Genomic DNA, 288,358 nt, shown 5'->3' with positions numbered 1-288,358 from the left:
TACTCTACTGGCAGACACTGGATTGATAGCCCATGCTTTGATTGGCCGGGACTCCATTCTGAAAACTATGCTAGGCATGCCCCAGATCCACAGATCCCCAACAAGCTGTTGTTAGCTGAAGCCTGGCTCTGTTCTCACTGCAGCAAGGTTCACATATAGGTTAAGGTTTTACCTCACATTAGGGGCAAAATAAGTTTATATCACCTGCAAAATACAGAAACATAAACCACTTGATTTCTTTTCAATAAGGTTAATAATGAACTAATTATATAGGGGCTGTGTAAAGTGTCAAAGAAAAATAGGTTTTCACATGCTTGCAGTAATCGTTACACATGAACTTTGAAAAGGAGTCTCCAGCTTCTCTAGAAAATTTGGACAGGCACACAAATGAAGAAGTTGAACTCCCTCTGGGTTTAATCATTAGCACCAAGCAGTCACCCTTCCATGAACAGAGGGCTTAGAGAAACAAAAAGAATGCTCTGCAAAAGGAGGATTTACTTCTGAATAGACAGTTTCATATGAATTTCTATATCTATGTCCTGGGCTGAATCACCAGGCACTCGTCTTGGCTCCAGCAGATGCATTTTTATTATTCCAATCTCCTCTTACTAATATCAGTTTTTTGTGTTATAGCATTACATTTTCGTTGTTCTGTTTCTGAAAAATAAAATGGAGTCAAAGGTGATGGAAAGGTTTCAAACCTAGAGGTAGTAGGTCTGAGATGATGCCATTCTTTCTGAAGTTGTAACACAGTAAAACATTAAAAATCAAAGAGACTTTACTGAAATTGATGTCAGTGCTGCTGGTTTTAATTAAATTTTTGCTATCAGTGTTTTATTTTTATTTATCCAGGCTGTGCAGATGATGAGTCTTGTAACGAGAAATGTTTACTTCATCCTTATCCCCAGATCCTTGATCGTTGATCACTGTTTACAGAAGAATTTTTACTGTTTAATAGTCCTTAATACCTTGAGCATTTTGCTAGAGTGCTGTACCAGAATACAATGAGAAGACAGCATTTTTAACCCTATATAAACAGATTATTATTATTATTGTTGTTGTTGTTGTTGTTGTTGTTATTGTTATTGTTATTGTTATTGTTATAATCATTTATTGTTGCTCTTTAGGGGAAGAAAGGAATTTGGTCCCCAGCATTCCTTTTCTTTCAGCACAAACCAACTCAGTGACTAATGAGTATTGGGTCACTAGTGGGAATTTTCTATCTTGTTCTGATTTGAAGTATTAACAATGGAAGAATATTTAAGTGGACCTTCAGCTAACCCTTCTTGTAAAGTGTTTCAAGTGTTTCACTTTATTTTGAAATCTTCCCAGTGACCATCAAATGCACACAGTTTTTATTTTCTCAGTAAACTTACCGGGTTCAAGCTTAGACAGTCTGGACTGAGCAAAGAGAGACAATGCAACTATTTGCCTTTTAAATAGTTAAAATGATTTTAAAATTAATCTTTTGTAATAATTTGTGAATGGGGGTTCAAAGCTAAGTCAATCAGTAGGATGCAGCTTTAGAAGGACAGTAAAAGCAGCACGTGGTGGCTGCAAAGCCTCCTCAGGGTCCTTGGGGTACCAGTCACAAGCTGTAGACAGCTAGGAAGTGTTTCAAACTTCAAATCTACTAACAATCTACTAACATGTGAGGAACTTAGAGAAATTATAGATCCCTCTAGCTGTTTTAAAGCCTTTACATGAACTGAATGTTCAGAGTAGACTGATGTTAATTCACTCTGAAATAGCTTAAGTCCTTACAGCTTTTCTAGCAAGTACTGATTGTTAAATTTCTCCTCTGACTCTGTTCTTGTGGTGTTGCAAACACAAATTGAATTCAGTTGTGGCTGAGAACTGCTCCAGTCTGAAAAATTGTCCATAGGACTCGATTCATTAGAAGGCTAAAGAGAAAATCACATTTTCATGGAACAGAAGCTTTTAATCCTGAGGCCTCTGACCTTCATTAGCTGATCTAAAAAGACACCCTCTGTTACGCAAGATTTTATCATGTTCATCAACCTGGAAATGTGGCCTAGATGCCATCAGAGGGAGACACAGCACCATGCTGAGGAGTAAGATGTTTGCTTTTTCTAAAGTAGAAAACCTTACCTGTATTGGCAAACATGTTCTGTGCAAGAGGTGATCTGCCTGAGAAAGGTTAACTCTGTGCTGGGGGAACTTCCTCTCTGCATAGGGCCTGAGGTGCTAATCTCATTTAGTTTCATGCACCACCAGAGACCATGATCAATGGATGTTCAGGGTATTATGGCCATTCATTTCTATTTAGTCAGACCTAGCTTGGCACCTGAATAGCTCTACTTTATGCTATGTACACATATTTTCAGTAGTTACTTACCCAAGGTCATGGGAGATCATCCTTGCTGTTCCTGATGAGTAAATAAAGCCTCAGCAGTATAATACACAAAAAGGACAGAAAGATGAGAAAAACATATACATTTTTCTTTAGTCTGAGGTTTTTCCATTTCTCTGCACTTGCTTCAGGCTGTCCACATGAAAGGAGGGCATCCACAGGAAGAAAAGTTGCACAGTGTGAAATCAGATGCTTAAGGATGCAGGAACAGCTTTTGCACAGAGAGGATGGAAAATACATTTTTTCCCGGTATTGTAAAACTATTCCTCCAAGTGGAAGAATCTCAGCATAAAATGAGCACTGAAAACATTTGACCATAACCAAGAATTGGACACTACTCCAACTTCTTCCAGTGGCTGACATTTATTTGTTTAAATGGGATAGGTCATGCTTGTGTGTTTTTTTGCCTCTACATCTATGCTTTTGGATTCTCAATGAAATGAAGATCAGAAGCAGAACAAAAGACACATAAGTGCTGTTCTTGGACTATTTTTGGCTTGAGCAGAAGCAGCAGGTGGTTTGCGTCAGTCAAGGCAGCCTGCTTAAGGACTGAGGAAATGCTCAGACTTTTAAATGCTTTTGGAACCAAACCTTGAATTTCTTGAGTTCACACATCATCATATCCATCTGCCATATTGTTAACCTTTTGGAATCAGTGCTTGTAAATTTATGCAGGGAGATGCTTGTGTTCCAGATTTATAACAGGCTCATTTAACTAACTTTCAGGGATACTCCCTACGTAATTCTTATGAAAGAAAATCATTAGAGATACATTTATGTCTGTCATTAAAATGTGAGCCTGAATGATCAGTTTACAAGTAAGGAGACACATCAGCTTCATTGCAGTAGAAAAATCAGATTAAGTCCTAGTCCTTTAAGGAGTATATCTGATGTTTACTAAAGGCAACAGGACCTTCTAAATAACTGATCCTTTACAGATGTTTTGGCCAGCTGTGGAAGGTGCATCTCTCCTAGGCCTTTAGTCTGTCAAAGATACACAGTGATCTTCTAACAAAAATGTTTCATTGTGTTGTTGTTCCCATGCTAAAACTGTGAAATGACCATTAACTTATCAACTCATGCTCACCTTAAGCAGGAGAAAAATCTTCTTTAAAAATAATTCAAAGTGCAAAATAACATACTTCTGCAAGCCAAATGTGCTTAATTGTGTTGTTTTGATAAGGGTGTGTTATCTTCCCTTAGTTCCTTAAGATTGCAAGGAATGCTTTTAATGGACATTTTTTAACACTTCTCTATACTCAGCTTAGTAAAGTATGTTTCATGACAGTATGTGTTACCATAAAAAGATATTAGAAAAAAATATACTGATCCTTCTGCCACCAATCACATATATTTTTTAGTAAAATAATTACTGGCCTCACATTTCTCATCTATGACAATATTCAGGTTCAAACACAGAACTCTTTCTATGACAGCTGAATATAGAACATATTGTTCAGCTATGGACCCAGGAGAAATATTGAAATGTGATATGATGTGGTTAGCTTTGAAGCCAGGAAAGCATTTTTATTTTCCACATTTGGTGTACCAGACTTTGTCAGCTTTAAGAATTTGTCATCTGCCAAGACAACTGTCATTTTGTGTGGAAAATCTCAAGGAGTTTGTGATAGAATACACACGTGGGTCCCATACTTGCTACTGTATTTTACCTCAGATCTTTACTTCATTATTATTTTTCAGTGATCCAAACAAAAGATACTTGGATTGGGGGTATAAATTATTCTCTGCAGATAGCAACCATTAGCACTAATGAAACCTAGCGATCAATCTGCATTTGAAGAACATTGCAGGTGTCACTCACACATCCTACATATCACTCCGTGCAGTATTTCTACAGCTCACTGGGCTTTGGACTCACTGTGCCAGACCCTGTACAGACACTGCAGAAGAGTCATTCTTACCTTGAAAGCTTCCTTGTTCTAGCAGACATGATCTGCTTATGAATGACATAGTACCTCCAGCATAACCAAATAAAGACACTTTTGTCATTCTTTGCAGCACCCCACATCCCAGAATAGCAATGGGAGCAGAATCACTAATGCAAATCCCACATAGACAAAAGCATCAATATGTTCAGGATGCTGTTAGCTCTGATGCTGTTGTGATTATTCTTCCTGAGTTCAGCTCAAATAAAGTCCTACCTAGGTTTTAGGCCCCAGCCCAAAGTGTTTTCTGTGTCATTAATCTGAGAGAAAATGGATTTTTCATTTAGTAGAGTCCAGAGATAAAACCCTATTGTGGCAGCTCAGAGAAAATAAAAAGAAGAAAGATGCTGCTCTGATTTCTGCATCTTAGTATACTTTTTCTGGTGTTACACATCTAGTGCTTTGTAAAAAGAGTGCTTTTCACAAAACTAAGTCACTATGCAGGCTTGACATAGCCTTGAAAGGCTCCTCCTTTCTTGCCAGTAAGAGTCCTTGTCTTTTCCTCTTGCTTTTCTTCCCTTCATCCCTTATGCCAGGCAAACAGAATGCTCAGTGTTCAGTGCATTTTACTGTCAAGGTTTTAGGTGGGATTGAAAACATCTTGTTGCGCACAAATACCTTGTTCCTCAAAACCTGATGGAAACAAAATGCTGGTACTTACAATTTCACATCAAGAGATTTTGGTTAGTTTAAAGCTTAAATCTTCAATGACAACACATATTTGGATTTGTTCAGTGTTTCTAGAAGTAGAATTGGATTGATTTTTATCTTTCTGCAAACAAGTAGTTGATATTTAGATACAGAGTCTAATTTTCTTTGAAGAGATAATGCCAGACACAACACAGGCATTTAATAAGTTAGCTTAAAATCTGTTTTTAAAAAGAATACTGTTGTAAAGTAATGAAACAGTATATAATAGGTTTACTATATATTATGCTCTACTAATGTAAGAAACTATCACATCCTAATATAAAAAACAGACTCAAGGAAGAAAAACAAGAAAAATCTCCCCTTCAAATCACAAGACTTTTTTTCTCCACAGCTGTGGATATTTTTCCTGTTGTGATTTCCTTTCCTCCCCTCTCGTCCCCTCTTCAGCTTTTGCAATTTTGTATTTTTTTTTAATGATGAATTTAAGAAAACAACTTCCATTTCTGTATATGACCTGTTTAATTTCCTGTTTCCTGTGCATTTAATAACAGTAATAACAGTATATCTAAAAAGAAGAATTTACATTAAGCCATACACTGATATTATTACAGTTACAAATTCACCTCTGTTTTCTATAGGGATTTTTGATTTTTTGTGGCAGGATAAAAAAGCTTCTTTTTTTCTCATCTTTGCTCTACATTTATATAATTTTGCTTCCTATATAAAACTTTCTTCCCTGCCATTTCTCTTTCCCCCAAGTGCATACATACAGAGTATGTGAATAATCTTTGGAAACAACAAGCTGGCTGCATGGGAATTTTTTCCCTTGATATTCTCTTTGATGTGAGACTCTGTAGACATATTTTCATTGACTGATAAAACAACAGCAAACCAAACCAAAAAAACCAAGCAAACCCACCCAATTGCCTTACCCCCAAAAAGTTTAATAGAGTAAATCATTGTACTGCTGGTTCTTAAAATTATATGTCCTTGAGATCCCACGAAGAATTTAATTAATCAGTCCTGCTAAAAGGGTGCTGTTGTGCTGTAACTGAGAACAAGGATATGTCAAGTATTGCTTTTGCATTCTCCGTACCAAATTCCTGTAATTAAAAGCTCCACATCCATACCTGATCCCTGACTTCCTCACTTTGTGCCGTGGTTGACATTAGCTGTACTGTTTGCCTTGACTAATAGGTGGGTTCTGCTCAGGAGACAGAGGTGTTTTCAAACCCTGCAGGTCAGCCTAAGACCACTGAAACCACTGGGGAGCAGGTGGTTTCAACTTCAGCCCACCTTCCTGTTCCCAGGGTGAGGCGTGAGCAACAGCTCCTGGAAGTTTGGGTGCATGTCACAGGGCAACCCTCGCACTCCCTCCTACTCTATTCACTGGAACACTCCCACATGACAACCTCAAATGGCTGTTTATAGCTGCTGCCTGTGGGAAGAGCAACAAGGGAGCAAAGTAGCTTACAGATATGGGGGAGGCACAGGCAGCATGCTTTTGAACAAGGAATCCTAATGAGAAAGAAAATGGTAAATACTGGAGTCCATGTTTTTTTGTTTCCTTCACTTGTGCTGTACACCCATTTTCCCCTTGATATAAAGTGCTGATTCAGGTTGGAGAAGCAAACATCTGACAGCCTCATTTGGCTAAGATTAAGTATACAGAAATTCATTGCACATACCAGTGCTCTGTGTTCGAACTAAACAACAACACCCTCTTTTGGCCTAATCTGTTTGTTCTTCTTCGACTTGGCAGTGAGATAAACTGCAGCATGGCAAAAGAGACAGGTCCAAACCAAGCAGATCCGCAAACATGCTTGAACAGCAGGGTTGTGCTTTGCTTCTGCAAATCCCTTCTTTGTATCTTCTCTGTCTTTGTTTTTACTCCTTTTCCTGTCATTTGTGTTCAGAGTAGGTTGATCCCTCCTTCTCCAACACACTTACATCTATGTAAGAACAGGGGCAAACTTAGAAACTCAGGAGGGTCCAGTGGATTTCAGCTCTTCTGCCTTTGGTTTACAGCAGCCAAAATACTCCATCTTAATTGCAACACCCACAGTCACAGTGTGTGCCTGACCCTTTTTGAGAGAGTGCCAAACAAGGAGCCCCTTGAACATGCAGGGAGCAGAAGGGTCTGTGCAAATTTAAGCACTGGGCTCCATCACATCAGGACTGAACATGACTGGTCAGATTTAGGGAGGTGTCAAGTACATTTTCTACAAGGCAGAGAGTTCCTGTTGAACTCTTCAAAGAGGTCTCAGTAGAGTGCAAGTTTATCTATTTTTTATCCAGAGAAGAAGACATAATTTCACTCTCTAGAAATTGCAGCCCATTTTTGCTGTCTGACTTTCGCCCTCAGAAATACTTGTCTTAGAATGTGAGTGAGGGAGGGCTGATTATAATCCTTGGAAATGTTGATGAGAATGATCATGTTTAGGAAAAGTAACTGGCAACTAAAATAGAGCAAAATTAATGAAAATTTCCAGTCAGGTTATAAGATACAGATCGCAGATGAAAGTGAACACAGAATTGTTATCCACTAAATCCTGCAAGAATGGAACTAAAGAGCACTTGGTAAAAATTGATAGCATAACAGTTTAAAGCACGTAAATAAATCAACTCTTCGTACAGTGGATAGGGAACCTTTGGTTGTTGCAGGCCCATAAGCCTGCTGAGGCAGACAGCAGCATCATCAGGTTCAAAATGGGATTAGACAAATTTGCAGACAATAAAGCTGAAAATGGACGCCAAATTTAACAGGCAAAATGTACAATCTAACAACCCAATCCAAAATCGCCAAAAGGTGATTGCTGTGGAAATACAAGGGTACTGAGGGAAATGTCAGGCCTGGGTACTCTCCCAGGATAGTCTCTCATCTCAATCTCACTGGGAGCAAGTTGCTGGGTTGAGGGGTACCACTGCTGTGGCTCTAAGGGCTGTTCCTGTTCTCTAATAGTAGGCATGTCTTGGGAATAAAAACTACAATTAGCTATATATTTGTCGAATAAGTACAAGAGTTTATTCACTATATTTTACATCACTAATCATTTTTTGTCAAAGCTGAAATGCACACCACCTTAAAAACAATCTCCACTATATTAATGGATATTTTGGAACAGCTTTTTACTCTAGTGCTATTATTTTTCTTTCCCAAAAAATAAAATTATGTTTTTAATTTAATTTATTTGACATTTTGGTTTAAGTAATGAAGAGCTTTGTGAAAAACCATAATGCTCATCTAGCACAGGAACTTAATCATAGTTCTGTTAGGCTTTCTTTAAAAAAAATTACCATCCTGTTAAATAGATTACTGCTTTTTTAATTAGATGGTTTAATTACAGCTTGTTAATGGAAATATTACATAAATAGCTCTCAAAACCACATACGCCATGCATTATCAGAAAAGAGAGAAGTTGCAGGTGTCCCTAAAGGAATAACTTTCAATATGGATGAATGGGAAGAGAATAAACAGCCAGAACAAAACTGTTCCCAAATGGTGCAATGGCATCTTCATACGGGCAGCCATAGCAGTTGGGATGTGGTGACTCTACAGCAAGTTGCTGAGTTTAAAAAAATCGTCTGTCAGAGTGTTTAAATTCCAGGACTTTCTGTGTATTCCCTCTATGCTAATGTAAATCTGCAACTGTAATTATTGATCATTTTACATATTAGTCCATCTAGCTGTGCTGTAGAGTCATACACAGCTTTCATGTTGGAGTTTTGAGATCTCTATTTCAAGGCCTGTCTCTATTTTACTATGTGCTCCTCAAGTCAAAATTATTACCATTAAAATGGGGAAAATAAATGATACTGGAATAAAATGTATTCATCTTCCTATAGAGCTTCCAAGATTCTAGCTAAAAGACTGAGTTGCTACATGATTGCTGTTAAGCACACACAATAGTATTCACAAGTGTTTGTGCAGGTGTGTGGACACACACATATCATTGTGCTCTGTATGTGTGCATTTGAATAAATATTCATTGTGCAGAACACCTGTTGCTCCCTGTTAGACCTTTGAATGCCAGCCTTGAAGAATCAGAAAAGGGTCAGATACTTTAAGGACTGTGGACCAGAATTTTGGGATACTTTAAACAGGAGTAAAAATAAGTGTAACCTCAAAGCCTTTGTCACTTTGGTAATCCAGGCTTTGTAGGCAGACACACCCTTGCTTGGACAGGTGTGTGTATATGTATACTCTAAGAAACGTGAACACATCTACATCCAGGTGTCTGTGCCTCTATTTGCAAGTGTGCACTCATCTTTATTTACCAAAGAAATACGCAGTGCATCCACAAACACTACTATAGTTGGGATTGAAAACATATCACAATCTATAATTTATGTGTACCCAGCAGGAATTAAGATTGGTTGGTAAGGTCTTTAAATACTGGAGGAAGAAGGTTGTTAGTTGAGTTTATTTGCTATTTATGAATTTGGAGGGAAATATCTAAAGCTTCTCAACCTATAGCAGGGAGACAAATGAGACAGTAGTGTCTGGGTGCAAGAAGAAAATGGAAATAAGCTGCAGATCTGCAATGATTTATACCAAAAGATGAGAGAATAAGGCGTAATGGATTTCTTGGGGAATGCTTGGATTGTCTTTAAAAAAAATAATCTGACAAATCTAATTTTGGGGTTTGGAGCAAGAATATATATATTTTTAATGAGCCATTTCTATTCATAGATGCATATAAAAAATATAATTCTTTGTACCAACTGTGACTTCTCCACAAGAACTATATCTGCCCCAACGAAGATTATGGAATTGAGGCTTTATTTTACTTCTCTCTCTGATAACTAAACTGTGTGGGAATCACAACCTTGATACATAACTTCACTATACCCAGTGTAATAGGAAGTTTTACCTTGTTCAGCAGTTGGAAAGAAGGACTTAAAATTCTGGTAAGGCCTCTGGGTGATGGAGAATTTACTGGAGGGAATATCGGGTAATTTCTCATCTGCTTGGAGAGGCTTGGGATATAATTTCACATCATTAGCAAACTTGCTAAGAGTACCCTCTACCATACCATCCAAGCCATTAATGACAATGTTAAACAGGATCAGACTTGTAATGACCCTTGGGTTGTACTACATATTACTGTTTTCCAACTAGACTAAGTGCCATTGAGACCCTATTCCTCTGTTACATTCCGTTCCTCTCCTAGCATTTTTTTAATCTTTCTGGACATAACTGAATGGCTAATTTTTGGAACCCTGGACACAGAGAATTTCATGCTTTCTGTGTGACAGGCACAGCCCCACAATAAAACACTGTGTTTGACCTGAGGCCATGGAAAAGACTTCCAAAATTAATAGATAGAACTGAAAATGTGTGTAAGTCAGATAGAATGATTAGATAATTAGATTAGATACAATTAAGTCAATGGGTGAGAAAGAGTTTAGGGTTTAAGCTATATTAGTGAATAAGAGACAACATGGAGGATTTAGGGTGTTGTCCCTTTCTCCTTCTCCTTTTTTTTCTTCTTAGTCTTCTTCTGGGGTTTTTGGGTACTATGTGATGCATTGGCATTTAAGAAAAAGTGAGGAACACCCACAGAAGTTAAGGCTCTGAGAAAGGCTGCTGGGAGTTTCTTCTATCCCTGAGACCTGGCCAATAGCTGGCAATTTCTGAGAATTGACATTATTGTTCACCATTGAAAAGTGAGATGAACCTTGTGAATACCACCTTTTAACCCTAAGCCTGAGAGGTTCTGGCTCTTTTTGTTTCCAGCTTTAAAAAGTAACAAAACTCCAGAACTTCAGCTGCACCCCCCTCCGCTCCCCTCAGGCCCATACAGCCCAGCAGAGGCTGAGCTCAGCCTCCCACGACTCCCGGGCAGAGGACGGAGCCTGCAGGATTTCTCCCGGCTCCAGGCCAGGGCCAGGCTCTGCTGCGGCCCTCCCGGGAAGCCTTCCGGGTCCTATTCCAGCGGGGTGGTTGAAGCCTTTCCCAGGGGGGCCTGACGCTAGGCTGGGCTGGGCCATGGCTGCTGACATCTTGCCAATATGCCCGCCCCATGGCCTGCACAGACGGCTCCAAGCCGAAAAGCAGCCGAACACCGTCCACTGCCTTCCTGCCCTGCTGAGCTGAAATCCGACACCATGAATATCCGCCACGGCTTGAGCCAGATTTTAACCCTTTTACTACCCAGCTAAAACCTGCAGATTTAATTCCTTTCCAGAAAAAAAAAAAAAGCAAGTGATCAACATATTAAAAAAACAACATAAACCATCAAAGTCAGTGAATAAAAAAAATCAAGCCTCATATAAAAAAAATTAAGATGCTTTAATAAGCTGAAATATTCTTTTAATAAGACCATAGAGATAGACAAGAATGTTCTGAATAACTCCTTTAATTCATAAAAGAATATTTTAAAAACTGAAGTATTTCAAAGTGTAAATCTGAGAAAAAGTATCCATTAATAAAATAAACAGATAGTAAAATAGTTGTGATCTCATGAAATGATAAAACAAAAAAAAGAAGTGAAAGTTAATAAAAACCCTTAGCCCCCAAAGAAAAAAAAGAAAACCTCTGTTCCCAGAAATGATCACAGAAAGAAATAAAAAGAACCTTTGCCTTTAAATAACTGATCCTTAAAATAATACCCCTTAAGTTCATGTCCCATGAACACACCTCAAAGTTGTATGAAAATGAAAAAAAAGCATAATAGCAGAGGTTTCTGAGCAGCTGCCATCATGAAAATGAAAAGCCATAAAAAAATTGTTTTCTTGTAAAGAACTCTACATAAAATGACAAAAACCCCCCTCCTTTCTCTACAAAAAATGATAAAAAAACTACTGCAAAGTTAAAATGGATTTAACCACCAAGTTTTATCTCTATGTTGTCAGTTAAACAAAAGAATAGTTAAGTAATAAAAAAGAGTTTCTAAAAGTTCTATTATAGTTTCTTACTCTTGTGGTTTTGTTAATAAACTTTCTTTATTCTTTTTAAGTTTCAAGACTAATCCATATCTCACAACAAAATATGAGTACATTTTCTACTAAATTTTAGCTAATGCTTTAAACCCACCGTACTGTTAGGGGATTGGATAGACGAATCCGCATTGCAGGACACAGGTGTTTGGTTATTGGGTTATAAGTGAAAATAAGTTGCTTGGTATTTCATTATTGGTGTTGGGGGTTAGGTGTCCTTTTTTTTGTTGTTGTTGTTCTAGCTTGCCTGTGGAATTTTTACCCATTAGTTGCAGGGACAACCTAACTGTGGGTACTTACTGGGTGCTCGACAAAGGACAAAGAGTGGCCAGGCCCAGGGGAGGAAGGGGGGCAGGAAAAAGGAGGGTGGGGACAGTTTTGGCTAGCTTTCTTCGGCTTCGGGGAAAGACATTCTTTTTTAGGCGTAGAGCTGCTTCAGTAGAGAGAAGGGAATTTCACCATCACCCAGATGGAGCTGCTGCTGCTTCTCCTTCTTCCCTCTTTGTTGGTGGCCTCGCACCCCCTGTCCTGCCGGGACGTGTGACAGTGCCAGCCACTGCCACGGAGCTGCTGATACACCTCAGCCACCAGCCCAGGATCTCAGCTCATCCCTGCTGTTCCATCTGAGTGTTCCTCAGAGCCCTGCAGGAGCACTGGGACTGACTGCCCGAGGGGGTTTGTGAAACAAAGCCTCTCCTCCATCCTTTCCCATCTCAGCCGAGAAGGCTGTCCCGCGGTCCCTGGTTCTGTGTTCTTGTTATTGCTGTAGTTATTGTTGTTTGTTTGCCTGGTTATACTAGTAAAGCACTGTTATTCCTATCCCCAGATCTCTGCCTAAAAGCCCCTTGATTTCAAAATTATAATAATTCGGAGGGAGGGATCTACATTCTTTCATCCCAAGGGAGGCTCCTGCCCTCCCTAGCAGACACCTGTCTTCTAGAACCAAGACAGTTGGGCATGTTGACACTTAAAAGACCTTGAAGAGATACTTCTCCAGCCACTGTGTTGCATGTTAGCCTAGTGTACATAGTTTCTCACTCTCTGTAAATATGTAATACAGATAAAGAAGAATAAATATCCTAAGCCCAAGCACAAAAGCCGTCTCTTGTTAATGTTTGTCCTGAGGAAAAGAACTGACCTATCAGTGTCACACTCCGACAGTTAATCTCATGCTTGGTGAGGCCTGGGGAGAGGGGAAGTACAACCTGTGTCTTATTTTAGTGTTTCTACAACTGCAAGAACTGGTTGAGAGCATCTGTTGAGAGACTAGTCTAATGCAGCAGATCTGGGTTCAGCACACAGCTTTGCACTGCCCTAACCTGTGTTTCCACCATACTTGTCAGCCCTCTTTAATCAGCTAACTTCTTAGAAAGGAGCACTCTGTGTAAATGCTCCTTTCTAAGGAAGAAATGCTAGGAATACTAGGAATGTTTCTCATCATGCTTGTTTTTTCTTTCTAATGGTAATGTGTAATATTAGTACTGACTAATGCTCTGAGAGACTGGAATGTTAATGGTTAATGATTCAAACAATTTTCACTTGCAGTAACTGTTGTAGTGCATTTAAAAATTATGGTATGTTCCAGGGGAAGAACTCACCCTTGGTTTTGAATAATGTTAGTCCCTACCTAGCCTCACTTTCTTTTTCCCTACCCCATTGGCTGTAACCCCCTGTATCCCCTGACCACCCCCTCCCCCTAGTTTAAGAGACAGCACCTGAGGCACCTCACTCTCTCTCTCTCTTGCCCTGAGCAATTCACATACAATAAACCTGGTACCACATCCCGCAAGATTGAGCCTCCTTTGTCTAAATACCTAAGTTCATTCATGCTGTATATATTATGAGATTCCCCCCCACCCATGTTCTGTGGAGGACAGGCACATCCCCACTGGAGACAAGAATGAAGGGACTCCCATAATATTTACAGCAAGTAACCACACAGGTGGTGGTGCAGAGGGGGTGCACACCCATCACCAGTGGTTACAAGCTGGGTCTTGAGGCAGATAACAATAACAATAATAATATTGAGATCCTGAGAGGTGGGATGGTGCTTTTTGTCATGCCAATGCCCTTACACAAGAGGCTCGGCTGTGCAAACACCTCTCCAGGGAACTACTGGGACATTCTTATGAAAGCCTGAAGGTGTTCAACCCTTCTAATGGGTCATAATTAACTCAGCTACACTGAGGTAAGAGGAAACTACCACCTTGTCAAAGACTCCCAAAGTGTCCCGTGATCCACAGTATTGCATCACCAAGTGTAAAACTTCCCATCCCGGGGAAGGTACCTGGGCATTCCCACCCATCCTGGGTGTGTAATAAACCAGTGGAATTTGTGGTTTTTGGGCTTTCCCCACCCCTGATAGATCAAGACTGCAATCATCACTGACCAATGTAAATTGCAGTAGTCAAGTTTCATCACTGGATCCAAGGATGGTGACTATGTATCTTTCTACCTTACCCTTTCTTCCTTTCCTTTCCTTTCTACATTTTCTTTTCTTTGTTATCTTTATGCTTCCTTATTGTTACATTTCTAACCAAAAGGGCTACATTTTCGAATTTGCCAGGTACATTATTATATGTTCTAAAGTTTGCAAGTTAGATTTTGTTACTGAACGTCCTGAGAATTTTGTTGTTTCTCCTGTGTACTGCCCAGAGTAAATCAAACAACCTTCCCCTAAACCCATGAAGTGGATAGGGCCATAACACTCTCATGCTGAAAGAAGAGAACAAGAAGCTCTCTGGTGGTGCACCATTACCAGGGGCTTTGTGTTCATGCAAGAAATCACACAGTGAGTCTGAATAGAAAGTTCAGTGACCTGGATGTGGTGACTGTTGTGTCTCTCAGAGGTGTCCAAACCAAGCCAGTAGCATTGGTGCTCAAAGTCTGCTTCTACAGGGTTGGCAGAGGTAGCTGGATGAAAGCACGCAAAACAGCTGAGGAAAATAATTATATAAAAAAATTAAATTTCCTAGAATATGGAGGGCTCTTTAAAAAAGAAAACCAAAATCAAACCAACAAACAAAAAACTCCACAATTAATAAACAATTAATGTCTATCACAAACAGATCTCTGACTGCAGCCAACTTCCCTTTTAGGATGCTGGAAACTTGTTTCATGGGATCATTTTGAATAGAACATGTCCAGGTGAAATTTGAGAATATCAGTATTACCTGAGAACTTGAAAATCTCCAAACTTTTATTTCTACCACTTTTAATTGAGATAATGTGTCTAGAGAGGCATACTTGCATTTCTCATTCCATTTCATGACCCTGCTGTTCATTTGCTGTTTGTTAGGTAGGAATTAGTGTTTTGTCAGAACAATGTTTCTGTTCATAAAATAGCTGAGCCATGGTTTTTCCAGCAAGAAATCTTGTCCCAGACAGCCAAAACTACTTCATCTTAAGTGTGGATTAATTTACTACTTTTCCTGTATTCCTGAAACTACAGGGAAACATCTGACTTGGAATGAAACTGCAGAAATCAAAATAACATTTTTCATGACCAGCAGATTATATCAGTGCTCAGAGAACTGCACTGACCGTTAAATGGATTTTCAGTTGGACTGTCAGGCAAAGCTTAGGACTTGCAATGATCTGCCTTAATATCCTGTAATGTATTCCAGATTTGGGCTGAAGGGTTGTTTATGGTGGTTTGTAGGTTTGCATAGAGTGTTAGAGTTCATGCTCAGTTAAAAAACTGCTATAGATTTGTTATCATAAAAGATTCCTAGATACCTGAGGAAAAAAATAGATAGATTCTAATAGGAGTAAAGATTAGAGCTTTCTCTATGTACTATGTATGGTACTGCAGATCCTTGGTAGAGCCAGCTTTTCCCTAAATCAGAGTGCCTCAGCATGGACCCATGTGCCGAGGGCATTATTCTTGAATAAGTACATCAGTAGCTTAACATACCATAACATTAAGAAATATAACGATGATGATTATTTTCTACTACATTACTTGCCAGAAGCCTGTGCATTTTACAAGAAAACTGCCAGATATAAGATTGTTACATTTAGATCATCTGAGGATTTATAGGCTTGTTATAAATGCAATGGCAAAATAGGGTTAATACAAAAAGTGATTTATTATAAAGCAATTTTAATCACAAACAACGAGAGAAAAAAACCACAATAAAATAAATCAGCGCAGCGCTGGGAGACGTCTATACCCAGAGGTACAGATTTACCCAAATCCACGAAGTAGGCACTGCAGTCCGGGGTTCTTATAGGGGTTTTCGTATCCTGGGGCAAAATCCGGAGTAAGCACCATCTAACAAAAGAGTTTGAATAGACTTCCCGGATCCGTTGAGCTGAGTCAATGGTCGATGGAGCAGAGTCCTTTCACATGTGAGAGGCTCTGAGTGTCCTCCGATTGCATTTCCCGGAATGGAGTGGCCAGTTTGGATGCGGAGGAGATGGATATCTCGACGGAGCCACTCTCATTGTCTGGTTTGATTGCTTGTGTCCTGCTTGTTATTTTGTGTTGATAAGCGTTGCTGCCGGTCGTTACTGCCCGACTCGGGAAGGTATCTCTGGATTATTTTACATTTTGCATCTTTACAGTATTACAAATATAACATATAATTCTTTATTCTCTTTCACGAATTTTTATCCAATGTTATATTTATCACAGGCTGGTGATAAAAAGTGCTCATAGTGAGAGAAGAACTAGTACAAGTAGGAGTGATATTTGCCTTGGAGTAAAACTTGTTTTCACCTTAGGGAAAAACAAGAACAAAAAAAGGCGGAAAATAACAGAGATATATGCTCACAGGTATACTGGAGGGAAAAGCCAAATGAAAGGAGCCAGGTTCCTTAATTTAGTTCAACTCTGGTTTGATTTTGTTGCCAGGACTCTGGTACCTACAGATTTTGTCCACCAGGACTCTGTCAAACAGCTGCTAAAAGACTATGGATGATTTTGACCATATTTTGGATCTGAATACCTGGCAAGTTTGCTTCTATAGCCCAGAAGGAACATGGGCTCAGGGGGAAGCACTGTTGTCTGTTGATAATCCCAGTACAAAAGTGTCCTCCAGAGATCTGCTGCAGCCACCCTCCCAGGCTTCTCTCCGTTTTTACTGTGCCTTCTACCACTGTCTGTTCCTGGCTAGCTGCTCTCAGTGTGAGATCCTCTGTAATTCTTACTGCCTAGTTGATGGTCCTGTCTTGCTTCACATACCTGTCTCTTCATCGTGTTTTGTACCTCTGCTAGTAATGTTTCTTATCATGCTTGTTTCTTCTTTCTAATTTTTCAAATCTCTTATGAGGCTTATAATTGAAAGCTGTGTTAATCTTTCATTTTATAGCCTGGTTTAAAGTAACCTGTATGTTATGTTCACTTCTTTCTCTCAATTTTTAATCCCAAGTAATTTTATAAAACAATTGCTTTGAAAGGTGCTACACAGAATGAGTTTTGCTGTGTAGTTTTATTGCACACAGCAAATGCGGCTTCTTCCCCTTCGCTTTATGAGTTTCTTACATTTTTTTTTCACATCTCAAACAACATGATGCCACCTTTGAAGTGGATAACAATAAAGGAGCTGGATTGAGAGTGATTTTGGTGGTGACAGAGAGAGCGCTTCACCCCAGACTCACTTTAAGTGATTCAGATAATGCCTTCTTACCATTTCTCTTGGGAGAAACCCTAACAAACTGACTAAATCTGTACAGGAGAGTTGTCATGGCCCAGAATTGATCTGTGGGCCTCATGGTCCCTTCTAGCCTTTTGAATGGGGACTGTTGGTTGTGCATTTTTCCTGTGGCGCTCAGCAGTCTCCTTCCTTAGAGAAAGGAGGTGTTGGTTGCTTATCCTCATCTTGCTAGAGCAGATGTACCAATCTATAAACCTTGAGCACAGGTACAAACAGCCCAAAACTAATCTCTAGTTCCCATGAGATTTTAACACATCATTTTAAATTAAAACCTTTTGGGTTTGGTTGTGTATTTTTTTAAGGATCTCTGAAGCAAAAGTGAAATTTTGCAAGAGTTTCTGTACTGAGTCCTATAAGAAATAATAGAGAAGAATTCCAAAAATCCTTTCTGTCCATTCTGCATTCAGACCCAGGGTAAACTACCTGCCATTGTCCATCTGGCTGCAGTACCAAAGGGGAAAGAAGTGAGAGCACAGCTCAGGGAAACAGCTCTGAGCCTGCTTGGCATCCATGAGGGTTTCAGGCTCCAGACCTTCTGCTGTTTTCTGTCAGGAACATTACTCATATCCTGCATGCTTCTTCTTCTACCTTGGTTTTTATATTCTTCAGATGTTAGTACTGAGTACTGCTATCCTAAACTCACCCTTCCCAATCATTTAGACACTCTTTCCCTGAACTGCAGCAATTGCATAATGCTTGGCTTCACTAGGTTTTGTGCAAACATATGCTAATTAATTATAACTAATTACACATACTCAGGGTTTTTAATCCTTTTTTTTTCACACTTCAAATTCTCCAGATTCCTAATTTCTTGTTTGTTTTTAAAACCTATTTTCTAATTAGGGAGGAGAAGGACTAGGGAGAGGGGTACTCTGGCATAATACACCATTTTTGTGTAATAGAAAGTTTAATTCACTTACATCCTAAAATTTTCAACATTCAAAACAGGACTGGGCTGAATAAATTACTTGGCATCTCTGTACTGTCAACATCTTATATCAAATGACAGGGTCAGCTCTGTGTCTGCAGAGTTCTGGCTAATACCTCCATTCCCTGCAGCATTGCAGGGTCCATTTCACAAGCCATAGGGCCAGCTTCTTTGTTGGACCCTGCTGCTTGCAGATGCTCCAGACAAATTTCTCACATGGCACTCTCAAATTGAACATCAGCAGAATCCAGATCTGAACACCAGGATTTTGCATGTTCAGGCTCGAGAGACACAAGCAAAAAGATTGGCACTGACTCATCCTGGTACGTAAAAATAAAAAGACCTTCTCCTTAATCAAGTGTGAAAGCTAATTCAGAGAAAGTGTGTGACAGTAATGAAGTGGGAGAAATAGTTTCTAATTAGAATGTCAGCAAGATAAAAAAAAACAAATCCTAAAATGGTTGGGAAACCATTAAGGTTTCCCCACTGAGCCCTCCTGCCATTGTTCCTCTCTCTTTCTGATTACTTTTTAATAACAGCTTCTGTGTGGCCTTTGTAAATAATCCTTTCATTACTGGTTTGATTGAAACAAGCAATCAATTTATTAAGATATATTCCAGGAGAAATTAGCAGGTACAATAAAGCAAAATTTTTCTGGCACTCATTTATTCTTAAAATTATAGGTTGACCAGGTTCCACTGTTGCTTCTGCCAGCCTCAACAATCAATTTGATGGCACCAGAAGCACAGCCATATGCAGATTAATCCAGACTGGGCAGTCAGCAGTATTTTCAGGGAGACTGAAAAATTAGAAATTATCTGTATTTTTCCTCATGATTAGTAGTCTTTGAAATAAAAAGAGGAATTGGATCTTTGATTAGGTAATTTTTCTACTGTTGTTTATATATGTTTGAGTGTCTATGTATGTGTTTTTTGATCCCTGAAGAGAATAATGATTCTATATAGAACTCAAAAAAATTAACAACTGGGAGGGAAGACAAAAAATATTATTAATATTTCTTCAGATTTAAGATCAACATGTAATAAATGATGTAATAAATGGTGGACAGCTTCCTATACCAGAAGGAAAACCACAACAGGAAGGAGAATAAATTCAACTGTGTGGCATGAGAGACTCTAGATAAAAGAAGCATTTTGAGCATTTTCAGTAATATTGTAGGCACATTGCTCAAGATAAGCCATGTGGTGGGAATTGCTAATATCCAGTAGCTCTTCACTGGTAACTGAGAAATGAGCTTGGTATATGTGGGCTACTTCCTCGATAACAGATGAATTCATAAGAGTGGCCAAGTATGACTGGGAATAAATGGATATCTGACAGAAATATGTGGGAATAGGAGAATCCAGATATTCCCCTAGGATGGAAAGTCCTTTCATGGAAGGACAAAATCAATCAAGAGAAATGGTTCTGTGTATTTGGAGATGAAGGCTTCTTTTTGGGAAGAACAGGGCATTTTCAGTAAAGTGGTTGTGAAAAACAACATTCACTGTTCTGATAAATTTTAAAAGGTTTAATAAAAAAAAGACAATAGGAGACAAAGACAATAAAGCAAAGGGTTAAAATGGCCAGGTGCTTGGCAGTCTGCCAAGAGCACGCCTGGTGTTTTGGAAATACCCTTTATATACCATTTCTAGTGCATCAACTTGATACATATTCAGAGACGTTATGCTTATTCATAGACTTTATGCATATTCAAACTTTTCTATTAACTAGTTTACATTTCCCAGGAACTATTTTATAATGACCACTCCTTGGATCTGCCTTTTTAGAGCATGTGTTTTTCTTGGCTTGTGGTTTTAATCCTCTTCTTATAACCTTTTAATTTGGACCTTGGCTCACTCTTTTCTCAGACAGTGAGTGTTAATAATCAGCAGGGTCCCCATCATCTGTTCATTGAATGTTATCCTAACTAAGCAGACAGTTCAAATATACATATATCGACTATTTCAGCAAAGCCATTTTAACATTAATATGTATAGCATTCATCTCAATATTTGTGAAAAGTCAATATTATAATAAGTATTTATAACAAGCAACATTGCAGAAATGAACCGTGGTACTTTCTGTTATGTGCATTCAGTATGTCTTCTGAGTAATTTTTTACTAGCTTGCTGAAACATTACATTGTCAACAATTTGGACAATGCCAGCTGCATTATCTTTTTTGTCTTCTGAGCAATGCAACATCAGTAGTGACCAGCTGTCTTCAGATTCCTCTCTACTTTTTACTGCAATAATGAGGTGGTACACTTTCCATAAACTTGGCAAGGCTTTTTGTCAGGCTGAAGAAATTAATTTTGAGCTGGAAACCAAGACATTGAGTTTACCGAGAAAGAATCCAGAAAACATGCCAAGACCTTTTCTGTTTACATTTCATAGTCTCAGGTTTTGGCTTTAACCCCATAGAAAGGGGGGAGGGTGGGGGGACAGAGAGAGGGGAAATAGAGTGAGTGTTGGGGGTTAGGTGTTCTTTCTTTTGTTCCTTCTCACCTATGGAAATTTTATCCATTAGTTTTGGGGAAACCTGATTGCTGGTACTTAGTGGGTGCTTGAGAAACACAAAGAGTTTGGCTAGGTCCAGGGCAGAAGAGGGACAGGAAAAAGGAAGGGTGGGGGCAGGTGAGGGGCTATCTAGTTTTTTCTTTGGCTTCAGAGCACAACTCGATCAGAGCTGTTGCTGTTTGGAGAAAAGAAATTCTCCATAACCCAGATGGAGCTGCTGCTTTTTTTCTTCGTCTGCGGGCTCCCCACACCCTCTGTCCTGCCGGATAAGTGTTATAAGTAAATTGTTGTAACATGTTGAATTAATTGTTAATGTTGGTATAATTTAATGGTTATTTAATATGAGCGGTTCCTAGATAAAAGTTAATACTTGTTGTTAGGAAGTTAGGGTTCACTGGGGTTTATCAGGGAAGTGGGCAAGGTCCAGTGATTGGTGTGGGAGGTAGTCAAGTGGAGATGGGGATAGTCCAGGGCTGGTAGGGTATTTATTGCACAGTGGCAAGTTAAAAGAACACTCCAGAACATGATCTGCCAGGGGTGACGTCTGCACCAGAAACAACCATTGGAGGAGAAGACAAGAAATCACTTGACGCCCTGGGAGAATGATTGGTCTGGGGTGCACCACGCTAAAGACCAATGAGAGCCCTGGAAATGGACCAATCAGCAGACAGATCGTAAATGGACCAATCATAGATGAGGGAGGGTCTATAAAAGGGACTTCAATTGGTGTCCTCCTGCAGAGTTTGATCTAAGGGAGAGTGTTTGGCATTGCTGTTGCAGAATTCAGGCTTATCCTAACACTTGCCTCTGTTGGTGTTTTTCTGTAGTTTGGTTAATAAAGGGTTTGATTTTGGAAAAATCTGAGTCTGAGATCTGAGTCTGAATCTGAGTCCAAAAATTCTGAGCCCGTTTATAACAATTTTTGGGGGCTTCTCTGGGATTATTACGCCTGGAAGCGGTCCCAGCGTGGGACGGATTTGGGTGCATGTACATTTTTTTTCTCCCGGACTACATTAAGACCATGGAAGGAACAGCTGATAAGACCTGAAGACCTGCAGAGGCACAGCAACCTGGATGGGGAGGATCCCCACCTCAAGAGGGAGTGAGACCCACGACACACAGGTAGGTGTCGTGGGTGGGGTTTGAGGTCAAGGGGATGTGAAGTGAGTGTGAGTGAGATGGGGGTTGTTAATACCCTGACTCCTGAAGCAAGTGGGACCTCCTAGTACTGCACTTCTGGACTCCCTCAAGGGGGCCGGCCAGGAATGGAGGGAAGCAATTGAGATTGAGTGAGTGGACCCCTAGGGACCCCTAGACTCCCTTTTTAGCAATCACATTTAGGGGATTTGTATGGAGCTAGTGGGAGACAGGTAGTACCTTACCTTACACTGCCCTCACTCTCATAGGCTCCCGTCCTCCCAAAAGGAGGCTCATGAGGTGGATTCAATCCTACCCAGAACCCTCACCCACTGAGCTAGGAACCCTGGAGAGGGGGTTCATAAAGGGAAGTCCCCTCTGAACTAGGAACCCAAGAGTGGGATCATAGGAGGGGACTGGAGGGAGGAAGGACTGAGGGATCAAGCTCTACCCAGGAGGGAGGTGATTCCCTGAAAACAAATTAAAGGGAGAATTTGCTGTCCAGGGAATTAAGATGCCAGAGGTGGGAGGGATACTCTTATCCAGAGACCACTGACATAAGGTGGCCTCCAGATAGGGGAGTGCCTCTTCTAAGCAGGGGGAGAGGAGAGTGCCCACTCGGGGGGGGATTTGGTTCTCTGGAAACAAGCAGAAGGGAGGGTTTGCTGTCCAGGGAGTTAGGATCCCAAGGTAGGAACCCCGAGGGGAGGGGGTTTGTAGGGGGAAAGTTGGACTTTGGGGACCCCAGAGTTTGCTGTTCACCTGAGTTAGGAACCTCAAGGAGAGTGGGTTCATAGGGGGACAAGCTGAGGTAACGGAGTCCACACCTCACAGCATGGAGACCTCAGGGAAGAGGGCCACCGGCTGTGAGAGGGTTTTTCTAGTCACCAGGACTAGGAGGGAGGAGTAGAACCTGTTGTGATAGGGAGCAATTTTTATTTTTTGTTTGGAAGCTTTCTAATTAGTTTAGGTTATTTGCTTGCTTTTTGGTGTTGATTTGGAAAGTGTTTGTATTTCATTTTGGAGGATTGGAAATTTTGGTATTGATTTGCTGTTAGTCTGAGATTTGGTATTTATCTTTTGGAATTGCAGAATCTTGGGGAGTGCAGTTCTGGGGTGAGGACTAGCCGGAAGTCCCCAGGTCACTCCTTAGGAAATAACTGTTCTTTTTATAGTCATGCGGCCATCTTAGATCATGAAGGGACGGTGAAGGTCGGCCATTTTGGATTGGAAGTGGAGTGTCCATTTTAGGTTGAGTAGTCTGCCATTTTGTGTTGCCCGCATTGTTTGGTTGCTGCTTTGGTTGTCTGCCATGTTGTTATAGTTAGCCACCACCTTTATTTTATTTCTCCCACAACTATCTTAATTGTCTGCCATTTTGTTATTGACTGCCATATTTATTTTTGTTTCTCACACTGTATTTATTACTATTTTGTTTTCCATTTTGTTTTTGACCACCATATTTATTTTATTTCCCCACACTATTTTATTTACTATTTAAACTATCCACCATTTTGGTTTTGACCACCATGTTTGTTTTTGTTTCACACATTATTTTAATTAGTATTTTAATTGTCTGCCATTTTGTTTTTGACCACCTTATTTATTTCTGGTTTCCCACACTATTTAATTACTATTTTAATTGTCTGTCATTTTCTTTTTTGACTGTGATATTTGTTTTTGTTTCCCATACTATTTTAATACTGCAATTGATCTTTTTTCCTACACTATTACCGTTATTTCTGAGCATCATCATTTACAGTTTATATTCTAGTGGTTAGATTGTTAACATGCAGCTGTATTTATTGGATAAGTTACTGTTTTCATTTCTAAGGTGGTTTTCTTTAAATGGATATTTCAAATATCTATTCCTGTTTAAGTGTTTCCTTATTTAGTTTTCCTATTAATTTCTGATATAGGTGGATCTTAATACCTTTCAATTATATTATACTCATTTCTATATTTTGTTATATTCATTGAAAGTAATAGTTTTGTTTAAAACAATAAAAGACAATGCGGGACAATGTGTAGGAAGAAGTAAGGGCCAGAAAGGGAAAAGAAAGAGCCCCTAAGGAAATACCCCCTAATAGTCCCCTGGGGGAAATGTTGAATAGGTAGGAAAATGAGGATATGTTGAAGGGCCTGAATAAAATAAAAATTATAAAGTATTGCACTGAAATATGGCCAGTGGAAAGCATTTCAGAAGGCCCTGTCTATTGGCCTTGGTATGGCTCCAGGGAAAAATGGTTATGCTTGGCTGTAAATAAATATGTTAGTTCAAAAGAGGTTCCAGGTGAAGAAGAAGCAAAATATGCATCTTGTTGGCTTGAGAAAGTTGAGAAGGAGAAAAGCATGAAAGTATTTTAAGTATCTAAAGAATCAGACCAGGAGGAAGGAGGAAAAGTTGAAAGGAAGTGGGACCCCCTAGATAACATCCTACTGCCTCTTCCTCCAACTCCACCTGTTATCCATCATCCTCCTCCTCTGCCGTTAACACCTTACCCCATCTTGCCCCCAATTTCCTCTAAAACCTCATCCATACCCTCATATCCTCCTCCTGAACCTACCCTTCCTACTTCCTTCATGAATCCTAATTCTCCTTTCACTTCCCCAGTGCCACATACATCCTCCTCACAACCACCTTTGGGACCTCAGGTTCCCTCAGCCTCCCCTGCTTCTTCTCAAATTATTTCTGTAATCCCAGCTGGATCTTCAAACCCCTGCCTAACTCATCAGATATTCCTGTACCTATCCTTGCCCCCAACACCCTCCAGAATATCCCTTTCTCCCCCATAACTCAATGTGTTGGAGAGAGGATGGGGTTAAAAGAAAGTATAGGGACAGAAATGGAAAGTGAGTGTGCACAAGAGGTAGGGGGGACATATGGTTGTGGAAGACAGAGTGAGAATCAAAAAGGCCACGGGTACAATACCAGATTCCAGGCTCAGAAAAACAGGAGTAAAGAAGAGAGATCTGAAAGGTTGTTTCTGTTGAGAGAAGTACCTATGGGGGGTGCTAGAGGGGGAATAGGGTCTGTAAATGCCCCATTGACGGCCTCTGAGGTGAGAAATTTTTAAAAAGAAATAAAAGCCCTATTGGAAGATCCAATCAGGATATCGAACCAACTGGATCAATTCTTGGGTCCCAGCATATATACCTGGGTAGAGTTAAATTCAACACTGGGTATACTTTTCTCCCTGGAGGAGAATCAATTCATTCAGGCAGCTGCGATGAGGATTTGGGAAAGAGAGAATCAATTAGTCCTAGGGGAGAGGAAAAAGTACCTAATAACCAACTGGGATGGGATCCCAATGAGGAAGAAGGATGGAGGAATATGAGGGACTATAGAACACTGATGATACGAGGAATACAAGAGGCAGTCACCAGAGCAAATAATGCCAAGCTAGCGTTTCATAGTCACCAGGAGAAAGATGAAACCAGTGCTTGGCTCAAAAGATTGAAAAGGAATTTTCAATTATACTCTAGTGTTGATCTGGAGAGTCCAGAAGGACAGGTGTTGGTAAGAATATAGTTTGTAACTAAAGCCTGGGTAACATCAGAAGAAAATTGGAAAAACTGGATGATTGGCAGGAGAAGGGCCTTAATGAATTATTGAGGGAGGGGTAAAAATTATATTTAAGGGAGGAGGATAAAACTAAAGCAAAAGCTAGAATCATGGTAGCGGTGGCAAAGAAAAGTGTGTGGGTTGATAAAAATAAGCCAATGAAGGAGGAGAAAGGAGGATTGAAAAGATGGGCAGAGGGGAAAAAAAGAACAAGATGGAGAGAGAAAATTGCCGTGGGTGGATGTGGTTTGTTATTACTGTAATGAGAAGGGTCATACCAAGAGGTTTTGTAAGAAGAGGCAGCAAGATGAAAGTATAGCCAAAGAACAAGATACCTTGGAAAAGATTTTCAGGGGGGATGATTAGGGGTGTCAGGGGCTCTACGCTCTGAGGGATGGAATTGGACAACAGAGAGAGCCCTTGGTAAAATTGGAAATTGGCCCTCAGAGTGAAGAATATGTATTTTTAGTTGACACTGGGGCGGATAGATCAAATATTTCTGAGATTCCAAGGGAGTATAAATAAAGTAATTGCAGATGTAAAGTGAACAGTGCTGAAAATAAACCATTTGAAGTAATTATTATAGAAAAGGTGAAAGTAAAAGGGAGTTGCCAGGGTGGGTGTGCAGATTTGTTGTACATGCCGGAGATAGGGTGCAATCTTTTGGGCTGGGACTTACAAGTGCAACTATAAATAGGAGTGGTACCAGAGGGGGGACATATGGTAGCTAGGATGTTGGCATTCAGTGAAGAAGATGAAAAAGGGATAAATGTGAGGTGAGGTGAGGAAAAAGGACACCATGGACTATTAAATCCCCTGTCTCGGTTCTAGAAGACAGGTGTCTGTTAGGGAGAGCAGGAGCCTCCCTTGGGATGAAAAAATGTAGACCCCCTCCCTCCGAATTATTATAATTTTGAAATCAAGGGGCTTTCAGGCAGAGATCTGGGGATAGGAATAACAGTTCTTTACTAGTATAACCAGGCAAACAAAGAAGCAATAACTACAGCAATAACAAGAACACAGAACCAGGGACCCCAGGACAGCCTTCTCGGCTGAGACAGGATGGAGGAGAGGCTTTGTTTTCACAAACCCCCTCGGGCAGTCAGTCCCAGTGCTCCTGCAGGGCTCTGAGGAACAATCGGCTGGAACAGCAGGGATGATCTGAGATCCTGGGCCGGTGGCTGAGGTGTATCAGCAGCTCCGCGGCGGTGCCTGGCACTGCCACACGTCCCGGCAGGACAGGGGGTGCGAGGCCACCAACAAAGAGGGGAGAAGGAGAAGAAGCAGCAGCTCCATCTGGGTGATGGTGAAATTCCCTTCTCTTCACCGCAGCAGCTCCGCGACCCAGCAAACGAAAATGTCTTTTCCCGAAGCCGAAGAAAGCCAGCCAAAAACTGTCCCCACCCTCCTTTTCTGCCCCCTTCCCCCCCTGGGCCTGGCCACTGTTTGTCCTTTATCAATCACCCACTAAATACCCACAGTTAGGTTGTCTCTGCAGCTAATGGGTAAAAATTCCACGGGCCGGCCAGAACAACAACAACAAAAAAAAGACACCTAACCCTCAACACTATCCACCCCGAATTTTTTCCCATACCAAAGTGTTACATCAAATACTAAACCTTTAAATTATACACGAACACATACTACTTTAACTATATACATATGTACATACAGATACAGATACAAGCACAGTGTCATGGGTAGTTCACCCTAAAACCAAGTCCCCTTGGGGTATGCACCGGGTCTCTCCATCTTTTTGCATCACCCACCAAGTGCAACCCGGTCCCTGAGCAAAGACAACCCCACGGATTGGACTGCCTTTGTTGGAGGCAGAATTAACCCAAACAGTTTTTCCCAGCATACCTCTCATATGTACCACTGGAACCTTATCTCCATCTGTTGTTCTAAAGGGCTCAGATTGGGCAGGGCCTGCTCGGTTAGTGGAACCTTGGGTGTTCACCAACCATGTGGCCTTTCCTAAATTAATCTCCCAGTTCCTGAAAGTTCCCCCACCCACCAGGGCCTTCAAGCTGGTTTTAAGCAGGCCATTGCACCGTTCAACTTTCCCTGCAGCAGGTGCATGGTAGGGGATATGGTACACCCACTCGATGCCATGTTCCCTAGCCCAGGTGTTTATAAGGCTGTTCTTGAAATGAGTCCCATTGTCTGACTCAATCCTCTCAGGGGTGCCATGCCTCCAAAGAACCTGCTTTTCAAGTCCCAGGATGGTGTTCCGGGCAGTGGCATGAGGCACAGGGTAGGTTTCCAACCATCCAGTGGTGGCTTCTACCATTGTGAGCACGTAGCGCTTGCCTTGGCGGGTTTGGGGCAGTGTGATGTAGTCAATCTGCCAGGCCTCCCCATACTTGTATCTGGACCACCGCCCACCATACCAGAGGGGCTTCAACCGCTTGGCCTGTTTGATCGCAGCACACGTCTCACAGTCATGGATAACCTGGGAAATACTGTCCATGGTTAGATCCACCCCTCGGTCTCGTGCCCACTTATAGGTGGCATCTCTTCCCTGATGGCCTGAGGCATCATGGGCCCATCGGGCTAGGAACAACTCTCCCTTGTGTTGCCAATCTAAGTCTATCTTTGATACCTCTGTCTTTGCAGCCTGATCCACCTGCTCATTGTTTCGGTGCTCTTCATTAGCCCTCCTCTTGGGGACATGGGCATCTACATGACGGACCCTCATAGACAATTTCTCTACCCTGGTGGTGATGTCTTTCCACTCATCAGCAGCCCAGATTGGCTTTCCTCTGCGTTGCCAGTTGGCCCTTTTCCACCTTTCCAGCCATCCCCACAGAGCATTGGCTACCATCCATGAATCAGTGTAGAGGTAGAGCTTTGGCCACTTCTCTCTTTCAGCAATGTCCAGGGCCAGTTGAACAGCTTTGAGTTCAGCAAGTTGGCTTGATCCACCTTCTCCTTCAGTGACCTCTGCGACCTGTCGTGTGGGGCTCCATACGGCCGCTTTCCACTTCCGGTTCATCCCTACGATGCGACAGGAACCATCAGTGAACAGAGCATAGCGTGTTTCTTCTGCTGGGTTGGTTGTACGGTGGAGCTTCTTCAGCCCGTGTCACTTGTTTCTGCTCCTCTTCATCAGTGAGACCAAAGTTTTCACCTTCTGGCCAGTTTGTAATTATCTCCAAAATCCCAGGGTGATTTGGGTTTCCAATACGGGCGCGCTGCGTGATGAGGGCGATCCACTTGCTCCATGTAGCGTCGGTGGCATGGTGGGTAGCAGGAACCTTTCTTTTAAACATCCACCCCAGCACTGGTAGTCGGGGTGCCAGGAAGAGTTGTGCTTCTGTGCCAATCACTTCTGAGGCAGCTTAAACTCCTTCATAGGCAGCTAAGATTTCCTTCTCTGTGGGAGTGTAGCTGGCTTCGGACCCTCTGTAGCTTCGGCTCCAGAATCCCAGTGGTCGGCCTCGAGTCTCCCCAGGCACTTTCTGCCAAAGGCTCCAGGACAAGCCATTGTTCCCAGCTGCAGAGTAGAGCATGTTCTTCACGTCTGGTCCTGTTCTGACTGGGCCAAGAGCTACTGCATGAGCGATCTCCTGCTTGATCTGAGCAAAGGCTTGCTGCTGTTCAGGGCCCCAGTGGAAATCGTTCTTTTTTCGGGTAACCAGGTAGAGAGGGCTCATGATATGGCTGTACTCAGGAATGTGCATCCTCCAAAAACCTATGGCACCTAGGAAAGCTTGCGTTTCCTTCTTGCTGGTGGGTGGAGACATTGCAGTGATCTTATTGACGACCTCCGTGGGAATCTGACGCCGTCCATCTTGCCACTTTACTCCCAGGAACTGGATCTCTCGAGCAGGTCCTTTGACTTTGTTGTTCTTGATGGCAAAGCCGGCTTCTAGCAGAATCTGGATGATCTTTTCTCCTTTCTCAAATACTTCCACTGCTGTGTTCCCCCACACAATGATGTCATCAATGTACTGCAGATGTTCTGGAGCCTCACCCTTTTCCAGGGCAGCCTGGATCAGTCCATGGCAGATGGTGGGGCTGTGCTTCCACCCCTGGGGCAGTTGGTTCCAGGTGTACTGCACTCCCCTCCACATGAAGGCAAACTGAGGCCTGCATTCTGCTGCCAGGGGAATGGAGAAAAATGCATTAGCAATGTCAATAGTGGCGTACCACTTCGCTGCCTTGGACTCCAGCTCGTACTGGAGCTCCAGTATGTCCGGCACGGCAGCGCTCAGAGGTGGAGTCACTTCATTCAATGCACGATAGTCCACAGTCAGTCTCCATTCTCTGTCAGACTTGCGCACAGGCCAGATGGGGCTGTTGAAGGGTGAGTGGGTTTTGCTGACCACCCCTTGGCTCTCCAGTTCTTGGATCATCTTGTGGATGGGGATCACAGCATCTCGATTTGTCTTATACTGCAGGCAGTGCACCGTCGAGGTGGTAATTGGTACTCGCTGTTCTTCCACTTTCAGGAGTCCTACTGCAGATGGGTTCTCTGATAGTCCAGGCAAGGTGTTCAATTGCTTAATGTCCTCTGCCTCCACAGCAGCTATTCCAAAAGCCCACCTGAGTCCCTTTGGGTCTTTGTAATAGCCATTCCAAAGGAAGTCTATGCCCAGAATACATGGGGCCTCTGGGCCAGTCACAATGGGATGTTTCTGCCACTCCTTCCCAGTCAGGCTCACCTCGGCTTCTAACAGAGTCAACTGCTGCGATCCCCCCGTCACCCCAGCAATGGAAACAGGTTCTACCCCCACATGTCCTGATGGCATTAGGGTACACTGTGCACCAGTATCAACTAAAGCTTCATATTTTTATGGCTCTGATGTGCCAGGCCATCGGATCCACACCATCCAAAAGACCCGGTTTTCCCGTGCCTCTTCCTGGCTAGAGGCAGGGCCCCTCTAGCACTGGTCATCCTCTCCTCCCTGGGCATACATGCTAGAGGTTCCTTCAAGGGGATCATCCTCTTTTCTGTAATATCTGGCAGTTTGGTCACAGGAGGTTGAGGCTACCTTCACTTTAGTGGAACCTTTCTGGTTAATGGTTCCCTCCCTGAGTTGATGCACTGGTGCTGCCAGGGCAGAAGTGGGTTTCCCATCCCACTTTCCCATGTCTTCCCCATGGTCACGTAGAAAGAACCACAGCTCAGTTCGTGAGGTGTACCCTCTCTCTCTAGCTGGGGGACGCTGGGCTTGGAGTTTTGGCCTTGTGACCCGCACTGGTGCTATATGGGAACTGCTCTTCCTCATCTCTTCCCTCATTTCCCTCATCTCCTCTTTGAGTTCCTTAATCACAGCGGAAATCTTAGCCTGCTGTGGGCCATGGACCATACTGGCAAAATGTCTAAGCCTGGTGGCGACAGAACCCACTGTCTCTCGGCTGTTATCGGCATTAATCGTCGCAAGGAAAATGGTGTAGTCACGTGGCCCTAGATTTGCCAGACTCCAGAACATCTGCCCAGTGCACCTGACTTTGTCGGGGTCATTATCATGCTGTCCACCCCTCTCAAAAAGGACCTCTAATATTGCCACTTCTCTCAGCTGTTGGATCCCTTCCTCAATGGTTTTCCAGTCCCTTCTATGATAGTGCTCTTCCATTCTCTCTCTGTGGACAAACCTCTCTCTTACACTCATCAAAAGCCGCTCCCAGAGGGAAAGGGGCCCTGGCTCCCTGATGAATATCTGATTCACACCTGAGTCCTGGGTCAAGGGTCCCACATTCCTTGCCTTACCACCATCCAGCTGCACGCCTGTATCCATAAGGTCCCAGACCCGAAGTAACCAGGTTGTATAAAGCTCACACCCCCGCCTCACAATGTCTTTTTGCAAGTTACGGAGACTGTCATATGTCAGAGACTCAGTAATGATTTCAACTTCTGGCTCCCCTGTGGGTTGTGAGGACCCTCATTTCTTATCCTTATCAACAGGGTGCTGTGATTTCATCTTAGACTTCCTCGTTTCCACAGGGGCAACAGCTGCTGGCTGTGACTGTTCTTGTGGTTCAGCTGGAACCTGGACAGTTGTAACGTCTGTGGGTTCCACTGCTGCACCATCAGACTCTCCCTCTTCGAGGCAAAGGGAGGGTTTCCCAGCAGCTGAGGAAATGCATTCTATCTTCTGGCTCATCTCACGCATCTCCCTCACCAGAACCCCTACCCACTCTGGGTGGTTAATTTCTGAGGTGGGCTGTGGGGCAGGGGCAGGCTCTAGAGCAGCACCCCCTGTCTCTGGGGCTGTGCCAGGCTCTGGAGCAGCACTCCCTGTCTCTGGGGCTGTGCCAGGCTCTGGAGTAGAATCTCCGGTGTCTTTCCCTTTGTCTCTGAAGGCTAAGTAGAACAGGCCTATCAGCAACACCAGCCACTGTATGATGTCATTTGCATTCAGAGAAGATTTTAACCCTTCGAAAACTGGCGGGGTAGGCCCAAGGAACTGGGTGAAAGGTTGGGAGAAAATTTCCCCAGTTGTCTTTTTCTCCCAGTAGGTACCATTATTAAAGTAACCTGAAAACCATCCAGTTAGTGTGTGACAGCTCTGAATCCATGAGCCTGCCATCCAGAGGACATTAAACATCCATGAATTCCTCACCTTATCAATCTACAAAACAAGCTGGATAATAGCCACAGTAGCCTTAGTTATAGGACCCATATTTAGGTAAGGTGCAGCAAATGGGAGAAATATAGCTGTGACCACATGCCCCACGAACCTGGGTAAGCTAAACAACATGGTTCTACCTAACAAGGTTTCTAAATCCAGCACACAAAAGTTAGGTTATTTAAGAACTGTTATTCCTTTTTTGCCCTTTTCCTCTCAGTGCCCCACGTTGGGTGGCCAAAATCTGTCTCGGTTCTAGAAGACAGGTGTCTGCTAGGGAGAGCAGGAGCCTCCCTTGGGGTGAAAGAATGTAGACCCCCTCCCTCCGAATTATTATAATTTTGAAATCAAGGGGCTTTCAGGCAGAGATCTGGGGATAGGAATAACAGTTCTTTACTAGTATAACCAGGCAAACAAAGAAGTAATAGCTACAGCAATAACAAGAAAACAGAACCAGGGACCCCAGGACAGCCTTCTCGGCTGAGACGGGATGGAGGAGAGGCTTTGTTTTCACAAACCCCCTCGGGCGGTCAGTCCTGGTGCTCCTGCAGGGCTCCGAGGAACCATCGGCTGGAACAGCAGGGACGAGCTGAGATCCTGGGCTGGTGGATGAGGTGTATCAGCAGCTCCGCGGTGGTGGCTGGCACTGCCACACGTCCCGGCAGGACAGGGGGTACGAGGCCACCAACAAAGAGGGGAGAAGGAGAAGAAGCAGCAGCTCCATCTGGGTGATGGTGAAATTCCCTTCTCTTCACCGCAGCAGCTCCGCGACCCAGCAAACGAAAATGTCTTTTCCCGAAGCCGAAGAAAGCCAGCCAAAAACTGTCCCCACCCTCCTTTCCTGCCCCCTTCCCCCCCTGGGCCCGCCACTCTTTGTCCTTTATCAATCACCCACTAAATACCCACAGTTAGGTTGTCTCTGCAGCTAATGGGTAAAAATTCCACGGGCAGGCCAGAACGACAAAACCAAAAAAAAAGAACACCTAACCCTCAACATCCTCCCATAGAGATTAAAATGAAACCTGGCATACCACCCATCAGGGTGAGACGATATCCAATATCGGCAGAAGGAAAACGAGGGTTAAATACAGTGATTAAGGAGTTAGTTGAAGGGGGAATGTTAGGATCATGTATGTCACCACATAATACACCAATTTTACCAGTCAGGGAACATGATGGTACATATAGGTTAGTTCAAGATTTGAGAGAAGTTAATAAACAAACTGTGACCAAGTACCCGGTAGTGGCTAATCCATATAATTTATTAAATAAAGTTCAATCAGAACATTCATGGTTCAGTGTCATTGATCTGAAGGATGCCTTTTGGTCCTTCCCCTTAGAGAAGGAAAGCAGGAATTGGTTTGCATTTGCGTGGGCAGATGAAGCAACAGGCTGGAAACAACAGTTGCAATGGAGCCGGGTACCCCAGGGATTTATGGAATCTCACAATTTATTTGGTCAAGCCTTAGAGGAACTAATGAAACAGTTTAGGCCCAGTAAAGAAACACAAGTCCTGCAGTACATAGATGATCTATTGGTTTCAGGGAAATCATAAGAAGAGGTCCAAAATATGACAGTGAGTCTTGGTGGAGAAAGGTTTAAGAGTGTCAAAAAAGAAACTATAATTTGTAGAACCTGAAGTGAAATGTTTAGGGCATTTAATTGGAAAAGGATATAAAAAGTTAGATTCAAACTGAGTTCAAGGGATATTATCATTATCAGCACTGAAGACCAAAACGGATATAAGGAAATTATTAGGGCTAATTGGATATTGCAAATTGTGGATAGAAGATCATACTAAGTTAGTTAAATTCTTATATGATAAATTGGTAGGGGATGAACCTATCACTTGGAGTGAGGATGATGAAGAAAAGTTGGCAGAATTGAAAGAAAAATTGGCTAGTGCCCCACTATTAAGCCTGCCTGATCTAAGTCGATTATTTGAACTATTTGTTAATGTTGAAGAAGGAATAGCCCATGGTGTCCTGGTACAAGAGTCGTGCGGAGTTAGGAAGCCTGTAGCTTATGTGTCGAAATTATTGGATCCTGTGGTTAGAGAGTGGCCGAATTGTCTCCAAGCCATAGCTGCAACAGCAGCCCTCATAGAAGAGAGCTATAAACTAATGTTTGGGAGCAAAATCAAAGTGTACACCCCACATGATTTGAAAGCCATTTTAAGCAAAAGGGCTAGTCACTGCATATGAGATAATAGACTCTTAAAATATGAATTAATTTTGAATTATAGTGAAAACCTGGAATTGGTTATTACAAAAGTTCAGGATCCATCACAGTTTCTATATGGAAGACCAATGGAAGAGGAGTTAAGAGCACTGCTGTCTTGAGATCATTGATTTACAAACCAAGGTCAGAGAAGACCTTCTGGAACATCCATTAACCAAAGGGGAAATTCTTTTTGTGGACGGTTCATACAGAGTAGTAAATGGACAAAGAATGTCGGGATATCCCATTATTGATGGACATAACATGACTGTTATAGAGAAAGGAGAGCTCCCTGATAGTTGGTCTGCACAGTGCTGTGAGATCTACGCACTGTTAAAAGGATTGAAATGGCTTAATCAAAAGACCGGAACTATCTATACAGACTCCAAATACACTTATGGGGTGGTACACACCTTTGGGAAAATTTGGACCGAAAGGGGGTTCGTAAGCTCGAAAGGGAAAACGTTAATTCATGAGGGTTTAATTAAAGCTGTGCTGGAAGCTTTGATGGGGCTGGAAGAAATAGCAGTAGTCCATGTAAAAGGACATCAGAAAGGAGATTCAATGAGAATAAGAGGAAACAACGTAGCTGACCAAGTAGCAAAGGCAGTCTCTTTAGAGAACACCAGCAAGATACTACAGCTGGTAGAAGTGGGGGGTAAGGATGATAGGAACAAAGAAGATGAGGTAGTTCCGATGTTCAGTGGAGGAGAGCAAGAAGAATTGCAAAAGCACGGTGCTATCAAAAACGAAAAAGAGTGGAGGATGCTGGATGGGAGGCAAGTACTAAACAAAATACTAGCTTAGAAAGTGTTGGAGAGCCTCCATGTTTCAACTCATTGTGGGGCCCAGGCATTATGTGATCACTTTGTATGAACTTATGTCTGTATTGGAGTATTTGAGGTCATCAAGGCTATAACTTGAGAATGTATGATCTGCCAGCGGGTGGATAAAAAGATAATGCGGAAATTTCCTCAAGGGGGAAGAGAACTGGCCAGAAGACCTTTCCAAAATATACAGATAGATTATACTGAACTGTCGCTCTATTGGGAACGGTGAGAAGAACAACACAAACTCTCTTGTGAGTTGAACAGGAGAGCTTAAGATTTATTACCTCAGATCTTCTTTTATAGACTGATACGCAAAAGTACAGAAAAGTAAAACTCTTATTGGTTAGTGAACTAACACATCACCATCATTGGCCAGTGGGGTACACCACCCCTTGACCTCCTCTTGCAAGAAAACAAGAAACTGACAAACAGCACTTGCAAGGCTGTTTTCTATCTCTGAGGATTTTTTTAATTCCTCTTTATCATTTCCCAGGCCACTTTCTCAGGTGAGACTGAGAAAATGATGTGGCCTGCTATTCCACAGGCAATGTGCTCCCTGCTTTTGCTCATATTTATCATCTATATGAACTTCCCCAGGTACAGAGATTCAAATATCTACTGGTTATAATTGACCATCTAACTCATTGGGTTGAAGTATACCCAACCACCAAGGCGACAGCGGAGGTAGTTAGTAAATTCCTTTTGGAACAAATTATACCAAGATATGGACTAATAAATACTATTGATTCAGACAGAGGCCCACATTTTGCATCAAAAATCCTCCGTCAAATAACAGTGGCCCTAAATATTGCTTGGAGACTCCATACCCCCTGAAGGCCAGGAAGTTCTGGATGGGTTGAGAGAGTAAATCAAACACTAAAAATAGCCCTCATGAAATTAACAGAGGAGACAAAAATTAATTGGCTTAAGTGTCTTCCTCTTGCTTTAATGAGGGTAAGGACAAAACCAAGAACGGATTTGGGGGTTTCCCCCTACGAGATGATGTTTGGTTTACCTTTCCTGACCACTCTGGGTAACATTGGGACATATGAAGAGGGAGAGCAAAGTGTAAAGAAATACATACAGACTGTGGCTAACATCTTGGAAGAATTAAGAGAGAAAGGATATCTCCCTCAAACTACTTCCACTGATTTCAGAATACATAAGTTTAAACCTGGAGATTGGGTCCAAATTAAAACATGGAGAGAACAACCATTAACTCCAAGATGGGAAGGTCCCTTCCAAGTTCTACTAACCACTGAAACAGTGATTCAAACACAACGAAAAGGAATGGATGCATGTCACCAGAGTAAAAGGACCAGTCCCTGCTCCTAGGGAACCAGCTTCTACTCCCACAGAATGGACAATAACGAAAGCATCAGACACCAAGCTCATTTTAAGGAAGAAGTTTCTGAATGAACCTTCTGGGAACACAAAAAGACAAGAGCTTATTTAAAAAAAAAATAAAAAAAATCCAACTATGAGCCATAATTTTCGCTAAAGGACACAAAATGATTCACACGAACACTCTCAGTGTCAGAACAAAAAACTGTGCCTTTATTCTCTGACTCCAGTGTTTATAGATTCTCAATGACCAGGGATTGGATAATTAAGTTACCACCTTCCCAAGCACCCTGGTCATGGGAAACGTCCATCAAAAGACATTTCTTAGAAGGAATGTGATAAACAACTTATGTTTATAGGACTTCCGTGGGAAAGTAACTAAAACTATGAAAACATTTTCAAAAGGCGTAATTTTCAGGGTGACACCATAATAGTTATTTAACTGTATTTAAATATTTAAACCTTGTTGAATGCATTAAAATGTATCAAGTTTTAACTGTATATAATCTATTTTTTTTTTTTTTAAAATGTCTAACTTATTAAAATGTACAAGCTTGAAGGTTTACTGTTAACTTCTGGTATTTCTTGTTGTAGATACAAAGATCCAAGGAAGCAGATAGAGCATTCTCCCACACGTCTAGGAATTGGGCCCTAAAAGAGACAAGTAAAAGGGGAAACATGAGCTCCTGCAACAAGAAGTAAAGTAGTAGCCGGTAAGGAGTGCAAAAAGAAGGGAGGCAAGACCAGATCAGGATACACTTTTGCCACAGAAAGAGCCACAAGTGAGAAAGTGAGTAATGGGTGGGAAAGTGCCCTGTACCAGACTCCCGCTGATATTTCTCCTCTTACAAGTAATGGTCCAGACAGGAGAAGCGGCTCCTTGTGATAAGTGCTACTACCCCATATATGCAGGAGACTCTCGGATTGCCGTCCTCAGAGAACATACTAACCCAAACCCCGATTGTATCAGCTTTTCAGAATTGACTACTTGTAATGAAGATGGGAAAATTTACTGTCTGTCCTAAAATGTAGGGAACTTCAAATGAAAATTGTTGTGGGAATGCCCTATGAAGGAGAAATGGATTTGTTCAGAGAAAAAGCCTATAGAAAGAGGTGCTGTCAAAGGGGTTTATAAGCCTGATTGGGTCAAAGAAAGGGAGGTGAAAGGGATAATTAAGCAGGGACCTGGGATACAGGTACTAAGGGAAAAAAAAAAACCAACGAGAAACGCCTATTGTTGGATTTGGCAGAGAGAATAAGCCGTGAGTTTGACATTACTAACTGTTGGCTTTGTGATGACACCCAAATGGCCAAAATCTGGCTGTGGGAGAGAACTCCTTTGAGTCCACAGAATTTACTAAAGATATTAGAAAAAGGAGAATCCACACCAGATAAAAGACCAGAAGAGGAAGTCTGGAGTTTGTGATCTGATGCCATCGGTGAGGAGCGTATATGGAGTAGAGGCCCTAAATTCACTTCTTATGCAGGAGCACTGGGACTGACTGCCTGAGGGGGTTTGTGAAGCAAAGCCTCTCCTCCATCCTTTCCTGTCTTGGCCGAGAAAGCTGTCATGGTTCTGTTTTGTTGTTAACACTGTAGTTATTGTTGTTTGTTTGCCTTGTTATACATACTAGTAAAGAACTGTTATTCCTATCTCGAGATCTCTGCCTGAAAGTCCCCTGATTTCAAAATTATAATAATTCAGAGGGAGGAGGTTTACATTTTTTTATTCCAAGGGAGGCTTCTGTTCTTCCTAGTTGACACCTATCTTCCAAACCAAGACAGAGATTAAAGAAAGAAGACCCTGTTTTCTAAATTTTCCAAAGTTATATCTTAAATGCAATTTTTCTGATAACAAGGCATGTTGCAGAAATATCTATGACAACAGATATAAGTTTCTTTATATCTTTTCTTCGCTGAACAACTACAACAAAGCTCTCAGCCTCGGCATCAACCTTGTTATAAATATGTATTATAATATTGGCTTTTCACAAGTTTTAAGATGAATGCTATATGTATAATGTTAAAATGGCTTTGCTGTTACAGTCTATAAAGTATGTTTGAACTGTCTGCTTAGTTAGGATAACATTCAATGAACAGATGATGGGGACCCTGCTGATTATCAACATTCACTGTCTGTGGAAAGAAGGAGCCAAGGCCCAAATTAAAAGGTTATAAGAAGAAAATTAAAACCACAAGCCAAGAAACACACATGCTCTAAAAAGGTGGACCCAAGGAGTGGCCATGCTAAAAAGTTCCTGGGAAATGTAAACTAGTTAATAGAAAAGTTTGAATATGCATAAAGTCTCTGAATATGCATCAAGTTGATGCACTAGAAATGGTATATAAAGGGTGTTTCCAAAATACTAGGTATGCTCTTGGCAGAGTGCCAAGCACCCGGCCGTTTTAGCCCTTTGCTTTATTGTCTTTGTCTCCTATTGGTTTTTTTTTTATTAAACCTTTTAAAATTTACCAGAACAGTGAATGTTGTTTTTCATATTGCTTCTCACAAGCATTCAGGTTTTGAAATGATGTAGAAATTAATAACCTCAGAAATAATGTGACTGTGAGTATAAGCTCACTGAAGTCAGCTGAAAAGTGCTATTTCTACCACTGCTTACTTTTCTCTCAAAGGTCTTCCTTATTTAAGTAGAAAGAATACTATCCTTTAACTTCTGTTGTTGTGAGTCACCTTGGCAACCCAAACGCATAATTTTTTCTGGTGAATACTGGTCAGAAGACATTCTTCAGTAGAATAATTTTTGAATTTAAGTATATGAAAATCTGTTGAGCGTTTGTATCAGGTTTTTTTTATCTTTTCTGAGAAGTTGTGCTCCAACTGAATAGCTGCCTACCAAATGCTGAGACTGTGCCTTATCTGTTGCGTAAACGAGATGGTAGATTGCATGAGAACTGTTAGCAGGGTCCTATGCAAGGAAGGCTGCTAGTCCTGATGAGTAGTTATTTCACATGACTAACTTGAGTAGGAGGTGCTTTGGATATGTTACCTAGAATGCTAAAGTCCCACAAATATTTGTACAGTGTGTATGCACAGAACATTGTACAAATGTATATTGAAGACCAGAATGGGATGAATTAATTATTACTGTTACAAGTACTACCTCCCTGGGGAGCATTAAAGCAGAAACTTGGAGGAGAAGCTGTTTCAATTTCAGCTTTTTGAGCTACCTAGTTCTGTTAATGGAAACTGTCAGCACCAAATGCTAACGTCAGGGGAAATAACCACACAACATCATATTGCACCCTTGCTGCTTGTACAGGCAGATTGCTGCATCACTTTTGTACATGGAAGCCCCAGTTTTGCTAGGATTCCATGTCATTAAGGTTCAAAATGTGGAATTCAGATATTTAAAAAGTGTGAGTGGGTTTAAGGAAAACATAGGATAAATGAAGGCTACATCAAAGTCTTAGGTTTCATTGGCAGGAAAACAAATCTATTTTTACATGCAAATTTATTCTACATTTTCTTTGTTTAAAGCCAGACTAGGTCTTCTGCTAAGATTTAATCTTGTCCTACTGTTCCTTTCATTAACACCTCCCTGTGCCTTCAGTTCTAAATTAGAATTCACTGTGTTCAAAGGTTATTCTCATCTTCCTTGCACCTCTGTAGAGTGAACACAATTTCATTGCAAAGAGGGAGCTGCATTTAAGCAGCTGATTCCCAAAGAGGTCCATCAGGGCTCATTCTGGAAGAAGAAATTACACAAGTATGCTTGCACTTACTCTTTCTCTCTAATACTCCTTTTACCTGACTTTCCCCTCAACACAGCAACTCTCAATTCATCAATCCATCTGCCTGTTGATTTATGTCATCCATCTGTCCTTTTACTGCATCCATGTAATACATCCATGTATAAGTCACACACATAGGGACATCAGTCAAATTCTTCCCATCAGAGTTTCTATCAGTCAGCTTTTCATGTATGTTTTATCCAGTTAATATACTAGTATTCATGCATAGTAAGCTATTTTGTCTGTACACATTACACATAAATGTACTTTTTTCCCACGGTTAACAGCAGTAGATATTAAAATATTAACTGAGCTAAAGTCAGAAAAGAGGACGAAAGGAAGAACTACTTTTAATGTATTATAATAGAAATGCTTATAGCAATGAGAACTAAACAAAAATACATCTGCATTGCTCATGATGCAATGTGAGTTTTCTCTCTCCATTTTCCTACTATAATTTTTAGGACTTTGACTCTGAACATATCACTTTTCAGCAGAACAAAACAAAAGCAGGAGTTACACAAATATAGAACATAGCATGTCCTTTTCTCCTATCCAGCAATGGACACCTGGGACTATAACAGTGATGGACTACAATAGATGAAATTTTTGTTGATGGGAGAAGATCATAAAAGAGGACTGGATGCTGCGTGCCTGAGAATGGAGGAGTGCCAAGCTGGGCTATATTGCTTGTATTATACATTTTACAAGATCTCACACAGACCTGTGGAGATACCAGTGACCTTCTGTGTAACCTTGCAAAACTGTCTATTTTTTTCCATGCTGAGCTTGACACAAAATAAATAGTTTGAAAAAAAAACAGAAGAAAATACCAATTTAGAGAAAAGAAATTATGACAAGATTGGAAGGGTAAAAGGATTTGATCATAGCCTGATCCATCCAGAATAGCAGTATTAAAGATGGAAAGGAAGGACTAATTCACTGTATCAGAGATGAAGGGATAAGAAGAACTAGTTGAAAACTGTGGAAGGGAAAAATTAAGGTTGATAGCAGCAAAAGATTCTCAGATTCTTATGGCAGAGTCACTAGAAGTAGATGGAGTGTTAAGGGAGAGGAAGAATTGAGACCTACTTAGTGAAAGAAATTGGACAATAATGAGAAACACACATAAGAGGGCTCTGAGTATTCTAGGCACACTTCTTGAAGTACTTTCTAGCTCTCAGTGTTCCAGGTTTTTGTGCACTGGGATATGGAAGTCTATTGGGACCCAAAAGGACTGTTCAATTGTTCCACCACCATCCTGACTGTATATTTGGGTGTGGTCCAGTGGGCAGAAACTGTTCTATGTGCATATATCTTATCCTGGTTTTAAAGGACATGTCAGGCACAGGGACACAGAGCACCCTGGCAGACTCAGGCATGGTCCTACTGGGGGGAAAGTTGCTATCCCATGACACTACAAGGTCCATCTAGTAAATCTGGTAAGGAAATCATCCCACTTGATTTCAGGCATGAACACCATGGATGTCTATTGAAGTCATTGTTGCACTGAGTTCCTGTACAATCATGGGAGAGAAAGAGGCTCTCCTAGAGCACAGCTCAACTCCCCCAGATGCGGATTCCAGAAACAGGCTAGATGGATTCCTATAGTTTCTGTTGTTTTGACTGGGTAGCACCTGGACAAGGGGCTCAGATTTGACATGTACATCGTATATATTTAGGTCCAGTGAGATCAATCACACTGTCAGCATCGGAGAGCCCCTGCAGGCCATCCAGGTGGGTGAAGCAGATCTTCATCATGATCTTTAGGTTCATGATAGTCTCCTCCCTGGGTCTGACTCAGGCTGTTTGGATTCCTCTGTGAACATTAGGAAGACTAGTCTGCAAAAAGGTAGAGCTGTGCCCTGAGACAGTTGCAATCTAAGGTTAGAAGTCCCAGAAGAAAAAAATGGAAAGCACTGAAGGGAAGACATAGATGTGAATGTAGTCACACTAAGAAGAGCGAAACAAAATTAATTATAACTTGCTTCAAGATTCAGATTGGAAATATTGTTGCAGAATATGAAGAAAGCTGAATGACTCTCCTAGCTTTTTTATTCCTTCTTCACCATCTTGCAGTCTCTGCAGCCCAAGTGAAGGAATGGCTAAGATCCATCTTCTTTCAGTTAAAATGATAAGGTGGTTTTATAGTATTAATCATGAGATGTGCTCAGAGTTATTGGGCTGCTCTGAATTACCAGCAAAGGATTTTTGTTTGATACTTTTTCTAAAGCATTTATTTTATTTTTTGTTTTATTTTTATTTTTATTTTCTCTTCCTGTAAGACTTCTGGAGCATTTGGACATTTATTATTTATGAAGCCTTATATGATAGCTAATTAGCATTCAGAGGGAATACTTCAGTCTGTGCATATTATTTGCACAGGTTTAGTATTCCTGATAAGTCTTCTCAAATCAGACAACCTGAATTTAACTTAATTTGACTTATGAATACTCAAATAGAAGGTAAAAGGGAGCTTGCCCAAGCCTTTGTACCATGGAAATGAAGAGAAGGTGCATGAGGGCTAAACGTGCAGGAGGGAAAATCACCCCCAGTCATAAAAGAAGACAAGGAGAGAGATGTCATGAAATGCTTACAGCTATTCCTGAGCTTTCACTGTAGCAAAGAATGGGGAATGACAAATCTTTTTAGTTGTCTTCACCTAAGGAACAAACTAGGAATTTTACTGGGTTATTTTTGGAAAGAGAATTAAAGATGTAAGTGGACAAAACCACTTTAATTGCTAGCACCTCCAGGCACCTGTAAAAGTATGCCTGAAAAATCTGCAGTGTCATTTCAGCCAGTTCTTTGCATGTTTCTTGTTTTTTTTTTTTTCTTTTCTTAAAATTAAGCCAAACAAAACCATTGTAAATAGGACTGTGTTTCATTGTGACATGTTGTTTCATCAGCGTCAAAATGTTCCTGGCAAATATGTCAATTTTGATGAAATTTTCATTGAAAAGGGGCTAAACAAATCACTTCAGCTGTCTTGTTTTATTTCTGTTATGTCAAAACATTTCGTTTTGCTAAGGTAAAAACATATCATTTTGACTACACCATTTTGATTAATTGGTTTTTGTTATACACATGTTAATTTTATATTGGATTAACATTAGATTTTAAATAGCATATTGTACTGAAGATTGAAGATTGTTATAGTCTTCTCACATTAACAGAATAAAATATTTTTATATGATTCAATTAAATATTTCAGCATCAGCACATCAAAACAATTTTACAATGCCAGAACATTTTGGTAGTTCCAAAAGCCTTATATATTGGTGTAGCTATCAGAAGCATGGCTACAATATAGTTTCATTTGAAGCCAAGAGAAAATAAATTTTTTAAGAGCTGCCTCTTGCTACTAGAAGTCAAATGTATCAAGCACAAAATAATTCTTTCTTTGAGATATGCTCCCACCTGCCATTTAGCCTTGGGGTAATTAAGTAGGGAATATGTGATGCAGAAGATATTAAATCCAGGAATCAGTAGTGGAGTGCCTGGATACATGCTGCTGTTTGTACATCTGGTCATCAGTTATTAGGATAGGACCTCTGCTCCCCTCTACTCAGGCAAATGCCTACTAAGAAAAATGGTTGTTAAGAGTGAACATAGGACTTGCTGTAATGGATTGGCTAGCTGTTGTCGGTTAGGTGTCCTTCCTTTTGTTCTTTCTCACCTATTGAGTTAAGAAAAGTAGAGAATTAAGATTTTAACTAAAATAGGAACAGCTTATGAGAAAATTCAGAGTGAAGGAGATGAAAGAGAATTTGGGATAGAGACAGTGTAGGACTTGCCTGGGGAAAGGAACTTGACATAACTCAGACAGAGCTTTTTCTTCTTCTGTGGGCCCCACACCCCTTGTCCTGCTGGGACATGCTGCAGTGCCAGCCACTGCCCCTGAACTTCTGATGCATCTTGTCTACCTGCCCACGATTTCTACTCATTCCTGCTGTTCCAGCTGGCTGTTCCACCAGGGGCACTGGGACAACTGCCTTCCTCCATCCTTTCCTATCTTGGCCAAGAAGGCTGTCATGGGGTCCCTGGTTCTGTTTTCTTATTAATGTCTGTCCTGGTTTAGGGCAAATCTGGGAGAATGAATGAGGTCCCTCTAGAAAGCAAATTTAAGTGGCCCCTCCCCCAACTGGTTGAGGAAAAGATTTCCGTGGAGAAAAGTGGAAAAGAACTACTTAACAAGCAAAGAATCTACAAGCATAAAAAATTAATAATATTAAACAATAAAACTTTTCACTGTTCAAAGAGATGGCAAATCTAGAAAGTCCTTGTTGGGGGGTGTAGCTCAGCTTGCTCAGTCTCTTATCAGTCCCTCCAGCACTGGAAAGTGCTGAGGCCCAGGCCCTGGTGGGCCACAGGCGAGAGCTCCCAGTGTTTTCCTGGGTTTTCAGTCCAGAGCAGGTTTGAACAGATCCAAGGAAAAAGAAAAAAACACAGTCCAGGGAGCTTCTCTGCCTCAGCTAGCTAAAAACTAACTAAAAGCAAAGGAGAGCTCTGTCCTGTGTCTGTCCATGCTGCAGACAACACAGTCTGAAGAAGCATGTGGGTGAGTGAGTGCTGTTTCTGAAAACAAACTATGGGTTCTTCTTTTTCTGCTGTTTGTTCTTGGAACCAGTCTTAAAGGTGCAGAACTTAATATCCAGCATAAACAGAGCAGACAACTGGGTATACAAGCATAAAGTCACCTCAGGACATTGCCATTGTTCCTGTTGTTTGTTTGCCTTGTTATACGTACTAGTAAAGAACTTATTATTCCTATCCCCAGATCTCTTCCTGAGAGCCCCTTAATTTCAAAATTATAATAATTCAGAGGGAGGGGGTTTACATTTTTCATTCCAAGGGAGGCTCCTGCCTTCCCTAGCAGACACCTGTCTTCCAAATCAAGACACTTGTTTGTTTCATACGTTCTGCTTCCACCTGTATCAGACACCTGTGCAAACAGGACATGGAACTGAAATAGTTAAAAATACTGATCTAGCCAAAATCAGAAATATAAATAACAGACTGATGACTGAAGGATACAGGGGAAAAAAAGGAGAAAATGGTCATGTTGCTGTTGAGTTTTTTCCACTGGCTTTTTTTTTTCTCAGTTTAATTTTAAAATATACTTTATTACTATAAAACTATGATTTTAAATAATAATGATAACTAAACCCTAAGGCCTAATGCTTTTAATCACAAAAAATATGAAACCCTTTATTAGTTCTTGCACTGCTATATTTACTCCAGATCCACAGGTAGATTTTGAGATTACATGAAGAAGTTTTATAATGCAGAGAGCCACACTCCTGAGAAACACTGACTAAGGAAGCCTATCTGAGAGAGTCACTGTGTGGTCACCCTGTCCCCAAAGCTTTGTGTGAGCATTCACTTGTGAAAGCAAAATATAGAAAACTGATCTTCATTTTATGTGTCAATGCTCAGAAAAGTTACAAAAGCCTGTAAAATGTGAAATATAGACATTTCTCAATAAATTGGCAGATGCTCAACAGAATCCAGAAAATGGTCTTAAAAACAATGCTTTCTTTTTGAGATCAACATTTTGCTCAGATATTTTATCAAGATTGCACATTTAGGAAATATATGATCTGTGTTCATAAATAAACCGCTGTGGTAATATGGTAATAGTATAAGGGGAATTCTTGACCTCCAAGGATAGGCAGTCCTGTGTCCTGAAACTAGAGAATGGTGATATTTTCTTTTAAGATATTTTCCTGGGTAACAGTTAGCAGATGTTAATCTTGTGCATATGCCTGTGTCCTGTGTTGACTTTATGATGCTTGTATCCTCAGTCACCTTGTTTATGTTACATATTAAGTTCTGCACCTTTAAGACTGGCTCTGAGAGAGAACTGGGGAAGAAGAAACGTGCAGTTTGTGTTGAGGAAAAACACTCACTGCCCCGCATCCTGCTCCTGGACTGTGGTGTCTGCAGCATGGACAGACAGCGGGACAGAGCTCTCCTTTGCTTTTAGTTAGGTTTTAGCTAGCTGAGGCAGAGAAGTTTCCCTGGACTTTTTTCCCCTTTTTCTTGGTTCTCTTCAAACCTGCCCTGGACTGAAAACCCAGCCAATCCCCAGGAGCTCATGCCTGTGGCCCACCAGGGCCTGGGCCTTGGCACTTTCCAGCCCTGAAGGGACTGATAAGAACCTGAGTGAGCTGAGCTACACCACATGAAAAAGACTTTTCTGGATTTGCCATCTCATTGAACAGCGAGAGGTTTTTGTTTAGTATTATTCAATTTCTGTTAAATAGTTTTTTTCACTTTTCTCCAAGGAAATCTCTTGAAGGACCCTCGAGCTATTCACCAGTCTTCACAGAAGTAATTGTGAATGCTGTTTATTTCTATTACTAACACACCTTTTATAGGGTTCTACAGGGTTTGCGGGCAGAGCAAGCTACTATTGGCTAGTGTACACAAGTTTACATTCTTATCCTTGTACACAGGAATATTGTTTTACTTTCTGCAGGCAAGTTTCAAGGATTTTAGCCCTTAATATCACGACTTAACCCAGAGGCTGGTTTGTGCAGACAGGCCTTTACTAATATATCGTGTCCCCCATCTGCTAAAAAACTCTCTATAATTCCCCCGTTTCCTTTTTGCACAAACCAGGCTTTGGATGCGGCTTGTACTACACTTCTACGAACACAAGATAGCATACAACCTACAAGCATTATCACCATTATCCCTATAAATAGCATTCGTCCCCCCTCTAGCACAAGAGACTTCAACCACCCAGTAATGCCCCAGCTGGCGAACCAACTCTCAGTGGGGTTACTAACTTCTTTCAGGGCATGTAACCCATCCTGTAGCTGGCGTAGTTGCTTATGGATGGAAACTGAATGATCAGTAAGATTCAAGCAGCACATGCCTTCAAACTCCTCACAACCATGTCATTGCGCTAAGAGCAAAATGTCAATTGTAGCTTGGTTTTGTAGTACTGCATGACGTACACTACTCACATCGGCTGAAAGTTCACTCAACATTGTGGATGTTAAGTTTAATTCTTTCCTAGTCCAGCAAGCGAGCCTTTTTTAGAGTGGCTAGACTTTTGGCGGCAGCTGCTCCTGGAATGAAGAAGGAGGTTGCCCATATTATACCGCAATTCCAAAAGTCTGGGTTTCTAACATCATTACACTGTAACTCATTTAGGCTTCGCTTGGTCCGTCTATTGATTTTCGTTTTGTCAGCCACATTCAGCAATTGATGTAAGCTTGGGTGGAACAAAGTAAGTTTCCCAAGATAACATGGCCCTCCATGTGGACTAGCAGGAATTCCATTCCATGCCCTATCCCCACAGATTAGGAAGATGGAACTAGGTAAGTGCTTTGGTAATTGTCCTGTGAGATTGCATCGTGAGTAAAAAGCTTTACTCTCAGTGGCAGTAACGAGATCAACTATGGGGTTGACTGTAGCCCAGCGCTGTGTTGCTTTGTCAGGATGATTTTTTGTTGGGGGCTCAAACATCATCCATCCACCTGAGGTATTGGTGGAACCTAGCAGATCTAACTCTTCTGGGGGTCTCATGGTAACATTAAGAACCTCAATAATTTTCGCTTGCCAGCAGGCTTCAAATTGTCTAGATGTGAAGCCAATGGTGCAGTTGCAATCTTGCAGCATTATCGATCGATTTAGTCGAGTCTCGTTGCTAACTAAACCTTTAAAGGCTGGAGGATCCCATTCAGGGACTCCTATGAGACAGGTGCGAAAAGGATCTCCAGGGGTAGCTAGGCTCAAACACATTGATTTTTGACCGGTCAGGTGTGCTAAGGTGACCCATATGTTCTGTCGCTTTTGGATATCAGTCAGCAGACAGCTGGTTGGGGTTACACACAGCACAATTACCATAAGCAGTTTATCCCATGCAAATGGCGTCATGTTTACAAACTCATGGCTAAAACTTTGATCATTAAGTGAACTTTCAAAGATGCTTACACTAGCTCTTGAAGGGGGAATACTTATACCTTATACTAATATAATAATCGCTACACACACTAAACTTCTTATCTTAACTCTTATCTATCTACTTTAACACATGTGCTTTGGTATATATGTAGTCTAAGCGTGAAAGCAATTTGCAAAAAGGTAAACACACAACTAAAATTTGTTTCGTGCACAATTAGATAGAGTCTCTGCACTCTTCTCAGATCTTCACAGGAATTTCTCACAAACAGACTATGATTTGACACAATTCAGTCCTGAAACATTTGTTGTTCTCGTGGTGTCAGCTGACAGACGATCAGAGATTGACTGAGGGCATCAACATTCTGATTGTTCCTCAGATCTTTCGTGGCTGGTTTGGTCCATTGGCCAGGCACCCACAGTGGTCCAGTATCTGTGGAAACACAACTGTAACCACGCCCGTTAAATAGCAATGGACTTGGTTCCCTCCCAGATACCTGTTTTTGGGTTTTTGTAATATAACTTAACCTCTGGGGTAGTTTGCATCTTTACTTGACTATTGTGAATGACCACCGGGGGTTGCTCTAAATCCCCAACCGAACTGAGGAAATTTAGAGTGAACAACACTTGCTGCAATCGAATGGTAGGGTCTAACTGTTCTGGTGTTCCTTGCTTATTCAAGTACTCTCTTAGGGTCCTATGGGCTCTCTCTACAATGGCCTGTCCAGATGACACATGGGGAATTCCAGTTACATGTTTGACTCCCCATTTTTGTAAGAATTGAGAAACTAATGTTCCTACATATGCAGGCCCATTGTCTGTTTTTATTTCTTTCGGAACTCCCATTATGGCAAAGCATGCTACTAAATGTCGAATTACATGTATGCTCTTTTCTCCTACTTGTGCAGTGGCCCAAACCATTTTTGAAAAGGTATCTATTGTAACATGTACATATTTGAGGCGACCAAATTCAGGCACATGTGTTACGTCCATTTGTCAAATCTCACAGGCTTGAAGACCCCTAGGGTTAACACCTAAACCTAGAGTGGTTCCATATTGACTGCACTGTGGACAGGATTTTACAATGCCTTGTGCATCTGTTAAGCTGATGTTAAATTGTCTCTGTAAGGCTTTTGCGGCTTGATGAAAGAGAGCATGACTCTCTCTTGCAGCTGCGAAAGAGTCTCTTGGTGCTGCTACAACAGGACTGACAAGCGTATCAGCTTTTGCATTGCCTTTTCCAAGACCTAATTCTGTTTGATGACTGTGGATGTGAATGATGCAACAGGGCTCATTTCTGTCCTCTATAGCTCTTTTGATTTGAAAAAATAGTTGACACAATCGCTTATTATCTGGTGGTTTGATGAGAGCGTCTTCAATACGTTGTACCACTCCTACCACGTACAATGAATCTGATACAATGTTCAACTTACTGTCTCGCCAATGAGACAGTGCCCATGCGACGGCTGTAAGTTCTAATGTCTGCAATTGAATTGGTTCTGAGTGTCTCAGCATCCACTCAAGATTTTCTATTGTTATTGGCAGACTGATATGTTCCGGCTCAGCACCACTAATTTCCACAATTTGTGTTCTCGCCTTTTTGATGAGATAAGCAATTGCTTCTGTCCTCTGCCAAATACTCATTGGTGGCGTATATGGTGTAAAAATCCACTCAAGGATCGCTAGAGGCTCTGCACATTTCTTCGCTGATTGCGCTAACTGTATCTTCTTGGCAGGCTGCTTGGCACCTCGACGGCTCTTAGATGGGCCTTCTCCCCCTTTCTCTTTTTGCCAAGCAGGCCACTGGAAGATGATAGCACATGGTGCAACAGAGTGGTTACAAATCAGAAGTCCCAAAGGCACATCTGGCAATCTTCTGTCTGCTAGTGTTGAAAGCAGTTTCTTCCCTAGATAAATGAGACAGCTCTTTTGATCTGCCAAAAGGGTAATCGGAGCTTGCGGGTCTGTACCTTTCAAAAGGCTCATTAAGGTTGCTATCTCATCATTTCGGATACCGGCAATGGATCGTACCCATTGCAGATCTTCAACAAGCCTTTGTGCATCATTAAGGGTGTGGATCTCAGTGATTAATTCCAATTTTTGTGGGTGGACTGATGAAGATGTCAAAATCCACCCTAGGTACTTCCATGGGGCTTGTCTTTGAATTTTTTCTGGGGCAACCACCAAGCCTTTTGCTGCGAGCTGGGCTGTGATAAATGTGAGATCATCTTGGAATGGATCACGTTGACAAAACAAGATGTCATCCATATAGTGATAAATAATTGTCTGGGAGAGCTTGGCCCGCACAGGTGTCAGTGCCCAGTGCACGAACAGTTGGCACATTGTTGGAGAATTTTTCATCCCCTGTGGAAGGACCACCCACTCAAATCTCTGAGACGGACTTTCTTTGTTGATTGACGGCAAAGTGAAGGCGAATCTCACTGTGTCTTCTTTCTGCAGGGGTATCGTGAAGAAACAGTCTTTCAGATCTATGACTAGAAGATACCATTCTTGTGGCAGCATTGTGGGAGAGGGCATCCCTGGTTGTAACGCTCCCATTGCCCACATTTGGTTGTTTACCTTGCGTAGGTCATGCAGCAATCGCCATTTTCCAGACTTCTTTGGGATGACAAAAATTGGAGTATTCCATGGGCTGAGCGATGGTTGGATATGCTTTGCTTGTAGCTGTTCCTTGACAAGCTCATGCGCAATTGCTAGCCGCTCCTGGGATAGAGGCCACTGCTCAACCCACACAGGCTCATTAGATTTCCACTGAATCCTTGGGGTTGGCGGCCTGTCAGCAGTGGCGATTACCAAAAAGGCGATTGACTGGGGAGAGTTAGTGTTGCTTCGAGCTGGCTGAGAACGTCTCAACCAACAAGCCCTCCAAGGGTTCCAGGCAGAGGCATGACGTAGGGACATAAGGTGGTAGTCTGTCCTTCAGGAAATCGAAACTGGACCGGGTGTACACTTCTCAGCGGCGTGGAGTATCCTCCTACACCTTGTACCGAGTTTAAGGCTCTGTGGAGAGGCCATTCTCTTGGCCACCAGACTCGGCTGACAATGGTGACATCAGCTCCCATGTCTAGCATCATCTTGACTCTTTGCTGCTTTGATCTGTGGCACAGGGTGATTTCAGTTATTGGTTGATGACTCATTTGTTGAACGAGATTCACCACTGTGTCTCCTGTTGACCCAAATCCTTTGGCTCTGCGTTCAGGAGCACTTAGAAAAATCTCTTTCTCAGTTGCCACCTTTTGAAGCAACACCAATTGAGCAATTCTTGTTCCCTTTTTGATTGTAAGTGGAGGAGCTAGAGTGTAGGCACACACTTGGATTTCACCAATGTAATCAGCATCGATGACTCCTGGGAGAACAATAAGTCCTGCAATTCCAGCAGATGATCTCCCAATCAACAAAGCACCAAGTGCACTGGTAGCAGAATAAACAGGTCCTGTAACTCCAGTTGGGATTTTGCGGACATTGCTGTCGATGAGTGTGACATCTACTGATGCTGCCAAATCGATTCCCAGGCTTCCCCGTGTTGCTGGTGGGTTGAGCTGCTGAATAGAGTTGGGCCGGCAACTTGTGTCCCCATGCAGCAGCTCCTCACGCTCTTGATCATGTTTTTTGTAAAGCAACATACAGAAGTAGCATGCTTGCTTGTCTGGCAGTGATCACACCACACAGTAGCTGGGCAGAATTTTTGAAAGTGCCCTCTGTCGCCACATTGAAAACAGATGCCTGGAGGTGTGGGGGAGGGTTTGCATCCACTTCCCAGCTTGCTGACAGCAGCAGCAATCAGACTTGTGGTTGGCTTGATGGCTTCTGCAACAGCATTGGCTACTAGCTGTCCTTGTTGCATTTGATTTACTCGCAGGGCAATATCTAGCATGTCTCCCACGTCTGCTTGCTTTAGGAGTGTGGCAAGAATAGGCTTTATCTTCGAGTTGGCATTCTCAAAAGCTAACAGTTTGAACATGTTCTGTTTTGCCTCTTCAGTCATGTCATTCTGAGCTTTAAGGGCTGCTGACAGACGATCGATGAAATGAGGATACGGTTCTGTGAGGCCTTGCCGTATTGTTGTGAAGGAAGGATGAGGCTTTGAATCAGGCACAGCATTAAAGGCTTGACGAGCGAGCTGTGCAGACAAATGATGCATTGCAAGAGGGTAGTTTAACTGTACAGCCATATGACTGTAAACTCCTGAACCGGTGAGCATGTCAGGATTAAGTCCATATAACACATCATTTTGATCTCGAGGTCGATTGGCTTCTAGAACTGCTAACCTCTTCTATTCCTTCTCCCACACCATAAGCTGTGATGGAGTTAAAAGCAGATATGCGAGATTTTGGCTGTCTATGGGACTGTTAACATCAGACTGTTAACATCAGCCAGTCCAATGCAGTGTTTGCAGCTTCGGATTTGATGCCATTCTCAGTAACTGTCTTTTTGGCTTGCTGCAAGATCTTCCAGTCATGCTGTTCATAACGTGGATTCTGCTGATCATACAAAATGGGACAAGCAATTGCCCCTGCTGCTTGCCATTCTCCCTCCAGAATTGCATCTCGAATGATGCCGGACCACCTCTGCTGTACTCTGTGTTTTCTGTTCTCTTCCTCCAGGGTGACAGAGCTAGAACAAGGTTGTGGTGTTGACAGTGTTTCCAAAGGTGGAGCAGACGGTTCAGGACACAGCATATCCTGTAGTTGTTGAACTGACTCTGCTCGTTGTCTCGGTGTTTGCTGCAGGGCTGCTTTCTCTTGTTGAGGCTGTGCTTTATTCGCACATAGGGTTTGTTCAGTTCGAGCTTAGAGCTGCTGCACGAGCTGCTCTATTTGATGTTGCCACCCCAGTAGCTCCTTCTTTGCTGTTGCGTTGTCATCAATTGGCTCTGCTCCTGCTGCAAGCCGTCCGTCATCGGAGTGCATAGAGATGTCACCATCGGAGGGGAGAGGGATGTCCTGCGGTCTTCCCCAGTGAACGGTAGATGGCATCGAAGGGTAGATCTTTGGTTTGCACTTTGTGGCTCTCGTTTCTGCTGACGTATCAGGATCCGCCTGGCTGGAGCTGATGCCCGCTCCTTCCGGGGGAGTCGTCATTTCTACATCCGCATTTGGCAGGGTAACTTCCGGCTTAGGCTCTGCCGGTGCGGCCGGAGCTGCAGAGGGCTCTACCGGCGTGGCCGGAACCGCGGAGTGCTCTGCCGGCGCGGCCGGAGCCGCATCGGCGCACCCCTGGGATTTTAAAAGTTCCGACACGGTGATACTCTGCTTCCTGGTAAGCCCCTTCGCTGGCCAGACATGCCCAACCCCGAAAAATGCACTCAAATGACTCGTGGACTCGGCAGGGGGCGATTGCGGCGCGTCTGTCTCGGACGGCGCCATAGCGTCTATGGCAGCTGCTGCTACTGAGGACTCTGCCTTCATATCCCATAGGGCATTTAACACAAGTTTCCAAACTGAACTGAGGGCTACTACATCTTTACTCTTTCCCGTGATGGCCGTATCCCACATCAGATTCCTGACATCCATCCATTCTTCCACTGCAAAAAGCAGTGAGGGCACTGCAAAGTGCCCACGATTTTTCACCCATATAATGAGCTTATCCAGGTCCTTTTCCCTGGCTGCTTCACCTTGTTTGACGAGGATACCGAGAAGCAGTTTTTTCACCGCCGCAAATTCTGCCTCCATGCTGACGGCAACCCGCAAGAGGGAAGGTTGCAACCCTTCTACTACGCCCTTGCCTGGGCCCCCTCCAGCAGCCTGAATTTCCATGTCCTACCGCTCTGCGTCTCACCGCGCTCAGGCTGCCTATCTGGTGCCGATCCAAGCCTGTGACGTCTAATGCCCAGATCCACTCCGCTGACTCCAAAGCCCCTCTGCCCACAGGGGTGTCCTTGGTCGGAGCGCCAGATGTTGAAAGACCCCTGAGCTGTTCACCAGTCTTCACAGAAGTAATTGTGAACGCTGTTTATTTCTATTATTAACACAACTTTTATAGGGTTCTACAGGGTTTGTGGGCAGAGCAAGCTACTATTGGCTAGTACACACAAGTTTACATTCTTATCCTTGTACACAGGAATATTGTTTTACTTTCTGCAGGCAAGTTTCAAGGATTTTAGCCCTTAATATCACGACTTAACCCAGAGGCTGGTTTGTGCAGACAGGCCTTTACTAATATATCATGTCCCCCATCTGCTAAAAAACTCTCTATAGAAATCTCTTCCTGAACCAGTTGGGGGAGGGGCCACTTGAATTTGCTTTCTGGGGGGACCCCATTTGTAGGTTCTCTCCCAAATTTGCCCTAAACCAGGACAGCCTGCGAAATCCTTTCTTCAAATTTACAAGGCTTTTTGCCCCATTGAGTGAAATAGGACAGTGAAACTGCAAGTTGCATAAAAAGCAGATCAATTTTACTGATTACTGTGTATAAAATTATGTGTGAAAATTATGCCCTTTTTGTCCACTGTAAATCTGTTGCCTTTAAATGTCATTGACGATTCCCCTCACACATTTTGTGAGTAAGCTGGGTTTCCTAATATAGGGCATGTTTATACACATGGATGTTACCTTCTCAGCTTCATCTCATGACTAGGAGACCTTTCATCATTCACTACCAACAATCATCATTAAATTGTTGTAAGATAGAATATGCTGCAGAAGGGAACTTCTACAATGGTTTTGCTGTTTGCATGGCTGTCTGTCTGTCTCAGTTCTCTGTTGTGGCTTGACAAACCTACAGGAAAGGCTTTACCTAACACTGTATTTGCTTCCCTCTTTCACCTGCTCTTCCCATTGGAGCATCAGTCTCTGTCTTATGATTCCTTAAGACACCTGGGGAAAAAAAGGGAGTATGCCTCAGACATTTGATTTCTATCAGGTGTGGAGAATTAATTAGCATTCCTACTCCTTCTACAAAAGGTGAATAAAAGTTAGTTATTTAGAAGTATAGCAGACTGAGGGCCTTAATCCTACTAACAGTGGAAAAACCCCCCAAAATATGAGGAATTTGAGGTAAGGAATAATGAATGGATTTAGTTGCTGTCATAGTAGACTCCTAAAAATGATAATAATCTTGAAATAAGAAAGTTTAAAGTTTGCTAAGCTTCTTGTTTCTGCTGTCCCAGTGAGGAACAGTGTGTGTGAGGTAGTTTCTGAGTCTTTCATCTGTAAGAGAGGAAGTCTTTAGTATAGTTGTAGGCATGTAGCTGTGTAGAAAATATAACAGATACAGCAATCTGGTGTGGAAGGTAATTAAATATAAACATCAGTGGATTTTAAAGGAAAAAGAATCCCAAAACTACAAAAATCCCCTCCCAAATAAAAATTAAACACCAACAAAACCCCAAACAAAAACAAAATCAAAACCAAAAAACCCTAACGAGAAAATCAAATGTCAAACCTAGACATTTACAGGAGTCTCTTTTAGGAGAAGAAAGGGTGGGTAGGCTGAGATGAGGTGATAGAAGATCAGTATACTCAGCCTGAGATGAGCTCATGTTTTACTGATACCAGCACTTGCTTGAGTAAGTTTCCTGCTGGGCCTGGCTGGACCCAGTGCATCACTGCTGCGTGCAATGGATCTTTGCTTAGAAACACTTGGAGTAGAATCTGATAACATATAATGCTATAAACTCTGCCTCTGACCCTTCCTTGCAGGTTTCCAAGGCTCTTTACCTGGGCAAAGTGTTTCAGACATTAGGCAGTAATGCCCTAGCTAAATCTAAGCCTTTGACCTGAGAGATCTCCTGGATTAACCAAGCAGCCGAAGTGGCCTACTAGGCAGGATTTTATTTTAGATTCTCAAAGCTCAGGCTAACAAGGTCAGGAGGTGTGAGCTTATTGGGGATTAACACTGAATGCAGAGACAAATTCTACAGTTAATTTTCTTTGCAAGTTGGTGATAATAATGCAGGAGATGTACCCAAAGAGACATAGCATTAGAAAAGCATTATTTGCTTAGAAAAGGGACTATCTGAGGAGTAAGGACAAATAAAGGGGAAGTGAGCTGCACCTGTGCTGAGGTTCCCCCTGCTTGCTCCTCTACCATCCTAAGGGAGGAGCAGGGCTGAGACTGGGAGGAACCAGCTCCACTGCTGCTATTGAAAATCCTTCTCTATGTGCATAAACTTTGATGTCGTTAGGGCATTCTTGGCACTAAGTAGTCCATGTGTCCTGCCATAACAAGGAACATGGTGTGTTTGGTCAGATTAGAGCACAGTGTCAGGGAAAAGGACATAATACCAAAGCTCCAGGGCTAGAGGTAAAGGTGTACTGCTCTCTGAGGAAATCTTTTTAACATTCTGTGTTTTTTTAAAGAAGAAAGGCTAAAGATTCTGGTTTGGATTCTCTCTTTGTACAATGAGGATATAGTTAGAAGGAAAGCTTACCTAAAGGAGGGGTGATGAGCTTGGTCATGTGAGGGGCAGAGGCCTAAGCATTCTGGAGTCCAGGCTCTGTTAAAAGGACATCAGGTAATTTAGCACGATTTTCTGTACCAGCCTTCCCTTCTGTATCACCAACAGTATGACTCATGAAATGACCCTTTCTTCAATTCTTTTGAACTCCTGTCTTCCTCAAATATCTTCCTTCATTCCCTTCCCTGTCCCTGTCTACTTGGGTATGATCCTGGCCCTTTGACCCTGCCTAAATGACTATTTGCCAGCTCTTTAGAGTGGAGCATGTTACAGTTACGAGCATGATGTCTCACTGGTGTACAAATTGAGGTACAAATTAAACCTTTTTGGGTGAAAAAAGTAGATTTGAATCAGATGAAATTTAATGAATAGCTGGTTTTTTTGTAGCCTTTTTTTATTAAAGATGTCATGGCAAAATAAAACCCTTTTCTGCCAAAGCAACATGAACATGCATTATGAAACTATTATGGTTAGGAAACCTTTGACTGGGTCAGTGTCCTCAGATGACTGATAAATTAATCCAGCTCTACACAGTTTTCAGTTTTTATGGGCAGCTGTCCATTCTGTATGTGTAAAAATCAACTAAGAGCGTGGAAAAAAAAGAGAAAAACCTCTGAAATACCTAACAGAGGATTCAAAATTTGAAGATGGGAAAAAAAATCTCCAGTCATACAGACTAGGACATTGTTTAATGCCTTTATATGGGTCATTATCTGGAAGCACGTTAAGTCAGAAAAATGAATGGTGGACACTCACAGAAATCTTCACGTCCTACCATGTGGCACATCCACAGCTGTCAATCTTCACCCACATCTAGATTAGCTCTTAGCAGTACCTTGCATGCTTCATGATAACAGCAACTGGAAGATGAACAGCCTGCTTGAAAGGATATGTCCCTGTCCTTTCCTTTGGCCTCTATTGTCAGGAGTTGGCAACTACATTTTCCAGAAGAAATCTTAGCAATTGATACTCCCTTGTGCTACAACCTCAACTGCCTTAGTGTTGCCCATGTGTTCTCTATAATTTAAGATGGAACTGCTTGGAAGAAACAAGTACTTCTCCAAAATTTGAACTTCTCTGTTTGTAGAGGAAATATGTTAACAAGTGCAGTTGCTGTTGGGTTTGAGGGGTTCTAGCAAAATAAGTAGAAGAATATAGAAGAACAAACTTCTCTGAACCCATGATCCATATTCAAATCACTCATCACTGGAGATCACTGTTTTGTCACAGTGAATGGAACTTCTTCCATTTTTGTTGATAGCTCTCTCAGTCTGTGTTTTAGTTACCATGTTTACCCAATACAGAAACATTTTCCTTTGAAATGTTACAATTCACTTCACTGAGGCATTCTTTCTGGACTCTTGTGTATGACAGAATCAGTAATTTTTGCCTTCTTTTAAGAATAAGAGCCCAAGTGCTGTAAACAGCCATAAAATTTCTACTTTTACTAAAAACCATGAGACAGCTGCTCTGAAAAGTATGAGAAAAACATGCAGTCTACAATAATTCTGCACGATCAGGTAGGAAGGAAAAACAATTCCTTTCTTTGCCTGTATGTAGACACGCAGTACAACGCTGCATCTTCAGCAGACAGAAAATATGATTAACAAACTGGCCTCTGGACATAAATTTGCCTTTAAACGATGGCTTAAAAAGACATAGAGGTGGAAAACCTTACTAATTTTCTCCCAAATAATTTGTATGATATAACCCAGAAAAATACATATCAGCAAATTACTATTTTGTTTCCTAAGAGGTTGTACTTGGAAAAAAGAAAAGCATGGGAATAAACAAAAAACATGGAACAATTCTGACTTAATATTGAATCCAACACAGAAATGTTGGGCTGTTTTATTTATTTCTTTTTTAATTTGAAAAAGTATGACCATCTATATATATATATATATATATTTGTTTGGCATGGTTACATTTTCTGAGGGATAAGTTTGGTGTACAAGAATTTAAATATCTCCTTTTCACATCATTAGCTATTTCTCTACTCATTGGGATCTGGCAATGTGAAGCTGTAAGCAACATGTCTAGCACCTATGTCAGGTGTAGCTCTGCTCCCCTATCTTCCTGGAAAATTATATATATAATTCAGGAATATCCTCACCATTTTCAATGCTAACTCTAGCATGAAAGGAAGTATATGTTTTCCAGTCCCAGTAGTGTTGTATTATTAAATTTTCTATAATGAAGCTTCAGTAGACTGGAGTATTTTGAGACCTTCATAAGGGAGGGTTATTCTTTCTGCCACTTCACCTGGGAAATATTCTCTACTTGCTGGTTGTCTGCTCTCAAATATTTGCATTCATTGCAGCAATAACCAAGGTTTGCCTTTCTACTCAAGGAATTTAAATTACCTTAAAACATAAACGGGTAAACGTCATTAGAAAAGTGAAGTAGAGTCATGACATTTTGGGAAGCTGTTGTGGTTTTAAAACACTAGCTAAAAAAATTACTAGAAAACTTATTTCTTGCTGTGAGATATGGATTAGGAGAAAGGCAAAACAGGCTTAAAACTTAAAAGGAATAAAGAAAGTTTATTAACAAAACTACAAGAATAAGAAACCAGAATAAAACCTCCAGAAACTCTTCTTCGCCACCACCCAACCATTCCTTTGTTTAACTGACAACATAGAGACAAAACTTGGTGGTTAAAGCAGACCCAACTATACAATAGTCTTTTCATCAGTCTTTCGAGAGAAAAAGAAGTTCTCTTTTGTCATTCTATGGAGAGTTCTTTGCAAGAAAACAGTTTTCCCATGGCTTTCTATTCCTCTGATGCCAGCAGCCCAGAAAACTCTGCCATCAGGCTCTCCTCCCATTTCTCACCACTCAGAGGTGTGTTCATGGGCCATGAACTCAAGGGGTGTCATTTTAAGGATGAGTTATTCAAAGGCAAAGGTTCTCTTCAGCTGTCTCTGTCATTATTTCTGGAATCAGAGGTTTTCTTGTTTCTTCTTGGGGGCCAAGTATCTCTATCAACTCTCACTTCTCTTTCTCTATTCCAGCATTTCATGAGAACACAACGACTCTACCATCTGCTCAGCTTCATCAGTGGATACCTTTGCTCAGATCTACACTTTGAAATACTTCATTCCCTCCAAAATACTCTTTCATGAATTAAAGGATTTTTTTTTCAGAACATTATTGTCCATCTCCGTGGCTTTAACAAAAGAATATTTCAGTTTATTAAAGCATCTTCTTATTCTCTCACCATCTAAGGCTTGATTCTTTCCTTCACTGACTTTGATTGTTTATGTTGTCTTGTTACACGTTGATCACTCTCACTTTCCTCTCTCTGGAAAGGGATTAAATCTGCAGGTCTCATCTGGGTAGTAAAAGGGTTAAAATCTGGCTCCAGCCGTGGCTAGGTATTTATGAGATCAGATTTCAGCTCGGCAGCACTGGAAAAGCAGCAGACACTGTTTTTCAGTCTGTGGCCGTCTGTGTGAGTCGTGGAGGTGAGCAGCCATGGCCCGCTCCAGCCCAGGGCCGGGGTCCATGGCAGAGCCAGGCCCCGGCCTGGGAGGAGGGAAATCCCACAGGTTCTATCCCCCACCCGGGAACTGTGGCAAGCCAAGCCCAGCCCCTGCTGGGCCGCATGGCTGAGGTGGGAGAGAAACAGGAGCTAGATGGAGTTCTGTTACCTTTCAAAGCTGGAAACTAACAGAACAGAAATTCCCAAGCTTAGGTTTTAAAGGGTGATGTTCACAGGTTGATCTCACTTTTCAATGGTCAAAACTGTTATGAATGCACTCAAGAGAGTGATATGGTTCAATCAGAGAAAAGTTTTTATTAATTACAGCAAGCAAGCAAGCAATAAGCAAAAGATCAGCGCTGGGCGACAGGGGAGCAGGGGAGTTCCCTCTCCGCGAAACTGCCGCGCCGTCAGTTTCCGTATTCCCCCTTTTAAGCTATTCAGCTTCCGGGTTACGTGTCCTTTCTCGGGTGTCTCTGCGCATGTGTCTCTGGTTGTTAGGGGGTCTTTTTCTGCTTTCTGGTGGTCGTGGGATGAAGTTCAAGAGTCTTCCTCAATCCTCTCTGACCTTTTCTCACTGTTTTCTTTTAAGGCTTATCTCGGTTACTTTCTGGAATTCAAGAAAGCTTGCAAGGGCATTAGTAATTTATGCAACCGTCAGTAGCAGCCTTCAACCTCATCCTGATTCCACAAAGCATAGCTTTGCAAAGCATCGTATCTTACATGTTTAGGCGAACAAAAGGGTCTCTACTTACACAATCATCACAATCCCCCCTTTTTCTATTCCTTACTTTTGTTCGCTAAATCTTTGTAGTTCTTTTTTACTTAGTTCTAAATAATCTTCTGTCTCTTCCCCATTTAAGGTTTCATATTTAGCTTGTATTAACATAAGGTGAGCTGCTTTTAACCTGCTTTTCATGATACTAATGATTTTGTTGAAAATGCAAGGACCAAAGGTAAGTCCTAAGATTAGTAAAATCAGCGGCCCTGCTATGGTGGATAGCAGAGTTGTTAACTAGGGAGAATAGTTAAACCATGATTCGTACCAACTTTGTTGCATTTCTTGTTCTCTTTTTCTCTTTTTCAGTCTTTCTCGTAATTTGGCCATAGTTTCTCTTACTACCTTACTTTTGTTTACATATACACAGCATTCTTCTCTGAGTGCAGCACATAATCTTCCTTGCTGTAAAAATAATAAATTTAATCCCCTTCTATTTTGAAAGGCCACTTCAGCCAGCGAGTCTAAGGAGTCTGTGAGGTCTTTTATAGACTTATCAATTCTTCTTAAATCCCCATCTACTGAAATTCTAAGCTCTCTGAATCCCTGGTGCTGATTCACTAAGGATGCTACACCTGTTCTTAATCCAGCCCCTCCTATGCCTAGCAATACGGCTACTGTTAGTGCCGTGAGGGGTTCTCGCTTCACCAAATGGTGTTCTGGGTTTTGGTATTGTGTATACATATATTCTTCAGAATGATAAATAATCCGGGGAACTATTATAACCTGTATGCAAAATTCGTAAGTTTCATTAAAGGCTGTTATAGAAACACATGGGGTTACTCTTAAAGTGTTACAAACTCATTTAGTATTAGGTGCTGGAATCAGCTACTGAGCCAGCTTGTGAGGGTCATTAATCTGTATTTTTGTCTGACATAAATGATTCTTATCTGGGGGCACATTTCTCACACATTTCCCTTTTCCAGTGACTCGAGATAATGTTATTCCTGGGGTGTCTTCCCTTCCTGATTTCTATAAGCAGGCAGCAGGATTGGTGCCGTTTACTCTTTTTGGTTCTGCTATGGAGCTTATGGCCTCAGAAAAGGGTGGGTTAATGTTATAGCATAACCAACATTCTCTAGTTAAATTTGGGTGTGTGTCATTTAACATTTTAAAGGTAGCTTGCAAAATTTTCCAAAGAGCCTCGTTTCTATATTCTTGGGGTGTCTTTATCGTGGTTGATACTTGGGTGCTATTTTCTAGTTTTTCTGAATGGTTATTCTGATCCCTTACTTTGGGGTCTACTGCTCCCCACACCACTGGATTTGGTCCAACAGATCCTGAATCATGGGGAACCATCTCTTTCTTTATAAGAATGTGCACTCCCCGATCTTTTCCGGGTTCCCATACCCTGAGACTCCAGGTTCATTCCAATAACCACCCAGGGTCTTGGGATTGTGTGATATTGATGTAGTGAAATTTGCAAGTCCCATCATATGTTACTGCCCCCGAGGGATCTGTCCAGGGCTTTATACATCAGTGTGGACCCCTTTCAACTTTTAGATACTTATCTGGGTTCTGTACTTTCCACTCTATGGAAATTGTCTCACAGCTCCAATATCTACAGTAAAATTCGCCAGGGTAATTACAATATCCTCTGCCTGGATTAGAAGCTGGGCACATATATAGTACTTTACGCCCAGGCTGTTTATAACTAGAACCTTTCCACTTAATGAGAGAGTCTAGTGTAACTTGAAAGTTAGGGACTTCAGAGGTAATCTGTGATTGGATCATGACCTGGTCTTCCCATCAGATTAAAGACCAATTGAAGGGTTCGTGAGTCTTGCTTGTGCAAATGTTAAATGTGCTGATTAAGATTATAAATGTTACTGACTTCTTTAATGAGCATTGGCTTCCCCTGCTATAATAGAGGCTTTTCTTTTGTGAAGTGTCAATTTGGATTCCCCAGAAATTATTTCGCTGGGTTGTCTCATTCCCACTCTTGTGGCATTTCTAGGACCATGACCTTTTGGTCCCATATATATTGGAGTGTTTCCCTCCACAGTTTATTACTCCTCTGCCTCTCCCGTCGTCGACCCGGATGCCGCGGGACACGGGGTGTACCATCTTCTCGGCAGCAAGAGTACTCTTCAGGAGGGGAATTACTCTTTCTTTTATTGATTCTTTGTATGTATTTTTCTCAACTTTTATGCTTTACTAAAGGGGTATTGCACCTCAATTCCTGGAGCCACCGTCTGCACAACCCAGCTACTATATTTGCTACAAAAGGCGCAGGTTCGTTTGGATGGTAACAATAATACAAGGGATTGACTCCTTTTGAGTAGATGGCCCACCACTTCTCTGATCTTGTCTCAAATTCCCCTGCTCGTATTCTAGTTACTAGGGCCCAATCAGTGAGTCTCCTCTGGGCAGTGTAGCAAGATCTACACACCCCTCTTGGTGGGTAGCCTCTATGACAGTGGGTCCACCAGTGTTCTTCACATATTATACATTTAAAACAGACAAAAGGGTAACAATTCTGGCATAAAGCACAGCCTATTTTAACACTTCTATTATATATTTCCTCACCACTAGATGGAGGTATCTTATATTCTATATAAAAGCCTTTATGGAGTTTACTATTCATAAGTTTCTAAGCAGGTTAATAGTTCTTGGATGTTACTTTGTTTGGGATATCTTAAGTCTCAAGTCCCCAGCCGGGCTAACCACTTCTCAGTTATTAGCTTTTGGTGGCTTCACAGGTCTTTTTATTCGACTCGCATGTGTCCAGCCTCTCTCCGCTGTTTGAACCGCAGAATCAGTTGTTAGTAGGACTTGATACGGTCCTTCCCACTTCGGTGTTAGGGGATTCTCTTTCCAACTTCTTATCAGCACCCACTCTCCGGGTTGTACCTGGTGTAATATAAAATCCAATGGTGGTCTTAGAGCTAGCATCCCTTTTTCCCACAATGCCCTTTTGAACTTCATTAATTTTATTAAGTACTTATTGATGTATTGATCACTCACATTTGGATGTGTTTGAACTTCCTCTATATTATAGGGCATACCATATAACATCTCAAAAGGGGAAATTCCCAAATCCGCCCTTGGCTGGGTTCGAATATTCAGAAGGGCTAGTGGAACACACTTGACCCATGATAGTTTAGTTTCCATCAATAGCTTGGTAAGTTGCTTCTTTATTTCTCCATTCATCCTTTCTACTCTCCCAGAACTTTGAGGGTGCCAAGGGGTGTGTTCTTCTCACTTTATTCCTAATGCTTCTGCCACCTCCTGAGTTATTTTTGATGTAAAGTGGGGACCTTTGTCAAAGTCTATTGTCTCTGGTGCTCCATATCTAGGGATTATTTCTTCCAATAACACTTTTACAACTGTTCGTGAAGTTTCCCTAGATGTTGGGAAAGCTTCTACGAAATGGGTGAGATGGTCTACTAGGACCAGGAGATATTTAAGTCTCCCTACTTTCGGTAGTTCTGTGAAGTCAATCTGAATATTTGCAAAGGGTCTTTTTGCCAGGGGTCTCCCTCCATACGGTAATTTTCTGAGATTTTTCCTATTCGTTTGTAAACATGGGAGGCAGCTTCTAGTAATTTGCTTAGCTAAGTCTCGGATACCTGTGCTCATATACCTTGCAGCGAAATAGTCTGTTAACCCCTGTGCTCCCCAATGTGTCCTTTGATGTATTTTTTCTAATATTCTTTGAGCTATGGCTTTTGGTAGTAATTCCCGGCCATCTGGGAGAAACCATCTCCCCTCTGGGTTTTCTATTGCTCCTGTCTCTGGGAGTTTTAACCTCTCTTCCTCAGTAAATCTACTTCTTAAGTCACTATCCTTATGTTTCAAAATTTCTTCATGCCCCCCTTTTTCTAGTAGGACCATTGTTCGTAATGCCGCTCGTTTCGCCTCCTGATCGGCGGCATTATTTCCTCTACTCCTCAAGTCCATTCCCTTCTGGTGTCCTTTCAAATGAACCACTGCCAACCTTTTGGGCCTTCTCAGGGCTTTTAATACTGCAATTATGAGTTTTTGATGAACTAAATCTTTCCCTTGAGAGTTTATTAAACCTCTTTCTTCTCACAGTTTACCGAACGTATGCACCATCCCATAACTATATCTGGAATCTGTATATATTGTCCCCTCCTTTCCTTCTAGTAGTTTCAATGCCCTTAATACTGCATACAATTCGCAGGCTTGGGCTGACCAAGATTTGTCTAATGGACCTGATTCTAGGACTTGCAAATCAGGTCCTCGTACGATGGCATAGCCTGCTTTCCTCCTTCCTTCTATTACTCTGGAGGACCCATCCACAAACAGCTTTTCTCCACTTTCTAATTCTTCTTCTTCCAAATCAGGTCTAATTTTGGTTTGTTCCTCAATTGTAGTTATACAGTCATGTGTCAAAGGTTCGCTTTCGGGTTCTCCATACAAAAATGCGGCCGGGATTTGTAAAGTAGTGGTTTCTAATATTAAGTTTGGGGCCTCAACTAAAATTCTTTCATATTTTAAAAGTCTAGCATCTGAAATCCACTTATCCGCCTTTTGTTGTAAGACACTCCAAATGTTATGGGGGGACATTACCTTTAAATTGCTATTAAAGGTAATTTTCCTAGCTTCCTCCTAGTGACCCTACTGTGACCAGTAGGGCACATCCTGCTACTACTTGCAGACAAGTTGGCCAGCCCTTACTCACGGGGTCCAAGATCTTTGATAGATACCCTATCGGCTTCTTTCTCCCTGCCCACTCCTGAGTCAGGACTCCGAAGGCAATTCCATTTTCCACATTTGCAAACAAATAAAAAGGTCTTCTCAAATCTGGGAGACTCAAGACAGGAGCATGAATTAAACTTTCTTGTAGTTCCTGGAGTTTTTCTGTATCTTCCAAACTCCATTTCATTAATCCCTCCTGTGTCAATTTATGATATAAAAATTTAACTTTGCTGCTATAATTTTCAATCCACTGTCTACAGTACTCTGTTAACCCCAAGATTTGACGTATCTGTCTTTTATTTTTAGGAATCGGTAGTGACAAAATTCCTTGTACCCTTTCAGGGTCTATCTTTTTCTCCCCTTTTCTAAGGTAATGGCCTAAATATTTTACTTCTTCTTCCACAAATTGGAGTTTTGCCTTGGATACTTTCAATCTCTTTAAACCCAGGAAATTTAACAACTTAATACTCTCTCTCTTTATGTCTTCTTCCTCTTTCCCAGCTAAAAGCAAGTCATCCACATATTGTATCAAGGTCATTCCTGGGTCTGTCTGATAATCCTGTAAAATCTGCTTCAATGCTTGCCCAAACAAATTGGGGGATTCCGTGAATCCCTGAGGCAATACTGTCCATCTCAGTTGTTGTCTCCTCCCCGTATCTGGATCTTCCCATTCAAATGCGAAATAATCTCGGCTAGTCTCATCAAGAGGACAGGCTCAGAATGCATCTTTTAAATCTATAACACTGTACCACAAACTGTCAGGTCCCAGCTTGCTTAGTAACGTGTACGGGTTTGCAACTACGGGGAACCGTGCTACTGTGCGTTTATTAATTTCTCTTAAATCTTGTACCAAACGATAAGTCCCATTTGGCTTCTTTACTGGCAGTATGGGTGTGTTAAAAGGTGACATACATGGTTCTAATAGTCCCTTACTTAACAATCTGTCAATTTCTGATTTCAACCCTCTTCGTCCCTCAAGTGACAAATTGTTTTATTCTGACTGGGATTTCTGGGTTTTTAATAGTGACCGAGAATGGGGTTATCTTCAACTGTCCCACACTCTCAGGTGTATACCACACTTCTGGGTTTATTTTGTCTTCATCTTTTACTCTTAAAGGGCATAACCTTATCCTCAACTCCTTATCAACTATATCTAAATGTATACCAAATTCAGTAATTAAATCCCGTCCCAACAAATTATAATCTGCTTCTGGTACTAACAAAAAATTTCCCAACCCATAAATAAAATGCCGTAATAAAATATTCAGGATAGATTGTAATTCCTCCCATGTGTACATATTGGGTCCTAAGAATTGATCAACTCTTTCTGCAACCCCCAATGGATCTTCCAGCAAATGCCCCATTTCCTTTTTGAAGTCTCTGACATCCCCCGAACTGAGAGGGACAGATATAAACCCTATTCCAGCTTGGGGACCACCCATTGGCATCTCTCTTAATGGGAATAGGTTCTCCTGTTTCCTTCTGGATCTATTCCTGGTAACAGGCCCCACATCTGGCATGTCTAAATCCTCCTCCTCGGGGTTCAGAGGGGGAGGGGCTCGTGGTGGTGGTGGTGGTACAAATGGAGGGGGGGGGGTATTATCAAAGTGTCTTCTTTTCGAGGTTTCTTTTTCTTTCCCTTCCCCTCCCCCAAATTCTCTGTCAGCTTAAATATAAAAACCTCGGGATTTACTACCCAGATCTCTGTATAAGCACTTTCCTCTGAACTAAAGGGGATCTTTGTGTTTACCCAGGATTTTAACTTTTGTTTAACCCAATCTTCGGTTGATCCAAATATAGGCCAAAATACATTCTTTGAAATTTCCTTTCCTCTCCATACTTCTACACAATAGTGAATCATTTTTGCCCTATCTTTATTTTCTGTTCCCGGGAAATGCTTCCAATTATCTAGTATAAAACCCAACGGACTATCTCTAGGTACCGGTGGGAGTTTAATAGATACAGGGGGCTTGCTTTTCCCCTGCCCCATTCTTCCGGAGTGCCTTCAATTGACACAGCCTCTTTCACTTCCCCTGGTTCGTGGCCCACGCCCTCGCGGGCTAATGGGAGACGCACTAATGAGGGTCCGCACTCGCTTGGGGAATCTGGCTACCAGTCCCCCTCTCACACACACACACTTCGCCACACTCCGGGATCCCGACCCCAACCGAACGGTTCCCCGTTATACTCACACGTCCCGCGTCTTCGTCCGGACTCTGTGCACAGGTTTTAAGGGGTCGACCGGTCTCTCTTTTGCTTATTGCCTTAAATTTAGGTTCGTCGGTCGAGGGTTGCGGAGAGAGGTACCTCCAGAGGGGCCACCGCGAGTCGTCCGGTGGGGCGCCTCCCCAAAGGAGTACTCTATCCGAGCATCTCGATCCGAGTCACGGCACCAAATTGTTATGAATGCACTCAAGAGAGTGATATGGTTCAATCAGAGAAAAGTTTTTATTGATTACAGCAAGCAAGCAATAAGCAAAAGATCAGCGCTGGGCGACAGGGGAGCAGGGGAGTTCCCTCTCCGCGAAACTGCCGCGCCGTCAGTTTCCATATTCCCCCTTTTAAGCTATTCAGCTTCCGGGTTACGTGTCCTTTCTCGGGTGTCTCTTCGCATGTGTCTCTGGTTGTTAGGGGGTCTTTTTCTGCTTTCTGGTGGTCGTGGGATGAAGTTCAAGAGTCTTCCTCAATCCTCTCTCTTTGACCTTTTCTCACTGTTTTCTTTTAAGGCTTATCTCGGTTACTTTCTGGAATTCAAGAAAGCTCGCAAGGGCATTAGTAATTTATGCAACCGTCAGTAGCAGCCTTCAACCTCATCCTGATTCCACAAAGCATAGCTTTGCAAAGCATCGTATCTTATATGTTTAGGCGAACAAAAGGGTCTCTACTTACACAATCATCACAAAAACTACTGTCAGTTCTCAGAAATGGCCAGCTATTGTCCAGGAGAAAAAACTCCCATCAGCCTCCAGCAGCCTTAACTTCCGTGGCTGTTTTCTACTTTTTTCTTAAATGCCAATCCATCAAGAAGCACATTTTCTTCTTCAGGAGGCAATAGGCATCCTACTCTTCCCAACAAGTCACTAATGCCTAGTACTGGAATTAGCTAACAGAAAGGCATCTGTGTTATTTGACAACTGAAATATCAGGTTAACTTACATTTTAAAATACCAAGGATATTTTGAGCTAATTTTCCATTCAATAGCATCCTTTATCAATAGAGTGTTCACAGCAATCTATTTCCTTCAGATAAAACAGGTTCCAAAATGAATGTATACCTGTTAACTGTGCACAGGTACCAGCTGTAGAATTCATAATGTATTTTATACATGTAAAAAGTTGATGGAAATGATGCTACCTTTATTAGGAAAGCTTCAAAAGTCTCAGTCTTAAATGCATCAAAACAAAGCTGAGATGAAATTACTTGGCCTGATTCTTCACTGCCTTGCACTGTTGCAGCTTCATTGATATCTGTGGAATTGCAGGGACAAACAGGTACTGTAAGGCAAGGGAAAGGCACAACCTGATCTAGAGCTGATGTCACAAGTCATGTTTTCTGAGCAAGATGCTATTGAGACAGCACTGCTTAAAACTACCTCGCCACAATTTCCTTCACTTTCTCTTGCTCAGCTGCCTAAAATTCATGATTTTTTCCGTCCTTCATCCAGAAGTCACTTACATTTCAGTACCTGAATTAGTAGAGTGGTGCAATTTGTTTATATTGCAGCCAGTGCTCCAGTGAATTTGTCTGCAGTTAACTTGATGGTCAGCTTTGCTCTGAGCTGTATGTCATTGATAACAGCAAGCGACAATCTTACCATTACAACGACTTGATAAATTGACCAGGCTTCAAAATAATTCAGTTTCACCTGCTACAAAATGTGACAGGCTTTCTGGTCTAAACCCCCAGGGTGAAACATTTCTGACAGAGATCTCAAAGCATATGAGCTGCCAGGCACACCAGACAGGTCAAACCTTTGATGGAGAAGACATTTACAGTCCTGAGGGATGAAGGTGTGAAGCAGTGCCTTTCCCTGCTTTTCAGGGCAGTATTTGACCTGCTCTTTTGTGCTGCTTTTAGAAAAAATCAATTCTCAGCATGCCCAAGAGTCCTATGTTAAATAACTCACTGCACCTCACTGCAATGTGCAATGCTCACATCAGGGACACTCATCAGGAAATGTAGGTTTCTTGAAGAGTTCTAGGGTGGTTTCAGCTGAATGAAGATGTCATGTAGCAGAAATGAATGGAATAGGCTATTTCTGTGTTCAGCATTGTGTGTTTGGTATGTGGTGGGGAGATGCCTCTCTGTAGAGATGCCCTGGTGAGCTTAGTGTATATGGGATGACCTTGTTATCTCTTGCACTTCTAGAGAGGACTGATTAGCACAGATGTTGTCATCATCATCATCATACATACTGTTATAGGTACTTTTGTTGGCTATGGGACCTTTTCTGCTTTTTTTGTTAAGAAAGGATATAAATTTTTTCTTGAAAACATTTTTAAAAAATATTATTTCAGGGGATCAGTTATAATTATGCAAATGAGTATTTAGATATCTTTATGGAAATATGTCTCTTCTTATTTCACTCTAACCATGTCAAGTAAATGATTACAGTTCTCACCAAAAACCACAACTCCACTGGTAAGATTTCTAAGAGTCCTTCAGGCTTTATTCTGATTTTACAGTCATTTTGTGAGGTTCGATATTTAGAAAGCAGCAGCAATTTCTGTTCCATTTTATACCAGGGAAAAGAGTGCAATTTCATTTTTACGTCTAAAAGATTGCTCTGTGACTCCAATCCAGTCATACTCAGCTTCCTTTAGAGGATATTGAGACAGATACTTCCAGATCGTGAGTCAGATGCCTACTGCACAATGTCTGAATCCAAATCAGCACCTCAGGCTTATGCTAGCACAGCTGTGTAGATCTGGGCTGGAGAGAAGAGAAATCCCAGGCAGATTTAGCTGTGCTAACATTCATCCTACTGTTGATCTAGTTATCTCAGCAAACCCTGGTTTTTCTCCTAGCACAATAGGCAGCTGTGCTGTTACTAAGCTATGTGCCCTTTTTCAGGAACTCTTTTCCTCATGCTAAAAGTAAAGCACTCTTGGGGCTGGCTTTGAAACAGCAATACAACTTCTTAAAAGGACATCACAAAACTGTAAGTAAGGGAAACCTTGATTCCTCCAGGCTGTGATATTTTTTATGGCTTTTTTCTATTTCTGCTCTTTTTGGCTTTTGTTTCTGATATGAAGAGAACTGGATTAATATGGGGAGATGACCAATGCACATTGGTGTATTACAAATTACAAATCTGTAAACTGAAATTTTTTCATTAGAATTCATCTTCAAAATACATGCAAGCATTGGGAATACATGCAAACAGAATGGGGAAAGACCTCAAGAGACCAAAATACTTAATTTCTTTATTTCATGGTAAATATACTATTTACACACCTACTGTATATTTGTACAATCTATTCTTACAAAACTCCAGGGAAGTATCTCTTGCAGCAATCCCTACAGAGTCTATTCCCATGCCTCACCCTGGTTTGGATTTTTCTTAATATTTAACTGGGAGAATCAGAATTTTTAAACCAAAGAACATTCCTACAAATTCCTCTTTTGTTTTTTATCCTTACTGCTTCTAGAAGAGCTATTGATTTGCATTTTTATAGCAACCAGTTATGAAATGGAAGACTGTTACCATGTCTCCCATTAGCCTTTTCTTTCTTAGCCTGAATAGTTCCCTTCCCCTGTAGGTTAAATCTGTTCATCCTCTTATCTTGTTGCTTTTCTCTTTATAGCAGCTTCCTTTTGTCTTTCTCAATACAAGCCATCCAAAACCAGAGGTAATCACTTGTGCCTTGGTACCAGCATTAGCTGAACTGAAACCACGGCTGTGGTTTCTTCTGATCAGTGCTCCTGTGTTATGGTGTGCCGCAACGAGATCCCAGAGAGTGAGAAGTGTTCTCAGGGCCCAGAGTACACTGTAGAAAATGCTGACAATTAAAGATGATGCATTCTCATTTGGCAATCCAGCAACTGGTTCATTGAACACAGCCTCAAATAGGTGCAGGGACGAGAACCAAAGATTAAGCTAAGGGCACAGGGTTAAATGAGGGGCAAAAGGGGCAGATCTGAGGGTTGAGGTCCAATAGGGACAAGGGAAAGTGGTGCAGCAGAGTGGATAAGGGTTGGGAGAACTAAGGGAATAACAGGGGTGGAACAGTGTGGCAAAACAGAACCAATGGGGGTTAACGGAAGGAAGAACATTCTAGGAAGGGTACATGAACGGTAAATGTGGGCTGAACAAAGGTGACATCAATCCCCACACATTATGAGAACACCAGAACCCAAAAGGCACCAAAATGTGGCTGCAAAAGGCCCATGGGAGAGAGACCTTTTCTTACTCTATTCTTGAGGGGCATTTCTCCCCTTTTGCCTCTGCCACTCCAGGGTTAAGGCATTTTGGTAACTGGGCCCCCCTGGGCCTCCACACTCCTGTGTAACATGGTCTGGTGTGAAACCTTCTCTTTCTGCAACAGCATCCTCCTAATTTTAGCACATGCTGTTTGTGGTGTGCTGTACTCACTGGTTCTCCTCCATGCAGTCTGGTTAGTCATTTGTCCACTTGATTTTCTTTGGGCTTGTGCCTACTGAACTTCATCTTATGGATTCTCAGAGTGGCTTTCCACTTTTTCAATATGCTTTATTTTCAATCCTGTCTTCCAAAGGGCTTGTAATCTTGTCCAGCTTGCTTTTTACACTTCTAAAAAGATCCCTAAAACAAAACAACAAAACAATCTGGTCAATTAAAATCACGAATAAAACCAAAGCCAGGCCAAATACCTGTGCTATAACACTTAAGAATCCTCTCCAGCTTTACCAGGAGTCAACTATTCTAACTGTAGTTTTGCATCCATTTAAAAATACTTTCCCCTGGTTTGCTTATGAGGCTCTTTTCTAATATTGAGGAAATGGGAATGACCTAAGATTTTTGTCAGACAGGAGGGTCATGACTGTAGACTCACCTGAAAGTTGATGGCTTCTTTGGACTTTAGATACTTGCTTTTATGATATACTTGCTTGCATTTAACAGTGCAAGGATAACAGGACTTGCTTGTGTTTTTATAGCAGGTCTGGATCTGTTGTTAAAACTAGTGATTTTTTTCCTTCAGTGATGTTTGAGTTCAGCTTGTCTTTGTTACTCTGGTTTGATTTTATTTTATCTGATGGATTCTACAATTCCTAGAGAATAATATATTTAACAAAAAAAAACTATAAGCAGATGTACACTTAGTGAAAAAATCCAAACAGGCAAACAAGCCAATCCCCCAAAAATTTTAATTTGAAGAAAAGAGACCTATCATAACTTTGAAACACATTAGGTGTCTTTATTGTTTACTGTTAGAATATCTTACATCTCTTGATGTTTCTAGATGCTTTGACGTGTAACCCAAGGGCCCAACACATTTGTCAGGCTTCACCATGTCTCAGAAATAAAGCTTTCATATACTGAAACATTTATTTCTGGTATTGTAATAGTGTTCCATTGGTCTCAGAAAAGCAAACTAGCAACTGAAAAGGATAAACTGATTAGCATGAACTTCAAATCACTATTCTCTCCTAATTGTCCATTTAAAAAAATATTATTTTGTTTTCTGATGCTGGGCCATAAATATAGTTTTATCTAGGGCTGGGACATTTTATGCAGGAAAGTTCAGTCCAGCTGTGAGAGAACATTTAGCAATGGATTTGCATAAATGAGCTTGCCTCCAGGCCTACTCTCTCCACAGTCATTCTTCCTGTTTCTGCTCATTATCTCCAATTTTCAGCAAGTCTTCAAAATTCTGCCAGGCACAGTCTAAAAGGGGGATTGAAGATTTCATTGAGAAACAAGAAACATGGGAAGATGAAACCAAAGTTTTCTGGTATGCTGGATATCTGGGGAAGAACATGCAAAATCTGAAAGAGATGGTAAAATTGAATCCCTGCAGGGCACGTGGACAAAGGGAGTGGGTGAGACCTACTCGTCTCTGCCGGGACTGTTTAAAAGCACTTCTCCTTTCTATGCCCTTACAGCAATCCCTGAGCCATCTCTGCAAGTGTGGGCACGCCCATGCTGAACGAAGCCAAAGCTGTACAGAAATGTCATCTCTGATGGCAGTATGGGTGTCCTAACAGAATTAGAGAGTCTGGCTCCAGAGGAGAACTTCTTGGGTGCTCACTTGAAGATTGTAGTCCTACACTATCTTGTACAGAAAGGGTGTGCTGCCAGGAGGGTTGTGTGCTGCAAGACAGAAAGTGCTGTGGGAGCCTCTGGGGGCAGATGAAGGGAATATATTGGGAGGAGAGCATGCAAGACAAAGAAAAGAAAGGCACTCAGAGTGTAGGTGTATACTGAAGATTCATTCTCACCATCTTTTCCTACAGGCTTTTATTGATTCTTTTAAATTCCACTGAAATTTAATACCCATATGGGGAACATTCACACTTGTGCAGTGACTAGGTGTGTTGCAAAAGAATGAGAAGTTAATTTTATTTCTTCATATAGATTTATTTTAAAAGCATTTTCCCACTCTACTTTAAATATAAAGGTCTATTAGTATCACACTGCCTCACGTCTATTGCAAACACAACTGTCTATTAGCATTGCATTACATGATGTATGTATGTGGATGCATTTATAAAAGTGTATGCTTGTGTATGTGAATCCATACAGATTTACATGCTTCTCTCAACAGTCTCACAATACACACTGCATCATTACAAAAATATTTTATACTTTTTTAGATAAAAGTTGTCATGTAAATATAGAATTTTATTATTCCTCTTTAAAGTAAACAGCGTGAAATAGTTGTTTACATTTCAGAGATATGCCTTGAAATCTGCAGAACTGAAGGGGGCAGGGGGAAAATTTTTCGTCCCAATTCCACCCTGCTTTAAAAAGTGCTACACTCTTAAAACTCTTTCTAAGGTGTCATGTGATAGGACTGCATGCAGACACCCATCTACAAAGCCAAAAGGCCCCATATCAAACAAGCCATGCTGTCCATAGTGTGAACAAAATATTTTAAAATAATCTCTATGGATCAGAAGAAATTTGTATTAAGATTTATTTTATAATCTCTAATGGCTGTGTAATCTACTTGTTTATATTCTCCAGCACAGCAGGATATATAATTTGCTGTGATCCAGTGGCACTGAATAGACCCTAATATGTTGGGAAAAAATGGTTTATGCCACTAAGTAAATTGGAGACTTCTGCAGAAGCTGGAAACTTAATACCTGAAGCCGTCTGAGCTGCATGATTCTCTGCTGCTAGTAGGACTGATTCTTCACAGTGGAAATATGAACACTCAATATGCATTGTGCATCAGGTAATTTTCCTGTTTAGCTTGTCTAACTGTTGCATCACATTTTTAATTTTCCTCTCTTTGTAATTGAATCTAAATAAGGGCTCTGGTATTGTATTAAGTTTTTGAGAGAAAAATAAGCTCTTCAAAATCAAGACATGCATTCTCCACTGTCTAATCAATTTCATAACTTTTTTTTCTGTTAGCTTATCCCCTTGAATGAAATTATCATTTTCAGATGAGAGACATATTAGAGTCTAGGTTGTTAAGCCTGCTAAATCTTGTCTCATGGACTGAGCGAGATTTTTATACGTGCATTTGGCTATTTGACTTTTACTAATGTACAGTGGTTTTGGTTCTTTTGGTTCTTTTTTCCCCTAAGTATTTTCCTGGTAAGTCCTTAAGAATGTTGCAAAGAAAGAAGCTTTTATATATATTTTTTAATAATTTCTTTCTGCTGTAAGGAAAGACTACCTACAGCTGGACACAGATGTGAGAACAAGCATTAATACCATACTGAGTACATACAACTGTCCTATGGGATAGTTCTTTCCAAGGCTCCTGTGATGAGGAGGCCTTGTGAGGTCCAGGAAAGCAAGCACAGAAAACATTAATGTGTGTGGAATTGACAGGTAAAGCAGAGACATCAATCACTGCTCTGTTTCTCATAAGGCTTCTCAGATGTGGTAACTCAGAAGCATCCCTTGATGTTTATATTAATCCAAGCCATCATTGCTGGTACAGAACTACACATATGAATTACTATCAACAATATTTTCTGTAAAATGTAATAGAACAGAATTTAATTAGCTCATTATCTCATACAGACTGTTCTTCTTCTTTCTTAGTTTTTGCAAGTTCATGACTGAGACCCAGTCTAGGGCATGGGGAAATCTGGTCTCAGGATGAAATCTACTCACTTTAAAAAGAGATGATTATGAGAATTTTCTAGTAAGCAGAGTAAAGAAAAACAAATGAATGGCAAGAGAGCTTTGTTCACAATATCATTAAAGTTGTAATTGTTCTATAATTGATAATCTTTGGTCCTTGCAAAACTGAATGCAGAGAAAAAGAGCATTATGGGAACAGACTGAATGGACTGCATAAACCCAGAGGAACTACATAAGTGGAAAAGATTATAAAATAGCCTTGGAACTGTACAGGTTATGCCCAGATGTTACTGAGCTTCAAAGGGGAGAGGGACTCATCTGGACAATATCACAGATTTTTTCAAGCAATTCTTTGCATCCTGTTTTAAATGAGAGTGGATTATCCTCTTCTTTTTTCTCTATAGCTAAATGTTTTTGTTCTCAGTCCTTAAATATCTGAATTTTTCATAATCCTCCATGGATCTTAGTCTCACTGCAGCTCCGTACTAGGACCTGTTACTATGTCCAATACTTTCTCCCTTGAAAAGGACAGTAAAAATATACCAGGCAATGTGCTTAACGTCCCCTACTGACTCAGTGACTGAGTCAGGCAAATGATTCCTTACATGTATGAATATATGTAACTTTTCCCCACACAACATATTTGTATCATGGACTAGAATCACTGCTTTTGGTTTTTCAGTAGTGACACATTTTTGCCTTTGCGGTCTTACCAGAGCTGCTGGGTGATGAGGAAAATAAATCCACCTGGTTACGCTATTCACCAGCTTTTTTTTTCTGCCTCTCTTTAATGTGGGGCAGCTGTACTGCCTTATTCTCTGCAGCTGACTGTCCTTCTCTGCCCACCTTATAAAGCATGGAAAAATCACCCTTCCCCTGTTCAGCTGCCTGACTGAGGAAATGCTTTAAAGGGCAAAATTGCAGCTCCTTCAAACAGTGATTCACAGAAGAACTTGAGCTTTGATTTATAATTAGAGCCTTGAAAGCCTTCATTGCAAAACTGGAAAGAGCTAGGAAAAAAGCTTTCCTCACCTGTTTGCTACCTCACTTCATTATAAATCTGGTTCATGTCTGTCCTCTGCCTCTGTGTTTGCCAAGGTTTTGATGATGCTGGTGTGAAACAGTTTAAAAGGGAAATTTTAAGGCAAAAGGAAATATCCTTTTTCCCCATAACTTCAGCACAGAGATTTTTTCTTCCTTTGAAATTATTAGGATGTTGACTTTCTGTATGACTTTGAAATAGTTTGTTCTCACTTCTGTCTTCTCGCCTCCTTTTCTCATTCCCTCTCCTACAATAACAACTGTTCCTCCATTTCACAGCCCTGATGACTGATGGGCTGAATGATAGTCTGTTCACATGACAATCATCTGTGCCTTTGCTCATGAGATGCTCTTTTGCAGAACATGATACTTCTACCTAGACCAGGAAAGAAGAAATCTCGCTGTTGTGAAAACACTTGAGTTCCCTCTTAGCTTCACTCTCTTGGAAGATAGAATCCACTCAAAAGTAAAAGCCCACCTCTTGAGGATACCATTTTTAAAAAAAAAAAGTATGAGTATGAGCCTTAAATTCTCTCTCCCTATGAATCTTTGAACATCTTGATATTTGTTTTCTATTTTTCTCTTCATAGTCTCTGACAACTTTCCCCCTCTCTTCCTTTTCTCTTGTTCTCTCCTTGTGGTAGCCATGCCCCAAAACAGGTCTTAGGCTACTCAGTATGGCTTTTCTCCTCTGAAATAAAGAATGTCTTCTGAAATCTCACATAAAAAAATGTTTGCAGAAACATGTAATCTCTCAGCATCCAGAGGTAGAAGCTGTGAGGAGAAACATGGATTTGAAAAGAAATTAATGTATTAATTCTGTCAGTTTGAATCAGTGATGCTGTCTATGCTTACATGCCTATGCGTAGACTGAAAGCTCTAAAGCTTGCTTTCAGTCCCTGAACTCCCTGAATTTGTACTTGTACCATACACTGTATGTTGTCATGCACTTTGTCAAGCCTTTTCACGAGAGCTGGTTTTCTAGTGCTAGCCCTGATCCTGTACTGTGGTGTCATGTAATATGCTGTGCTAAACTCAGCTAATCCTGTTCAGAAGGAAAAGAATTCTACACAGTTAGTTTAACTGTCAAGTTTTTCTTACTGCTTCTAGCAATTAGTTCAGAAGTTTTGGAGGCCAATATTTGTGATTAATACACACATAAAAAAATGTACCATCTTTTCTGCTAGTAGTTGAATTACCTTTTCTTCCTTTTTTTTTTTTTTTTTAAGTTATATCATGTAGTTGGATTTCATGGGTAATATTCGGGTTGATAGGGTATTGCTTTAGTTTAGTACTTTGAGAAGCTTAAGAGGGCAGCAGTTTCTCATTTTCTCAGTCATGTTCCATGGTATAATAAGGATGAGTGATGGGATTGTGATCATTTTTCAAAGACCTCGTGGCACATGGAAACAAAAATTTGCAAGAAGGTACCATATTTTGAGTTGGATTTTAGTATGCAGGTGACAAGAAAATATTTTTCAGTAGTTTAAATGCAATTAGAGATGGAATAAAAATTAACCAGAAAACCTTAGTTGCATATAAAACTGGACAACAAAAACAAGGAAAGAATGAGGAGGAAGATGCTTTCCTGTGAAATCATCAAGTATAGGTGACACCTACAACTAAGACATGATTACTGCTGTATAAAATTATGTTAAGACTCTGGACGTCAATGGTCAAATATTCCAAACCTGAAATTCAAGTTTTAAGGGATAATAATGCCTGCAAATACAGGGGTTACTTCTTTTAAGAACAGAAAGGTAGATTAAGCTGACAGTAGAGCAAACTTGTCGTGACTTCTATGGTCCAGCAGTGAGGACAGAAGGATCCAGTAATTTTCAGAGTACAGTGCATGGCATATAACAAGGTCTGAGAACTGTGACAAATTGAGAAGGAGGAGGGTTTCTCTGTGTCCTTACCACCATGCAGATAAGGGCATTGGACATGGCAGTGTTTGTTGGCCTTCCCTCAAAATCAGGGATGCAGGTTTCCAAGGGGTAAGTTGGGGATTCAGTTTTGCTCTCTAGATGGAAACAGTGAGTGTGGCTTAGTCACATGACAGGCATATCAGGTTTATTTTTTCCAAATGTGATCACTAATGGACAAAGTAGAAGAAAGTGATAAATCAGACTTGATTAGCTAGGCATAAAATACATGCAAATAGACCATTAAAATATTTTAGTCTGGCTAAATGTGTGGAACATTTTTATAACATATCCACTCTACAGACAATGCAAATACCAACTTCATGCCCTACGAAAGTAAAACAACATCAAATTCACTGCTTGCCACATGGAATATTTCATAAATGTCTGTAAGGATTTTTATTTGTGGTTTGTCTTCCGAGAAGCTGGAAAATGAAGCCATTTCCAGTAGCTGGAATAAAAAAGGTCTTCTCTATGAAAGCATCTGTCTCTCCTGTAGCTTTACCAGAGTCTCATGATAGATTTTAAAGGTTGAAATTTGACTACCCTATTCTTCAAGAAAGATCTAAATGGGAAAGTTGTTCTGATAGTTTAGAAAGAAAGAAAAAAAAGAGACGGGACTTTTCTGGAAGGCTGGAACAGATTATCAGCAGCCTAATGGCCTCATCAATCATCATCTTCACAAAAAACCTGCATCACCTCTTCACTTTACTTTTCTGCTGAATTACTGAAACAGCTCACTATCTATTGTCTATTATTTCTTCAACTCCTGATTTAACTGTCCACATAATCTGCTGTAACCCAAATATTCTGAATACTGATATTCCACAACTTTTATAATATGTAACCCTTTAGCATCTAGAAGTCAACAGTAACCTCTTTGTAGACTGTTTACCTTGACAACATCAAGAGATGGAGGTAGAGTTAAGTTTCACAGAGGCTTCAACTTGAGGGCCAAGCATAATAAAACACCTGAAGTCCCCTCCAATAAAACTAAACCAGTAAAAATATAATTTTATATTTGAATAAATTTGAGCAATAGGTCGGTTTAGGGGAAAGTGGTGGATAAGAAGAGGCTTTAATAAAGGCAAAAATCATTTCCCAATGTGGTGGTTTCACACTGATTGACATTTGGGGAAGAAGAAACCACCCACAGAAGTGATTTCTTTGAGAGAAGCTGCTGGGAGCTTCCTCTGTGCCTGGGACAGGCCAATAGGTGGCAAGTTCTGAGAACTGACAACATTTAGCGCCATTTAGAAATTAGATCTGCCTCTGTGAGATCCACATTTTAAAAACGCTTGGCCTGGGAAATCTCTCTTGGCTTCTGGCCTCAGAAGGTAACTGATCTCTCTCTGGTGGGGCTGGCCCAACTCCCCTGCAGCCTGTGTGGCCTGGGGGAGGCCAGGCCAGACCCCAGTGGCTTCTGGGTGGAGGATGGAGGCTGTGGGACCCCAGCCACAGTCTGGGCCGAGCCATGGCTGCTGACATCTTGCTGACACTAAACCCCTATTTTGGCCTGAACCAATGGCTCCAAGCCAAGCCCCTCCCTGCCTAGTGCCTGCTGGGCAGAGGGAGGGGCTCAGTGTGGCCTGAAATCCAACACCCTGACTGCTGTGGCCACTGGGTGAGATATTAACCCTTTCACTACACAGATGAGACCTGCAGACCTTATTCTTCTCTCCAAGGAGAGAAAAGGACAGAGTGATGACACATAGAAAGACAACATGAAGACATCAAGGTCAGTAAAGAAAGAGTCAAGCCTCAGATGGAAAGAGAATGAGAAGATGCCAAATGGGGCTGAAATATTATTTTGGTAGGGCCATGGAGATGGACAATGATACACTGAAATACCTTCTTTAATTCATGAGAGAGTATGGGGGATGGAGCGTTCAAACTGTAGATATGAGCAGAGGCATCCATTGACGAAGCCAAGCAGATGTTGGAGTAGCTGTGATCCCATGAGACGCTTGAACAGAAAGAGATGAGAGCTGATGAAGAACCTTTGCCCCAGGAAAAGAAGAAGAAAACCTCTGTTCCCAGAGATGATCACAGAGACAGATGAAGAGAACCTTTGTCTTTGAATAACTCATCCTTAAAATAATTCCCGTTGAGTTCATGGCCCATTGACACACCTCTAGGAGGGATGTGAAAATAGGAGGAATTTCACAATGCAGAACTTTTTTGCCTGGGCAGCTGCTATTTATGGAAATGAAAAGCCACGAGAGAACTGTTTCTTGTGGAGAAGTCTCCATGGCATTCCAAGAGAAAACTCCTCTCCCTACAAGAACTGATGAAAGGCTATTGTATAGTTGGTACTGCTTTAACATCCCAAGTTTTGTCTCTATGTGGTCAGTTGGGAAAGGAAAAAGTTGAGCAGGGGGAGGAAAAGTTTTCTGGAGGTTTTATTCTGATGCTTCTTACTCTTGTAGTCCTGTTAATGAAGTTTCTTTATACCTTTTAAGTTTTAAGCCTGTTTTGCCCTTCTCCTAATCCATCTCTCACAGCAAGAAATGAGTAAGTGCCCTGGTGATTTTCGCCACTGCTAAACCCACCACATTATTTGGAGCATTGGCCGGGAAACTCAAATTGGCAAATCTAAACCTCTACACCCGATAACACTGCTCCCCTTTCCCTCTTTGGAACAGACTGTGTTGCAATCACTATCAACTGTCACAAGCAAAGACTATCCTATGAGCTGTAACATCTCCCATGTGCTTATCACTAATTATCTGCAGCAGGGAAGCACATTCAGATTTTAACTACACTAAGTAACAACCCAAGAGTACAGATTATTCCTTGAGACAAATTTTAATGTCTTGGAGTCATAAAGTGTTGGTAGTTGTGTCATTCCCCAGCCTACACAGAGAACAAGGTGAATGTTTTTGAGTGTTAATGCTTATGATTTCCAGATATCCCAGGGGCTTTGCAAAGGGAGAGTGACATTTACTACAGCCCCTTGAACTAACTACAAAATCTGGGCATGACTGATGCCACTTAGGGGTATAAGCAGTGCATAGGTTTTCTGCATGTGAGTGGTTTCCTAATGAAGAGTGCTCCATGGGTAGTAGGTATAACTAAAGCCCATTTGCAGATGAAGGAAGATAAACATTAAAGTACGAAGTAACTTGTCAGAACTCAAAGTGATACGTAAGAAAATCTGTCAGATATGCCAAAAAATCCCACTATACTCATTAACTTTTTTCTGGATTTGTAGTATCACAGACTGGTCGAACCTGGAAGGGACCTTTGGAGGTCATCTGGGCTAGTCCTTCCTACTCAAGCAGGACCACCAGCAGCAGGATCCTTAGAACCTTGCCCAGATGGCTTTTCGTATCTCCAGGGATGGAGGCTACGGTCTCTCTGAGAAACCCATGGCAATGCTCAGTTACCCCTACAGTACAAAAGGTCTTCCTTATGTTCAGATGGATCTTCCTTCTGTCCTACCTATTCTTTTTCTCCATTCACCAGTTGTCAGGACAAGTGCTAGATAGACTGATAAACACTGTGTCTCTTTGGTACCATCACAAAATAGGAATAAATTCAGTGGCAAGTGGTCCATTTCCCACATGGGAGGAAGATGATAGTTCTCCACCTTGGTAAGGCCAGTGAAGACATGCAATAAGGGATTTTATCATCATAAATTATAAAATCTTGATGTACTTCTCACTCTACTGTCTGTGCTGTTAAACAAGGCCTGGTCAGTATAAATAAAATTTGAACTTCCACACTGTATACATCTGAATTAAGTGGGCAGGTCTCTAGGCACCTTTCCCTTCTCATCAATATAATTTAACTTTATTTTTCAATCATTAGTTCTAAAATTACATTGCTTTTTCTTGATTCATCACTGAAAATATTTTAAACCTAATCCTAAAAGGATGTTTCCTTTACAACTCTTATTGCCTCTCACCTTGACTGGTGTAATTTTGTTGGTGCTTTTGTCTTGGTCCATATCAGGAATGCAACATGCTGCTGTGAGAATCATCTTAATTGTTCCTTAACACTTCTGTATGAATTTCTTCATGTTGCTCAGTGACATAAGGTCCTGTTATATCTGAGATACCAAGAGAGAGGGATAAGGGGAGCAGGAATCTGGTGGAATATTCAGAATTGCAAAACATTCAGATTCTGCCTTCTGACTCTCCAGAGTACAGTTCTGCTCAACTGCCAGCTCTCACCCACTTCTCTTCTTCATTGCTTCACGCCTTATTTCACGAACCCTTTCTCTGGTGTACATAATGAAAATTATTAACTCTGAAATCCATTTTAAAAAAAAAATATCACTTTTATTATATATTCTGTCATCTCTTTTCTTGTTTCTCCCCTTTACTTCCCCCATCTTTTTCATCAATGATGACTCAGTTGGTGAGAGCACCCTGAAAGGGTGCATGAAGTGGCTTTCAAGAACTCAGCCTAGTGAAAGCATTCTGTAAATATCAGGATTTGGCTTTAGACATACTTGATCCCAGCATGAGCCAGTGGGAGGGAAGAGAAAAATTAAGCATGTCTCTTTGCTGTTCTTGAACAAAGAAAACCACAGAAAGCCTCTTTGTTCAAGTGGAGGGAAAATTCCTATATGGCAAGGAAAACATGGGAATATCGTGCCATGCTCTATAGTCACCATGCAGGCATGGTGATCTTAGCATTTAGAGTGGAGTGAGAAAATGTTCTAAAATCCTTTTTGGGGACTGAGAAAGCAATCTGGAGGTAGTCTGACTCTAATTGTCTAATTGTTGGATGAGCTGTATTTATGGACCTGAAAGAAGCTCTTTGTTGGAGACAAAGTGGAATACCATTGTCTAGGATTAGTTTTTAACAGTGATCTCCCCTCTGGAGACAGTGTCAAAAGAAGTTGGTCATTAAGACTTATTTTTGTGAAAAGCCGAATAGATGAGGTAACCACCTGTCAACAGGAAGAGGAAGGATGAGACAGTGAGGTATAATATATTTTCTGTCCTCATTGGGTCAATCAAAATTTGATTCCTTGGTTTTCTCCTTTTATTAAAATTACAATAGTGAGCTTTCCTTTACCCTTTAAAGAACAAGATCTACAGATTAAAAGAGCTATTATTTTTGTTAGGCATTCATAAGGTAGGATTCTTCTTCAAATATATTTTCATGCACATTTCTTTTATTAGTTCTCTTTTTTCATATCTTTTTCTTAAGTATCTTTTCCTCTTATCCCTTTTGTTCCTTCTAAGGTTTTAGATGGCAGCATTTTTCATTACATTCCCTGCTTTTTTAATCTCTTTGTCTCCATTTATGTAAATTTGGCATGTGAACATGGAGTTATGAAAATCCTTGGAGCCTGCTTCAAAGTGTCATGAAGGTCTAATTAAATATTGCACACTGGGAAAGATGTATTTTCCAATATATGTGAAAAAATTAAATTGATTGACATGAGCAATAGATCTCAAATCCAGAATTTCCTGACATAATGCATTCCTGATTAACTCAAATTTCTAAGTGGCTTCCTTTCTGTTGCACATGACATGTGACTCCGTAACTGCCCCATTCCTGTTTGTTTTGATCATTACTGATGTGAAGACCAAAACTAAACATAAACCATTTTACTTCTGTCTTGGCCCCAGGTTGTTTTGGTGATGGTTGTTATTATCATTATTACTGCTATTGTAACTTTCTTGCATATTAAGGCATGCTTTTTTCTACTGCTTTGTAAAGACAATGAGCAATGAATGCAGGGAGGGACTCTAAGTGAGATCATCCCTTTATCACAACAAAATAAATCTAAATCTAACTGAAAATGCACCATCAGCTGAGATCGTCCATTAACATGACAGCAATGGAGAAAAATAAATTCTGTATCTACTTGCTTAATGTAAATAATCTGATGTAAAGATGTTGTTCATCCTTTCATTATCATCCCAGACAAATTGGGATACTGCTGGTACTCAGAGTCTATATTTTTACTGTTAAATATAATCTCCAGGGGGCATTTTGTGGCCTAAAGTGCAATGGCACAAACTGCCTGCATCCATACTTCATAACACCTAGTTCAAGGTGAAATTATGTTTTGGGCCTGGAGGGATCAATACCAACCCAAATAGTGTTGGAAGATTTTTTACAGAGATGTGAACCAAAACTGTTTAGACTAAGTACAGGATAAAGTCCCTGGTGCACTCTGCCACCTGAGCTGTGTGCTCCCTTCTTGGTTTTTGTCCCCCAGCCCCTCTTCTCTCTGTCACTCTAAAGAGTTCTAGTGAGCCAAACCCACCTCAGGGCACCACTTACAGAGGATGATTTCATGGCAATCGCATAGCTATATATTTTCCCTAGCCCTCTTAACTTTGGGGATTTAGAGTCTCAGTGGGAGATTTTGTCAGTGGTTGTATACATGATGACTCCAAAAGAGTCTGAGGACATCTACTCAATAGGATGCTCTGCCTTAGAGCTCTCTGATAAGTGCAATAGCTGGTTGTTTGAACAGGCAGGGGGATCTGGACAGAGGAAAAAAGTGCTGTAACCTGGAGAAATTACTCTGCAGGAAATGTACCCTCTCCTGTCCCAATTAAATTCCTTATCACCTTTTCAGTGTCAAATGGTGAGAGTGGAAGAAAGTTTAGATATGTTTAGATATTTGTCTTGTTTCAAATCTCCACTGAAGGTGTGAGAATGGTGCTGTGGAGGGAAACCTTGTGATGACATTTTGGGTTTTGCCTTTTTTTTCTTTCATATGTTCTCGGTATTCTTCACACATATATTTGTGCCTTTGTAGCCTATTGTATTAGCAGCAAATTTTCCCAGTAATTTTACATGGCCTTTCCGTAGGCAGAAAATCAAAACAAATTCCATGGCTCCAACCCCTGGGGGTACAAGGCCCCTACGCTATCTTCGTTCTTCCTGGTTACCAAGGTTGAGAACAACACTTCAAGATATATTTCATGGACAAAGCTAGTGCTGAGCGGGGGACCCCAGGGAAGGGGAGAATTGCATCGCCCCTTGTCCTCCTAAATGATGTTTTTTTATCAATTATGCTGATTTCCAAAAACCTGTAAAAATGTACTTACCCCTGGGAAGGTGGGCTTTTGTGGACATCTTTCCATAACTGTCCCTAAAGGCTTTCAGATAAAGATCGTCTTTTATATTACCTCCTTACTAAAATTATCTCGAGTTTAATTTCTAGGTTGCAAAAAAGGCAATACTTGCAGGCTGGTCATGAGCCATGATGAGGAGAGTTCTCCTCCCACCTCTGGACAAGTGTCTTTGTGCTGTGTGTTGCAGGTAGTCTACAGAATAAGCATTCTACAATTTTTATAATTGGATAAAAGCTGTTGGCACTTTATGAGCAACTAAAGCTAGTTTAGCTAAACTGCTGAACTTGAGTTCTAAATAAGTAATTACATTTGTGCATAACACTAATTTTCATGCCCTTGCAAGCTTCCCTTTCACTGCTAATCTGCAAGGCATCTTTGGGCAAGTCTCTGTTTCACACTGGAGAGGCCGGCATATCAATATTGGCTGAAAAAATTTTGACATGAAGTTTATGATCCTTCAGATCAAATCTCTTGACAAACACTATACAAATCCTGCTCATCAGTAATAAAATGACTTAGGTTTAGAGGTCTGCAAGATGAAGATAATATATAGGAGAGGGAAGAAGAGAATACATAGAAATTATGATGCTAAGTTCTTCTTGCAAAGACTGCACAAAGATGAACTAACAAGTAAAGGATTTCTAGAAGAGTAGCACCACTATTCTAATGTTCCAAATAAGTCAGTCTTTGCACTGTCAGTGTTAAAGTTTATGAACAAACAGAAGAGACCAATCTGTAGCAGCTAGAAAGATGTGTTTTTTCCTCCTTTGGTTTTCAGACATAGAAGGGGCTCTTGGGGAAACCCTTGCATTAGGATTTTTGCCACAGAAAAGTCACAGGTGCTTTGTGACTTGGTATCTGTGGTCAGTGTTGTATGAACTTCAGAGCAGATTTACAGAGCACAATTCATTTTTCTGGAAGCAAGGCATTGTTAGTTTGTGATGGTAGAAGAGGACTCAAAACACTCATTGAAGATGTATGGAAGCCCACTAGAGATATCATATAACATTTTTACAGTGGGAAAGAGTACATATCTGTGCAGAATCACACTGGACAGGTGTAAAAACCTGAGAACCTTCCCCTTTCATGGCAGGTTAACACTATTTGTTCTATCATGATGTAAAAATCTGGCCAGAATTTGTTTTTAGGTGTTTCAACCTGTTTGAGATCTGTAAAACATACAACATATTTAAAATCCTGTCAGTGTGGCCTTCCAGATAAGAGAATGCCAGTCTTTTGCTTCTTTGCATCTGGCAGAAAGTTTTTCAATAGGGGACTTCAGTTCTTTGCCTATTGGTCCCACTGGGACCTAGAAACATTTTGGTCATAATGGATGTGATGGCTAGTTTGAAAACCTTGTGAAATCTAGTATTGCCAAAAGACTCCGTTTCATGAATTTTACATTAAATCTTTCACCTTGGCTTTCCTTTATTCATAAAAAGTTTCAACAATTGTGAAAGGTAAAAATCTCAGTTGATGGTTATTTCCTTCTTTTCCAAGCAATAGCAGATCTATTAATATCAGCAGGAGGCAACATCTTGAATTGGCTCAATGTTACTGCATTTTGTTTATTCTTCTCACATTTATTAACACGGAAACCTCAAGGTAAAGCCAAATTTCCATTGTACTATGAGGAAAACCCATGCTATACAAGTACAATCACATAAAGAAATAGAAAAATATTTGTTTTATTTTCAGAGTGGGATCTGAAGCATACAAAAAAAAAAAAAAGTACAAAAGCTCAAGCAGAAATTGGGCAGTGTAGAGCTGGAAAGCAAACCTGTATTCCTGAGTCGTATACTGTCAGGCTGTAAATAATGAGGGATGGGACTACAGACGCTATTAACTCAATTTATTGCTCAAATATATCAGATAAGGCCTCAGTATGAAGGCATGAGATTTTGGAGAAGTAACAAGTCAGCCATAGCTCAAAGGTAGTCATGAGTTTGTTACACAGCAATATATAACATTTTGGTCCAATAGGCAGTTGACATGGAGTTTATTTTTACTTAATCACCTATCACCTTTGCTAAGTTCTGCCGCACTGTGTCTACCTTTCACCCAATAGACTGCTAGCTCACACATATGCTTCTGTTATAACCTCTAGATTCCTAGCTTGCTCTATAAAAGCACACTATTACAGTTTAAAGCCCTTCACCATCTTACCTAATACAGTTTCTTAGTTACTTAGGGCATATTCTTACTTGCAACTATAGGAATATAAGTTTATGATTTCTCTACTTAATGTCTGTGTACCTTTGTCATTACATTAACCCAAGCTTCTTCCAAGGCTGTAAATCAAACCCTTCAGTATCTGTGGAAGTTTCTATTTTTCCATTTCCCACATTATACCTCCATCCTAACTATAAAAATAGTCTTACAGCCTCAGTTGGATAGCTTCATTCCATACATTTGAAGGGATAATGCCAAGAGAAAAACATTCTCATGTATTTCTTACCTTGTTGAAAATGCATGGTGCAGCTAATGCATTTCCAGTTGAAATTGATTTCACTGAGCCCTGATTGAAATCCAGTAACTCCTGGTGGCTCCAGTACACTTTGGAATGTTTTCTGAGCTGTCTGTGGCGGGCAAAACCTTGTCATTTCCATCTGTGGCTGGCTTGTCACAACTTTTACACTTCATGCAAGAGTCTAATTTTCATTGCTAGACATGTTTTGAAAGTACCTTCTCATACTGAAAGCTGAGTCCCATAATGGACTTCATTAAGGTAGAACTGTTTTCTCCTTAGAGGTTTCAAAGCATTTTTCTCTGAACTTCATGCTGCTTTATCTGGCAGACAGGCATGCCCTTATACAAGAGGGCATTCTACAGATAGGTATTTCATACTCAAAAAAATTTAAAGGAAATATCAAGTAAAATACAGCTTTCTAAACTATAGTCTGCCTGTCACCTCTCTTAGTCCATTAGCTCTGAAAGGTACAGAAAGATGGGTCTTCTTTTACTTCTTCCTTGTAAGCAAGTGCTATTTTTGAAGTTTATTCTAAAATAATGTTAACAGGGAAGAGATTTTTAGATTATCTCCCTTCTGCTTCTCCTTCCCCCAGCCAAAGCATTATATTTGTTTGTGGTTTTATCCTTGGATTTTAGAGACACAAATGACCCTCACCAGAACTTGCAAGATATCCAGATCTCCATAGGAGGCTGAACTTCCCAGCTTGATTGACACCTTCCTCAAACCTCCATCTCCATCTTAGTGCAGCAGAGGTGTTTCTAACTTCTGTGGCTCAGTGCCAAACCACAAGGAAATACATTAAGGAGGGGCCGAACACATAAGCATGGTAAAATGTGGAATTACCCTGTTAACAGCAAAAAGAAAGCCCACAAAAGCTGGCGGCAACAGAGTTTCATTTATGACTGCAGTCCAGATGGAGGTGTTCATAATTCTGTGTCACATTTCCTGCCATCCCACCAAACATTTCCTTTGCTGAGTAGAGACAGTTTCCTCTTGCTATTTCCGACTGCAGTACAAAAATCAATAATGTCTTTTTAGCAGGTAACTAGCAGGGCTATGCATTGGGAACTAAAATCACTGGGCACATGATCTCTTCCTGAAAATGGACTTCTCCCTCAGTAATTAATACAGCCCTGGACATGCCTGGATATGCAGAGAAACAAGGATAGCAGTGGACCAGGGTAGTTCTTAAATTAAAAATATCCTCCTTTCAAAGATTAAAAAAAAGTTAAAAATCCAAAGACTTTAACTGGTATGCTAATGTAACTCTTTTAGACAGGCAGCTTAATCCATTATTGCCTGAGAAGAAAAGTTTTTTCACATACCCTGCTCAGGATCAACAAACAGTAGACAGTAGACTTTTTCACAATGTTGTGAAAACTCATCCATTTGTCCATCTGACTTCTCAGTACTGAGGGCTTTTACAGGACTACGCTGGTGTCCCAGATGTGTGGGAATAAGTGAGACAGTGTCTTAACTATCAGTTCATCATCTAACAGTTTCTGGGGAGGTGACTATTTGGAGAATCCTTTTTGCCACCCATAAAAAATTAACAGCAAATGTAGGTGCATGCATGCTAGTTCACAGGTAGAAGAAAGGGATGAATAATTCAGGTTTATGGTGTAGAAGGAGGCTTGAGACAAGTATGTCACCCTATTAGGAACGGCGAGAAGAGCGACACACTCTCTAGGAGTCAATCAGGAGAATTTCTCGTAGTTTATTACTTCAGGTCTTTTTTATAGACTGATACGTGGAAAGTACAGAAAGGAAACTCTTATTGGTTAGCAAACTACTACATCACCATCATTGGTCAGTGGGGCACACACCCCTACACCTTCTCCTGCAAAGAAAACAAGGGACAGACAAACAGCACCTGCAAGGCTGTTTTCTGTCTCTGAGGATTGTTTTGAATCCTCCCATGAATTCTCAGGCCACGTTCTCAGGCAGGACTGAGAAAGCCATGTGGCCTGTAATTTCTACAGGCTCTCTGTTTCAGAGGTAGCATCCACACAAGTATGTGCCATTTTCTGTTGTGGAGACCTCTTCCTGGATATAGTATTTGCCTTATTAAAGGAGATACTTGTTTTTCAGATGCCTTCATCTGTGACCACCGGTTTTGTTACTACCCTTTCAAACAAGGTCAATCTTCTGCCTGCTCTGACTCACTTATTCTCTTCCTCCAGCTTGCTCAACCATCATTAATAGTAATCAATGAAGGGAAGAGCTGTCACAGTTGTGATTGAAGGGAATGACATGGATACTGCTCACTCTTTGGAAGCCCAGCTTTAGTGAGACTCATGTGGAGAGTGCTGCTCATTGCTCAGTCGAATGCTCTCTTCCTTGTCAGTCATTCCCTACCTTAATATCATGGCACAGTGAGAAACAACTGAGTTTTTGTGCTGTTTGAACATGATGTTGCTTTGGCCATTAAACAGCTCCTGCAGAACACATTTCTCATTTCCCTGCCTTTGCATACAGTCAGACATACAGAGAATACACTGCATACCAATCTACAGGTGTTTCAGCCTTGCAGTGCTGAAATCATCCACTCCTACTCCTAGCTTTGCAAAGAGTAGCGAGCTGTTCAGAATAATTGACTAAATAAAAGAGGGAAATAACTAAGCTGTCCACTTGTAAAGTACTGGTCTGTGACTGTGGGCAGCTGAGTTCAGCTCCCAGCTTCCCAGTTTCCAAGAAGAGGCACTCTCATGGATTATACTGAGCAAGCTGATGCCATGCATGGATTTTTGATCTTCTCTAAATGAGCTGATGCTGTTCTTGAGCACAGTGCTGCCCTGCCTGTGTTGTCAGCCATGCTTGAAACAATTAGTAAAGCTGGACTGATTTAGTCTGCAAGGAGGGCATCCAGGCCTGGACTAATGTGGGCTGTGATGCTCAAGGCTCTGTCAACACATCAGTTTACATACAGCTAATTAGGGTATGCCCAAAATGCAATTTCATTCCTTGGGGTTTTTATCTTTTCTATGTCTCCAGGCAAGACATGTATTCCAAATTCTGAAACAATATGAATTAGGGATTTAAGTATCTGGACTGATTTGTAGAGGTGATGTGTAATCCTATGTCTCATTGACTTAACTGTGGGCATTCACTGAAAATAGAAAATGAAACCAGCCCACTTAGTTTCAATTTTACATCTTTAGGCTTACCTTCCCCAGCAATGATGAAGAGGCACTTCATCTAAGTTTGTGAGTCTTATTGAAAGATCTATATCTCAAATCTAGCTATAGAGAGCTTATTATTGATTTATTGATTTAATGATATTGTTTATATTATAAACTATTATAAATTAATTTCTGTATCATGGAGATAGGAGATTCTTTGTATGTGAACATCAATGCTGAATCTCAATGACCAAACTTTGTCCTCAGTTTCACTGCCGGAAATCAGTAGTAACTCTGTTAAAGTTGCCAGAGTATTTCTGACTTTATCTTAAGGCAAAGAAGAATAGAATGTGGGTTTTTGCTGCCTAAGTGGAAAGTTACATACTTTTAAACAGTGTAATTTAAGGTAAAAGGTAGGCTAATGCTGACAAGTAATTTTTATATCACACCTAGTAATATGCTTCACACTTGTACACTTAAAATGAAACATGACCCCAGAACAGTGGAACTACTTGGCCATGTGGGATATTATAATTTTGAGGTGACAGTGGAACAATGGAATCCAGGCCAAAGTTAAGAAAATTATTATTTCAACTTTTAAACAATCTTTGGTTAAAATGACGAGGATCAGGGAGTCCATCTCATTTTATCTAGTGTAGTAAGGACAGCATAAATTTACATTTGAAGTTCCTACAGAAAACTGCTCCCGTATCTTTTTTTCCTATACTCTTGTGTGTTGCTGTCTAGTGTAGGCACACTGTGACAGTTTTAGTTCTAACTAGGCAGAAACACCAATTTCTTGTAGTGGTTTAGGTTCACCAATTTTCCCAGCTGATGCACCAAATAATGTAGTGGGTTTAGTGCTGGCTAAAATCACTAGTCTGCCTACTAGAATTATTTACTCATTACCTGCTATGAGATTTGAATTAGGAGGAGGGTAAAGCAGGCTTGAAACTTAAAAAGTATAAAGAAAACTTTATTAACAGAACTAAAAGAATAACAAGAATCAGAATAAAACCTTCAGAACACTTTTCCTCCCCTCCCCACAACCTCTTTTCCTTCCCACTGACAACGTGGAGACAAAACCTGGGATTTTCTATCAGTTACCACCTCTGCAATAGTCTTTCATCAGTTCTTGTAGGGAGAGGAGTTTCTCCCACCATGCCATGGAGACTTCTTCTCAAGAAACAGTTCTCTTGTGGCTTTTTAATTTCTACAGATAGCAGCCACCCAGAAAATCTGCAATCGTGAAGTCCCTCCCATTTTTAACAGCCTTCCCATAGCTGCATTTATGAGCCATGTCAAACTTATGGGATGATATTTTAAGGATGAGCTGTTCAAAAGTGTGAAAAATAGTGTTCACTGTTCTGGTAAATTTTAAAAGGTTTAATTAAAAATAAAAAGACAATAGAAGACAAAGACAATAAAGCAAAGGGTTAAAATGGCTGTGTCCTTGGCACTCTGCCAAGAGCACACCTGGTGTTTTGCAAACACCCTTTATATACCATTTCTAGTGCATCAACTTGATCCATATTCATAGACTTTATGCATATTCAAACTTTTCTATTAACTAGTTTACATTTCCCAGGAACTTTTTAGCATGGCCATTCCTTGGGTCCACCTTTTTAGAGTATGTGTGTTTCTTGGCTTGTGGTTGTAATTTTCTTCTTATCACTTTTTAATTTGGGCCTTGGCTCTTTCTTTCCACAGACAGTGAATGTTGATAATCAGCAGGGTCCCCATCATCTATTCATTAAAAGTTATCCTAACTAAGCAGACAGTTCAAACATACATATATTGACTATTACAGTCAAGCTATTTTAACATTATATGTATAGCATTCATCTTAATACCTGCAAAAAGCCATTATTATAATATGTATGTATAACAAAAGCAAAGGTTCTCTTCATCTCTCTCTGACATCATCTTCATATCTGGGAACAGAGGTCTTCTTCTTCCCCTGGGGGCAAAGGGCCTTTATCACTCTCATCTCTTGCTCTGTTCAAGTTTCTCATGGGCTCACAGCTACTTCAACATCTGCTTGGCTTCATTGTGGATGCTTCTGCTCATGTCTACAGTTTAAACTCTATCCCCCCTATATTGTTTCATGAATCAAAGGGGATATTCTAGTATATCATAGTCCATCTCCATGGCCTAACTTAACGAATTTCAGCCCAAGACTCCCATGTCCTCATTCTCCTCCCATCTGAGACTTAACTCCTTTACTGACCTTGGTGTAGTCATGTTGTTTCTCTACATGTCTTCACTCTGTCCTTTTCTCTCACTCAAGAGAGGATCAATGTTTTGCAAGTTCCATTTGTGCAGTGAAAGAGTTAGTATCTTGCCCAGGCCTGCGGGTAGTTGTATCATCTCTGCCAGGCCACCAATGAAAGTTCTTTGAGGCTGCACTGGGGGCTGTACCAAGATCTCAAGGTGCCCTGCCAGAATGGTGGTGGCCACTCTGGCCACATGGCTGGTCTCTGGCCCCTGCTTCTTTCAATTTCAGCTGCAGGCTGATGGCTTCCCCTCCCCCTGCCCGGCAGCCGCTGGGGCCTGGCCTGGTCCGGGCCCCACCAGGCCATGCAGGCCACTGTGGAGAGGGTCCAGTCTGACCGGCACCCAGTTACCTCTTCAAGGCCAAAAGCAAGTGAGACCTTTTCCTGGGTTTGCCCATCTTTAAAATGTGACTCTCACAAAGGTGGTTCTAGCTTCTTAATGGTTTAATAGGTTGTCAGTTCTTAGAGCTACCCAGCAATAGTTAGTTTTTTCCAGACACAAAGGAAGCTCTTAGCAGCTTCTCTCAGAAAAATAATTTCTGTGGTTGGCTTCTTCCTTCCTCACCAAATATCAATTAATGCAAAGCCAGCACACATACCCTGGATTTAGGAAAGTGGTTGGGTTATTTGGAATTATGGGACACAGATGAGAAATTACAGGTAGGATCTTTCGTTTTATGAGAGTGAGAAGTGTTTCCAAGTGATACGACCCTCTGCCACTATCCTCCAAAACATTTTGCATAAAGTCTGCAGGGACAAACTCTTGTTCTGCCTTCTCAGGAGATGTGTTTTCTTTAAGCAGCTTTCCCATGAAGAAGATTCTAACAGCTATCATGGTTATTATATAATTATATTTAATTATGTAATAGATTAGAAAATCTATAAGAATTAGTATAGAAATTCTATCTAATTCTATCTGTTCTAGGTAGGAGAAGAATAGAAATGCTTGAGAGTTTTAATTTAATCTGACCAGGGATGTTAAAGTCTAACAGTTGTGGTCAATATCTCGATGCCCAAGTGGACAGCAGTTATAAGTGGCATTCCTCAGATATCAGTATTGGGACTCTTGCTGTTTAACATCTTAGTTTGTGACATGGACAATGGGATTGACTGACCCTCAGCAAGCTTGCTAATGACACCAAACTGTGTCATTCAGTCAACATGATGAGGGGAAGGACTGCTGTGCAGAGGGGCATTTATAATCTTCATAGGTGGGCCTGTGTGAACCTAATGAAATTTAACAAGGCCAACATCCTGCATGTGACTTGGGGAAATCCCAGGCACAAATACAAGCTGAGTAGAGAACATATTGAAAGCAGCCTTGTAGAGAAGGACCTGGGGATGCTGGTGGATGAGAAGAAACTCAACACGACCTGGCCATGTGCAATCACAGCCCAGAAAATCAACCCTGTCCTTGGCTACATCAAAAGCAGGTCTAACCCCACTTGTGTCCTGCATCCAGCTCTGAGGTCCCCAACATAAGAAGGACATGGACCTTTTGGAGCAAGTCCAGAGGACACCAACAAGTTAATCAGAGGGCTGGAGCACTTCTGTGAAGAAAGGATGAGGGAGTTGGAGTTCTTCAGCCTGGAGAAGAGTAGGCTCCAGGAAGAGCTTATAGCACCTTCCAGTGCCTAAACAGGGCTGCAGGAGAGACAGAGGAAGATTTTACAATGGCATGGATTGATAAGACAAGGGGGAATGGCTTTAAAGTGGAAGAGGGTAGGTTTAGATTAGTTGTGAGGAAGAAATTCTTTACTGTGGGCATGATGAAGCACTGGAAACAGGCTGCCCAGGGAAATTGTGGATGCCCCATCCCTGGAAGTGTTCAAGACCAGGTTGGATGGGGCTTTGAACAGCCTGGGTGGAGAGCATCCCTTCCCTTGGCAGGTGGGTTGGAAACCAGATGAATTTTAAGATGTCTTCTAAACCAAACCATTCTATGATGCTATGATTATAGTTGGTATGGTGATGTGGTCAAGCCTTCATGGGGCCCATTTGGCCACACAAAAAAATTGTCAGTCCTAAGTCCTTTGTTTAGAAAATAATTGAAAGTGACTGTCATTCTTAGAAAATATTTTAGTTTTGCTGCCTTGAAAAGGCAAGAATTTTAATGTTTTCCTGATCTGTGGCCAGAGGGCCTACTCCAGAATCCACCTCCCCCCTCCCAAACCACTGCTGAATATTTTGGTTCATTGTATGTCTGTTGAAAAATTGCAGCAATCTTTCTTGTTCAGCAGGAATGAGAGTGCTGAATAAACAAATTAGAGCAAGGCAAACACTTCCAATAAAGTTTTTGTGAAGAAATACATTTATTCACTTTATTTCTGTTAAGAATAAGTGTAGATCTCTTGTGTATTCCCCTGGTTTTACCACCTGATTATTTTGCAACTGGCACAAACTTGAAAGGCAAATTTCGAAGCCACATGCATATATTTTTACAAAATTCAGAAATTTAAATACTTACCAATACTTGCATTGCAAGTGATCATCTAATCAAGGAAAATGAATCATTAACCTTTCTAAAATATTCAGGTTGAACTTCAAAATATTTGTGATCAAACTTAGACTTCAAAAGATTTGAAATCGTATTGTTACAATACAAATGTTTCTACGGCAAACAAAATTTCATGATAAGTATTTAGTTAGCAAGCTAAGAAAGTTCTTCTCAATACATACAACAAATAATAATAACATCAAAACATACATATACAATCTTCCCAATGCGTTTCCACAATCAAGATGTAAAAGAGAGAAATAAGAAATAGGGAAGTGTCTTAGCACATATAATTCGCTTACTGTTTTGAGTCTGATTTTCTACCCCTGCTGACATCTATTGTTCTTGATTTTTGTGCTTCTAAGCTTAAATTTCTTCAGGTCATACAATATCTATCATATCCTTTGGGAGCTTATTCTTCAACCTATTGGACCAGAAAATAAACTTTTTTTTACAGATTTGCTGACTGAATTTTCCTCTGCTCAGTATTATTCAGTGACAGTGGATTATATTTCCTTTTGCAGTCTTAAATAATTTATTTTGTCCTTGTTATTTACAGTCTTTGCCTGGCATGACTTCCTTTTATCCTCCTATTCAGTTCTTTTAATATTTTTTTTCTTGAGTCCATCTGTCTCTCAATGATTTGTTGTAGCATTTCTCTGAGTCCTTTCCAATTTACTGGCATCTTTCATGCTCTAAAAGGCTTGTGATTTACACAGTGTTTTTAGGGCAGGCAAACCCTTCATGGATTTAGTGCAGCCTCTTTGGTACAATGCTCTTGGCTTTCAAATACACAGCATCTACTTTCACTTTCAGGATACCTTCAAATTCTCGTGCACAGGCATCTGTGATATAGGAAAAGGAATGAACTGACCAGAGGGTCTTTGCCCTCTGGAGACTCCCTGGTCAACATTGGGATGAACATTGTAAGCAAAGTAGTGTATCAGCCCCAATCTTTGGAATGGCTTCACTTTACTTTCCCCTTTACTCTATTTGCTTACCAGTAAGTCCTTCCAATTATCCCCTCTCCAACATTCCCTTTTCCTCCATTTGCTTACCAGCAAGTTCTTCCAATTCTCCCCTCTCCAAAGAAACAAAACACTTCATCTTTTTTGCCCACTAGCACAGTTTTTTTCTGACTACATAATTTTTTATTTAATTAGTAATTATGGTAAGACTGCCCTGGTAATTCTTATTTTGGTTATCAATTCTGCCAAGCTTGCACCTCCCAGCTGTTGCATATAATGCTCTCCAGTTTTACATGGACTACCCCTTGGGCCTGTCCCAGGTCAGGGTGGGCCATTGGCACATATATAACTCCCCTTTTGTTACCTATAGAATTCCATAGCTCCTCATTTTGCTGTCTTGTTAGGAGGACCATGCTTCAGAACTAGCTATCTGCACACCTCCCTTAGCACATTTTATTATGGATACTATTGCATTCTGCAACTGCAGGATCATGTCCAGAGAAGCTACAGTTACCAGGAACCAGCATGGGACAGGAACGAGATGGGCTTCTGTTCATGAAACCATATATTCAGCATGGGAACAAACTCAGTTCCAGAACAGAGAGTCCCGAACAAAGGCAGGGTGATGGGTATTGAGGGACAGAACTAGGGTGGAGTTCAGGGTCAGGGACCACTAGGAACACAGCAAGGGAGAAATCCCAGGGGCTCAAACCCAACCCCAGAACTCCTGGGCCGCCCCCCTCGAGAGGTCTGGGGTAGGGCAACTCATCCAGGGCTCACAGGGTCCTGCCTCCAAAGCAAAAGTTCAGGATTCATACTAGCCTGGCTTTACAGCCACACCTCCACTTTAACAATACTTATCTGAAACAAAATCTTTGCCTCCCTGAGGCATCTCACAACAGGATATTACAACATTTTCTGTAAATTAAGATGACAAAACTGGGTGTGATGGTAGAGCTAATATCTATTACCTATGCAATTGTCTAGCTCCTTTTCTATTGTTTCCTCTGGAATGATTCAGCCCCATTGCTGGTGCAACACAATTTTCATAGCATTCAGCTCTGGCTTCCCTGCTCTCACCATCAAAATGATGTCATGTTTTTTTTGTTTGGTTGGGTTTTTTTGTTTGTTTGTTTTGGTTTGTTTTTTTTTTAAATTGTCATTAAAGTTAAGTGATTTAAAGATAGAAATGATGGTGAGACACTGGTGTTCTTGTCCAGCTCCAACAACTATTCTGCATTACCATGGATAAAACACCGTTTCCACTTCAATAACAAAATATTAAAGTTATATAGTCCCCAAAGACTTGAGATCTCTAAGGAGGGGGTGTGACAGATATTCAGAGTAGCTACTGCTGGAAATTTGAGACTTTCTGTCATGCTTGCATTTTAATTGTAGCCAGCATTAGATGGTTGTTGATTCATACAACTTTCATGGACATGCTTATGGTGGCAACATTCAAGAGGACCCATGCCATTAACAGAAGCACCAGGATATCCTGAGGGGTCAAAGAAAAGGGTGGGGGATGTGACAACAGCTGAGACTAACTTATTCATTGCTGAAAATCCTGAACATTCACAAGACAGAACATTTGTATCCTGTGTCACAAAGGACAAATATATGGTAAGCTGGTATTTTATGTTTTAGTTTATATCCTCCTATCTTTTAATGCAAACATTGAAGACCAGCTCTGACTAAATGGATACTACAGTTTTCTCATGCTGCAGTGTGAAACCTTCCTCCAGAGCCAGTTACTGTAACAAATCTCACTTTTGTGAGTGACTATCAATCTTGTTTTAAAAAGAAAAGACATTATTTTGAGATCTTATTCCTTGGCTTTCAGTTTATCTCAGAACTCCCATGAATTAGAATTTTTAAAGGACTAAAATTAATAAACATGATCATTTCTTGTTCAAAACAGTATTTTAACTATGATCCCTGTTGGAGAATGTGTATATTAGTATAATAGAAGTATTGTACTTAAATAAAAAAGGATTTTCTCTATTTTCTTCCTTTGAATATGCTATCTCACATCCAGTGCCCCCACTCTCAGTGTATAGGCAGAAACATACATTACTCCTGCTGCTGGTTCTGGTAGGGACTTTTAAAGATGGATATTCTTTCTTTTCCCATGGGAGAGTGCATACAGGAAAGGAAAAGATTTTACAAAAGAAGTCCTTGTAAGTGGGTAGTAAATAACCTGGTCTGTTAGGCTGTAAGACATTGTATTTATACTCTCAGGAAAAAGGAAATACTGTGAACCTATTTTGTTCTTCTTAGACGAAGACACCACTGGCTAATAAAGAGAGAAAAATAAGATACGTACAGGCTGATAATGCTGTCTAGAGAGGTTTACGTCTTATTAGGACACCAATGTCCAGAAAGGAAGGACTGTCTTTCTTCCTTCCCCCAATTAAAAGGAATTGTCTTCTCTTAATGTCCCTTGCAACTTAATTGATAAATCCTTTCTCCTTCAACCTAATTTCACTAGTGGTTAGTATGTATGTCACATCCCTAGAATTTGCTCTCTGTGCTGTAGTAGACAGATATTCAGAAAATGAAAAATTACTGAAGACAAGAATGATTCTGAAAGGTGAAAGAACCTGCAAGCTTATCCCATTTACATGTATCTTCCAAGAGTGCAACATTTGAATGGATGTGTGAAGATTTCTGGAGGCATTCCATCGTGACTGGGTTTTGCTTAAACAGAGATCAGGTACTGATCTATTTTTTTGCTGATCAAAACCAAAAGATAATGTAAGTGGGAGGTAACAAAAACAAGTCTTTGTTTTTGTTTGTCAACCTCAAAGCAGCTTGAAGTTTGGCCTGAATTTTGAATAAACGTTCAGGTTTTGTATTTTATTAACTCAGAGCAGTTAATCTAGTCTTAACAGCACATTCCACATTTCCATATAAAAGAGAAGAATTTTGAGGCATGCCCTCCCTATACTTATTCTGTTTTTTGGCTGCCAGAAGGTCTGGAATAATTAACAGCTCCTTATTTTTTTATTTATTTATTTTTTAAAAAATGTTTCTCTTTTTCTATCCAGATTTAAAAGATTGATGCATCCACTCTTGATTTGTTTTTCTTTACCAGGCAGTGTACTGGATACAGAGTAAAACTGTAGGGTAAGTCTGGGGGGAAGTATGTGGGCAGCTAGCTGTAAGATATTCAGGAAGACTCCTGGGATAGGGTCCTGCACTAGGTGCGGGGAGTATCCATTAATTATTGTGAGTACACTGTAGGTATTTGCTTCATTTGTTCTGGCAGATTATTGCTGCTACCCCTAGTTAATGGGCCAAAACAATCTCTGCATTGAAAGGGTGAGACTGAGCAGTGAGCAGGACCCTGTCAGCCGACCACAGAACTGGGACTGTTCATTGCTCAGTCACGTGTGGGACCCTTCTCTCCCTCTTCCAATTTGACAACAAAGCCACTAACACCTGTTTTGAGGTAACACAGTGAGGGCAATATGACTGAGCTCTTCTGGAAAGGTTGTTTAAGAGAGACCAAGTGTAGGCTCATGCACAAGGATACCCAGCAGCAGGAAGCTGAGAGCAGAAGACAAGGAGCCAGGAAGAGAGCACATGGGGCAAAGCAAACAAGGTTTTCCTCTGCCTAGGGATGTCCCTCATTGTACCAGCATCACGAGGGCTACCCTGACATCCATGCTGTTTTAATCCTGTGCTGTGCATTAATAACTTTATCTAGACATCTTCCCAGGAGCCTTTTACAAGTATGATCAGGAAAAACCCAAGCATGTGTTCCAGAGTGGTATCCTGCCAAAGTGGGATCAGTTGCTGCATAACTGAGATGACAAAACCTGCTTTCAGCTGCCAAACAGCTTGGGCTGGCTGAGTCTCTGTGGGGGCTGTTAGAGACTGCAGCAAGCAGGCTTGGAGATACTCCGTGACTGTTGTGATTCAGGCACCCAGCAGACATTTCCAGTGAAAGAATCTGATTTAACATGGCATTACCTGCTAGAGCTGCACTAGGAAATGTCAGAGAAGATGAGTTTTGGTTAATGTGCTCAGCATGCTTGGTAAAGGGCAAGGCAAGCTAAAGCTAGGCAGACTAATAGCTCTGATGGTGTATCATGTATCCATGATTACTTTTGCTAGTCTGGGAAAGATATATACTTATTTATGCCAAGATAACTAATGGCTGAGCTCTCATTTCCTTTCCTGTTGGTCTCGAGAAGATTGGACTTGTCTTGTTCCTACTGCTGCCTGCAGATTTAGCTGTGAAAATGCAGATGACAGAAGTCTGGATTTCAATAGTAAGCATAGCTCCCATATGAAGCACAAATATTTCAGTGTTGTAATCAGAGCACACTAAGGGAGTGGAGTGAGCAAACCATTTTTATAGGCATTATTAATTTACTTGTTTTAGAAGGAAAAAATACAAAATGTGGTTTTTAATGTTTTAATTGCCTCCTGATATACTGCTGTAGGTACATAGAAAAGGTAGAATGAACAGAGAGCAGAGCTAAAAGGAAGCTGGAAGCCATCTCAAGAGGCATTCGTAGCCTATCCTTTAACTCCAAAGCAGAATCAGCTATACTTAAAGCAATCCTGTCAGGCATTTGTGTTATCTGTTCTTCAAGAAATTCAAGGAAATGATAGAACTGCTTCCTATGGGAAACTTCTCCAGTCCTTAACTAACATTACAATTAGAAAATTTCCCTTAGTTACTAAGGAATTGCCCCCTGTCTTATCCACCTGGTATCAGGTGGTACTAGGTACCCAGACAGATTAATCCTTTATTCCTTGCAGGATGACTTTGTATTCCACATTATGTTTTTGTGATATTTTTTATTTGAGATTATTAATTCCTTTTTCCCTTCATTTTTTCTCCTATAGTCTTTGTTTCCTCTGATTGAGTCTTATTGTTAATATCTCTGACCTTCTGAATCTCCTTTCTCTTCTCAGACCAAATGTTCCCTGCTCTTCTTGAAATACAATGCCTGAAACAAGAGTCAGTATTCCACATGAGATTATATGTATAGAAGGATTATTTTAATTGTCATAGATCATTTCCTTGTTCATACACTTAATGGTGACATTTGAGCTTGGGAACTTTTAATTTCTGTAAATTGCCACAATTGATTAAAATTCCCTTTGTCACCCACTGTGCTCCTAAGAACATCTCTTGGCCAGTTGTTCTGCCCTGTCTGAAGTGTTCCTTCCTAACTTGCAGGACTGTCTTGCGTCTGAATTTATTGAATGATACCATTTTAATTCGAAACTGATTTTCCTTTTGGCAAAGATAATTTTTTATTCTGTTAGTGTTTTCTAGGATGCTGCAGCCCCCCTCAGCTTTACATCATCTCTACATTTAGCAAGTTCACTCTATTCCATAACTGGGTCCATGGAAGGAAGTAGAGACAGCAAGATAATACCAGACTCTCTGAAATGATACCTGAGACATGTTCTAGAATGATGGAGGACTACTAATGATTTTTCTAAGACAGATATGTAATAATACATAATAACTGCTTAATAGTATGTGGTGAGCCTACGTCTCAAGGAAAATCTGAAATATGACTTATTTCTCAAAATGAACCTGAAACAAACATATTGTTAAAAAGTCAATCATAAGCATTGGGCTAAACTAGTTCAAGCTAATGATCTTTTTTCCCCAAAGTGGAAGCAAACCTTAACAGTTTTGGACAACTTCAGGGATCTCAGGCTGGAAGGAAATTGAAATCTGCAAATAGATCCAAAATAAAACATAAGTTAAAGAACATCCATTTAATTATCTTCATACAAGAGTATACTATGGGTGGCATTTCTTTAGCTAGCCCACAAAAATGCAAGGAGACACTGACAAAAGCCCATCCAAGATAAAGCCAAGGTTCAGAATATTGAAATATGGAGATATTATATGGATATAAGGAGATGTTAGCATGTGCTGCAATCAAAGACTGGGATGAGCTCAGGGTTCTCGGTCACCCTCTCTCCTAAATGCAGAGACTGGAACTCAGCTCACTTTGTCCTTTGTCCTCATTTCAACCCCATCTGTTCCTGATTCTCCATCCACAGAAAGTGGAAGAAGAGAGATTTCTTCCTTGGGCATATTTTGGTGTTTAAGTGCACTCACTTAACTCAAAAGTGAAGTTTGTACTTGCTCTGGTTTTGTGTGAGACTATCTCTATCACAGGAAAACTGAATTGAAAGAGCAAGAGCAAGTACATCACCCAGAATTTTTAAGTTCCTTCTAAAAGCAAACATAACTATGTAAGGAAGCAACAAAACACACCCCTGAGCCAAACTTTCCTCACAGGGACTGATAGACATCAACTTCTTAGAAGTGATCTAAGGAAGGGATTGTGTAGCAGAATGTAGCTCTCCCATCTGCTAGTTCCTGTTGTTTTGTTGAAATATAGAAGGGAACAGATATAGAGGATCACTTAAAGAAGTTAGACAAGTTTGAGTATCAGGATTGCAGCTGAAATGTGAATGTTTAATGCTTGTTTCAGAACAGTGGTTTTTTCCTTCTCCCAAAATTTAGTAACAATTCTACAGTTGCCACAACTTGCAGATAGTTTATAATTCATTACCTAAGCTCTTATCTAATTGATTTTATTCTTATTGTTAATCTTTCATTTTCTTCCTCCTTCCCTGAGTTTCAGACAGAGATAGCTGTTTTCAAGGGAGATTAGCAAACTGGTCCATAAAAACTAAAAGTGACTCTGAAGGCTAATCCATCTGAATCTGCTGGCAGTTTCAGAGTGTTTAAAGTTTTAGAGATATTTGCATGGTGGGAGGTCAGCTAAGCAGAGGACATTTTGCCAGCACAGCACTGGCAGTCTTAGTGGATGGGATCCAGCTGGGTAATAATCTTAGAAAAAAAATCAGATGAATCTAAGCTCTAAAGATGTTTAGGATGTGCCCAATAAGCCTTCTGCTTCCTTAATTGCTGCCATCATGAGAAAGTCTCTTGCCAGAATCAAAACCCTCCTCATGACTAAACCTAATATTCTTAAAGAAGAAAGAATAGGCTAAAGGACCAAACTTCATGTAGATTTTCCGTATGATGGAGAAATGTTGGAGGCTCCTAGGAGTTTACAAGGCGCTGCACTGTTGCTTGTCTTACTTTACTTGGAAGGAGCTCAAGCACTAGGCAGAGTCAAATTTGACCTGAGTTTGCTTTTTCTTAAGAGTACAAAATCTGACACTGAATGAGGCTTTTACTTGGGCTAAATCTGAGTAGCTTCACAAGAGTCCATGGCCACTAATATCTCCCTCACATGGTCTGCATGGTCTCTGCTAGGAAAATAGCATCTCACAGAGGGTCTGTGTAACATTTCACATCTGCAGCAGAGCACAGAAGGGCAGCTGTGTCTCTGCAGAGGGGCAGGAAAGCTTTAGTTATAGGCAAAACACACAGAATGACCAGACATCACTTCTTTTCAGTACCATTAGTTGCATACCCCCTTAAGTAATGCTAATTTATGCAGAGCTGCCTAATGAAATCAGTGTCCATGAAATGATCTTATGCTTTACAACTGCTGCTTAAGGCTATTTGACCATACTGACCAAAGGTCAGTGCACAAAATCATAGCTGAAAGAAAAAAGGACTGGAGTAATTTACTCTGTCCAATAAGAATTGTGCTGACTTTCATTTACAGATGGTCTTTATGCTGGTTATTATTGTTATGCTAGAGGTTTTCTGTAAGCACAAGTCCTCTTCTGTGATGCAGACAAAGAATTGCAGCTTCTTTGCACTTCCAAATGCAATTGTGATTCCTGTTTCTCAAGTGACTTAGGCTGAAAAGAATGTCTCCTTCTTTACGGAAAATAAATATTCAGCATCAGTGACTATAAAATCAGTCACTGTATCTCCTGGTAAGGCTGCTATTGAAGGAAGCTGTGATGCTGAGCAACCAGCCCTCATTAGGAGGCCCTGTGCCTGGGCTGGGAGCTGCAACTAGGCCCAAGCAGGAACTACGAATAGCTGCATGTAGACTAAGTTTTGATTATGACCCATGGGAAAATACATGTTTTTTCCAAGGGATCACAATTGAAGTTCAGAAAAGGTTATTTGGTAGCCCCTCCAACCCTTGTGACCAGAGCATGTGACAGGTGAGATTTATGATTACTAACTGAATGCATGGCAATATTGTAGTGGGAATTAAGCCAAATGCTTTGCTGTATTTTTTCCTTCATGCAGCTAAAAGCTTAGTGCAGCCTCTGTTTTTTTTTGTTCTATTGTCTCCAAATTTCTTGCTGATTTGTAAAGCTTGAAGTCTCAGTTGCTATAATTTTTTTGCCTATCTTTGTGACTTCCAGAATGGAATCACAATGCTACTATATCCATAGTAAAGCTACTTGTAGGGGGTGGTGAGCTGACGAGAAGGGTGGCCACTCTCCCCTGGAAGGGAAGCCCTTAGGATTCAGCTTGCCACCCTCCCTCTGGGGGAGAAACCCTGATTAGTAGCCCTTGCAGTTGTGGTGGGCAAAAGAAGTCACCTCCCAGCATGCTTGCAGCCCATGTAGATTCCAGGTATCTCATTGATTCCTCCCCTGTGTCCTACCCCCAGCCCTCAGGGATAAAAACCTCTGTTTTCTCTGAATCCCTAGCTATTCATTCTGGTATTTCTTGGAGGAAAGAGTTGATTAAAAACCTCTTGAGAGATCTATTACGAAAGCTCCATCTCTTTCTTTGGTGTCGCCTCGAAGAGCTGTATTTCACTCAAATGCTCTTCTAAATGCTCAGAGCTAGAATTGCAGAAGCAGCTGTAGAGGTTCCTGGACTTCCAGGACATCCTTTTTGGGACTCATCCCTGAGATAGTCACAGCACCTGTCAACTACACCCAGCCGCATCAGCTACTGATTGTTTTTTATGAGGTAAGTCAGCAGTTTGGAATTTGTGAGCTACAGGTGTGGTCTGTTACTTTAGGTTTGACAAACCTCTATAAGTAATGGAAACCAGAAGTCATTTTATGCTGAGCAACACAATACTGTCTAAATCAGCCAGTGGAGACACTTTCCTGTCCTTACAGCCTATAGGGGGAAGCCGGGCAGACAGCTTCTTCTGCATACTCATTTCTATGTGGGTGATACTAAGGGAGACTGTGATGGTATGGCATTTAGGAAAAAAAGAAAAAGTAGGAAACACCCACAGAGGGCTTTGAGAGAAGCTGCTGAGTTTCTTCTCTGCTTGAGATCAAGCCAATAGCTGGCCAGTTCTCAGAACTGACAGCATTTTTGACCACTGAAAAGTAAGATCACCTTTGTGAATACCACCTTTTAAACCTAAGCCTGGGAATTCTGGCTCTCTTTCCAGCCTTAAAAGGTAACAGAACTCTGACTGGACCCTGCTCCCACTGCAGCCTGTACGGCCTGGGGGGCGAGGTGGGGGGGCGAGGTGGGGGGGCGGGTTGGGAAACAGCCCAGCAGCTCCCGGGTAGGGGATGGAGACTGTGGGGCACAGGATGCCCTTCCCAGAAAGGCTGAGCCTGCCTTGGGAAGCCCGCCGAGCCCTGTACAGTGGTGCTGCCGGGCCAGGTTGGTCCCTGGTTTGGCTGAAATTCTGCCTCTGCTGGGTTTCACCAGAAACTGCTGAGCAGGGGGAGAGGAAGCCATCGGCCCATGGCGTGCTGCCTTTGAGTACTAGCCTGGCTGCTGAGTTCTTAGCTCCTCTCCCCCAGCAAAGCCACCAAAAATCATCCATCGTAAACAGCTCCAGCCACTGCCCTCGTAGAGATTTGACCATCCACAAGGCTTGGGCCAGAGTTTAACCCTTTCACTACCCAGATGAGACCTGGAGATTTAATCCCCCTCTCCAGAGAGAGGAGAGTGATCAGCACGTAAAGAGACAACATAAAATATCAAAGCCAGTGAAGGAAGGAATCAAGCCTCAGATCGAAGGAGAATGAGGAGATGCGTTAATAAGCTGAAATATTCTTTTAGTAAGACCATGGAGATGGACAATAATGTTCTGAAAAACTCCTTTAAATCATGAAAAGAGTACTGGGGGGAATGAACTATTCAAAGTGTAGATCTGAGCAAAGGTATCCATTGGTGAAGCTGAATAGATGGTAGAGTCGTTGTGATCCCATGAAATGCTGAAACAGAGAGAGAGAAATGAGAGTTGATGAAGAACCTTGGCCCCCAGGGAGAAAAGGAAAAAACCTCTGTTCCCCGAGATGATCACAAAGACAGATGAAGAGAACCTTTGTCTTTAAATAACTCATCCTTAAAATAATACCCCTTGAGTTCATGGCCCATGAACATACCTCAGGGTGGTGTGAAAATGGGAGGAGGGCATGGTGGCAGAGTTTTTTTCTGGGCAGCTGCCAATTATGGGTATGAAAAGCTACAAGAAAACCTTTTCTTATGGAGAACTCTCCATGGCATTCCAAGAGAAAACTCCTGTACCTACAAAAACTGATGAAAAGACTATTGCATAGTTGGTACTGCTTTAACATCCCAGGTTTTGTCTCTGTGTTGTCAGTTGGGCAAGGAAAAGGATGGGGTGGGGAGAAAAGGTTTCTGGAAGTTTTATTCTGGTTTCTTATTCTTGTAGTTCTGTTAATAAACTTTCTTTATTCCTTTTAAGTTTTAGCCTGTTTTGCCCTTCTCCTAATCCATATCTCACAGCAAGACTTGAGCTAGTGCTAAGAACACTACAGAGACAAACCCAAACATGCAAATAATAGCTAAAATCTATGCAGACATATAAAGATTGAGACCTCAGTGATTTTGATGAACCATTAAATTTTGATGATTCCCTTGTGTCTCTAGATGTCAAATAACCCTAAGAAATCTGAATTTATATTTATAAAGCTCCTCATCCACAAAATAGGACTATTATTCTTTCTCCATAATTTTTTCATACATATGTAACCATTTCAAGGAATTTGGTTTGAACTTGTACAATTTCAAGTACGAATTTCAAGTTCCTGGATGTTAATATTAGCCAAACAAATAATGATGATGATAGAGATGATAATTTATCACAAAGTCTGTTGTAATTCTGTTCTGTTCTTCATCAAAAAGTCCTCACAGAAATCAAGCGCAGAACAGTCTGTGGAAAATCTCTTTAAAACCACTGGTGCTGGCCTCTGATAAGAAGTGAGATTCCTGGGGATGTACTGTATGTGGAAGTGTGGTGGCCTGGTGGTCTGGTATGGCCCATGAGCCAGCCATAGCTGGGATCAGCCTGAGGCCATGGAAAACAGCACCCTAAGTCTGAGGACATTGTTTGAAGTTAGGAGGAGTTAAAGTTTGTTCACTCAGAACCATGGGAGTTACTATGTAAATAGGGGTTACGTTGCCACTCATGATTGGATAGAATGTTTTCTAGAATGTTCAGTGTTAGAGTATGTAAGTTGTGTTTGCCCTTTGTTTCAGGACTTGGTGTTCAGGCTACATTTGGGAGCACTCCTGTGTATCGTGGCAGAAAAATAAAGGACCCTTGGATTTTCCACCCAACATCCGTCACCTGCTCTTTCTTCCTCACTGACCCATCACAATTGTTGCCTGTGCTCACAGGCACTGGCTGAGTTATGCAACAGGGAAGCCTTCCAATGTGATTATGCAAGCTTAGAGATGAACAGAGGGTGGAAATATTTAGATCCTAAAAAAGAGAGAAAAAACACAGTCTTGAAAAATGGTGTCTTTATAAAGACTGAGTCATAATTTTTAAAGTCTACTTCTTTCACTTACCCACAGAACTTTCACAACAGTTGCAAGACATTTATTCACAGTTGAGACCATCCCATCTGAGGGTGTATTTCTTAGTAGTGGCACTTGTTCAGCCTATATACTACCTGTATATATTGCACCAATAGGGATTAACACAGCCTAGATATCAAAATCAGCCTCATTCAAAAGGGGTGGGAGGATTTACCTTTGAAGTATAATACAGTATTATGAAGCTTAGGAGTCTTTAAATAAAGAATGAGAAGTTATTTCCCAAGACAAAGAGACTGTGTTATTAATGTGTCTAAATGCAGACTAGATATGTACAAAATACCCTGTTTTAAATTCACTTCTGAAACATCTTAATCTGATTGATGATCTCTAGCTTCATATATTCAAATAAGTTAGAGATGTGAGATGAGTGTCTTAAAAATGAAATGCTGATCAAAAATACTGAAACTAATGTGTCTGGGCAGTTTCCATCCTCAAATCTCTCTTCATTCAAACCATAACTTTTCTGGAAGTTGCTTTAGACTGCCAATAACATCTTTCTTTTTGATTCTGATCTTTTTTTAATTGAATAATTTTCAGTTTGAGGAAAAATGCAAGAGACTATATATATCCTTTTTTTTTTTTCCCTGCTTTTGTGTTTTCGTTACCTACTACATGGATGGGTTTGTTGCAGATTACAAGAAAATATGTATGTTTTTTTGAAGATTAAGTTAAAGACAAGATAAGAAGAAGATAACAATGATTCTAAAGGGACTAGGAAAGCAATGTACAGGTGATGTAAATATCAGATGTATATAGAGAAAACAGATGGAAAAATTGAAAGCTGAAATAGTAAGGGAAGACAAAGAAGGAAAGATAGAAACTGGATGAGGAAAGTTGTGGATAATTCATTGAAATATAATTGGAAATATGGCCTAATTCATATACTCAAATGTTCCATATTAAAATTGTGTTGGAAAATCCTAACCAGTATTTTGTAGAATATTATTCACTTTGACTTCACAATCTTTGTGTGTTTGTATCTGCATGTACAATACATAATATGACAGTCCTATATAAAGTGAAGAGGATTTTGAATAGAATATAGAATTGCAATGTGTGAAAAACCTAGAAAGCATTTAAAAAGTTTATTTTCACAAAACCAAACATATGTATAAGATTTTTTAATGGTCCATGTCCCTTTTTCCTAGTTTGTGCAGTGGGCTCTTTCTTTTTCTTGTTTGACATATCTTACTTAACTTTATTTGTATAGCCTCATGTTTCAAAGGAATGGGTCAAAAATACCCTTTCTCTGCATTTTTTAGACAGAACAAGGGGAAAAAAGCCAAGATTTATTGAGACTGAAATAATCCAGACAGAAACTGCAAACAGGAGTTCCTGGGATTCTTCTCCCAGAAAAGATTTTGAAATACTGGGCATGTGCTTCATCTCCTGAGACACATGGAGTTGCAGGGCATTGAGGCAGTTCTTCAAACAACAGCCTTCATGGTCTTAGAGTATTCACCACTTCACACACACTTAATCTTGATTAAGGCCTGGTAAGGATATTCAAAAGTTTAGTGGTATTTTGTGCAGCAGGCATTTGAAATTTTCCCTTTCCTCTACTCTTCCTCACACTGCTTATACCAGTTCAAAGGGTAGGAAAAAATGTTGCAGAAGAGAAATTCTTGTCTTTTTCATCGAGATTGAGAACAGCAGGATCTAATGCTGGTGTCTGGAAAAAAGAAAGGGACACATCTGAGAAGAAGTTATTAGACCAAGTTCTCACAATGCAGAGCACAAGAATATTAGAAAAGGGAAAGGCAGAAAACCGGTGGATGGGCTGAAACACCTGACTGTCATTTTGCAAACACTAACGGTCCATCAAGAGGACTGTATTTTGGCAGTATTTGGGTCAAAAATTCCTAGGAAAGATAAAAGCTGCTTCCAGATCTTTCCGTTCTTCTACCTCCTAATGATTTCACTGTCAGCTATGAATCTATTTATTAATAAGTAGTGTTTTGAATTTATAAATCAGTTAGTGCCTAATCTTTTCTTCCAGGAAAGCTCATATTGGTTCCAGTTGTTTTCACAATTTGACATTTACTCATGAGAAGCCTTTGGAGTTTTCCACTCTTTTGTAAAAGAGACTGTGACGGGAAGCAGGACTACTTAGTACCTTAGAGGGGGAATTCCTTCACCATCTGGGAAAATTATTCCTGTGTCATAGTGAAAATTAGATTAGGATGTTACCATTATAGAAAAGAAATTTTTAACTCTAGTCTTTTAACTTACACACAGGCACACTGTGAGGAATTTCCTGCACATCCTGATTTGTTGAGTGGCTGCTTGCTTCTGGCCAGATGTTTTACTAGCATCTTAAAGCAGCTAGAGATCTTTGTCAATGCAGCCCATAGCTCCTAAGCATTGAGGTTTTCTTCAGAAAGTTCTTGGTTTCTCCTAGCTCCCATTATGTTTAATTCTATGTGAAAGCACTGGAAATCCTCAAATGGGAGATGTCAGTAATATTTCTCAGGGAACTCTGAAAATCTGACACTTTCCATTGTTCCAGAAGACAGCTCCAACTACTTAGCCTTGCTTTTCAGGACTAGAAGAGAGCAGGGTTTGGTTAGGATTTGCCTTGTCTCCACTCTTAACATTTGGCAAAAACAGGTCCCACTGGGTGAAATTTTAAACTGACAGATTTCCAAGCTGCAGAGCCTGATGGTCTGGATATTCTGGAAGGATGATACTTGAGCTGGGGCTGTTTTTGTGAGTTTTTTGGGTGGAACAAGGAATGAAGAAGGGAATAGTTTGTATTTTTTTTCTTGTTGGTTTTTGTGGCATGATTCATGCATAGGAGAGCAACGGAAGCCCATTAAACCCCTGTGGCAAAAGTACAACAGACTTTGAATCTGTTATGAAATCAGAGATTGCAGAGTGTATGTTGCAGGCTGGGTCCTGGAGGCCTGTCTGACCCCCGGCTTCTGCTGGCAACAAGCCCAGATAGTCAGGCTGTCCCAAGGGACAGAGCCGCCATCCGGGGTTCTGCAGGCAGCCTCCAGCCAGGGGTAACCCTTGGAGCACCAGCAAGGGCCTTAAGTGATCAGCTCTTTTAGCAGCGATTTCTGCTCTGTGATCAGCTCTGTTCAGCCCAGCCAACTCTGCTGTTACCCCTGCTGATGCAGACAAGAGACGGGAAGATCATATAACGTTCCACAGAGTCTTTAATGCAGGCTTCAGCGAAGGGGGCCAGTGATGGTCTAACCCCGAACTGGGTAAAAGCTGGGGTTTTTATAGGGAAAGGGAAAATCAGGAAGGGGACCAATGGTCTGAGACCAGGATAAGGTGACCAATAGTTAACAGGGAGATAACATGAGTTTCTGAAACACAAAGGGATCCACAGCTTAGTCACAGTGTCTAGGCAGTTTTATCTTAGGGGATTGATCTCCAGGGAAGATGCCTATTGGAGGACTGTGCCTCCTCCACAGGTGTACATGGAGTGAAATACTTGTACCAATGCATGGCATGGATGGTTTGAATTCCAGCTTTCAGGAAACTCTTTGATTCGTCTAAACTGTTTCAAAGAAACCCTTTATCCAAAGAAACTTGAACAAACAAAGCCTGTAGGGAAAACTGGCCAAAATTTTCTTGAATGAGATTCCTTCAGTCTTCTTTGCTCCTTTACAGTTTGACAACTGTAAAAGCAACAGAAGCAACTAAAACAGAAGAGTGTCATAATTGCTTTATGCCTGGCTCCTGTGTATGAAGTTTGCACAGAGAAGCTGTGTTAGCACTGGGAGAAACTGATGTGACTGCAGTTCATCTTTACCAAGCTTCTTGTAATGTTGTTGATAGCAACATTAGTGTTTCAGAAATTCATTGAAAAAGCATAAGGGACAGCTGCTCTCTACACGCTCTCCCATCCTAATTGGAATGATCAGATTTTCAGCTGGTGTGAAGTGTTGTAGCATCACTCATACCAAAGAATTATTGTTTACTCCATCCAACAAGCTGATTCACAGGCATTGAGAAAAGAAAGAGGGACAAAACACATCTCATAGAACACTAGAGTATGCAGAAGTTACTGATTTTAGCAATCTGCCTTATAAAAAGTGTTAACAGAAGCAAATATCACAAGCCATTGCTTAAATTTGTAGTCACACAAACTAAGGAATTCTACCCATTTTCAGAATCCAAACGTTTAAAAAATTACAAAACCACTCTGAACAGACAGTTGAATTTATTAAAAGTGGTCTGTGTAATGATCTATGCTGATGGCTCCTGGATTTAAGTCTTGCAAAACATATGAGCAATTATTAAACCTGTTGGATCAGTACCTTTAAACATAGTGTCGATCATGGTTGTTGCTGAAATTTAGATTATTGGTTTTATGACTGAGGTATTTGGAAATCTTCCCAATAGGAAGTAATTTGACTAGTTGTTATTTTACTGTTATCATAACAGAGATGACAAAATTGAATAAGAGTAGATTAACGAATATATTAATAGTGAAGAGATTAATTAAGTTTGGCTCTCAAAAAAAAAATCAAGGAATTAACCTGCATTTCATAAGGATCTATGAAGTGGTATTCTATTGCACTGTATTAGGAACAGCAAAGTGACAGCACAGACTCTCTAGCCTTAGATGCAAAAGACAGCAAGTTTTATTCTTCCAGATCTTCTTTTATAGACAGTTCCAAGCAGGACCAAAAAGGCAAAACTCTCATTGGTCATTGAACCAACACATCACCATCATTGGACAGTTAGGAACAACACCCCTTGACCATTTCTTACAAGTAAACAACAAGGCAACAACACCTACAAAGGTTGTTTTCCCTCTCCAAGGACTGTTTGGATTTTTCCTTATGATTTCTCAGGCCAGAGTGAGAAAGTTGTATACCTGACTTTCCCATAGGCTCAAGCTAGTGCCTGAAGCCTAAGAATCTCTTATTTCACCACTGTCAGTTCCCACAGTATCCTGGGTCACATCAAAAGTCTACGCAGACCCAAATGTTTTTACCTGCAGGGTTCAGCTATACAAATGTATAGGACAAATGTAAGAAATGGAAGGAAACAGAGAGGGTGATTCTTCATTGGTGCCCTCAAGCCACCTTCTTTAGAATTGACAGGTTCTAGATATTGTATCCCTTCCATAACATTCAACACTGTGCCAGCAGATCTTTCCCCACGAGCTCTCTGAAACAGTTTTGAATATGTTTAAACCTTGCTCACCCCTACATCTTTCAAGAATGAATTCTGCAATTTATTTCTAAATTGTGTAAAAGCAGTTTTATTTGTTGCTCTCCCTAATAAAAAACATTGGGGCACCTCTATTTCTTACACTCATTGTAGCATCTAATTACTGCTTGTCTGCTAGTTAAGACTGTGTAGACTTATTTGGTGACTTCCTTCAGTCCTGCCTTTTCCAAGATGAAGAGCTGCAGGCTATATGCATATGAAATCTGTTCTGTATTTCTAATCACCCTTACCATGACTTCAAAACAGCACCAAACTGTTTTCCAAATTGATTGAATTGGATTGTATTCAAGATTTGAGCATGCCATGGATTTATAAAGCCGTGCAAAGATACTTTTTGTTTTCAGAGAAGCAGTCAAACATTTTCTGAATGGCGATAGGTAATTAGAAATCATCATAATTTATGCCAGTTTACATGGGAATTTTCCTTTGTGTATTACTCTGCATTCCTTCAAGATATCGATATTTTCTGCCACTCTGTTGGCTAGGCAAATAATGTAATAAAAATAATACTTAGAAAAACTGTAGTTTGTAAAAGTAAAAAATAAAAAGTGAGACTTATTCTGAGTCAAAATATTTCAGTTAAAAATTAAGTATTAACTTTTTGATAAGATGATGTTTAGCTGTCTCTTCTTTGAGTCACTGAAATGTTTCTTTGCAGTTTGAGCATAATGTCATTCATTGCTTTTCTTTCTCTCTGATAACATTCTCCTGGACAAAGATTACCATATCAATAAAGTTGTATCTGAGGGAATTTGCAGAGAAAGGTCTGCAGGTAAATAGTGTTGGGTTTGCTCAAAATGTAATGCCTTCAGATAGCAATTTTATATTTGCTATTATGAATTGTAGCCCTTGAAATACACTTGTGTTCGTTGAAATAAAAAATAAATAAATATATGTTTTATATCAATCAATATTAAAGAACAGTCTAAATTCTGACTGTCAAATGTTCTTAATGAGTCACTAAATAGCAGCTCCAGACTAGGACTCTGAAGTCTTTTCTGATGCTGAACTTAACAAGTTGTCAGCAACCCACTCAAAAATGTAAAGTTAAATAGCTGCAGAATTGGCTTTCACCAGTTTTATTCTGCAACAAGCAACAATAAAATTGAGGGATGGGCTGCCCAGTGCTCAGGCAGGGAAAACTAGCAAAATAAATCAGAAACATTTTTTCCCAGTACTGACTTACTCAACTGTTATAAAATTACTCAATATTCTATTATGAATATAGCTAGCTAGCTAGCTAGCTAATGGATTTATTTTATACAATTATATTATTCTACATCTTTCAATGAAGGTCTACTTATATGTAGATGGAGTATATAAGATGTATATAAGATGTGTATAAGATGGAGTATTTTCATAATTTCATCCTTAAAGAAGTCTTTGAGTAGGCCTGAAGAATGAATGCTGTGAAACATTTTCAAGACAGAAGAAAACAGGTTTTTCCTCATTTCAAGACACACAGAAAATTTAAATGAAAAGAAAGAGACAATGGAAAAATACTACTTCCCTTCTGCTTTGGTGAGTTGTTACTGTTGTCACCAATGACGTCTTAATGTTCTTGGCAATTTAAATGATAATAAAAGCTACAGTCTTGAGAATTCTTTCATAGTAGCTAACTATTCTCTCTAGAGGGATGTAGATAATATGAGGAGGGAAAAACCACTTAAAATAAAGAGCTCCATAAAAAATACCATAATATCTTACTTACTGTAGTAGTTTTATGGTGACACTGACATAGACTTTAGCTATATTTTCATAATGCTAGCTTCACTGTTTATAATTGGATAACCAGCCCACAGTCTGTATCTAAAACCCTTGTATATGTTATATGGAGGGGCAGGGAGAAGTAAATAAAAACAAAGGGGAAAGAAAAAGTATTGCAGAACCTAGAATTTTATTCATGTGACTAAGAAGCAAAAAATGTATGAGAACTCACATTTTTGTAAAAATTAGATTCACATCTTTAGACTTCTGGGAAATTAGCAGTGTGAACTGTGATGCAGCTGTGTAGCTGTTCCAGTCAGGACACCATCAGTGGCACTTGAAGCTTATTTTCTCCTCTTTGGGAGGGCATTGCAAGGTCTAAGGAGCCTGCTCTCTGATGGGCAGAGAAAGGGTGGGATGCAGACTGGGGTTTTGATTGGAGTGTGTCCCTGAAGTCATAGTTATACAGAACAGGATAGATTCCCTGTCTGCCCACAAAGAAATCTGCTGGGATGAATTGCCCATTTTATTTTATTTAACAAGTTAGATATGAGGTTTAACTTTATCCTACTCCATGCCCACAAGAATTTACTTGCACTTCCGCTAACCAGCTATTGCCAAGGTTACTGTATGTAATATGGGGTACAAAGAAACAAGTAATTTTGGAATAACAGGTTTGTTCTGACTTGAAATCCACCAACTTTTCTCAGTTTTGCTGTATGACATGCAAAAAAGGCTTTCACACTGACTGCCATATATTCAGTCTGTCAGATAACCACAAAACATTCTCATCTTTTTAAAATGTTCTTTCTGCTGGGTAATAAATGAGTGGCATTTGAAGTGGCAGTCTAAAATGCTGTAGAACATACTAGTGATTGGTTATTGGCTTATATTTCCAAATATGTGTATTATTTTAACTCCCACTTCAAAGCAAATAATCCAGTACCAAACCTGAGGCAGATCCTCACTTGCAAAGGACATTGACTGGCCAGACCCATAGAAGTGAAACAGAGCAATAGCATACATATAGGCAGAGTTCTTTTTCCTTGCTTGCCTTGCCAGTGCCAAGGCAATATCAATACATGATATGTGGAAATACAGATGGACTGGGCATCCCCTTTTCTTGCCATTGCAGCCTCTGCCCCCTGTGACATTTGCTAGTGTAGGACTGGGCTCCAAATCCCTCCCTTTGTGGCTGCAGCAGCCTAAAGAAGTGGTATTTCTCTAATATCTGACCTGGCATAATCCCAACCCTGTCCTTGATTTGGGTAGAGAATCTGGATACCAAAAAGTCCAAATGTTGCTATCACTGGTGCATAATTTCTAAAATAACTTTCCCTTTTCTGTCTTGTCAGAGATGAACAGGACTAATTTGCAACCATCTCTGAAACAGTGAAGGCCACCTATAACTTCAATTTTTTCCTCTTGAACAATGTGAAGATGACAAGACATAATGTTACACTACAAGCATGCAATTTTAAGAGGTTTCAATTCCTGCTACATCCAATGTGAATTAATTTGTATCCTATATCCAGACTGTCTCAATCTCTTACCATTGAATTTGGCCTCAGGGTTAGCCACTTAGCCAAGATCAAACAATTTCCCTGTTTTTATTTCCTTAGAAACAGGAAATACATCTGCTTGTGGGTGCATGATGTTCATGTTTGTTTGCAGTGGCTATGTGCTGGATAGATCTGGACGTTATACCAATTTGGAAGCCTTGGCAGCATACCAGTCTCCGTGCACAAGTTCTCTTGTCTTCATACTGAAAATAGTCCAATCCCTTGGAATATGGTGGTTCCCTGTACCACATGAACCATGTGATATTTTACCAGACTTGCATCCAGACTTAAATGCACACTTCAAGTTGTTTTTCAAATCACTGATTTCTTCTCTGCTTAGATTTCACAGTTCTCTTACTGTAGATCTTCAAACAAAATAGCTTGTGGTATCTCTAAAAACTGCAGGGAAAATCTGTTAGCATATTCATGTGTGTACCAATATAGAACAGACAAAATGACTACAAGACTTGATTCCAGCAAAACATGATTTTTCACCTCCAAACCCCAGCTGGCATGAAGTATAGTATGGAATACAAGAATGCAGATGATTCTGTTCATAACCCTGGATTAAGTGATATGCAGAAATATGGGCAATAAAAATGATTATGCAATATCGAACTGATGGAAGACACATATGGATGAACACAACACATGTTGATAAAAAATGGACAAAGCAGTTGACCAAAGAGCTGCAGCTTAACTGCAGTAGTTGCTAGGACACTGTGAGGAGCAGCAGTTCCCTGAGGACAAGAGCTCTGGTGGTCCCCTGGGGAGGTAAGGCAGGACCTCACCATCTAGAGCCTATTCCACCTCCCCAGTGAGAAACTCTGGGCAGCCAGGGAAAACAGGGGCAGCCCCAATCCTGGGTACTGGGCACCTTCTTGGAGACGGGAACCTGCCAAGGACGGTCTGGGGTGTCAGCCTGTGGGTGGGGATCAGGATCAAGCCAGGTGAGGGGAAGCTGCATCAGACACAGCCCTTCCATATGCAAATACGAACTAGTGAGAATATCACCATCCTTATAGGGACAGACAGAATAACGGTGTATTTTTGAGAGATGCTGTACAGCTGACATCTTTCACCTTCTTCTGAAAGTGGGGCCTGATGTGCTGTAGGCTACAAAGAGATACTTGGTATCCAGGAGGTCTTAATTACTGTGACCACACAGAGAATTTGACTGCAGGAAGATACCATGCCATTAGAAACACATATTTAAGTCACTGTTCTGCTGTTACAATAGGCTGTGCTGGATGAGGAAGCATACTCCTGGAGGCAGAATGGTGAGACTCCCTTGGAACAGATCTTGTGACCTCTAATTAGTAGCTTTGTAATAATCTCGTATACTAATGATGTGGACAGATAATGTTCATGGCTAAAGAGCATCAGCATCAGGAGAAAGGGCTGAAATTTTTTGACGGAAAGAAAAAAATACTATCAACAGCTCTGAACTAATTGAAATGAGCAAATAATGTAAAATGCAAGGAGAAAACAGGCAATTCTTCAATAAACTCAGGACTGGACTACCCTTTAAAAATGAACAATGTATTTGTATGTAGATAATAACTTAGAATTTCTGTCAAGAATCAATAAGATATGAGCATGGAAACGCCAAATGTCAGAAAATGTTTTCAACAGGGAGAGGGGATTGCTAACACCATTTTGCAAGGCTAGAAGGAGATGATAGATAGATAGATAGATAGATAGATAGATAGATAGATAGATAGATAGATAGATAGATAGATAGATAGATAGCCTGTGTACAGACACAGTCAAAATAGTCAGGTAAAGGCAGGAGACATGGAAGCAAGAGCAGCTGCAGGGAAGAGAGGATTGGAAAAAATCACAAATATAGCTTGTGAGAGGAGACTAGAAAGAAGGATGTTTTCTAGCTTGGCAAAATGAATGCTGAGAGACAACATGGTTGCTCTCACAGAGCACATCAGTAATTGAACACTAGACAGTAAGGTGCAGGACTTGTTAGCACACGACAGAATGTTTTTAGTGCTTATATTTTTCTTGTGAGCCAATGAACCACACACTTGCTAGTGCTAGACATAAGAACAAGTCATTTTCCTGAGAGGCTGAAAGTCCAAGTTGAATCATGTTCAAAGACTGAATGACACAAGCAGATTTCCAACGAAATCAGTAAGTAATGGCAAGATCTAACTGTTGCTTTTGGCTCTGCTAATATGCCAGGAGTAAGATCTGTTTTCAGAACTGTCAGAGAAGTCTCAGAGACTGTCAGAGTGAGAAGTAGATTGTGGTCTGCCCTGCAAACACCACAGGTACTTAAGTAGAAATGAGTTTCAGTGTATCTCTCCTAATGTGTGAAATGCAAGAAGTACGGGTTCTATATAGCACACTGACGTGCTTTGGCAACCTGTAGTGGTGATGATGGAGTAATTGGGGCATGGAACTTTCTTTCAGAGAAAACTCCTCAGTTTCTTATGCAGATTTCCTCCCCAGTCTGTTACAGATTTTCATGCTCACACACTCGCCCAGCCTTTCTGGAACTGCAGAGCTGATCTTACAGAGGATATTTCTGATCCTGATCCCAGGAAAATTTAATGTGCCCTTCAGAAAGTCTCATTTGGTGGCTTTAAGCTGCTTCAGATACACACATATTGCAGCTCAGAGATGAAGTCAGAGCAAGTCAAATACAAGCAATAAAGCCCTGATAATAAAGCCCTTTTAAATCACAAAGTAAGTTGTTTGGGCTTGAGATATGTTATATTTCTGAAGAAACCCTTCTCCCATGCTTAATATTAGCATTTATGTTCAGTCAGTTATCAGATGTGGGAATTGACAATGGTCAAATAAGAGATTTTTAGGCTTCAGGCATTGGCTGGAGGTTATGTGAAATTAAGTCACACAACTTTCTCACTCTGGCTTGGGAAATCATGGGGGTGAATCCAGGTAGTCCTTGGAGAGGGAGGACAGCCTTTGTATGCAGGTATTGTTTGTTGTCTTGTTGTTTGCTTGTGGGAGGTGGTCGGGGGGTGGTCTTCCTGGCTGTCCAGTGATGGTGATTTGTTGGTTTCATGGCCAATGGGAGTTTTGCCTTTTCGGACCTGCTCGGAACTGTCTGTGGGAGAAGATCTGGAAGAATGAAACTTGCTCCCTTTTGCAACCAAAGCTAAAGTCTGTGTCATCACTTCACTGCTCCTAATACAGTGTGACAATCAGAGTCTATCAGAAAGCTAATTTATACCTCACTGTGTGAGGTTCCCCCCACCCAGGGAGGCAAAGATTTAGTTTCAGATAAGCATTGTTAAAGTGAAAGGCATGGCTTCAAACCCAGTAAGAGTGCATTCCATTCCTCTGCCTCAGGGGATGGGCCCTGTGAGCCCAAGAAGAGTTGCTCCACCCCAGACCCTCGTGGGGTGGCAGCCCAAGGAGTTCTGATTGGGTTTGAGCCCCTGGGGTTTCTCCCTTGCTGTGTTCCTATCAGTTGGCCTTAAACTCCACCCTGGTTCTGTCCCACAAAACCCACCACCCTGCCTCTGTTCGGGGCTCTCTGTCTCTGGATCTAAGCTGAGTTTATTCCTGTGGTGAATAAATAGTTTCCTGAGCAGAAGTCCATCTTGTTGGAGTCCCATGTTGGTCACTGATAACTGTAGCCTGCCTGGACATGATTCTGCAGCCCGGAAAAGCAACGAATGGTGGAGAATGCAAGCAGCCATCGAAGCACCAAGAGAACAGCACCACCAGCTCCACAGACACTGTATCTGGATCTAAGCTGATTTTGTACCTGTGGTGAATAAATGGTTTCCTGAGCAGAAGTCCATCTTGTTGGAGTCCCATGTTGGTCACTGGTAACTGTAGCCTGCCTGGACATGATCCTGCAGCCCCAGAATGCAACTTCACTGTACATACTTCTTGATGACTTCTTAGAAATTGCATCTATAGAAGCTGTTTTTAAAATCTCCACTGATGCAAATTGAATAGGGCCAGGCACCTACACAAATCTGAGAGGAGATGTGGGAGGCATTAGTTTTGCAAAATTTGCAAGAAAGGAAAACAAGAGACATGAAACATAACTCAGTTATGTAGAAAGAGGCAGAGGACCTGGCACTTAAGAACTGGTTGAAGGCTGGCATCCAAAAGAAGTTATTGAATATTGTTTAATAACATTTTACACCCTGCACATTTGGAACAAAAAAAATATCATGTTGTGGATACTAAATGCAGAAAGCAAGCAGGGATTAGAGACTATGTGAAACTAAGTCACAAAAACTTCTCACTCTGGCCTGAGAAAGCATAAGGAAGAATCTAAACAGTCCTTGGTAAATGACAACAATCTTTGCAGGTGTTGTGTTGTTTAGGATCCTTGTTCTTTACTTGTAAGAAACAGTCAAGGGGTGGTGTTCCAATTGTCCAGTGATGGTGATGTGTTGCTTTAATGACCAATGATAGTTTTACCTCTTGGACCTGTCTATGAAAGAAGAACTGGAATAATAAAACCTAGCTGTCTTGGACAACTCAGCCAGAGAGTCTGTTTCGTACTTCTTGCTGTTCCTAACGTAGTGTGACATCATGTGATTTTTTTTTTTTTATTCATTTATTTTATTTGGGTATTAGGTTTTTTGGTAGTGGTGGTGTTTTGTGGTGAAGGGAGGGGTGCTGGTTATATTTTAGTTAGTATCAGAAGTCAGAGATTTCTACGCTGAGAAAAGACCCCTCTCCTTCTTCCTATCTGTTACAGTAAGACATAAGCATGCATTCCAATTTTCAAAGCAAACTAAAGAAATGGAGACTTTTCTTTTGGTGTTGCCTCCCTCTAAGATATCTCAAAGTTGTATACACTTTTAGTATATGTTGGTTAGTTATCCTGTGAAAAACAGGTTTTCTGAAGATGCAATCCTTTATATTTCATTTGGAAGAACTAATCTAATTTTTAGCTATAATGTTTCTTGAAATATGAATTGCTTATATGTGTCAGAAGAGAAACTAAAGAACAGATGAAATTCATTAAAAGATCTGGTTAAAAGGAAAATTCTCACTGAAGAAGAATTTTTTGGCAAAACACTTGTCAAATGTATTTGGTTTTCAATACAGTATAACCTAGTCTAATACAGTATAATCTAGCAGGATTACTTATCCATTATGAAAACACCATTCTTATAGCATCGATTATATTTTTTTCTAATTGTTTTGGAACCAATGGACAGAAAGAGGGGAAAAGAGTGAAACATTGTATGTGATGTTTTGGGCCACTGGTGGCAAAATATATAATAATTAATCAGAAACTGACATCACAAGCTGATGTAACATCATTCTGGGGCCAACCTTGAAAATTTGTCAAACTCCAAATGTCTTTAAAAGCAAAGGAAAATGTATCAGGAAAATTACTTCTATAGATTTTTGTTTTCCATTATATCAATGACAGGCTGTATCCTCCTCACAAACTTAGAAGATTTTTAGATCAAAAAGATTAAAATATGTCCAGAAAGACAGTATGTGGTCTATTTTTTAGAGTAAAAATAAATGAAAGTTAATAACAGACTTAAAATACGCATGAATCCCAGTACACATATTGTACCTTTGAAATTTCAGAGTTGACACACAAGCTGATTCCTCCTGCTTCCCTTCCTAGAGCTTAGCACATTGGCAAAAGAAAAGCAGGTAATTTCATTAACTACAGGCAGGTGCATAAAAGAAAAGAGGCTGAAGGATTCATATAGTGCAGTGCTGTGCTCTGAGTTTGGAGCTGTGGGTAACAAACCCTCTGCTCTTCCACTAAACTGCCTCCTCAACTGTGGGCAAATCACTCCTGTGCCTCTATTTCTGTAACTGAAAGAGGAATGCTCAGTATCATTTTGTGATGAGCTTTAAACATAAGTGGCACATAAGAGTATGTTTTTACATAGTGGGTGCAAAACCAGACTGTTCTCTGGTAGCATCCTTTTGAAACCATTGGATGCATGTGAGGTCCTATATATTCCAAGAAACAGCCAAAGTCAGGGACTTAGCACCTCTTTGGTTATGGTTTGCAGCATTTGTTAGTTACTAATTGTGGGTGTCAACATTGTTGCAGTAATTCCTTGCCTATTCTTTTTTCTAAATGGGGATTACTCATTCAGACAAGTGAGCAGCTCCCCTGGTTTCTTGCTGGTGGAGGCAAGCCCTGTGAGGCAAACACGGCATCTTTATGGTCACATTTTCCCGCTGGTTGAAGAGAATACAAATGTTGCCAGAACTTCCTGGGCAAAGCAGTCAGTGAGACCTCGACTGTCCGAGGATAGATAAGAGGAAGCTTCTGCACATGTTTTACAGAAGTGGCACTCTGATTTCCAAGGCAGCTCTCAAACCACCTTGGCTGAAGCACACAAACTGCTGGTTCAAGGGAAAGGCCCCACAGCAATGCTGAGTGAGTGGTTAAGAGAGGGCACTCACATTTTCCTCCCTCAACTGATTTTATTTTTTGCATAGCTACTTTAAAATAAAGAAAATCTCAAAAATAAAATCTGTTTTCTCTCAAAATAGCCTTGCTGAGGGCGTGGTGTGTGTTAGATGCCTCTAGTTTTTCCTGCTGTTTGAGTAGGGCTAGATCCCAAGCTCAGAAAAAACATGCAGGTGTGGGAAGAAGCTAAAAAGATAACAACAAAAGTCAATAAAAATCCTTGGAAGTAAATAAAGGAATTTACTGTTTGGCTTAGATTGTCAATTGAGTGTGAGTGATTCTAGGGAAATTTAATATAAAAAATGATTATACTTATTTTTTCTTTTGAATTAAAGCATATTTTCCCATCTCCTTTTCTTGCTTTTGTTTACAATACTTCCAGAGATGGGGGGAGGGAGCCAAGCAGGCAGGAAGGAAGGAAAGGAAGACAGGCTATGATATTGGCCAAGGGTTTATAAAGACAGTTATAAAGAGAGTTATAGGGCTATCAGCATAGAACTGTGTTGTTATAATTTTCCTATGCTGACAAAACCTTGAAGGCACAGAAACTCCAGCATTCCAAATTTTTAGAAAAAATAATTAGCTAGAAAGTTAAAGACAATAAATATTTTCCTTTCATGCTTATATACTACCTTTCCTGTCTTTTGGGGATCTCTGGAGTTGAACAAATAAAAGAGAATTATTGAGATAACCAGAGTTCTTGCAGTACAGAGCTTCCTGGACAATAATAATAATAAATGACACAGACAAAAAGTTCAGCAAAGGTCTGCTGATGCTTTTCAGACCATATGATTCTTACTTCTTTCTTTGCTTAGTCTGTTTATTGCAATGAAGACACCAATAGGGACATTACAGCAATAGGTTAGCAGTTAAAGAAAAAAAAACTGGGAGAAGGAGGGAAGAATTTCTCAATCTTTTAGAGGAAATATAGGCAAAAAGTCTGTTCCACCCAGTTGGAATTGGGTCACAGTGACCTGAAAAGAGGTGATTCAGACATATTGGAGGATGTAGTGGAGGCCAGAGGTCCCCCCCACATTTCAGAGCTGGCGTACCTAATCAAGGATAGCAGGGTAAATACAATCCATAATATCCAAAAGGGAAAAATCATAAAATTATGAAAGTCAGGGGGAAAAAAGCCAATTACAAATCACTTCTGAAAGGCATGCGATTCAGTTAATTTTTATCAAATCTTCTAGAAGAGCAGTCTCTATGTTTACTTCTGTAATGGGTGGAGATATTGAAATGTATAGATATCTGGTAACTCCCCTACAAAGTACATCAAGAAATATTTGAGCAGCTAGTCTTTATAATCTCCTATTAGTTACAAAGGGACAAAGTAGTGGTTGGAGTTTCCATCAAAACCAAATTAAATTTCTCAGAAGTGGCTTTGCCATATTACATGTGAGATTCCTAGCAAAACTGTTACTTCTCTTGGGCATCCTTTCTGTCAGGCAGGAGTCTCCAAAGCTACTGGGTGAGCAGTGACTACTCCATGAATGGCTTGAAGTTATCTATGTGCAGCTAACATCTCTGTGAAATGAAAGAATAGGGACATCAGCAGGTATCACTTCAGGACCATTATCAAATGGACCTGGATAGATATTAAGATTCAGTCTGCACATTGCCTTGCATTTCCTGCAAATGTCACTTCAAGATTTCTGATAAAAATATCGCAACACTGCATGCCCAAAACATGATGTAAAATGGGGAAACTAATGGGGCTGATGGAAATAATCCCACACAGCAGAATGCTTTGGATACTGTTAGGAGCTCACATTGGAAGGTATGGCACAATTTCCTTGTGAGTACTGAAAGATTTAAAAGTAAGGCTATAGTTAATTATCATCTTCAGAGACCACTACATACTTGGAGAATAGCAAATGTGGTACCTGAATTTAGAAAAGAGGATAAAAGTGACCCAGGACTGATGACTGTTAATCTGAGCTCAATAGTGTGTAAAGCTCTAAGAATGATTTTTAAATGGAAAGACAATTGCATATAAGGATGTTAGCGTTCAGGAACACATAATCACAGAATGATTACATGAAGGTGCTTTACTAAAGAGCTCTGGGTGTCAGGGGTACACATACCCAAATGTGACCCAACCTGGTTTTGAGCTGAACGTTTTATACTCTATCATTATATAACTTATATACTAGTTATTAAACTTACATTGTTCTATTGTATACATTGATTTTACCCAAGCATGAATTTCTCGTGATCCCCCAAACCCCTAACATAGTTTCTCATGATTCTTTAAACAATAATTATATCTAATCACACCTAACAATTATATCATTTATCATATACTGACTACACAGGTGCAGTTTCACATGATCTTAGCAAGCACAACAGCTAATATTTCCCAGGGCCTACTTTTAACACTTTTCCCAGGGCTTGCCAGGCCTAACTTTCTTTCTAACTCCCCGAATTTTCTATGATTTTAAATCTTTTACTATCAAGCATATTATGAAAGGGGGACAAATTGTGATATAGGGTAGGAAAAAGCAGATTTGGGTATTTTAACCTAGTTTCATTTTTCTGAAAGTACGTGATTTTCTAAAGAAGGAAAGAAAACTTTGTAGAAATAATTCATCTGTATCAAAGTAAAGCATTTCTTAAGGAGTCACGAGGAAACTAGAAGAGACAAACATTCAGTACAAAGCTTGAGCTTGGTAAGAACTAGTTAAAATGGATGCAACAGAATGAGATACACACAAGAAAACTATTAAGCTGGAGAGGGGTTAGAAGAAAGCTCATCAGAGATCTCTCTGTCTTGGTATCTATCTTAAAGACTGATACCCTAAAAGTTGCTTTTGGCTAACTGCATTTGGTTAATTATTTAAGCAATGTTCAAATAAAGTTGATCATGAAGAAGAAAGTGGGTGAACTGGAAGGCTGGAGTGCAGGGAATGGAACTTGACTTCAAGGTGCAGACTCATTCACAGTACAGAAAAAAAGAAACTAGATTTCTACAAACAGGTCAGATTTCATTCCATGAAAAATTCAGGAAACAAAAAAATATTTTATGTTCTTGTGAATCACAGACTAAATGCATGACAACTAGACGCAGTCATTTCATGTCATGTCAATCATGGTCAAAAAGGTGTGGTACAACTGTGAAACACCAAATGTCTACCAGGGAAAATGTGTTCAATAAATATCAGCAAGCATTAGTCCACCACATCTCTGCTAGCATTCTGTGTACAGTGCCTTGCATGCTTCTGCTTATTCATGTTCAGGGAAAGTATAGATTCACTGGAGGAGGTACACAGTGGAGTTGAAAAAATCAAAAGCTGTCCTGTGAGAAAAGACTGACAGCATGATTGAAACCGGGTCACTGTCTCACACCAGAGTGTATAAAAATCCAGCACTGGACAGTGCTGCTATTTCGGAGAGCATTTCCTCTCCCTGCTGAGGTTCTGTACCATTGACCACCCTCCTTTTTTTGCTTGCTTCAAGTACTGTTCTCTGTCTTCAGTGAGTGCATGCAAGAAGGAGTGGGATAAAGTATTCAGTCATCCATCAACAGATGTTGGAAATGGGTCTTAACTGTAAGCCCAAATCAAATGCTTTGGAATGTCTGAAACAACTTTGATGAACCTAGACATATATATGAAGTGTCCCAGATGTTAGTTGGGTCAAATCCCAATAGCACACTTGCACATGCAAGCAAAGGTGAAGTCAAGAACAGCAATGAAAATGTCAGGGACCTGGCACACAACAATACCCATGAAGCTACTGGGCACCTTCAATCTCTCACCCCCATTCAGCTGGGGTCCTGACAGATCTCATCATCTTATCTATGGGGTTGCTGCTGCATTGACATATGAAATTTCTCTTATATGATCTGTCCTCAAAGCAAAAAGAACTGCAGTCATTCACAGCTAAGAAGATTTTGCTACAGATTTAGTGGTGGAGACAACTAATTTTTTCATACTCCTGGCTATTTAGAATAAATTGTAAGGGAAAGCGACTAAGATGGGGTTTACACAGAGAATTCATTCTCCCTGAGTCTGCCATTTTAAAACATCAAGTTTTGTTGGAAGATTAAGCTCAGGATAGCATCTCAGTCTACTGAAGTGTGTCTGGAGGGGAAGGGAGAAATGTAACAGTGGGCAAAAGGAGTAGGAGTCCTCCTTAAGAAGGCATCAAAGAGGTGCAGGTGAATTGTGGGCCTAGGATTCACATGCGCGGAGGAACATTTCTGTGTGTACCATCAGCTGGTTCCACTGTCTTTCCATGAGATCTCAGGGGTTTATGTCAAGGCTGATTTCAGTGATGGCTATAAGATTCAATTAAGGAAGTGGGATCCCTTCCAGCCCTGGCTGGTTCACTGTATGTCATGGAGGAGCTATATCAACCAGCAGTGCTGATGTGGGGAACTGGCTGTTTGTACACATTTGAAAAGTCCACTGGTCATTGTGTCACTCTTATTTCTGGGATGGTTAAAGGCTGCCTATGAGCAGCTTCTGATGAACCTGAGGGATGCAGCTAATTTCCAGAAAATTACATAGTTTCATTTTTTAATTTAATAAAAAAATGTTGGGAGAGTGCTGAAAAAGGGTTGTTAGCACAATATATTGATAACCTCTATTGCATGAAATATCTCAGATTCCCAGACCTTTTCAGCAGTAGCTTTACTTAAAATTATTAATAGTGTTATGCATCTGTGAACTTTATTACAATAACTAAAAAAAACCAAAATCAACCAAATAAATAAATAAAGCAAGGCTTGAACAACAAAGTTCATGTGACACTTATTTCTCCTAGCATGGTGAACAGTGTGCTACCATTTCTGGGTTTGAGATAGATGGTTATTTGCTTTCTATTCTTGTACTTCTAATGTAAAACCAGATTAGAGTATTTCTAAAATATATTTCTTTCTTGCATTCGACTCTTCATATTGCTGGAAGTATCCAACAATCCATAAATGATTTATAATGTAATACTTGTTTCTGAAATGCTTTTATGCCTGGAACCATATAGCCTCAAAAGGTTGGGCTGCTGTATTGCAGTGGGCTTAATTTGCAATTACTATGTCTAAAATATTGCTGGACCTCTGCCTTGCATTAACAGTTACTTCAAATCTGTAATGATTATGCACAAGAATGTATTTAGATGCAACAAAAAAAAAAATCATGCACTCCCCTGAAATCTTAAAAATGGAGTGGAGAAGAGAGGAGAATCTGTACTAATTATTTATTTAAAGATTTCAACAGTATGAAGATGAAAAGATATTTTATTCTGTCTAGCACAGTGCCTATGGTTTGAGTAGTCCACTTAGTTTTACCATCTGTTTTTGCAAGCTTTGATTTGAACTGAGCCGAGAATTTAAATAAGAAAGGAGATAATGTATGGCTTTGTATAAAAATCTGTGAAGTTTCAAGTACTTCAGATATAAGATCCCCAGAAAATCAGTAGTGTCCTATAGTTTTGTTGTATGTATTGAGACATGATCTAAGTTTTACTCATCACTAGAAAATAATACAAAGGCATTTTAGTCTGTCTGAGTGAATAAGTGGCTTAACAGTGAATGAATGTTTTTTCTGAAAATATTGCATAACCATAATGCTACCTTTCAATTAGATAGTCAGCCCTTATTATGTAGAACATGAAGAATTATAGTTTTTAACATTTCAGTTAATCGTATGCTGTATTGCTTCTAATGGTTAGGAAAGACATGCAGGGTCCTCCTCTCACAATGGGCTGTATCATCACCTCAAAGCCCTCACACAGCTTGGAAAGTCCTTTCAGATGCCCTCTTATGACTGGTAGTTAGCAATTCATTCCAGATATATTGCTGGATAGGATATGGCCCTCACCCTTTCTTTATCCAGGCTACATTATTGAACTCTCTGGTCTCATAAATTCCTTCACTTGTGAAAAAATTCCACTGAGTGGAATTCAGCTGTTTCTCCAAAGGGACACACTGAAAGAAGGTTCACTGAAGCCTTTATTTTGCTGCAGTATAGAAATTGCTCCCCTCATTAGACATTATTTTCAACAATATTTTTGGCTTGATAGCAGAACAGCTTTGTACATTGGAGTGGTGGCTTCATTCTGTGGTCTTACAGGAGCAGTTGTTCTACTATGTCTATAACAAGTTTAGAAATGGTGAGTCCTCATCTTATTCTTCTCACAGTCCGAGCATCAATGGCTGGAGTACTGCCTGCTTTTTGACTCAGCCTTTCTGTTAGTCAGCAGCCCTTCCTTATCTTTTATTTCAACAACACATTTCTGAATCCTGTAAAAAAAATATTCAATATAATCCCTAAGATATCTTTTGTTTCCCTGAAATCTCAACTGAAATGTATTGCCATTCTGCCTTGATTTAGATGCCTTTCCTTTGATAGGTATTATTATCCCATAGGATAGTTGAGGATGCAGTTCTCGTGGGAGAAATACAAAGAAAATGAAATCATAAAAGTTCTCTGAGCATAGCCACAATACATATACGGAAAGATATTATACACACAGAATGAGGGATTATCTTTCCTCTCATATATTCAACTTAGCCTAAATATGTAGGCTGCCTCATTCTTTGTACTGGATTCTGATTGCATCTGGAATGCTATCACTGACGTGTTATTGTGGTAAAATACTATTAAGGCATCATGATACTGAAAGAGAAAGTATCACCAAAAAAGAAAAATGACACAATTATTTTTTCAGTCATTTGTTCAGAGAGATTTGTTGTTTTAATTTGATTGATTATCTGAATTTTTGTAGTTTTACATTAGTATTAAGGAAAATATATTGCTTTGGGGTCTGCACTTTGCATATGGATTCCTAGGTAAAAGTTCCTCTGATATGTTTGTCTTTTCCTTTTGAAAAACCTTAATAAAATAAAATAAAACCAAACCAAACCAAACCAAACCAAATAAAATAAAATAAAATAAAATAAAATAAAATAAAATAAAATAAAATAAAATAAAATAAAATAAAATAAAATAAATCCTCTACTTATAAAGATCCACCTTGTGTGCTCCTCCTCTTGTGCAATAAACCTTTGTTTTTTGATTTGTTTCTTGCAACCTCAGCATTTTGAGGAAATGCCATTTTTTATTTTCTACAGAATTCTGTAGAAAACTGGCATCTATGTAAAATATCTTTTTTTCTCTCAGAATTCAGTAAACCTAAAGTGGTTTTGGAATTGCCAAATAAGAGCATGTGATTGAAATGCTCTATGCATGGAGGTACAGGGAAAAAATCAGATTGAAAATTTGTTGATGAGCCTCCACCTCTATGTTCTTATCTTCCCAGTCTTCTTCTTTTTCATCCTTATCTTCCTCTGACCCCTCACTGTTTTCTTTTCTGCTTTTCTACATACAGTTTTATTTTTTAAAGCATCAGCCCTCTGGGCCTTCGCACTTAACACTGTGACTGTGGCACCATGGGAAGCCATGTTAGACTCTTCGTGGAACAAAAGACACCCAATTACTCTGTCTTCAGTGCTGCAGTTTCTACACACCAAAGAAAGATACTAGAATAAATGAAAAGAGAGGAAAAAGAAAGGAATGGTTTTGGTATCAAGGTGCAAAGTAGAGTGTTGGTGGGCTGAAGCTGGGACAAATCCCTTCCATGGAGTAGTGGATTGACCCTGCCTGCACAATAAGCACCAACCAAATCCTCTCTATTACTCCCCTCCTCAGCTGGACAAGGGAGAGAAAATACAGCCATTTGTAATGATTCATCCATTTTTCCTACTTCCAGCATCTCTTTTCTCTTTCTCGTTGTCACTCATTAGGTATCCACTACTCATCCTCAGCTAAAATGTCTTTCTGGTTCAGCTTTCTCTTCATTACCTTTCTTCCATTTCTGCCCCTTGCTTTCTCCTGCTGCTTCCCGGGCTGCACCATAGTTGGCTAGGTGCTTTCTGACTGTGTGAGCTCTGTAGATCACCACTTGCTCTCCTTTTCCCCACTCAGGCTGATGCTCATTTTCTTTAAGATATTTTATGCCAGTTTGGCTGTGTGCTGCAGCTCTGAAATGGAGTAAGTGTAATTGATGCAGGAAGAGATTTTTCAAAGGAACAAATGGCAGCTGGGTGTGGGTACGGAGGAGCCCGCTGGGCCCGAGATCCTGGCTCTCCCCTGGAGAAGAGATACTTCTCTGTGAGAGAGACACAACGTGTCACTTCCAGGGGTCTTTGAGTTAGATATGTTAAACTGTTGTGTTTCTTTGGTGTTCCCCCCTGCTGTCCCACCCCAATACAGGTATCTCGGGCTTCCCCCCGCCCCTCTCCTTCCCCATAAATATCCCAGGTTTTTCCCTGTTCGGCAGATTCGCTGTTGCTGGCACCCTTTGCCGAAGCTCTGCCTGAATAAAGGCTTGTGCTTGGTGGAACGCTGGACTAGCTTTCTCGTCCCTTCTTGTGTTGCCTGCCTACCACCGAGCCGAGCCGAGCTGAGCTGAAATCACTCTACTATTACTGAGCTGAGTTGGAATTACTCGACTGCTCGAAGCTGCTCACATGCTCTTCGGGCCAGCCTTTCTCAAGGCTGCCTCCGGAGAAGTCGCGGTGCTCCGGGCTTTCCGTCGCCACGGCAACTGGCGACCCGAATGTGGGGCCTTCGAAGGAGCCCTGAAGAAGCGTCCGCCTGCAGTTTTAGCTGCGAGGCGAGCCGCCGTTGGAGCCGCCGCCCCTCGAGGAAGCTTCCTTGCGTTCTAGCAAGAGGCGATCCAAGAGGCTGCGACCGGGACCCTCGTCCGACCATCTGGGGCAAGGAAAGCCCCTGAGGACCGGCCCCCAGGTGACCACCTACCCAGCAGCCTTTTTTTTGCCCGCCGGCATCTGCCAAAGAGAAATTGTAAGTGTATCCCGTGAAAGGATTTTTTTTTTTCGGGCTTTTTTTTTTCTTTGCTGTTTTACTGCTGGGTGGGGAGTGAAAAAGGATGGGGAATCAGTCCTCTGTAAGGAGACTGACCCCACCTGAGAGGGACTTTTATATCCAAGTTGTAACTACCCTAAAAGCAGGAAATTTTAAGTTTTCTAAAGGGGATTTTAAAAGATTTATTCATTGGGTTTTTAAACATTTTAAGATTAATTCGGACTCTGCTAAATCAGGAATCTTTTGGGATAATGTGGGAAGAAAGTTATATACAGTTCAAGCGAAAGGGGATTTTTCTGTTGCAAAGTTTTTTCCTGTGTTTCAAAATATTATTTTCTCATTGGTAACAGAGGGAAAAAAAGAAGAGGGAGTTTTGGGTCCCCAGTTAAACCCCCCAACCCTGTCAGCCCTTCCAGGTGTCCCCGAACCCCTTTCCCTATCTGAGAGTCAGTCGGGAGGTGGACATTGCCCCTGGGCACAGGGCTGCTGCCGTCTCCCTGACGCCCCCCTACTGTCTCTCTGCCCGTACCAGGGCAGCAGTGGCCATGCCGCTCTGGGTCTTTCCTCTACCCTCTCCCCTATGCCCTCACACCCGGTTGTGTCCCCCCAATTCCTAGCGTTAGCACAGCTGACTCTGGCAGCGTGGCCAGCCCCGCCATTTTGTCCCACTCCCACCCCGGTTTTCCCGCCTTCACCCCTTCTCTTCCTGCCGCGTCCTGCTCCCCCTCCCCCCACACTGCGTCGTTGGGTGTAACCGCGTCGGGCCCCAGCCCATCCATCCGGAAACCGCTCCCCATCGCGGCCCCGCTCCTGTCCCTTTGCGTGAGGGCCCCATCCCCAGCGGCGATCCCGCTCCAGGGACACAGTGCCCCGGAGGTTGGGACGGCTCCGGCCGGAGCGGGGCTATCCCGGCTTCCCCACACGGCCACAAAAGGGCCAGCTCTAGACACCCAAGCCGGCCCCGCGCTGCTACAAAGCACGCCCCATCTCCACTAGGAGATGAGAGCAGTGAATCTTCGTATTCACATTCAAAGTATGAAGACCACTGGACTGAGGTGCAGAGGGAAGCCACACGGGCGGGGAACTCAGCTCTGTCCCAGAAAATACTTGCCTTTCCTGTAATAATGAGGAGAGACAGGACAGGGGCACAGGTTGCTGCATGGGAATCCCTTCATTATAGGGAACTGCAGGAACTTTGCAAAGCTGCCGAGGAACATGGCAGGGGTTTGCATTTTTTTAAACATTTGCTGGAAGCCTCCTTCTCTGCCCACTTCATGGTCCCGCATGACATCAAAAATATTATGAAATATTATTCTTTCTCCAGCAGAGTACATGTTGTGGGAGAGGCAGTGGAAGAAACATTTAAAGCAGTTACCAGATGTTTATGCAAGAGATGCTAACAGACCTAATTTTACTTTAGAACAATTAGCAGGAGAAGGAGATTTCCAAAAGCCCCGAGATCAGGCCCGGGACCTGCCTGAAGCAGCTTTACAGGATATAGCTAATGCAGGTAAGATATCTCTTTTTACCACCCCTGATGATAGAGTGCCAACACATTGCTTCACCAATATTAAGCAAGGGGCAACTGAGTCTTTTATTAAGTATATTGATAAGTTAAAAGTGGCCGTTGAAAAGCAGATAGAGAGCCCTCAGCCGCAAAAGGAATTATTAGTAAAAATAGCAATGGCCAATGCTAATCAGGAGTGCAAAGCAGTTTTGCGAGCCCTCCCTCTGGACCCCGAACCAACCATAGATCAGATGGTTGAAGCTTGCACCAAACATTCCTCTGCCTCAAGTGAGAATACAGTGGCACTTGCAGTGGCTAAAGGAGTGGCAGAGGCGATATCTGGAGCTTATGCTGCAGACCTCAATAGAAATTGTTGTTTTAATTGTGGTGAGCCTGGGCATTTTTTCAAAGACTGTCCAGAGAGACATTCTATACAACCTCCAGCCCACCAACGGTTCCCCAGACAGAACTGGCATTCGGGAAACTTCAAGCAGAGCGCGGAACGGCCCCGCACTTCGACATCAAATCAAATGCCGCACCGCTCCACCCCTCCTGCCAAACCCACCATCCTGCCTCCACGGGGACCCCAATATTAAGCCCAGAAGGTGGAGCGCTTCAGATAGGAACCCAGTGTCAACTGGTAACTAGACTCTCTTTACATATGAAGGGTGACTGTATTTACAAAATCCCCACAGGGAAACGTGGACCACCAGGCAGTCCCTCTAACATCTTAATACTTGGGGATCCTACCAACTGTCCAGAACAAATTCATACTGTTCCTGAGGTCCAGACTATATACCCTGGAGATGAAATTTCCATCTCTCTGACCTGCATAGACCCTCCTTATTATTTAAAGGAACAGACTCCTGTGGCACAGGCCTTTTTACTTCCTAGTGACTGCCCAGATCATGTTCCCCTCAACCCCAGTGCTATGTGGACACAGGTTGTGGGCTCCTGCAAACCCATCATGGACTGCAGCCTCTTTTGTTATGGGGAAAGGATTCAGCGTCCAGGAATGATAGACACTGGAGCAGATGTTACCATCATCGCCCGCTCCGAGTGGCCAGACAATTGGGAATTGCAACCTGTAGCAGGCATGATTTCAGAAACTGGAGGAATGACAGCTTCCATGAGGAGCAAACGGAATATTGTTATCGAAGGACCTGAGGGACAAATGGCAACCATCAGTCCATTTGTGGTGAGAGCACCAATCACCCTCTGGGGACGGGATCTCCTGTCCCAATGGGGGGCTTCTCTGTGGATTCCCAGCAGGGATTTTTAGTCGGGGTCACTGAGAAGCGCGCGACGCCTACCATCCCCCAACTCACCTGGAAACAGCACCATCCAGTGTGGGTTGATCAGTGGCCCCTATCTGAGACCAAACTGTGTGCACTGGAAGCCCTCGTGGAAGAGCAGCTTGCCAGGGCCACATCACTGAGTCCAATAGCCCTTGGAACTCCCCTGTCTTTGTCCTACGCAAACCAGGCAAGGACAGGTGGAGACTCCTTCAGGACGTCCGGAAGATCAACGAAGTCATTGAGGATATGGGACCCCTCCAGCCTGGCATGCCCTCCCCTTCAATGCTCCCCCGGGATTGGAAGCTGGCTGTCATTGACATCAAGGACTGTTTTTTCAACATACCACTCCATCCTCGGGACGCTCCCAGATTTGCATTCTCGGTTCCCTCTCCAAACAGACAAGCACCTTTAAAAAGATACCATTGGCTGGTCCTTCCTCAGGGGATGAAAAATTCTCCTACCATCTGCCAATGGTACGTGGCCCACATCCTGTCACCTGTGAGGACCCTGTTCCCAGATGCTGTCATCCTCCACTACATGGATGACATCCTGGTTTGTGCTGCCGACGATGACTGTCTGCACCGGATTTTACAAAAAACTATCCAGACAATTGAGGATGCTGGATTTGAGATCTGTGAGGACAAGATCCACCACACCTGCCCTTGGACCTACCTGGGACTCCAGATCCGCGAGCAGACAATCGTGCCCCAGCAGCTGACCATCAAAGACGACCCCAAGACCCTGCGGGACCTACATCAGCTCTGCGGGTCCATCAACTGGATACGCCCTCTGCTTGGGGTAACAACAGAAGTCCTTGTGCCCCTCTTCAACCTGCCCCGTGGCAGTGAGGCCCTCGACTCACCACGCTCCCTCACGCCGGAGGCCCAGGAATCCATCACCAAGGTCCAGGAGGCCCTGTCTTCACGACAAGCCCACCGGTATGAGCCCAGCCTGCCCTTCCAGCTGGTTATCCTGGGTAAGGCCCCGCGCTTGCATGAACTCATTTTTCAATGGGACACTGCATTGAAGGATCCTCTCCTTATCATCGAGTGGATCTTTACACATAACCAGCCCACTAAGACTATTACCACCCCGCAGGAAATCATGGCTGAACTCATTAAAAGAGCTAGAGTCCGTCTCCGCACTCTTGCAGCCTGTGAGTTCACCTGCATCTTCCTCCCATTGGCAACTGGAAGTTTGGAGCCTTTGCCCCAAACCAATGAGAGCCTTCAGTTTGCTCTCGATAGCTATTCAGGTCAAATTTCTATACACCCACCTGGCCACAGACTTTTCAAAACCACATTTAATTTGGTCCCCAAATCATTACAGAGCAAAACACCGCTCCAGGCCCTGACAGTTTTCACAGATGGCTCAGGGAAATCCCACAAGTCAGTCATGACTTGGAAGGACCCCAGGACACAGAAATGGGAGTCTGATGTCCAAGTGGTCGAGGGATCACCACAGATTGCTGAATTAGCAGCCATTGTCAGAGCTTTTGAGAAATTCCAAGAACCTTTCAATCTGGTGACTGATTTGGCTTATGTGGCTGGAATAGCTATGAGAGCAGAACATGCGTTTCTAAAAGAGGTCTCTAACCCAAATTTATACCAATTGCTTTCTGAATTAGTATATCTTATCTCTCACAGAAAGCAACCTTACTATGTTGTGGATGTGAGGGCGCACACAGACCTCCCAGGTGCCATTGCTGAAGGAAACAGGAGGGCAGACGCCTTAGCCATGCCTGCTGGGGCAGCCAATGTCCCTGACATTTTCACACAAGTGAAATTGTCCCACCAGTTCTTCCACCAAAACGTGCCTGCACTGATGAGAATGTTCAGACTACCCAGAGACCAAGCTAGAGCAATAGTTGCCACCTGTCCCAATTGCCAGTCGTTCCAAATACCTGTTGTTAACTCCTGGGTTTACCCCCGAGGACTGAAGAGTTGCCAGATATGGCAAACCAATGTCACTCATGTCCCGTCCTTCGGGAGAGTCAAATATGTACATGTCTCTGTAGACACCTTCTCTGGTGCAGTGTTTGCCTCAGCCCATGCAGGAGAAAATGCCAAGCACACCATCCGACATTTTCTCCTTGCTTTTGCTACCCTGGGAGTCCCAGAACAAATTAAAATAGACAATGGACCTGGTTACACCTCTCACAAATTAAGAGACTTTTTCAATGAGTGGGGGGTGAAACACACCACGGGCATTCCTCATTCCCCCACAGGGCAATCAATAGTAGAGAGAACCCACCAAAACCTAAAAAGAGTCCTTGATCACCAGTGGGGAGGAACAGAAATCATTCCCCCCATTGAGAGGCTCTGTAAGGCTCTATATGTCATGAACTTTCTAAATTGCTCGCCTACAGAGCCTGACCCCCCTGTAATACGGCACTTCTCTAATTCAACTCATGCCAAACTCACAGAGAAGCCGCCAGTGCTGATCAAGGATCCTGAATCACAACTGACATCGGGACCTTTCCCATTGATTACCTGGGGGAGAGGGTATGCGTGTGTGTCCACACCATCAGGACCTAAGTGGCTCCCAGGGAAAAATGTGAAACCTTATTTAGGCCCTACAAACCCTGCACCAGATTCAGAACTTTCAAAGTCTCCTGAGACCCACACAGGTCCAGAAAAACAGCAGCCCACTGCAGCCTGGAAACGGAGACGTCGTTGGAGTCCACCGAACCGACCTGCCACCAGACCAACAACCAGACAGAGGCCAAACCGTCCTGCTACCAGGGCCGCAACGAGACGACTGCCAACATCATGCCTGACACCGTGACAGTACACAAGTCTTCTTAACTCCCTCCCCCTTCCCCTTCTTGCCCTCGTTGCCTAGCCCAAATTGTTAGTTTGCACCAAAGTGCACCTCTGTGCTGCTGCTGGTGTCAGTTGGCTAGAAATTATGAAAACAATATTGAAAGCTCTAATTCTCAAGGCAACAAGTATTTCTTTTGGCTTCCCAGAACAAACTTGCTCCAGGGTTAGTCAATAAATGTTCTGCTCTGCTTTTGTTAGCTTTATTCCCTGAGGTCCAATTCAGAAATCATCTGAGTTGGTGGTTATGTACCTCCATAAGAAAAAAATCAAACTAAATTTGAATTTTAAGATTTCAAGTAAAGAACTGTTTGTTTGCATGGAGGCTGGTGTGTAAGTTACCTTTTGTTCCCATCAGGATAAGAACATTATCAACATTATGGAGAATTTCCATCTGGATGTTGGAGGAAACATAGTGAACCAGGGTGAGGAAAAGATAGGTGCTTAATGTCTTCTTTGCCCCCTGAGCTGGAGAACAGTTTGGGAAGCAGAATGAAGCTCTCATAATCCAAGGGGAAATGGTTAGTGACTTGCTATGCCAAGCTTCGTACTAAGGAAGATGCTGGAAGGGCTCTCCAAGCCCTTTTCTGTCATTTACCTGGCTCACTAGGGATGTCCCAGACTGGAGGTTAGCCAATATGACACCTATTGACAAGAAGGATCAGAAGGAGAATATGAGGGGCTACAGGCCTGTCAGCCTGACCTTGGTGACAGGAGAGGAGTCAGAAACAGACCATCACCAGTGGGCTCCAAATCCCAGGATGTAGAGAATTCCAGTGTAGGGACTCTTCATTCAATAATTTTTCTACCATACTACCAAGAATAGTTTAAAACCCTATTTTCACTAAAATTCCTCCGCATTTTTCAAAACATTAAAATGTTTCTGAGTGACCACATTACAATTAAGCCAACAGAGTTTAGCTATAGTTGCCCAGATTCTCATTTATGCTGGGCTTCCTTTAAGATCTCTGTGTGGGCAGTGTTGCAAAGTGCAATTACACTTCATTAATACTCACCTGAAGTTCCTTATAGCACCAGAATAGTAGAAAAGCACTATGTGAAAGTTCAAATCTAGACAATGTACTAAATATGCTCAATTCCTATTTGCATTATGACCCATTTTCCTAACTTTATCAATATTAAATGACAGAAAATTCTCTTTACCAACTTCTTAAGACTTCCTTTTAGGAAGAAAACAATACCAAAACTATCAGTGCAAATGAAAACTTGGCCCAACATCCAGGTTTGTTTTCACATTTCCAATTAAATCAGTGGAAGATGGCAATAAAGCTCGTTTTCAATTAAATCTGTTCTAATAGATTGACTGTGTGCTTGTGCATAAGCAGCACCTGTTTCAGGAGCTCCACAGTTTGTCTCCTGGGGGATTTTTCACTGCCATGACCATGATAGGATGTGGACAAGGGTTATTAAAACAGGGCTGAGTGAAGAAGTCTCAAGGAGAACTCTTTCCTTGAGTTGTTTCACTTTTTTTTTATCCAAACTGGTGATTGTCACAGCAAGTCTCACCCTTCTCAGTTATCTGGAGTAGGACAATTTTTAAAACAGCCTTAAGAAACTGAAAATTATTCTTTTATGGCTGAAAGTATAAAGTTGCCATTTAGATGTATGATATATCTCCATGGGCAGAAGGTCTGTCTAAACGATTCCTGGCAGATGTTTGTCCAGCCTATTCTACAAGGAAGAAGATGGAAGTCCCACAACTTTCCCGGACTTTATTTCAGAAGGCGATTATCATTACTTTTAAAATGGTTAATTTGGCTCTCCCTTGTTACAGCCTGACATCTTTACTTGTCTTCTATTGTGTTTAGAAAAGGGTTACTTGTTTCCTCTCTGTGCCACATTTTTAGCAGTTAGGCCACAATCTGTATCTGTCTTGACAAGTAGAGCTGAGCTCACTCAGACATAGACCATTATGGGAAAACAAATGGGGAATGGATCAGAGAGCACAGTTGAGCTTGATGTTCTGGCCTTGGTCAGGTACAGACCATGGGATAGGCAGCCACGGATGTGGAGGGAAGAGCTGAAAAAAGTACAGCATATGCAGATATCAAGGTTTTTAAAACTGTGTGGTTTTGTAAGGCTGCCAAGTAACACAAACAATAGCCTAATTCTATAACTGGTGAGAAATTTTTGCTTGCGGCTGTCGCTCCTTAGGGCTGACACTGCTTAGGGCTGCAACGGTGTATAAACTAAACTTTGAAATCAATAGATGACTTCAATGACTTCAGTAACTTCAATAAACAACTTCAACTCCTTTTTTTGCTTAGACTTCACTAACTTCAACTGAAACTCTGACCTCTTTTTGCATAGGCTTTAATTTCTTTTTGCTAAAGCTTCTTACTTAGGCTGCTTTTTGCATCCCTCCTTTGAAGTACCATCTCTCAATCAAGCGGCAGTTGATGCTCCCATGTAAGGATGTGAAGATCTGCCTAAGCTGTGCAGCAGCCACCAACCTCCCCCAGGACTAGAAGTGCCACTGAAAGAAGTGGGATTGGGTCCATTATAATCCCTCTGGATGACCGGGAGGACCAGGAAGACCAAGAGGGGAGCTGGGGAAAAAAAACCATGGGTCAGGGGAAGTCCTGGAGATAGATGTCTTTATGCTGATGCTTGAGCTGCTTAAGAAATAAAGCAGGTCCTTGCCCTCTTGTGACTTAAAACTTGTACTGAAGTAGGCAGCTGCTGAGGGGAAAAATGTCACTTTGTTTACTATCTTTATGAAAGACTTTTGGGACTATATGGGGTTGAAATTATGGGACCATTCCACGATGGGGAATAAGGCAGCAGCTGGGATGCTTCCCAGTTGGAGAGTGATTTATGGGACTATGGAAAAGCAAGAACAGTCTCAAGCTGTGGGTAATGATCTGTTACGATCAGCAGACCCACTGGGGGCTATAAATCCTTTCATACAGACATCCACTCCTCCTTCCCCCCTGGAGGCAAAAGAAAGATACTGGGCACTGCGATCTGTGACAGCTTTTGCTGCTGGCTGCTGTCCCGGGAACAGAGGTGGGGAGGATGAAGAAGACCCTTTTGATCCTGGTTCCACAGACTCTGATGATGAGTCAGATCTGTTTCTCCCAGATCCACACGAGAACTGGGTTTGTTTAAGAAGGGAAGCCTTACTTGAGGGAGACTTGGAAATGGCCAATAAAATCACAGCCCCTGTCATATATCATGGTAGTAAGCAGCATAATCCTAGTTGGGAGCCACTGTCTTTTCAAGAGGCAAAAGAGTTATGGCAGACAGGGACCATGCATGGCATTGGGTCCCCGTATTTTGGGAGTTTGTTGAACTCTACTCTTTCTGCACATTTAATGACACCCCACAACCTTAGATCCCTTGTGGGGTTGATATTGACCTCTCCACCTTATACTTTTTGGGAAGCAAAATTGAAAAAAGGGTTTGTGGGCACTTCTTTTGACTTATATGGGAAACAAGAATTGAAATTTAGTTGCTTTAACACTGGATCACCTTGCAGGGCAGGGACTGTACATAGACCCTTTCTGAGCCTCATGAATGCCCAAAAGAAGCCCTTGAGGGGTTAAGAGAGGCTGCAAGAAAGGCATTTTTAAAGGTCCCTGATGCAAAGATGCCTCAGAAAATTTTAACAAACATAGTTCAAGAGGCACAAGAGTAGTATATGCAGTTTACTGACAGACTGAAGCAAGCCCTGGAACAGCAGGTAGAAAATGAGCCAGCCTGAGAAATTTTGCTTTTAAAGCTTGCAGTTGAGAATGCAAATGGGGACTGTAAAAAGTTGCTTATATCACTGGCTAATCCAAATCCATCTCTAGTAGAAATGATAGAAGCTTGTAATCGCCTTGGTATACTAGAGCATATGTCTGAAACCATGTTTGCAGGAATGGCTGCAGCTTTTGAAGCCCTTAAAAGCCCCTCAGGAGAACCAAAAACATCCTTTGGTTGTGGAAAACCTGGCCATCTGAAAAAGGACTGTTTTGCTCAGAACGAGGCCAAAGTGGACGCTCCTGGCATATGTCCCCGGTGTCGTAAAGGGAGACATTTTTTTAACCAATGCCATTCTAAGCATGGTTATGAATGACGTCCAGTCCAGGGAAACCGGAGCTGGAGTGTGGCATGGTGATGTGCTACAATACAAATGCCCCAGCTGACACAAGAACTACTGCAGCAGATGCTGCAGCAGGGATCACCCCAAGTCCTTGCCCAGCAACTGCAGGCAGAGCAGGATTGGACCTGGAAACCTCCAACACAGTAATGTTATTTGATTCTTCTGTTCTTTTACTCCCTATAGGAATTTTTGGACTGACAAAATCCCAGAGAAATGCTCTGTTAATAGGGAAATCTTCCACCACCCTATTAGGGCTTTCTATTCTCCCTGGAGTCATAGATTCAGACTCTGTTGGTGAAATTAAGATCATGGTCTGTACCTGACCAAGGCCAGAACATCAGGCTTTACTGTACTCTCTGTTCCGTCCCCCATTTGTTTTCCCATAGACCATGATCTCTAAGCCTCTGATAATACTTACTGTACCCCTGTGAATTCTCTGCAGCCTGTAGGTTTTCACAAATGAGGGAATAAAAACTGGCAGAGACCTTCTGTGCCTGAGAGAGAATGAAGGACATTCACACTCTTTACTCTTTTATTTTGCCATTAAAATATGTTTTATTGAAGCAGTATATGACCAGGGAGTTTGAATTTTACCACTGTTTATGCAAGTAAAATCTGATTCATACCAAATTAATCTTCTACTGTGTTTATACATCTGGGTTGTTAGGTCTTTCCTTGGAAGACTAATTCCAAGCTCAGAATAGAAAAAGAAACATGGAGATGAGAAAGAGCAAAGGTCCATATAAATATTGTTTCTGTATAGTTTGTGTTGGATAAATCCTTGTTAAATAATCAAATCTTATGAACTTGATCCTCTGATAATTATTTGTGAATGCGATGTATTTACATAAATTATTTGAAAAATAAAGTTTGAAATGCTGGCTGAGGCTGCTGCTTGATAAACTAGGAGGTAGGAGAACTTGAGACTACAACCTGTGCTCCCAAATTTATTCCCAAGTTTGCTGAGACCAAAGGATCTTACTTGATTCTTGATCTCTATATATTTTATATATGGTTCTGCACTCTGTTTTCATGGCATGGTTCTGGTGTCAGGGGAGGAGCTACAGGGGTGGCTTCTGTGAGAAGCTGCTGGCATCTTCCAGGATCCTGGACATTCCAGCCATATCAGAGAGAGCCAATAGCCAGATTTAAGATGAACCGGCCACTGGCCAAGGCTGAGACAATCAGCCTCTGTGGTAACATATTAATAAATAAATAAATAAATAAATACATATAGCAGAAGTAATTGTGGGCAGAGAGGAGTGAGAATATGTGAGAGAAAAAAAACCACATAGGTTTTTTCACTTTTTTACAATTTCCACTGTAGAAACCATGGTCAGTGGAGAAGGAGAGGGAGAAGGTGCTTCAAGTAAAGGAGCAGAGATTCCCCTTCATTTCTTGGAGGACAGTGGAGGAGAGAGATTCACCTGCAACCTGTGAAGGAGCCCCACACTGGGGCTGGTGGATGCCTAAAAGAGAACCGTGACTAAGTGGGAAGTTTGTGTTGGAGCAGACTCCTGGCAGGATCTGTGGACCTGTAGTGTGAGGAGCCCACACTAGAGCTGGTTTTCTGGCAGGACTTGTAGGGCCATGGGGGCCCTACAATGGAGCACTCTGATCCAGGAGCACTACACTCCATGGAAGGGACTCACACACTTTGGAGCACTTTGTTAAGAACTGTAGCCTGTGTGAAGAATTGATATTTAAGAAGTTAATGGAGGACTGTCTCTTATGGCAGGGATCCCATTCCATCCCTGAGTAGTAGCAGAAACAAAACAACAAACTAACCCCCATTCCCCATTGAAATAACCTGCTTAATTCAAATTAGTCAAAGTTCTATGCATTTTGTCTCTGGGAAATTCAAGCCCAAAGTCACACCAAATCTGAAAGACTGGAACCTGAGTCTCCTGTTTCCCAAATACGTGAATATTCACCAAACTGTTCTTTTTTTGAGAGCAGTTCCCACTATAGATAGCAGAATTACAGAATCCCAGAGTGAGGAAGGTTAGAAGGGGCCACAGTGGCTTATCTGTTTCAAGCTCCCTGCTCAAGCAAGGTAATCCTAGAACACCTGGCACAGGTTTGTGTCTATTGTGGCTATTGAATATCTCCAGTGAGGGAGGCTCCACAACTTCTCTGGACATCCTGTATCAGTGCTCAATCACCTGCACAGTAAAGAAGTTCTTCTTCATATTCAGGTGGAACTTCCTGTGCATCAGTTTCTGTCCATTGCCTCTTGTCCTGCTGTTTGGCACCACTGAGCAGAGCCTGGAAATATCCTCTTGGCACCCTCCCTTCAGATACTTACAGACATTGATGAGCTCCCTTCTCAGTTGTCTCTTCTCAGGCTGAACAGGCTGAGCTCCCTCAGCCTTTCCTTGTAAGAAAGATTCTCCAGTCCCTTAATTATTTTTGTTGCCCTCCACTGAAACTTCTCCAGGAGCTCCATGTCTCTCTTGTCCCAAGGAGCCCAGAAATGGACACAGCACTCCAAGTACACCTCACCAGGGCTGAGTAGAGGAGCAGGATCACCTCCCCCGACCTGCTGACAATGCTGTTCCTTGACAGAAATGAGGATGCCTGTGGAGGCAGGTCAGCCTGCCAAGGCTTTCCCTTGGAGGAGTGTGGCTTGAGGCAGCTGTGATAAGCTTATCTCAACCTGGAGAGGTACCCATTTGATGGGACCATCCTCTCTTGTCATGGTGAGCTATCCCACCATGCTTTGGTGACTATGCTGATCCTTTGTAACCCATTGGTTTCCCCCCTGGTACCACCCTGGCTTTCCCCCATAAAAACCCCAGCTTCTGCCCAGTTCAGCAGGGAGGTGCTGCCCCTGGCTACCCTTCACAGAGCTGCTGAACAATAAAGGCCATCTCTGTGGAATTGCCACACGATGCTCCTGTCTCTATCTCTGAGTCAGCCTGGGATAACCTTGCAAGCAGAGCTGGAAATCACTGAGCTGAAATCACTGAGCTGAAATCACTTGCAGCCACAGGCTGCCCCTTGCTGAGGTTACCTGGTGGCCAGGGATTGCCAGAGAGCCCCCCTGAAGGCTGTCTCTTGTGGGACTGCTCTCTCTGGGAAAGTCATGGCTCCCCAGGTCAGATCAATGGACCTGGCCCAGCCACCACAGATACCATTGCCCTTCTTGGCCACAAAACACACTTTTGGCTCATGGACAGCTTGTTGTCCACCAGAACCCCCAGGTACTTCTCTGTTGCACTGTATTAGGAACGGCGATAGTGACAACACAGACTCTAAAGCTTAATTACAAAGAGAGCTCATTTTATTCTTTCAGATCTTCTTTTATAGACAGTTCCGAGAAGGTCTGAAAAGGTAAACCTCTCATTGGTCATCAAACTAACACATCACCATCATTGGACAGTTAGGAACACCACCCCTTGAATATTTCTTGCAAGGAAACAACAAGGAGACAAACAACATCTGCAAAGGTTGTTTTTCTTCTCTAAGGACTGTTTGAGTTCCTCCTCACAATTTCTCAGGCCACACTTTCTCAGGCCAGTGTGAGAAAGTTATGTGACTTAGTTTCACACTACACTGTGCTACATGCGTTATCTCTTGCATTCAGCGTCTACCCTTCTCCACGGAGCTTCTTTCCAGCAGGTCAACTAATGATTTTATGACAATATTCTCCATTTTTAATGGAGATTTCATAATGGAGATTATCCTCTCAAAATCCTTTTAGAGATCATGGGGAAAAGCAACAGGTTTGTGGTTTGTCTGATGTATTTTAGATTTCTACTTTGAGCAAAAAAACTGTGCCCTATAATTGCCTGCTTCTTTCCTTTGGCCAAAATGGTACCTTGGAGTTAGAATCTAAGATGTTAATGTCCAGATGGGTCCGAGTAATTCAAATACACTGCTGAAAGACACCTAAGCTGACCAGAGCTGTGGTCCTGAGTTCCTCCCTACCAAAGGGTTTTCAGTAATAACCTTGTCTGAACTTTATGAAATATATTAATTTTCATTATATTGGAACTCTCCTGAAAATGTTTATATCTGCAATGAAATGTATTTTCTTGGAAAGTAAATCCATTTTAAAAGGAGAAAGCTTAGTAAAATATGCATGGCACCCTCCTCACCCTACTTACCTTTAAGATCTAAGTTAATCTGGTTTGTGAAGAGCTTTTACTTTTTTTTCCTAAGGAAAAGGACTTTGCATTAACAAATATATTAAATTGTTCATCATGATACTCACAGGCCTTGGGTCTGTTATAAAGTTAGGTGCATAAAGTTAGGTGCATAATGGACATATGCATTTGATGCCAACCCTCCTTGACAGAATTGTAAAGGTTGCCTTTGAATTTCTGTCATGCCTTGTCATTTCCATTCCTAATGAGTGGCAGCCTCCCTAAATGACCAGACCTGCTGAGGTTACAGTAAATGTATTTTTTCACTGCCTTTTACAAAGATTTTGTCAGTAGAGCAAGGAATAAGGATCAGAGAAAGAAAGGGAACTGGATGTCTACAAAGCTTTAGTTTCTCATGCTGTGACTCCCTTTAGCCTTCACAAGATGAAATTAAAAGATTACAGAAAGGCTAGGGAGTGCCCTTCTGTTGCCTTGTATACAAGTAATTTTATTGGCATGACAGCTCTGTTTCCCATAGGCACTGCTGCTCCTCACAAAAGGCACCACTTTGTTAACCCGCCAGGCTCACTGGCTACTACTGAGGTTCCAAATGTAAATCAGTGGGAACATCTGAAGTAGCAAATTAATTTGGTTTATGGACATAATTTATTATCAATAACATTCCTTCCTGAAAGTCCTGAGTATGGTGGCCCAGCAGGACTGTTACATTTTTTTGTGAGAAAATCCCATTTCCTGTATACTTACACTCTTTGCCCCTCTTGTTAACCTTGTTGCAGAGTTTCTGGATAAGAAACTCAGATCATTGTGGGGATAATCTTCCATGGACCTGAGAGGGGAAGGGATCTGGGGGTGTGACATCATCTTTCTTCTCTTTCACTTCCAAACAAATGGGCAATACTTTGCTGTACTCTGTGTTTTCGCTTTTTATCTGCCCAGCTGCATGCAGTCATAGAAATAAAAGTTTGGGCTTGTAATAGCTTCAATGTTGTACAACAACAGCTAATAAGTTCTCTCTGGTTTGAAGAGTTGAGAGCATTCTGAGCTGTACTAAGATAGCAAACCTATGTGGAACCATTCATGTGTATGTGTGTGTAAATGAACATTCTTTCACACACTTAAAAAAGCAAAAAAATTTTTTTAAAATTCTTTGATTTGTGTGTCTGCAGAGCCTGAGCTTTCCCAGTCAGTCCTGAGGATTCCCTGTATTGCAAACTGCAAATACAAACAAAAAGTCTGTCCCTGCAGCAAACAGCTCAGTCTGCAAAGTCAAAGCAAACACAAAGTGAAGGAAAAAAGAGGTGATGACAGAAGTAAAATTACATTCCCAGTAAGACAGATCTTAGCAAGATTTTCAAAACAGCCCAGGACCCACTCTAAACAAGGCTGTGCCTCCACCTCCTCAGTGAAATAAAGTCTTTGATCAGTGGCCAATTATGGTGGTCAATAATTTACATCAGAAATGCAGGTATAAGAATCTGTTATTTTCTTTTGTGCTGTGTGTTTCAAACTGCCTTCCTACCTTTCCCGTTCATCCTTCTGTTTTTCCTCAGTGGAAGAAACAGGTATGTTTTTACATCACTGCTGCTGATTCATTCCTTTGGAAATAAAATCCATAGAACTCAGCAAAACCAAACTAGTAATGAACAACAGCAGATTTATTGACTGATGAGCTGGTGGTTCTGTGTATGTACTTTCTTCTGGCGCTCATGAGATACTCAGTCTATTGCAGACTTTCAGACATTATCTCTGGCACAGCCCAAGTGAAGACCCAGATCCTGAGAGATGAGGAGTCTGGGAGACTTGATAACTCACAGAAAAAGCCACTGGTCACGCTGTCAAGGAGAGTGAAATTGTTTTGAATAGTAAGGCTCATATTCTAAGCAGATTTGACTAGTTTATTTAGGTTCTTTAAAAACTATTCCCCCAGCTCACTACAAGCAGAGAAGCTAATTACAGTGTCCCCAAGTGCTTCTGAATCTCAGTGTTGCTAAATTATGAATTGTTTACACTGCAGTTAAATGGAATTTAAGATCACATATTCTAATGATCTAAAGGCAGTTTGTTTCAATATATCAGGAGTTTTTTTAATTATTTCTCTCCTTTTTGAGGAAAATTGTGGATTTTTAAACTGTACATTTGGATTAGAGAAATTGATTTTGCCATCTGAAAATTTTGAGTAATCCTATTTCAGCTGAAAATTTTATATAGAAGTATTTCAAATGGAAGATTTATGGAATATTGTAGTCTGTGTGGAACTCTAGCATTTCAGTGTCTTTGGCAGAAAAAAATACTTAAAGTATAGAAAATTTCTGGTTTATGAATTCTCTTTTTATAACAGTTATAATTTCTTTGTTTCTTGTATAAATGATTTTAACTTTATTTCTAAACCATGTAACACAATCAGCATTTAAGCAACACTTCCACTGGTTTCACATATTGAGAATACCAATGTATTGAAAAATTTTTCTTTGGTTACTTTCTTTGTCTCTAAATCTGACTTTGTGATAGATATAATCCCTAGATTCCATCACTCATGAAAATTTCACTGTAATTTTGTTCACCCTTGTGTCTAAGTACACAAAAGAATGTCTAGAACAAAAGATTGATCCATGAGGATTAGACTTTTTTTTTCTCTATTTTACTGGCATTAGACTATTGCTCCTAAGGAAAAGAGTTGTTTTCCATTTCTATCTGAAATGGGAATACAACGTATTTGGCAACATACTGTGCTTCTGCAAGATACAGAACCCTCGCAGTGAGTATATTAACCAGTACTTCACTTAAACAGTGTTCTGTTAACAGGACATTAACAAGGAATAACAGTTTTGTGAGCTATCCTGCCCCAGCCAATTACATATAGCAGCTCTGGCACAGTTAATGACATAGATTGGTGAGTGGGAGTTTACATTTACATTAAAGGTTTAAAAGGGTTCACTAGCCCAAGCTGTTTTTTCTTTGAAAATATCTGAATCATACAATAAATGCAGAAAAACCATCAGTCATTAATAACTTGAAAAATTAAAACAAAACTCTAAAATTATAACTGTACAGCTAGATGTAAAGAACCTATTCAGATTCAACTTGCTGAATGATGCAGTTAGGACAATTTTCTTTTAAGTTTCTTGATAATCTATATTTTCCCTTGAGAGTCTCAGTTCCTGGAGTCACAGGATCACACAAACTTCACAGACACCATGGATAAAGAGAAAATTTAGGAATTCCTTCAGTTTAGGATCTAGATGAGTTGGAGTATATAAACTGTAATATATCAAGGAGCAGAAAGCAAAAGGAAAGACTCAAGCATAATTTATTTACATCTAATATATTGCATGCCATAAATTTCAAAATAATAAACAGTATTATTTTTAAAATTTCATGAGGACTCTCACAGCTGTCTGGAGTGGCAGGTGGTATTTTAGAGTCTGGAAGAAAGCAGAAGATACAATAAAACAAACATGGCAAGCCTTTAGCAAGAAGCTATATGCGATATGTCCCTGTATACATTACTAGCATTTTAATACAAAGCAGAAGATTCAATTAAACGGTGCTATAGGTCTTTGAAGGGAATACAGAATTGATTACTCAAACCATTATGCCCTCAGATATGCATGCTGAATTCCCTTTGTGCTGAATGCATATATAAAGCCCTGAGAACATGGGAATTTTGAGGTTAAATTGCCATAAATATTTATGGATACAAACAATATAAGTAGCCTTTCAGAGCTTAGATTTCATTCAGGTGATGGCTCCAAATGGATATTGCATTTCAAAGCTGAAATTTGATAGGAATATTTTCTCCCATCTTTTACCTCTCTTCTCTTTATTGATTGTGAGCTTGATTGATTGTTTGCTGTAAGGCTTGTCTTTTATTAAATAGCTCTACATTGCCTGGCACAATAAAACCTTGAGTTTTTTTTCCTGAAGTCTCTAAACACCATTGCAATGCAAATAAATAAGTTCAACATCATTAATTTCAACAGTGAGGACAGGTAGCTCCCTTCAGTACAGTAATGACTGAAGGATTTTTATATTAATTAAGCAGGCACTGGAGTTTCTCTTGGTCTAAAATGTGTGTGCATGTGTGTGTGCACTGGAATAGGATCTGTGATAGCATAAGGTAGTCTTTCTTTTTGGATGAGTAAAGATGAGAAGTGGGTGATCAAATTAATGTACCCAGAAAGAAGATGTTTGGGCTGCAGGGATATCTCGGCTTGGGCTCAGATATAAAAATGTGAATGGTCTCATAGCTCAGTGATAATAAGTTCAGTTGACTTGCAACTCTGTGGGAAAGATTGCTGACTGGTAAACCCAGCACTGTCAGGTGTATGACTGGGACCATTCCTCAGATGGCTCAATAGGTTTGTGATATTTATAAGGAGAATTCATGCATTCGCCCTCAAAACCTATTCTTTCTCCTCCTCACTTATTACCTGAACTCCCTGGTACAAAATAAGCTAAATCCATCCTACTAAAAGCACTATAGATTGTTTTTTGAGAATACATTTTGCATGTGCTGTCTACCAGAGGTGCTTCTGATGTCGGAATTAACTTACTACTCTATGCATGTAATAATTTCTTTTCAAGTTTGTAATGTGCCATTGAATTATGGTGTGAGATGATGGAAAAAATCCACTACACTATTGCTAAGTAAAAGATAACACATTTGGATAAGCAAGAATAAGGAATGGCTGCTTTTTCCCTTTTTTTCCATTTTTTCTTTTTTTTTTCTTTTTTTTTTTTTGTGATCCTTTGTCAATTGAGAATTTTTTTTCTACAGATTTATTGCAAGATGTGGTCTGGGAAGATGTAGCTTGAGGTCTTATTTCAGATTTTTTTTTTTATTACAAAGTTCTTACAATTTATTTGGTCCACTTGAGTGATCTGCTGCCATCCGAATTTATAAAGTTTGTTTAGTCCCAGTGAGAGAGAAGTAGAGTAAGAGCTCATGACAGAATTCTTGCAACAGCAAGAACTGTTGGGTCAGAGCAGAGTAACCCCAAGCTCTAGTTAGGCAACGACACTGACTTAACCCAGCATGCTATATAAGTGCTCTCTTCTTCTGCTGTTTCCATAGAAGATGAAAATAGTAAACTACTTAAATAAGAACAATCCATCAACTCTGTTAGTGAATGCAGGTTTCCCCAAAATTTGGGATTAAGTCAAAGAGCTGCCAACTAAAATCGCTAATTCCATCATCCTGAAAGGAAATTCATAGATATAAAAAGTAAAGCTGGAAAAGATAATAAAAGGTCCCTTAGTTTATCTTGCTTTCCTGAGGATGATTAATATCCACTTAAATTGTTCATGTCAGACCTTTGTCTAGATTGTTCTTTAAGTGTTTGAGAATACAGATGTTTCTTCCTCCTTATACAGTTTGTTCTTAAATTTTATATTTCAGAATTTTTCCTAATATTTAGACTTAACTATCCCTCCTGCAATGTAATTCTGTTTCTTCTCATCCTGTGCATAAGTCAAAGTAATTTATGTCATGTGATAGCATGTATAGAGATTGCACATGAGAAAATAAAACACCACTTTGAAATGCCCATCGGAGACACATAGGTACTCAGGAATGACTTAATACAGGCTACTGCTTTAATTGTAATCTTCCTTATGAAAAAGTTCTATATAAAAAATTATAATTCAGGGACAGTGCAAGGACTGCTGAAATCAGTGGAGTTGTTTTACATTGACTTTCCCTTTGCTTTTAAGATAAAAAATTAATTAATTTTCAAAGTAAGAAGTGATTTAATCCTCTCTCCTGGTGTGAGGAGAGACCATTACACTTGACAGCTATGTCTGGTGTTATCTAGAACTTTTTTAAAATTGAATTGGCCTTCTTTTTCTTCAGAGGGAGCAGGAAGTTTTCCACTGATTTAAACCAAAATCAATACCGTACTTTGTCATTAATTTTCTTGAGATCAATAGGTCATTTCTGAATTAAAATATTGTCATAAAAATGTAGGCCTAAATGTACACAGCAGGCCTACTTTTCTTGGTCTGTGGATTCACTGAGCTTTATCCTTGTCTATAGCATGTAATTAAGCGATGACCTGTAGCATTCCTCCTCATCCCTGTCATTGATAATCCCAGATACTGGGCGCACATTATAGGGAACAAATGAGCAGGAAAGTCAAGTGCAAAGGCCACACATTTATTTATAATTTTTCTGACTATACAGATTTGAAATAAGATGGTAATCTCTGCCTCAAACATTTTTGCACTTCTCCATTTGTGGGAGGATGTGTGCAGTCAATTGATATATATATCTTCTCTCACAGCTGGGGTTTCAGAATCAAAGAGCTGCTTCTGCACTATGCTTCATGATTCTTTTTAGAAAAATCTATCCCTTCTTCTTCCACAAAAAGAGGTTGATCCTACTCTCTGATATGTCCCTGACTCAAAATGACATGACTATGTGGCTATGCAAGTGTATGAGATGAGTATGTCACAACCCCAAACTAAACCTCCTGTGACATCAAAGCAGAGAAGAGAGCATTTAGAAACTCAGTACAAAATTATTTTCCACTGACTATTTGTTAAATGTCCTTGGAGACACCATTTCTTTGACACAAGAGGATATCTGACCTCTCGGGAAAAAGTCACAAGACTTGCATGGCATGTCTTCATCCTTATCTAGCACATGCACCAAGAAAATTAACTCAGATTATTAGTCTCTACATAAAATTGACAGTGACAGAACAAATTATCCACCTGAAGAAACCCAAGTAGAAAAATATAAGGCTGACAAATCAGAATATGGCAACAAAAAGACTTTCAGTCAGATGTCCTACAGTAGCAAACACAAAGCTATGTAGAGACTGCTCCCTGAATTCATCTTACAAAAAATTATGAGCTTAACAGCCATCTTTTGGGACCATTGTGCTCCTTGATGGCTGCAGTTGTGTGAGGAAGGACAATTTAAGAAAGACCATTGTATCTGCATAATTCAGAAAGCAGCTTTGATCAGTCTGGAGGAACTGCTGAACTGAATGTGTTTTATCCTTTGTCTCCGGGCTGAGATCTCTGTTCTAAACATTTGCAATTATCTTCCAAAAGCTGTGAGTCCATGACAAGAGACATATAAATCATCATCTTGAGTAAGGCCTTTATAGAGGAATTTATACAACCACAAAAGGGTAGGAACAATGAGGTGACACAGACAAAGATTCATGGGTAGAATCTGCCAGTCCAACACATTTTCCACCAGTGCTAACTTATCCATACTCTAAACTCTCTATAATGGCAGCAGTGCGTGAGGACATCTGGAGGGTGCTGAAGACTTCTAGCAGCTGGAAGGACCTATTGTAATAGTTTTTTGTAGTCACTCCAAAGTTTGGATTTTCTTGGACTCCCTGCCTCATATCCACCATTGACATGTACTCTCTTTGCAGTATGTATGTTAAAATATGTATGTTAAAAGCCTTGGGAATTGCAAAGGTTGCTTTATAATAAGTGATTTTTCTGGTACTGAGGCTGCATGTCTGGCAGCCTGTTAGCAAAATTTCAGTTCCCTTCCTGTGTGAGAAGGCTGAATGATGCCACTGCTGCTCCTGCACTACTTCCCCTCAGGTGCCAAGCTTCCTCCTTGTACTTCAAATGTTTAAAAACTATTATGCAGGAGCGGCTTAGTAATAGGACTAGCAAAACCTTGAATTAGTTTCCAATATAGTAAATCAAGAAGAAGGGAAAACAAGGGAACAAACGGAATATTTGTTCAGGATCAGTGAACAACCACTGACTCTTCCCAGGCATTTAGGTTCAGACTCCCAGAAGGATTTAGTACTAACTTATATTAAAATCAATTTGGATTAACTACTTTTTTAAAAATTCAGACTTGAGAAAGTAAGAACTTCACAACAAGGATCAATGCTTTCAGACACACTAAACTCAAAGCTGCTGCAGGAGAAGTATAACTATAGCTATTGATGGGGCCGTTACAGAAAATTATTTATGAAGTCATTTCTGTCACTGACAGAAACAGGGCTCTCTCTTGATTTTCTTAATGTCTCATTTGATTTCATATCAATTCCAACAAAGTCAAAACACATACATCCACAATGGGTAATTTTTTAGGGATACAAAAATAGAGTGAGAAACAGAAGGGTGGATGTAATCAAAATATTAGAGAAGTAAAATAGCTGTATTTTTCAGAAGACTAAGTATCTGCAACTATGTAACCGTTAGATGCTCCTGTTGAGAAACCACAATTGTAGTGACATTGAGTTTCTAGCATTCAAAAGATGTTAAACACTTGGTGTTTCCCTCATTCAGATCCTGGAGTTTGACAATTCCCAATGCTGTTTTTGGGAAAAGGTCCTGGGAATTCCCAGAGCTGCTGTGTTGTTCACCTGCATATTGGGGCACTGAATGTAAGAAAAATTGTGAGAAAAGCCATGTGTGACATGGAAGTGTTGGTGAGGCTTAGGCCATATTTCCATTGCTCTTAGGTTATACTAAAAATATATATATGACTGAAAAAGTATTTGTTCATCATTAATTTCAGTATTACAACCCTCAACTCTGAAGTCTGAGGGGTTCTTGTCACATTTCTGTCCTCGGAGGAAGGGGACTCACATTTTCTCCTCAGTGCTGATGTATTCTGAATGCTAAGTCTAACACAAGAGCTGGGGTGGATCTGAAAGACAGAGAATATCCGCTCTTCTTCTCCAGAGATAAAGCATTCACAAGATAAGAGGGGACAGCAGAATGCGTTCATCTTGTCAAACAACACTTTAATTGGAGTACAACTTCTTAACTGCTGTGTTTGCACAAATTTAGCATATAGAGTGATACTGGCAAGCGCTCCTGGAAATTTTCTGAGCTCTAACTTGTACAGCATATCTTACTTCTCCCAACATGTTCTTGTGCAGTCTCTGCAGCAAGAAGCAGATCAAATTTATTTCAATGCTATGGCTTGGGTTTTTAATTTACTACAGTGATGGCTGGGGTGACAGAAGTCATCATCAGTCAGTTCTTGTTCCATACAAAGCAATGAGGGCACCATCCTGCAAAAGATTACTGAATCCTTGTCAAACAGACATTTGAAGAAAGGAAGTGGTGTGGCATAGAGCTTTGGCTACTTACGCAAGTCAAATCTGCTGGAATTGCTATGAGCATACTGACACAGATTTGGTTCTCTTCATACTGTTTATATCCTAATCCATTTACAGTCTGTATCCTTAAAGTCATCATGAACACCTTGCAGTATTTTCTATCGCTCTCTTTACCAGCCTATACAACAACACATGAAAATTAAATCTAATGGCACGATATTCCAAACAAAACTTCAAAAAGGAGTCAGTGAATACATGCAAGCTATTGCCACAGCCTTTATTCCCTTGGGAAAATCTGTAAATATCAGCCTATTTATTTCTCATTTAGCTCAATGTCACTGAAAGTGAATCAGACCTTTAATATTGTTTTATATACTTATTTATGCTGACCACTGCACTTATCAGTCTCACTTTCACAGAAAGCTACGATCTTTGTTACGGCTGGAGCTCTAACATGGGGAAGGCTGAATCAGGAAGACATTATTAGAAAGACCTGGCAACGATATAGACTGCTTCCTTGGCAAGGATCTCGATCCTATGTGCCTCTGTAAAACACTGGTAGATTGTGTGGTAGATTGACCCACAGTATTAGTTAAGGTATATGGCCTGTGTAGTCTGTTGATACAAGCCACTTTGTGTGCAATTGTTTAAAAGAGGAGAAAGCCAGTCAGTTGGAAGAAATCAGAGAAATTAAATATCTCTTCCCAAATGTAAAATGTAGCCAACCCAGCAAACATACACAGCAGCTGTAAATAACATGCTAAAGATGCCCCTAACTGCTTGTGATTGGTATCAGTGTTCTGTGCATCATGAGAGAAGATTGCTGCTTCTTTTTAACATCTAATTGAAAAAAAAGCAAGAGCTCTTGGGTCAGAGTTCACAGCATAGATTACAATCCAAACTATCTGTATACATGACAGAAAGTGTGTTTTCTCCCTAATGGGCTTCAGTCTTTTCTTGACACATTCACACAGAGGCAGAGTGCTGTACTTTGACAGTTTTGGCCTGTTATGGGTTTCATAAGGTAAAATGTTGCTGAAGAAATAATGTGTTAAATATAATGCTCTACAGCCCTTAAAAGGGTTCAAAATGCAGGTGTTGCACAAGGAAATGCCTCTGGAACTTGACAAGAAATAGGCCTGAAAACTGACAATAATGTCAGAGGCTGCTCAGAGACTGGTTTTGCTGAAGATTTCTGGAGACACAGGTCTTGAATAGCCTGAGTGATACAAGAGAAACAAGACAGAGAAATGCTTCAGCAAGACACACTAGTTTTGAACTGGTTTCAGACAAAAACTCAGTACATTCCTATATGCTACAGGCACACATAGAGAGGTGTACACACTCAGAATATTGATGTCTCTGCCAATACCTGCATATATCTATATCTATTTCTGTCATATATCTACATGTTTCTATATCTATATTTCTATATCTATATCTTCTGTATAACCAATCTCCCAGTTAATACCCTACTTTCTTGCAATATCTCTTAAACAAAGAAAAAATATGTTGGAAATATGTTAGCATACTTTGTGTATGTGTGAATTTATTCACACATACAGAATTTCCCATGTCTTAAACTCATTAATGCAAAAGATAAGAGCATTTATTCTTTTCTGATCCTTTATTAAAATGGTTCCTCAAATTCTTACAGTATTTTACTTCTTTGCATAAAAAAATATTGACATGACAGGAGGTTTTACTTTTTGAAGACAATCTGAAGAGAAAAGATGCTGCCTCTGTAAGCAAATGAACATTTTTTCAATGCCTACTCAAAAGAAACAGAAATGCAAGAGGTGGACCAGTTCTGCTGGCTTAAGTATTGCTCCCACTCAAGACCCAATTCCCTAAGTAGCTCATGTGGTGGTTCTGCAGGTCTTCCCCTATCATCTGCTTCTGTCCAGTACAATTTATGAGACATTTTGGCTATTTCTGAGATCTCAGGGAAGTGGGTCAAATTACAGTTAGTTCATTTATTCAGAACAGTGTCATAGTCTTTTGTTCAGCTTTAATAAAATGCAATTATTACACTGTCTCTCCTTGTGATTAATTCAGACAATGTTTACAGACAAGAAATTCTGCAGATATCTGCTGGTATTGCTGCCCAATGAATTTAACCACATCTTTCTGCCACTTGTAATTACAGATCCATATCTTCTGTCTCTCTCTTTCTCTCCTTTTCCCTTATAGTTTATCTATATAAGCCCAAACAGATTTCAGCTGTGATTCCTAATGGGGTGGTGGTGTCTATGCTTGAAGAAAAATTGTCTCCAGCATGAGTTGAGCTGTGCTATGCACTGAATTCAAGAAGCTTATTTGCAGTGAATAGCAATTACAGCATTATTGAGTCCGTGAACAATTAAACACTTTATACTAGAAGATGGCATTTCTTCTGCTAAATGCAGTTTAAGTATAGCCCTTTATATAGCTCTGTCTCCTGCAACACACTGAGCCTATTGATAGTGATAACTGCTCACAACAGATCATTTACCCATTTTCCATTACCCATCATTTGGGTAGTAGCAGAGAATACAGGTAAAGAACAAACTAAGTAAAAACTTCCTCCAAAAAGCTGGTCAGAAAACCTCTCTCTCTGAAAGAGACTTGAAGCAAATCTTACTAGTTGAAATTATCTGGCTGTGAGAAGTTAGACAAGAACATCAAATGGTATCTTCTTGCCTTAAATGTGACAATGTATAACTGAAAAAAAGAAAAAAGCTACTGAAAAGGGATCCATGTGCTACAGTGGACTCTGTACTAGGTATCCTGAAATGTTCTACTTCTCCCACTTGTTCTTTCTTCCATTTCTCAATACCATATAAGAATCCCATGCCCAGGCCTGACACAGCTGTCTTTTTTTTTTTTTTTCAGGTGAGCAGACCCAAATTAGGAAAAAAAAAGCTAACTAGAAGCAAATTTCAACACCTGCAAGTTCTACTACTTTAAAATATTCCATTGATGCAGAACAAAAGAAAATAGCCATGACATTTAATCACAATGAGCCAGTTTACCAATGTTCTTCAGACTCATAAGTATCTCTGAGACTGAGTCCTTGTCAGTTCCTGGCTTTTAGCACTCTTTAGAGTGATGTGCAAAAGAAGGGTGAATGAGCTCTGAACATGTCAGGCAAAAGCCAACTACCATAAAAAAAACAATATTCATGCTGCCAAGACACTTATCCTTGAACTTTTAAAATCAATTATTCAAGAGGTCACTGTTGTTGAAATTCAGGTAGTATCCTAATACAGCTTTTACAGCCTTTGGCTGAAATTGACTGACACACAGCATATTCAAACCTAGGAAAAGGACATTTTCTCCAGATTTAATCAGCTATGTAGTCATGCTCTTGGTGACACTGCAGACATTATGCTCATTAATGGGATTTTGACAATATTTTTAATCTTTGTCTCATCAGGGGTTTTTGCTCCTGTGTTTAAGGTTGCTTTCTTTATTTTATTTGGTCTTATATTCCACAAGTATTTATTTTCTTACAGTGTGTTGTTTTGCTTTTCACACTCTGGCATTTCTTTTCTGAAATGTTACCACAATTATCTCATGGGAATTGTGGTTGAAGTATATCATCCACCCATCCCATTCTCCAGTCTGTACCTTCTCTTTAACGAGCATCTTCAAATATCAGCTGAGAGCTTGTCTAACTTGTGAAGAGGAAAGTCACATAATTGTACAGAATCAGAGGAGTATTTTGTAACTAGTGTACAAATTCAAGCTCTTCCTACTATCTGAATCCTATTTATCTCTAAAGGCTAAGATAATAAAACTGATCTGCTTTTGTCATGTTTTTTCTTTTTTTTTACTTTCTTAAATGCGTGATATCGTGTAACAGCAATATATGAAGTTTGGAACCGCTGTGTACTTCCTCAGCTTCCCTCTATAACTCATAGATGTAATTTTGCAACAGCAGCTTGGGAATAATGGGAGAAGCAAGCAATTTAAGAAGAAGAATTTTGATCAAACTCAAATGTACCTAGAAATATAAATTTTTATATATATGGCTGTTATATTTGAATTGAACAGAAAACCCCAGAAACTATGCCAGCAATTGTCAAGGCTGAATCTGGGGGCCTGTCCAATCCCCAGCTCTGCCACCAACAATCCCAGATAGACATCTTGAGAAGGAGCTGCTGTCCGGGGAGTTTCAGGCAGTTTCCAGCCAGGGGTAACCCTTAGGAGAGTGTCCTGAGGCTTCAAGTGTTCAGCTGTTTTAGATGTGATTACTGCTCTGTGATCAGCTCAGATCAGCCCAGCTCCGCTCATGGGTTACCCCAGCTAACATGTAGATGAGAGATAGGAGGCTGTGTAGCGTTCTGTGGACTCCATTATTGGCAGGCTTCAGTGAAGGGGGCCAGTGATGACCTTCTACTGAACTGGGCAAAAGCCGGAGTTTTTATAGAGAAGAGGAGAATTGGGAAAAGGACCAATGGTCTGAGACCGAGGTAAAATGACCAATAGTTAACAGGGAGATAGCATGGGGTCCCAAAGCAGGAAGGGGTCTACACCTTAGTCACCATCACTAAGCAGTTTTGTCTTATTTTAGGGGGCAGATCTCCCAGGAGGAGGCCTGTCAGAGGACTGGGCTTCCTCCACAACTCCCCTCTCTGTTTTAGTAAAAAGGCATCTCCTATAGCTCTTTTGAAGCAACCGAGAAGGCATGAGAATATAGCTAATGCAATAATAATCACAATAAAATCCACAAAATTCTCTTAACTAAAGATGACACCCATCCCGTTAGTTCCCATTGACTGAGAAGGTCATTGACCCAGTCCGGGGTGTTTTCCACTTTTAAGTCCTTCAGTAGTTCCTTCAGTGTCTGGATGTTTGTGTGGATGGATTTTGAGTGTGAAGAGAGGTTGAAGCAGCACATCCCTTCAAAGTCTTGGCAGCCATGTCTGTTGGCAAGTAGTAGGAAGTCAATCGCTGCTCGATTCTGTTGGGATGCATGTATTGTGGCTTCCTCATGTGTTAAAAGATCGCTTAGGGCAGCAGATGTTGCATTAGTCTGTTTGCTAAGCCAACACCCCAGGTAATTTATCTCACCAAGGACTTTAGCTGCAGCTATTCATGGTAAGAACAGAGAGGTCATGACTCGTTTTCCTATGTTCCAATTGTAAATTTGGCTGTCACAATTTTCATCAAATTCAGGATAGGATCTTGTTTAGAGTGCCAATTCATTTTTTTGTTTCCAATTATGTAATAATGTGATATTTGGAGTGAAGGTAGAAAGCTTGCCAAGGCTACAGAGACCCTTCTCTGGAGGCACAAGGGGATCCCAGCCTATACTTGGTCACCACAGGTAAGAAATATTCCCCAGGGAAACACTTTGGGGTGGAGCGAGGACACAGAGAGTAGCAAGCAGGTGTAGTTACACCAATTTAAATTATTGTAAGCTTTGTTAATTTGTGATATGTCTTTTCTGTACATGTTTTTTGCCTGGTCAATTCCTGTCCAATGTTGACTTGGTCATTTAAAGTAAAATTTGACACAGTATGTTGCTTTGGAAGACCCCAGCAGGTCCAATTCTTGGGGTTCCTCCAGAACATTTGGCAGAATCTTTGTCCACTCATCCGAAGTATCTACCGGCTTGGGCCTCTTACCTGTGGTGCGGAGGAGTTCTGAATTATAGACGGGCCAGTCATCTGCTACCATGTCCCTACCCTTTGGGACAGTGGGTTGTCAAGGCTACCCATGGATAGGCACATGTTATCTTGTTTCAGTGTCCTTGCTAGGGTCACCCAAACATTATAGGCTATGGGCTAATCCAGCTGAAGGCATGAGGCACAGTGAAGAGCATCCAGGCAGCAGTGAGGACAGCACCAGTGGAGATAATTTTCATCTTTGGACAGGGATGGGGCTTCTGATAGGGAATATAAGCAAAATTTGTTATTTTTATCGTGGCGGGGAGATTTAGGATTTTCTCCCTCGTCCATTTCCTCCGTTCCTTCCCCTCTTCTTCTATTTACTACAAACTGAGGATGGCGGAGGTAGGTATAGGGTTCTAGAGAGGTTCTGGCAAGGGCTGAGGGAGGGGGACATGAAGGTTTTTTGTGGAAAGAGGGGTAACAACATATAAACCAGGGAGCAATTCGTGACCAGACTGCATCTGGCCTATGGCTTGACTGATGCAGCAGCATCTTGTTCAGTTCTCTGTTTTATCTGCTGCCGTGTGACAGGACAGTCTTCTGTCTGGTTTGTGGACATTCGGTGATGCCATCATCTCCATGCAGAGCTGGTCTGGTTTTGTGGGTGTCTTGTATTTGACTCAGGAGAATTCTTGTTAGTGTCCGTGGGGGCAGTGTTTGCAGTGCCTAGATACAGTTTTATGTTTTTTCCTGGGAACCATCTTGGGCCAGATGGTGGTGAGACACAGGCATAGCCCCTTCCCCATGTAATCAGTGGGAAAGGCCCAGAAACCTGATGTGTCTCTGGGTCCTTTACTTTTAGCACTGGTGGCTCCTCAGTGAGCTTAGCTTGGGCTGAATTTGAGAAATGGTGAAGGATCGGAGGGTCAGGCTCGGATGCTGTACAGTTTAGGAAGTTAACGGTGTAGAGGGCTTTACAGAATCTCTTGATGTAATTTCTGCTTCTCTCCGTTGTTGATGGAGGACTCTTTTAAGGGTTTGATGAGTTCTTTCTATGATGGATTGTCCTGTGGGATTTGCAGGTATGCCTCTATTGTGTTCTATGCCCCACTCACTGAAGAACTCTTTTAGCCTATGAGAGGCATAGGCAGGTCCATTGTCTCTTTTGATGTTTTTTGGGACTCCCAGAGTGGCAAAGAAGAAAATGCTTGATGGTTTGAGTGGCACTCTCTCCTATGTGAGCTGATGCAAATACTGCTCCAGAAAACATGTTGACTGACACATGCACATGTTTAGACCTTCCAAAAGGTGGGAAATGAGTCATGGCAGTCTGCCAGAACTGACAGCTGTTTAGGCCTTGGGGATTGACTCCGGTACCCATAGATGGTATCTGGTAATTTTGGCAGTTCAGGCATGTTGCAATAATAGCATTTGCTTGATATTTCAAGAGCTTGAACATTCTGATCAGGGTGGGCACGTTTTGATGATAAAATGCATGTGACAACCTTGCCTGAGCAAAGATGTCAGGGACATTAGCAGTTTCCATTGACAGGACCAATGCATCTGCCTTCTTGTTCCCTTCTGTGATGGCACCTGGTAGTTATGGCCTCACATGCATAATATGGTAAGGTTGCTTCCTGTGGGATATTAAACAAGTTAATGCAGAAATCAACTGGTGTAATTTTGGATTGGAAACATTCCTGAGAAAAGCATGTTCTGTCCTCATAGCTATACCATCAACATAAGCTGAATCTGTGACCAAATTAAAGGGTTCATCTTTGAATTTCTCAAGGGCTCTGACAACAGCTGCTAACTCAGCTATCTGTGGGGAATCCTTCCACCATTTGGACATCAGATCCCACTTTTGAGTCTTGGGGTCTTTCCAGATCATTACAGACTTGTGAGATGACCCTGAGCCATCTGTAAAAATGGTTAGAGCTTTGAGAGGTGTCCTGCTTTGGACTAATTTTGGGGTTAAATTAAAGGCCACATTAAAAAATTTGTGTTTTGGTATATGGATGGAAATTTGTCCTGTATAGTTACCCAGGGCGAACTGGAGTTTTTCATTAGTCTGGAGCAAATGCTCCAGGTCTCCATTAGTCAGTGGTAGGTATATGCATGTGAACTCACACCCTGCAAGAGAGCGGAGGTGAGTCCTGGCTTTTTTAATTAGATGCGCCATGATTTCTTGAAAGGTTAAATTTCTTTGTAGGCTGGTTGTTTGTAAAGATCCATTCAACTATGAACAGAGGGTCCCACTGGAAAATCAATCCATGGAAACAGGGGGTCTTTCCCAAAATCACAAACTGGAAAAGCAGGCTGGGCTTGAAGCGATGGGCTTGGTGTGAAGACAGGGCTTCTTGGACTTTGGTGATGGTATCTTGGACTTCTGGTGTAAGAGTGCATGAAGAGTCCAGGTCTCCACTGCCATGGAGAAGATGGTACAGGGGACCGAGGTCCTCTGTTGTAATTCCAATTACGGGACAAGATCCAGCTGATGGACCCACATAAACTGTGTAAGTCTCTCAGGGCCTTTGGGTCATCTCAGTTGGCAAGCTGCTGGGGTACGATGGTTCTTTCACAAATCTGGAGTCCGAGATAAGTCCATGGGCTGGTGTACTGCACGTTGTCCTCACAAATTTCAAATCCTGCTTTCTCTATGGTTTCAATGGTCTTTTTAACTGCTTTGTCCAAGTAAGTCTTTCCTGATGCACAGACCAGGGTATCATCCATACAGTGGTGGATGACTACATCTGGGAATTGTTTCCAGATGGGAGACAGGATGTGAATGACATACCACTGGCATATAGTTGGGCTGTTCTTGAGGCCTTGAGGAAGATAAAGCTAATGATATCTTTTGAGTGGAGCCTCTCTGTTAAGAGAGGGGACAGAGAAGGCAAAGCAGGGGGCACCTTGGGGGTGCAGTGGGATGCTGAAGAAACAGTCTTTAATATCTATGATGGCAAGTGTCCAGTCTTCAGGCAGCATCGATGGTGAGGGCAGGCCAGGCTAGAGGGGACCCATGTCCTCAATGACTTCGTTGATTTTGAGAAGACCGTGGAGGAGTCTCCATCTGTCCTTTCCAGGCTTTTTCAGCACAAAGACTGGAGAATTCCAGGAGCTGGTGGTTTTGATGATGTGGCCTTTGGCAAGCTGCTCTTCAACTAGGTCCTGTAGTGTGTGCAATTTTACCTTTGAGAGGGGCCATTGCTCGACCCAGACTGGGTCCTCACGTTTACAGGTGAGGCAAGGGGTAGATGGCAGTGTGCAGTCCTCAGTGGCTCCAATCAGAAATTCCAGCTGGGAATATGTAAGGAAGCCCCCACTGGGCTAGAAGATCCCCCTCCCATAGGGTGATGGGAGCCCTTACCACAAAGGGCTGGATGGTTGCCATCTTGCCTTCAGATCTTTTGATGATGACATTCTGCTTGCTGAGCATAGACACTGTGGCTCCACCAATCCCTGAAATCATGCCTGCTACTGGCTGCAGCTCCCAATTTGCTGGCCACTGAGTTGGCCACGATGGTCACGTCTGCACCGGCGTCCAGCATCCCTGGTCGGTAGATCTTCTTCCCCTTACAGAATAGGCCATACTCGATGGCTTATTTGAGCCCACAGTCTGTGCCCACATTATTGTGGGGTTGAGGGGAAGCCATTATAAGTTGTTCAGTGGGAGTAGAAAGGCTTGTGCAATCGGAGTTCCTTGTGAAAGATAAAAGGGTACATCCGTGCAGCACAGCTGGACAAAGATTTCTTGTCCAGGTTACATTGTTTGTACTTCTGGAAAAACAAAAATTTTCCTTGGACCATGGAAAGTGTCACCTACAATTAGGATGTCCCAGGGACCATCTTTCGGTCCATGCTTTGCTGTGGGAACATGGTAAACACTTTCATCTGTAAAGTCAACGCACAGTGCAGTTACCAGCTGATGCCAGGTTCCCATCAGTATTGTTCTGTGTCTTGGATCTTTCTCATGTAGCTTGGCATCTCCCAGGATGATGCGCTGTGATGCTTCCCATCTTCCTGGTCCTGGCTGTCCGATGTGAACCTCACAGTTGGGATGGAGCAAGATGGCTTTTGATTTCTTGTCTGCACGTGGGGCCTTACCATGCTGCTCTGGGAGTTTCCCGAATACTGCTGGTATCACTGCTGTCTCTGAGGCCTTTGGTAGCCAGTGTGGGGGTCTTGGGTGGGTGACCTCTCTTGGACAGTCCTTTATAAAGTGTCTGAATTCCCCACAGTTGAAACACTGAGCATTATCTTTGGAGGTTACCACTGCAAATGCTCCAGAAACCTCTTCAGCGATGCCTTTAGCAACTGCCTGGGCAACTGTGTTTTCAGTGGACAAACGGCGTGTGCAGCTTTCCACCATTTGTACAATGATAGGTTCTGTGTCCAAGGGTAAAGCCCTCAGAATAGTTTTACATTGTTCATTAGAATTTTTTATAGCTAGTTTACTCAGAAGTTCTTTTTGTGCCTTGTTGGGGAGGATGAAGCAGGGAAACCTTCTGAATGTGATTATTTAACAAAAGATTCTGAAGGTATGAGGCCTAGAACTGAGATAGAAATGAAAGCCTGCTTTGAGTCATAAGATACAGAGTACTGGTTACTATATGACCAAAGGACAATAGCCTAGCCAGTTGAAGGAGAATCCCTGCTGACAAAACAATGTCCTTCTGCTGATAGAAAAGTACAAAGGTAAAGAAGCAAGGAAAGAATTTGTAAAACTGTAGAGTCTAAAATGCAACGCTGTATGTTAATATAGGGAAGCCCATAGGTTGTATGTAAATTCTTTAGTGGGTGTGTCTCATGGTGATTGGTTACTAAGAATTAGAATAGTCACTATAGGAAAGCATATATTGGATTGTAACAAGAGCCTCGCTCTCTTACTCCCTCTCTCCCCCTTCCAACCTCACCTCCCCTGCTCTACCTGTGTTCTCTCCCCTCCCCCGGACCACGTGGACGCCGAGGCTGGTGGCGGTCATGGGTCTCCCCTCCTTTTACCCTTATAATAAATTGCTTATACTTGAACATCTTGACCCTGGAGAAGTCTCTCACCACGAGCGAGCGTTTATACACAGCAATAGTGCCTCTGTACTCTCTGTTTTTCCAAGTCATCCTTCATCCACAAATTTGATAAAACTCACATCTACCCCTTGTTTGATATTAGCAAAATGTAAGGTGGGAGTAGTCATCTGGAGTGAGGAGCAATGATGTTTTTGCTGCAATAGCTATGTCTTGCAGTGTTTCCTCAGGCAAAGTGTTAGCTTGTTCTGAGGGTTTTTGTAGGTCATTTTGTCCAGATAGCTGTTCAACAGTGAAATTTTGCATATTTGCATCTTTAGAATATTTGTCAGATAATGTTTTTAACTGTTTTTTCCAAAGCCTTTCCCATAGCATATATTCAGCAGGGGAAAGAAGGCATTGAGCAATATTTTTGACATCATGTGGTACTAAGATGTGCATGGAGAAGATGGGCTCTAGGCAATTCCTAAAAAGATGTGTTCCTTGTCCATGTTCTTTGGCTGTTTTGCATAGGTCTGCAAGTTCTTTTTCAGTAATAGGCTGCCACACTGTTCTGTTTGCAGCTGTTCCACTCTTGCCTTTTTTACAAGTTACTGGGAAGGCAGATTTTTTGGGGCTAAATGCCATTCCCCTTCCTGAGTGGCTTGAACACAATTTCGCGCCCAAGGGTCAACTTCATCTGAATCAGAGTCAGTTGTGCTGGTCTTACTGTGATCAGAAAGGGAATCAGGGTGTGCAAGTGCTGTGCAATGCTTGTTAATGTGCACCCAGGGTGCCTGGAGCGGAGCATCGGGGGACTGGGGGCATGCAGCCCAGCCGTGGGAAAGCTGCGGTGGGGCGGCGGTCCCAGTGCCTACCGCTGTGTGGCAGGCGCAGGTCCCAGGGGTGGGGCATGCCGGGTTCTCCAGCAGTACAGCGTCTGAAGCTGCGGCTGCGGTGGCAGAAGCCACGGGGCGGGGAGGGGGGCGCAGGAGACGCGGCGGGAGAAAAACCATGGCAAGGGAGAAGCCATGGCGGTGGGGATAGCTGCGGGGGGGGGGGGGGGGGGGGTGGGGGGGGGGAAACTGTGTGGGGGGAAAGCCGCTGGGGGGCTGGGGAGCCATGGGGTAAGGGGGGTGGCCATGGGCACCGCGAGGGTCGCGTCTTTGCCGGGCAAGGGTGGTGTCCCACCCCACCGCCACTGGTGTGCAGCCACCGGGGGTGGCGGGACAGCTGCCTGGCGGGGGGGGGGCTCCAGGAGATGGGGGGGGAATTGAGGGGGGATCACCATACGGCATCGCGGGCTAGGGATAGAGACAGGATGTGGTGGGGTGTTGGGGAGCGGGGTGCACAGCGGGGCTGGGGGGGAGGGAGCGCAGTAGGAGGTACAGAAACAAGCACCACTGCGGGGAGAGGGTCAAAAGGGTCGGTGCCGTGTGTGGTGGATTGTGCCAGGGGAGAGGGGCTGGCTGGGATTAGAGCAGATCCCACACTCTCTGTCCCAGTGGAGGGGGCGAGGGGGGCGTCTGCTGAGGTGCTGGGCAGGAGCGGGGCGGATTCCTCGCTGCTTGGTCTGGCGAGCGGGGTAGGGATGGTAGGGATGGAAAATCCTGCCTGGAATTTTTTGCAGGTTTTGCAGGTTTTAGGTCTGAGGTAGAGTCAGGGTAATTTGCAATTGTATAGGAGCGGGGAGAAGATACAGAGGAACAGTGTTAGTGTGGAGATTTTTACAGTGAGAATGTTTTTTTCCTACAGCTTTCGTTATAACGTGAAATAAACGTGTAACTGAAAAATCTCCGTTAGCTTGACAGGCATAGATTTTGGTCCCTACACTATCCCAGAAGGAGTTGAGACAGACAGAGTCCCCTTAAAGTCAGGAAAATGCTTAGAAATACAGTGAATAAATGTTTTCAGGTCCGTTTTAGAAAAATTTCCTTTAGAGAAACTGCTAGCAGATAGGTGTAGGAGACGCTTTCTGGGGACGGTCTGAGACACGGCAATGACCTCTATAATCGAGTTTGGTGTTAGAAGTTTATTTCAGGGCGTGGGATAGAGAGAGAGGGAGCCTGCTATGAGCCAGCAGATAGAGCTCAAAGCGGGCTCAGAGAGAACAATACAAAAGGGATAAAATATGAATACATGAGCTCAAGACTTAAGATTGCTAAGAAAGAGAGTAACAGAACAGAAGTGAGAGAGCCAGGAAAAAAGAGTAGCAAGAGAGTCAAGAGTGCAGAAAGCGTGAGGCAAGAGGGCTAAGAGAGACTAAGAGACCAAGAAAAACAAGAGAGACAAAGAGAACTAAGAGAAACAAGAGAGCGTAGTAAGAGAGACCAAGAGAGAGAACTCTCTTTTACAATTACTTATATAACCTATATATTTGAATATTCTATTCCTTCACTAACCAATCTTTCTAAGTATACTAATACAGTAACATTTGTGTGCAACCTATAGAAATCGCAGTTTTTGCATATTTTTAGTTATCTCAGGGTCCTTCAGAGCTTTCCTTATAAGGCTGGGGAGAGGGGTCTCAGCTTGGTTTTATTGCAGGAAAGAATGTGTTCTGGCATACCAGCCCGGTTTCTTTGAATTATTTAAACTGTGCTTTCATTTGTATTGCTTCCTTAGCCTTTCTGGCTACAGAGTCATATTTATAATTTCTTCCTAATTCTACCTTCCCAACAGATAGGATTTGTAGAATTTGGGAATATAGGTCTCTCTCAGTATGAGATCGCTGAAACTTTCCTAGTTTTAACCCCACACTAGTAGTCCAGGTCCCAGCCTAGCAGAAAAAAGACAAAAAAAGCCCCAAAAGATCCAGGGAAATAAAGCAGCACGCAGAAAAAGGCTGAGTTAGCTTATGACTGTCAGCTGGCTGGGTCAAAATAAAAACTATGGGGTTGGTGGTCAGGCTTTTGTTCCAATCCTCAGGGTTTCTTCTCCCAGGTGGTGAATGCAAGTGTCTTAGAACTGTCTCCTCAGATACTCTCTGTTAGAATGCAGAGGGTGTCTTCAGAGGAGAGGCGATCCAGACGAGGATTCAGTCCAGAAGCTGTGGTCTGCAGGATGACCCTCTTTCCCCCTGGGCTTCAGCTGAAGGGTCCAGGATCTGTTTGGTGCACCACTTGACAAGGCTGGGACTGGGGGCTTATCCAACCCCCAGCTCTGCCACCAGCAATCCTGGATAGAGGACCCGAGAAGGAGCAGCTGTCAGGAAGTTTCTGGCAGTTTCCAGCCAGGGGTAACCCTTATGAGTGCTCTCAGGGGCTTCAAGTGATCAGCTCTTTCAGAAGTGATTACTGCTCTGTGATCAGCTCAGATCAGCCCAGCTCCGCTCATGGGTTACCCCAGCTAACATGTAGATGAGAGATAGGAGGCTGTGTAGCGTTCTGTGGACTCCATTATTGGCAGGCTTCAGTGAAGGGGGCCAGTGATGACCTTCTACTGAACTGGGCAAAAGCCGGAGTTTTTATAGAGAAGAGGAGAATTGGGAAAAGGACCAATGGTCTGAGACCGAGGTAAAATGACCAATAGTTAACAGGGAGATAGCATGGGGTCCCAAAGCAGGAAGGGGTCTACACCTTAGTCACCATCACTAAGCAGTTTTGTCTTATTTTAGGGGGCAGATCTCCCAGGAGGAGGCCTGTCAGAGGACTGGGCTTCCTCCAAAAGCAATATTCCTAGAAATCAAATTTACTCAAGAACTCCTTTGAACATCAGTTACTTTCATCATTACTATTACTATTTGTATTTCTTTTTCTTTTTAAACAAACTGAAATTATTTTTCTAGAATGGTGCCTTGTCCTGTAGTCATCTAGAGCAGAAGATACAGCCTAGCACAGCCTGAAATCTGGTTTATAACCTCATTCTCCTTGTAACTTAGGGCGAGAACAAACCTGATTAACTGTAATTTTTTATTATTATTTTTGGCCATCTCAAGAAAGCCATTTTTATTCAGCCAGCAACCTACAGTCAAGCACAAGCAAACATGATGGTTGTGGAGTTTTATTTCACAGTTAAGCCTTTATTACTGAAGGCACAAGTCTGAATGCAATGCATGCATTAAAGCACAAGCCAATTCCTCAAGCAGTGATTTGACTGCTTCTGGTAAGAACTGGGGGCTGTGAGCTTGGACTTCTAGTTTCTCATTTTCAGATGAACTGCTATGTGACCCTCAGCAGCTTTAGTTTGCAGTGCCTCAGTTTCCCTGGCTGTGAAATGATGATAAGAATTAGGTATTGCCAGTTGAGGGACAGATTCTGACACCTTTATTTGGAACTCAGTAGTGCGATCGATTTCAGTCTGAGAAAAGGGCAACAGCATCTGGCCCTTAGTGTTTATAAAGCAACTAGACTCTTGGCTGATGGATTAGATTAGATTTCAGTGCTGAGATATTACCATGAAGGGCTCTTCAATACATTTAAAATAGATTAGATAAAGAAAGTGTTCTGAGGGGTTTGGGTAAATGAGATGCAGAGAATCCTGATGATGGTGGGAAGAACAGTTTCAAAGATGAATGGTAAACAGGAAGAGAGGCCCTACGGGAACAAGACAGCAAGTATTGTATTTGTGTGGTTTTTATCCCTTTGATGTTTGAAGTGGAAAAAAAATAAAAGGGAAAGACATAGTCCAGGTAAAATAAAAACATAGTATGGATGTTGTTCTTGAACTCAGTATAACATTTAAAAAATAAAAAAAAAGCCTTTTTTCCCCCCTTTTGGAGCTGTTTAGCCTTTTTATTTAATCTTTCTTTCTTAGACCATTCTGTTATTTTTAAAAATAGCCCTATGAAATGAGAAGTTAAGAATTTTCACATGTTCTAAAAGTAAATATTTTGGCATTTTTAAAAATTGGCTGCTGCCTAAGCATTTTGTAGCTATGTCTTAAAATTAAGTGTCCAAGCAGCATAAATGCAAAGGTATTTGACTTTGCAGCCATTGGGGAAGGCAGTGGCCCCTCTTACCATCTGCTGCTGCTCAGCTGCATGCCTCCCTTCACTCTTCATTCATTTTCTTAAAAATTCAGTGTGAATGCTTCACATTCAATTGATCAAAACCTCACAAATGGTAGGCTAAGCATTTCACACAGGGAAATTATTATGTTGTGTGGTGGGTGGGAGATTGATGACTGTTCAAAGGCCACTAAGATCACACAAGCCTCAATATTTCTCCAAATCCATCAAAAATATCCTCTTGAAAGCTCTCTGCTATTCAGGGACTGATTTTTCTTGACTTCAAGGAGAGCTGGACAAAGTTTGCAGGAATGGGCAAGCACAGAGCTGACGGAGACAAATTGCTTATGATGGAATGGGCATCCAAAGACCTAATCCTGTGATGACAGAGGCTTAAAAAGGAATAGGGGCAGTTTGCAAAGTAGTGACAAACATGGAATTGGAGTGCACAACAGGATGTGTCGCAGAGCTCTGCAGCATGTAACAGATCTCTTGCCAGGTGATGCTTTGGGAATTAATCATGAGACTGTCAGTGAAGAAGGTCCAGGTCTCCTCACCTGCCTGTGCCCTGGCTCAGGACTCTCAATGGGAGGAAAACCCTTTCTAGCAGATGGAGTTTATAAGCCACAGACAGGAATCCTGAAAAAAAAAAAAATCAATTTCTGGTAGTGGAGCACAGCAATACCTCTCTGTCTTACCACCACACACCATTACACCATTCTCCCCAGACTGATTGCTATGGCCCTAAATGGATTTAGGGGCATAATAAAAAAGAGAGGTCATTTGAATAATGTGTATCAAAAGTGACTGCTTTGCACTGCATCTGGAGGCACGACACAAACCCTTTTTCATCTCCCAGCCACCTCCCTGAGAAAAACAGTGCTAGCTCAAATTGACAAGTCCAGAAGAAGACACAGATCAGGATGCAGTAACTTTGTTCAAGCTATGCTCTGAAGATTACAATGGCCTCTGGAAATAAATCTAATTTGCAAACTTTCTCCTCAGATTAACTAATTTTTCATTTTGTCCACAAGAAAAAGAAGCCTAATGAAAGGAGAAAAAACAACTTCAACTATTTATTTTATTGTCTTCAGTTTGAAGAGAACAGGAAGGATGAAAACCAAGTGATATTTTCAAAATTCTTTTACATTGATATTTATCAGAAATATTTGCAAAATACATGTTTACTTCAGAAATGTCTCTTGGCTAAAGAAAAAAAAAAAAAATAGAAAGTCCTGCATTAAATCTATTTTTTCCCCAGCAAAAAAATATTTCCAGTCTCCAATATAATTTGTTCTTTCCATTGAATATCAGGTTTGCAAACCCAGTCCTAAAATCTACTTGGATCCTGAAAGGGGTGACCAGGAGTCTCCAGTCTCTGTGGCTTTGCCATTGCTGTTCATTTTCCAGAGAGGCCACACCAATACCATAATGATAGGTGCAAAAACTAACACACTTGGACTGACAATAGATAATAATAATCTGTAGTGCTCATGCTGATTCTTTGAAATGCTCCTGTTTGTTTTGAACTTCATGTCCATGATTTGTCCTGGTTTTCCACAAAACCACTTCTTTCATCCCCAAGGTCCAGATTCTATGTCCTAAGTCCAGGGTTCATCCTCACTCTCTATGATGTTGTTTGTGAGAGGGAGGTGAGAAATTATCTCAGATGTGCTATGAAAGGGAAAATCACATGTCATCATCATATGTCAATCACAACCATATGTCATGCTGATTCTTTTGATTGTCTTTCTTAAAATTTCAGTCAGTTCAGTGTACTGCTGGCAGTAGATGAAAACTGAGTTAACAGACTCAAAACATCCTGTCTTGGTTTTCTTTGCCATGTAAGCTAGTCAAAAACAAGCACAGGGTTGATATATATAAAAACATCCACATGGTGTCTGGCTGTGGTCATAGAATTAGTTTAGGCAGGCTGGGTGTTGGCCAGAATGTCAAAGGATGCATTTTAAGTGTCTAGCAATTCAATTTCATTAAGTAGCTCATTGATATCCCATGCCTATTGTAACTGAGTACCTGTGATGGTTCATCAGTTTTTATCAACAGCCATTATGAAATCATTGCTCCGCTTTCATATTTCATAGGGACATTACTGCTGACCCATGGAAAAACAATAAGGGATCAGAGGAGCAATGGTGTGTGTGTGTGTGTGTGTGTGTGTGTGTGTGTGTGTGTGTGTGTGTGTGTGTATGTCCTGTAGGCACTGCCTGGGAGCTGAGGAAGGAAGAAGCAGGGGTGAGGGTGCTGGCTGAGCTGCTGGGGGTGAGGAGACATCTCTGTTGGGTCAGGTGCTGAAAGAAAGGTGAGGGCTCCGGAGACCTGAGGGATAGTATGACAGGTGGCTTGTTTGTTTGCTGGTCTGAGCATGTGAAAAAGTGTCACTCTTCACCTTTCTCTGTCTCTCAGCTGCCTTGCTCTGAGCAGCTGGTATGAGCTGCAGTGACCCACCTCATTCTCTGTCCCATCAAAGCAGTTCACTCCAAAGCATTCAAGAACCCTTCTTATCCAGCACTCACAAGACATCTTAATTTTACCTTGTCATGCATTTCCGAGCCCTATTCCAGTTATTAAAAGCACAGTTCCTAATACCTGCATTTACATGCAACCCTCAAATGAAAATAACATGGTTTGTATTATATATACAACACAGATGCTCAGCCAAACAAATGTAAGAAGGTGTTTTTTTTACTTTAATCTTCTGTAAAAAAGAATGGTTTTAAGATTAAGCTTTTGAAAATTCTTCAGCTGAGTTATTAGTATTTTAAACCATAAAAATTTAATCCCTCCTTCAACAAAACCAGTGCTTGTAAGTACAGCTACTGTACTATTGTTACTAACCCAAGATGTGATTTCACCTAGGTCCTGAGGCATAAATTCTGACTGATAAACCTGGAGCACCCTGAACCACTTCACACTAGATGTACATGCAACATAATAGCCTGTCCCTCAGAATAAAAATTAACTTTCCAGATTTTGACATCAACTCCTTTTCTACAGACTCATGTTGATTTATTCCTGGATGAGAGGATGATCTTGCAAAATTTTTTTTATAGTTGTCATGAAAAAAGAAATAAAACTCAGATATGTCAATCCCCTTACCCCTGCAATTAGATTCTTAATTTGCAGAATTATTTTAAAGCTTACTGAAGTCAGTCACACCTGTTTTTTATTATTATTTTGGTTGCTACCTTTAGCTAAAAAAACACATCTTTGTTGGAACATTTTGAGAAATGTGACACGAAGCATTTCAGAGGTAGAGACGTAGGTGAAGGCGGTGTTGGTAATGACAATAAAAGAATAATTTGATTTTTTCCTTCAAAATTAGTATTTAAAATAAAATTAATAAACTGAAATCTATCTCTGTTTTGCCATTTCAGGAAGGTCAGAAAAGAGCATTTTTGAGAACCTTGCACAATCTTTACAAAACTTTAGATATTTTTCAAAAGAGAAAAAAAAAATATTACTATATATTACGTAGAGTTGAACATCTAGATCCTAAAAAATTCTACATTATGTACTGCAAAGAAAAACATATGTGGAGACACAAATTATTCAGCCTTTATGTATGTTAGGATAAAATTCAAGTTTCATGATTTACCATGCGAATAAGGAGTAAAAAAAAGGGAATTGCAGCATCTGCCAAAACAAAAGCAGAACAAACATGCAGCAGGAGAAAACAGAGAAGATTGCTTGTTAAGTTACACCTGTGGCATTTATTTCACTGAAATGCTGAAGAAAACTATAAAACATGCTGGACCCCGTAATATCTGTTAAAAATGTCTCATTGAGCAGAGTGTTTTCTGAGCTTTGGAAGTAAGTTCTGATCTGAGGCAATGTTGTGCTCATTGCAATATGGAAGAAGCTTTCCAGGGGACAATATAGTCTTTTGTCTCTAATGGAAAATCTAATTTGATGTCCATTTTAGGTAGTGCAGCTGGGGATAATTACACATTTCTGTCACATACTCCAAATGCTCCCTGTTCTGTGGGTGGGTAGGAAGCACAAACATGGTCAGCTGACCACTGTAATGGAATATTAAAATCCAAGGAAAAACAGCTAGTGATTCCTGGCTTGAAAATGCATTATGGGCTCAGTTTTGTCCCCTCACACCTGCTGCTCTGCAGCTTCTGCTGACCTCTGCAGCTCCCTACCATTGTCTGCACCTCCTTGATGGAACTTCTGGAACACTGAGCACTCACAGCCCTGCCTCGTTCCAAATACACAGTCCTCAGCAAATCGATGACCTTCCCAACACAAATCTTGCCTTAGTGCTCCACCTCCCTCCTTTGCCAGAACTTTGCAAAGAGCTTTGTATTTTCACACTGTTCATAAATAATATATGAATGTCTATATTTACTGCTCAGGGTGTTTAACTTGATGTGTGTGTTCTATGTATAATGAGACACAGCTAATGTGTTTAAGTTCATGGCTCAGCATCTTGAATTGGTCATTAAAATGCCCACCTTTGCTGCAGTGATTTATTAAATGGCTCATGGAAAAGGCCTTGACAAATGTCAAAATACATACAGGTATACTAAAACCCAAACATAAACAACATAAAGTTGTTGTGTATGTATGCCTGAAAATAAGCACAGTAAACTCAGTCATGTTACTGAAAATCACCAACATACTTCAAAAAAATGCCCTAAATCCCTAAAATAACACCTTGGTGCATCACTGAGCTCATGCCTTGGTGCATTTCATGTATTTTTCTTTAAATATTTTTTCCAGCTGTTCAGGAAAAGTCTTTCTCAATGCCCATCACCCATATACTGAAGCTCTGAAAAACATTTAGTGACCAGCACCAGGGCAAGTATTTCCTATCAGTATCAAATTTCAGCAGCTTGCTCCATTTCTCCTCCCTGTAATTTTCCAGACCATTGTATTATCACTTTGCAGCAACTTCAGTATCCTAGTATCATGCTCTTTTCCTACAAATTGTTATCAAAATAGTTTTCTAAAAGAGAAGCTAAGTATTACAGATGGAGTGAATACCAGTGCCATTTTCATTTCTAAAGTACATTAAATCTGATGGCCTTAGGTAAAAAAGAAGTCAAGACTGTAGCAGGCTGCCAAGCAGAAATACCTGCTCACTTTGTAAACTTCAGGGTCTAAAGGTTGAACTACCAGTGGTCAAGTCACACTTTCGTCCCCATCCAATATACTTGGGACCTGTAATTTTACCTACCCATAAATAAAATGTTATGCATTTTCTGGTCTTCTGACTCAATGAGACTGCACATTTCTGCAGGCAGCACAAGTTTGAGGGGTTTTTTTTGCAACTGCTGCCAGTGATAGAATTAACACCACAGAGCTGGTTACCTATTGATAGCAGCAAGCAGATGAGCTTTCAGTAGCTGCTGTAGCTATAGATGTGTCATTACAGAGTGAAAAGGATTATTATGAAAAGCTTCTACCAGTACATCTACAGATGAGGCCTTCCCTTACATCAGGGGAAGAGCCAGAGTATATTTCAATACTCTGCTTCTAATCTTTCATTTTTCTTTTTCCTTTTTACTGTCATTTCTAGTCACGACATAGAATCATTTCATAGTCACTCTATGTTTCTGTGTAGTGTAGATTTGGTCCAGTGATCAGTGACAACTGCCTGAGTGTTCCAAAAGCAAGGTTGAATAAATGAACACAGTCTTGAAAAAAACCAAAACCCTAGGAGAACACCTGAGTTTTTAAACTCCTCATCCTCTTCAAATAGAATTGAAGTCATTACATGACAATATCTGAATATAGCAGTCCAGTCAAATATATATATGAGGACTAAATAGTTCTTCGTCAGAAAATGATGCAAAAATTTTCCAGGTTTAGAAAAAGCATCCAAAATAGGAGAACAAGAGAAACCCTGATAAACCCTGACTTTATATTTTCTTTTTGTGAATTTCTCTGTTTTGAGTTTAGTGACCCAGAATACCCAGAAGAGGTTTATGCCATTTAATTATCAGAATTTCTACTTCAGCGTCTATAATGTTGGCCAAGAAAGCAGTTCCTCGGCTGTGGGCTTGATAATCACTAATTGTGGACTGTGTCAAATCTGTAAAAGATGTCAAGAGTAGGCAAAGGAACGGAGTGCCTTATCATGTGCCCTGCGACTGAAGTCCTTTAATTTCTCTTGAACAGGAATACTCTAAGGCAGAATAACATCTGACTTGCTAACTACAGCTTATTTCTATGTTTCATTGTAAATAAGCAAACATTTACTTTGGAGAAAGACACTGAAGTTAAATGAGTCAGTGAAGGAAAGAAATTTAGCATGCATTCTGCACTACTCAATTATCTTGCCAGGGACACATAGACAAAATGTGAACTAAGCAGTTCGTGGTCAGATGTGTGCACATAAACCTATTGACATCTCCTTTTTTTTCTTCCTTATATGCTAAAAATACACTCCAACATAAATATTAGATCCAGGGATTGTAGGCTGCTCACAGACCTTCCCAATAAGTCTTAAGTGATGCTGGTACTCTGAAGGAGCTGGACCCTGAAAGGAGTCAGACTAAGCTCAGATCCCTCAAGATATTTTAACATCTGCCTGACACTGATTTTTAAGTGAGCTGGGCAGTTGCAATAGGAGCCAAGATGGTCATACCACATATCTGCACTACTTTCTCATCAGGAAATCCCACTACACAACCCAGAGGTATGCAGCTTGAAGCATCCTTCACCAGTACTCCCAGCCCTGGCTGAAATTCATTAAGTCTCCTGAATACATCTGGGACATCTATAAATATTTATGTTTGCAAGCTGAAATGACTTTCTCAAAGTCGCAGAGAACTTGCATCATGGAGCACAAAGTTCATTTTGCTTTAACCACAGGGTCATGTTTCCTTGTTAAGCAGGGATGCTCAGTCCCCCCTCTGCCCAGTGTAGACCCCTAGGGATGTACGCCTCTGCAGCAGCCCCTCCACAGCCAGCGCTGTTCCTGCTGTGAGGGTCCTTGTCCTCGCTGCTGGACTGGTGCCTGACTGCTGCTGTCCCTCAAACCTTCACTTTGTGAATATAGTCTGAGCACAGATGCCAGCCAGGGCTGCACTTCAGGCGGCCTAGCTCACACAGAGGAACAATAAAGAATTTCAAATGCCTTTAAGGCACATTGACTTTCAGAAATGGTTGACGCAGTAATTTTTCATTTATTTATTTATTTGTTGGGCACAGCATCTTGAGTGTGTGGAATGTTTTCTCCCTTTTCTGGCAAGAGACTGGAGAGTAAATTACTAATATATTATTAATAGAAGACTTTTCTGACAATTAAAGCAGGCAAGCAAACAAAAAAAATTACAACAGTGCATGGAAGTGAATTAGCAGGTATACAAATTGAAGGGGTGAGAATGCTAGGTGAAGAGGGATTGATGACAAAGACACATTGCTGAGACACCTCACCTGAGCAGGGGGCTGGAATATGTCTTCTACAGAAATTGTTATCCTTCCCATAAAAAAAAGGGATGCACTCTTATTGTCTGTTTCAATATGGAGCAAATTCGGCTGAGCAAAATCATGGCTGACAATTTGAGGGGTATCTGACTGTTGGTACTTTCTTGCTTATGTAGCTCCTCTAAAATAGATGAAGTCTCCACACATTTACTGTTCAATGATTCCCCTGTTTAAACAGGGACAATGCACAGAATTGAATAAAACTAACTTCAAGGCAAGTTTTGAAAATCTAACATAGAAGAAAGACTGTCTACCCTATAGTTGAGCAGTCTTGGGTAGTCTTTTCCTTTTTTTTCTTTTTTTTTTTAATTCTTTATTTTAATATCTTTAGAGAAATATCTTCTTCAGCAGTGAAAATTAAAATGAAACTTCAGAAAAAAATATAAGGCTACAGAGCCAAGCATTGTGTGTGGATAGATTAGAGTTAAGGCTCATTTGCAGGAGAAAAGATAGCACAACATTTGCAGTGAAAAGAACAGAAAGGATCTTGCCCCCACTCTTTCACTTAATAGAGGCAGTTTGGGGAACATTTCTAATGAATCCTATCCAACCATAAAATCATGTAGAAAATGAATTGTATCTGACAATAAAATAAAAGTGAACTAAATTACAATGTTCCTATATTCGCAGGACAAATTAATTTCATGTTTGGAATACTAATTGTTCACTGTAGGGCCTTGCAAGTATTTATTGTCATTGCTATGTTTGCCATCAGAGGAACTGTTGCCCAGGCAGAATGATATGTTTTTGACTGTAGCACCAGAGGGAAGAGAAACCAATCTTTTGGAGCAGAAGGGGGAATTTCCCAGGTGCCACCCCCTCTGTCCCCAGGACAGTTTGTAGAGAGGCATTTGAAACATGGGTGATTTGTCCTTTGAAGATGGAGAGAGAAGGAAAGTGAACCTTGATAGGAATTGTGACTGGCTCCCAAAGACACCATCTGACACAAGTTCTCCAAACTCCTTCTCAAAGGCAGAGGCAGCAGTCATGAGTGAGCTCTGGATCTTGTAGGAGCCTGATTATCTTTCTGCAGAGAACATACCCTTAAGATCTAAGAGGCAGATAACATTTGGCATGGCTTCAAGAACCAACAGGTCTTTGTTGCCTGGACAGAAGCTGCAAAGAGTGCCAAGCAGCTCAAAGGAGGCACCATGAGAGAAAAAAGTGCATTTTTACCACACAAGTATTATAGTCAAAAGTAAAAATAAATAGAATGCCTTCCCCAAAAGCAAGAAGCTTTTAAAAAATACACAATAATAATGTATGTAACTATGTGAAAGCTGTGTGTACACACAGTTAAAAAATGTTATTAATAAAAAACCCCATTTAACTAATAAAGCAGATTAATGAAGTGATAATTCAGTGGGGAAGTTTGAATGCTCAATTCTGACAAGTTCCATTAATATGCCTGTTTTTAGGAGACAGAAATTATAAGCTATTTCTCCCAAGGGGGATCTCAGAGTAATCATTTTTACTGAAGAGAGTTAATTTTGAAATGCAAGGATTCTTCTGAACTGCCAATGGCTCCCCCTATCCACTAAAAATTCATGTATGTTTCTGATTGCCTGGTTTAATGGACTTCTTTTTCATGATGTTAAAGCCACCTGATATTTGAATTTAGTTTGGAGTTGCATGACTGTCTCCATTGTCCCTAATTATACCTTCTCCATGCTTCCTTCTAGCTGTACACTATCCACACTTAATGAATTCCTATCTCAGACAAAGTCAACCAAAAGACTGGGCTCCAGTGACTAAGGTAATTTTGGGCACCTCTAATGTTAAAGAGTCTAGGCAATGAAGTGCTGAAAATGAAGAAAACTACAGAGGCTTCCTCTTACCCAGCATTTCTGTCCCACCATGAACTTTTTTCCTCCACCAAAGCAAGGTAACAATACCAGAGAATTTCTCACACAGGGCAAACAAGGCCTAAAAAGACCTAAAGAGGAAGCCCGATACAGGATCCCTGCAGGATGGGAGATGTGTCCACCCACTTTCATGTTCAACAAAAACAAAAAAGAAAAAAAATAAGAAAAATAAAAGAAAGAAAAAAAGGGAAAAAAAAGAAAAAAGGGGAAAAAAAAGTGGTCAAGTAAGAAATAATGGACATCTGGGGTAGGCTGAGTGCTGCTGCAGCCTTAGTCCATCAGTGTTCTGGTGCTCTGCTTCTGTGCTACTGCTTCTGAGGGGAGGAAATGAGATATGATGGTACCCAGCAGTGTGATTAGGGCAACCATTTTCCTTGAAGATAAAATTACATAATACATCTGATTATACATACATACATACATACATATATATATAGATATATAGATAGATAGATAGATAGATAGATAGATAGATAGATAGATAGATAGATATAGTAGAAACAGTAATTGCCTCCAAGGCTTCTCTCCACAGTGGGATAGGCAGAAGGCAGAAGGAATCATTTGCACTGCACATCCTCTTTCATTTCAGTCCCTTCACACTAGTCTATTTTTTATTTTCCATCTATTCTTTGCACTGCTAAACTCACATTTGAGAGGGCTTGGGCTCGCTCCAAAGCCAAGCACAAGTCTTGAGTAAGAGCTGTTTTTCTTATTGACTGAGATGAAATTTTGACTGAGAGGGTACATATGCTTCTTGTGATTTCCTCCTGCTTGCCTTTTGCCCAAATCCATGGCTTGTTCCCTGTGATGTACCAATGTGTTATGCACTTGCTCATCCCTCTGATCCTCTTCTTCTAGGTATTTAATCTGCTGCTCTCAATCTGTGTAAAACCAATTTTAGACACTTTGACAGGATTTCTCACAACTTATGAAGATCTGTGTTTAAAATATGTGTTTGCCCAGAAAGCTGAGTTTTACTGTGCCAAGGGCTGTAGCCTTACATGCGCTGCCCAGTTCTGATACTTCCCAGTATTGCCCCCTGCCAAACATGCAGACCCACTCATGTGGCATGCAAGTGGCTCCTGGGCTCCTCCTGCAGCTGAGTCTATCCAATGTGTTCTTTCTTCACTTGGAGATCAATTCATCTGGAGGATGATGAAGGGGGTGCCCTGGGATTCCGAGGAGAGGAAAAAGAAATAAAAGTTTTCATAGGAAAGGTTTTTAAACAGATGAGAGAGAGCTCCTTCTGATAATGGGAAGCAGAAGGCATGCAGAAGTAATGTAAGGTCATGGAGGAAAATAACTACTTATATTTCTGGAAAGTGTTGAATGATTACAGAGAAATAATTTAAGAATGAATGGGATGAGTGGATCAAACCCAGACTGGAAGAACAAGAGAGATGGGTGAAAAAGATAAATTTTGCACATAGATGTGATGGCTTCCTACATTTTGTTCCAATGGATTTGACCCTATCTACCTGAAGAATTTAGGTTGTAAAATTTTTTTTATTGTAAGAAAAAGGAAAATCTACCTTCACAGAACAGAGTAACAAGTCCATTTCATAATTGCACTGAAGAAGAATATACTATTCTTGTTCAATCCTTCTGTCATAGCAGGAATAGCACACCCTAATGGGTTTTCCAGGCCAGAAAATCAGGATCTACAACTGAGAGACAAGACTTTTATGGGAGAACATATTGCTGCAGATTTAGAGAGAAAAGTGGAAGGCTTAGAGAGAAATGAAGGTTTAGGACATGAAGGGAGAGAGAAAGACACCAGGACTTTGTTAGAAGAGAAATTCTGGACCTAGAATTTCTTTAAGAGTGAAGAGGAATCTGCTCCAAAATATTCAGACATATGTTAGACATATATGTTAGACATATTTCCTGTGTTCTTACATTACCACTGAAGCCTAATAATTCTTTTAGAAATTTCATGTCTGTTTTTTTTCTGAGTGGAGATGCTGTTACTCAGCTCAACAGCTGATAGCCAAAAATAAGATATTTTTAATGGAAAAATTTAATGTCATTTTAACTATCAAATAATTTTTCAGTAACAGTGTTCTACTCTCTTTTCCCACACACCAGGGATCCAATAAAACATGAGCAAGATTGTTTGGGAAGTATGAATATTAAGACTATTCCCACCAAAGGCTGTTCAGATACATGGACAACTTGTGGATGTGGTCACTACCACGGAATTGCAGCTTGGGATAGCTGGAGCCATGGGTTATGAAATGAGCAGCTCTCTTGCTGTCATTTCCAAAGGCATGGCATAGTGACTGGTCAATGGCTTCCACTAGATTCCCTGAGATCCTGCACTACATGCAGAAATGGTGACTGCTGCCTTTAATGTAAACAGAGACAGTCCAGCTTCTTGATCCAACTGAGCCCAGAACTCAGCAGCAACTGAGGTCAAGTACTTCTGCACATATTAAAAATACTTCTATGTATTGATTTCTGGCCTAGAGGTAAGCCAGCAGTTCATTACATCAGGCAAGCAGCCACCAGGAGCAGGTCCTCCACAGAGGTGAGATACCACTGTTTTGCAGGTCAGTGATCTCTGGTTTCTGCATGGGACCACAAACCAGAACCAGATTGCTAGCACAATCTGAATGTCTTGGTGATGTGGACATCTGTCCTGCATGGCTGATCAGAGGAGGCAGCCCATGGACTCTCCTGACTGACCATGGAAGGGATGCAGCAGCAGGGAAAGCTGCACACTAAGCCTCACTGTGTTGCGTGGGTATTATCATGATTAAGCACCAAGTCATTCTGTCAACAGGAACCAGGATTTTTTTTGTGGCTGTGACATGACTGCTAAGGCATGTGCTGTGTGGGTTGGTTTCAGCTCTGTGGAAAAATGTTTTGGGTAGTGTGAACTGAGACCACAAAACCTATAGCACAACCTCTGGTAAAGGGAGGAATAAGTTTTGCAGCCACAATGAGAAAGAAAAAAACTTCAAATTTTCTTATTCAGATGGTTTGCCAGCAAACAAATATTTATGGAACAAGAATCACATGAAAACACTCTAAGCATTCAAAAAGATGAACACAATACCTTTAGAGAAAATGCAGGAAAATTTTCCCTTTGTGACATTAAAAACTCCTATTTTAACATGATGATCATCATCATTAAAAGATGTGCCCTGCATGCTTTAGGTTATAAAGTAAGACAAATATCAGATGACATTGAAATGTTGCATCTTGAAACCCAGGGCAAATAAAAAAGGAGTTTTAAAACATAAATACATTCCTTTTAATATGTTAATCTCTTATTGTTGGCTCTTGTTCCAGGGGTCTGTCCAACCCCTGGCCACCACTGACTTCCCGGATAAGGGTCCCATGAGGAACAGCTGTCCAGGGGTCTGAGGCAGTTTCCAGCCTGGGGTAACCCCTATGAGCTTGGTCTGAGGCTTCAAGTGATCATCTCTTTTGATCACTTGATTCAGGATGCTGAATGCAAGAAAGCAGGCAGGGAGCACAGAGCCTGTGTGAAACTAAGTCACACAAGGTTCTCACTCTGGCATGAGAAGTCATGAGGAATCTAAACAGTCCTTGGAGAAGAAAAACAACCTTTGCAGGTGTTGTTTGGATCCTTGCTGTTTATTTGCAAGAAACAGTCAAGGGGTGTAGTACCCAGTTGTCCAATAATGATGATGTGTTGGTTTAATGACCAATGAAGTTTTACCTCTCGGACCTTCTCAGAACTGTCTATAAAAGAAGATCTGGAATAATAAAACTTGCTCTCTGGTGCAGCCCAGAAGAGAGTCAGTGTCGTACTTCTGCGGCCATTCCTAATATAGTACGACACTTTTAGATGTGTTTTCAGCTCTTGTAATGATCAGCTCAGCTCAGCTTGCTCATGGGTTACCCCAGCTGATGCGTGGATGAGAGATGGGGGGCTGTGTAGCATTCCACAGAGTCCTTTATTGGCAGGTTTCAGTGAAGGGGGCGAGTGACTGCCACATCCACTGAACTGGGCAAAAGCCAGGGTTTTTATAGGGAAAGGGAGAATTGGGAAAAGGATCTATGGTTTAAGACCAGGATAAAATGATCAATAGTTTACAGGGAGATAACATGGGGTCCCAAAGCAGGAAGGGGTCCACAGCTTAGTTACTATGGCTAAGTAGTTTTGTCTTATCTTAAGGGACAAATCTCCAAGGAGGAAGCCTTTTGGAGGACTGGCCTTCCTTCACATCTTATATACAGACATAGAGAAGCAAATACATTACTTGTAGTGACATTTTATTGCTGGGAAAGAATATTTCTTGGAAGGGTATTTAACATTTTAATTAAGCTGTTTTTGATAAATGTTTACTGGTGCTTCTATTTCTGCTTAAAACAAAATTATACAATAAGGAGAAAATGTAATTTTGTCACCAAAAAGGAGTTATTTTAATTTGAAGGAAGGTCTAAGGTTCCCTTTTCTGTCTAGTCAGTGTACAGCAGTGGTATAGTGTGTTTTAAGAGACATGCATTCTTTATGGAAAGGTTCCATTTTGATTTTGCTTTTCCATTCAATAATTTTATACTTTTTGTGCCACTGAATATTGCCATCATATTTGACCTTCCACTAGAAAGCTGCTTATGTTCTGGTTAAATAAGAAAACTCAGAAAGGATATTTAAAAAATAAATCACATATTTCTCAGATAAAAGTTGCTAAAGGAGCCAAAATCATGGGAAAAGTAGCCTTAATGAATTGCAGAACCACAGGATCCAGGCAGGGGAAAAGAAAAAAATTGACTGAAAAAGAACAGGACTGAAAGACATAAAGAAATGAAAAGTCTAGCAGGGATTTCCAGGCAGTGAATCTGGACAATGTACTGCTCTGAAAATAAGTCAGCAAGCTTTATGCATGGACTGCCACTTGAGCTTGATATATAAGCTGATAATTGAAAGGTTTTCCAGACAGACACCTACTTTCCAGCTCTGAAAAGATGGATGCAGATCAGCTAACCCTGCAATGACTTTATCTGGTGAATTTGAGCATGACTCTAGGAAAAAGACATCTGAGTGAGAAAGAACCATATGTTCTCCGTGGTCCATAGACAGTGCTCGAAGCTGCCACCTGGAAGGGTCAGCTCTGACCACAGCTTGTGTCAACATGGTTCTCAACTCCACTACAAACAGTCCTGCAACCCCCACTTCTTTTCATATAGGTTTGAAATCCAGACAGCGAGATAAACAGATCAGCATTTGTTCTCTGGTACCCTGAGCAAACCAATAGCACCCTCTTATTTTGGCCTATAGCAGTGATTTCAGAAGAAATCTATAGACACAGGTTTTGAAAAAGCATGAAAAATCCTACAGATGACATAGGACTCCCTTTCTGTCGGCCATTAAGACATCCCATACACAAGATCTGTGCTGAATTATTGAGATGGAGAAATGCTTTTCAGGCTCTTGTACCAACTCTGGGTACTATTCAGCAATGAGGGGAGATGAGCACTAAGGTTATTTGCTTTAGAAGGAATTAAATGACTGCAGGGAAGCTCCGTTACAGTAGCATTTGAAGTACTTTATTGAAAAAAGTAAATGGAGCCAGAAGTCTTGGCCACTCTGACCACTCACTTACAGTGATCCTGGGCACTGAAAATTACACCTATGCTGAAGTGAAGACCGCAGCCCCAGCAGCACTGTCCTGAGAGAAGTCACAGAGCTTTGGAGTCTGTCCTTTATTCTGGGACATCTCGGGCTAAGATGACAACCACCTTGATGATAAAGCTAGGTCATCATTGGACATGTAAACCTGGTGACACTGGCAAACTTGGTAGCTGTCATTCCCACACAACAAACCCTCCTCCTGAGGCGTGGCTGGAGAAGAATGTGCAACATGACTCAAGCCTGCACAAGAGCAGGGCATTTCTGGATTTGTTTCTTATGCACACGCTAATGAGTTTAATGGATGGGGAGAGAGAAGACAGGAAACCAGGGAGGGTGCATTTCTTCATCTTAAAGAGAAATATTAAAATGGGTGCACACTGGATGCTGCAGGACAACACTGTGTTAGTGTCACCTGCCTGTGAGCATCCATATACAGCTCTGCTGAGGTCCATGTGCACATCAGGTTATCCACATTAACCTAGAGACAATAGGAAGGATGAAGCCTCATAAAATATTTTTCTAAGTCCACCACAAAGGCAGGAGGAGATGGGAGAAGGTGATACTTTGGGCAGGATTACTGTGGGCTGGATCAGTCTGATGAAGTGGTGAGCTGGAGCAAGGGGTGCAAACAGCATTTCCCTGCACCTGTATTTCAGTTTCCTTCTGATACTGTAAAGAGGCAGAAGGCAGTGGATCTTTCTCAGGACATACAACCTTCAGGTTTGGTGGGTATTCTCCTGAGATTCCTATTCCCTTCTGATCTGTAATTCACACAAATATTGGTGAGTTATGTACTACATTCTTGTGTTATCATTGTGTCTCTTCCTGAGGCAGAGCAGACATGATCTCAAGGCTACCAAAACACTTCCTCAAGTTAAAGTTAACAGCTTGGGAAAAAGATAACAGATTAGTCACCGTGTGACCAGATTGTCTTTTTCTTGGCACAACAGACAGGAGATGTATCTGAAAATGAAAGCTCTGACCACCAATACTGACTTCTTATTTACGAGAACAACAAAAGAGTCTTTAGACTAAAATCACTTATTGTGACAGAACATCCAACAAAGGTTTTTTTCTTTCTGGGGATCCATTTCACAGCTTCTACCCATTGATCAACTCCAGACCATTCTGTGTTTTGTGTGTCAGCACCCTTCTGTCACTCTTTCAAGGCATATTTCGCTACCCTCACTCTTATTGAATAGTATCCTGCTGGAATTCAGTAGGATTACTTGCAGATGTAGGATGCTAACCTATATTGTAACCATGTATTTTTTCCCCTCTCTGTCTACATATTTTTTCTTCCTCAGATATTATCATGAGGGAGGGATTCTGATACCTGTGAGTAGTATGAGGCTTCAAATCCCTGTCTTAATTTTACAGGATGGTGTGTATATTTATTTACATCTGTGAGTATAACACACAAAACTGCAAACACTTTGTTTGAAGAATACAAAGCAAAACAAAGCTGTGTTTCAGTGCCAGGATGATTTTAAGCAATTCCTCAAAAATTTATTCTGTCTGTAGTAAGATATTCAATAAGGAAATTATAAGGTGATTATTTAAGAATAAGGCTTTTGCTTTTGATTTAGAAAGAAAAAAAACCCAAGAACAAATGAAAGCCAAGCCACAATAGAGCAACCTGTCTTCTCTGTCAGGCTCAGAGGAGGAAATGGCTGCCAGTGGATACTTCAGTGATCCCAGGATACAAAACAAAGCAAAAAGCTCAACCCTTTGACCCAGACATCGGAACAGTTAAGGCCATCATCTTCACAGCCTCCCCAAATCTCTTTGAGGTCTGGCTTTCCAAGAGGCACTACACTGACCCTCTTGTTCATAAGGGTCAGCAGCTGGCCGTGCAGAGGTGGTACTTCCTCTGCTGTGGATCCTATAAAAGAAGATTCTTTCCCACACCTTCCTGGAAGTAGTGCCACTAGCAAACTAAGGAAAGGAGTATCTGCTGTGTGCTGGGCTAGAAGCTACATGAGGATAGTGAGAATTATGCCCGCAGTGCAGCATGGAATGAAAAAATCAGGTTTGCTTTCCTCACAGAAAGAGCTGTGATCCTTCAGCTCTGCCCCTCCTCTATCTATTCCTCTGCCTCTTCCTTTCTGAAGGGCAACTAAAGCTCTTGCCCAGGTATTAGGTAAATATAGGATCTGCATCCCATGCTATGAAAGTATCATAGAAGATACAAAAGGCACAAGAGCCTTGTAAAGCACTGCAGAGAAGGAGAATTTTGGCAGTGCAATATCATCATTCCCCTCCCCAGCTCTGTTTGTGATGACAATATTATATGAACCCCCTTCCATAACAAAGGAATGCTGAAACAGTAATTTTAAACAAATTCTAACATGTCTTTATGAAGGAGAAAAGCAAAAATGGAATCCTGATGATGTGATGAACTCTAATTTTTCAGAGATAACAACAGGCAATTTTCAAGGAAAGCCAAGTGACTTATTGTCATTCAACAGACAAAGGGAAATGGGTGAAAAGGTGCAGTTCTCTGATATTATATGGACAGATAATGATAGAAGGAAAAATGTTCTGATCCCTAAAGTGAATAGTCTTATTTAAAAACTATATTGGGGTAAAAAAAAAAAAAAAAAAAAAAAGATTCATTTGCTAGGAGTCTGAAGAGCAATAACCAATTAGTAATATATCCCTGGGTTCCTGAGAATCTCTATTAGGCTCCTGCAACCTTAGTCACGCCACATCCTTTGTGCCTCAACAATCCTACCTCTGAAATGAGGATGAACTGGTAACAGCATCACTACCAGACATGTGTGACTGTTCAACTGTTCCTGAAGTTCTCCAAGGCCCTCAAATGCAAGAGGTGGAGTGAGGTGCAGAGTTGATAACTATTTTAAACCCCCTTCATGTTCATAGTAATCAAAGTGTCAAGCTGATTCTCTCTAATTTAAATAAAAAAGACAGAGCTTTCACAGTGGTAAATGCTTTAAAGTTCACCAGGCTTGCATGACAAATTTCTGTATGCTTCCTGCTTGCATACAGGAATGCCTGATGGAATTTCTTTTGCTGTTTCTACTAATTGTCAGAAGTATTTCCAGTGGCTTTAGACAAATACTGACTCAATCCTGCTGTGACATCTCAAAGCTGAATGCTTGATATCACAGATTGCTAGGAAACACAGATATAGGAATGAAATGCTACTTGAGATCCAACCTGATTGCTGCAGAATGGGGCTATGAAGATACAGCCTGACCCAGAAAATGTATTTAATAGACCAAAAAGGAAGCTTTTAAAAAATGCATAAATACATGTATAAGTGGATCTAAAATATGCATTTGCAGGAGCCAAAGCAAGATATTCCTAGAGAAAATGGGCTATCTCCTGGGAAAGCATTGCATGTTTCATAACCTTCCATGAATGGTTTGATTTTGCTTTAAGAACCAGAAATAAATTTAGTGCAAAAATAGATAAATCCACATTGCATTTAAATATTGCCAGTGAAACAAAAAAAATTGATGCAAACTGACAAAAGCCAGATTCTAAATGCCTTACCCCTGCTTTTGCTCCCAAGTTCATATCTGTAATGACAGTGTTCATTGGTGTGGCAGCAGGCAGGATGTGGAGTGTCAGCCATAACACCAACATTTCCTTGGAGTTTTGTCATTTTGATCATGACTCCAATAGATGGGAAACATTTGACTCAAAACACTAGACCCAGACAGCCAAGCACAGTCATTTCCTCTTTTCATCAATGCATCCTGTCACTGGTTGTGCTGGTCCTCAGAAGGGCATGAAGTTCTTTTTGAGCAAGGGACATTCCAAAGGAGAAGATGGATGAGGTAATTGCAAAGCATAGGCATCATGGTACTGCATTAGTGATTAAGATATTTAAAATTAATGGTCATAACTTATTGTGAACCTCAGTAAGATCAAGATAGATAGTGGTAAGGGATTTCTACTAACAAGATCCCAATTTATTCCAGTCTTAACTAACAATTCTTAGTTATTCCAGTCTATGTGATGAAGACCATCAGGAAGATGATGACCCTCAGCACACAGGGTAGTATGATCTGGAGTCTGAATTTTGCATAATTCCCCTTGCTAACCTGCAGCTATAGTTATTGCACCAGTACTAGCTAAAGTGATATCCAGTGAAGGAATCTGACTTCTTCATCCAGTGCCAGCCTCTATATAATGAATCTGTCTTTACTGTTCTTTTTTTTCACTTGAAGAACATCCTTGTCTTAGAATCATTGAACGGTTTGGGTTGAAGTGGCCTAAAGATTATCTAGTTCCAACCCTGTGCCACAGGCAGGGACAACTTCTACTAGACCATATTGCTTAAAGCCCCATCCAGTCTGGTCTTGAACACTTCCAGAGATGGGGCATCCATAACTTCCCTGGGTAAACTGTTATAGGACCTCACCACTGTCACACTGAAGAATTTCTTCTTTCTATGTAATACAAATCTACTCTATTTCAGTTTAAAGCCATTCTCCTTTGTTCTATCACCACACGCCCTTGTAAAAAGTCCCTCTCCAGCTCACTTGTAGCTCCCTTCAGGTACTGGAAGGTGCTATAAGGTCTCTCTGAAAACATCTCTTCTCCATGTTGAACAACCACAACTTTTTCAGCCTGTCTTCATAGGAGAGGTGCTCTGGTCCTCTCTGCATCTTCATGGCCCTCCCCTGCATTCACTCCAACAGGTCCATGTCCTTCTTATGGTAGGGGCCCCAGAGTGGGGTACAGGACATGAGTGGGATCCCACAGGAGCAAAGTAGGGGGAAAAATCACCTCCCTCACCTGCTTCTCATACTTCTTTTGATTCAGTCCAGGATACTGTTGGCTGTCTGGGCTGCAAGTGTGCATGGCCAAGTCATATAAAGCCTCTTGACAACCAAAACCCTGAGGTGTTCTCAGGCTCCCCAGGGCTGCTCACTATCCGTTCTTCACCCAGGCAGTATTGGTGTTTGGGAATTTTTTTTTATTTAGGACAAAAAGGACTTTATATGGGACTTTGTTTAGGAGAAAAAGCCATGGGCCACCAAATACTGTGGGCAGAAGAGCTGTCATTTGCAATGATAAAATGTAATTAATTTAAAAACCAGCTTGTTGTTTTCAGGCACTCCTCACACCCACTTGCTGCCATTCTGGGGGGAAATCTAAAATTATTTGCATGTTTTTCACAGTGATGCCAAATTTTTTACATCCTACTGGTTCATAGGATGAGGTTCTCAAAGCTGTTTAGGTAATAGAACCACAAGCGTCTCTATGAAATCCACAAGAAGCTAGATACAAACAAAATTTTATATCAAAATTACTTTGATATTTACTGCAAACAAAACAGAGAACAGCAGAAAACCAAGGGAAGTGAATTGACAAAAAAGACAGAAGTTTTGTCAGTGTAAGAATTGTTCTCTTAGTTACTTCCCTCACAGGCCCCTGTGCAGTCACAGCAGGGATGTTTTGCAGTGACAAAGGTCTTGGTCTTGAGGGGCAAGAGAATCTGTCAGTGCTGTCAGTGATGCCTCTCATTCAGTTCATGGTGCTTTGGAAGCTCCCAGTTCTCTAGATTTCACCTGTCAGTGCAGAAGAGGGGGAGACTCCAGGAGGAAAGTTCTGCGTTGGCGATCCAGCTGCAGAGGATTTTCCTGTCTGGGGTGGCATGGTGGCTCATTGCACTGCCCATGAATTCATTCAGAGAAAAATAAGCTAGAGAAGGAAAAAAAAAAAAAAAAAAAGTGGGGTTTGTTACAAGCTGTGTCCTGTCTCATAAAGCAAAAATAATTAAGAAAGCTAGGCTCCTTAGGTGAAGCGCAGAACTAGCTGGTATTCACTTCTGATAGTGCATCAGAAACTTTTTGGAGATACAATCGAGATGTAGATAATAGGAAAGTTAGGCAGTCAGGCCAAGAGAACAAGTGGAGTTGAGGAAGTGACTTATGTCATTTTGAAATAGTTTTCTCCTAAGAACCAACAGTAGAAATGAACTAATTTGTTTCAGAAAAAGATTGGATTTCTATCCATGACACTGTGCTTCTTTATCACATGATGGAGCCTGGAGTCTAGTGCGTGCCTGCCTCCCAACCCTTTGAAGGAAGATGAGAGATATGCTACTGCTGTGGGGTGAAGGGTACTGCAGGTGGTTGAGGGGGTGCCAGTTGTGGCTGCTGGATGAGGAACTCAGCTCTGCTGACCCTGTTTGCTATCAGAGCTGGCAGAGACTGGAACTCTTTTTCAAAGAAGAGGAAAATAAGCATTCCTGAAAAATAAATGTTTTCCCAGATTATTTTTCCTCCTTTCTTTCTCCATCACACCCACACATATGCACATACACACATGAGGGAGTCAAATTCCAAACATTTCCTTCTGGAGTTTCTACTTATTGAAGAAAGCTGATATTTCTTGAAAGCTTATACAGTTATATGATTCAAATAGCACTGCTTTTTCCGTAACTGGGTTTGGCCTTCAAATATTTTTTGCATTCACTTGTTATTCTTGTTATTTTAGTCTTTTCATTGCCATTATTAGAATTAGAAAAAATTACCTGAGGTAAAAAAAACATCTTTGGCAAAATTTGTGATAGTGGGGAAAGGTTTAAGGACAATACTGAAACCAGCCTTCTCTGATGACTTCCTGTTCTGTTCCACAGTATGGGTTGTAGGCTGTATTTTTCCTGTATTTTTTGCACTGCTACAAAGCTGGATAGGTCACCCCAGCTTCTTCCAATACATTCATTTAATTCATGGATGACTCTGGTCAGATATGTGTCTCTGGTACCCAGCTATCTCTGTTGCAGTCAGCAACCTCACGATCACGTCCAGGGAAGCCGCAGGATTCTGGGGACCAGCATGGAACAGGAACAAGATGGGCTTCTGTTCATGAAACCATTTATTCAGCATGGGAACAACTCAGATCCAGAACAGAGAGCCCCAAACAGAAGCCCAGCAGGGGTTTTTGAGTGACAGAACTCTTGAGGGTCTCCACCCTTGAGGGTGGAGTTCAGGGTCAGGGACCACTAGAAACACAGCAAGGGAGACACCCCCCCCCCCCCAGGGACTCAAACCCAATCAGAACTCCTGGGCCGTCCTTCACAAGGGGTTTGGGGTGGGACAATGCTTATCTGAAAAGTAACTCTTTGCCTCCCCCGAGGCACATCACAACGTATCTCTCTCGCTTAAATCTGCTCTTTGATGGAGCACCAGCCTACCAGAGGCTGCTGTCAAGGTCAAATTCATTGATCTGGGATTTATCAAATGAATGGCACACATCTGTATGACAGCAAGTCAGAGGGTTACAAATTATAATTTGAAAGAAGAAAAAGCACCTTCGAAAAACAAATAAGAAAGAAGAAATAACAACTTCTTTTAATTTCTTTCTATTTTTAAAAAATAATTGGAAAGAAGAAAAGCAGCTTCTTTCTTTTTCACTTGTCTAATATTATTCTTGTACTCACCCTGTCCAGTGAGATACCTTACATTTAGATATTTTACCAAAATATACTTAAATGAAGTCAAAGAGTTCAAGCCAGTTGTTTGTTATTGGAATCCATAATCATCAAAAATCTCTGCTGAGACATGACTTTGGTCTACAGTCTGAAATAGCCACAGGTTAGACTGAGACCTTGGAGAAGATTGTGCCTGGGATGCAGAAATTCCAGAAATTGAATTCAGCCTTACAATTACAGGATACCCCTAAAACCTAACCTGTAGAAAAAAAAACCCCAACAATCCAAAACGAGAAACAACAAAACCAGCCTACCAAACTCAGGAGTTAAGATTCTCTTTTCATTAACTAATGAAATGCAGCTTCTTTATGCTGGACAGCAGACCAGGGATTAGATCCCTTATGCGGCTTCTCTGGAAACAAGAAGAAACACCTGTTTACACCAGACAGGGCTCTGCCCTTCTTTTTTTGTATCCAGGCACAAATGACAAACTTGTTGCTGTGTTGTAGTATAAAGCAAAATCACCACTCTGCTTTGTAACTTCAGCAAAGAGTAAATATGCTTCTACTCAGTTAATGCCTAGTGTTGAACAGAGACAATTTATCAGGAGATGCTCCTACTATCTGTGTTAATATAACCTATGGAAATTGGGTGGCACTTTGAAAAGCTGTCATATTAATGATCCTTTCTTGATAATCACTCTAGTGACAATAATTGTGGTGAATTCTTTGCTGATGCTTACACAGATGCTGAAAGCTGCCCTATGGAAATCATCCTTTGTCTTCAAAGCTATGACAAGCTAAGATTACTAAATTCAACTTGTTTCTGTTGTGCATTATTGAGAGGAAGATTCTCGCTATGTGTCATTGTACGAATTAAGGGAGATACAATCTTTAAAGGGTATATATTTTAGTGGGGCTATTCCCCAGACTATCCAACATTTAATTAAAAAAATCAATTAAAGGAAATTCTGCTTCAAAGGCATGCATGTGCATGTCTCATTTAACAAGGAAAGCAAAGGGATTTGTAATTGGTTTTCATGAAAGATTAAAAATGGTAATCAATATATTAATCATGATGATCTAAACCCCCAAGGATACTTACATAGGCAGTAAGAGAAATCAAGAGTTTGTTCCATCTCTTTATTTCAAAAGAGCTAATACCATAAAAAGATGAAAGTGAGGATAGGTGGACCCAGGAATGCACTGGGAAAGGATAAGATCAATTTGGTATTGTTACTTAATGTTACATGACTTCTGCTGATCCTGATTTCTTCTTTCACTCCAGGTGAAATTCATCCTTCTTTAGTCCATCAGTTCAAAGTCTTTGGTTTATCTATAGTATCAGAGATGAGGTTTAATCAAGTACTTGAATGATTTTTTGATCTTACACTTGAGTTGTGCACAGAGAGTTCCCTTTCAAGGACTAGTTTGCTGTCTATGGACGTTCAGTTCTGGCCCTCACAGTAGAAGAAGGCTGTCTAACCATCTATCTTAGCAACAAATAGGAAAATACTACTTCTTTCTAAGTGGTGTTCAATAGCACATTTTTACAGGCATCTAACATCAACCCTATTTGAAAAAAACCCCAGATATAGTATGGTTTTGAACTGTCTCTTCTCTGTTTCATGAAGACTCCTGTGGAAGCTTCTGAGATGGCAGGACGGATCTTGTTGGAAACAAAGCTTTTCATTAGTACAGCTCTTCAGAAAATTACAAATGTGCCATTCTGCAGTTGTAGTAGGAAAAGCTTTGCAATCTCTATAACCTAAAATATAATCTTTTTTATTATAAAGCTGCGCAACCTGCAACCTGACCTACTATCAATTCAACAATATGATTTTGAAGTTTATTGGCATAAAATGAAGTATTTGTTCAAATCTCAAGCATTTATAAACACGTTTAAGTAAAAATAAGAAAAATATACCCCTGAAAGTTAATTTTAAGGGGGAAGGAAAAATTTAAATCCTCAGAAAATATCAGATTTATAATATTTTTTCCATCTGCATGATTTTGTTCCTCTATCCATTCCATAAATAAAGAATTCGGTATAACAGATTGAATCAAATATTGATATCATTAACCTCAGGTCTTTACCCAAACGCATTTATGTTGAAGAAGTATGCTAGTGTTGTTATCATATAAATTTTATGAAAAAACAAACAAAACCAAAAAACATAAGACTGATGGAAGTTAATAGTGATTTACTGAAATCATGCTATGTGCTTTACTAATAATAAATTTCTGTGAATAATGTAATCCTATTACATTGAATATTCTTAGCTGAGCCTTGTTAACCTTTAACCTAAGTTAACTTTGTTAACCTAAGTTGTTAACCTTTATACAGAATCTGGTAATTCTTTGTGAGGGTCTCATACACACATAGTAATATCCCAGGCCTTTTGGGGTAAACAGTAGCTTGCCTTCGTGAATAATATATATAAATATATAATAAAAAAGGACATTTTTTACTGTGATACCTTCCTACATTACATGTCTAATGCTCTTTAGTGCTGGTAAATGATGTTGACATCATCATCTCAATGAATTTATGTGGGTGTTAATTATTAACTAATACTAATAATTAACAGCAAAATTGGTGCCACTAATTGACTATTTAAGATGTTTTTTCCTCTTCCCAATCTCAGAGCACTTTAAAAATATTTGGTGTAATAAGCCTCTCTATTGGGATTTTGAGAGAGACAGGACTACAGGGAGCTGTCTTAAAACATGATTTATTCTTCTTTTACAGTTTCATGAACTCGTGAGCACATCTTCACTATATTCACTAGATGTTCTTGGTCAGTAGTCACAAGACTACAGGTTATAGGTAATAGTTTTTAAAGGTTAATTAGCTAATAAATTTCTGCCACAAAATAATGTTTCTACTTTTACACTAATAGTTAATTATGTAGTTAATAGTTAATTAACTACATAACAAAACAACATATAACAAAATAGTTAATTCTGTTTTATACGTCTTTGCTGCAGTGCAGAGTTTTTAAATCATTATCACATAATGATATGCAAAACTACTTGTTTTAACTTAAACTTCTTATTACTTTTATATATTTATATATAAATTGCTTTTATATATTTATATCTTAACTTTTAAACCTTAAAAATTTCTACTACTTAGCTTATGTCTTTTTTTTCTAAATTTTTTATCTAAACCTACCTTCTTGCTTACGGTTTTAAATCTGGAAGTCTTTTCTAACGCTTCAAGTTAAACTCTGCGTTCATGAAACTCTGTTCATGTCTATGTTTGAGCTTGCATACACAAGATTTTGAGAGCTTTCTGTGCTTGGAATTCCTATACCTCACAATACCTCTAATATTTATGTCAGGAATTTGTCATTGTTTCTTAACACTTGGAAGGAAAAAAATAGCACAATGACATTTAATGACTCACGCAAGAACAAGGTCTTGCCAGAGCTAGATTAGTACCTGTGCCATTCTATTCCAGGTTTCTGTTCTCACCACAAAACTGGAGTCTTCCCAAAGCAGCCTGTTGTCACTAAGAGTACATCAAGACAAGACAAATATGAGCAGTAGAGAACACAGGGAAGTAGACAAGTGGGAAAAGCATTAAATGAGTCTTACAAGTCCAGTGAGGACATGGCTTTGGGACTAGCAGCAGGGTTACCTAATGTGCAAAAGAAGCGTCTCTTTAGGTGAAATTGTTATGAGCAAGCTCAGAGAATTGAAAGAACAGAGATAACCAGCTATTAACAGGTCCTCCAACCTGCTGAGTCCTAGATCAACTTAGGTCCTACACAGAGACAAAATCAGACACCAAAAAAATGCTTACACTCTCTGCCTAGAGGGTTTCTGTTTGTCTCTCTCAACAACAGCTGGATGCTCACACACTGGATTTTTTTCACACTGAGGTCAAGTCAGTCAGAGCCCAAGTCCAGTGAGTTGGAATCCCTCTTCCTCAGCTGAAGACATCTCCACACCCATCAGAGCATGCTTTAGTACTGGCTACAGCCCTAGCTAACAGCTAGCTGGTATATACTGCTCTTAGCACTGTGACCCCATATAAATATTAGACTTCTCAAGACCGAAGGAGTGCTCCCTGGGTTTCTGGAAAACCATAGAGTGTTGGTGGACACCCACACTACCAATAATGAGGACAGCAAAGGACTTTGACATCCCTCATTTCTTTTCCTACCAACTTTCCAGATGTGTATAACTGGATCATCTCTGAACATTTTTCCAGACCACCTGGTTAGAGCTTTCTGTGGTAATTTCAAGGGAAGGTGGGGAAAGATGATACTGTGTTGAACTCATATATAAACTGGGTGAAGATAAAGGGTGCAAGATTAATTCTGACCTTTCACAGTGTTGAAGTGATTCATTACACTGTCTTAATATTGTTTAACAATATGATCAAATTCTATAAGCATTTATGACTGTTACTGTGTTAATACTAATAGAGAACATCCCAATAAATTCATTCTGTTCAGCACCTGTGCACACATCCTTTCTTAGTCTATACAGTGCAAATAAACCAGCTCCACTTAAGAAAAAAAAAAAAAAAAAAAGTAGGATCTGGCTCTTCTAACCACCTTTAGCAGCATGGCACTTTTCACATTGGAAAACAGTGGTTTGGTGCTAATTCAGTGGGACCATTGCTGCTCACTGAGTCCCCAAACCTACCATCCCCAGTGCTTTCAGATTTCCCTGAAGTGAGAATCCATCCAGTTAAATTTGAGATTGCTGACAAGAAATCACAGGCTGAGATGTGGGGGACCTGAAAGAAAAAAATCTGCATTTAGCCATAACCAGATAATTTTCCTAGTTATGTCTTAAATAAGTGAACAAACAAATAAATAAATGCAAATAATCCTATAGGAAGCAGTGTTGTGAGAGATACACAGATAAATAGAAATTAGTTAAAGCATTATCTGAAGACTAAAATGAAATAGCAAAAGTCAAATTGCAGGTATGAATTAAGGCAATCATAGTGCAGTTTTCAAATATATTTGCAGCTATGAGAGCTATGGAAAACAAGATTAAAATTTGACCACTTAGAAATAATAGCAGCAGTGTCCTGGGAACTGGGTGCAGAAGCAGCAAGCTCTGGAAAAGCTCACTTCTTGCTCCTGTCTCTGCTCATCATGAGCAGGCATTTAGCCATGACCAGAGTCAGATCACACTGCCTGAAAGAACAGGCTTTAGAAAGTGTGTGGAGAATTAATGCCCAGGGGAAGATGAAATCTCAGAGTCCTTAGTCTTGCATACCTCTGCTTTATCTCAAAATTCACAATGTGAAAATTACAGGACACACCTAATGATGAATCTCTTAGTCATTTAAGATAGTATAAAGTCTCAGCAGCATAGCTGAGAGTCCCACAGTCCACTTTAGCTGGCTGTGAGGAATGTCAAAAGCTCCAGAGAATGGATCGAGCTATTTTGAAAGAGGTGAATTCATCCCTCCTTCCTTGCACATAACAAAAGGAGCAGCACAGGTAATTGACATAGTTCTTATGTATGTCTGCCAAGGATCATCTGGAAATAACCCTGAGTGAGATCACACTCATACACAGATCTGAAAATGGACCTTGACAGGCTTGAGAGGTGGGTCTGTGAAAACCTTATGAAATTCAACAAGACCAAGTGCAAACTCTTGCACATGGGTTGGGGTAATCTCATGCACAATGACAGAGCGGAAAAATGTATTCAAAGCTGCCCCTAAGAGAAGGACTTGGGGTTGTTGGCAGATAAGAAGCTCAACATGACCTGGCAACGTGCACTCACAGCCCAGAATGCCAGCTGTATCCTGGGTTACATCAAAAATGTGACCAGCAGGTTGAGTGAGGTGGTTCTGCTCCTTTACTCCACTCTTGTGATACCCCAAGTGGACTGTTGTGTCCAACTCTGGGGCTCAACATGAGGATGTGAAGACCAGATTATCCAGAGAGGTTGAGGAGTGTACCACAATGGAGATATTAAAAAACTGCCTGGATACAATCCTGTGCCATGTGCCCTAGGAAGACCCTGCTTGAGCAAGGATGGACCAGGTGACCCACTGTGGTGCTTTCCTACCTTACCCATTCTGTGACTCTGTGGACCAGTTGAAGTAAGTCCAAAGGAGGGCGAAGAAGATGATCAGAGCCTGGAGCGCCTCTGCTATGAAGACAGGCAGAGAGCTGGGATTGTTCAGCCTGGAAAAGAGAAGGTCTTGTGGTGACCTTTCAGCACCTTCCAGTACTTAAAGGGGGCTACAAGAGACCAACAGAGGGAGGACAAGAGGTAATGGCTTTAGACTTTTCAGGGCAAGTTTAGATTAGATATAAGGAAGAAATTCTTTACTGTGAGCATGGTAACACTCAGGAACAGGTTGCCCAGAGATCTTGTGGATGCCTCATAACTGGCAATGTTCAAGACAGGTTGGATGGGGCTTTGAGCAGCCTGGTACAGTGGAAGGTATCCCTCCCCATGTCAGGAGGGTTTGAACTGGATAATCTTTAGGGTTCTTTCCAACCCAAACCATTCTATAATTCTATGAAACTATCAGAGGCTCCTTGGTTGTGGCAGCTTCTCTCAGAGGCTACATGAACACAGATTCTATTCAGAGTTCTTATGCACAAAAATTCGTTTCCAATTTTACCTCACCATTTAAGATGTCAGCTTGAGTCACTGCTTAAAACTCACTGTATGTTTGTCTGTGACAAGATGGGCTGGTTGCAGGAAAGACAATGCAAGTCTGCTCAAGTCCTCAAATGAATTACTTTTTCCTATATTAAAAGCCTCAAAAGCCAGCCAGGCATAAAGGTCAGGTTGGCATCCCAGTCATAGGACTCAGTTTTCTTTCATCCTGTATCCTGGCCTTTGCCTCCCTTTACTTCTATTGCTTTAGGAGCAGACATGCCTGATGCAGAATCTCACAGCCAGGAAGGCAGCAGCTCCTCACCTAAAACTGAAGAATGTGCCACTAAATGTATTATGGGATTTTAGTAATTTGGCATCTATAAGAAAGGTTAAGAATATAAGAGCAGACTTAACTGTGTCAGGGCAAAAATGAACCTAGCACAGTATCCATGCTCAAACATCAACCAAAAGTAGAAACCTGGGGAAGAACAAGTACAGGAATAAAAATATATGTGATTCTTCCCCCACTACTCTCCCCTCTACTACTCAAACTTTAAGGTCAGTGACTTCCTGACCTAAGACAAATGACTTTTCTGCATACTTATTAAGGCTCAATAAGTTTCCTTTCCAAACACTTTCCAATTTCCCCTTGAAGCCACATGACCATCCTTCTGCAAGGAGTGCCAGGGCTCCACTGTGTGTTACATGAAGCCTTTTGCTCATTTTGAGTCTGACTGCATTAGTGCCATTGGGTGCCTCTCACTCTTGCTTTAGTGCAGACAGCAAGCACCCTTCCCTTTCTCACTCTCTGTGTCACCTCTCATAGACAGTTATGTATTTCCCCTTCAGTGGCTCTTTTCCAGAATAAAAAGTCACAGCATAGTCAAGTATTCCTCATGAGGGAGTTGTTTAATGCCTTTGATGATATTGCTCCAATGCTTCTATGGGACAAAAGAACTTTAATTGAAAAACAATCTCAACACATAGCAAAACCCTGGATTCGTATTGCAGGAAGAAAAAAACTTCCTCTGTTGCTCTCTGTTTCCCTAGTATTTTGTGTGCTTTCTGACTGCTACAATAAATATCCTGAGCTTGTATTTTCATAGAATGTCTGTTGTGACAGTCAAGGCCCAAGACAGAACTGTTAGCATCATGGCCATCATTTCACATGTGAAGTTTGAGAGTGCTGTTCCCAGGATGAGGATGATGACTTTTGTCCATGACAAGATTGTTATGCTCAGACATTCACCTGTGTAAGGTCCCTCAGTAAGGCTGAGTGATTTGTAATATAATGGTAGATGAAATTGCCAACAAAACAGGAGTGAAAGACAATCCACATGAAGACATTTCCCCCATGAAAGAGTCCTTTGGATACTTGCTCTGCTAACCCTGTGAGTTAATGTGGATAGAGTTTGGAGTTTAAATATTAAATAAGAGCATCTAACGCTAAGGAATAAACTACAGTTCCCTTTCCAAGAATCCAATATAGGGAATGAAAGCAAGGTGTGTTCTCTTTTATCATTTTCTGGTCTCATTTTCTTCCCATCAGTCACAGAAGAAAACTGACACTCCCATGCAGTGACATGTGTTTCCACCAATCCTGGCAAATCCCCTTGTACTGCTTCCCTCTCTTATAGTCTTATCTCTGAAGACAAGTTCCAGAGCAGGGGCAAAGCCTCGCCAACTCATCACCCACTTTTTGCTGGGGTGTTGAGCTCCCAATGGAGACTGTGCAAGGAACACTGGCTGTAAACCAAGCACAACTCTCCCTGCCTGTGAAGACAGAGCCACTGGGAACCTTCATTCACATGACCTGCAGGAGAAGGATGACATCTTGGTTCAGTGGCAGGGGCCAGCAGCCTGAGCACTGTGACTGATGTGGGCTTTTGCTACCCAGAAGGAAACAATTCCCTGTGACCTTGACCTTGAGTTTCATCTTTGCACCTTCCATGGCATGCAGTGTGATAGTTAATGATGAGTGAACAGCAGTATTTTGTGCTCACATAAAATCACATATATTCACTGCTAGTGGAGACTAGTTTCTCTGCCTGAGATTTTATTGGGTATGAATGGGTGGCTTTGCATTTCTGGGCATTGCATGCAGGACACATCGGTGGCAATTCAGCATGCACACTGTTTACTCCAGCAAGCAGAATAGAAACTACCTGCTGTCTCATAGGAAAAATATTTCCATGTTTTTCTCCCCCTGCTTAATTACTTTCAAAGCAGATAATTAAAAATATCAAAGGGAAGTATCACTGTATCATTACATTCCTCATTTAAATGAACATAATATGGCAGGAAATTATTTTGAGCATGAAAGAAATAGGAAAAGCAGCCTAAGAGTGGACCGGCCCAATCCTTCAATTTTGTAGGAATGAAAGAAGACCTAACTCTTAATAAATTAAAAAAAAAAAAGTATTTTAATATAAGTAGAGCTTTAAAAGAATAGATGCTAAAGCTTTAAAAGAATAGATGCATATTTAATCATATTTCTATGATTAACTGGCTGTGTAACTTTTTTTTTCAGTTAAGTATAACTAAGGTTCCTAATAATATAAGCATTTTTGTATGTATATGTATAAGCATTATAGTTTGCTGTACCTCAAATAAGAGTCTTGTCCTGTTAACTGCTCATCTTTAAGTGTTGAAGCCATTAAATAACACATGTCAAATTAAAAGTTTAATATAAAAGTAGGCTTATTATCAGCATACCAGCACTTGCTTCCTAAAAGTGAGTGCTCATGTACTTTACTGAAGCAATATACTAGAAGAGATAATGCAAAAGAGATGGAACCAAAAGAAATTATGTAATTGGACAGTTGGAATTTCTGGGAGTGAAACCCAGGTCTCCTGCTGTTTGTTTGTTTGTTTTTTTTGTAGCTCTGTTGCCATATTTTCCCATTTTTTAAAATAGTGATATCACTGCTAAAACACTAGTAATGAAAAGAACTATTTGCAGGACTGACATGTGCTTAATGCTCATGGAGAGGTTCTACTGATATCACCATGACACCACAAGTGGTGAGCTAAATGTAAGATCATTTCAAGGACCTAAATATATAGATTTTTTCAGGAGTCTTTTAAATATATTCAATGCTTTAAATCTGTGGTGTTTAGTGTGACAAGATGCAGCTTTCCAATTAAAATGTAACTGAAATATTCATACATCTTCACATCAAAGTGACACAGTGAAGAAAACCAAAGCTAGATAGCTAACTAATACACACTGACCTAAACAACGCAACAAAAGTCACTACTCAGCACAGGAGTCTTATGCTGGGAAGTAGCACGAAAAACAAACAGAAAAAATTGCCAATTTTTATAGTGCTCCTCTGTCAAAAATGGAGTGAAATCAAAAAGTTTAAACAAAACTTTAAATTTGGCTACAAAATATATTTTATTGGTCTTATTATAATACCACCTAAAACCCCCAATGAAACCGTTTGTACCCCAAAGTGCTTGCAGTCTAAGCAAAGTTTTGCACATAACAATTACAAAAGTTTCTATGCTCTCTTTTGAAGATGTCTTATTAGGATTTAAATGTCACAATCACAGTAAGGCAAAACCATACTGGAGCAGGAAATGTAGAGTCAAGTCTCTTGGCCTCCTTTCACAGCTTGAGAAGACAGCTGGAGGAAAAGACATGACAGGAGAAATGGCAAAAACTAAATTAGACTATTAAAATTCTATTTCAGGTTTAATGATCAAGGGTGTTAACTCAAGGATTTGTACCTGTAATTTTGAAACCGAAGTCTGTAATTAACTAAAGACTTTGCAGAGCTTATATTTCTCTGAGGAAAGTGTAAACTCTGCAAGTTTTGTGATTGCAAGCAGCTGCAAAACAACAGCCTCCAGAAGTCAATTGCAAGGGCAAAGTCAAGACTTGGACTGTCCTCCTGACAAAGAACTGATTGGCACCCATTGAGCTCAAGCAGAATAATTTATAGCCACTGACAAATAGGGTCCAGGTAACTTTCCTCTGATGGGTGGAGTTTTAGGTTCTGGATTAATGATACCACAGATACAAAGATACAAGTGATATCACAGAGGGGGCTTGTCGGCTCTTGCCTTATTTGCTGCTGCTACCTTTGGCAGATTCATCCAATACAAGGGTAAGTGTGAACTCCAAAAACGAGAAAAGCCACCACACAATATAGTCACTGCCAAGTATACACCAATGTGGACAGACAGTCCAGACAGTAGATACCTTTATCAGCACCCTCAGCACTTGAACCACCCACAGCCTGATCCTGCTTCTTCTTGCCATCTCACCAAGATTGCATTTTCCAAATGGCCATGCAAGCATCCCAAATTGATTGATTTAAAGACCACAAACCAGATATTATGTCCATCCACAATCCCACCTATTTATCCCAGATCCAGTCCTGGGCTTTTCAGGTTTTGGTCTCTAAATCACTGGCTAATCCAGCCTGAAGTTTGGTAGCAAATCACATACATATTGCCCTGTCCATATCCAGAAAATGTAACAAAGTGTCTTGGTTTGAAAGACAGGTGTCTGCTAGGGAGGGCAGGAGCCTCCCTTGGAATGAAAAATGCAAACGCCCTCCCTCCAAATTATTATAATTCTGAAATCAAGGGGCTCTCAGGCAGAGATCTGGGGATAGGAATAACAGCTCTTTACTAGTATGTATAAAAAGGCAAACAAATAACAATAACTACAGCGTTAACAACAGAACAGAACCAGGGACCCTGTGACAGCCTTCTCGGCTGAGATGAGAAAGGATGGAGGAGAGGCTTTGCTTCACAAACCCCCTCGGGCAGTCAGTCCTGGTGCTCCTGCAGGGCTGTGAGGAACACTCAGCTGGAACAGCAGGGATGAGCTGAGATGCCAGACCAATGGCTGAGGTGTATCAGCAGCTCCGCAGCGGTGGCTGGCACTGTCACACGTCTCAGCAAGACAGGGGGTACAAGGGGCTCACAGAGGACAATGAAGATGAAGAAGAAGAACCCAGTAAGTACCAGCAGTTAGGTTTCCCCGCAATCAATGGGGAAATTCTATAGGTGAGGAGGAACAAAAGGAAGGATACCAAACCCCCAATAAAGAGCTAAGTCAAAGCACTCAAATTTAAACTGTCATCAGAAAGAGGCACTCTCACTTTCTGTGATCAGAAAGAGCAAGAGCTACTTGGCTGTGAGGAACAACAAGGTACACAGTGTAATTTCAGAGGTTTCAGGTTATCTCAAGCACGGTATGAAGAAAGACAGCATTTTAAGAATAACCTAAGTAGAGAATATTTTGACATGATTTTCATTGTTCTCTGTGTTCTCAGCTCCCAAAGGAAAGTGGGACCTGACCTTCAGTCAGACCTTGCATGTCCAGGGCATCTGAGAGTATCTTCCATCCGCTGTTATTCTGCTCAGAGACACAGGAGAAAACAGAGCGTACATGCAATAAGCGTACATGGAAGGAAACTTTTCTCATGTATTAAAAGCTTGGGCATCTATTGCAAGGCATGTGTGATGCAGCTCAGTATCTTAACACCCAATGCAAAAACTTTGGGAATTCAAGTTTTGCAATAAGTTTGCTTCATAAGGATTGGAAAATCTTTGCATGAGTGGCTACCTCTCATCAACAGCCTTCTCAACCTCTGTGTTCACAGAGATTACACATGGAAGAAAATCTGTACTTCCTAGAAAATCATAGTCAGTAAGATTGACTTAATTTCTGTATTTCCTTATAAAATGTCAAATATTCATAGCTATGTCAAATTAAATTAATTTCTTGTGCTGATATTTTTTTTCAGCTCATTGGGTCCTCCTCAGACGATACCTGTCCTACCATTACATGATCTACCTCAAGAGACTTTATCTAACGTTATTCAGTGCAAGTTTAATTCCAGGTCATAATAAAGGAAAAATACTAATTTCAGAAGAACTTGGATACCGATCCACTGCTGTGTCTTTATCACAGTTGTATTAGAGGAGAGACAGAAAATGTCTTTGTGGTTACAGGCATAAACAAGTCATATAATAAGGCTTGGAATTTAGTTCACTACGGAGCAAATAAATACTCCTTAGAAGTTAAAAGGAAATTATTCTGAAATAGCTACAGAAATCTCTAAGAAACCAAGCATATAAATGTACAAACCAGAATGAGAAATTCTTGCTTTCTTTTTGACAGCTGCCCTGATTTTTGTACATAGGATTGAACATGAGGCCACCAGAGCAGAAGCCTGAAACATTTCCCTGTTTCTCTTGTACCTGGAAATCATTGTCTGTAACTGGGCATAAAATGGGATATTTAGAAGGCATTCACAATTATTGTATGGCTGGATGAAAAACTGTAGAGAGAGTAATAGTTTTCAAAAGAATTAGGCAGCTGAAAATACTAAAAGTAGAGCATACTGAGAAAGAACATATAGCTGGGCATTATAAGACGAAATTTAGTCATATATAAGGCTTCAATAAGTGTGAGAATATATACAAATGTGGGTGAACATACATACACAGGAATGCATATAAGTTCTGTGGCAGCTGTTCTGGAGAGCTGCCTCAGAGACTTTGGGGTCCTTCAAAGGTTACAGTACTCCACACATGACCAAGTACATTACAAATGGAACCTTACTTGTCTACAGAACTTATAAACTGGATGGGCTGTCAGACAGATGACTTAATGGGGGCTGACGTGGAGATTTGGGCCCTTTGATCATAATTGTGATCTGAACAGTCTCCCCCATAGCAGAGCCTTCAGAACTCTGGGATGTCTGATGACCCAAGATCCCATGAGGTACCTACTCCATAGAGTGCCCATTAAATTAATGGATATCTCTATAATTCCGTTTTGCACTGCTGTAACTTAACTGGAAGTTTCTATTCCTGCCTAGGACCTGGCTACAGAAGCACATATACCTGTTGCAAATAGATGCCATCAAGCTGACAGCATCCTGCTTTATAAAAGGATAAAGATGAGAGCTGAAGACTGTAGCAGCATGGCAAATGGATATTGTTACTGCTACCCATCCAAAGCACCTCTTGAGAAAGCCGCTAAACTCATAGGCACACCACAGATAAGTCAGCAAAGAAAGACTGAAAGGGTCTCCTGTATGGTATTCCAGAGAGGTTTATTGCAACCCCACCAAAGGGATCCAGTGACAGAAAGACCAAGGCTCCCTGCAGTGTCTCAGGTTAAGTACAGGGTCAGGGGCCAATAGTCTTGGGGCACAGGGGCAAGGCAAAGGGCACTGACCTATAGGGAATGAGGTAAATTTACGTAGTGTTGCATAGCACCATGGGAGAAGCATTTTGCCTCATCAGTTTTGCCTTTCCTGAAGCCTGTGGCAGACACTTCCAGGGCACGTGTCCAGAAATTCCCCTAGCAGGCTCAAGGGCTTCCTCAGAAGACACCCCAAAGCATCCCTGTCTCTAGATCTCTCATATGTTCCAATGCTACAGAAATGTAGGAGTAGATGATGCTGCAGTAAAGCAAGGGTACAAATTCCCTGTGTGTTTACTCCCTTCATGTTCCCCAATTTCTTTGCAATCCATCCTAGGAGTTCAATTCCTAGTTTGCAGAGGAGAAAGAGAAGTAAATAGAGGTAGTTCTGTCAAACTGCCCAGGATTCCTGGGAAAAGGCAGGGAACCTGGCAGAATTAACATAACAAAACAAAACCAAATGAAACAAAACAAAACAACAACAGAGCCAAAAAAACCCCAAACAAACATATCTGGAGAGAGAATAGGCATCAAATGCATGAAACAAGAAAGCAGAGAATTAAAGGGAGCATCACAAAGGGTTTTGAGACTTACATGTGTATAAGAACATAGAATTTGAGTGAAAAAAAGAAAGCAGAGGAAAAAATAAGAAAATAAAAAGAGGGAACTCAAAAAGGGAATTGGTGAGGGAGCCAAAAGGGGCAGAAGGAATTTCTGGCCATCTTTGCCCTTACTATTCTGGCAGCAAGTAAAATATGGGCTGATGACTTCAACATCACCAGGCAGGACAAATCTTTTTGTGGGACATCACTGAAGTGTGCAAATTTTTTTTGAATGCTTTCTCAGAATCTCATACTAGTGTATTAACCATGAAGGCTGCAAACCTGAGGTGGGTGCTACTAAACAAATAAACATAACAGAACCTCCCTGATTCACACTAGCTGATAGAGACATCCACTACAATTGTAAAAGTTGTGAAACTGAAATGTTAATTTCTTTCTTGCCAAAGGTTTCAAAACAAACACACTCTTTAGTTAGAAGGTTGTATTTAATAGAACACAAAACAATTACCCTACGAAAATAATAAAAGCAAAGTCTTCCCTTGGGAATAAAATCATTGTGTTTCCTGAATGTCTGATGAGGATGTATTTAGGGAAGCCTGATGTGCAATCACACACCTGATTATTTCTGTTCTCACGTGATTTGTGTAAGTGCTTTTCTCTAATGTATGCAGGCAGAAGAAAGGGACATTTACATATATATATATATATATGTTCTAATTTGGCAGCACATTCCTTTTGATCAAACACACCATTGCTTAAAAACAGGAGAGAGGAGCAAAAATAGAGGCAGATATTAAAGAGAAGGCAGCATTCAGTGCTAAGATCCAGGGCACAGCCCTTCCCTTCCCACACATGCATTTGTGTGGGGGCTCAGTCATGGCTCCAGATCCAGCTCCCTTCACTGGCTGCACAACAGTATGACACCCAGGCAGACACCAAAAAGCAGCTGTGTCACTCTCAATTAACATTTCTGTCTGGGAACAATCCTGTTCATTTATACAAGGACCGTGGCTCAGCCACAGACAGCATCCAAAAGCACATAAGCCAGGGAATAAACAGCAAGAGCTACACCATAACTTGGCACAAAATCAGATCATGGGACATGAAACTCACTCTCAGTTAAAACAATTAATTAAGATTTCCACTCAATTCTTGGACTATTCAGTTACTTAAATTGGAAATGCCTATGTTGATGCAGGTGTTTACCCTCATGCATCCACATGACATTTGCAGTCTTGCTGAGACAGGCCAAGAGTGAAATTATGTGATAGAAAACACCTTAATTCCTGGATAAAGGGGACAGCCATGCAAAGCTGATGATTTAGGGAACTGATGTTACCACTGTCTCTAACAGGCAGACACCAAAACTGCTCAGGCCAGGCAAAAAAGCCAACTAAGCACTCAATTGCACTGTCAGGCATGCAAATGTCCATGCAACTTTGATCTGAGTTGTCAAACCATTGACATTTCACGGACCAAAGACCTTCAAATCGCAGAGAAATGTACTTCACCTCCCTCAGTGGATTTTGGATCAGACGGTACTGAACACATAAAGCTGGTCATTTATTTTGATGTTTGATAAATTTCCTTCTCTTTGAGGTGTGTACTTTAATAATTTAGCCAAATAGGCACATGTACTGCCAAGTACATTATTTTCATGTGGCAAGAAAGCACTCCTGGTGCTGAAAAGGAACCCATTTGCTGTGAACCTCATTCATCTACTCTTACACAGAGTACAGCTTTCCTCAGGGAAACAAGGGCTGAGACAGTTAACTACAAATCTAACCCAGCTAGAAACACAAGGTGCTTTTCAGAAAAAGAAACAACTTCACTCTCTACCTTTTCCTAATTTCTTTATTTAAAATTAATTGGTATTTTTTTCCTTCTGATTTTCAGCCTGAGACATAGTCCTAATCTAAAATTTAAACCTAAACCTCAACTCAGCCACCCGTTTTTAATCCTAATGTGAAATCAGTAGTTCCATCAAATTAGGTTTTGAAAACTGTACAAGCAAGACCAAGCTATGAGGCAAGAAATAATGATATTAATATTCAGAGACCCTCAGGAAGTAGTTTTTCTTACTTTCACTCAAAAAGGAGAAACCAATCAGGGGTAAAAATGCTACAGAGATTTGAGCCCTTCTCATACATACTTAGGCTGTCTGAAACCTGAAATTTTGATGAAAATTAAAAATAGCCTTATTTTTCTACTAGAGAGAGTTTCATATAGAAAACAGACCTCTTTTAAAATATTATTTCTACTGATTTTCATATGAAAGCTATCAGTTCAGTATGTGTTTCCAACCCTACTACTTTTTTCTCAAGATGGATTAAGTCAAGGTGTACAAAATAAAATTGAGAAAATTAAATTGACCAAATTAAATTTAATTGAACTGTGCAATTGCCAATTCTAGTTCAGTGCTATATTTAAACACCTAAATCAATCCTCAAAGTAGCACTGAAAACTAAGTCAGGATCCCAAGTGTACTGAAGTTCAATTGAAATACATGGCAACTGTGCCGTAATTCCATCAGAATGCTTGTACACACAAGCTGCCGTCTCTGATGGGAGAAAAAAAACCCACCTAATTGTGAAAATTGTTTAAGAAAACTGGAAGAACAAGTATATAGTAAGTAGGATCAGAGGGTGAATGAGGGAATTTCCTTTGGTGGGAAGACATTAAACTGAAGTTGAGATCAAATACAACCTGTAGAAACAGTATTTTGTTAGCCATTGTCAAGCAAGTGGGGTGAATATTCTTCAAAAAGACAATAAACATCTAATGACTAAGATTCAGGCTTCCCCTTTCTAGTATTAACTTCAGCTAACAGCCTGAGTTCTTGATTGGGAGAAATATCACCAGTGCAAGGCTGTGAATGCGTGTAGATCAGGCTACTTTTTTATGCTCTAGAGTCTGGCTGAAGCTTCAGAGAACATGTATGACAGGATTAGATTTCAAAAGGTTTCATTTTTAGAGAAAAAAAGGAAGTGTAATACACATGTAACCTTTAAAAACTTTAGCTAGTCCTCCCCCACATTACTTTTCACGCTTGTGCATGTCACACAACTTCTGCAATAATGGCACTATTTCCTAAAATTGTTCTCAAAGGTATCTTAAAGAAAAGCAGGAAATTTGGAGTCATATATATAAGATTTAGTCTGAGTGTACTGTTTATATTTGAGAAGATGGTCCCAAAGGGAAGATCTGTTCAGATGAATGTTGGATGTCCAGGTTGCAGACCCCAGTTGTCAGATCCAGGAGGCTGCTGCAAGTCAAAGTTTCCTCAAGAACCTGACACAAAGTCTTTATTAAAGGCAGGAAAGGTGACATTGTTCAGCTCACAGTCCCCACTTGGAAACTGCTGCTGCTTATCACTTCAGCTGTGAAGTGACTACCCTTCAATGCAGCAGATTTATGAAATGTGACAGAGTAAATGTGAGCAGGGTGTGCACACAGCCTGTGTGCTGTACTCCTGATGCAGTTTCCTGAAAGGATACATTTTCAGCTCTATCACTGCAGTGATTTGCAGCTTCTCTGAATGATGCCCTGATAAATACCTCATAGAGAATCTCTGCATTGAATATGAGTGGGCAGGCTCTCTCCACCTCTAGGTCCAGTCAAATAATAAGGAGTAAGATCAAAATTACTAAATTGTAGGCCCTTAAACCATGGTAAAATACTATATGCAGCAGAACTGATACAAGTCTACTATTCAAGACCTGTGCAGAGACAAGTCTAGAGAAGATGAAGCAACCAAAGAGCACCTACATAAATGTCTCAACCCGCCCTAAAAAGATGCAAAAAAGTGGAAGTAAAGGTCTCATGGTGTCCACTATGTGGTTTCTTGTCTTTATAAAGAAGTGAATGACAGACCCTAATAAAGCCACGGTGGTAGTGAAGGTTCTGTGAAACAACTTTGTTTGACAGACTCTCTGTGGTGAGTGACTTGTTTCTCCTGTTTATTTTGTGAAACAAACTGCACACTTACTTGGATGGGAAAGAATAAGGGAGTCCAGGCCAAATGTGCATTTTCTGCCTGTAAAGATGATTATAAAGAGATTAATAAATCTTAGTTTTCTTCACAGGTGTGCCGACCTGTATCACAGAGACTTGCATCTTAGACCAGATTTACAAAAAGAGTAGCTATCCATTCCCTAAAGATTCAATCCACCTATCTGCAGAAATTCAGGACACTGACTCTATTTTACTTACGCCTGTTCTTGATGTCTTAGAAAACCAGTGACCCTCTGCTAACAGTGTGCAAAAGGATGCACATCATGCTTGAAAGGTACATACTACAGGCAATTTACTAATGTGAAATTGTCTCTTGAACTGCTCTGGTCAATTTTGCAAAGAGAATTACAATAAGTCAATTCTCTGTGTGGAGGATCTAGGATTTATCTGAAAAGTATTTTCCTTAAAAAAAAAAAGTTACTATTATTCATGGTTTAGGAAGCAAAGAATGTCACAGTTAAATCATGTTTCCATTACATTTTCTGAGACTGTAAGAGTTTAGTAGGATCTAAGGAATATATGTTGTTAGACGTTATATTCAAGTTTTGGTGTCATTCCCAATATACCTCTATTACACTGATAGAAAAATATGTTCTCTATTGCCAAGTGTTGTGTGGTAGATTAAGTGTCTGTTCTATATATAGAAGTAACTGAGAGCATTAAGTATGGTTGCTGTTACAGTCAGCCTTACTTCAGGTCACAGCAAGGAAAAATATTCACAGCAAGACCTCAGTTCACATTTTTCCCTCCCTTGAAGAATATATGTGCTGTTGTAAACAACAAATAAAACCTTAATTAACTGAATGTTGCCTGCCTCCCACATAAAGGGTGCAAACACACTTCGTAACTCACTCCAGGGTGTCTTCTGGGGTGTTGGCAGAGGATCTCGTCTGTTTTCTTTGCCTTGATGGTTGGAAAAGTGGGGTCCCTTTGATGGGCAGCCACAGGTCTGGGAAGATTATTAATTGATTAACCCCCAGTTTGTGAGGGAGACAATTTAAAACTTAGGTTTCTGTGAGAGGGGAGAAGGGGTGCATCATCCTTCCCTGAAATGTGCTGGTACCATATAAGCAATGTAAGCACGATAGTGCCTTTAAAGTATAAGGCCAATTTCCTGACCACTTCAGTTTTAACTCATTATAACAGTGACAAAGCTGACCAGAATGAGAGATAAAAAGCTCTGTAAAATTAGGTTGTGTGAGTGTTTGGCTTAAGGCACCTGGGTAGTTTTAAATAGCTGTTGAGGTCCGTGACCATCACTGAAAAAGTCCTGAACTGAATTAAGATCAAGTCCAACCTCTCTTCTGAGAAGAGCCAAACTCCTGCCCCAGAAATTGACTTTCCATTTTAAAGTGACAAGCAGTGCCAGAGGTACTCTGCCTTTCTAGCTTGAAAAAGCTGGGGATTGCAGTATACACCTTTCCAAAAACAGGAAATAAAAAAAACAATAAACCAATCTCTTACAGAGAAAACCGGTGACATAACATGGTGATCTCATGAGCCTCTGTTGACATTTCCTCAAATTTTAGAGGTCATATATTGGTAAAGCAGAAAATTTAAAGATGAAAGAAACATGCAGTCTGAATTTAAAAAAAAAACAAAACCAAAACCAAAAACAAGCAAGCAAACAAAAAACCAAAACAAAAAACTCAAAAAAATTCAATGCTTAATGATAAGGAAAAAATAATCTTAAACATAAGGGGAAAGAAATATCTTAGGGAAAGGGAGCTTGACAGATAATACTCTTTCATCTTTTCATCCTACATTTTCCCCTCTCCCTGCTCTGTCCCAGATAACTTATCTGATTGGCAAATTAAATCCAACAGGCAGATAGAGGGCTTGGAAGTACAAAGAAAGTACTAATGCCACAAAAATCACTGAGTGGAAGAGACATTATTTCTGTCCTTCGATGAGAGTTAGTTAGCCAGGAAGTGCTGTCTCATTAAGTGCAAACTTTTAAATGCCCATCGCAGGAAAGACACAAACTTCAATTTGCTCCTCTCCAATTCCAGTCAATTCCCACACACAGCAGTGACATATACAACGATCTGGTGTGCACACTGATAAACTATTTTTTTCTGCTTTCTGGAAATATGCCTATATATTAGAAAAGCTTCTCAGTAGGAAATGTAAATTTGTGCATTGTAAAGATGAATGGATAAGAAGAAAACCATCTGTTCAAGATGCAGGACCCTAGGCACAGCTAGATATTTGATCTGAATCACCAAAATTCTGCTTCACTTTGTGTGACAGCAAATCAAGTGTGTATGAGTTGGATTTGATCAGATATTAAAGTGAAAAGGGCATAAAATATGATTTAATAACCCCAATAAGGAACTTCTGCAAAAATAAAAAAAGAATTAATTTATAATACATTTTTAACCAAGAGATATGTGTTTGTAGACATGATTTTCTGAGCCTGAGAGAGTTTTCAGCCTGTCAGTGGCTGATCTGTTTCCCAATGGAAAGTCTTTCAGGAAACTCTTCTCTCTCAAGGACTGTTTTGTAAATAGGGTTTTGTTTCCCAAAACAGTGGTGCAGATGTTCTGAATGTGTTTTTCTCTTGTTCTACCAATAAGACCAGAAAGGTGTTCCTTTTACCAATTATGTTAACCTGTATCAGAACACTTTATAAAAGGAGCTGAAAACCCCAAAATAAAGGCTTCTGCCTCCTTGAGATGAAACCTCTGCTGTTGTGATTGTGAATCCATGCTTCTATTTCATGTCTTAGAGTGACATGTGCTTGCTTTAAACATTTAACTAGAACAAGTTCCAGGCAAAAACTGAGGAAAACAGTGCATATCATGAGGACTGTTATCCTGAAAATAACTATTTCTCTGTTCTCTAAAGTCACAACACTTGCCTAAATACTGTTCTTTGCTTTTGTCATCTGAGCAGCAACTATCACCTCAGAAGCACTGCAGTACTCAGAGAGACAGATGAAGCAAGGTGTCTGACCCATCGGCAGCAGTAGTGGGTTTTTCCTTGCATGAGAAGAATGGGTACAACTTCACAGAACTCACTGCAGACACAAATGTGATACTGAATCACTGAGTGTCCCTCTTCTTTCTTTCCTATTATTTTTACTTCCTATTATCTTTATGTTTAATAAGCACACATGAGACCTGTTGATCTGTTAAGATTTGAGAATCAAAAACAGACTTGATGTGCAGGTCTTTGAGAAGAATCATAACCTTAGAAGTTGTGCAGGATGTTAATGGGCTTTAGGATTCAAAAGACCGTAATGGAAGCTGAGCTCTGCCATCCCCCACCCCACATTCAGATGAATTATTGCCCCCTAAAGCAACCTACAGACTGCAGAAGACTCCAATCCATTATCAATGGCCCCTACACTTCAAAGGCTACCAAGGACAAATAAATAAATCCATTTCCTTCATCAGACAAAATCATAACTCTGGATCAAGAAATGAATGTCAACATAATAATTCTTTGCAAATGGGAACATTATTGTCAGCTATTTGCTGTTCTTGGATGTGGCTTTGCTCTTCTCTTCAAAAGCCCGGGAATTATAGGGAGAGGAGATCTGATGATGTGTCATGGAATCAGGGAATAGCAAGGAATCAAGTTGCACAGACACAGACCATGACCATGGAGTGTCTGGTATGATCATATCCACAGGGCACTTCAGCATCACAGTATTACTCAGTTCAGCAGCAAGCTGTCATAAGCAGTAAATTACAGAAATCATGAGACTTGAACAACAAGATAATTAAGAAAAATAACTGATGGAGACAGGAAAAGAGCAAGACCTGATTTTGATTATTTGTCTTCACACACACCTGACTTCACTGAAAATGACCCTGCTCATTGGAGTGAGGTTGGATTAGATGAACTTCAAAGGTCCCTTCCAACCCAAACTGTTCTATGATTCTCTGATATGTGTATCAGAGGTTCTATCTTTGGGCAGGGGAGATATTTAAACAATAAAGGGACCCAATTTCCAACCCCTTCTTGCCACCAAGTGCGAAAGAACTTCATTGTGTACTCTGCACTCTGTGCAGCCAAGCTGTATACATAAATCTCATTCATATTTTTGGCAAGTAACCTGCAGTGTGTTAAACCAATTTGATGGTTTAGCCTGCAAGCTTTCTATGTAAAAACTTACTTTCTATTTAGCTTTTATACAGTGGCTTTAGTCACAATTGATGTCTTTCTGTCAACAAACAGCCATTAATTTCTGCCATTTACAGTCAATACCTGATGTCATTCTTCCCTCTTTATGTTTGTGCCTGACATTTCCTTATTCTATTCATGGCTTTTATGCTGCTTGTGCAGCAATTTAGAGGAACATTAAATCAAGCAAAATATTAAAACATGAAATAACAAAAATTTTAAAACAGGAACATGAAAATAAAACTGAGACAAAATTCTTTCTTAAACTTTAAGAAGAGGGGAAAAAAAGACCAGGTGCCTGAAAACAATGCCTCTGCAAGAATTGTGCACCTGCCCAGGTGGCAGGTAGTGGGTCAGGTTCTTTCCGATGTGGATCTTCACATGGGGGCAATCCTCCATTCAAGGAAATGTGTAGCTGTTTCAGTTTTTCTGAGCCATTTAGTTAGAACAAGAGAACTGTTTCTCACACTGATGATACAGAGACCACAAAACACTGGAAGAAAGATTTCCCCATTCTTCAGTTTGATGGTTAGTCCAGCATGTTCACTAAATATGCAATTTGATTAGAAAAAAATCCCCCAGATCTTTCTGCTTCACTTCAAGAGATATGAAAAGAGATTTAAAATAAATTCTCCAAACACTAAATCTCATAATGGACATTCAAAACTTTCCAGTGACTTGTTGTGAGAAACATGAGCTTTTATTAAGTTTTGAAATAATCTTCCTTGCTAAGGAAATGGTGCTGGGCAAGGAAAAGCTTGGGGTGACGAACTGGTGTGTGAGATATATACTACAAGGCTATTTTGGGAGAAGCACAGATGAAAATGTGAACTAAGAGAAAACTGAATGCTTAAAATTATGTAAGGTGGCAAAAAACTTCAACACCTGACATGAAAGGGACTTATGAGGCTTGGAAGTCTACTAAGAAGGCAAACAATATGTCAAGAATTTAAATGGGGAATGAAATCAATCCGCTGACAGAACTTTGAATTTCAAATGAACTGACCATTGTGGGATTTATAAAGAAAAAAAAATAGAGGTTTTTATTCAGGACACCATTGAATACATAGCTACTGTTCAAATCTTAAACACCCTGTCGGTAACATTTGCATGTTAATCTTTGTTACAAAACCACACAGTCTCGACTTACATTCTGCAACATAACTCATTGCATGGCTAAGGCACCCATTAAATAAATATGGAATTGTCACAAGTAATAGGCTAGTGTTGTCTGCATTCTTATGTATTCTCTTGTTCTTCTAACAAGCCCATTTGCCAACAACTTTAAAACTTTATTTGAACAGAGAGTTGCTATAAAGTTCCCCAAAGAATTTTTGTTTCTATGCAAAATATTTCTAAGTAAAATTAATAAGTGGTTCCAATTGCTTTAATACTGAAAAGTTTCAGTTCTCTGGAAGTTCTTTCTAGAATATAATACACAATTTAGAAGCTTAAATAAAATAGTAAAAATTGGTACTTTTATTCAGAATAATCTTTATAAAGTTTCTGCTCTTTCAATAGAATTTTTATATTTCATTGGTACTATCAGACAGACACCTCTGCATTGAGGAGAAAAAGGGTTCAAAATTGCACATGTTTGCTTCTTGTAGTGGTTTAGATTTGCCAATTTGAGTTTCCAGGCCAATGCTCCAAATAGTGCTGGCAAAAATCATGAAGTCACTTATTCATTTCTTGCTGTGAGACATGGATCAGGAGAAGGGCAAAACAGGCTTAAAACTTAAAAGGAATAAAGAAACTTCATTAACAGGACTACAAGAATAAGAAGCATCAGAATAAAATCTCCAGAACACCTTTTTTCCCCCTGCTCAACTTTTTCCTTTCCCAACTGACCACGCAGAGACAAAACCTGGGATGTTAAAGCAGTACCAACTATACAATAGCCTTTCATCAGTTCTTGTAGGGAGAGGAGTTTTCTCTTGCCATGCCATGGAGACTTCTCCTCAAGAAACAGTTCTCTCGTGGCTTTTCATTTCCATAAATAGCAGCTGCCCGGGCAAAAAAGTTCTGCATTGTGAAATTCCTCCCATTTCCACAGCCCTCCTAGAGGTGTGTCCATGGTCCACACACTCGTGGGGTATTACTTTAAGAAGGAGCTGTTCAAAGGCAAAGGTTCTCTTCATCTATCTCTGTGATCATCTCTGGGAACAGAGGTTTTCTTCTTCTTTCCCTGGGGCCAAAGGTTCTTCATCAGATCTCATCTCTCTCTCCCTGTTCAAACTTTGCATGGGATCACAGCTACTCCAACATCTGCTTGGCTTCATCAGTGGACGCCTCTGCTCACATCTACAGTTTAAATATTTCATCCCCCCGTATTTCCTCATTTCAGTGTATCATTGTTCATCTCCATGGCCCTACCAAAAGAGTCTTTCAGCACCCTTAGGGCATCTCTTCATCCTCCTTCCATGTGAGACTTGATTCCTTCTTTTATTGGCCTTGGTGTTTTCAGGTTGTCTTTCTACATGTTGTCACTCCTCTCCCTGGAGAGAGGATCGAGGTCTGCAGGTCTCATCTGTGTAGTGAAAGGGTTAGATCTTGCCCAGGCATGTGGATGGTTATGTGCTCTCTGCTGGGGCAGCAGCCAGAGCTGGCTGCACTCAGAGGCAGCACACTGTGGGCCTGATGGCTTCCCCTCCCCTTGCCCAGCAGTTTCTGGTGAAATTCAGCAGCAGCAGAATTTCATCTGAGCTGGGGGCCGGCCTGGCCCAGCAGTGCTGGAAAGGGCTCGGCGGGCTCCCCGGGAAGGGCTCGGCTCCCCCGGGAAAGGGCCCCAGCCACTCCACCAGAACAGGACTCGGAGGGCTTCCCAAGAGAAGTCAGCTCTGCAGCACAGCCCGGCCTCGCCCCACCAGGCCACACGGGCTGTTCAAGGCCAGAAGCTAAGAGAAACAAGTTCCTAGATTTGTGGTTTTTAACAGGTGGAATTCACAGAGGCAGATCTAATTTCTAAATGGTGCAAAATGTTGTCAGTTCTCAGAACTTGCCACCTATTGGCCTGTCCTAGGCACAGAGGAAGCTCTCAGCAGCTGCTCTCAAAGAAATCACTTCTGTGGGTGGTTTCTTACTTTCTTTCTCAAATGTCAATCAGTGTGAAACTATCACACTTCTATAAGCAAAATGTATAAGGACACACACTGAATTAGTTGAGATGGCAACAAGGTATCCTCAGTCAGCTCAAGCTCTGAAAATACAATATTTATTCTTTTTGGTTCTTTGTTATATCTGTACCTATTCCACTTAAGCATTCTCTCTTTATAAAGAAGCTTTCTAATATAATACCTGGAGGAACAATAAAATCTATTTTCCTCTGAAACGTTTGATATAAGAAAGACTATACCAAGAAATGAGCACTAAAAAGACAGAAATTACATGTTCACATAAGTACTGGTTTTAATGCAAACCTCTTCAATACTGAGACTGTTTGAATTGTATTTAATTATTGGTTCATATTTTAATCCTATTTTTATTTGAAAGTGACTATACCAATGTCTGAATATAGCTGGGTGAACTGTAAGATAAGCTGACCCTGGAAATGTATTTGAATGTCAGAATGTAATATTCTACTGAAATTTCCATTATCAACTTGCTTCTTTCTTTCTTGCCTTGAAACTTCTTGGTTTCTTGACTGCCATCCTTTCCCATGCCATCCAGGATCATGCTGGAGGCTGAGGGCAGAGAAGAGTGAATGTGAATTTCCGAGGACCCAGGAAATCACTCAACAGAGGAGAGGGTTAGTTGCAGGAGTGCAGGCAGCAAGGAGAAAAGGGTTCTCTGAAGAGTGAGATTGAGATGAGATGAGATGAAGAGATGAGATGAGATGAGGTGAGATGAGATGAGATGAGATGAGATGAGATGAGATGAGATGAGATGAGATGAGATGAGATGATGAGATGCCATGGAGATCTGGACAGCCAGCCTGCAGGGGGATAGATGTGATGAGAAGTACAGGGGACACCTGGGAGGAGCAAAAGGTGCTCAGATACTATAGAACACTGAGAATGTTGTGGGAAAGAAGAAAAAAGGTTCTCTCTGTTCATAAAGAAGACATTTAGTGGTCTGGTGATGGTTAGGCAGTGTGATATCAGCATTCCATGGAACTTGCAGGATTTTCTCAACAATCAACATTTCATACAAGTGTATTGAAAAATATTGAAATAATTTCCTAAATAAAATTGAGATTCTAACAGTTTTTCCATTATTATTTCATTCAGTGAATAAGTAATATTTGCAGAGAACTGGAGGGATAGAGAGGCTATAGCATCTTGCTAAAAGCCTCACTGCAGTAGGTTCAGATGGTTCCAGACAGTCTCCAGACTTGTGCTGATGATCTCTGACACAGCAGTGAACATGTGAGAGAAATCACTCTGCAGGCACCAAGGTCAGTGATAAAAGAGAGGAAGGAGGTGTTCCAGGCACTGGAGCAGAGATTCCCCTGCAGCCCCTGACAAAAGACTGTCCCTCTGTATCCTGTGGAAGTCCATGCAGGCCATGAAGCAGGTAGATATCCAAAAGCAGGTTGTGACCACATAAGTAGCTCATGTTGGAGCAGCCTCCTGGCAGGGACCTGCAGACCCATGGAGATAGGACCCCACATTAGAAATCACTGGTAGAATTTGTGACACTGTGAGAGACCCACATGGAAGAAGTCTGTGAAGAAATGTAGCTCATGAGAAGGACTCACAGTGGAGACATTTGTGGACAATCGTCTCTTATGGGAGGGACCCTGTGCTGGATCAGGGGAAGGACTCCTACCCCTGAGGAGAACAGCAGCAGTAGAAACAACAGGCAATTAACTGACAGTAATGCCCATTCCCTGTCTCCCTGCACCACTGGAGGAAGGAGGTAGAAAACTGGAAATAAAGTTAAGCCTGTGAAGAAATGAGGGGCAGAGGAAGGTGTTTTTAAGATTTGTTTTACTCTCATTATTACAAATCACAACCAGAGAATGATAAGTTCAACTTACTTCTTTAACTCAAGTCTGTTATGCTCATGACTATAATTGGTGCGTGACCTCCCACTATCCATATTGCAAATTATAACCTTTTGTTATATTTTATTTCCTCTGTCCAACTGATGAGGGGAGTAACTGAGTGGCTTTGGTGGGCACCTGTCATTCAGGCAGGGTCAAATCTGTCAAACCACACATGATGTGGTCCTTCAGAATGAATGGAGAAAAGTGCAAACAGCTTTGCTTCAGAACATCAGTCTTTTGTCAGCTTACAGAGAATGTTATAAATGCAAAGGCAAATTTAGGTTAAATAAAAGAACAGTTTATTATAAAACAATTTTTATAATAAAAATAAACAACGAGGAAAAACCACAATAAAATAAACAGCGCAGCACTGGGTGGACAGGGGTCTATACCCAAAGGTATAGGTGTTCCCAAATCCACGCTTGAGGGTTCTCTGGCCTGGGTTTTTATAGGGATTTTGTGTCCTGAGGCCAAATTCCAGGCAGGCACCATTCACCAAGGGTCTTTGATTGTTGGATTAATTGATTTCCTGGCGTTGGAGAATAGAGTCAAATAGACGTCCGGGCAGAGTCTCCTCATATGTAAAGAGGTTCTGAGTGCTTCTTGATTGTATCTTCGGTTGGGCTCTCAGAGTGAAGTATCCAAGTCCGGTGTGGAGTCGACGGATATCTCGGCTGGGCTTCCACTTATTGTCCGGCCTGATTGCATCTTCAGTCGGGGCTTGCAGGAAGGGGTGCCCAGGTGCGGTGTGGAGTCGATGGGCATCTCGGCCTGGCTCCTTTCTTTGTTTGGCTTAATTGTTCGTGTCCTGCTCTTTCTTTCAGGCTGATGAACATCGCCTAGGGTCGTTATCGCCTGAATGGGTAGTTACTGCTGGGTTTGGGGAAATTCTTCGGCCACACTATATTTTATATACTTTTTACATTGTTACAAATCTAGTTATATACTTATTTATTCTTTCACGAATTTTTTTATCCAAGGTTACATTTATCACAGAGAAGATCTGCTCTTGGCCACTGGCTTATGTGCACCATGCAGGAGCAGGATGGAAACTGGATGTCTTGATTACGTTTATAGATAAATTCAATTAGGCAGTTTACCATTTTTCATGTTGTTCTTCATAGAATTGAAAAAAAAAACAATTTGGAATTTTTACTTCTTGCTCCCCAATCAGGGAGAAAATAACTGCTAATGCGAGAATTTCTCCAGGGATGAGAAATACAGTCCTCCCAACTGTTCTGCTCTACAGACCTCTCTAGGTGCTATTTGTTCCCACCAAATACAGTTTTGGTAATATCTCCTGCAACAGAAGTGGTCTGTTGCTGAATGGTACCAGGACTGCTTGTAGGTGACATTCTGGAAAGCAGGAAGAACAATCAGTAGAGTCACTAGAGAGAGTGCACAGTGAAAAAGCAGGGCTGCTCCCCTCCAGCAGGGCACTCATCTCTTTCACGATGGATTTAGCAACACAAAGCAGGTGATCATAAGGCTGGAAAAGGACAATGAAAGATTCACAAAGGATGAAAGGTAAGGAAATTAATTAGCAATGTAATTTTAGAGAAGTCACAAGGCCAGCTGGTGAGGCTTCATGCACACAATAATTAGCAGAAGGAAGTGTAAATATTTCTGTCTTACCTTTTCTTTTCTCATCTCTCTGTTACTTTTGTCCTACTGTTCTGAGTTTCAACCAACACCCACAGTGACAGTCCAAATATACTACACATATTGCAAAAGATGATAAAACAGGAAAAAAATAAACATATTATGAAAAAGGTCTATTTCTCTGTCCCTACTAAGCCTCTAAAATTGGAACTGCCTATCACACCTATAACCCTGTGACCACTGTATGTGAACTATGCCTAACTAATAGACTTGGTTCTCAAGTCGTCTCTTTCAGAAACAGGACATGTGCCCCAAGACTTTTTAGAAACACTGTGGTAAATCATCTTCTCAAGACAAGGAAGCAGTATTCCTCTTTATTGAATATCCTTTCTAGGCTATGTTACATGTGTTAGAAATTTCTCCTGAGCAACAGGGAAATGACAACAGGCTAACCACTCAAGTGTGGGTTAATTAGGTTGGGACATTAAGCCCTTTCTATTAAATCATTCTATTTTCAGTAGAAGACTGTGTGCACTGAAATAGAGTGTCAGAATAGAACTACAAGTTAGCCCAGTTCCCAGGGGAGTCCTGGGAACCTCTCTGTGTTGTAGACAATATATGGATGTGTTATCTAACAAATACACTTCTTTCAAAAAGAAAGTGCAGAAGAAGATTTTAGAGTTGGACGCAGTATTGAAATCATCTTTCTTAGCTCACAATTGCATACAGGGTGATGACGGGCATCTAACCTTTGCATACGGTCTGGTTCTGCAGAGGTGCAGGAGGCCAGCTTGACAAATTGAGCACACACAGGTTCAGTTGGAGAAGAAATGCCACAGTAGGTTTTCTTGTGTGTAACTTCTGTCAAGTTACTCAGGACAGCCAAGAACAAAACTTACACAAGAACACTGGGGGAATACGGCAAAGATGCATCCAACACTCCATACATATGAAATTATACTTAGGCAAACCACCAATTGAAAGTTATTGGTATTAAAGGTTGAATTCTCAGGAGTACTGCATATTAAGGGGGAACTGTGCTGTTGATTGAACCACCAGTGCTTTATCTCCCATGACAGAGGAGATGTTTGGTCAAATATTCCACAGCTGTTTGAAAGGGTCAGGACAAATCGCAGCACTCTGCTAGTGGGCAGTTCACTGAAGACTTTGTGCCAAAGACACTGGTTAGAGTAACCTAATCATTGCTTCAAGTATATCAGGGCTAAATCATGTCAAGAGCTGAGGCCATGCTTTCTCCTTATTGTCCCCCTACTCTCTCCACAGCCCTGCTGCAGCCAGAACTCTGTGATCAGGGAAAGACTGGTGTCCTATAGGGGTAGAAGAAATAAACTAGAGAATTTTGTACAGACATTAACACCAACCAAAATCCCATGTGTATATGTCTCCAGAATGAACAACTGCAACTTGGAAAGCAGTCAGGACACACTAAAAAAGTTAAAATATAAGGGTAATGCTTTTATAAAGCAACCACAGCAGTTTCAATAAGTACACTGAAGGGCAGCACTGAAGAGATCAATGTCAGGTCTGTGATGGGCAGACAGCAGGAAATGAAAATCACTGGGAGAGGTTCAGGGATTGGATAAAGCCAAATTTCTAGATCATACTATTAAGATCCCTTAGTTACAGAAGGAAAAGAAGAAATAGAAGATAAAAGAATTTTATCAGCTCTAGTCTTATGGAGGGTAATATCAGGCATGAAAATTACTGAATGTGTAAGAAGAATCTTTAGTTGTATGGAAATTAAAAATGAGATGATAAACTGTTCAGAATGTATATGGTTAAAGATATGACCCATCATTTTCCATATCTTGATTTCCACTTAAAAATTGTTCAGTACTTATTTTGCCTTATCTATTTTATAATAAATGTAAAAAAAAAACCAAAACAATTTTAAGGACTAAATGGGAGAAAACATAGATTTTAGTTTCATAAACCTATTTATTACAGGTCCGTGAAGAAAAAAAGTTCATAGAAAACAAAACAAAAAAAAAAACTCCAAGCTGATAGAAAACACACAGAAGGAGACTGTTGAGGGTTAGGTGTCCTTTTGTTTTGTTTTGTTTTGTTTTGTGTTCTGGCCTGCCCGGGGAATTTTTACCCATTATGTGCTGGGACAACCTAACTACCGGTACTTAGGGGTGCTCACAACGGACAATGAGTGGCTGGGCCCAGGGAGGGGGGGGGGAAGGGGGCAGAAAAGGAGGGTGGGGGACAGTTTTTGGGCTGTTTTTCTTCGGCTTCGGGGAAGGACGTTCGTGTGCTGGGGCGCGGAGCTGCTGCGGTAGAGAGAAGAGAATTTCGCCATCACCCAGACGGAGTTGCTGCTTCTCCTTCTCCCCTCTTCGTTGGTGGCCTCGCACCCCCTGTCCTGCCGGGACGTGTGGCAGTGCCAGCCACTGCCGCGGAGCTGCTGGTACACCTCAGCCACCGGCTCAGGATCTCAGCTCATCCCTGCTGTTTCCAGCCGACTGTTCCTCGGAGCCCTGCAGGAGCACCGGGACTGACTGCCCGAGGGGGTTTGTGAAAACAAAGCCTCTCCTCCATCCCATCTCAGCCGAGAAGGCTGTCCCGGGGTCCCTGGTTCTGTGTTCTTGTTATTGCTGTAGTTATTGCTTGTTTGTTTGCCTGGTTATACTAGTAAAGAACTGTTATTCCTATCCCCTGATCTCTGCCTGAAAGACCCTTGATTTCAAATTTATAATAATTCGGAGGGAGGGGGTCTACATTCTTTCATCCCAAGGGAGGCTCCTGCTCTCCCTAGCAGACACCTGTCTTCTAGAACCAAGACAGAGACTAAGAGTTGAAATAGAATTCTGGTCCAACAACAAATTAATATAAGCCAGTATAGGTTTACTTAAAAAGAAATTTGTAAGTCTTATAACCAATGAAGATGTGATAATCTGGGATAGTCTTTCAGTAAAAATAATCAGCATGAGACTCTATCCCACTTTCAGTTGGAACACAGTAGGTTTCTGAAAGAGTTGAAATGTTTTGATGGCTGCAGCAAAATAATTTTGTTTGCCCAGGAAATCAGGTGGTTTCCCCTCCAATATCCTTATAGCCAAACTGGCAGCCAGTGTTAAATGAAGAGAGGTGTTAGGCTCCTCAAGAGCTGCAGCATGACATACATGCCACACAAGGAGCCACATCTCTGCTGCATTTCACTATCACAAATTTGGTGGTCCTAAGTGACCCATATACCTGTTGTCTAGGAGAGCATTGGTACAGAGTTGCCCAGCACACTGAACCATCCCCTTTTGAAGCAAGGGAGGGAGCAGGCACATGGCATCTGTCCTTCAAACTAATTTAATTTAAAATTGAGAAATTGTTATAAATGCAATGGCAAAATAGGTCTTAAAAACGAGATTCACTTAATAAATTATAAAAAGAATTTAATATAAATAAAAGACAATTAGGAGACATAAGAAATAAAGCAAAGGGTTAAAACGGCCGGGTGCCCTGGCGCCTTGCCAGGAACACACCTGGTATCTTAGGGATACCCCTTTTATCCCATCGTTGCTGTGAGGGGTTAATGCATATTCAAGCATGTCCCCTCCCTGGTTCTGCCTTCTTGGATCATGCTCTTCAGTTTTATTTTCTGCTGGTCAACATATATTTTTTGCTGGTCATCATTATTCTTGCTGGTCAGCATTATTCTGGAGTTTGATTTCCTTTCTTTTTGCAAAGATGATGGGCAAAGATGGTCAGGGCAGATAACAGTCCGGGGCCGTCATCCTTCCCCTGAGGACAGCTGGGCTTCATATCTTCTGCTGATAACAGTTTGGCCTCTATTGTTCTCTTGATAAGAGCTTGGGCCCCACTGTCCTTGCCCTCTGGGGTTTCCTTGCCTTGTACCTAGGAAATTCTTTTAAGCTTAAGACTTGTTAGCAAGAAAAAAGTACATACATAGCTAAAAAGTATTTAACATATAATATTCATCTGCGAAAGCCAATATCACAATACAAATTTATAACATAGAGTTTATATAAAAAAACTATTTATTATAAAACAATTTCAATCACAAACAACGAGAGAAAAACCACAGTAAAATAAATCAGCGCAGCGCCAGGTGGATAGGGGTCTGCACCCAGAGGTACAGATTTTCCCAAATCCACGAGAAAGGGACTGCGGTCCGGGGTTCTTATAGGGGTTTTCGTATCCTGGGGCAAAATCCGGAGTAAGCACCGTCCAACAAAAGAGTTTGAATAGACTTCCCGGATTCGTTGAGCTGAGTCAATGGTCGATGGAGCAGAGTCCTTTCACGTGTGAGAGGCTCTGAGTGTCCTCCGATTGCATTTCCCAGAATGGAGTGGCCAGTTTGGATGCGGAGGAGATGGATATCTCGACGGGGCCACTCTCATTGTCTGGTTTGATTGCTTGTGTCCTGCTTGTTATTTTGTGTTGATAAGCATTGCTGCCGGTCGTTACTGCCCGACTCGGGAAGGAAGCTCTGGATTATTTTACATTTTGTATCCTTACAGTATTATAAATACAACATATAATTCTTTATTCTTTTTCACAAATTTTTATCCAATACTATATTTATCACAGAAATGAAGAAGAAAAAAACCCAAATAAATAAATAAATAAATAAACCCCACAGTTCCCATCTGCTTTCCATTTAGTGATTCATTCTCTTTTCCTATCTGACTGTAAAAAAAGGATCTGTTTTTCCAGTGAAGGCTTTAATATATAACAATGTTTTTATATTTAAAAGTATTTTCTATTCTGGGAATTAAAGAAATCAGAATGACTGGCATTTATGGGCTAGTCTTCTGCACTCCTGTAGCTTGGCATTACTTGTAAAGAAATCACACATACTGTGATAAACTGACATTATCTCCAGGGTGGTCATCTGTCAAACAAGTTGATTTCCATCTCATCTGCTTTCTGAATGAGATATGAAAATGAGTAGGCTACATTACCTCTGCTGACAAAGGAGAGGATGGATTCAACCCCCTTTAAAATGACAGTAAATTTTTTGCTGTCTCTGTCTGAAGAGTTTGGCTTTATCTGCAGGGAATTAACCTTATCCCAAAGTATACAAGGGGATACATTGAAAAGATTTTCAAAGTTGGTCCTTTGAGCCTAAAGTCAAATTTCATTTAACTTTTAGTGCGTATCTGCTTTCTTGAAGTTTTCTGATTCAACTGATTGTGAAAGATGTCTGATTGACAGCACTGTTCAGGGAGAGACAAGGTCCCAGAACACCTTAAGCACTTGTTTTAACCACAAGATTAGAATTCAGCAGATTAAACAGTGAAGGACGGAGACGCCAATGTTCTTGGGGAGGAGGAAGAGTTAGGAACTACCTGTGACAAAGACCTCTTGAAAAAACAAATACAAAGCCATCACTATCCAGCACGAGACTGAACTAATAAGCTGAGTATGAGGTAAACTCCATTTCTTCACTCTATCGCAAACCTTTACAGAGTCTTTATTTTTACATATTTTCTTATTCAGCTATCAAAGTTCCTGTTAGCTTATCATCCTCCTCCCAAAATCCCTAACACCTTCCAGAAGTAATGGAGCATCCGGATCAGTTTAATACAAACTTGAACCTACTGCCATTTCCACTGTCCTGTGTCTGACATGCCACATTTTCTGTACCTTCATTCTTTCCATCTCTTCCATACTGCATATTCAGCTTGTGGTTCTGCAAATTGGGACCTATCAAGGCAGGGATCTCCCTGTCTTCCTAAGATGCCACATTCATACCTACAGCAGAACAAGTATGCAGAAATTCATTCCTCTACACTGAATTCACACTGATAACTTTGTGAGGGTGCCTGTTGGGCAGAGATCTAAACCCTGGTGATATCTGAGACAAGAGAAAATAATTCTCTGTCTGCATATTTATAAATCTTTTTGGTGGAGCAGCAGCTAGAGAGCAGCACAGAGATTCCTATGCTAAAAGAGCCAGAAAGTGATAAACACACAGCCCAGTATTGATCAGCAGCTTGAGTCAGTATCTGTTCATTAAACACGTTTGCTTACTATTGAACCCTGTGACACCGCTTTCTCTGTCCTTCCTGTCATAGATGTACAATTAGAAGAAAGAAACAGAGCATGAGCATTTACTGATGCTAAAATGCATTTGGGAGACAGTTGTCTGGGTAACAACCCTGTTCCCTCAATTATTTTTGCATTTTTAACAACTGTCTAGTAAAATAGGGGAATTCAGACCACAATTCAGGACTCTTCAGGAGTTCTTTTATCATCACAGTACCCACTCATATTCCCATTTTACCATAAATCCATCAGCTCAGGTGTGGGGGACAATGAGCCAGCCAGAAATACATTCACCCTTCCCTGGAGGGAGGAGAGCCTTTAAGGAGTTAACTTGCCCTAGAAGAGAAACCCTGGCTGGTCACCTCTTACAGGTATGGTGAGGTAAAAAAACTGACCCCAGAATGCCTCCAGTTTTCAGGTAGATGCCGTGTTTCTCATTGGTTTTCCCCTTCGACACGCCCTGACCTGCAGGGGATAAAAGGTCAGTTCTCTGTGACACCAGCAGTATTTGTATCAGGGATTTCTTGGAGGACAGAGCTGAATTAAACCTCCTGAAGAGATTAGATATGAAGCTCCGTCTCTTTCTTGTAGTCACCTTAAGAGCTATTATCATTCACACAGCCCTTTTGAGGGCTAAAGAGCAGAAATCACAAAAGCGGCAGAGGTGCGGGAGGTCACTGCACTCCCCACGGACCCAGCTGGCTCTACTAAGGCCTTAATATCTTTGCTCAATGACTGAAAGACTATGGTGATTTCTGTGTTCAGTGTGGGGAAGGGGCTTTAGGTTCAGGGACACAATCAGAAGAATATTGAAATTTCAAGATCTAAGATGGCTTCAGTGGGTGACACATGCTGAAAGATTCAGCTCTGGCAAAGTGGATGTAGAGCTGAATCTGTGCAAGAACACAGGGCTTGGCATCTTAGAAGCCTTAGTCCTGCAGACCAGCAGACACTAAACAGGAGCTTTCTGGATCACTGCTGACCTTACATGTCCAAGTCTTTCTCTTAATCTGATGTCTAAATATGTCTTAATTCAGACATATTTAGGCAGCACATCAGGACGGATGTTCTGAAATAATGAAATTTACTTTGAAAAAAATTTATTTTGAAAAATGTACTTCAAGTACAACTATTATTGTACCCTCTCATCCCCCTTCCTGTTCCCCAGCCTTTCAAACACCCGGGCAAACATACAGTCTTTACAACACACCTGGAGAACATCTCCCCTTTTCAAGTATGCTACAACAATCTAATATTAATGTGACACAGAGGTTGCAAGAAACAAAGTTAGGATCCACAGCAATGTTCACTTAAAAAAAAAAAAAAGAAAAAAATGCAGAGATCAAGCAAGACTTTCCTAAAACCTGCTGCTGCATGATTTGCTGATGAATAACAATGTATCATAAGGTCCCAGTGGAGGACATACATCCTCAATTAACAAGGTTATAATCCTCAGTATCCACTTGCTTCTTGAAAAAGAAAGCCAGCAGCAGCACTTCCCTTTGTACCTGTGGGATCAGGATCAAGTCTGTTGCCATAATGGTGGCTCCTATATTGTTTCTTGCTTTTAACTTTTGCTGCAGATGTAAAAAAAGATGTCTCATATATCCCAAACCAATTCAACATTTACACATATCTATGGGACATCTGGTCTGCACAATGGTCCTTCTATTTCAGCATCTGATGCAGATCTGTATCCTGAATCCATCTGTCAGATTGCACAGTCCAAGCACCAAAGATTGCAGTCAGATAAACTCCAGCCAAGAAAAATTATTCATGGATAGTATTCAATATGATAGGAATCTCACTCTCCTCATATCATGAAATTGATAAAAGCTTGGAAGACTTCCTGAATTCAGTGAAATGACAGTAGTGACACTCAGTATGGAGAATATTAGCAATTGAAGAAAATTTCCATCATCCTGTAATGTCTTCATCTACTTTACTGTTTCCAGATTAAAAGATTTAATTCACAGTAGAACCTGTCCTTAGAACATGGTTGGACTAGATGATCTTAGAGCTCTTTTCTATCCTGAAAGACTCTATGGTTCTACAACACGTCATTTCAGAAACATACATTAGCCAATTTAACAGCATATTTTCCTAAAACCCAAAAAGACTGCTTTAATTTCTTCATCTTGATTTTAAAACTGAGAAAATGTCTGTTACAAGCTGGGCAAAAAAAAAAAAGTGGAAACATAGCTTACAACCCTATCAAAGGAACAAATCCATAGCCCTTAGGCCAAAATCCTTACTACCATCACAGTGTCAGCTTAACTTGAGAACAGAGCTCTGTTTTGTCCTGCATTCACACACAAGGACCAGCTCATCTGCTCCTTTGGAAGAGAGACCAGTTACATGACTTTACCTTCTGAGGCAGAAAACAGACAATAAGGTACATGGAAATTACACAGGAATTGTGAGGTGATGTTTTCAAAAATGCTTAGTAGTGGTTTGAGCTTGCTTTCACTGAAAGTATGATTCTATAAATTATTTCAATGGGAGAGGAACTGTAACCACGTCAACACGTCCAAAATTTTGTTCCCTCTGCAAATGCTCAGATTTGAATATTTATTTACAGGAAGACTTCAGTGATTGTTCACTGAGTGTCACAAGTTTTGCCGAGGCTGATTTAATATTTCCCCAGAAGCAGGTTTTCAGAGAGTTTTGCTGAAACTCTGCTTCCCTGGTTTGCCAGGGTGCTCCATCACACCCAGAAACCACTTAGTTAAAGTTCTTACTTCAAATACAGGCTTTAAATAACACTTTATCGTATGTTTACATAGTACATAATAGACCACTAACAAGTCTTTGCCTAGAGGAACCTGTAGATTCAAAGATCCAGCCAAATGCTAATTAAATAGAAATACACCATTTCCTTCCACAAGAAGTCTCCTCTGCAGCGGATCCTTGCATGTGTCCATTATGGTTATACAAAAGATGCAGAAACACCCTGGTGTTTTGAGCACTCATTGATTAAAAACAGATTAAAATGTCAATGTTATAACAGAAAATTAAGGAACCACAAACATTTAGGACTTTGGGCTCTAAAATATTTGATTTTTAAAAATCCAAGACAATATCTCTGCAGTAATGTTATAATACTATGTTTATTGTCTTTGTCTCTCCAGCAACAACATATAACAACATATAACTACAGATCTCAAACTATTCACATTACCATGATGTGTAATGTTAAGCTGGAGGATAAGAACAATTTCCTTTATGAACTGAATACTTATGTTCATATGGTAAATTCTTTCTTTGAAAACCTTATTCAGGTTGTAGCAATATACCTTTAGAATGTAGGACATTCTAGAAAGATAAGATGACTTGTGCATCTTAAGCAATTAAACCTCTTGTTTAAAATCTCTACTGTAAGTGGAAATAATGATACTTAATGTAGTAGTGGTTATGCTGGCTCTAGGTGGCAAAAAAGGTACAGACTTGGAAGTGTGAGCAAGCATCTGGAAGAACTGTATTCACTGAGGAATCCTTCGCTTGCTTATCGTACATTGGTAATTTAAGATTTTATTTAAAAACATTTACTAGTCAATTAGCATTTGTTTATTTGTTTAAATAAAAGTATCCTAAAACTGTAAACCAACTGTAATTAACCTCATACCATAAATCTGATCAAACACAATTGAGAATAATAGCACACCTCAGTCCTTTAAGAATCATTTGTTACACTGTGCTACTGACAGTGAAATATACAGAAAATGTTTAACTGCTCCAGTCTGAAGAAACACTTAAAAAGCAAAAGAGATGATTTTCTCAAAATATAATAATTAATTAAAAAAAACCAAACCAATATATATAATAATCTCAAAATGCCAATCTCTGTATCAGTGCACATCCTAGTATTCTGCATTCAACCTTATATATCAGAAATCTGCATTTTCTTCATATGACTGAAGAGTATAGGATATCATTGATATTTATAGTGAGACCTGAATATGGAAACTGTAGACACAATTTCCATTCAATATGAAAATTAGTTCAGGGTCCGGAACTCATTTTTGTAATGATCATGTGTACAAAAATCTCCTCTGTAAAACTAGCAACATGCAAAAACTGGGCTGCCATAACAAGATTGTCAAAAAGTTTCAGAAACAGAGCTAAAATACAATGCAATGTGAAAAACTGACTGCAGCAAATGAATCTGATATGGAGGTTGCCATAGGGCTTTCTCTGTGCTTTAAAAAGCTCCTTCAAATCCAGTGTCAAGAGAAGATGGGAAGAGCAGGAGTTGTTTCCTCCTGTGGATGAGCTTAAGGACAGAGCCTGGAGCAAAACTTGAACTCTCTCAGAGTGGCTCCCATCCAAGCACTGCTTCTCTGCTCACAATGAGCCCCTAAATTGCCAGGTACTTGCCCCAGGGTTGATGGAGGTTGAGTACTGCAGAGTCAAAAACAGAAGGGTTCTTTCTGCATTTAGTCCCCAGCTGACAGCATTGAACTTAAGGAAGAGTGAAAATATTTTTCTTAAGGTAGCAAATTGCTACACAGGTCAATATCAAGCTAAACAAAACTAAAGAGCTGAGCAATGTAAAACCCAAGAGATTTGTTTTAAACTTCTTTTTGTGTAATGACACATTAAGCACAGCAATGAACAGTATGGACGAGCACATCTCTAATTCAGATCATTGACAGCAAAGTAAAGAGGTTGTAACAGAAAATAACATTTGGTAAAGTATGCCAGAAGACTTAGAAAGCAATACTGTCGCCAGGGCTGTGACTTGACTTTTTCCTGTGCAATGCATATTAATGAGGAACAGTGGGCTAGAGCTTTTGCTAACAGTTTAAACAATAAAAAAAATTGTTTTCAAATAATGACAGTTTCAGGTTATTGTGTCAACACAGAGTAGGCTTACCTCTTACATGTAAATGCATGTACAGCTTTATTCAAACTGCCTTATTTCTGAGCAAACACATACAGAAGGGAAATCCAGCCCTAAGTGTGGGAAATGGAAAAATGGAAAATTCCACAGATGCTGAAGGGTTTGATCTGCAGCCTTGGAAAAAGCTTGGGTTAATGTAATGATGAAGGTACACAGACATTGGGTAGAGAAATTAAAAATTTATGTCTCTATGGTTATATGTAAGAAATTATATTAGGTAAAATAGTCTGAGGTTTAAACTGTAATAGTGTGATTTATAGAGTAGGTTAGAGACCTAGAAACTGTAACAGAGGTGTGTATGAATATGTGACCTGTCAGCTTATTGGCTAAGACACAGATGCAGTGCAGCAAAATTAAGCAAAGGTAATAGGTTAATAAGTGAAAACAAGTTTTGTGTCAACTGCCTATTGAACCAAAATGTTATATACTGCCGTGCAAAGAAGAAACTCATGACTACCTTGAGCTATAGCTGTCTTGTTGCTCTTCTAAACCTCACACCTTGAGACTGACATCTTATCTGGCTACTGAGCAACAAATCATCTCAAAGCAAGGTGGTCCAATCCCTCATTCTTCATCTTGGCACCTAAGTCATTAGATGTGCTTTGGTTGGAAGCCAAATTTACAAAATGTGGCTCCTATCCTAAGCATCTTATAATTCCCATGTAACAAAATATATAGAAAAGTTTTACAAATATTTTAATAAAGTACAATCATATTTTATTCTATGAATAGTTTAAGGATCTAGTTATTCTGACTGAAGTATTCCATGCAATGAGTATCATATGACAAAATCATTGTTTCATGAGGATGCAATTTAAAAAGCTACACCAAGAAAAAATACCAGTTCACACAAATACAAGATTAAGAATGAAGGTAGAGAGAGATTTCAGTAATACCCAAGGCCTGCAAATATACCGGAATTAAAATTGTTGCTTTTGAACCCCTAACCTGCAAGGGTTAGGGGGAACAGAATTACCGTATGTACCAAATAGAAACACAGATAAAAATCATATAGGTGTATAGGCATGGAACCATGCAATCCCATCATCATGCAACGGAGTAGTGATCACAAGAAAGGCAGGTCTAGTGCTTTACTTTTATTTTTCTCTGTCCAGGGAGAAATAAAATTCATACTGATATGTCTATTTTTGGATGCTTATAATTTATGGTGTGTAACACAAAATCCCTGTTTCTGTTCAGTCTTTGGATAAGACTTCTGAAGAAATATGTTTGTGGAGAGAAAATCAGGTTCTGTAAAGATTAACATCATTTAGCAACCTTTGAGCAGATAACTCCCTCACCTCAGTCAGTGACTGATGCTCTTTCTGCAAATGCTGAATGCTGAAAAATCCCTTGTGACCATTAGCACACTTCCAAGGGTCCAAGAAACACCTCTATATAAAACATCTACCACTGGAGAAGAGCATGCAGTTTCCAGACAAATAGCACACAGTAGATGAATAGCAATTGATTGCCTATTACCATTATGTCACCACTTGCTAATGTTAAACTCAGTAATGTAGTTATTCAGTGTTTTGAATATAGCTGCTCATGACTAGGTACCTGTGGTGGTTTCACACTGATTGACATTTGGGGAAGAAGTAATAAAACACCCACAAAAGTGATCTCTTAGAGAGAAACTGCTGGGAGCTTCCTCTGTGCCGGGACAGGCCAATAGCTGACCAGTTCTGAGAACTGGTAACATTTTGCACCATTTAGAAATTAGGTCCGCCTCTGTGAGATCCACATTTTTGAAACCACAAGCCCGGGAACTCTTTCTCTTTGGTTCTGGCCTCGAAAGGTAATGGAGCTCTGGTGGGGCCGGCCCCACTCCCCTGCAGCCTGTGCGGCCTGGGGGAGGCCGGGCCGAACCCCAGCGGCTCCCGGGCAGGGGACAGGAGGCCGGGGGGCCCTGGGCCCAGGCTGGGCCGGGCCATGGCTGCTGACACCTTGCTGACACTGAACCGTCCCGGCCCACGCCAACAGCCCCAGGCCGAGCCCTCCCTCCCAGAGGCTGCCAGGCAGAGGGAGGGGCCCAGCTGGGCCTGAAATCCAACACCGTGACTGCAGCGGCCACTGCCTATGACCATCTGCAGGCCTGGCAAGATTTAATCCTTTCAGTGCACAGATAAGACCTGCAGACCATGATTCTCTCCTCAAGAGAAAAGGACAAAGTGAGGACACGTGGAAGACAACGTGGAAACAGTGAGGTCAGCAAAGACAGAGTCAAGACCTAGATGGAAGGTGAATGAGGAGATGCCTTACTGTTGGGCTGAAATATTCTTTGGTAGGGCCATTGAAATGGACAATGATACACTGAAATATCTACTTTATTTCATGAGAGAGTATGGGGGATGAAGCGTTCAAATTGTAGATGTGAGCAGAGGCATCCACTGATGAAGCCAAGCAGATGTTGGATGTAGCTCTGATCCCATGAGAAGTTTGAATATAGAGATGAGAGTTATGAAGAACCTTTGCCCCCAGGGAGGGCAGAAGAAAACCTCTGTTCCCAGAGATGATCACAGAGACGGATGAAGAGAACCTTTGCCTTTGAACAGCTCACCCTTAAAATAATACCCCCATGAGTTCATGGCCCATGGACACACCTCTAAGAGGGATGTGAAAATGGGAGGGATTTCACAGTACAGAACTTTTCCCAGGCAGCTGCTATTTGTGGAAATGAAAAGCCACGAGAGAACTGTTTCTTGTGGAGAAGTCTCCATGGCATGTCAAGAGAAAACTCCTCTCCCTACAAGAACTGATGAAATACTATTGTATAGTTAGTATCAGATCTAACATTCCAAGTTTTGTCTCTATGTTTCCAGTTAGGGAAGGAAAGAAATTAGACAGGGGGAGGAAAAGTTTTCTGGAGGTTTTATTCTGATGCTTCTTATTCTTGTAGTCCTGTTAATAGTTTCTTTATACCTTTTAAGTTTTGAGCCTGTTTTGCCCTTCTCTTAATCCATATCTCACAACAAGAAATGAGTAAATGCACTGGTGATTTTAGCCACTGCTAAACCCACTATAGTATCATAAGGTAAATCTGCCTCTTTTTGCTATGTACAGCACTACTGTTTCTAATTTTCAGTTTCATGAAGGGTGCTACTGATTTACTGGAACATATAATATGTTTCAGAGAGGTTTAATCCAACTACTAGTAATATCTAAAAGTAATTTTACTTGACTGTGGAAATACCACTTCAGAAACTATTTTCACTGAACTCTTCTGTTCTTTCTTTCCTTTTTGATCCTTAAAAGCAGAAAAGGTTAATGACAGCAACTTTGGTAGATTATTATTTTCCTTTTCTTAAAGTAGTATCTGTGGAAATGATTCAGCTGCAATTACTGTCTCTCTTCTGAGCCCTGTCTGCAGAACAGTTTTAGATTTTCTCTCACAAAAAGCATAAAATACCTAAGTAGTTTTGGGGGCAGGGACTGGACCAGAAATCAAACTTCCCCTACTGCCCACTAGTCTACAGTTATTAGACTTCATGCACTGTCACAGCCAATGAAACACAATGAAACACAAGGAGGAGTGGAGCAAGTCTCTGAAAAATAAGGGCAGCCATTAGCAGATGCAGGGGAAGTAGGAAGTTTATGTCAGAGCTATCTCAAATCAAGCAAAAATTTGAGCAGACTCCTGCTTCCTAGGCAGAAACCTCACCAGTGACTGATAATACATAAGAAAGGCAGACACTGGAACCTTGTCCGGAATTTGTATTTTAGATAAGGATAGGGAAAATTTAATGCTCTCAAATAACTTTGTCAGGCTTTTTTCTTTGGAGACATTCAGATGAACAGTAGTGCCTTAACTCCAGAGCAGAAAAAGAAACCAAGAGCTGACTTAGCACCAACCAGGACATTCTTCAATGGCCTTTCTAGATCTCACTCAACCCCTTTCCTCACACAGCAACTGAGACTCCTACAGGACAGATACCACCACTCATTGCCAAGTTCAGTTTTTAGGCATTAAGTCTGACACTGGTTCCACTACTTCCAGGCCCCTGGCAAGACCCACCTCTCAGGCCACAGGTCCTTGTTGACAATGAGAGTTTGATTGCTGCCATCGTACAAGGACCCTCAAAGAAAACCTGTCCATGCTTACCTGAGAAAGCATGGACTGTTGTCACTCCAGTATTGTTGCAGAGCAGATGTTACAGAGGTGTAATAGTAGCCACATAAAATTTGAAAGGATTTATTAGCTTGAGAGTTCACATGGAAAAAGCATTGAGCTAAATAATCATTTGAACTGTGATATTCTAGCAATGCTTCATGATCTAAACGTTTTTTCACTGTGGCCTTAAAGTGTATTTCATACTTAGAATGATCAGGGTGGTTTTTTTTTGCTTTGAGCCTTCTGTGTACTTGCAGGAAATGAGCAAGAAATAGGACAGAGAAAAGAAAAAAAATAAAACCACAGATCTTCACAGCTACGGGGTCTACACATGTACTCTCGACACAGGTGACAAACAAATGTGAGCACATTGATCAATTTGGCCTGTTGGTTCAACCCTTTCTTCAGATAAATCCAGTGTAGCTGAAAGGCACCAAATTAAAAAAGCAGGGGCTTTTAATTATCAGAAGAAACTACCATATGAATATCTGTAGTGTGCTATTGTTCATGCTTGCTTAATCCTACTTGCTGACAAGTTAAGCACACAAGATGGAGAATATTTGGGGAGAGATGAGACACACATGAGCAGAATTTCAGTAGGTATACACTTGTACTGCTTCTTTCAAACTAAAGAAAGTGCTATGCTCATTTTGATGAAAAGTACTAATGAAATAGAAAATTATATTAAAATTTTTGGGGTTTGGAATGTGCTCTTAAAAACTAAGCCATTGTTCTATTGATGGCTGTTCTGTCTGAATAGATTTTTCCTTTGGCCTCAGAGGAAAGGAAGACTCCAAAGTGCCTTTGCATCTAACAGCTCCTAAGGAGGTGTTGAAACAGGAAACTACATAAATAAGGAAATGAGCTGCAGTTTTTCTCTATTAGGCACAAGAATTGGACTAATTCAGTCTTGGCAGGGAATATAAGACTACTGCACCTGAGATAAAGGGTCTGGTCTCTTTGTCTAAAACCTGAAGTATCTCAGACAAGCTCAGCTCCCTAACAGTGCTGAAGTACTTACCACAGTGGAAGAAAAACAAGAGAAGATACAAAGAACACACAGGGCATTTAAAAGAGATACCTTCCTAAAGGTACTTTTCTGTAAGGATGTTATGGGCAGGCAGGCGGAAAGGAAGGAAAGGAAGGAAAGGAAGGAAAGGAAGGAAGGAAGGAAAGGAAGGAAGGAAAGAAGGGAAGGAAGGGAAGGAAGGGAAGGAAGGAAGGAAGGGAGGAAGGGAGGGAGGGAGGGAAGGAAGGGAGGGAAGGAAGGGAGATGGTGGACAGTGAAATAAATGCCATGAGATACAGTTCTGGGACATGCTCAGTGTCTGCAGATCCTTTCCCAGTGCATATCACCATCAGTTGTGTAGCAGTTTGCTACTATTTTTTTGTCCTGTGGTATCCTCCCAAAAGGCTCAAATGAAAATCTATGGTTCTTATAGAGTGCCTAGTTCAAAGGAAGAGCTCTGATTAGTGCCCCAATTCTGTTCAAAAGAAATACAGAATAGTCTTGACTACAACTGCTGTATCAAGGGATGTATGTTTCCATTTCTTCGAATTTAACGACCTTCCAGCTCAGTGCTTGTAAAAGAACATGGCAAACTTCTGTTTTAAATCTTCTACCTGATCATTTTGTCAAGTTTCCTCTGCTTTTTCAGTTGTGAGTATGGAACTTATTATTTCTCATGTTTTCCTGGTCAATTGTGATTATAGAGGCCTATTTCGCAGTTACTTTTTTTGTGACCTAAGCACCCCTTCACAATCTAATTTATGTTATGCAGTATTCAAAATGTGGAAAGAGAGTTACAGCACAATATAGAATATATAGAATAATAGAATGCAGAACAATGATGTATCCTGTTTTATTCTCTATTCCCTTCCCAATCATTCCCATCTTTCTAGCTGTCTTTTCAACTCATGTTGATTATCACAACATTTTGTAGCATACTTTTGCAGATATCCTGTATTTGTTTCGTAGCTCTTTATAACTGAGGACATGGAATTGCCTCCAGCCTCAGTCTTCTCACTCATTTTTACTTCTAACACATTTTAAATTTTTTTTATTATTTAAAACAAAAACAAAAATCTCCAATTATTATCATATCACTGTTAATTTCTTTGCAGAAACTGCCTATGAATTTGTTGAGTAGTGCTGATCCAAGCACTTCCAAAGATTCTAGTGGATGATGTTAAAACTTCTCTTAGCTGTAAAACCTTACCATTTTTCAGCTCACATAAGTCATGGCTGACCAGAACACCCACATCTCTGACTCCTTCTGAGAACTAAAATATATGTCTGTAAGACATGGCATCCATATACAATATAAATGGCCATTCTTTCCCAGTCTATCATATTCATTCATATACGTGCTGCTAGGTTACCAGTTATGACTTGTAATAAGTCAAAAAATCATCAGTTTAGATCAGACTGTGAAAAACCAGGTTCACTCTTCTGGTAAAATTTAAAAGTTTAATAAAGGACAATTGGAGACAAAGATAATAATGCAAAGTTTAACGGTTGGGTGCTTGGCCTTTTGCCAAGAGCACACCTGCTATTTCAAAGACACATATTTATATACATTTTCTATTGTGTCAGCCTGTTGCATATTCATAAACAATTTTACATATTTAAACTTTTCCTCAAACTAGTTTACATGTTCTAAGAACTGTTTAGCATGACTCCTCCTCAGGACTGCCTTTTTAGAGCATGTGTATTCCTTGGCTGTGGCTTTAGTCCATTTTTATCACCTCCAGTTTGGGTTTTGGTCCATACTTTCTTCAGACGGTAGGTGCTAATAGTTGGCATATCAATAGCAGGGGTCTTCGTCATACATTCATGGATGTTATCCCAACTAAGCAGGCAGTTCAATTACCACAAGCATAGCTATTTCACTACTGCATCTAAGTTCAGTTAATAGAAGAAAAAACTATAGCAAAGTTACTTTAACATTATACATATCATATGGCCCATTTAGTATTTTGTGAAAAGCCAATATTATAATAGGTATTTATAACAAGACCCACAGCCCCTTTTAAAAAAGGATTGTATTTGCTACATTTATAGTCCTCAGATAACAAATTTAAATTATAAACTATATAAGGTCAGAAATAGTTGACATTCCTAACTAGGGTATCACCAAAAAACTAGTCCAGAAAGGGAAATAATCTTACACACACATATCTATAGCACTCTTTTTCTTATTTTTTGGGACAGTCATATAATGGCTATACTTGCCATATACTCTTATTAAATAACTCATGGAATAAAGCACACTTTATCCTGAATGAGATAACCAAAACCTTGTCTTTAATATCAGGCATCTTTATGCTCTTGGTTTTTTAATAGCAGGAACACCAAGCACTTCTCTGTGATTTTCTGAACTTTTCTTTGACCTAATTTATTATCTGGACTTTCTCTTTAGGAAAAGGTAACAAACTTGAGGTACCTGTCTGATGCTCAAACTCAACAGTCCTTGCTCATACTGGCAAGAAGATAGATTCAAAGTGTCTTTCACTGAAGTACCTGTGGAGTACAGTAAATTTACATATGTAAAGAAAGCTATGTGATTGTACTGTTTAACACTGAAAAGCTGAAGTATAGAACAATACCACAGAGGCAAATGTACAGTACCCAACAATTAAGAGAAGAGCTTATTAAGACCTATTTTCTTCCCCCCACAATTTCTCATGGCACTTGCTCTACTTCAAGGAAGTCATATCACAGACACTAAGCGTCAACAAATGTTTTGCACACTCAAAGATATACTTTAAAGGTATAAGTCATGATTAGGCAACTCTTTTCCATAGAAATTGCATGAGATTTGGTACTCTCTTTCCCTGTTTACTTTTAAAACTTCACATTGAATATGTGTCCATGAAAAGAGATACATCACTAAAGGCCTTGATTTATCTCATTCCCTGTGCTGAAATTCAATGAGAGAATACATCTCAGTGCAAAAGACACATCAAAACTCAGAAATCTTTCCAGCCTAGTGAAAATCAGTGCTTTGCCAGCACATATTCTATTTATTGCACTGTATGCTTGTATTTTATGATTCTGCAACACTTCTTTCCAGCTTCATAAATGAAAATAAGGAGCTACCTTTCCTTCTTAGAGGACACAAAATGCTAGTTAACATAGGGCATATTTGCCATTTTATACTGAAACACAAACAGCCCGCAGAGAAAATAGAGAAATTGCTTAGAGGTCGTCCTAGCCCTGCAAAGAGGTAGCAGAGCCTGAAATAAAGATTAGCTCTTACTGTAACATTAGTCCTTTACTGTAGCATTAGCTGGTAGAGAAACTTTTTTATAGAAACTTTTCCTTTAAAAATAAACCATACTGCTCTTCCTATATATTCCAAGTAAGCATGGAGCATGTGGGAAAAACACCCCCACACCAACACTGACAAGGAAAGATGTGCTATTTTGTAGTCTCTTGTATGACAAGAATTTATTTTATGACTTCATTAGCATGTCTTAATAATCAATATTATCTTTACATGCTAAAAAATAACTCCTTTTCCTTGCCATTCTTTGCTCATCCCCCTTTTCACTATTTTTGTTACCCGCAGTAGGTTTGCCTTTATAGAGTCAAGACATTTATACCAGAAACTACACAGCAGCAATAACAGAGATAACAAAAAATAGCAATAACCATTTACAATCTCATAAACTATTTTAGCCAGCAGGATTTTTTAGTAACAAATAGTGCTGGGCATTTCAATACCCTTACAAAATTTAAAACTACATGCTTGACATTTTCTTTCATTGTTTATGAGGTGAATAATTAAAATTTTAAGTACAAGTTACAGGTGAAATTAACTGTATCAGTCTGCCATCAATACGAGTACAGGCCATATGATATAAGTCAATGAGCAATTCTTTTGTGTAATAACTTTCTGGCACAGTGAGGAAACCTTCCACGTAGGCAGAGATCCCAGGAGAGTGGAAGATCCCGGGCTGCTGGTGCTGGGGGGCAGTTTGCTGCTGACCCCCTTTGCTGCAGCACTGCCATCTAAGCACAGCCAGGTTCTTCCAGGCTGATACCAAGCAAGGGCCTGTGCCAGCCCTGTCTAGCAATGGAGACAACTTTGCTACTCACCAGGTAAGTTCTGTAAAGAAGGGCAGGCAACCCCTGCAACTGCTTGAACTGTGCTCACTACTCTCTAGTGTGACCATGCAGATGTGGCACCCCAAAGAAGGATGTCAACTGGACAAGCAGCTCTTTAAGATCTGTTGTGATTCTGTTCATCCAGTTCTATTACCATCTTACTTTCTTCCTCTTCCAGGGTTTTAAAGGACATTCAGAATTCCTCCAGTGGTGTTTCTTGAACCATTTCATTCTTCATTAGAGCAATATTTTATCCTATCAGAACTGATCAAGATTCCCATGCATTGTAATCTAGGAATTCAATCACTGTTGAGAGGGTTTACACAAGGAGAAAATCAGCTTTGATGTCAATCACTTTTTAAACTAACCTCTCCTTCTGCATCAAGCATTGCTGTTTAGCTGCTGCTGTTCTGTCCTGATGATCTCCTTGGCAAGTTCTGTCTGTGTGTGTTTAGCTGCAACTTATGAATCATGTCAAGTACAAGAGAGTCATAGAGACATCCATGGAGAATAGATAATAATAAAGTATGAGAAACTAGTGAAAGCAATCAATAGCTGTCATCCCAATAATGATGCCCTTCTACAGTCTCAGATAACACAGGCATTTTCCCAGTATGACACTGTGGATGCAAAAAGCTTGGAGACTTTCCAGTACATATATTCTTTTAGCAGCCCACCGTTGGCCATGCAATAAGGTAATTTTATAATTTACTCAATCCCATCTTGCACAACGGACACAGAGAGGTATATGCATGGAGCTACATTTGGCAAAAATCAATCAGGAAACTAATATTTTGCTGAAAGGATAATCCTTGTATTTATCTTCCATTCTTTTATTTGTCAATTTGCTGGCATACAACTCCTGCCAGTAAAAACTACACTTTAGGTTAACAATAAAAAGTGGTGTTCAATCAAAGTCTTTCTTTTCAGAACCACCTCCTGAACATCTTTAATTAAAATAAAAATAATTAATTTCTCTTTGCCATTGACAGTATTAACACTTTGAATAGAAGTACTGTATGCTCCCATAAAGAAATCATTATCTTTTGACTGATCTCCAGTTCCTTGAACACGGACTTTTAAAACCAGTATCTTGATGCTACCCTCAGAAATGCTGAATTCAGTATCTAGGTATGATATAACCCTGTGCAATGAAATAAGGAGTAATTTTTTTTAATGGACATAGTGTTTCTGAGAAAGGAAGGTAATTTCCAAATGTGTTTGTGGCACCTACAAGATCAAAATATTTTCAAGAATAACTGGGGTCCTTCTCATATTTCTGAAATTCTGAAATTGGCTCACTTATTTGTGTGGTGAGGATTTTTTAGTTGTTTTGGATTACTTTCTCCTTTGAAATCTATATATAAACAAACATATTAAGTGTGAATTTGTCCCTGTGGAAACAGAATAAAGTGCTATTGGTGACAGGGCAGACAGAATTTTTTTTTTTTTTTTGCTCTTTATTGGCTTGTGAAAAATTGTTTGAGCAGCATATTCACCATTGTAACATTCAAATTATTAAGTTCTAGTGTCCACAAAAATTGCATGTCCCAGAAACTGACCAGGGGATGTTTTAAGAAAACATTTTAGGTGTGATAAAAGCAATTAGCTATTGCAGAGGTACATGAGGAAATGTGATTTCAGCAGCTAAGGTTGAAAATCCAAAGGGGATTTATTCCAAAACCCAACTGTTTAGCCTCCTGGTGGTAATGAAATGAGTGATATTTTAATGATCACAGGAAAAAGCATCAAATCAGGACTGATCCATAGCTGGGTGACAACTGGGTGACAGAGCAGAAGCTGAATGGCTTTGCAGATTGGATCAGCAGACTAGTCGGGAGCCAAGGCCCACCACTGCAAAGATTGATGTGAGCTGCAAGGATTGCTACTGCAAAGGTTGCTGTGGGCTCACAGCACTATGCTGACAGTTCAAGCAGGTCTAAAGGAGGCTGTGCTCAGATCTGAAGAGCTGAGGCAAAGCAGCAGATGCTGATGGGCTACTTTTAGATACAACCGAGACAACATCTTAGAACCGAGATGACTTAAAACTTTCACGACACCTGTGCACATGATACCTGGCTCTAATGCTGCTATTAACTACTCAGAGGCAGAAGCAGTACTTTTCCTGAACAGACAAGTGAGAAATCCATTAAAGAATCCTGGTTTCTGCTTTTAGCAATATTTACGAGGTTGCAGCTGTTTTCAAGCAAAGCTTTTCCATTTTGGGAGAAATATTACAGCAGAATCAACTTTCTCTGGCCTTCATGCAAAAGACCCTCTTAGTTCAATCTCAGAGTTCTGTGGAACTCAGGCAAATATAAGTGGCAAGACATTTTCTGTAGTGAAGCAGACACTAAAATATAAGGATAGAGAATGAAAGAAAAAATAGTGCATTGATAATGAAAAGTATTCACTGATCCATATGTGTATCTGTGACATCTTAGAAGAGACACTTCAAGCCACCTCTGCTGGTAATCATCATTAAGCACAATGATGCTTTGTACATGCTATACTGAAAGTGACATTAGGTTTACATACACCATCTCAAGTTTCCCCTGTAGTGTCATCTAGAGAAGCTGTTTTTACTTGCTCATCTGAAAGAAAATGCAGCTTTTCCTCTGAAGATACAATACAGAATTTGGTACAATAGAGGGACTAACTGCTTATCATTTGTAGGATCCTGCTCAAATAGTTCAGATAGAAGAGGAAAATTAATCAAACTAGGAATGAACAGGTCATTGATCAGCTCAATCCCCATCACTTGTTTTTCCATCAATCAGACATAATTTGTAAATGTAGACATGTTCTAAGGCAGACAAAAATGCAGACAAAAATGAGCAGTCAATGAGTTGTGTGTAACCAAAATGCAACTTAAACTGTAATGATACTTTAAATAATCTCCAACATGGGCATTACAAATTTAAAACGTGGTTTGAAAGTGCTGAAGCCAGAAAACTGTAAAGAAATTTGCTTGAACATCCAGACCTGGAATACAGGATCTCTTGAATAGGTCCAAATTCAAGACCCCTAACTACTGTGGTCTCTAGATTTCAAGAGCAGTTTGAAGATATTTTGTGATGTCTGCATTCAAGTTGCCTTTGTCAGAGAATGCAATGTAATGCAATGCAACAAAAAGCTTGTAGTGGGTGGACAAACCAGATGATCCACAAGGCCTTAACATTAGGTTTTTTCTTTGTTGAGAGTACATATTAAGCCCATTCCACACCTGCTTAGGAAGGCAAGTTATTAACTCTGGAGAAGCAAGAGTAAGCATGTAGGTCCATGTTTCCCCAGGTGCCACGTAAGCCCTCAGGGAGCACCACAAGGGGATTAGCACATGTAGTCATAGTCAAAAACCAACTCTAGGAGCTGAAGAACAGTTTTTCTTGATCATGTTTTTACTGTTTCATTTTGTTCCTTCATATGCTCTGATCTTCTCCTATTCATTTTGTTCCTTCATATATTCTGGTCTTCTCCAGAATAGAAATTATCACATGAATACAAGAAAAGGAATTTTGACAATTAATTCCATCTTGTCAAAATCATAATCTGCCAGCTCTTGAGCTGATCCACAGGCACCCATACTATCTATTACCATGGCACCACCTGAAGGATTACAGGATGCCAACTGTCATGGCTCATTATGCAGCATCTAACTCAGCACATAAAGACTTCCTGCAATGTTCCTGAAAGCTAGGGGAGATAACAGTAACTTTAAAAAGCACAGCTGTATGGGATGTTGCTCTTTGTTTAATATACAGTTGACAGTGAAATACATTCTATTCTAAGCATCCAGTCCCTAAGGAACTAAAATTGCAATAATTTTTCACAAAGCATTGGCAAGAAGGTCCTATTTTCACCTCTAAGCTCAGGAATCATTGGCAGTCAGGATACCTAGTAGCTGTGGTGAGCACAAGAGTTTCCAGAAGTATTAAATCCAATGCCTAGGACTTCCTAATTTAAAAAAAAAAAAGTTAAAAATGGCCCCATAATATTGCAAAAGAACCAGAAAATTTTTTGCTTTAGGACCTAACATAAATGAAGGATTTTAATGTAAAACCTCTAAAAAAGTGGTAAGCAGTTTGGACTGATTCTTTAATAAGTGATCAGCAAGAACTGAGTACCCCTGTTCTGATGTTGATAAGAACTTACCTGGAATCCTCTATGTAGGAACTTCCACCTTTTACAGAAAGCACCACTCTAGACAGCTAGACAGATATTCCTTGAAAATATGTCTGTTAATCTTTTAAATCTTTCACGTCTCTAATTATATCCATGACAATTTCATGTTTCCTCAGTTGTCACTAAAGTAAACCAGCAAAACCGTGTATCAAAAACCACAGCTACTTCTTATCTCTAGAGTCTGAGAACTTGTTTGCTCAAACTCAGGGTCCAAGACCATACTCAGGGTTCAGCAGAGTGCTGTGTGTCTCCTTGTGATGCCTCTTTACTACAGATATAATGCCTAGCAACTTGAATACTCAACAGAAATATACTGAACTTGTCACTGCACCATCCCAGAAAAGAGAACCCGGGTTTAGGTATTTAGTACATCTGTGAGTAGGGAAACAGATCATGCTCATTTGCATTAGACTGAGCTCACATTTTCTGTATTTTCTTGCCTGAAATAATTCACACTTTTAATGACAATATAACTAGAATAGAACTGGTTTCGAAGCTACTGAAAAGTACATTTATTTCCTCTTGAAGACAGTTTCTGAAGATACTGTAGTCTTTGTTTGACAGCACAAGCTAGGACTATTCAAGTGGTTATTGCTAAAAAAAGTGTTAAATATACAACAGATGTACCCACCAATGGTCACTGCATTGCTCATGTAGCAGTTTTTTCCAGAGTTCTTCTCTGACAGAAAAAGAAAAACACTTAACAGTACCGTTTTTGTAGTTCTGTTGGTATGAAATGTGAGGTTTATCATTAGTTGGAGTTTTATTGTTGGTTTGTTTTGATTTTCTTTTCCAGCTATAGCTTCTTATTTAATAAAAGCAAACAACCTTTCAGAAACAAAAGCCTTTCTTTAGGTAGAACACCTTTTAATGAGCCCATCCATCTATGCCCATTTGCACCCAGATTTTTCAAAGTGTGTGAAACGTTCACCATAACACTTCAGCTGTTAGTCCTGTCTCTGTGCTCCATTTCTTACCTTTAATCCCAGTGTTTACCTCTTCAGACAGGTACTGATCTTCTTTACCAGACTACAACACCTTACTTCCTTTGCTGCTAAACAATCTCTCTGGAAAAAATTTTGTTGACTTTAGTGTGACTAAGCATGATTTCTCTATATGTCACGTGAAAAAAAAAAGCCAAGTATATATATATATATATGCGCATTCTGAGAAGATACTGAAAATAAAAATTGTGTTTTTTTCCAATCCAATCAGAAGATGCTTCATAAAGAAACAAAGATGGAGTCACAAGCTTCTACCTTCTGGCATGGATATTTATCACACAGTAAACTTCCTGCTTCTATCTCAGTAAAATATACCATATTGGTGAAACAGTGCTAGCAACGATCACTTTATTCCTCATAACTTCCAGGCAAAATACTGTTTATCATTGCACTTGCTTTACCACAACATCATAATAAAACCCAGTTACATACACCTCATGATGTAAAGCAGAGTCCAGATCCCTCCTTGCTACTGAGCTGTTTCCAGGCTAGTTCCCCCTTCCCACACTGCTGGTTTAACAAAAAAAAAAAAACTTCTTTTGAAGTTTCATGGTTTATTTTGCCTTTTTTTTTTCCACAAATTATACTCATCCACCCACACAACTCCATAATTTCTACTGCAAAAATCAGTTTTATTAAAGATCTTAGCCCCATTAAAAAAAAAAAAAAAAAATCATCCTTCCTAACTTAACTGTAATTTTCTAATTCTAGCTGTCTTGACAGAATGGTCTCAGTCCATTTCCAGTGTTTCTCAGCCTCCTTTCTCTTAAATAACTACTTGCCATGTGTATTTGCCCTTTAGTTTCCCCTGCCACCGAGCTTTGCTAAGCGTAACATTCCCATGAGGAATAATTCACACTTTTAATGACAATATAGCTGTAACAGAACTGGTTTTGGAGCTACTGGAAAGCTAGGGAAGGAGGCAGATTCACATTGTGCCACCTCTCTCTGGGTGCCAATGACTGAGTGCTTGCTAGTTGCAGCCAGATCTACACATCCCTCCTTGCCCTCCTACCTGTGATAGTGTGCTGTCACAGCTTCTCACACACTGCCTGATTCACTGACAGGGAAGAGGGCTGAGGTGCCTGTCAGTCTTGCTGTGACTCCCTTTCTGCACAGGGTTAAGTTCTGGCTGGTGGGAACTCAGTGACCAGGCACCAGCTTTAGTAATGTGAAACACCTCAAGGATTCCAGTGCTTCTTGTTCTTACAGAGCTTGAGAAAGAGTCACATAATCTACTTACCAAATATTGTCTGCAAAGGGCTTTTGGGACCTGAGAGTATAGAAGTATTTTAAAAAGGTCATCGAGTAACATGTTACTGGCTTTAAAAGAAAAATAAGCCCTGTCCTGTTGCTCAGCTTCATCTTGCTATCTTCCTTGACTGCTCTGCAGGAAAGCTATTTAAACTCCACTTAGCACATAATATAGTCACACTTATTTTTTAGTGTACACATACCATGTTCTGTAACATTAAACTTAACACAAGCTATTTTTTCCTAAAGCAAACATTCTAGGAGGGCATTGGAGCTCTCCGACAACCAAATTCATCATCCATACTGAAAGGCTATGCCTTCATGCAGTAAACTTCTAGTGCTTTCCTCTCTCACTGGTTCTCAATTAAGCACCTAAGCCTGGCAGAAAAGATGATCTTGACATGGCATGTATTGGCCAGCATAACCTAAACAACTTTTTTCCTACCTGCATTAAATGTGGCTCTGAACTGTGCTCCATGGCAAAACCCCTCTTTGCTGACGACCCTCATTGCTGAAGGGAACTGCTCTGTGAATGGCCTGATGGACATATGGTGTGTGGAATACAGATGTTCGGTGAAAATACTTCAAGACTAGGCTGGAAAGGATGAAAACATGTACCATGGTCTTTGATTGTTCCTAGACAGCAGATAATTCTGCTATCTAGAGACAAGGGTGTTATTGTGCCCTCAGGACCAAATAGACTGAAGCACATTATCCTGAACAACATGCATTAAAGTCACTGGGACATCAGTTTGAGAGGCATAGGAGTAGGTGGAAGAAAATCCAGCAAGGGGGATGATTTTCTTCTGGCTGAGAAAATGAGAGACTTGGATAAGCTGTGGCAGAGGAGGTGAAAATAGAAAGGTTATGGTAAGGCTTTATCCAGATTACTGGGAAACAAAATAAAATTGAACAGCTTTTTCTTTTCTCCACAGGAGAGCGTTTGAGGGTGGAAGGGTGCAGAAGCAGAGGAGCTCAAGTTTACAACCAGAACTATACTGACAAAATCTGTACTGATCTGAAGAGAAATATAGGGGAATAATTTGCTTAGAATCAGTACAGCAGGAAAACTATTACCCAGTTAAAATACAGAAGGAAAAGGACACTGAATCATAACAAAGTGGAATACTCAGAAGAAAAGCAATACTTTTTGCCATCTATGCATTTAGAAGGTAAAATTCCCTACCTCAAGATATCATAAATACCTTACACTAGACAAGTGCCTGTGAAGGATTGGAGTACCATGTAAAAATAACACCCAAGAGATCCATTCAGGTATAAGGTTCCACATATTTATACAGGGGTTTGATTTAGGATGTATAGATCCTAATATGTTGTCTTGGTTTTGGAAGACAGGTGTCTGCTAGGGAGGGCAGGAGCCTCCCTTGGAATGAAAATGTAGACCGCCTCCCTCCAAATTACTATAATTTTGAAATCAAGGGCTCTCAGGCAGAGATCAGGGGATAGGAATAACAGTCCTTTACTAGTATATATAACAAGGCAAACAAACAACAATAACTACAGCGTTAACAACAGAACAGAACCAGGGACCCTGTGACAGCTTTCTCAGCTGAGACGGGATGGAGGAGAGGCTTTGCTTCACAAACCCCTCGGGCAGTCAGTCTCGGTGCTCCTGCAGGGCTGTGAGGAACACTCAGCTGGAACCAGCAGGGACAAGCTGAGATCCCAGGCCGGTGGCTGAGGTGTATCAGCAGCTCCACGGCGATGGCTGGCACTGTCACACGTCCCGGCAAGACAGGGGGTGCGAGGCCACCAACGAAGAGGGAAGAAGGAGACGAAGCAGCAGCTCCGTCTGGGTGATGGTGAATTCCCTTCTCAGCAACAGCTCTGCGCCCCAAAGTGTCCTTCTCTGAAGCTGAAGAAGCCCGCCAAACTGTCCCCGCCCTCCGCCTTTTCCTGCCCCCTTCCCCTCTGGGCCCAGCCGAAGAACTCTTTGTGTTTCTCAAGCATCCATCAAGTACCTGCAGTCAGGTTTTCCCTGAAACTAATGGGTAAAAATTCCACAGGTGAGCCAGAACTAAAAGAAGGACACCTAACCCCCAACACAGATCCTAGATACATCCATACATCTTTTTATAAATTTTTATTCGTTAACATGGATTTTGGAAGGATATAGGGCTTTTATCCCTCAGGAAATCAACTAAGCACTCATTTAAGGGGAAGGATATTTTCCATCTCAGCTGTTTTTTATTTTAATTCTTTTCACAATAAAATGTATCACGAAGTGTTTTCAATGCTTTTTGAGTCTTCTCTTAATAACTGAAAGGGCTTAGAAACTAGAAGTTACCTAGGTATATGAGGATAGGGGAGTGGGAAAACCTGAAAATCTCTTAAAGAAGTTCACAATTCACATAGGTATAAAGCTTCTCCCCACTTCGTAAAAATATGTTCTTAATCAGAGCTATTTAAAGTTCTCAGTATGTAAACATCCTGATATAAAAATATGATATGACACCATTATCTAGAAAAAAAGAAAATTTAACATTAAAAAAAAAAGCTGCAACAGTGAAGAACAACCTGCACCTTTATTTCACCCCCCCCCATTTATCATACTATTGGTAGGGCAGAACTGTGTGGACAGTGATGGTACAAAAGACCCAAAAGTCCAGTTAAGGGAGGCCACTTCAAGTAAATGAGAATCAGTTTTGAATAATTCCTGTGGAAAGCACCCCCAAAACCAACAAAAACAAAACAAAACAAAACAAAAAAACAACAAAAATAAAACCCCCAAAACACTTTTAGAATATTTCTGATTGATCTGATTTCAGCCAGGACAGGTGTTGCAGTGTGTTTCTTTTTAATGGTATATTCTGTTATTACCTAAGTTGATGGTTTGGTCCAAATGAGACCCTCCCACCCCACGTTGTCAATCTACCCTGAGTCTCCTGTCAATCTGTCTTAAACCAAACACATGCTTGGAATTCCACTTCAGAAATCCCCTCAACTTTGATTAGTCCATGTGACCCAACCTTCCCCCCTTACCTCCCTCCTTGGAGGATGATTTTGTGAACCCTGCCTTTTACTCTCCCCAGGATAGCTCTGATTAGCTGATGCTTTGTACCCTCCCTTGGAACCGCCTCCCTAATTCAGCTGTTGCATGCTCGCATTTTCTGTCTTTTGCCCCCAAGATTCCCCAGAGCAATAAATCCTCTATTATCCCATGCAAAAGACTTCCCTCTTGTCCTTGTCTCATCAGAGCGAAAGCCATAGAGCAAGTGCTCTAGTCACACCTTGGGTCATCCTGCTCCTGGGGTGTGACCCACTTCTGGCACAGGCTGAAGTGATAGATCCAGATAAGCTCCAGCCCAATGCAATAGACAGGGATATTTTTTTTATTATTGCCAGAAGGCTGTGGCCAAGGCCCTACTGTTATTGCCAGGGTGGGGGAAAGGAACCCATCAATACTGGCTCATTATTGAAGTCTCTGTAAATAATTTCTTCATCTTATATATTTTGTTATTAATATTGTTGCTGTTATTGTTAATTTTCTTATCTCTTTGCTGTTTCTAGCGAATTTTTTTATATCAATCAGTGGATGACTTTTGCCTCCAGCCTTCAACTCCATCCCATGGAAGTGGGAAGGGGGAGGGGAAAAATGGGGTGGGGGGAGTGAGAGAGACAGAGGCAGTGTGGTTTTGAAGAGTCTCAATGAAGGCACTGAATTAAGGAATAGCATTCCTAAACCATGACACCAATCCATTTTATAATATTTAGTAGAAACAAGTTTTTTAGACTTCCATTACACAGAGCAAGAAAAATCAATAAGAGCGAGTATAGAGTGCCAGACTCTTTTAAGTTTCCTAAGTGAGATAAGAGATATTGCAACTAACCACAGGTATTTTTAACTGAGTTCATTTCAACCATCTTTGGTCTCATTTAACTTATAAAACCACTATATAGGTACTAAAAATGTACACAGTTATTTAAAAGCCTTAGGAACAAATATTTAAACAAGCAGAACTGTTTATTCAGAATCAAATGCCAAATGTCAAGTATTCCACCTGCAAGTAACTGGTACATTTCCACAGAAGAAAAGTTAAAAACATACTGTTGAATCTTGCACGAGAGAGAAGATTGCATTTGTTTGGCACAGCATCTCCTACAAGGGCACACCAGAGCAGTGTCATCCACTTTTGCCTGTACCCTACCAGTACTATATTGAATTATGGACTTCTTCTGCCCTTTCACTGGCTTCCCTTACCACCAAAACCACACCACAACGTTCATCAGTAGTTAAAATTTGAAGTTCCTTTCCCCCGTCATCCTACCCGGGATCATATAAGTAGAATGCTTTCAAAATTGTTTTTAAATTAGTTACTCTGTTCATTTGGAAAGGAAAAATCTTGTAATGGAATAATCAGGGGCTGTGTTTTGCATAACAATGGACTCTCTGAATATGCAAAACATGCACAAAAGATTAGTTGCTAGAAGCACCAGTAGCTACTGTATGGCTGTGTACACAAAACTACTTTGGTCCTCCAGCTACCAATGCAGCCATCATGCCAATACAATTCATCAAAACCTATCCCGGTCAATTACTTAATATTCATAATACCTAGTAGATGGTGGTGTGTCAGTGGCAACTGACAAAATGCACAAGACACCAGAAACGTGTAATTTGTCATTAATGGACATAGCTTGATAGCATTCATGGCCAGCTTAAGGAACTTAACTAAGAACAAATTCATTCATGTAACTATGACAATCAAGGAAGGCAATCTCTCTGGTGCCAAGTGAAGAATAAAAATACTATTTAAATATGAATTCCTATGAATTATAAAAGTTTGGCTTAGCTTTGCAGAATAAAAGCCTATTTATGCAATGAAAAGAATTACATGAGGAGAGGCATTTTCTTCAAAATGGCATTTATTTGACATGCCCATACAATGAACTAGAGAAAATATTTTCAGAGCAGAGAAAAGCTCATTGCTTCTACCTTGAGAATGCAGTTTAAAAAATTAAATTAACAACATTCGTGGTGATAGTTGGCATCTTAACAAAAATAGCATAATAATACATACCACAGAGAAATAGCTCAAGTCTGAAACATGCTCAGTTATTGCCACTATGAGGTACCTGAAACGGAAAGGCTCATTTCTGCATTTCACACTTTGTGACACATTCATGACCCTGACAAGATGTAGATCATCAATGCTGTTGGACCTGTTCCCATAGAGAAAGAGAATTTTTTTGTTGCCAGCACCACGACCATCTTTGGACCAGCCAGGGTGGCAAAAATGAAAATAATGAACAGGGATGGATTCGATTGAGAAAGCCTGGAAAACAACTTTGATAAGGGAGCAGACAAAAGAACATAATCCAAACAGCAGTATAAGGCAATCTCAAAAGACCCCGAAATGGGGGAAACATAACAATTTTAGAACACTGATAACCAATCATCAACAGGAACTCAGAACGCAACCTTACATGTAGAACGACAATAACCAATCACCAGTGAGAACCAAGAACATTACTTTGTATGTCTTAACACATTAACATTAACATAATCCTTCCCATCCTCCTCACCATGACCTAACCAGATGTTTTCTACAGCCTTAGATTAATGACCACTTCAGAATTGGCCAAGGCCAACTCATTGTCATTCTCTGTCAATTCAACACGCACGTCTCCCCCTTTCTGTTGAACTGTAAGAATTGATTGTAATGTTCTCTGTAGAACCCTCAACAAACAATTCAGCAAACATGGTAATAACAATAATACAACAACATCACAAAAACTAACAATCCCCCTTGAACCAATGACGACAACCAACCAGACAAACCCCAGCTTTTAAACAGTCTGTATCTTCTTCAACTTGTAATTTCCTGACTCCTTCCTTCGGTAGTTAGATGCTCTGATGTATTGACTTGCTGTGGTTGGACAAGTTCAGACAACACATTCCATCAAAGTCCTTGCAGCCATACCCTTGTGCCAGCAGCAGGAAATCTGTAGCAACCCTGTTCTGTTGTAGGGTGGCATGTCTAATCTGTCAGTAACTTGCTTAATGCAATGGATGTAGAATTGGTTTGCCTACTCGGACAACACCCTAAACTGTCCAACTGTTTCAACACTTTTGCTGCAGCAACCCAAGGTACCAATATGGATGTCGCTATAATTTCATCCTTGCATTCTAATTCAAATCGATGGAGGAATCGTTTTTGACATGCCAATTGTCATATACTTTTATTGCAAATCATTGTAAGGTCAGGTGTTAGTAAATTAAGCTTTCCCAAGCTACATGATCCACCCTTGATGTGTGATAGAATAGCACACTATGCCCCATCCCCACAAATAAAAAATATTCAAGATGGCAGTTGTAGGGGGTTGTCACAAGACCAGGAGCGGGTAGATGAAGTATAATTACAGCATATATGTGGGGTGGTGAGGGGAACCATCCCACAGTGCTGTGTGGTCCTTATCTATATATTGAAGCTTAATACCATCCCACGTCACCAATTAAGTTATCTCCTTAAACTGAAACCTAACCCAAAAATCGATTTTAACAGAACCAAGGAGCTCTAACTCCTGGGGCTCCAAGGGTGCATGAGGGAGGTCATGAGTCCAATAGTCCCAGTCATCTATGGGATTATGATCCCATTCACCATCAGGACTATTACCCCCACATAACACGGATGGCATCCTCTGGTATTGGCCATGCATTTGTGGGCAACCTGTCTGTTAATGCTAGGGACTGAAAAAGCAAATCAAGGAGCATTATCAGGATGAAGGGGTGTGTCACAGAAACAATCATTTAAATCAATAACAGTTAACTGCTATTCTTCTGGAACCATAACAGGTGATGGCAAGCCAGGCTGTAATGTGTCCATGTCCTCCATGACTTCGTTGATCTTCCTTAGGTCATGCAGAAGTCACCATTTATTACTGTTTTGTTTTTGGATGATGAAGACTTGTGTATTCCATGGGCTTGTGGTTGGTACTATATGTCCTTTTTGGAGCTGTTCCTGCACTAGAGACTTAAGCATGAGGAGTTTTAATTCAGGAAGGGGCCATTGGTTTATCCACACAGGTTTATCTATTTTCCAGGTCAATTCAAGGGTGTCATGCTGCTCAATGGCCTTAGTTAAAGAACTGTCTCTAGGAGCATTCCATGCTGGGATAAGATGTCTCTTCCCCACAAAACAAAGGGGCTCTTACCACAAAGGGTCTGTTGGTGGCAATATGGCCTTTGGGTCCCTCAAACTGGATCAACTGCACACTCCTCAGGCTGTCGCTGTTACCTCCAATCCCTAATAGCATTCCTGGAGCAGGTGTAAGAGTCTAGTCTGGAGGCCACTTGGATTGTGAGATAACTAGCACATCTGCACCTGTGTCTACCAGTCCTATGAGGACAATCTTTTCTGTGTTATGTTCCAATGTGCAAGTCAGCTGAGGTCGATTATGACTTTGAGTTAAGAAAATTAGGAAATTAAGATTTTAACTAGAATAAGAACAATTTAAGAAAATTCAAGGTAAAAGAAACATACGAAAATCTAAGGTAGGAGACATAGGTAGTTAATGATTACTAGGTGTGGTTAGTTAGAAGCAAGGCTACATATACCTCTTGCTTGTAGAAGGAATGTAAAGTAGTCAACAATTGCCAAGATGAAATGAATAGCCCAAGGATATATATAATTCGGCTTGTCTTAATTCTTAGTTAGAATAAGACCATATATCATTTACTTGTCTTAAGTTGTGTTTATAGAAAGACACAAGAAGGATGGACTACCACGAAAAGGAAAGAACTGTGTCTGCACCTGCAGGCAAGAAATCTGAACTATGTCCAAGAGGACTAGGAGAGCTACCAATGGGACACAGTTGAAAAATCCAAGCCTGAGAAATAGGAATATTTCATTAAAAAGCACCCCAGACCCATTTCAAAAGAAGAACTGAGCATGCCCATAGGGGTGTGGAGCTCATTACCATACAAGCTGAGAGTGGGCAGAGTCAGGCAATGAATATGTATTAAGTGCATTTTGTAATCCTATGCACATGTAATAGTTCAGGGAATAAACAGGGAATGAGGGGCATTTGTGGGGTGCGCATGTCTTTGAGAGGTAACTCCATGTGCTGCCTCGCCATAATAAACATACCCTCCCTCTTAAGCAGTTTGTCTATGATTTTACTGCTTCAACTTAGGATTTTAGTGCACATCACTCAGGATCACTAAGGTACTGTAAGCGTCTTGGTCTGGAAGCAAAATTGCCTGAGCCATTATCAGTCCTTGTGGGATGAAGCAAGGTGGGTCAGGACACATGGCTAACACAGTATTCTCCTGTTGTGAGGTCACCAATAACACAGTGGGTAACTCAAAAAATGCCTCAGTCCTAGATGTGCAATTCCCCAAAATAAACAGTTCATGGGGCTAATCATCGGGCCCAAGTTGACCTGTATATATAGTGTGTGTGAAATAATCGGTCAACATTACTGTCCTGGGGTGACTTTATGATACTGGTATTCACAATCTCCTGCTTTATATATATATTAAATTCTGCACCTTTAAGATTAGCTTTGGAAGTTAGGGAAGTTGAAACTGCTCGAGGCTGATGGGAGTTTTTTCTCCTGACCAATAACTGGCCATTTCTGAGACTTGACAGTGATTTTGACCACTGAAAAGTGAGATCAACCTGTGAACACCTACCTTAAGATGTAAATCCGGGAATTTCTGGTCCTCTTTTGTTTCCGGCTTCTGAAGAGGTAACAGGCTCTGGCTCAGCCTCCCCCCTGTCGTTTAACTCTTTTACTACTGTGATAAGACTTGCAGATTAATCCTTTTTTTTTCCCAGAGAGAGAGGAAGAGAGAGAGGAAGTGATCAACATATAAGGAGACACCATAAACCCATCAAAGACGGTGAAGAATTAAGTTTTAGATAGGGAAGAGAAAATAAGGAGATGATTTAATAAGCTGAAATATTTTTCTGTTAAAGATATGGAGATGAACAATAGTGTTCTGAGAAAACTCCTTTAATTCATGACAGAGTATATTGGGAGAAATGGAGTGTTTCAAAGTGTGGATTTTGAGCAAATGGTGAAGTGACACTGTGAGATGCTGGAACAGAGGGGGAGAAGTAATAGTTGAAGATTTGGAGCCTTTAAGAGGCAAAGAGAAAACTGTTTCCAGAGAGAGGCTCGCAAAAACAGATGAAGAGAACTTTTGCCTTTGAATAACTCATCCTTAAAAATGACATCCCTAGACTCATCTGACCCATAACACACCTCAGAGTGATGTGAAATGGAAGGAGTAAACTGATGGCAGAATTTCCAGGCAGCTGGCATCAGAGAAATAGAAAGCTATGAAGAAAAATAGTTTTCTTGTGAAAAGCTCCATAGATTAGCAGAAGAAGACTTCTGTTTCTCTACAAAGACTGATGAAAAGATTATAGAAAGAATTGAGACTGTTTTAACCACCAAAGTTTTTTTGTCTCTATGTTGTCATGTGAACAAGGGAATGGTTGGGTAGTGGGGGAGAAGAGGGTTGCTCTGGAAGTTTTATTCTAGTTTCTTATTCTTGTAGTTTTTGTTAATAAACTTTCTTTGTTCCTTTTAAGCTTTAAGCCCGTTTTGCTCTTGTTCTAATCCATATCTCACAGCAAGAAATAAGTTTTCTAGTGATTTTGTAGTTACTGCTTTAAAACCACGACAATTACTGACTTGGCACTTGCCAAGTCCAACCTGGCACCTGGGGTCAAAGCTGCTGGTAGCCCTGAGACGAGATGTTAAAGCTCTGAGCTACCTGGCCTCCAGTGGTTGTGAGCATGAGTGGCTGGGATCTTTGTGTCATCGCATGGGGCTGTCCAGCACTCTGTGGGCAGTTTCTGAATGGCGGCTTACTGTTTCCTTCATGTTTTGAGTGGCACTAATTACTGTTACGGCAACTCCTTCTACACCTAGGACAGGTAGAAACATTGGGTTTTGCTCCTTGTTGGGGACAGTATTTTCTAAAATGTCCATGTTTGCCGCATTCAAAACATGGGCTAGGACCTTGTTGTTGTGGTCCTTGGGGGACAGTTTACATGGCAGGGCTAGGACCTTGCTGTTGTTGTGATCTTTGAAGAATAATTTGCATTGCCAGCAAAGTTTCTTCAACTCCCTGTCCCACTGCTTGAGCTTGTAGGGCAGATGAGTGTTCTGGTGTCCCAAGGTGATTACAGGCCTTGATCGTTTGCGTTAAGGTTAGATCAGGCTCAGTGGAAGGGTATGTAACACCCTTTTACACTCAGGATTAGCATTGGATACTGCCAATTTTTTCATTAATTCATTCTTTGCCTTTTCCTAGGTGATTTGTCTCTCAAGGGCTTGTTTAAGGCAGTAAACAAACTACATGCATGGTTCATTAGGCCCTTGTTTTATGTCCACAAAGTCCAGTGCAGGTGTATTACCATCTGGCACTGGCGTAAGTGCTTTCCTTGCTACATTTTTAATGTCATTTAAACACTGGCCTTGGGAGATTTGTGGCCTGGTCATCCAGTTGACTGTGTTCCTTCACTGGCAAGATGGTTTATTGTTCATGCTGCCTGTGTTTGGTCACCAGCATAATCTACCAACAACTGGTTTAATAGTCTTTTCCATCCCCCTTCCTACAGGGCGCATTGTGTCAGGGATAACAGTGTTGTCATAATGTACCTTAAATCATGCAATGTTAAAACATGGGCAGTGAAAGTAGCATGAACCAAGTTGTTAAGATACGGTGATTCCCTCCCATAGTCTTCTGCCACTCCGCATAGTTCTCCATATGTTAATGTTCCCACCTTGGATTCACTCCCCCCCTTCTATACCAAACTGGAGCTACCATGAATTTTGATGCCTCTTCCCAATTCCCCTCCTTAACTGCTGCTGTCCGGATCTTCTCCCAGGGTCTTTGGGATCATCGGATCTAGGAGGACTTAGGTCTTCCTCTTCTGAGGAGCAATAACTTGAGATAAGAACAACTTTATTGTTAACTGAGTGGCGACTACGGTGTTTAGCCCATTCCAGCATCGGCTTCATGGGCACCACCATGTTGTAGGGAAGTGCTTCCGGGGCCATGGTTCCGGTTCCCCTGAAAGGGGTGTGGCCCAAAGTGAAAGGGGTGGAGCCAAGGGACAAAATGGCAGCTTGAGAGGTAGCCAAAAGATGGCATCCAGCAGAGGAGGAGAAGGAAGGAAGGGGTGGAGCAAGAGAAAGGGGGCGATCCAAGATGGTGTGGCCACCACCATCTCGGGCTGCAGGTGGAAAGGGAGGAGGAGGACACAAGATGGTGGAAGAACAGTAGCTTATACGTGTTTTTTGATGGGTTCTATCTCATATCCTACTCGCAGGGACTGAGGGACAAGGAGCAGGGGACAGTACTGCCTTAGGTTGGGTAGGGGTAGTAGTAGAATCTGTATAGTTCTGCTTTGCCTCTAACTTTGTTTCCAAAATCACTCAGAAGAGCATGAGGGAAGCATGTGGGGCACCACAGGGTCTCTTTTAGTTGTTAGTTCGTATAACTTCACCCCCACCAAATCCCAAAATTCGATTTTAAAGATGTTAGCATCGGGAGTGTCAGAGAAATAATGAAAAACTCATTTTAAAATAATTTTTTTAGTTCATTCATCTGAACTTCTTTCCCATGAGCTGCTAACATAAACTTAAAACATCCATATACATGCCTTACTACTGTTGATAATTTAGCACCCATCATGCAACAAGCACAATTTGGATGGGGTGGGATATACCCTCCCAGTTAAGATAGGGTGATGGGTTAAACTATCCCTCCATTTACCTGCCTCCTGCAGGTATACCTGGGTTCGCTGGTCAGTTTTCCGAAGACCACCCACTGCATCAACTAGTCCAACTCCGAGGGTTGCCCGACACTCACCAAATCATACGTCGGGCCTGATGATTTTGTAATCCAGAGTGGAGAGGAAGGTCCTACTGGTTGGCCTCCTGCTGAACTGATCCCAACAGGTCCTTCAATATGAGGGTCCTTGTTCAGGTGCCACTTGCTGCCGGCATCACAATTCTCAGACCAGCCAGGGTGGCAAAAATGAAATAAATTAATAGGGGTGGGTTTGATTGAGAAATCCTGGAAAACAACTTTGATAGGGGAGCAGACCAAACAATATAATCCAAATAGCAGTATAGGGCAATCTCAAAAGACCCCAAAATGGGGAAAACATAACAATTTTAGAACACTGATAACCAATCATCAACAGGAGCTCAGAACACAACCTTATGTGTAGAACGACAATAACAAATCACCAATGAGAGCCAAGAACATTACCTTGCATGTCTTAACGCATTAACATAATGCTTCCCATCATCCCATCCTCCTCACCATGACCTAACCAGATGTTTTCTACAGCCTTAGATTAATGACCACTTCAGAATTTGCCAAGGCCAACTCATTGTCAGTTCCTGTCAATTCAACTCCCACATATTTTTTCAAGATGTATTTCAGATTGATACCATCTGGTACCAGCAAACCACCCAGCACTGCTAAATTCCTTCCTTTAAAAGTATTAACATGTTTTCTTCTGTTATACATACATTTTTTTCCAAACACCACTACTTATTTTTAGGATGATTTAAGCCTGAGAATTAAATTAGTTCTAATGTATTTCGTCACTTTGACACATCATTAAATTCAACAGGGATGTCTTTGATCAGTGAAGAGAATCACCAAATTGCATAACCATCCCATTCCTGTCTCTTCTTCCAGGCAGCAAATCATACCTTACAGGTTGTGCAAGAAACGCTGCTAATATTGAAAATGCAAACATATTTGCGGAGTCCAAGATGTGTACAGCCTTTCATTTTACACAGGTAATGGCAAAGATATTCAGTAGGGCTCAGGAAGTTTGCCAAAACATGCATAAATATCCCCACATCTGAATTATTGTAAAAAGCCATATTTTTGGAAAAAAGCGCTTATTTTGGAGGCATCAGTCTGGTCTGCTTTAGGTCAAAGGTGTGGGGCAGTAAAGTGACAGCAGCTCATTTGCAAATAGCAGTTCCTGTTACATGTTTGCAGGCTGATGTCAAGTGTAATTAAGACAAGCCTTCTAATTTACATTACCATGGCTAGCAGATGCATATGTTGGCCACACAGATGCCCAAACCTGGAAAGCTTTGTTAAATTTATTTGCAAATAATCCACCAGTGCAGTAGTGATTGAAGAAACACCAGTAAAAGCAGAAGGGAAGAGATGGGAAACAGTCTTCAGTTTAAAAAGTGATGCTTCAAACACAACAGCTGATTTTTTAAAACAAATATCTAGGCACAAAAAAGTTGAGGTTACAATGGATACAAAATTCTGTATTGCATGAGATCTTAGAAATAAAGTAACAATTTATAAGTATTCCAATACTTGTGGTAAAGTTTGCTCATTCTTTTGCCTTATGAATTCTCAATTCATCTTTTTGGTTCATCTACAAAATCTTACATGGAATTGACAGTTTATTTTTCAGTTCAGTCTCTTATGAACCACTCAGGAAAGAGAGTTACCAACTATCCAGCAAGTGAAAAAACTAACAGGCAAAAAGAGGAAAAAAATATTAAAGACTTCTTTAGATAAATATCTACATGTATATTATCTGCAATATACTGACATAGAATCAGTGACAGATTTGGAAATTTTGCCTAAATAAAATAGAAATTCAACTGCAGAAAATATGTCTATAACTAATACTTTGGTGAATTGTGCTCCACAGGGGAATGGTAGATATACTAAATGACTAATCCTGTCTCTTTCTTTTTCCTAAGCCTGTTTCCTCAATTTCCTATGGACATCCATTACATGGATGACAGTGAATGTTCTTTCTCTCATACAGAAAACTGAGAAGGTTATATATATCTGCAGCTTTATTGAAAAAGTTTATGTTTGCCATATATGAAATGCTATTCTCTAAGGATTAATTTTTAATTACATTTCTAGTTATATAAGTAGAAACCACACAAAACTTCCCTTGGCTGCTACTTTCAATATTACATTTCAGGGTCTCACTCAAAAGGCTGTGAGAGGCTGGGAAGAAGGATTAAGCAGTTTTGTCCCTGACTATTGATATTTTACTCTATAACCTTGTGCATTTTTCCTAACTCTTGCAAAACTCACATTTCCTCCTGAAATTAGTACAATGAGAAAAAGAAAAAAGATTAAAAATTTAATGATGCTTGCAAGCCACTTTGATGTTCTCCAGTGGAAAAGGTTTTAATGTAAATTTCTACAATGAAAAAATGCAGTGCAACTAGCCCAAAAGGTTCCAAGTCACACAATTATCCAGTAGAAAAGAGGAAAAAATATCTTACCCAGAAGACCTAAGGTAGTGCCACGCATGGAGCACAACATGGGGTGACATTAGAAGTTCACCTCAGCTTCCTATTATGTAGTCCAAATTCAGGCAAGAGCTACCAGACCCAGCTCATATCATAGTAACAAGGACATCAACTTGCCCGGTGCTGCCACTTCTCCAAGTTATTTCAAAAGGTCTCTTTCCCTGATCAACATGACAACTTTTTTAATTACATGGGCAATCTCAGCTTCCTCTGTGGACAAAATCATAGAAGTATTTCCCTTGCAACGAAGAGATTAGGTACTCAACCTCTTGGAAATAAGGGAAACAGAAGAAAATGAATCCAGTTAAACTGCTTACTTGGGAGGATGAGCTGGGGGAGATTCCCTCTTCTGAGCCTAGAACCTTTTGATAATGTAAACCTGTAGAAAGTGCCTAGATGACTGGGGTGAAGGACAGGAGTCCAGGGGACATCCTGATGCAAAAGAATGGCTAGAGAGAATCTTTCTGTAAAATACAAAATGGATCTGTACCAAGCAATAAACTAGAGAATTTGGCACAAAGAGCAGGAAATGTTAATTTATCACTCTGGTGTGATAAATTCTCTTTAAAAGAAAAGTTACTTTGAAAGAAAAATTTATCACTTTTTCCTTGATTAAGTCTGAGTTTTAATGCATAAAGAAGGACAAGGAATTTCTTTCCCTTTTAAGCTCTTTTACTCTTTGGTCCATGTTTGTTCCATCTGCCTAAATACTCTATGAACAATTAATTAATATACTAGCTTCACCTAAAGAGATAATTTGAGTTTTCAAAGAGATTTAGGAAAAATATTACCTCCAGAAGTCTTGTAAGCTGTTTTGGTAACTGCAGTTACTAAGAATCCAGTAAAAAAATGTGGCAAGAGACTTTTTCTCTCTCCAAGGCTCATGTAAACTAAAAATGGAAAAACCCCAACACTGTTCTACTAAAGCAGCTGACAGAAATGCAATCCCCCTTAGCTAGGGAAGCAGTGTTACAGTATGAAGCCTTTGTGCAAACACTCTGTTTAAATTGCTTTTACCACATTTTCCTTCTACTGTCCTTTTATGTCTTCCTTAAATTATTCTGATATCCCAGCTTTCAATCCTTAGGAATAATACTTATATGAAAAGTGACAGCAACAAGAATGTAGACATCTTGCAAAGAATTGCAACTCCTTAGGAGGGGATATGTTTTTCAAAGAGGACAAGAGTAAGCAGGAAGAAGGCAGCAACAAACTCCTGTCAGTACTTCAGTTTGAGTTGTAAAATAGGTTTTCTCTTACTGCTAGATCCCAGCAGAGTCAGTTCACCACCTCCCCTCATTCCTGAATTGTAGGACTTTAATTAAAAAAGTTAACCAAAAAATAGAGGTTTTTTTCAGTCTTTTTTGTGCTTCTGACAGCTTGTATTTCACACCAGTCCAACACTACCATTTGATTTACAATGTCTTAATGTCCTATTTCTGGAGGTTTGGAAGTACCAGCTGGAAGGTTCTTCAAGCACCTTCTACACAATTTTATTCGTTAAGAAAACAAAGCATGTCCAGTTATGGATGTTGGCTTATCTTGACCATTTCACTTACATATATGTGGTGATAAAGGTTCAAAAAGAGGATATTTCTTCACAGGAGGCTGGGCACAGGTAGTCTTGAGGCCTCTAACCCTGCATCAGCACTAAGAATCCAAGGGGACTGGCATGACAAAGGAATTACAGGCAGTGCAAGGGCTGAAAAAGCAAAAGAAAAGCAAATGGATGATTCTTTTAGTGCAGTAGTTGTCTTGCCTGCAAGAGCTAAAGAGACAGAGGTGGCTTTAGGTCACCTTTTCAATTCCTCAGTCTTTGACTAGCTCAGGGATGGGCAGTTTTCCAAATCAGATTAAAGAGACTATACATAAAACTCTGCTAAATTTTAGCTTGGGTTCAGCACTCATGGAAGCAATTGCTGACTACATTCCAAGTACAAGCCAAAAAAACCTCTCATCTGAATCTGAATTTCCTTGAAGCTTAAAGGTGCATAGATCCAGCTTTCTGGGTCACTTCCAGTGTTCAGCTCCTTATCTTCTGTAGGTTATTTAGGCTCTGCTAGACAAGGAATTTAGAACAGCAAGAAACAGCACAATCTTCCCTGGAAAACTGTGTGCAATGGCCATGTTATCCAAATAAAACACCTCTTAACTAGAAGAAACTCAGAATGGTGATCAAAATGAACAACTGCATAGGAAAAAAAAAACTATCATCCAGCAAAAATAGAAAATACTTGGAATGGGAAACTAGTGACAAGAGGAAAGAATTTATATAACAGTACACTCAGTGAAGAAAAAGGCCTGAGAGCATCCAGTGTCTGTCTCACAGGGTTTGGACAAAGGAAGCTGAAAGGTGGAAAAAGAGAAAGGAGCATCAGTCATGCACTGTGAAATGAGGCTGAGGAGCTCACTGCCAGCAAGCCAAGATTCACACTGGATTCAAAGGGGAAATTTAGCACAGAAAAAAATGCCCAGGATTGTAGCAGCTGATTTTTAAAGGAAATGTAGAAGAAAGAAGAGAAAAACAACTGCAGAAGTGAAATCTGTTGCTTTCAGGCTAAAGCTGGCTTCTGAACATTTGGGAAAGCACAAGATTATATCACATCTCCATAGTTTCTGGGAGCTTTCCTAAAATCTTGGTGCTGCCCAACATCAGAGCAGATACGTTGGAACACAAGGATACTACATGTTACTTACTAAAAATCTGCAACTGATCAGAAACACCAGAGAAAACATGAAATGTCTTCCAACATGAGTTTAGAAGCTTGCAGAATGTTGCAGTATAAGCATGGTTGTATTAAATTTACAGGCTTTGTCCTCACTTGCATCTTGCAGTGTCATTTCCTTTTACACTAATAGCTGCCTGTACGGAACAGTTCACACAACCGCAGAAAAAGCTTGGCATCTTAACATGTCCAGAAACTCATGTATACAGCTGTCTATTGACTCAATCTTCTCGAGTGTGGCCCGGCTAGCTCAGTGATGAGGTTTCTCTTCACTCGAGTTTCGAGCCAGCATATGTTTGTGGGGTTCACTGATTTTCTTCAAGAATCCAAGTCTATAGAGCGAGTAAAGAAATCAGGGGGGGACTCTCTCTCTGGTTTGCATTCCACAGTTTATTTCTGTGAAGGGGAATCCAAAGGACGAGAGACAAAGGATTTGGGGTCTGGGGGGGTCTCTTTTAACAGGGTTTCTCGGAGGGAGGGAACATCAGAGAGGGAACCAATTATTTTTCTCAGTTAGTACATCTTACAGACTTTCTACAAATCAAGGTTACACACACCAAGATAAGAAATAACAGACACCAACTTCTTCAAATGCCCACAAAGATGTAGGAGTATTCTGTACAGAGGGGCAGAGGGGGAGAGAGGGGGGGCTTGGTTTCCTGGCAACACAGGGGGGAAAGAAAGGGAAGGCAAGGTAAGCATGCCCTCTCAGCTTCCATAGTTTAGAGGCATTCTGGGACAGGAAAACGTTACAAACTTCCGTGTAGGAAAGAAGGGTTCTCTTCTCCCAGCCCCGTGCTTTCCTGGGCTAAAAAAAACTTCAAGCAGCTGGAAATGCCAGCGGGGTCCTCTCTTTACTCTATCCGGCCTCTCGCCGTGGGGCTGAGGAGAGAAACTTCAGTAACCATGGTAACTTGACACCAGGTAAACAGGAGAAAGAGAAGCTGGGGGTGGGGGGAGAATCACAACTAAAAGATGGGAAAAGATACATTTCAGGCTATCAACTACAACATCTCCCCCTAATTTTTTCCAAAAGAAGGAAGGGAATTTGGTTTTACTTCTTCAAACCAAGGGGAAGGGGTTTGGGGTGTATTGGGATTTGGGAATTCCACAACATTTATCTGAGGTGCAGGAGAAATTAACTTGGTGGTGGTGGTAACACACCAACGTTACAAAACAAAAAACATAATCAAAACAACAACAACAATTACAAAAAACCTTAAAACAGTCCAAAAAACAGAAGACAGCCATCTTGAAAATCCCCATCCTGAGAAAATGTCTACAAAACTGTCATACTGAGGATGGTTTCTTCTTAAAATACAGGTAAACAAAGAACAAAAACCATTAGCTAAATTCATCAATAAACAGATTCAACAGTGGAAAGTCAGGGTAGAATGGAGAATCTGTATTTCCTTCTCCACCCAAATACCTGTTTGTTCTTTGAACTTCTGCTACTGAAATATCGGGGGGTCTTGTGGGATGTTTTTCAATGTACGGTTTTACCCACCTCTGTGGGACCCACCGCAAACCCAGGGGTGTTGATACACAAGCGTATCCTCTTCCCCATGTCACTAATTTGTAAGGACCTTCAATTTTTCCACTCTCAGGGTCTCTCATCAGCACTGGTGGATGTTCCTTGAGCTTGTGTTTGCCATGAGGGGAGAAATGCTTAACCACTGGGGGGTTTTGATCTTCCATAGAACAGTTTAAAAAATTGAGAGTGAACAGGGCTTTGCATAATCTTTCTTGTGGTGTTAACTTTACTTTGTCTTTCCATTGATTTTTCAAAACTCTTTTGAGTGACTGGTGTGCTCTCTCTACTATTGCTTGACCTGTTGGAGAGTGGGGGATTCCTGTCTTGTGTCTCACTCCCCATTCCTGCAAAAATTCCTTAAACACTTTGAAAATATATGCTGGTCCATTATCTGTTTTAATTTCTTTAGGGATTCCTAGTACAGAAAAAGCTTGCAACAGGTGCTTTGTGGCATGCACACCTTTTTCTCCTGCATGGGCCGAGGCAAAAATTGCTCCCGAGAAGGTATCAATGGATACCTGTACATATTTTACCTGTCCAAATTCAGGGATGTGTGTTACATCAGTTTGCCATACTTCACAGCTTCCAAGTCCCCTTGGATTGACTCCAGCACCCAGGGATGGCAGAGCTGTGCGCTGACAGTGGGGACATGTGGCCACAATGGCTTTGGCTTGATCTCGTTTCAGATTAAACTGTCGAATCAAACCTGGTACATTCTGATGAAACATTTCATGGCTTAATTTTGCCTGTTGAAACAGGTCAGGGAGTCTGGCCAGTCCAACAGGGGCAGCAGCTAGGGAATCAGCTCTGTCATTCCCTTCTGCTATGAAACCAGGTAATTCCATGTGCGACCGGGTATGCATAACAAAATAGGGATGTTCTCGATGGGAAACTGCATAAATTAATTTTGAGAGCAATTCAAACAAAGTTCTGTTTGAGATCTCCTTGAGGACTGCATTTTCTGCTCTGGAAACTACTCCTGCTACATAAGCTGAATCAGTGACCAAATTGAATGGTTCTGAAAATCTCTCAAATGCTCTAACCACTGCTGCTAACTCAGCAATTTGAAGGGATCCTTCTACATAATCAACATCTGATTCCTACTGCTGCGTCTGAGGATCCTTCCAGGTCATTACTGACCTTCGGGATGCTCCAGAAGCATCAGTAAAAACAGTCAAAGCTTCAAGGGGCTTCTGACTCCTCTTATCTTTTGGTACCAAACTAAATTTTAAATTAAACAATTTGTGTGCAGGGGCATGAACTGAAATCTGCTCTGTAAAATTCTCCAGAGCAATTTGCAGGGTCTCTTGATTCCTCAAGAGGTGCTCAAACATTTCCCTGGTCATCTTCACTGAGGAGGTTTCTTCCTCAGAGAGGCTTAGGGGCAAATGTATACATGAAAAATCACAGCCAGCAAGTTCTCTCATTCTCAGCCTGGCCTTTCCAACCAGCTGGGCCATCAATTCTTGTGGCCTTGTAATATTTTTGGACCGATGGTGACTGAGAAAGACCCACTCAATGATTATCAAATGGTCTTTCTGGTCTTTGTCCCACTGAAAAAAACCCTGAAGGTGTGGCAATTTCCCCATTACAATAAATTTGAAAGGCAGCTCTGGATGGCATCTATGTGCCTGTCTCTTCTCCATCATGCTGCTTACCTTCTCTAAAGCATCCCTGGCTTCTGGAGTCAGAGTCCTTGGAGCACTCAGCTCATCTTCCCCTTTCAATAAATTGAAAAGAGGGGCTAGGTCATCAGTGGCAATGCCTAGCCAAGGCCTAACCCAATTCAGTGTTCCACACAGAGAGTGCAAGTCGGCTAAGGTTTTGGGATTGCTGTTAAAAGCTAATTTTTGAGGAACAATTGTTTTTGCAGTGATTTCCAGACCTAGGTATTTCCAAGGAGGCATCTTTTGTACTTTTTCTTCCTGAAGGGTGAGTCCTGCAGTTGTTAAAACTTCAGTCACCCGGTCCAGTGTGGACTGTAGCAATTTTTCCTGGGGGGCACACACTAGCACATTAACCATATAATGCAGGATGATGGCTTCCCCCACCTCAGCTCGCACAGGGGATAACAAGGCAGCAACATACCATTTGCAAATCACAGGTGAATTTTTCATCCCTTGGGGGAGGGATTTCCAATGAAACCTTCTCATTGGGGCTTCTCTGTTGAGGGAAGGCACAGAAAAAGCAAACCTGGGGGCATCGATAGGGTCTAGAGGAATTTTGAAAAAGCAATCTTTGATGTCAATCACAGCCAATTCCCAATTTTGAGGAAGCATGGCAGGAGACGGCATCCCTGGTTGAAGAGGTCCCATGTCTACAATTACTTTGTTAATTTCTCTCAGATCATGAACTAATCTCCACTTGTCTTTCCCTGGCTTTTTAATGACAAACACAGGGGAGTTCCAAGGGCTAAAAGTAGGTTCAATATTGCCTTGGGCTAATTGCTCATCTACTAACTCGTTTAGCGCCTTTAATTTCTCTTTACTCAGCGGCCACTGGGGTATCCAAATTGGGGAATCTGTGGTCCATTCTAATTTCTGGGTCTGGCGCTTCTCAGTGGCCGCAATCAAAAATCCCGAGGTGTTTTCGGAATTTCAATGCGGACTCCCCATTGGGACATGACATCTCTTTCCCACAGGGGAACCTGGAAATCAGTGACAATGGGGCGAATAGATGCTATTTGCCCATCAGGTCCTCTAATCTGAATGGGTTCCTTTGATATCTTGGCCAATTGGGCTCCCCCTATACCTTGGATGTGGCTAACCATCGGTTGCAGTTCCCATTGTGGTGGCCATCTCCTTTCAGGGATGACAGTCACATCTGCTCCTGTCTATCATGCCTGTCATTCCCATGCCTTCACTACCTTTTTTCAAATGGCATGAGATGATGGGTTTGTTTTCTCCCACTGCTTGAGCCCAGTAGATCTGAGGTGCTACATCATCTACTGGGATCCCTGATGGAATGGGAATAGCTTGAGCAATTACCTGCCCTTGTGCCAGGTAGAATGGTGGGTTGATGCACCGTGCCAAAAGGATGAGTGCATCCAAATCAGCTGAAATAGTGACAGGAGAAATTTCAATCTCTGGGGGTGTGTTTTTTGTGTCTTCAATAACAAGAAACTTACAATTCAAGTCGGGGGTCAGTTTTTCCCTCAGCAGGTCAACGGAAACAACTGTCCAGTGGCGAGACCTAAAAAATTGATCTTTCGCAGTAAACAATTTGAGAGGTAATTTTGGCTTCCAAACCTCACAACCATTGGTGTTATTTCGGTGGCAGAAGTCAGACCTGTGAGAAATGTCACATTTAAGAGTGTTATCACATTCAATTTTCCCTCTCCCTGCGACTTCTATTCTACTTGTGTCTCTGCGCGGAATAGACTCGCGCTGCGTATCTAGTATTTTTGGTTCTGAGGACCCCCTCCCTTTTCCAAGTTTCCCTGCCCTTGCTTGTTAGGATATGGCACTTGGCAAAACTTTGCAAAATGTCCTGGCTGTCCACACCGATGACAGGTGAACGGTCCCTTCGACTTGGCTGGTGATGGCAGAGTAGGTACAGTTGTGGCTGCAATCCTTCCTGGGGTTCTTTGGGAATCTTCAGTCCTTGGCACTGAAGTGCTGATTACATCTGTACACATCTCGATCAAAGTTGTCAAGGTCGGTGGTGGATCCTTCAGCAGCACCCGAATCAGTGCTTTGCAGGCTTCATTCGCATTCACTCGAGCCATTTCCAACAGCAAGTCAGAGTGCAGGGTGGTATTCTGCACTTGTCTTTCAATCTGTACCTTTAATCTATTCACAAAATCTACAAATCTTTCATCAGAACATTGTTTAACTTGAGCATAGGGAACAACAGATTCAGAAAGAGGAATATTGAAAAATGCTTTCTCTGCAGCCTTCTTTATTTTCTCTCTAACTCCTTTTGACAAATTTTGGGCTTGGTCAATAGGTTCACTCCAATCACCTTCACCACATAAATGATTCATGGTAATTATTTTACCCATTTCATCTAAAGCTTCAAAATCACTGCTCAGTAATTCTCCCAAAAGGGTTTTCAACAATCTTTTCCAAGCCCCTTCCCAGAGCAAATATTCTTCTGGGGATAGAAGGCAGGAAAACAAATCCTTCAAATCATGGGGGACCAATTGGTTGCAGGAGAGGGTTGCCTTTAAAAGACTTTTAAAAAATTGGCTTTCCTTTCCAAACTCTTTTGCTGCTTTGCATAATTCCATTTTCAATCAAAATGACATTGCATTCCATTCTGGTAATATTCCTCCCCTCCCATAAGTTACAGGTGCTGCAAAGAAGGCAGGCCTCTGTTCCTGGTTTGTCCCTTCACTCCCTCCCTTCTCCACACTGTGTGAGCTGGAGGGAGTGACCTGGGAGCCAGCAGCAGAGAGAGGGCAGGCGGGGTTGCAGGGGGGGTAGGAGGGGTCAGGGGCGGGGTGCCTTGGGAGGGAGACACCCCTGAGGGGTGGGGCGGAGGCAGAGGAGGGAGGGTCTGGAGGACCAGGAGGGGGGAGGTCTTGAGGGAGGAGAGGGTGGGGGGGGGGGGGGGCAACAAAGGGATTGTGGGAAGAAGAAGCAACCTGGGGGTTGACCATGTGCTCGCCACCATTTTGAAGTTCCTGGGCCCTTTGTGTAACACTTGGGGGGAGGCTCACCATGTGGTCTCCTCCATTTTGTGTACCCAAAAGACCACCAGGAACAAGAGGAGAGGGATACTGAGGGTAAAGAGGGGTAGGAGAGGGAGCTGGGATGGGTTTTAGGGAAAGGTTTCCAACAGCTTGGCCAGAGCTCCTGGAACAGGGGTGCTGAGAGGACTCCCCCAGCTTAGGGTAACAGGGTTGAGGTAAAGAAACAGGGTTATCAGGGTTAGGATTGGATAACTTTTTTTCTTCTTTTTCAATAAGGGTTAGTCTAATCAAAACAAACAAATGGATTACTTTCTCTGCTGAACTATCTCCAGCATTCACAGATTCAGTCAATTTTGTCCCCACTCTGTTCCAAAAGGAAACAGAAGTTACATCTGCAGGAGACACTTGAGGAAAATTTAAAAAAACCCAATTCACTAATTTTTTCACTTTTTTCTTAGAAAACGGTTTCTCTCCAATTTGCAAAATGCCAATCACTTGATTAAAAATCCCCCTTTGTGCTACAGACAGTCTTGCACCCATGTCTGTGATCTCACCTGTCCGTCGCAGCTATTTCACCAACGGCTCCAAACTGCTCTGCATCCAGAAGTTTCACCTGGGATGGGACTCTTCTCTCACCCACTCCCTCTTCACCACTTCCCCCCTTTGGGGAATTCAGTCTTCTGAATGCTCGTGCCGTTGTCTCGCTCTCAAAAGCAGCCCCTTGGTGCACAGGGGTTCTTGCTTTTCTCCCCAACACGTCTTCCACTTAGAACAGCGAAGAGACGCTTCTGGGGTAGATGTCGTCCCAGCGGTGGTCAGAATCTCACCTTCCGTGGTTCTTCTGTCCCCTTTATTGAGGGACAGGCCAGCCCCACGTTGGGCACCATCTGACTCAATCTTCTCGAGTGTGGCCCGGCTAGCTCAGTGATGAGGTTTCTCTTCACTCGAGTTTCGAGCCAGCATATGTTTGTGGGGTTCACTGATTTTCTTCAAGAATCCAAGTCTATAGAGCGAGTAAAGAAATCAGGGGGGGACTCTCTCTCTGGTTTGCATTCCACAGTTTATTTCTGTGAAGGGGAATCCAAAGGACGAGAGACAAAGGATTTGGGGTCTGGGGGGGTCTCTTTTAACAGGGTTTCTCGGAGGGAGGGAACATCAGAGAGGGAACCAATTATTTTTCTCAGTTAGTACATCTTACAGACTTTCTACAAATCAAGGTTACACACACCAAGATAAGAAATAACAGACACCAACTTCTTCAAATGCCCACAAAGATGTAGGAGTATTCTGTACAGAGGGGCAGAGGGGGAGAGAGGGGGGGCTTGGTTTCCTGGCAACACAGGGGGGAAAGAAAGGGAAGGCAAGGTAAGTATGCCCTCTCAGCTTCCATAGTTTAGAGGCATTCTGGGACAGGAAAACGTTACAAACTTCCGTGTAGGAAAGAAGGGTTCTCTTCTCCCAGCCCCGTGCTTTCCTGGGCTAAAAAAAACTTCAAGCAGCTGGAAATGCCAGCGGGGTCCTCTCTTTACTCTATCCGGCCTCTCGCCGTGGGGCTGAGGAGAGAAACTTCAGTAACCATGGTAACTTGACACCAGGTAAACAGGAGAAAGAGAAGCTGGGGGTGGGGGGAGAATCACAACTAAAAGATGGGAAAAGATACATTTCAGGCTATCAACTACAACAGTCTATGACTGAACAGTCATATCTCAGGTAGCAATTAGAAACTAATGAAGTGGAAGGAAAGCCTTTACAGACAGTGACCCCCAGCCAAAGGCAGAGACACTGTCAAATCTCCCTGGGAAGAGAAGCCCTGCACAATTGGAGATGCCTCCTGAGGAAGAGATGGCCAAAATCCAGCCAAGAGCTACAACCTCTTTTGTACAGCTCCTTGAGACACTTTAGAAGCAGTCTTCAGCATCTTCTTAGTATTTACCTGACATATTCAGACACAAATTTGCAACTACTTGGAAGTCTTTGACCTCATATAGCTACCTCTGAATTGCTCAGGCAAATTTGCATTTACTCTGCTGACCTCGAGTCTCTTCAACCCACCTCTGTTTTCTACCAGACCTCTGTCACATATAAGATTGCTGTATCTTTACTTCAGTGGTAAGAGATACAAACTGAATCGGACAGGCATTTAAGACCCACATTAGCAGGTCAAAACTAATGTTTTTTTCCCTATAAACCATTTTATAGCTTATGTACTTGAATTGTGCTTTTACACATTTGCTTTGCAGTTTTTATAAAATAATTAGCTATTCTTGTTATTTTTCATTTCAAAATACTGGTACAAAAATTTATTTAATTCTAAAAAATTCCTCACTAGCCATGCTTTATTCATTGTAAAATGCTTATTTTTTTTTTTTTCAAGTTCCTGGTTTTGATCTCTTCCAGGTAAGAGATGGTAACACAGGACAGATACTAGCAAAAGGTTTGCATAGCAGCAACACCACACATTTTTCCCACACAATGACTGATATTTTTTTTTCCTTAAAAATAACTTGAACAGAGGAGATCAGAGTAATTTCTGTGATGACCTCACCAGATTCATTGTGACCCTTCTGACTAAATTGAACCTGGATGTTGGGTCCTTTAGTATTTTTTTAAACTGTGTTTGTGCAAAAATTTGCCAAGGAATGGATACAGATATAGTTTACAGATGCCCAAGACAACACTAGCATTTGAATCATTTCACTTATATACCACTCAACATAAGCCCTTTTTGTCCACAATAATACAGTTTAGCTCTCCTTTGAAAATTCCCTATATTATTTAAATTCCTTTGCCTAAACCATTCAATCTTCAGTTTCCATGAATGGCCTCTTTTAATCATTGGCCACCCTGGAAAAAAGATTTTACTGTGTTTTTGATCAAGATGCTAGTAGCTTTAGCAGCACTTATTTAAAAAGATCCACCAGCAACTCAGCAGAACAGTAAAGACAGATAGCAGAGACAATGTCGTGGACATAGCTCTTGAATTCCTCCTCATAGTTTATGTGCTGCTGAACCTTTGGAGATCAAAGTTATAAGATGTCCCAAAAACAATATTATAATAACCACTGTGCTACTATAGCCCAGGACACATGGAGGCCATTAGCCCAGACAGCCCCAAGAATATTTTAGTTCAAATAACAACCAAGGAATTACCTGGACATAGCATTCTCTTACAACCACATCTGACAATGTATTGGTTCCTAAACATCAGTGACATCAGATGAACCCAGATATATAGCGTAGATTGTCATTCCCTCTTCTGTATTTTGTTTCCAAAAGCAAGGGAACTGGTGAACCCTGTCTGCTACCAGTAGTTACTGCAGGCTCATTGTCAAAATGGGCAGGTGTAAGCAAGTGCAAGGTAATGCAAAGAGGCAGTATGTTCAGAATATCTTTCACCTAACATGTGTCACAGAGACGGGAAATCGTTTGCATTCATTCAGCTGAAGATGAAGGTCAAAAGCACCACAAGGCTCTATGACAATTAATGAAGTGTTTTGTTTTTTTTCTCCAAAGACAATTCCTTTGCAGAAGAAGAAAGGTACCTGGTCTTTCTACAATTATGGTAAGCATGAAAGGTTTTTTCTCTTCCCTTTTCTGTCTGCAGTGACAACTTTTGTTCCAGCCAAATATTTTCTCATCCTGTCCACAGTGTCTGCTCTAACACTGTGCCTTCCAGATAAATGACCTCTTCCTTCACATTAATCATCCCTAATGAGGCAGATGTTCTTTTCATAAGTTCACTCCCTCCTTAGTACTTTTTGGATCCCAATATGGAGGTCTTTCTTTGCAACCCCTTAGACAGAGAGAGGCCATTCAGTCAGATCATGAATTTTATTTGATGCTTTGTTTAATGTGACTCAGCAAGAGGACTAGAAAGATGCGGTAGTGCCCAGGGGAGTAAAAAATTATGCTTTCAGGAATTATAAAACCAAATCACATCTCTTCTTGCTTTTGGATAGGTGTAATGAACTGAATTGTTTGTTGCACATCATCTTTTAGAGGGAAAAGGGCTACTTCCCATCCTTTCACCATTTGTAGTCGTAAAGACACTTTCACACAAGGGTTAGCTTTCACAAATGTAGGCATCAACCTGCTTAAGTTATTAATTGGTACCCTGTACTTAACCTCCTAACCATAAATAAAGAGGGCTAGCAGCTCCTGAGCTGGTACTCTTTATGGCAGCTCTCAAAAACTTGTGCCTGTTTAGGCAGGGCAGGAGGAAAGCAGGGAATTGATGTCCTGTAAACATATGGGTATGACCACACATCATGTTGTCATGTCAACCAAAATTATGAGGAGAGTTTTGTCCTTGACTATCCTGCACCTGCAAATCCTACCCAGATAGCATCTCAGACAGCCTTGATCTCTTTGTGATGCTGGACTTCTCAAGGTCCTTTATGAGAAAGAATGAATAATTAAAAAAAATTTAAAAATCACTCATTTGAAACTTTCAGTGTTCTTAAGAAAAAACTGTCACAGAACCATTGAAATACCTCCAAGATCATTAAGTCCAACCTTTGACCAAATACGGTTCACTAAGCCATATCACAAAGTGTCACCTCTATACATTTTTTAACGTTTCCAGGGATTACAAATCCTCCACTTCCCTGAGGAGTCTGTTACAAAGTTTAACCACTCTTTCAGTGAAGAAATTTTTCCCATTATCAAACATGAAATCCACTGCCACAACTTGAAGGCATTTCCCCTTTTCCTACCAATAGCTGCCTTGGAGAGGAAGCTGACCCCATCTGCCACAGTCTCCTTTCAGGCACTTGCAGAGAGCATTAAGGTCTCCCCTCAGCTTCCTTTTTCCAGGTTAAACAACCCCAGATCCCTCATCTACTTGGATTCCAAACCTTTCATCAGATCCATTGTCCTTCTCTAGACACTCCACCACCTCAATGTCTTTATTGTGGTGATGGGCCCAGAACTGGACACAAAACTCAATGTGTGGCCTCACCAGTGCTGAGTACAATCACTGCCTTGCTCCTGCTTGCCATGCTATTTTTGGTACAGGCCAGGATGGCATCGGCCTTCTTGACCACCTTGGCACAAGCTGGCTCATGTTCAGCCACTGTTGACCAGCACCCCTAGGTTCTTTTCCACTGGGCAGTTTATTTAGTTCCATCTTCATGTTACTAGAGACCACCTCTTCATGTAGGTAATGTGCTGCTTTGAAACTCCTGAATCTGGCTCTGTAGGGTTTTAGGTAACTAGAGCTTTATTAAAGTTCTCCAGTGCAAGCTTTTTCTACACTAGAATAATGAATCTTAGGTCCACCTGGGAAAAACACCACTGGCTTCAGTAGTAAATCTGTCCCAAGTCTTCAGAAAGTATCTTTTCTGGCTTTATATTATAGCTATTCTTGGGGGACAGAGGGGAGGGAAAAGGGGCCTGAAGTTATGTGTAGAAATTATTTTTTTTCCCTAAGTCTCAAACCAACAGACACATCTATTTCAATATTTTAACAATTTTTTCCCCACTTGCTTTTAAGTAATATTTCTGAGCCAAAGTAACAAAATCCAGCAAAGACTCCTAACATTTTAGGAAGCTCTCAAAATATGAAAAAATAGCCCTTGGAGACAAAAACCTTGAAGGAGAAAAATCAAATGCTTTGTCTAAATTTCCACAGATCCTGATGTAACAATGTAAACTGATTGCCTTACTCTGTGGAAGAGAAAAGTTAAATCTCCATCTAGAGTTCCATAAAGACTTTGGAAATTGTAATGCCTTGGGGTTTACTAACCTCACTGACTTTGGGTGTAAAGAAGTCCACAGAGAAAAGAGTTTTCATGCAAAAAATGCAACACAATAAATCCAGGTTACAAATGGCAGGCAGCCAACTGCATGAATGCAACCAACTTTTTGAATGCTGTTCCCATGGTCCTGTGATACAAACACATCTTTTGCAATCCAACCTTAACACAAAAGTTTTGACTATATCATGAGGCTGTGTAAGTTGGCAGCATTATCTGTTACTTAGGCAGCTTTTAATGAAGGTGAGTATTCATAATTTTGCATAAGAAAATGGCCAGAGAACTTCCATTATAGCTTCCATATTACACTAGATATCATGTATCAAGTCTACATATATAAGGTACTCTCTAGAAATTCCTTACACTGAGTCATAACCTCACTTTTAATAGAACAGGGCTTCTGATCTAGTCTAGGTTTAAAATGCTTTTGTAGTTTTGGGCGTTAGCAGCAGATAGGTTACAAGATTGGTGAAATTTTCCTCCTGCACTCTGAGTCTGTATACAGCAAAGCCCACACTCTTAATCCTTGAAGGGTGGAAGCATTTGCTCTGCAGCACAGACCTGGGGATTTTCCTATCTTTCCCTGCATGGTTTTTGCCATAGCATAAATTCTGATTTAGGTGGGTGTATGTGAAATGATAACTGAACCTCTATTGTCTCTAAACAAAGAGTCACTGCTACATTAATTTAACCAGCAGTGCTCCTGATAAATGGCTCACACTTCTACAGGAATATTTAGGAATTATTTCACTCTAAAAACATTAGGTTAATTAGACATCTGCTCTTCCCCCTGTTTATGCTGCTTTGTTGTTCTGCTTTCTCATTCTTTCCCAAAGTATTGGCACACACAAATAATTTAACTTTCCTCACTTGTGTTCTGCAATAACTTCCCTCCAGCTTCAGCCCTGGTTTGCTCATAGTCCAGTGCTCCCTCCTAATCCTTACGCTTCATTTCTCTTTTTCCTTTTCATCCATAATAGCTCATCATCCATGTATTTCTCTTGTCTCTACTCACTCAGGTAAGAAGCATGTCAGCAGTATAGAGCAGTGTGTAGATATTACAGGGCTATATAAATGTTTTGAAAAAAACCCTTTGGGGGAAAAGAGGAAAATCTTTCTCTGCCTGAATTTAATAAAAAGATCTTGCAAAGAAGATGAAATAAATTTGTTTTAATTTTTATCCTAATATTATATCCTAAATTTATTCCCAGCACTCTCATCCTTTTAAAGGAATACAGTAACAGAAGATCAGCAGGATTCCACCTCTTTTTTAACAGAAAATCATCCATCTCTTTTCTATATCCATCCCAGCAGACCTGAGCACAGCCTTGGGCTCACGTAAGCTTTGTCGTGATAAGGGATGATCAGAAAGGAGTGCTCCAAGGTAATTTTGTTTCAAAAACAAAGTTGAGAGAAATTGAGCTTACAAATGAGTCTCTTTGAATTACGAAAGTATTTCGTAAAAAAGTATTTTAGAATCATTGAATGGTTTGGTTTGGAAGAGGACTTCAGGTCATGTAGTTTCAACCTTTCTGCCATAGGCAGGGACACTTTCCACTGGAAGAGGCTGGTCAGAGCCCCATCCAACCTGGCCTTGAACACTGCCGTATATGTTGCTTCCAAAACTTCTCTGGGCAACCTGTTTCAGTAACATGTCATCTGAAACTACACTCTTTCAGTTTAAAGCCATTACCCCTTATCCTAACACTTCATACTATGATGAGAAGTCCCTCTCCAGCTCTCTTGTAGTCCCATTTAGGTACTGAAAGGTACTATAAGGTCTCCCTGGATCCTTCTGTTCTCCAGTAGGAAGAGTCCCAGCTCTCTCAGCCTGTTTTCTTAGCAGAGGGACTCCAGCTGTCTGATCATCTTTGTAGCCCTTCTCCATACCCACTAAAATAGGTGTTTATCTTTGTTATCTGGGATGCAAGACTTCACATAGTGTCTCACAAAGGCACAGTAGAGGGGCAAAATAAATCCTCTCCCTCGACTTGCTTGTTACACTGCTCTTGGTGCAGCCCAGGATGTAGTTGGCTTTCTCTGCTGCAAGTGCACACTGATGGGCCAAGCTGAGCTTCTTGTCAACCAACACCTCCAATTATTCATCCTCAGGGTTACTCTCAATCCATTCTTCACCAAGACCTTATTTGTACTTGGGATTGCCCTGATCCACATGCAGATCTTTGAAATATAACAAAGCATTGTAATATTCTGGACTAATAATCACATAAAATAATAATAAGTCAAATTTAATATGATAGCTAGGTTTCAAAGGCTTAGGAAGTCTCTTGAAATGTCACTAATGAAAGAGAAAGCATTATACTACATATATGCAGCCTCGTATCCCTCTCCATAAATTAATCTACCTTGCACACCTGCCTATATATGAGTTGTTCTGTGGATCAGCTAAGTTTTTTAGGAACCATGTAGCTGAAATAAGGGAGAACAATTCCAATCAGCATCCCCAGCATCTGACCATTTTCTCAAGCCTGAGACAATTGTGTTTGATACAGTGAAGATGCCATCAATAGAGGAAGAACTGAGGGTTCCCAGATATTTTCCAAGAAATGAAGTATGTGATGGAAGAAGGCCCTGTGCTTGAATTAGATGCCACCATCATACATATAGACAGTATTAATGTGAAGAAAATTTGAAAATCATGTGATAAAATGGGGGCATAAATTTCTAGGGAGGAAAGTGCAGTTTTCTACCTGACAATTTATTCATCAGCCTGTGCAAACTGAGGGGAAAACACTGGTTATTCTCTCTCACCTCTGGAGCTTGATTCAACTCTCATGAAATGAATCAGTAATACTGCCTTGAATATATCCAGTTAACACTCATCTCCAGCTGAACATGCTGTTAGATGTGTTAAAAACAATCTCAAATCTCAGTGGACTGATAGTACTTTGGTACAAAGTATAAGTCTGCAAACACTCAGCTGTTCTAGGCTCATTTAACGTTTTCCAGACTGAAAAAAATTGAAATACAGGGATGTTGCATTCACTGCTTGTACAGAAAATGCCAAAGTCTTTGAAAAGGAATAACAAAAGCTTCCTGGTGCTTTCTGATAGCTCGCTGTCTGGGATGTTATTCCTTGTGGGAATATGTGACAACAGACATTAGTCACTGCTGCAGATATTAACACAGCAAGCCAACACAGAATTGCACACGCTGCTTCTTCCTTTCCTTTCAGTGAAAACACCAAGAAAGCCGAAACAAAGACCAGAAGCACAGTATATCCCTTGGGATAGAATTATGCTTTGTTCTCAGGTTCTCTTTTGGAAGAATAACTCTCAAAGTAGAGTTTGGCACAGAGCATTTTGGTTTGTCAAAGGTGTTTAGCAGAACATAAGTGTACATGACTCTTTCACCTCTTAAAAACACTGACCACCTCTTACCTATTATAACACTTTTCTGACTTTATTAATGGAAGGATGCAGGGCTCAGCATGACTCTAGAAGTGAGAATACAGGACTGTAGAGCTCCATTAAATAGGAGGATCTCTCTTGAGGTACAGATCTTAGATTGTCAGATGGCTGAATAAGGGAAGAATTTGGACAAGCAGATCCAGAAATTCTGCAAGTCTTTTTGAAATTATCCCTTTGTGGATTGCCAGACACACTGATGGTCTTATAGGGTTAGAGAAATGAAAGTGGATCACCAGAGTGAGCACTCTTTATTGTCACTCAAGTCTGCCTCATTTTTTCCACTTAAACTAATGAAAATTGAAGGACATCTGCAAAGTTCAAATTACTTATATCCACTGTTAGAGTACTGGGAAAATTGAGGAAAGGCTGTGACAGAAGTAAATATAAATATTGAAGCAACTGCCTACGTAGGAGTATCCGTGGATTTCCCCACACAGGAAAACAATAGTTTAACACAGACTGGAATACTGAACTGTTATGGCATTACCTGCTTATATATGCATCCTGAACATAAATGGTATCTCCATACATCACCAGATAGAGATTTTTCTTGGTTCTTCATATGTAGTGGTATACTCTAGCAAGCTGATAATAAATATTCTGGTGTATTAAACTAAAATATGATTTAGACTTTCTTTTGTTTCTAAAATGTGCACCCAAACTCAATCCACTGAAATCTCAAATTCAGTTAAAAGCTGTCCTCCTAAACCTGATTCCACATACATTCCAAGGAGATTCTATACACATACAGCTCCTAATAGACATTATATTAAGACATGAGATCATGTTGCCAAGCCATGTGAAAGTTCATGTGAAAAACCAGCAGTGTTCAGCAAGAGTGTTCAGCAAGAGACTAAATAATATCTGTGACATATTGTTGTTTAGGTGAAATAGGTACCAACTGCAGAAATGCAGCTGTTTGCTGCTCATCAAAATCTGAAATTCTGTTTCAGAAAACCATATGCTCATGTTTGAACTGTGAAATCAAAAATCTCCTCCCGTGCATGCTACAGAAAAGAGAATTCTTGCTGTGACCATACTAAGCATCATACTGGGCATGCATTCTTTATGTCATTGCCTTTGTCCTCCCATGAGTCATATTTGGTTTTTTCCCCCAATGGAGATGCATATGTAAAAACAGCCCAGCCACTGGAACCTAAATCAGATATTGATAGTAGCCAGAAAGTTGTGTTTTTCTTGTCCTATTGCTATGTTTTTTACATTAGAGTGAGAATTCACGTGCTTGCAAGAGTCAACAAAGGTGCTTTATACAGAAAACTACCAGCAAAGCTAGAAAGTAATCTGTTGCAATATTCATTGATACCACTCAGATCAGGTGCAATGTACAGAAACCCCAGAATATTTGTTTCTATGAGGAAGGGAACACAGAGTACTGTTAAACTTGTAGTCCAGAAAGTGAGGAAAGGAACAATACTGAAGTTTAGCAGAAGACAGGTAAAGAACCTAAAGAATCCCATATAAAAGGTTGTCACTAAGTGTGAATTTTAGATTTAGACAGCATAAAAGACTTGGAGAAGGGGAGTCATTAAATATAAGAGAATTATTTAATTGGCCTGAGATATTTTGTGGAGGGTCTAACCTCTTACCTGTAGTATTGCAAAATGAGAAGAAAAGGGAGGATCTTATACTGTTTCCTGAAAAATACCACTTTCACTTACTAAAAATTACTTCTAGAATGAGGCTGGGAACAAGGCTATATTTCTGTCGCCTGCTAAATAATCAGGAACCTGGTAATTCACAACGAAAAACCCACCTTTTTATCACTCCAAATATTCTGTGATATTCAACTTTCTGCCTTTGAAAATAACATTGAAGTTGTTTGCTATGCCTGGAGTCATGTTTACTAGGGTCAGAAAGGAAAAATATGCAAAAGACTGAATTGTCCTCTTGCAAGACTACCAGAACATGTTTTATTTGTTGTGTATACAGACAAGAGTAAGCAAGTCTGCTGGTCTATCATCAGCCTGGCTGGAATGCTTGCAGAGCTGCTAGAAAAAGATACATTAGAGGTTCCCTCCAGTCCCCAGTAGGCTGCCTTGTCTGGAGCTTGATTTAGCAAGATATGCATTGCTAGTTACAGTTAAGCCAACTGGCAGCCTTGTAGGAGTAGCTACAAGAGCTGAAGTATCCAAGAAGGTTATTTTGCATTAATTATTGTTTTGGCCACCTTCAACTGCATGCTGCTTTAGATGCTGCCTTCAGGATGGGTGTTTTGCACTTGGCAGTCCATCTGTCCCTCCAGTGATGTCCAAGCAAAATTTATCAAGTGCAAACAGAGAGCTGGAAGATTTGTGAGAATTGTATAGCCCCCTAATCAGTGTATTTTTGCTTTCTCAAAGAGCATTACATGACAGATAAAATATATGGGGAGAGACTTTGACCTTGGCATTTCACCGTGGCTAATGGCGCACAGTGAATTTGACAGAAAACAGATCTTGCCTGAAACAAACACCAAGCATACGCCAGTCATAAGAGATGCCAGGTCCCAGCCAAGGGACAAGAAGCAGGCAGAAGTGAGGCTGGATATACAGAACAACAGAAGCAAAAGATACAACAGAAGCAAAAGCCAAAGAGGACCCAGTCCCTTGGCAAAGAAACAAGTACTTCAAACCTCAAAGTATATTTAAAATGCAAAGCAAGGTAAAAAATTCACTATGAGAGCAGGCAAAAAGTTTTAAAAAATAAAAAGCTTTGACATGTCGTGGTTGCTGTGGATAAGCAGCACTGGGCAAGTTCAGACTATTTACTGAGCTTTTCACTTTGAGTATGGGAGAGAATATAATGCTCATTAGAAGATGTCTCTAAGAGCCCACATAATAACAGTGTATTTCTTAATGGTGATATATTGATGATATTATAACCCTTATCTCTTAGCACTAGTGCAGTGAAGGGTACTGAAGATGATGAAGTCTTCCCTCTGAATTGCTAGCCATGTAGAGGAAGTGTCTTGTCTCAGACAAGGGATTTTAAGTTTAATCCTACTGAGCATCTTGATACCTCAGATAATTTATTTTCTGGACGTCTTTCTCAAATTTTACAAATGAAATCAGAGCAGACTAAATAAAAAACCAGATTTTTTCAGTGGTGCCCAGGGACAGGACAAAAAGCAATGGGCACAAACTGAAACATTGGAGGCTCCATCTGAGCATCAGGAATCACTTTCACTGTGAAGAAGTCCAGGTAGTAGTACAGGTTGCCCAGAAATGTCATAGGGACTCCATCCCTGGAGATGTTTTAAGCCTTCTAGGACCTAGGCAGTGCATTGTAGGTGGCCCTATTTGAGCAGATGATCTCCAGAACAAACCACAGCTATTTTGTGCAATTCTAGGTGGCAAAAAGTTGGCTGAGAAGGTGCTCATAACCATATTTCAAAGCAGAGTCATATTTTTGCTGCTTAGCTTTCAGACTTCCCTTAGCCCTTGCCATTGGTTCATACCTGGCACACTTAATACAGCTGCTCTCAGAGTGAGTAACTCCAGACAAAACAGAAAAACTCTTGTTCAGAAACACTAGCAGTGTTTCTACTGGGCAGATTGAGGAAATGAACAATTATTCCCTGGTAGCTAGAATAAGATGTGGGTAAAATTGGTTACAGTTACACACTGCAAGGTGTTTGAGCAGACAAGAGGGAGAAGACCAAAGAATTTTAATATCGTAAACCAGCATTTTGAAGGACATATAATTTTCAAATAATATAGGAAGTCATCAGAACTGCAAGCTATCCATTGAAGATTTGCCTCAAGCCTTCAGCAGCCTGGTGAGAAAGGTGTAAAGAAAGTGCACTTGGATATAGGAAAGTGAGAGACAAAGCAGTTGAGTACAAAGAGTTGAGTTGATTACTCAGATCACCTTCTAGATGAAAGCATGCTTTTCTACTCCTTTACTTCTTCCTCAAAGGCATTAACTCACTCATCTTCACTTGTAACTAAGGCAAATCTCTAAAGATATTGTAAGAATAATGTGGCCTGTGGCTAGTCTACTTTTGGAAGAAGAAAATTGCTTGTTTGGCTAGCAAAAGAGAGTAGAGTCAACTAACCACTGTCCTCCTCCCTGCATGAATCTTTACTAGACTTAGGTGAATCTTTATTTAGGTGAACCTAAAATGCCAAGAAGATGTGCCAAAATAGAAAGTTTCAGTACTAACTGACCTGAAAAAAATGCCTCCCTACCTTGCCTCCTCAGAAAATCCAAAGTTATTCCAGTTCAGTTTCCAGAAACAGTTCACTGAACAGGCACATAAGTCATCCCAGGAGCCCAGGGGCAAATAAAGGTTGGGCTCTTTCATACTGCTGCACTGCATGGGATTCTTGTGTCCCTGGTGCCAGCTCTGTTAGGAACATTTTACATGTATGTCTATGTGACACATTCTGGGAAGTAGCACATGAATAGTTTCTCTTCCACCTGGAATTTGGACCTGAGAAAGCACCTACAAATTTTTATTTTATTAAAGAATTCACTTCAGTGCCTTGAGCCTGCTCCCCACCACGCTTGCTCACCATTCGCTAGTGAGCTTAAGTCACATAGGGGAACTGAGCTCACATTTAGTACATTAAGTCTTGTTTTCTTAAAAAGGCAAAAACTTTCAATTCACAAGTCAGCATCACATGTTCATCTGTAAAGGATAATGCTCTTCACCTCCTGTTAGCAAGCTAATTATCTAACAACTTTAGAAATTCGTAGAAAATGTAATAATGTTCCCCTGTTGCTGAGAGCTTGTAACAGTCATCTAGTTAAACACAGTGCTTATGCATAGGCAGACAATACCAGCTCCTTCATGATACGATATGGCCACATATCATCAGCCACACCCATAACACAAGGCATGAACACAGAAACAGCACTGCAACCCCTGTGACCAGATTACTGCTCAAAAAAATTGTTACTAAAAGCGCTACTTACCAACAGTCTGTTTCCCTGCAGCACTATCTGATTACTGCACTCCCAGAGCCAGCAGTTAGAGGCATACCTGAGCTAAAGGTCTTCTATTATTATATTCCCTGGCTCCATTGGCTGCTGCTGAGAGCTGATTTCAGTGAAGCTGATCGACTGACTCCCGCATGGAATTTAGCCTAATGAATTCCTGGAAAGATGTCAGTGTCCCAGAACTTTATCCAAGCTTGAACATAAGTCTTATCCAATACTCCCAACAGCTAAAATTGATCTTTCGTTGTTTATTATGTGGTTGACCCAGTGTATGCTGTAATAAGACAGATTGTAAGTGCATTGGGTTGTTTTACAGCTTCTCTGTAGAATGTCTTAATTAGTATGCTTGATATGCTTTGAAAGCAAGTAGAGTAGAGTGAGTGATAAAAATATTGGCAGTATTTTGCCTTATGCAATATGATCATTCATGTTTCAGTGTGGCTTCAGGAAGCATTTTATGACAAAGTGTAGAAGAGTGTCACAGTTGGCTTGCTGTGACTCCAAGATTGGTCTGGCCAGGCAAGTGTGGCAAAATGGAGGGACAGGAATGATGGAGTTGCCTGAAAGACTTTAATGATGGTAAAATAACAAATCACAGAAACTGCATGTTCTGGGGTAAAGCTCCAAAGACCCAGGGGCGTGGTGAACTTAACAATTTATAGGGCCTCCTGAGGGCAGGGGTCCAATCACGAACGCGGACCAGGGACATGACCTTATATGTGTGATAAATGTAACCTTGGATAAAAATTCGTGAAAGAATAAATAAGTATATAACTGGATTTGTAACAATGTAAAAATTATATAAAATATAGTGTGGCCGAAGAATTTCCCCAAACCCAGCAGTAACTACCCATTCAGGCGATAACGACCCTAGGCGATGTTCATCAGCCTGAAAGAAAGAGCAGGACACGAACAATTAAGCCAAACAAAGAAAGGAGCCAGGCCAAGATGGCCATCGACTCCACACCGCACCTGGGCACCCCTTCCTGCAAGTCCCGACTGAAGATGCAATCAGGCCGGACAATAAGTGGAAGCCCAGCCAAGATATCTGTCGACTCCACACCGCACCTGGACACTTCACTCTGAGAGTCCAACCGAAGATACAATCAAGAAGCACTCAGAACCTTTTACATGCGAGAGGACTCTGCCCAGTCGTCTATTGATTCAGTTCCACGGTTCCAGGAAATTCATTCAACCAGCCATCTAAACTCTTTGTTGAACAGTAACTGCTCAGTTTTGGCCTCAGGACACAAAATCCCTATAAAAACCCCGGACAGTCTACCCTCCTTTGTGGATTTGGGTAAATCTGTACCTCTGGGTATAGACGTCTCCCTGTCCACCCAGCGCTGCGCTGATTTATTGTGGTTTTTTTCTCTCGTTGTTTGTGATTGAAATTGTTTTATAATAAATCGCTTTTTATATTAACCCTATTTTGCCATTGCATTTATAACATATGTGACAGGTCCCGAACCAACAGAGAGCCACAACCAGGAATACGGCCTATTATGGAATGATTCCAGTGATATTCTGATTTATATCCTTTCAGTATCTGTCCTCCTATGCCCTCAGGTTTATGCCCTCTGTACAGGTCACTTGAGCTATGCCACTATCCATCCCAGCAGGTTCAATTCCCATAGAAAAGGAGTGTGATAAATGTAACCTTGGATAAAAATTCGTGAAAGAATAAATAAGTATATAACTAGATTTATAACAATGTAAAAAGTATATAAAATATAGTGTGGCCGAAGAATTTCCCCAAACCCAGCAGTAACTACCCATTCAGGCAGTAACGACC

At 40.8% G+C, this 288,358-nt stretch overlaps 1 pseudogene; it reads right to left on the bottom strand.

Moving 5' to 3' along the window:
- Window positions 1-160,340: 160,340 nt before the first annotated feature.
- On the bottom strand, window positions 160,341-271,523 carry LOC106628197 (uncharacterized; annotated as a pseudogene).
- Between the last annotated feature and the right edge of the window lie 16,835 nt (window positions 271,524-288,358).

Source organism: Pseudopodoces humilis, chromosome 3 (assembly GCF_049639895.1).
Source record: "Pseudopodoces humilis isolate 2021_Gansu_Grassland_sample_001 chromosome 3, ASM4963989v1, whole genome shotgun sequence".
NCBI lineage: Eukaryota > Metazoa > Chordata > Aves > Passeriformes > Paridae > Pseudopodoces > Pseudopodoces humilis.
This window is presented reverse-complemented; position numbering and strand designations above follow the sequence as displayed.